At 43.1% G+C, this 255687-nt stretch overlaps 5 protein-coding genes and 2 long non-coding RNA genes across 7 annotated transcripts; 2 read left to right on the top strand and 5 right to left on the bottom strand.

Annotated features, from left to right (window-relative positions):
• Positions 1–5179: 5179 nt before the first annotated feature.
• LOC109202368 (E3 ubiquitin-protein ligase TRIM21-like) lies at positions 5180–9156 on the bottom strand. The gene is made up of 2 exons (XM_019359516.2): positions 8959–9156; positions 5180–7377 (listed from the first exon to the last, which is right to left on the bottom strand). Exon 2 carries the CDS (start codon positions 7366–7368, stop codon positions 5710–5712), a length of 1659 nt encoding a protein of 552 aa, XP_019215061.1. The 5' UTR covers positions 7369–7377; positions 8959–9156; the 3' UTR covers positions 5180–5709.
• Positions 9157–19584: 10428 nt separating this feature from the next.
• LOC109202496 (uncharacterized) lies at positions 19585–28707 on the top strand. Its single transcript, XM_025905730.1, has 10 exons — positions 19585–19666; positions 20625–20722; positions 24087–24128; positions 24284–24559; positions 24640–24870; positions 24966–25190; positions 25519–25587; positions 25747–25776; positions 25860–25901; positions 27942–28707. The coding sequence occupies exons 1-10, from the start codon at positions 19587–19589 to the stop codon at positions 28163–28165; spliced, it is 1317 nt and encodes a 438-aa protein (XP_025761515.1). The 5' UTR covers positions 19585–19586; the 3' UTR covers positions 28166–28707.
• Positions 28708–43284: 14577 nt separating this feature from the next.
• On the bottom strand, positions 43285–49836 carry LOC109202369 (E3 ubiquitin-protein ligase TRIM39). Its single transcript, XM_019359517.2, has 2 exons — positions 49681–49836; positions 43285–45458 (listed from the first exon to the last, which is right to left on the bottom strand). Exon 2 carries the CDS (start codon positions 45447–45449, stop codon positions 43815–43817), a length of 1635 nt encoding a protein of 544 aa, XP_019215062.1. The 5' UTR covers positions 45450–45458; positions 49681–49836; the 3' UTR covers positions 43285–43814.
• Positions 46969–49165, bottom strand: LOC109202370 (uncharacterized). Its single transcript, XM_019359518.1, has 2 exons — positions 48009–49165; positions 46969–47845 (listed from the first exon to the last, which is right to left on the bottom strand). The coding sequence occupies exons 1-2, from the start codon at positions 48563–48565 to the stop codon at positions 47407–47409; spliced, it is 996 nt and encodes a 331-aa protein (XP_019215063.1). The 5' UTR covers positions 48566–49165; the 3' UTR covers positions 46969–47406.
• Positions 49837–79589: 29753 nt separating the features above from the next.
• LOC102080179 (muscle M-line assembly protein unc-89) lies at positions 79590–235833 on the bottom strand. Its single transcript, XM_025905173.1, has 31 exons — positions 235680–235833; positions 231041–231385; positions 230811–230930; positions 225169–225507; positions 224643–224975; positions 219042–219323; positions 217208–217540; positions 192876–193193; positions 192287–192568; positions 190453–190785; positions 151562–151894; positions 148925–149239; positions 147091–147423; positions 134160–134492; positions 133571–133852; positions 126327–126659; positions 116112–116444; positions 115490–115804; positions 107497–107829; positions 106875–107189; positions 97541–97873; positions 96919–97233; positions 94279–94593; positions 91257–91589; positions 90635–90949; positions 88795–88831; positions 84889–84896; positions 84104–84172; positions 83887–83946; positions 83538–83573; positions 79590–81028 (listed from the first exon to the last, which is right to left on the bottom strand). Exons 1-31 carry the CDS (start codon positions 235708–235710, stop codon positions 80943–80945), a joined length of 7848 nt encoding a protein of 2615 aa, XP_025760958.1. The 5' UTR covers positions 235711–235833; the 3' UTR covers positions 79590–80942.
• LOC109202372 (uncharacterized) lies at positions 213570–216736 on the bottom strand. The gene is made up of 3 exons (XR_002062298.2): positions 216619–216736; positions 215390–215438; positions 213570–213600 (listed from the first exon to the last, which is right to left on the bottom strand). It is a non-coding gene; the product is annotated as an uncharacterized LOC109202372 (long non-coding RNA).
• A 1552-nt stretch (positions 235834–237385) lies between the features above and the next one.
• LOC112846293 (uncharacterized) lies at positions 237386–237856 on the top strand. Its single transcript, XR_003219197.1, has 2 exons — positions 237386–237488; positions 237709–237856. It is a non-coding gene; the product is annotated as an uncharacterized LOC112846293 (long non-coding RNA).
• The last annotated feature ends 17831 nt before the right edge of the window (positions 237857–255687 follow it).

A 255687-nucleotide genomic window follows, 5' to 3' on the forward strand; every position in this document is an offset into this window, starting at 1 on the left:
CCTAGTGAGGGCAGAATAGTAAAAAGGCACCGTCCCAACACGGCTACCTACCTACAGAAAAGTGGATCTGCGTGGAAACACAGTTTCTTCTGTTTCTTCTAAGCTACAATGGATAGTAACGACACGCTTGAGACGTGGTCAATATGCTCCAACACCTCACGTGCCAGTCAGCGCTCTTCAGCCAGTGCCATTGCAGCCAGAGCACGGGCAAAAGCAGAGGCTGCACGTGCTCAAGCACTATTTGCACAAAAAGAGTCAGATATGTTAAAAGCACAAGCATATATTGAGGAAGAACAACAAAAAGCAGCAGCTGAGGCTGCTAGGAAGAAAGCAGAGCTGCAAGCCAGTTTGCATACCTTGAGGCTTGATAGCGCGGCTGCAGCTGCCATTGCTGAAGAGAATGTTCTTGAAGCAGCTGTTGAGAACGAATTTGGGGAGTTAGATCGGGTTGGCCTGAAAAATGCATACGTTGAGCATAATCCAAGTCCTGAACCTCACCAAAACTCAGAGCTACCAGAACTCATGCCAACTCTGATGCACCAACTACCAGTCGACAATGATGATCAGCAAATACGACTTGCCTGTACAAAGAACAACCAAATTGAGTCAAGATGCCACTCCCTATTACCCTCGTACTCAAAACCCCTGCAGGACAGGCCCGTTCAAGCAAGAACATTCACACAGCTTAAATCCATCCAAGGATACCTACAGACACCAGACACAGTCACATGATATGAGACAATACAGCAGTAGCTACCAACCACCTCAGTCTCATACAGGTGCTGCCAGAACTGACGAGCCCACTTCATCATCGACCACAGACCTGGCCAAGTAGCTAATACGGCGAGAGATGATAAGGTCTGGGCTGTTAAGGTTCGATGATCAGCCAGAAAATTATTGGGCCTGGAAGCAATCCTTCCACGGTTCTACAGAGGACTTAAAACTGACTTCAAGAGAAGAGCTTGATCTGCTATGTAAATGGCTGGGACCAAAGTCATCAGAGCATGCTAAGAGGATACGAGCGGTCCACATACACGACACAGCTGCAGGTGTAAGAATGGTATGGCAAAGGTTGGAAGACTGCTATGGATCGCCAGAAGCAATTGAAGAGGCTCTCCTAAAGAAACTGGATGATTTTCCAAGAATCTCAAATCGAGAAAATCAAAAGCTGAGAGAGCTGGGAGACATTCTCTTGGAGCTTGAAGCCGCCAGAGCCGATGGGTTCCTACCAGGCCTCAGTTATCTGGACACATCTCTGGGCATCACCCCAATCATCCAAAAGTTGCCATACTCCCTGCATGAAAAGTGGGTCTCTGTAGCATCTTGTTACAAAGAAAATCATCAAGCGTCTTACCCACGGTTCTCCTTCTTCGCAAAGTTTGTTTGTGATCAAGCCAAAACGCTCAATGATCCCAGCTTTGCCCCTCTTACAGGTGGTTGGAGGACAGGGAAGCCAGAACACCCCTTCAAATCAAACATGAAAATACCAATTTCTGTCAAAAAGACAGGAATCTCCGCAAACTCTAAAAGCATGCAAGCCAGCCCCTCAGGGAAGAGGAGGGCCGAACCAGATGAACAATGCCCACTCCATAACAAACCACACCCCCTCAGAAACTGTCGTGGGTTTAGGAGCAAATCTTTGGATGAAAGGAAAGCTTATCTTAAAGAGAATAATATTTGCTTTAAGTGCTGCGCTTCGTTCACTCATCTAACGAAGGACTGCCAAAAAAACGTTCAGTGCAGAGAGTGCAGGAGTGAGAACCAGCCTACTGCACTACACCCAGGGCCGGCCCCCTGGATATCAGAGACTCCTGTAACCACAAGAGAGCAAGGCGGGGAGCAAGGAGAAGAAGCTCCTCTAGCTGTCACAGCAAACTGCACAGACATTTGTGGGACTACCGTCAGAGCAAAGTCGTGCTCCAATATCTGTCTTGTCAGAGTTTATCCAGCTGGCCAGAGGGAAAAACCTTTTAAGGCGTACGTTGTTCTCGATGAGCAAACCAATAAGTCTTTGGCAAGAACAGAGTTTTTTTAGGTCTTTGGGGTTACAGTGGGCACGGCAGCAAACACCTTGAAGACCTGCTCAGGAGTTATGGAAACAACAGGGTGCCGAGCTAACAATTTCATCATGGAGTCATTAGATGGTAAAACTCACATTCCACTCCCCACCTTAATTGAATGTGACATGCTTCCTGATGATAAGTCTGAAATCCCCACACCTGAGATTGCCAGACATTATCCACATTTCAAGTGGGTTGTGGATAGAATCCCGGCTATAGATCCATCAGCAAGCATGCTGATCTTGCTCGGTCAAGATGTACCACAGGCACACAAGGTTCGAGAGTGATGCAATGGGCCCCACGATGCCCCCTACGCCCAGCGTCTCGACTTGGGATGGGTGATTGTGGGAGAGGTTTGTCTCGGAAGAGCTCACAAACCAGAGTTTGTAAACGTTTATCAGTGCAACGTGCTGAGTAACGGTCGTACATCTCTGTTCGACCCTTGCACTAACAGTCTCCACATCAAAGAGAAGCTTGACACTCCAGAGCAGCAGCGTCAGTTTCTAGGAGCTAATGCATCCAAAATCCTGTTTGATGGGAAAGATGGCCTTGGTGAAGGAGTCTTCCAGCAAACACCACACGACAACAAACCTGCGATGTATGTGGAAGACAAACTCTTTCTGGAAATAATGGACAACGAGGTCTTCATAGACGACTCGAATAGTTGGGTGTCACCACTACCTTTCAGGCAACCAAGGCGCAAGCTCCCTAACAACCGAGCCCAAGCAGTCAAGCATCTTTTGACATTACGGCACATGCTGGAGAAGAAGCCAGACATGAAAGAACACATGATTGTCTTCATGCAGAAGATCTTTGAGGCAGGTCATGCTGAACCAGTACCACCACCCACTGATGAACAAGAGTGCTGGTAATGGCAATCTTCGGAGTGTATCATTCGCGAAAACCAGGTCAGGTACTGGCAGTGTTCGACTCCAGCGCTAAGTAGGATGGTGTCTCACTGAATGACATCCTGCTGAGTGGCCCTGACTTGAATAATTCACTTTTAGGAGTCCTCATCCGCTTCCGCAAGGAACCTGTAGCGGTGGCAGCAGACATAGAACAGATTATTATTAGTCCTTTATTTATTCAGGTAAAAATCTCATTGAGATTTAAAATCTCATTTCCAAGAGAGACCTGGCATCATGGCAACAAAAGTCACATACCACATAGGTATATAACATTTAAAACAAATACAATATCCCATAGAACATGTGTAAAATATACAATAACAGATCAAATTAAGAGTACATTAAAAACAATCACACTGAGTAAAAGAGCTGTTCTCTCGTTCCTTTAAGACAGACTTAAACTCTCCCAAGGTAACCAATTCTGATAATTTCAGTTCCTTCTGCAGATTATTCCAGGAAGCAGGGGCAGCGTATTTAAAAGCCTTTTTCCCCAATTCTGTTCTGATTTTAGGGACAATCAATTGTATGGTATTGTGAGAGCGAAGGCTGTATTGGTTGTGGTTTCTACACATATAAACACATAAATAAGATGGAACCAGCCCAAGGAGAGATTTATAGATAAAGATCAACCAATGGGAGAGTCTGCGAATATGCAAAGATGGACATTTAGCAGCAGCATACAAAGAACAATGATGTACACGATTTCCATAGCCAGTAATAAAACGTAAAGCACAATGGTACACAGTATCCAACCTCTTTAGGTAGTGGGCAGGTGCATTCATAAAAAGCAGGTGTTCTATTGCTTCAAAGTCCGCCATGATCACCCCACCCTCACCACCCTGACCACCCTGACCCAACCTGACTGCAACCTTCAGTCGTGTGTGTGTGTGTGTTTCAGAGGTGAGGAGGTTCACTCGAGGAGACAGAGAGTTCCTGACCAGACTGGCTCCTCCCCTTCAGCTCACCTGTCTGCACCTCCACCCTGACTCAGCTCCACCTGCTTCGTTCTGATTTTATCTGTTCTACGTGTTCATACAAATTCCTCATCCTGTCACACGGTATCTCACCTTCACTGACCCTAATGAGCTGTCATCATCACAAAGGGGCCTATAACAGGTCATGTGACCCTTCTACAGGAAGTGATCCCTGTGAGTGGCGCCCACATCAGAGACGTTCTCAGATGGTGATTCATAAAACCTGCACCAGTAAAATCTGACAGTAGAAGGATGATGAGTGAAACTGGTTAATCTGGTGTTTGTGACGCAGAGCGGGACAATAAAGGTTTGACCTCCGCTGTGTGACACGTGTACCTGAACAGGTGTGCTGTGTGACGCGTGTACCTGAACATGTGTGCTGTTCAGGTACTGTCATCATCCTGAATCGATTCGATCCATGATTTGATTCGATTCAATTTGATTTTAATTGGGGAAATTTTGCCTCAGTCAGAAATATAATTCTGATCATGTATCAATACATTTCCATATTTTAACATCTAAAACAAAAAGCTGATACTTGCGAGACATTATCAAAAATGTGAGCATCACAGCAGATGCCTTTGTGTCAAAGTAACTGAGGATAAAACAGAAAAACATGAAGGAGATATTCATGGCCTGGGATTTAATAGCAGATAACCTTAAAATATTCTGCAGTAGATCAAAAATGAAAGAAAACCATGAATCAACATGTGAACATTAGCTGATGCTGCTGAAGTGAAGAAGAGCAAAGTTACAGAGGTTTGATTAGAGACACAGATAAGAGTTTTGTAATTTTGCATCATCTTCACTGTTAAACAGCAGAAATGAGGCTTTCAGGTTGGAGGTCATTTTCGGGGGGGGGGGGGGGGGGGGCAGCGTAATAATAATAAGTAGGTCAAAGGTCAAAACGAGTACACTTAAGTTAAAATTAATAGGTCAAAGGTCAGGTTAAGATAAGATAAGATAAGATAACCTTTATTAGTCCCACACGTGGGAAATTTGTTTGGTTAGTGCGTATGTGTGTGTCTGCAGCTGTTCTTTGTGTTGTTGCTGGATCGTTGCCTCAGGGGGAAAGTTGTGTGTGTGTTGAACATGCAGACTAACAGAGACTGCAGCTGTCAGCAGCCACACACACTTTATATTCTTCAAATCAAATCACAGTGAAACATGTTCACTGACAGCTCAGCTTCAGCATCTTCTTCATGCTGTGACTGCAGCCGTTCAACTCTGTTTCTCTTTAACCCAAATCATCACAACATGGAAATATAATCATCAAAATGATGTGACTGGAAGGATGCAGCAGTCTGTGCTCCACCTTTCTCCTCCACACCTGCAGGTGGAGAACATGGATGCATGAATCTCTACAGAGTTCTTTGAATATTATCCGTCTTATCAGTTTTCAGTGAACAAAAATCCTCACAGAGCCAAAATAAGCAGTTTGTATCCAACATAACTCAGCTGGACTCTGATGCTCCGTATAACAGCCACACATGAGTCTGGATTCACTCAAAGCATTGAACAAACTTTATTGTAAATGAAGCTTTTGGACATTTATTCTCTGATATTTGCTCTTCAGCTCAAGTCTCCATCAGTGGGAACATTTCCTGATTCAAATTTTCTTCTGTTCAAATCAAACTCCATGAGAATCAAAGTGTGAATCAGAGTCCTGATGATCAGATTCTATAGAAACATGGAGACTGTAGAGGATTTACACTCAATATGTTCATTTGGTCCCTTCAAGAAAAATCAATCATTCATCAAATAAAATCAGTCGTTGATCGACTCAGTTTGATTGACAGGACAGATGATCAGAGGTGCAGAGTTTTTACCTCCATCATTAGGACATGGACTGAAGTATGGGTGGAGTTTGTGAGTGAAGGAGCAGCCAGTAAAGGAGTAGATCAGAGCTGCAGCACCTACATCATAAAAGGAGACCAGACCCGCCTCGTAATCCACAAACACCCCCACCTTCTCAGGACCAGGATGAAGACAGAGATCAACTGGAGGGGAAGCACAAGCACTGTACTTATTTCCATTTCTCAGCATCACAGTCCAGAAACCATCCTCAGGACTCAGTGTGATTTCTCCCTTCCTGTTGATCGACTCTGTGGCCACTCCTAAATCCCACTCAGTCTTTCCTTTAACCTGAACCTCAAAGTAAAATCTGCCTGAAGAGAAACTCTGCTCTCCTAAAACACAAGCACACAGAGAAAATCTCTCTGGGTTGTCTGGAAGATTCTTCCTCACTTCACTATGATACACTTGTTTTCCATCATCAGACAGGATGAGTTTAGGATGAGCTGTATCAGGATCCAGAGTCACATCCACCTCATGCTGCTGCACCCTCTGCAGCTCAGCCTCAAACAGCTTCTTCTTCATGGGTTTCCAGACTGTCTCCTCCAGCTTAGCCACAGCTCTTCCCACAGTCCCCTCATATGATGGTGGATGAACTCTTGCCTCTGTCCTGTCCTTGGTGGGTGGAGCAGCTTTCAGGGAGGAGAAGCTTTGGAGGAGGTGGAGGTGGTCTTCAGAGCGTGAGAGCTGCTCCACCTCAGAGCTTCTCTCCATCAGCTCAGAGATTTCCTGTTCCAGATCTTTGATGAGACCTTCAGCCTGTTTCTCTGTAGTTTCCTGTTTGTCTTCGATCTCCTTCATGAGCTCCTTCAGGCGTCTCTCAACAGACTCCATCAGAGCAGTGAAGACCTGAACACCTTCTGCTTTCTGTCTGTCTGCAGCATCTTTACTCATCTTCACTGACTCTGTGATCTCCTGAATCTTCAGTCGTCTCTTCTGGATCATCTGCTGAATCTCAGCCTCTGCCTTCTCCAGCTCTGCCTTCTTTCCTTCATATTCTTCTCTCAGAGGAACAAACTTGTGGTTCTTGTGGTCTAAAACAGAGCAGAGCATGCAGACACATGTCTGGTCGGTCTTACAGAACAGCTGCAGAAGGTTATCGTGCTTCGTGCACATCCTGCCTTCCAGGTTCTCCACAGCATTAATCAGCTGATGTCTTTTCAGACCTTTCTTTGTCAGATGAGGCTCCAGGTGAGTCTGACAGTAGGAGGTCCGACACACCAGGCAGGACTTCAGGGCCTTCAGTCTGGTTCCAGTGCAGAAGTCACAGGGAACTTCTCCTGGTTTGGCAGCTTGTTGCTCTGAGCTGCTGCTGCTGGCTTTCTGCTGAGCTTCACGTCTGAACTGAGCAACCATCTCAGAGATGAAGGTGTTGACCCTCAGCTGAGGTCTAGTGTAGAAAGTCTCTTTACACATGGGACACTGACAGCTCTGATTCATGTCCCAGTGCTGACTGATGCAGGTTTTGCAGAAGTTGTGTCCACATGGTGTAGAGACTGGATCAGTGAACACATCCAGACAGATGGAGCACAGAAACTGATCTTCAGATCGCAGATTGCTGGCAGCAGACATGTCTGCACTCTGAGGGAGAAAGAAAAGAAACATTTGATTCAAAATTCACTTTAAATTTCATTTTTAAAAAGAGAGAAACAAGCGTCAGTAGTCTGAGGAGCTTGGAAAGAAAAGTGTCTGGACTTCTTTGAGTTTCGTGAAGACGTTTCATCAGAGAAGCTTCTTCAGTTCTCAGAGTAACTGGTGGAGACCCAGCAACACACTCAGACACAAACTGGTTCATCACAAACACAAACTTAACATCGTAGTGTCTGCTGTACAGTGCAGCGTCCAGATGAACAGAATAACTTTGGGGATGAAGATAAATACAGTCGTTAAATAGATGTGAAATTGTTTCTCTGACTGTTTTACAGAAGCTCCAAGATTCATCCAGATCATTTTATACTTGAATAAATCAGTTTTTTGGATATATTCCATCAATTACTGTGAAGTAAACTTCGACCTTGTTGGTGACTAAATCCTTCTTATTGTAAGTCCAGATCAACGAGCCATTAATATTAAACAGTGACTGTTCCAATAGAAGTGACAGTGAGGAGGACAATGAATCATAAACCTCAGAAATGTGTTATTAACTGTTGATCCAGTATATTAATGGCATTTATGAGAACATGTTTATTCAGTGGTGTCTGTATATTTGGTCCATTTGTGCGTCATTAAAAACTGTTTTCTCTCACAGATACTGGAACATCACAGCTCCTCACAAACTCAGGATATGGAAGAAGATGAACTTTTCCAGTCACTCGCTGGGATACATCATTCAATTATTCTGGATCCTCAGAAAACATTGATTTATTTTTGTATTTCATATATTTGTTTGTCCAGATCAAAGATTTATGTTAGTAGAGAAGAAGCCACCATGATAAAGCCTGTGTGTGAAAATGAGATCAGTGAATTTTGTTGATCAAAATCACATTTAAGGAGGAATTCTGTCCTCCAGTTTGTTTAAATAAGCTTTGGGATTAAACACCATCATCTATGTTTGTGTCTGATGACATGTTTGATCCAGTTCAGCTTGAACATCACAGCTGATGTGTGAACTCTGACATGTTTAAAGCCTCGATTATCAGGATGATTCAAACACATCTGTTTAAATAATGAGATTTATGTTTCCACACAAAGTTATAAAGTGCAGCATCGACTGTTTTCTGAATGATTCAGGAACATCTGTGACTCTTACAGGATACACTAAGTCAGATAATCTCTCTTTGTAAAATGTCTGAATGACTTTTTGAAGTACTGACCAAAATCTGCTGGTTTACAGTATCAAAGGCTTTATATCAATAAAGAATAAACAGGTGTTTTCACGTCTGTAATCCTTATGATCAATCAGATCCAGAATCAATCTAATAGGAACAGGAAGTGATGAATAACCAGGAAGTGTGGAGTCAGTCTGAAGTCCAGAGCACAGACTGAGTCCACAGTCCTGAGCAGAGCCACAGTGAGACTGAAGCAGCAGCTCCATGTTCCTACAGTGGATCTGTGCTTACATGAGCAGATTTCTATGGATCCAGTGTGACTGTGATGAGTCAGCATGAAGTGAACAGAGTGAAGATTTGTGTAGAAACAGGAAGTGTGATCAGCTGCACTCACCACTGTTGCTGAGAGAAACCTGATGGACTCCAGTGAATCTTCTTTTAGAGACAAACAGGACTCGACTGCAGCTCTGCTGCTGCTCTCTCACACTGTCACTTCTGCAAAATGACGTTGAACTTGTTGTTTTTCAGGTGTTGCTCCGCCTCTTCCTGCCTCTCCCTTTATCAGCTGGTCTGTACTCAGTGGCTGTGTGCAGCGGGTGGGAGGAGTGAGGAGTGGTGTGTGTGTTCACACAGTAATGACGGCCTCAGGTGATCAGGAGAAACTCACCTGGATTTCCTTTTTCCACAGCAGACTGAGAGCTTCAGGTGGACCCTGAAGGAGGTCTCAGACACAGGTGGTAAAAGTACACACAGTGTGTATTGAAGTAGAAGTACTACTGTTAAAAATACTCCAAGTACTAATTCAACTTCTTTACTCAAGTAAAAGTAAAAAAGTACTGGCTGTGAAATGTAAGAGAGTAAAAAGAGCTGATTGAAGAACATTTCTAACACATGTGTTTATACAAAGCTAACTGAACCATGTGCTGCATCAACGTAATAATAAAATAATATTATTCACTTTATTTCTGTCTAAATTTGAATTCTAATAAATATTCCCAGCTTGAATTGATTGATTGATTGATTGATTGATTGATCATACTTTATTCATCCCGAGGGAAATTGGGTTAAGGCTGCCAGCCGTGCCAGTGCCGTCTTACCCATCCGACATACATACATTACACAAACATCACATGGGGAAGACAGGTCAGAGAGGTATAACAATGGAAAATGCACAACATGAGGAAAGATAAGGAGAAAAAATAACTCCCCCCAGACTGAGCTCCAACAGGGAGATCAGTTTGAGAACAGAAAAAAACACCTCTGCACATAGCACATGAAAAAACTCTAATACACCAAAGAAACACATGACAAGCAACAGGGATGGTAAAGGGTGAGAGACAGCCGATGTAGACAGTACATCCGGGCCTGCAGCATAAGCGCTGGTCTCCATGATCCACCGTCAGCATCGGAAGGGTGTGTGTGTGTGTGTGTGTGTGTGTGTGTGTGTATGTCCAGAGTTCAGCTGAGACAGTGTCCTTCTCCCTGCCAGGCTAAGTAAACAGTCTTCCAGCCAACCCAGGTGGCCTTGCATAGAATGGGAAGAACAGTCTCAACACAGTCGTTATCAGGGTGTTTTGTTCAGCTCCAGCCTTGAGACCGCAGCTGGCGCTGAAGTGGTATCCGCATGAAGTGATGGTGGTTTTTACTTTAGTGCAAACAACTCATATGAATTTCAAAGCTGTTCTAACAGTCCAACACTGGTCACTCAATCTCCCATTGGAGAGCCGTGAGCTTCTCCATGATGTTATCAAACTTACGCTCCGTGATGTTTTCATTCTTGTGCTCAAAGAGCAGGTTCTGAGAACTCACGACCGCAGTGAGCTTCTCCAAGATGTGATCCAATTTGCACTCAGAGGTCTTGTTCTGAGTATTCACGGCAGCCGTGCGGTTCTCCAAGATCTTATCCATGCTGCACTCAATGACCCATTTTGAGAAACTCACGCCTCATCCCATCGTTTCAATCCCAGCGGGCAGCCTTGTGGGGGTTTGAACAGGCGGTTCCGCTTCCTTAATTCTTCGATAAGCCAGGGCCAAGCCAGCTCCGATCAGCAAGAACCCTGTTACCATGGTTCCGAATAGGTAGATGTCTTCAGCAGTCAGGCTCACCCAAGCCCAGACTTCTCGTTGAGAAAGGGGTGTCAATTGCATTCAGGGACCAGTTGATCAAATCCATAATTCCTCTTTTAGGTTTTAGAGAACAGACTGTGAGAGAGTGTTCCAGGGAAAAGTAATACAAAAACACAAGAGACTAGACAAGGACACAAGAGGCCAAGCAGGGAAGCTAAGGGAGAGGAGAGGAGGAGGAAAAAAAGTGCGACCGCCTTCGTCAAGAGCAAGAGAAGAAAAAAAAAAAGAAAAAAAAAGTTGAACATGAGCAGAGAAAAAGGAGGAAAATCCAAATATTCCTGTGTTCAGTTTTCTTCATTGTACAGACTGACTGTGCCTCTAAACAGGAACATGAGCAGGAAGAGGCTGAAGTGGATTCAGCAGGTGGAGGATGCCCAACATCAGCTGGAAAGATTTACTGTGACGTTTGTTTGCTGTTTTCGCCTCGTGCATGAGAACATCACCAAATACACTCGAGACAGTTTTTAATATTTTATTGTTCAAGAGCAAAAAGACTGACGGACTGTGTTTAACCTCACAAATGTTGGAGTGTAGCAATAATCATCATATTCAGTGTTTATTTGCTGGTTTGTCGGCAGCGGCTCCTTAAAGTCTGTCACACATCTGTTTGACCGTCTCCAGTTAATCTGAGACACCAGTTAATCTGGAACACCAGCATCAGGCGGCTCAGCTCATCTCTGGTGTGCAGGTTTTCTCCAATCATTAAATCACTATTATTGCCCTAATTTGCCCCAAATCATGAATCATCCCAATTTATTCCACAATTTAATCGGTGACTTTCCTTAAGCAAAGTCACTCCACTCATTTATCACTAGGAGCTCAGTAGTGGCCAGCTAATGAGCCCATATTCAACTATTCCATAAACACCACATGTCTTATTTGTTTTCTCATGTCACTTGTCTGTCTCTGCTGAATCCTCTACATGCATCCTTAGAAAAAAAAAAACATTAGCAACACACATGGATAATCCTGGTGGTCAGCCACAAGTTGACAGGTTCCAGAGGTGCTGTAAAAAGACCATAAAGTTAACCATCCATAGCTGTAAAAAGAAGTGACACTAGTTTCAACACAGGAAATGTCTCACATGTTATTCACCTTGTCAAAGTAACCTTTAACATTTTCCCAAAAAGACAGTGTAACAGCATCGCCAACTCATAACCTGTAAACACAGTTTTCTTCACACATAAACCCAGAAATCTTGTCGTAGAAAAACATCAACCAGTTGTCCTGTTATACATCACATGATCAAATCACATGAAGAACTATAATGCTGTAAAAAAGAGAATGCAGTGTTGGTGCTGCGCAGGTGTATACACACTTTCTCACAGTAACTTCTGTGAGCAACACAAGCTCATGAATAACACACCCCTGGTGGATTCATAATCACAGAAAGTGGCATTTAAAAGTTAAATTGGTACGGCCAAAGCTCATGCAACCTAGGATGCTGCTGTCATCTTTCTGCTCCTGTAAAAGAAACACACATAAATTCATCCACCCTTTTGTCATGTCTAGGTGGAGGTTCACATTGAGTAGTGGTCAAGTCAGTCAAGTCTTGGCAGCTTTTGGCAGCTTTTACCAGTCAGTCAGTTTTTTTTATGTTCACTCATTTACACATTCATTCATCCATTCTTTCTTTGCCGATAGTGGAATCGATCGTCGCATTTCGTTTCCACCCTCAAAAAGAAAAGAAGAACTTTAGATCGGATTACCTCGCTGAATCCTTTTTGACAGGGACTCTAATTGTCCCAAATAAGTGGCCTTCTCCCGAGCCCATTGTAATTTTGGAGAAACTCACTTGCAACGGTTTGCCCGGTACGTGTCGTATAGCGCTTTTAATTCCCATCGTGCAGATCTGCTTAAAGAAAAGAGATTCCCAAACAAAACTCCCAAACAAAACTCCCAGTGCACTGTTCAAAAACAAAAATAACAGATCAAAATGAAAAACAAAACTAAATAAAAATCCAGAACTCCGATCTTTGGACTTGTGCCAAAATATTCTTTTTCTAATAGGTGAAAACACACTGTTAGAGTGAATTCTTAATGTTTGTCATTTCTATGCTTGCCAACTCTGTGAAAGGAATTCTTTCTTTCCTCCCATCCCCAGATTCTCGAGGTTCTGGGTGCGAGGTTGAAGTGTTTTATCACAGGCAACATCCTTTTGAAGGTCTGTTTGATGTTTGGTAGAACTTCCTGCCCTTTGTATGGTTTCACTGTGTTACCTGTGGTAAACCATACATTGGGTGTGGGGGAGACTACCCTCTTTATGACCAAGGATGTTCCTCCTGCTTTTAGGTTTTATGACCCTTTGATCAGCAGGAGGACACACACACACACACACACACACACACACTTGTATATACATTTACATACAGTGCCTTGTCTTTGTAACCAAAAGGGGTTGCAAGGGGAGGTGTTTTGTAAACTATTGTTTGAAGTTTGTCAATAAAAGCCAGCGAGAGGAGGCCATCATCGGGGTCATTTTCGTGCTGGATACAGATGAGGCCTCCCTTGCGCAAGTAATCGATCGAACACTGTTGCCTTGTTTTTCTTTCATGGGAATAAGTCCTGGATACAGCGGGGTCTGAGTTTAGACCCAACACACACCAAATCTAAAACTTGGTGAAAAAATAAAAATATCTCAGCTAATTAAATTCCCAAAACTTTCATCAACCAACCGCACGCTTCACACAAACGCAATATTCTTTGAAATGATCAGTTTCTTCTTTTGTCCCCAGGTGTGTGCCACGGTAAAACCTTCTCTGTGCATCAGAAACAAAAAACAAAACAAAACAAAAAACAAAAACAATCTGATAGTTTCACTCATTTAAACTCTGGCTGCAGGATTCTGTTCACCCCTGCTATCATTCAGTCATATTCCCCAAAACAATACTAATTCAGTCGTCTATGTATCACTTCTCAACCCACTCAATAAACCAGACAGGATGATGGTAACAGTATTGCCTACTTAAAATTATGTTTGATCCTAATGAGCTTCATTACATGTGTGTGTGTTAGTCGGGTTAATACATTTTCTATTTCTGTGTGTCCTTTTATGTACCTTCCCCCTTTTTTTGAAACAAAACTCCATTCACTCCACCTTTTTGTTTCAGAAACATCTAAATGAAAATCTCTGCCTTAGTCATGCACAGCTGAACCCCAAATGCTTGCAGGTTACCATAGGCAACCACGCTGTGTATTGTTAACCCTTCTACAAATACCCTCTTTTGATGTGTGGTGGTCTGGACACTTTGTCAATCCTCCACTTCAAGGCAGTCACTTGTCTCCCCAGATTCCTTAACCCAATTTAATTCCCCACACTGAAACAGCATTCCTCTGTCCTCACCTGCTCCTTTCTCCTCTCCCACTTTGCAGTCCAATCGCAGTCAGTTCTCTTCAGCTTTGTCCCGTGTATGCTCCCACTGTCTCTTTCATTGCCATCTTGCTCCAAACATGGCAAGTGTCAAACTCCAACAATCTTCTCAAAAGTCCTTCACACACAGTGAAGTTGCAGCCTGCTGGAAACGCATCTCCATTCATCCAATCAAGATGATGGATCTTCTCTTTCTGATGCCGTTTGCCCATAGTGCTGCTGGACCTCTCTGCTCAGGTCTCTGGTATTGTCTCTTGGACTGCTGTCCACTGTTGATGTTCATGTTTGTGCTTCTGGTAGTACACTCTGTGTCTTCAGGGAGAGATTAGCTTCCTTGGAGCCTGCTTGTTCAGGATGAGGACAGGAAGCTGCAAAACAATTCAGCCAAAACTCTGGCTGGGTGTTTCTATTTTTTATTTCTAATGATTTTAACCTATAATTTTCTTCCGACTGCTGCCCGTGGAGAATTGATCCAGGTCCGTTCCCCACCTGTAATCGACAGACTGAGAGACTTTCATTATTCACTGTCACTGCATATATTTTCATCACTCCTAAAGCAACACATCTCTACTTATTTTGTTTTGAACTCTACTAACTTTAAACCCTGAAAATGAAATTGCACTTGTTCATAACCGCAAACACAAAAACTTTTCTTGATGTTGTTATTAATTATTTTCATCCACAACATTTCAAATCATGTTTTCATTTGTGTCCAGCAGGGGAAGAAGGTGACCGGTAGTATCACTGCTTCCCCCAGTTGGAGACAATTTCCCCACTCACACTTCCACACTTTTTATTTTCTTTGTTTTCATTATTTTCTCTTCTTTTTTTTTTATTTTACCCCATTGTTTTACACCCACACATTAATCTGTAAACTCACTACTCTAACCTCATTTTCATTTCACCCCAACAGCTCTCATCCAATCCAATCGAATTCTCCATTCATCCTTGAATACTGAGCACCTTTAAATGTCACTATTAATTTTATCAATTTATCTATCATTACCTTAACACTAATCCACTGTTTTAGTTTTTTTTTTTTTTTTTTTTTACTTATTTTAGTTCATTTTCTCCTATTTGATCACTATGATTTCTTGACTATTATTATTTCACAGAAAATCAACTAATGTACTTTGTCTCCCTTTTTTGTCATCAAGGAATTCCCCCACACACTCACAGGCTGGTCACTCGCCCCCACCTTTCTTCCTCTCTCACACACACACATCTTACTCCTCCTTTGTTCCACCTGTGAACCCGCCCCTTGAGGCTGGCTCACACACCTCATGCTTCTCGCAGTCCCATTCAAACTCTCTGCGAGACACCTTCTCTGCTGATTCAGGACAACGCCCTGATCAGCACACAGAGCGGATATGGTCCGCTTTTTTTTAGAACTCAACAAAAACAAGATTATAAACTCATGATCTTCAGATCGCAGCACAAAATACTTAAACTACATCACGACCTCTAACTGCGGTTTCTCTTTTTTCTCAAAACACATTTAAATTCAATCTCCAATAAACTCAGAATACACAACAATTAGTGGCACGGCCTCCCGGCGCGTTTCCACATACAGCACAAAAACACAATCTTATACTCAAATCTCTTAGTTCCTACACTTACTCCCGAAGCTCTGTCGAAACGCCGACTCTAACAGCGATTTCCAACGCACACACACACCCCCCAAACACACACTTTTAGACTCGAATTCTTTTTGTTACTTTAATTTACTCCTGTAGTTCGGACGAGACACAGACTCTAACTGCGCTTCCACACACACTACACAGTCCTCTTTCTACATCAGGCACTGGTTCAACTCAGCTCGGAATCTAACCGGCGAAAGCAACCGATCCTGCTTTTATGCAGACTTTAGACTGTGACAGGGACCTCTCCCCGACTTAGTTATTTAGGAGTTCCTAATCCCCAGGTTACCACCCTGGATCTCCTGCCCTCACAGGTCTTGCCCCACTCCCCTTTACTTTCAAATGATCAAGAGAAAATTGTTTTTAGTCAACTGAAAGATTTTCTAGATGATAATGGCGTCCTTGAGGTTTTTCAGTCAGGTTTTAAAATCCTTCATAGCACAGAATCTGCCTTATTAAGGGGTTTTAATGATCCTTCTGGGGGCTTGCTTTTACACTCAGCTCTCTTCACCACGACAGTACAGATGAGAGTCCAACTTTGAGATGAGTCCAACCACCGTGGTGTCATCAGCAAACTTGATGATGAGGTTGTTGTTGTGGGTCGAGCTGCAGTCGTGGGTGTAGAGAGAATACAGGAGGGGGCTCAGCACACAGCCCTGTGGGGAGCCGCTGCTCAGTGTGCGACTGGAGGAGAGATGGGGGCCGAGTCTTACAGTCTTGGGCCAGTTTGTGAGAAATGCTTCTATCCAGGCACATGTGAGAGGGGGGAGGCCAAGAGTGACCAGTTTGGTGATGAGGATTTCTGGGATGATTGTATTAAAGGCTGAGCTGTAGTCCACAAAGAGCATAAGGGCGTAGCTTTGACGTTGTTCCAGGTGACTCACCACAGAGTGGAGGGTATGCAAACTGGTGGGGGTTGAATTCTGGGGGGAGGTAATCCTTGATGTGCTGAAGGACTAGTTTCTCAAAGCATTTCATGATTAACAGCGTGGGGGCCACAGGGCGGTAATCATTCAGGCTGGTGATGGGAGACTTCTTCAGGACTGGGATGATTGTGGCTGATTTTAGACAGGATGGGATGGCTGCCTGATCCAGTGAGAGGTTGAAGAGTCTGGTGAAGATGAGGGTGAGCTGGTGGGCACACACTCTTAGCACCTTGCCAGGTACTCTGTCTGGACCGGCCGCCTTCCTGGGGTTCACTGCTAGGAACACGTCTGACATCGTGCTCCGTTACAGTGAGTGGAGCGGTGCAGGAACCAGGTGAGGATGAGGATGGGAGCAGGGCTGAAGCAGATAAGTGCTGCTGTTGTGGTGTTTCAAAGCAGGCGAAGAAGCTGTTTATTTCCTCTGCCCGCTGCACACTCTGCTTTCACAGCCTCTGTGGTCGATGATGTCTTGTATTCCCTGCCACACCTCCCATGTGTTGTTGCTGGACAGGTGGGACTCTATGCTTCTATTGTGGTCTGACTTGGCTTTTTTAATTTCCCTTCTCAGGTCAGGTCGAGCAGCCCTGTACAGAGCTCTGTCACCTGACCTGAAGGCGGCATTGTTTAGAGAATACACATTGTTTTATGTACAGCTCTGAAATATATTTCTGTATTCCTTTCATCTGGGAAATTTAACATGCAGATTAATGGTGTTGAGGTTCTTCTATTTTGTTGTGTATAATTTTACCACTATATGATCACACTGCAAGTGGAAATGTAATGCTCAGAATAATGGAGGATTCCTGCTATGCTGACTGCCCACGACAATAAACAAAAGCATTCTAACTTGTTGCCTTTTTGTTGTGAATGCAGACCAGAGAAGACGCTACACAGAGGTCACACAAGCACCAAACAAGAATGAACAGACATTAATGTTTACAAGTCTGTCGTTAAAGCTAGCAATAGAGCTGTGGTTCTTAATGATATCAGACAAGTCAGAACACTTGTTTTTTTATGAAGAGATTATTTGAGATTTGAGATGAGATTTGAATCAAGAATGAAGATATCTGCATTAGTGTCATGATCCTGGGTTTTGTACCCAGTTTCCTGTTTGATATTTGATGTTTCCTGTCTTATTTTGATATCCTGTTTTCCTGTACCTTGTTTTTCCAAACTGTGTGTCTTTTCCTGACTCGATTATGTGCAGTTAAGCCTCAGTTTTCTTTAATTCTTGTTGTACTCGGACTGTTTAACTACGTAAGTGTTTGCCTCAAGTATTACCTGTTTTAACCCTTCCTTCTTCAGCCATCTGGATTTACTATCTCTGAAAATAAAGGTTTATTTTGTGTTTAATAAATGCTGTTTTGGGTCCAGATTTTCCACAACAACTACAATTTATATATTCTCAGCCTGTCATGTGAGGGCTGTGTACAGGCAGGAATGGTGGACCCAAAATGCAGACTCAGAGAAACGAAATGTGAACTCAAGGGGTAACAAAACTAGAACTACAAAATAAGCTCACACAGACAGAACACACAGCAAGATGAGAGCAGATGGCGACACGGACACAGAGAAACACAGGGCTTAAATACACAGAGGAGCAATCAGGGAACGAGTAACAGGAGGGAAACACAGCTGGGGCAGATCAGGCCTAACGAAACAGAGGAAGCAAAATCAGATATATTAACATAAGACATGGACCTTCAAAATAAAACAGGAAACAGACTGAACTTATAGACACAGACTCACAAGCAGGCACTGTAACAGAGACGTGGGAACAGGGCAGACACACACTGACTGGACACAGAATAGAGGGAGAAACCCAAACCTGAGAACTACATAATCAAACATCAAGAAGAACTGGGGACAAATTAGAAATGCAAAACAGAAACCAAAACCTTCACAAAAACAAACTAAGATAAGAACACCAATAAAAAGGTTCAAAACTGAAACCACTGGGTCAACGACCCAGGTACCCTAACATGAGGAAAATGTCTGCTCCAGCAGACTGTCTGGGTTTAGAGGCAACGATTCAATTTAATTCAATTTATACAGCAGCAAATCACAACAACAGTTAAAGCCGACCCTACAATAATCTAAAAGAACATCTAAGTAGCGCTGTCACTCAGCTCTGTGCTGTTTCCTTCCTCAGTAATCATCTATTTTTGTTGTGGCACGTCCTCCTTTTCTCTTTTGTTCCTGTTTTCATCTTCTTACCACTGCAAATCATTTTTTCATGTGACATCATAACTGAGCCTCCTGTTTAGTTCAGAGTCACTCGGATAAAACAGCAATTTCAGTCACAGATCAGGGTGACTTATTAGACTCCTCACATATTGATTTAATCATTTATTTATTTTGCATTTTTTAAATTAATTATAAGTGACAAGTTTGTGCCAGCTGGTGTTTTCTTTTTATATTTAATGGACAAAGAAATTTGGAGGTATGTCATCAATGATTTATCTGTATGTGAAACATGAGAGAAACTGTGTTTGTAAAAAAACATTTTCTCAGCAGACAGTCTCCACTGTAGTGTGGAGAATATACTGCTGATCACATGTACAGATCCCACATTAGGGGCTCCACACACAGTGTCTATAAAGCTTTAACTAAACCTCTGTCATGGCGGGTAACAGTGGGATGGACCCACAAACAGACACTAGAGAGAGCAGCTGAAGTTTTAAACACAAAGCCAGCCTTTAATTGTGGCTGATGACACAAAGTCAACGGGAACAAAACTAAATTAAAGCCTAAACTGGAATGACTGACTATTAAACAGTGACATGAACACAACTCTGCACAGGTGTGTGAGAAAAACTCTGAAGAACATGAACATGAATATAACCTGAGCATCGTGAAAGTCCTGACGTGACGTGGTAGGAGGAGAACAGACGAGCTGACACTGAACAAAACAGAGGACTTAAATAAAGGGAAGTGGAAACACCTGCTGACAGATGTGATGATGATGTTGATGATGCATGGGGGTGCAGTCACTGGTGTAGATGGTGTATGGGAGAGGACTCAGCACACACCCCTGTGGTAAAGTCAATCTTTATTGTCACATGCAAAGTTTACATGTTGCATGTTACACGTACAGTTACTTGCAGTGAAACTGGACCCCTACCGACCACACATACACAGCACAAACATTCACATAGTGAAGACAGGTCAGAGAGGTGGAATGGTAGGAAAAACAAAGGAAATTACCCACATCAGGTACAAGAGGAGAAAAAACAGAACTCCACTCAAACTGAGCTCCTATGGGAGGCAGTTTATTGCTCTGAACACAGTGAACCTGCTGTTCTTGGAGGCTAAATGTGTGTTTGCTGTGCTCACACGAGGCTGTGGGAGTGTGCATGGTGGGGGTGTCTGCAGTTCTCTCGAAGTGGAAGTTCCTCTGCTAATGAGATGTCCATGTTATCTGTATTTGTCCCGTTGCCTTTGTAGTTGGTGATGTGTTTCAGGCCCTCCCATACCTTCCTGGAGTCGTTATCAGAGAGGAGATCTGATAACTTGTTTGAAATGTCCAGTTTTGCTGCTCTGACGCCTTTTTTAAGGTCTGCTCTTGCTCTGCTGTACATGTCCTGGTCCCCAGATTTGTATGTAGAGTTGCCTTTAACATGCCTGAACCTTACTTGTCATCCAGGGTTTACGGTTTGTCGCGCTTTTCTGTGCTGACAGTGTCCATGCAGTGTTTGATGTAACCCAGCACTGCGGTTGTGTGAGTCTCTAGGTCGTCCTGTTCAGAGACACTCTGTGAGCGCAAAACAGTCCTGCAGCTGAGCCAGAGCTTCCTCAGATAAGGTGTTCATGGTTCTGATGGTGGGCTTTGTCCTTTTCCTGAGTGTGTGTATGCTGGGACAATGATGAACTTTAGCTTGGTACATGATAACTACAGGCTGCGGCGCAGTAAAGTAAGCCCCGCCCTCACCAACCACACAGTGTGGCGACATGGAGCTCTTCCAGTGAAACACTTCATGTGTTAAACTTGTTAAAGGGGAAGTGATGAAGCTGAAGGCGTCTCGCTGCTGCTCAGACTGATGTTCAGTCGTCATCCAGACACGATGAAGACTCCGTGTGTCTCTCTGCTCCTCGGTGAGTCAAACTCAGAGCTGCTGCTCATTTATTCATCAGCATTAAACTGAATGGAACCTCTGCTACACACAGCCGGGAATGTGGGAAACTGTGATGCAGGACAGAGACACAGACACTAAATCCACACTGTGAAATCTAATTAGCTCCCAGAACTAAAAAACAGCTAATAAAACTTGTTGCCTCAAAAAAAACAGAGTAAAGCTTAAGATGATTATATTAGGACAACTTATTCATTAAGTGTACAGTTCTAAGAATAACTTGATGATTGTGTAACACTGATTGTTCACCCACTGACAAACATGTCAAGTTCTGCTACATTAAAGAACAACTTGTAGTAACTTATATTAATATAACACTGTATGCAAATGTGATTCAAAGAGAATAATTAACAACACTTCTTGTAATGGTGTTTAAATCAGCCCAACTTTTTTTTTGAAATGTAAAACAACAGCCAACATCCTGGACACTGTTCTGCTGAACAACAACAGTTATACTGTCATCATTGTTATAATCTTACAATGAAACAACGTCTCAGATTTAATTATTCTTATTATTAGTTTATTATTATTAGTTTATTAGGTTTATTTGTAGTTACATTACTTCTATAATCAAAATAAAATGTATTTATTGTTCAGTCTCCAGATCAAACAACACATTTGTTTTACATCCAAACACAGGAGCTGGTGTGTTGTAATATTTTAAGGATGCTTGTTTCCAGTCCAGGCATCACTGCCTGAATGACTGTCATGGATCGAGCTGATCCAAATGTAAGTGCAGCAGAAAGTCTTTAACTTACCTTCAGTACAGTGGCAGTGGATGTGGGCTGGAGATGCAATGACCTTCGACCTGCAGGTCACTGACCAACCATCTGTGATGGAGGACTCATCTCTGCTGGTGTCCTGCAAGCAAACAATCAGATTCTTTAGAACAAGAACTTATTTACTTTATTAAAACATGTTTTCCAGCATTTGCTATTGAACAGACCTCAGTTTAGACTCAATCTCAGGCTCCACCCCCACCAGAGAGGTGACATTCACTGCTATCAGTGAATGTCACCTGTGTGTTGGTGGTCACCACCACCCGACACACGATAATGTCCATCCATCCATTCGCTTCCGCTTATCCTTTCCAGGGTCACGGGGGGCGCTGGAGCCTATCCCAGCTGTCATAGGGCGAGAGGCGGGGTACACCCTGGACAGGTCGCCAGTCTGTCGCAGGGCCAACACACAGGGACAGACAACCATTCACGCTCACATTCACTCACACATTCACACCTAGTGACAATTTGGATTGTCCAATTAACCTATCCCCTCAAACACGATAATGTCATGAAAGCATATTTTTAAAAGGGCTCTGCAAACATGGCCAATAACTTATTCTGATGATCTGCAGAATAATTTGGCGACAAAACAAATTTCACTGTTCAAAAACTTGCAGACTTCACTATATACAGTGCAGACAGTGTGGACCCTCTAAACTAAGTCTGTGGGATGTGATCTTTGAATAAATGCAGACCAAACTGTTGTTGTTTGTTACTTACACAGCATGTCTTGTAGGATTAACTGGAGTCATCAGCAACAGCACAGAGCAGTCACATCTCAGGTCTAATAACAGAAGACAGGAAACCAAAGCATAAAGGAAACAGCAAGTAAAACAGTTTGATCTAAAGTATGATTAATGTTCAGCCTGATTAATATAAATGTGACAGCTACTAATATATTGAGGTAAGTAAACTGTAACCAAAATACTTCCCACTCAGCTGATGTCTTTCTGTCCAACAGCTCCTTTTCTAGACGTGTAAGAGTTTGATGTCATGTGAAAAGCTGCCACAAAGAATTAAAATAAATACAGAGGTTAAGAAGATGCAGTTCATATGTTATGGTGTATAAAACACAACGCCTGGTGATTAAACCATAAACTAGTTTCATTAAAAAACATCCCTTTGACTACATTCAGTGTGGCAGCCTGACTGTGCCACTGTTATGTATGTGATTGGTCTTTAGAACAAATGTCACCGTTTCACAGACAAGACTACAGCCTTCCTGGAGGTGATTTCCTTTAAGGAAAAATAGGAATATTAATGTAAATACATGAAAAAATATGTGAAAAAGTACAAACTCCTCAGGAAATAGCATCTCTGTATTACTGCTGCCTCTTTTCACTCCCCTTTAAAACCATCTGTGGGAGTGATGGGGGTAGGTACAGGTCTGTTCGTGGGTGGATTTTCAGTGCTGACTCTTCCATCCACCTTAAAGAGCTCAGCACAGGCCACAGAGAGCACCCTGTTCTGAATATGATGCTAATCTTAACTACATGTGACTTCCTGCTGACTTCCACTCGACTGGAAACCAGTGAGAAAACAACCAAATATGTCCAAAAAACTTGAATGCTGATCATAAACCCTGGAGAACTGCTGCTCAAGACCACTTCAGCCTCCCTCCGTGATACTTTGACCTTGGCCTCTAGTCTCCTTCTCCATGGAGGCCACTGCTGCTTGTAGCATCTCACTGATCTCTCCTGCTGTGGTGTAGATGAGCTGGTTGCAGTAGGTGTGGTCCTGCATTCACATCATCTAGTAGATCTGCTGAGGGTACTTCACGTAGTCTTGGTAACTGTGTGTGTGTGTGTGTGTGTGTGTGTGTGTGTGTGTGTGTGTAATGATCATGTAAACCAGGTATATTAAAGTATAGTTTAAAGAGGTCGTGTCAGAGACAACGTCTTGAAGCTAAAGTCCAGAGGATCAAACATAAACACACAGATACAGATATGTAGATGCAACATAGAAGTAAACACATATGTAAGACTGTTCATGTGCATAATGCTCCATTTTAACATAATACAATGTGATGCATGTTCAAAGGGAGATAAATAAAAGAGAAAGAACTTGAATTTCCTCTTTTCTGTTTCACACACTGACTGTGTCTCAGTTTTACTGGTAACACATCTCAACCACAGTTTCCACTCTCCTGTGCTTTTGCACGTTTCTGCTCTGTGAGTAAACTGAGCTCCAGCTTGTGCTGCCAGGATTTTAACCCTGGCTGACTCAGAGCCTCACACACATGTGGAGAAGCTCACTGATGAGCTGGGAACCATATTTAGCTGTGATTATGTTGACTGTGGAGAAACTGCTTTAGTGTGTGGAGCCAAACATGGTGACGATGCTCAGAGTCAAAGCTGAGAAACTCGTCTCAGTGGTGGAAGGTCACCTCTTACAAGCTTCAGGTCCACGTTAGTCACATCAGCTGACTGCAGGTTGGAAAATCTGATTTGGTTGTTGGTTTGGATCTGACAGGGTCTGGGTCCAGACTGTGGTCTGCCTGTTTGTGACCTCTGACCTTTAGTGACCTCTGACCTCCTGTTGCAGGTGTGTGTGTGCTGCTGCTGTCTGCACCGACTGTTTCTGCAGGTGAGTTGATGATGTGAAAACAATCAGTGAGACTCCAACAAGAACACAAATACATTTACTCTGTGTGTGTCTGTGTGTGTGTGTCTGTGTGTGTGTGTGTGTGTGTGTGTGTGTGTGTGTGTGTGTGTGTGTGTGTGTGTGTGTGTGTCCTCCAGTGTCTTTGTCTGTCGGTCCAAACCTTCAGCAGTTCTTCAGAGGATCTTTAGTGGATCTGAGTTGTGTTGATGATGGACAGACAGCTGATGGATGGACAGTGAAGAGGACCAGAGGAGGACTCACTGAGGACTGTGGAGCAGCTCCAGGCTTTGGGGGGCTTCTTGGTTCCTACTGTGTTGTGGATCTTTCTGCTCTCAGTGAAACCTTCTGGTGTGAGGACTCCTCTGGACAGCAGAGTGACAGAGTCTCCTTCAGTGTCCAATCAGACACTACAGGTGAGATGTTCCAGCTGTGTCTCTGTCTCTGTGTGACTCTGCTCTCATTAACTCTGTTTGTCTCTGCTGGTCTGATGAAGGTGTCATCCTGGAGATCCCTGCACTTCCTGTGAGGACAGGAAGTGATGTCATTCTGCGCTGCAGACAGAGGAATGGTGCCACAGTCAAAGCTTATTTCTTCATCAAAGGAAGTTCTGTTGGTCCTAAACCAGAGCACATCATCACTAACATCACGCAGGCTGATGAAGGTCTCTACTCATGTTCTACTGATGAGAGTGGAAAGTCTCCTCAGAGCTCTCTGAGGGTCAGAGGTCAGAACACTGACATCACTTCCTGTTTAAAAGCTGATGTAACATTGTGACCTGATAATAAACTGACTGAACCATCTTCATCATCTCTCCTGCAGATCCTCCCAAAATCATCCATCCTCCTCCTCCTCACTGTCCTCCTCCTCCAAGCACCTCCACAAACTTTGCTCCTCCTGTAGAAACTGCTCTTACGTGTCCTCCCTGTCCTCCTCCTCCTCCTCATCCTTCCTCTCTCGTGGTCCCAGTTGTAGCAGGTCTGGTCTCTGGGCTTCTCCTGGTTCTGGTTCTGGGTGGAGTTCTGTTCCTCTGCAGTAAACTCAAAGGTGATAAACCTGCACAGAAGTAAAAGTCTTGTTCCTTTATCCCTTAAAGCTGACGAGAGCAGCCGCGCTCCCATCAACTCTTTTAAAACCTGCTGCAGGATGAGTTGGAACAATAATGTTTGTGCGTTTGAAAACAGAGGAGTTGTGTTTACACATCACACATTCAGCTGGTCCCAGGTTTCCTTCCACTCATGTGTCTGCAGGAACAACAAGTTCACAGCACTTCCTACTGTCTAACAAACACCATCACGCTGTCAGCACGAACCATCACATGGGTTTGATGTGCTCCATTACTCCTCCTGTGCTGATGTTTCTGTGTGTGATGTAGGAGGTGGGGGAGCAGACCTGTGGAGCTGTGGAGGTGACGGCTGTCTGAGACGGAGCGTCTGCCTCTGCTGTGAGTCTCCTTCATGTTTCTCCACATGTATTATCTGTGTTTCCACCACTGGAGGGCGCTGTGGGTTATTGATGTGTGGGAACAGTAACCAATCACTGCAGTCTGAATGCTTCTCTTTGGTCATGTGACCATTTGATCGCTGATCAGTGTGTTCTTCAGTTTCAGGCCTGTTTCTGCTGACTGCTGCAGGTGAGCTGATGTTCCTACACCTGTCTGTCCTCATCATGATCTCTGACCTTTGGTGACCTTTAGTGACCTCTGTCCTGTTGCAGGTGTGTGTGTGCTGCTGCTGTCTGCTCTGGCTGTTCCTGCAGGTGAGTAGAGGATGAAGAACAAACACTAATAAATGAAGGAGGAGGGAGAAAAGTCCTCTGGAGGAAGAGCCACAGACAGAGTCCTCCTTCATTACTGCTGCACTTAAAAATATTGTTACCACACTCTGCTCCTTAATCAGGAGGCTTTCTTTTTCTTTCTACCATCTTGTCAGCTGTCAGCACTGCACAGTGTTTACCACCTTGGGCCATTACTGTTTTCATTGTATCTCCTGCCACTGGGTGCGATCTTTCGTAAACACGAAGTTTAATTTCATTTATATGCTGATGATTGTCAGCTTTATTTTCCTTTCAGTCATTCTGATAGCTCCCCAATTAGACTCTTACTTGATTGCCTTAGTGATGTTAAGTCATGGATGGCTCAAAACCTTTTAAAATTTAATGAACGTAAAACGGAAGCAATTCTGTTCGACCTGAATCGTTCCTCTGATATGTCTGATGTTGACCTTGCTGCTCTGACCCCTCACCTGAAGAGCTCGATTACCAATCTTGGGTTAAAAATCGACTCTGCACTTACCTTTGATGGCCACGTGAATGGGGTGGTGAAATCGTCATTCTATCAACTCAGGCGTCTGTCGAAGGTTAAACCTTTTCTTTCAAGGCGTGACTTGGAGACTGTTATCCACGCTTTTATAACCTCACGCCTGGATTATTGCAACTCCCTTCTAATAGGGGTTGGACCGGGCACTCTGACACGCCTGCAACTAGTACAGTAGCTGCGGCACGGTTTTTATCTGGTAGAAGGAAATTTGAGCACATTACTCCGGTCCTGGCCTCCCTGCACTGGCTTCCAATTGAATTTAGGATTCATTTTAAAGTTCTTTTATTGGTTTTTAAATCTTTAAATGGTCTGGCACCTGCATATATGTCTGATTTGCTGAAGCCCTATGTCCCCACTCATTCGCTCCGGTCAGCTGAGCAGCTGTTGCTCTCAGTCCCCAAATCACGGCTGAAACTGAGAGGAGACCGAGCGTTCTCTATTGTGGCTCCTAAGCTTTGGAATAATCTTCCTCTTCACATTAGGCAATCGACATCAGTGATGGTTTTTAAATCCAGATTGAAAACACATTTTTATTCGCTTGTTTTTGACTCAGTGGTTGACTGACTTGTATTTTATTGTTTTCGCTATGTTTATTATTTTATTGTATTTATTATTCTTATGGTATCTATTATGTTTCTATTGTTCAGCACTTTGGTCAGCCTTGTGTGTTTTTAAAGTGCTATATAAAGAAACGATGATGATGATGATGATTGAATGCACAGAGCTGGACTGAGATTGGGGACCCCTGTGCTAAGGTCTGGCACGCCACAGCCGCTCTATCACGTGATGCATACTGCTCCATGCTAAGGTCATGATCTGAGTTACTCCATGTCGCGACTTTTCTGAGGTGCTGTTGTGATATTTCATGGATCGGATCACATTTTTTATTTCTCTCCGAAATCCGATCCAGTAATTTAGATCAGTATCGGACCGACACTGATACGTAATATCGGATCAGTCCATCTCTAGAACATACCAGACAGAAATCACCCAGCTGGGGCTAAAATCAACCTCCTTGCTGTGAGGGGACAGTGCTGACCACTGCACCACTGTGCTCTCTTCAGCTGATCAATACACACTGATATCTGCAGCAGTCACAGTAGTATCTACTGCACTCAGGTTCCTCTCCTGCTGAGACCTGATCCATGATGGGAGTTTCTTTTTTCTCTGATCTAAAACTCTGATGGTCCACAGTAACAGTGGAACCCCCACATCCACAAGTTTGGATCATCTGACTTGGAAACTTAGGGTCAAAGGTCAGAGCTGCACGTAGATAACAGGTTATTACTGTGTAAGCATGAAATAATTCATGTGTGATTACAGTGTCTGTTAAACACAAACTACTCTGCAGCAACAATGACGTACAATTCAAAGTGTGTGACAAATTGTGTCCAGCTGTGTGTGCACTGAAACAAAAGAAAAGTTTAGAAGCAGAAGATTTTATACTCCTGACTCCTCCTCTCTGCTTCCTCGTCCTTCAGCTCCTCCTCCCTCTGAGCTCAGACTCTTCTGCCATCTAGTGGTCTTCTGTCCGTACTGCATCTCCACCGGTCTGCTGCTCTCCATCTGCTGGAGCAGGAAGAACAAACCAGCCGTCTCCATGGAGATGACCCAGCGTGATGGAGGAGATCAGGGATTGGACAGAGAGTATGATGATGTCACCACTGAGCATGCCTTCGGAGCTGCGGAGCCTGTTAGTGTTTAAGCTGCAGATGATGATTTTCACTGCTGGTAAAGACTTCACTGGTCTTTAACTTCTTCTTCAAACTCTTCCACTGGACTGCTCCACATCAGCTCACAGTTGTTCATATTTGTTGTAAACTGACTTCTCCTCCCACTGTCCCACAGCCAGGAGTGTTTATGATGGAGCAGCTGCTGCAGCCACATTTATGGAGGGTCGGGAGTGCCAACATGAATTAAAGAAATACACCAATAATTTCTTTATTTAAATGTTTCATTAATTTCATTATTTATTTCCAATTTTCATTAATTAATGACAAATTTGAATAATTACAGATTTAAATATTTAACCCTCTGGGTTTGTTCAAAATCACGACCCTTTCAGCTTGTTCGTGGCCAAAAGTGGCCTTACCTTACCCCCGATACCATGAACACCTCCATTCACCCATTTCACCTTTGCTGTGATATCAGGTTGCAGTTTAACACAGTGAAAGGATGAAACTTGACATTTTCTGTCACAGTATCTTGTTTCTTTCTAGATTACACGTCACAATTCAACACTTAGATACTTCAAAATAAAATAAATCAAATAAAAAGTAAAAATAAAGTCAGAATGTCAGAATCTTGTTTCTTTATAGATTATACACTACAATAAGGACTTTGCTATTTAAAATAAATAAATAAATATATACAATTACTGAGTTCTAATGCAGCATGATTACATTACATTCACATTACAGTTCACGTCACACTGATATAGATAAAAAGTACATGCATGATCATAATATTCTTCTCTGCTGTTTGTTGAAAAGCAAAAGCAGGGTCTGCTCTTCATCCATCAGCTGGTTTAACAACAGCGGCATCTGTGTTTTTACTCTGTGCTCCAGTCAGACTCTTTGTACATCCTGGAGGAGCAGACAGAGGAGAGTCAGAGAGAGCATCAGATGGATCCAGGCTGGTCTCATAATGACACACATGTAACATCACATGTTCCAGTTTCACACAGAGAAGTGGGCAAAGCTTTGATCCACGTCATGTGATCCCACTCAGCCCTCAGGTGGTCTACACCTGATCATCGTGCAGAGACTGCAGCATCCCTGGACATGAGGACAATATTCCAGAGAAAAGCAGAGACTGCAGGGACAAAGCAGCTGTCTGTCACTGTGTTTGTACATGAATCAAACAGGAAGTGCTGCTGTGGTTATCACTGCAGGTTTAATGTCATATTAAACAATAACTGCTCCATACAGTTCATTCATAGATTATTAGTGCTGTGTTAATTACATGTTGATGTATTTTAACAGCAGCATTAGTGACATGATTGGAGTGAACATCCTGCTGTGTGTGTTGGCTGTGTGCAGTCACAGAGCTCTGGTGGACATGTGGAGTTTGGCTTCAGTGAAACAGTTTTTATATTTCTGTTTGTTTAGAAACCTTTGAAACTGGCTCATCACAAACTTTCAGGGTCGGGAAAAAACAATATTTATTTCTTTTATTTAGAATTTCACAGAAACAAAGAAGATTTTTTAAATAAGGAACGTAACATAAAACAACCTATAAGAACAAAACAAACAAGAAATCAAAAATAAACAAGCGGGTGTACCATCTAGTTAATATACATGTATACACACATATACACACATACACATATACACATATATACACATATAGCAGTTCAAAAATATGGCGTACCGAATTACAAAGATTCAAAATATAATGTTTCCATTTATCCCAAATCTCAATAAATGTATCATATTGAAATCTGTTAGAGAAAGTAATTCTTTCCATTTTAAACAACATAAACAGTCTCGTTTCAGTCATTTAGTGATGGGATTTTCACACTTAGCCATTTCTTAGTAAAAGTCTTTGGGGCAGCCAGACTCAGAATACCATATAACAGCTTGGACTTTTTATCTATAGTTACTGAGTATAAATATCCAAACAAAAGATCATCCCATTTAAAGGGGAGTTGCAGACTAAAAATGGTCTGTAACTCCGAGTGAATCGATACCCAAAAAGTGTTGATCAATGGACAAGACCAAAACAAGTGGAAGTGTTTTATTCCTGCTCAGTTTCTCCAGCAGCTGGAGTGATTAGAATAATGTTTACTTTGTGCAGGTGTAATAAAAACCTATAGAGACTCTTCCAACCAAAACATCTCCATCTATTAGAACTAGAAATTCTCCACTTAAAGGCACACTGCTGATACCAGGTGTCATTTGAAATTACCATATTTGTTTCCCTTTCCCAACTTTGTTTAATGTAGATAGTATTCAACTTCTTAACCTCCTCTAAACCCTTGTGCAGTCTAGAAATCACCTTGAGGCCAGGATCTGCATGGTAAGCCTTTACAAATATATTCAAAACAGGAAGAGAGAAAAGATCTGTTCTCTTAGGTATAAAGTTATGTAGATGATGCCTGATTTGAAGAAACCTGAAAAAATCCTTATTGCTTAGCTGGTATTGATCTTTTACTGATTGGAAGTCCCTAAGAGTTCCCTTATCATAAAACAGACAGTATACCATTAAGCCTTGCCCTGCCCATTTTTTATATCTCACGTCTAACTTATTGGGTAAAAAATCAAGATCATAAGTGCATCATCTTAAGATCCTGGCCTCTTCATTCCAATCATTCTTATTAAGAAATCGTAACCAGAGATTTAAAGGCAAGTTGATCCACTGGTTTCCTTGATTAATTTGTTTTTTAATAAGTGTCACGTCCCCTAAGCTTGCCTGAATTGGAAAATCTCTTGAGGCAGCTGTTTCTATTTCTTCCCATCTTGCTTGGTAGTCTTGCACCAACACGCCAGGATCCTCAGTTGAGCTGAAACATAATAATCTTTCAAACATGGGAACCCCAACCCCCCTTTATCTTTAGCCAGCTGGATAGTTTGGTACTTAATCCGTGGTCTTTTTCCTGCCATATGAACCTGGAAATTATTTTGTCCCACTCCTGAAATTGTTTATCAGTTATTTTAACTGGAGTGTTAGGAACAGATAAAGCATCCTAGGCAAGACGTTCATTTTGACTGTATCAATACGTGACTCGAAATTTAAAATTGGTATCAAGTTCCATCTTTTAATATCCTCATTTATTTTATAACACAAAGGTTTAAAATTTGCATGATATATTTTAGAGAGATCTTTAGTGATATTTACTCCAAGATACTTAATTTGCTCCAACTCCCAATTCAAGTTAACTTTAGACTTAATTTCCTGATTTAGCTTATAATTAAAAGTTAATATCTGAGTCTTCGATATATTTAGTTTATAACCTGATAGTGAGCTAAAGGTCTCCAGAAGTGATAACAGCTTGGGGAAAGTAATAATTGGGTTTGTCAAGTAAATCAAAATATCATCAGCAAACAAGGAAATCTCATGTTCTCGACCCATGATCCTGACTCCGGTAATATCAATGCTTTGTATAACACTTTGACTCAGGGCCGCTATAAAAAGGGCAAAGAGTTGAGGACTAAATAACCCTGGCGTGTCCCTCTCTGTAGATCGAAAACATTAGAAAGCGCCCCGTTGACTTTGATTCTTGCCCTTGGTGATTTATATAATGCTTGAATGATCCTGATAAACGATTGATGAAATCCAAACTTGGCCATAACTTTGTATAGAAATTCCCAATTAACCCGATCAAAAGCCTTTTCAGCATCTAAGCTCATGAGGACCATCTGAATTTTATTTTAACTACATAATCAATAACATGTAGTGTTCGGTGAACATTATCTTGCGTTTGTCTCTGCTTAATGAAACCAGTCTGATCCAAGCTAATTATCTGAACAAGAATATTTTCAATTCTTTTGGCAAGAATGTGTAAATATCTTATAATCCTGGTTAAGAGGCAGTAATTTCCACAGTCAAGCCTGTCCTTTCCTTCTTTAGCTATTAAGGAAATAGATGCCTCATTCCAAGATGGGGGAATTACTCCCGTCTTTAAGATATAATTGAACATTGTTTTCATCAAAGGGATCAATAACTCTTTCATTTCCTTATACCAATCTGATGGAAATCCGTCCGGGCCTGGAGATTTATTGGGTTTTAATTTTGAGATAGCTTTTTAATTTTAATTTTGGAAATGTCCTTGATTAAGGTTATATTTTGGTTTTCAGTCAGCTTTGGTGAGCAAAGTGAGTCCAGGAAGGATATCATACCTTTATCATCCACTCTAGGTTGTGTGTATAGTTCTTTGTAGAATTTTAGAAAAGCAGCTGAATGTCTTCCAATTTGTACAGGATGTTGTTTGTTTGAGGATCCTTTATTTTGTGAATTATATTTTCTAATTGTTGTTTTTTTAATTTATAGGCCAATAGTTTTGCGGATTTGCCTCCTACCTCATAGTATCTTTGTTGTTAAAAAGACATATTTTTTTGTATTTCACATGAAAAAATTTCATTAATTTCATTTTTCTTCTTTTTCATTTCTAAATTCAAATTTATATCTGCGCTTATTTTATGGGCATCTTCAAGATATTGTAATTGCGCCTGGAGTTTTCTTAAGTGCTCATTTCTCTTCTTTTTTAAGTTGGTGCTGTAGCCTTTAAGTTTCCCTCGTATGACCGCTTTTAGGGCATCCCATAAAACACTCGGAGAAACTTCTTCATTATCATTTTCAGCTACATAATCTATTATATCTTGGCTAATTTGCTCTTTCAATGGACATAGAATACTTGTATTTAATCTCCAAGATGTCTGTTCTTTCGTTTCCTAGCACTACTTCCAGATACAGTGGGGCATGATCTGATAAATCCATCACTCCTATCCTGCAACTGACCACACCGTTAAAGTCTTTTTGAAACTTAAAGAAATAGTCCAATCTAGCATAAAATGAATGTGGGTGAGAGAGAAAGGTATAGTCCTTTTTTATGGGGTTTAACTCTCTCTATAAGCCCTAAATCCTTTAAATTAATGTAATATTTCTGGTTATTTTATTTAATCCCGGGGCGTGTGGGTTTGATGAGTCTAAAGATGGATTGAGACGAGCGTTCCAATATCCTCCCAAAATTAGAAGACCTTGTGCCTCTACAACAATCATTTCAAAGACCTGTTTAAAACATTTTAACTCTGATCCTGGGGGAGCATATACATTTATAAGAGTAGTCAGTATACCCTCCAGATACCCCTTTACTAGCACAAACCTCCCCTCCTTATCCCCTATTTCTTGAATGCATTCAAAATTTAACCTACTCGAAATTAAAATTACCACACCCCTTTGAACTCTGAGGACAGGAAGAAGAATACTGGTTAAATTTCCATTTCCTAAGTTTTTCATGCTCAAACTGTGGTAAGTGAGATTCCTGTACAAAGGCAAATAATGAATTAAATGCACTGCTGAGACTCGTTTTCAGCATCCACATGAATGTCAATGACTCCAAAAAAGGTGGCCACTCTGCTCAAACAAGCGTCAGGACCAACTCCACTGTCTGAAGATACAGGGAAGGAAGTCCAACTATATCAAACCGAAATCGTTCAACCTCACACTGGCTTTGTCCCCACCAGAAAGGTGACGTGCAGTGTTCCACCCACCAACCCCAATAGCTGGGACTGTCCAGTCTGGTTCCTCTGTTTACCTCTCATTGGGATCAGCTGAACTTCTCTCTTTGTGTGGCCACTCATCCAGGACCAGTTTGCCTTGAGAGGTCCTACAAGGGCCAAAAACCTCTAGACAGCATAGCCCCTGGTATCACTGGGAAACTAAATCAGATTTTTTTTTTTAAATCAGGAAAGTAAAGAAGCAAATCAGAAACTCAGAGTAAGGGCCGAGATGACAATAGATATGAACAAATTGAACTGTTTTTTGTGTTTTCCAGTTGTGATGGGGTGTACAAGGCTCTGAGTCAAGCTTTCAAATGAATCCTGACTCTATCTGGGTCATAAATTGCTGCCACTCCTCCTCTTCAGCATGTGCTTAGAGGATTCTGACAGTATGACTCAGGAGTGTTGATTCATTTGAAATAACACATTCATGCTTTACTCATTAAGGCAAAAAATCAATATTTTAATCACTTATTAAACTTTAAAGGATCTCTGAGCTCAGTAAACTCTTTGCTGCTCACTTTCTGCTCTCAGTCGCTGCTTTCAGCTCTGATTTAATCAAACATAAAGCTCATTTTGAATATGATGCTCCCATTAGAGCCACTGATGGTCACCGGAGACCCTCAGTGACCTCTGACCTCCTGTTGCAGGTGTGTGTGTGCTGCTGCTGTCTGCACCGACTGTTTCTGCAGGTGAGTTGATGAAGTGAAACCAATCAGTGAGACTCCAACGAGAACACAAATACATTTGATCCCAATAACAGACTTATGAGCTCTCTGCATCATTCTGTTTGTGTCTGTTGATCCAATAAAGGTCTGATCCTGGAGAGCCCTCCACGTCCTGTGCCAACAGGAAGTGATGTCACTCTGCGTTGCAGACTGAGGAATGGTGACACAGTCTCAGCTTATTTCTTCTTTAATAGAAGTCGTGTTGAATCTGACCCTAAATCAGAGCTCGTCATCACAAACGTCCAGCAGTCTGATGAAGGTCTCTACTCCTGTTCTACTGACATGTTTGGATCATCTCCACAGAGCTTTCTGAGGGTCAGAGGTCAGGACCCGGCCATGTTTATAGACCTGAACTACGCTGCTGACCTGATATTAAATCTACTAAACCATCTTCATCATTTTTTCCTCACCTTCACACCAAAAACAGCCTCCTCTCCTCCCTCCACCACCCTTCTTCCAGTCTTAGGAGGTCTGGTTTCTGTGATTCTTCTTTCTCTGGGTGTGGCTGGAGTCCATTTTCTTTGGAGGAAGCTAAAAGGTGAAAAATTTGAGAACCAAGCACTTAAAGTAAAAAGAGAACATAGTTCAAAAACACAGTAAACTGGTGCTTTAGTTTACCTCTCATAGAGCTCATCTGAATCGCGTTTCTGTTTGGCCACTGACCCAGAAGCAGTTTCCCTTAGAGCACTCTAACTTGGGGAACATGGCCAGGACACGCACGTCCCTCCATCACAGTAAAGTGTTAAAATTACTTACCCTAATTATTTTTGAGCTGAGTATGTAATCAGAGAAAAAGTCTGAGAAATCAGATAGAAACTCGGAGTAAGGAACAGTTTTTTGGGTTGGTTTTTTGGCTTCTGGGTCTTTGGTTGATTTATAATCTAGAGATGAAGATTGCTGCCACTCCTCCTCCTCAGCCTGTGCTTCCAGGATGACTCGAGGGTATGATTAATATAAACTGACATATTCATCTTGCTGTAACCAGGTTACAGTGAGCAGAATACATCAATATGTCACTCATTTAAATTATTTCCTACCCAGGACTTAGCAGAGCGAGATAGTTAATGTTGAATAATCCACAGTGAATAGGTTTCTTCTTTTGTTGGACTTATTTCATTAAAGTTAATGGAGAGCTCCTCGTGTACTGATCTCTGGTTTCTATATGTAGGAATTTGGGAAGAATACTCAGTCTCTCTGAAGTTGTGGTTTTGCAGAGTTAAAGGACGCTTAGTGAAGTTTTTGAGAGCGTCTGCCTCTGCTGTGAGTCTTCCTCATCTTACTTCACATCTGATCATTTTTCCTCATAAGTCTGTGAAACATTTCATTTCTCCACATCATACACTTTTATATTATCTGTGTTTCCACCACTGGAGGGTGCTGTTGGTTATTTATCTGTGGGAACAGTAACCAATCACTGCAGTCTGAATTATTTTCTTTGGTCATGTGACCATTTGATCTCTGATCAGTGTGTTCTTCAATTTCAGGCCTGTTTGAACAGGTGATTCTACCATTGTCTGTCCCCATGACAACCTCTGACCTTTAGTGACCTCTGACCTCCCGTTACAGGTGTGTGTGTGCTGTTGCTGTCTGCACTCACTGTTCCTGCAGGTAAGTTTCACAAAAGCCAAAAACTGGTGTAGGTGAGACTCACTTAGACTGTTTTCTCTGTTTTGGTCTTGATTGGTGCTCCATCTTGGCTTTCAAAACCCTGAATATTAGAGCCTTTTGCTCTATTGACTGAGCCATCCAGGCAACAACTCAACAAACCTTACCGACCTCCAACCACCACGAATGAGGTGTTCCTGAAACTGAGTGTTGAAACTGTAAATGTCTGATACCTCATTTCTTCTTGGTCTCTCTTCAGTTTCTCAGGATGGGTCTGAGGTGGAGGTGTATTAGGGGATGGAGTCTGTCCTGCCGCCCTGTAACGTATCAGTTCATCAAGGTGACAATATGAGAGTGATGTAGAAGCACAAAGATTTGAAGATCTCAGTTCACACTCATGAACCGTATATGGATGATCTTAGAAACCAAAACGATCGTTACACCAACCGAACATCAATGAGAGCCGATACTCTGCAGACTGGAGACCTCAGCCTCACTCTGAGGAACCCCACAGTCTCTGACAGTGGAAACTACACCTGCATCTTCCAGAGAGGTGCACGAGAAGGAAGCCAGCAAGAAGTACAACTGAAGGTCAAAGGTCAGTGCTCCAGGTGGAGGATTTTTAATCTCCTGACTCTCCTGTTCCTGTCATTTCTGCTGTGATTGGCTGTAACTTTAATTGATCTGCATTTTTCTGTGCACCTTTGGGAATGAACTACTTTTAGATATCAGATGTCAGGTGATTTCCCCTTTAAATTTCAAGAGGTTCAGTCCAGAGGCTATTTGGGCTCTGGTTCAACCAATCAGCAAACATCATCCCCTTGAGTGCTGATTGGTCAGCCTGTTTATGTGTGAACATGCGACCCTGATGAAGGCCACAAGCTGAAATGTATAGGTCTGTTAATATAGTTGTTCCCTAGTGTTTCAAGTGTTGCTTGAAACACTTCACCTCACCTGTCACCTCCTCCTGCAGCCTCTTCTGTGATCTTATGTCGAGTCTTCTGCCATCTAGTGGTCCTCTGTCCGTATTGCATCTCCTCTGGTCTGCTGCTGTCTATCTGCTACAGCAAGAAGACACCAAACAGAGCGCAGACCGTGGAGATGACACAGCAAGGTGGAGAGGGTCAGGCACCTGATGAACAGTGTGATGATGTCACTGCTGATGTCACCACTGAACATGACTTCTGAGGTGCAGAGACTGTTTGTGCTGAAGCTGTGTTTGGCTTGAATGGTGGTGCTTTAACAAATAGAAATACTCTGATAGGTTTAGGTCATCCCAGTGCATTGGTTAATATGGCAGCTGTGTATTTTTAAAAACATTTTATAACATTTAAAACATTGTTGGGTTTAAAATGTGCCTTATGTTTTGAACCATCCTGAATAACCCCAATACAACCGGCTTTAAAGCAGACGTTCTCCCCACCCTCTGGGTTTACTCATGTTGGAGAAATGACTGATGGTACCAATTTCAGCAGAACCTCAGTATGTGTGTGAGACAACCTCTAATAAAGTTTGTGAATTCTTAGAAAGATCTGACCATCGGGCAAAAATCTGCAATAAATCGGCAATTTTGTGTTATAGTCTAGTAAATTTGACACATTCACTCCCACATTCACACCTATGGGCAATTTGGATTAATCAATTAACCTATCCCCACAAGCTGCATGTCTTTGGACGGTGGGAGGAAGCCGGAGTACCCGGAGAGAACCCACGCAAACACGGGGAGAACAGTGCTAACCACCGTGCCACCGTGCTGCACAGGTTGTTTTGTATGTAAATAAAAGTAAAATAATGAAATGTAATGCACAGAGCCCTGAGGAGCTCCGGTGAAGCTCTTTGCTTTCACCACTTTGTTTTCTATGCTAATGAGTGTCAGAGCGTGTCATCATTAGTCCTTCAACATGGTAATAACCCAGCCACTGATGAATGTGTTCAAATGTGTTTTTTTTTTAGTATTGGTAACCCAGGTTTACATTACACTTAAACAGTCTCCATGAAACGGGCCTCTGCACTCATTCATCCTTCATCCTGGAGATCACTCATCTAAACCAACTAACATAAAGAATGTGATGTTTTCAAAGCTAACACGTACAAACAATTGTTATGGATACGATTAAATTTAGGAGCGATGATTTGTGAAATCCTACATGCGTGTTCTAACATGCTTTAATGATGGTATGAGCTGAAAATAAATAATATAAAGTTAATATTTTATCTGCAACAAAACCTTTTTCATCGCTTCAGTTTTTGGGATCAGATTCTTTTCCATATACGGTGGCTGCTGTCATGGAAACAGCATTTTAAGTGAAACAGCTGAAGAATGAGGAGAACAGAGGGATGACAACATTGACTTTGGTTCTATCTGTAAAACAATCGGGCCTTGAATGGACGTTGGGCACGGGAGTTCTTAATAGCAGCCAATTTTTCATTGTGATATATATATTTATTTTTTATACTTTTTCAGCTTTATTTGACAAGTTCAGTGAAGAAACAACAGGAAAGCAGGGGCAGACATGCAGCTGCAGATTGGACTCAAACCCGAGCAAGCTGCAGCCATATGGCTGACTGTTCAACACGCTGAGCTAAACCAGCACCCTCATTCTGATATTTTAAACTAGATGATAGATTGAATGTGCTGCTTGCTTCTGATGAATGCAGACTGGAGACCTCAGCCTCACTCTGAAGAACCCCAAAGTGTCTGAGAGTGGGAACTATACCTGCATCTCCCAGAGAGGTGGACGAGAAGAGAGCCAGCAAGAAGTACAACTGAAGGTCAAAGGTCAGTGCTGTAGAAATGAGGGGTGTGTTCCAATAGGGCATTTTGCTTAGGAAGGTTCCTCACTGAGAGAAGTGACCTGGAAGTATCTTCGTGGTGGCCATAATAAGAGCCCAAATTATCTTATGTCCTTGAGCCCTCCAATCCAGAACAGCAAACTTCACTTGGTTCTTTTCAGGAGCACCGTCTGCAGGTGTCCCAGTATAAACCTGCATGTTCCAGGCATAACCTGTCCTTGTTGGCGGTATCTATATGCCATATTTAGTCTGCATGGTGGGCATATACAGTTTGAAAGGGCAGTGTCCACTGTGATGTTTGGTTAGAGAGTGACTGGAGCTTCAAACCTCTCTGATCACTGCTAATTTCTGCTGTTGATGACGTTCTGGTCTTGTATCAAAGTGAATCACTCGTAACAACATGTGAGTGTCATGTTTGGATCTGTACACACCACTCACAATAATGACTCACATGTGCTTTGTGAACTCTATAGCTCAGTTTGCATTAATGCCCTTCGATGTATTGCAGCCTTTTCATTTTTACTTCAGCTCAGCTCTCCTAGCAGCAACTATCACAACAGGCCAAAGACAGAATGTTTTCACTGTTAGGTTTTATGCAGATTTAAATATTTTCCTTCTGAAAGTGAAAGTCCTATAAATCCATATGCAGATCAGCTGCAAAAATACTCCTGTCCACAGCTTTCAGTCTCAGGGTTTCGGTTGCTGCAAACATCAGTAAATCTGACACAAAAGCTTCCAAAGAAAAATCACTTTAAAAAATCAGCTTCCAACAAAAACATAAGTGAAACATCCGTTTGTACTCAGAACTGTGCCTTGCACAGATGCTGCTTGAACACATAGAGCAGGGGTGTCAAACGTACGGCCCGCGGGCCGGATCAGGCCCGCAAACGGGTTTAATCCGGCCCGTGAGATGATTTTGTAAAGTATAAAAATGAGCAGCAATTTTTCAATAAAGAAGCTGCTGTTCCAATTGTGTCCATTGGATGGGGCAATAGCAATTGTGAGCTACTTTGTTTTGCCCGCGAAATTTAAACCTGATGTGCTTTGGCACCCTCATTGCCCCAATATGTCTCTGTCAAAAAAGAGAAAAGTGGATGCAGAGTGCAGAGTGTTCCAAGAAAAATGGTCATCCTCCTGTTTCACAGAAGTGAATGGGAAAGCTGTATGTTTGGTGTGTTCCCAGCATGTTGCAGTGCTGAGAGAATATAACCTCCGTCGCCACTACGTGAGTCTTCATGCCGACAAATATGACAACTTTCAAGGACAGCGGAGAAGAGAGAAGGTGAATGAACTGTTGGCGGGTCTGAAGAAACAGCAGCCTGTGTTTACTCACAGCAGAGACATCAGTGACGCTGCAGTGAAAGCTAGCTACCTCATTGCTAACGAAATTGCACTAGCTTCAAAACCATTTAGTGAGGGTGAATTTGTAAAAACATGTATGATGAAGGCATCGGAGATTGTGTGCCCTGAAAAGCGCCAGGCCTTTGCAAATATCAGCCTGACAAGAAACACAGTTGCCGACAGGATTTCTGATCTTTCAGCGGATTTGGACAGCCAGTTGAAGCAAAAAGTAAAGTCATTTATCGTGTTTTCAGTTGCAATTGATGAAGGCACGGACATTACAGATGTTGCACAACTGGCAATTTTCATCCGCGGAGTTGATGACACATTGACCGTCACCGAGGAGTTCGTGGAGTTGGTGCCGATGACAGATACAACGACCGCAGCTGATATTTTCACCGCACTCGTCGGCGCGCTGGACAGGGTCGGGGTGGACCGGTCCCGCGCTGTCAGCCTGGCTACAGATGGTGTGCCCTCAATGATCGGGAAGAAAGCAGGCGTTGTAAAAAAGTTCAGAGATAAAGTGCAATCTGCAAATGGAGGACGTGATTTTTGGACTTTTCACTGTATTTTGCACCAGGAGGCTTTGTGTTGCAAGTCACTGAAAATGGATAACGTCATGAAGGTGGTCATCCACACTGTTAATTTCATCCGATCCAGACGCCTCAATCACCGTCAGTTTGAGTCTTCTCAGAGAGAAAGACCACATCTATGGCCTGCCATACCACACTGAGGTAAGATGGCTGAGCCGAGGTGCTGTGCTGAGGCGTTTCTTTGATTTACGAGAAGAAATTGAACAGTTTATGGAAGAAAAGGGCAAACCAGTGTTAGAATTTCATTCCGCAGAATGGATGCAGGACCTTGCATTTATGGTGGATGTTACAGAGAACCTGAATAACTTGAACAAACAGCTGCAAGGACGCAACAAAGTTGTCACGCAGTATTATGACAGCATACGTTCTTTCAAGTTGAAGCTGTTATTGTGGGAGACGCAGCTCGCTGGTGGTGATGCAGCTCACTTCCCCCGTCTGAAAAATGTGTGCACGACCCAAAGTGTGGCAGATATGAAGCAGTTTAAAGATAAAATAACAGGACTGTTACTGGAGTTTGAGTAACAATTTCAGATTTTTGGTGACAGGAGGAAGACTTCAAAGTTTTTTGCTCGCCGTTCACTGTGAATCCCTCTGATCTGCCCGTCAGGATCCAACTTGAAATAATAGACTTGCAGTGTGACTCGGATTTGAAGGGCAAATTTGCCGGAGCTTGAACACATTCTATCAGAATCTCTTGCCAGGTTACCCCAACTTGACAGCCCTCGCTGCAAAACTGTTGTGCATGTTCGGAACCACATATCTTTGGGAGCAAGTTTTCTCTGTAATGAGCATAAATAAAACAAAACTGCGCTCAAGGCTCACGCACAGGCACTTGAATCACATCCTGAAGTTAGCTGCTGCTCAGGATGTGAAGCCTGATATTGATGAGCTGGTGAAAGCTAAAAGATGCCAGGAGTCAAATAAACTATGCAACCCCACTGAAAGTGCTGCATGAGACACCCTGATGTAGTTCTGTGATCTGTGATATACTTCTGTGAATCACTGAGGCACTGTGTGCTTGTGTGTTCTTTGTCCTCAGAATTTTCAAATAAATTGAGGTGTTTTATGATTAATAGCTGTTGTGCCTGTACTATTTTGAACATACTGTCCACAGGCTCTAGCTTTATTTTTATGTTGATCGTATTAAAACAAAGAAAACAATCTGAAGTTGTTGTTTTTAAGTTATATATACAATGATTTTACCAGTCCGGCCCACTTGAGAATAGACTTTTCTCCATGTGGCCCCTTAAATAAAATGAGTTTGACACCCCTGACATAGAGTAATATCTCTCTGACAAAATGACAGTTTTTTATCCACCACCATGTAATTTCAAATACCAGTATCTGTATTACAGGCTAGTAGAGAGCTTTAGGTCTGGGTATCGTCACTGATTTCTAGAATCGATTTGATCTGATTCACAAGGTCCTGATTTGATTCAATTTGATTTTAATTGGGGAAATTTTGCCTCAGTCAGAAATATTATAATTCTATATCAGTACATTTCCATATTTTTACATCTATAAAAACAAAGCTGACACTTGCGAGACGTTATCAAAAGTGTGAGAATCACAGCAGATGCCTTTGTGTCAAAGTAACTGAGGATGAAACAGAAAAACATGAAGGAGATTTTCATGGCCTGGGATTTTATAGCAGATGACCTTAAAAATATTCTGCAGTAGATCAAAAACGAAAGAAAACCATGAATCAACATGTGAACATGACCTGATGCTGCTGAAGTGAAGCAAAGTTACAGAGGTTTGATTAGAGACACAGATAAGAGTTTTGTAATTTTGCATCATTTTACATTCTTCACTGTTAAACAGCAGAAATGAGGCTTTCTTGTTGAAGGTCATTTTCGGGGGGAAAAACGGTGTAATAATAATAAGTAGGTCAAAGGTCAAAACAAGAGTACAGTTAAGTTAAAATTAATAGGTCAAAGGTCAGGTTAAACAGGATTGGCAAAAATTAAACCAGGATAAAGAAATAATACATCAAACAAGGAAATAAATTAAAGTTAGTGAGTTAATGAGAAATTAAAGGAGTTTAAATCAGGTTAAGAGTTAAATTTTAAGCCTTTGTTAGTTAAACCAGATAAAATAAGCAGAATAACCGATTGGGGGGAAAATCACAAAGATGTTGTGATCAAAGCTCTTTTAAAATAGTTTGTACGGCATAAAGAAAAACACACGTTTCAGTAAATTGTATGTTGAGCTAAATCCACTGTAGACACTGGTAGTGACCTCAAATCACTGTTACTGAAGAAGGAGGAATTCCACCTTAAACAGTAAAGTGTTCTTTAACAGTGTGTGTGTGTGTGTGTGTGTGTGTGTGTGTGCAGCTGTTCTTTGTGTTGTTGCTGGATCGTTGCCTCAGGGGGAAAGTTGTGTGTGTGTTGAACATGCAGACTAACAGAGACTGCAGCTGTCAGCAGCCACACACACTTTATATTCTTCAAATCAAATCAGAGTGAAACATGTTCACTGACAGCTCAGCTTCAGCATCTTATTCATGCTGTGACTGCAGCCGTTCAACTCTGTTTCTCTTTAACCCAAATCATCACAACATGGAAATATAATCATCAAAATGATGTGACTGGAAGGATGCAGCAGTCTGTGCTCCACCTTTCTCCTCCACACCTGCAGGTGGAGAACATGGATGCATGAATCTCTACAGAGTTCTTTGAATATTATCCGTCTTATCAGTTTTCAGTGAACAAAAATCCTCACAGAGCCAAAATAAGCAGTTTGTATCCAACATAACTCAGCTGGACTCTGATGCTCCGTATAACAGCCACACATGAGTCTGGATTCACTCAAAGCATTGAACAAACTTTATTGTAAATGAAGCTTTTGGGCATTTATTCTCTGATATTTGCTCTTCAGCTCGAGTCTCCATCAGTGGGAACATTTCCTGATTCAACTTTTCTTCTGTTCAAATCAAACTCCATGAGAATCAAAGTGTGAATCAGAGTCCTGATGATCAGATTCTATAGAAACATGGAGACTGTAGAGGATTTACACTCAATATGTTCATTTGGTCCCTTCAAGAAAAATCAATTATTCATCAAATAAAATCAGTCATTGATCGACTCAGTTTGATTGGCAGGACAGATGATCAGAGGTGCAGAGTTTTTACCACCATCATTCAGACAGGGACTGAAGAATGGGTGGAGTTTGTGAGTGAAGGAGCAGCCAGTAAAGGAGTAGATCAGAGCTGCAGCACCTACATCATAAAAGGAGACCAGACCCTCCTCATAATCCACAAACACCCCCACCTTCTCAGGACCAGGATGAAGATGGAGACGGACTGGAGGGGAAGCACGAGCACTGTACTTATTTCCATTTCTCAGCACTACAGTCCAGAAACCATCCTGAGGACTCGCTGTGATTCTTCCCTTCCTGTTGATCGACTCTGTGGCCACTCCTAAAGCCCAGCCAGTCTTTCCTTTAACCTGAACCTCAAAGTAAAATCTGCCTGAAGAGAAACTCTGCTCTCCTAAAACATTAACATATCTAGAAAATCTCTCTGGGTTGTCTGGAAGTTTCTTCTCCACATCACTATGATACACTTGTTTTCTATCATCAGACAGGATGAGATTAGGATGAGCTGTATCAGGATCCAGAATCACATCCACCTCATACTGCTGCACCCTCTTCAGCTCAGCCTTCCTGATTGTCTCCTCCACCTGAGCCACAGCTCTCCCCACAGTCCCCTCATATGATGGTGGACAGACTCTGACCTCTGTCCAGTCCTTGGTGGGTGGAGCAGCTTTCAGGGAGGAGAAGCTTTGGAGGAGGTGGAGGTGGTCTTCAGAGCGTGAGAGCTGCTCCACCTCAGAGCTTCTCTCCATCAGCTCAGAGATTTCCTGTTCCAGATCTTTGATGAGACCTTCAGCCTGTTTCTCTGTAGTTTCCTGTTTGTCTTCGATCTCCTTCATGAGCTCCTTCAGGCGTCTCTCAACAGACTCCATCAGAGCAATGAAGACCTGAAAACCTTCTATTTTCTGTCTGTCTGCAGCATCTTTACTCATCTTCACCGACTCTGTGATCTCCTGAATCTTCAGTCGTCTCTTCTGGATCATCTGCTGAATCTCCGCCTCTGTCTTCTCCAGCTCTGCCTTCTTTCCTTCATATTCTTCTCTCAGAGGAACAAACTCGTGGTTCTTGTGGTCTAAAACAGAGCAGAGCACGCAGACACATGTCTGGTCGGTCTTACAGAACAGCTCTAGAGGTTTATCGTGCTTCGTACACATCCTGCCTTCCAGGTTCTCTACAGCATCAATCAGCTGATGTCTTTTCAGACGTTTCACTGTCAGATGAGGCTCCAGGTGAGTCTGACAGTAGGAGGTCTGACACACCAGGCAGGACTTCAGGGCCTTCAGTCTGGTTCCAGTGCAGACGTCACAGGGAACTTCTCCTGGTTTGGCAGCTTGTTGCTCTGAGCTGCTGCTGCTGGCTTTCTGCTGAGCTTCACGTCTGAACTGAGCAACCATCTCAGAGAACAAAGTGTTGATGTCTAGTTCAGGTCGTCTCTTGAACACTCTGTTACACATAGGACACTTCTGTCTGCCATTAGTGTCCCAGTGCTGACTGATGCAGGTTTTGCAGAAGTTGTGTCCACATGGTGTAGAGACTGGATCAGTGAACACATCCAGACAGATGGAGCACAGAAACTGATCTTCAGATCGCAGATTGCTGGCAGCAGACATGTCTGCACTCTGAGCGAGACAGAAAAGAAACATTTGATTCAAAATTCACTTTAAATTTCATTTTTAAAAAGAGAGAAACAAACGTCAGTAGTCTGAGGAGCTTGGAAAGAAAAGTGTCTGGACTTCTTTGTGTTTCTTGAAGACGTTTCATCAGAGAAGGTTCTTCAGTTCTCAGAGTAACTGGTGGAGACCCAGCAACACACGCAGACACAAACTGGCTCATCCCAAACAAACTGAACATCATAGTGTCTGCTGTACAGTGCAGCGTCCAGATGAACAGAATAACTTTGGGGATGAAGATAAATACAGTCGTTAGAAAGATGTGAAGTTGTTTCTCTGACTGTTTTACAGAAGCTCCAAGATTCATCCAGATCATTTGTATACTTGAATAAATCAGTTTGTTGGATATTTTCCATCAATTACTGTGAAGTAAACTTCGACCTTGTTGGTGACTAAATCCTTCTTATTGTAAGTCCAGATCAACGAGCCATTAATATTAAACAGTGACTGTTCCAATAGAAGTGACAGTGAGGAGGACAATGAATCATAAACCTCAGAAATGTGTTATTAACTGTTGATCCAGTATATTAATGGCATTTATGAGAACATGTTTATTCAGTGGTGTCTGTATATTTGGTCCATTTGTGCGTCATTAAAAACTGTCCTGTTTTCTCTCACAGATACTGGAACATCACAGCTCCTCACAAACTCAGGATATGGAAGAAGATGAACTTTTCCAGTCACTCGCTGGGATACATCATTCAATTATTCTGGATCCTCAGAAAACATTGATTTATTTTTGTATTTCATATATTTGTTTGTCCAAATCAAAGATTTATGTTAGTAGAGAAGAAGCCACCATGATAAAGTCTGTGTGTGAAAATGAGATCAGTGGATTTTGTTGATCAAAATCACATTTAAGGAGGAATTCTGTCCTCCAGTTTGTTTAAATAAGCTTTGGGATTAAACACCATCATCTATGTTTGTGTCTGATGACATGTTTGATCCAGTTCAGCTTGAATATCACAGCTGATGTGTGAACTCTGACATATTTAAAGCCTCGATTATCAGGATGATTCAAACACATCTGTTTAAATAATGAGATTTATGTTTCCACACAAAGTTATAAAGTGCAGCATCGACTGTTTCCTGAATGATTCAGGAACATCTGTGACTCTTACAGGATACACTAAGTCAGATAATCTCTCTTTGTAAAATGTCTGAATGACTTTTTGAAGTACTGACCAAAATCTGCTGGTTTACAGTATCAAAGGCTTTATATACACATATATATATACATATATATATATATATATATATTAATATTAGTGCTGTCAATAGATTAAAAAAAAATAACTAACCAATCTCACAATTTTCTGTTGTTAATTGCGATTAATCGCAATTATTTGATTAATAGCCTGGCTCCAATTACATTTTTTCAACTTTATATTTTAAGATTGAAACAGACATTTATGCAACACAATGAAGTAAATGCAGAATAAACACAAAGAATGTATGCTGAAATTCAAAGAGAATTTTAATAGTTTTCATCAATCTTTAACACAGTGAAAACTTACAAAACACCTTTAAGGCCATCAACAGTGACCGAACCCAGGCCTACAGGTTAAAGTGAATATCATAACAATAAAGGGTGCACAAAACTCAGTATTTAAAACACAAAAAGAGCTGAAAACCCGGAATGTTGAACATTTTTCACTTTAAAGGAGCAATCTGGCTCAGTCCTTCTGTGCACTCAGCCAGTTACTGAGGCAGACTATTCTGTTTACATTGTCTGATGACAAAGACGCACGCTTCTTTTGAATGATGTGACCTGAGAGTGAGAATAATCTCTCACAAGGCACTGTTGTTGCAGGGGTTGACAGGTACTTGCGTGCAATAGGTGCCAGCCTGGCATGTGCTCCTTCTCTCTTTAACCACCACTGTAGTGGACACTCCCCTATGCTTTGTACAGATTCAGACAGCAGTCTATAGCATCTTCCTCTTCCTCTGTATCTGAATCAGGAGAACCCAGCAAGGAGATGGACATCTTGCTCTTCTTTGGTGAGGGTTCCTCTGTTGTCTGAGCAGATGGTTGGTGTGCATCCGTCTCTGCCATCAGAAGGTCATGTACTGATGCCCACACCTCTCTTCTTTCATCTTTGGAAAGGCATTTAAGGTCTTTAAACCTGGGATCAAGGGCAGTAGCGATCTTCAGCCATGTGAGATTGCTGCTGGCCCTCCGCTGAGCTAGGTCTGTGGTAAAAACCATCTTAAACTTCACAACGTAGACTGGGTCATCATCTGAGGGCTCCATAATCCTGAACAAATGACACAAGGCTGGCAACACCATGGAACAGGAGACATAGCGCTCTCCCCCCAGCAGTTTGGTAACATATCTGTAATAGAAAGATCAAGTCTGTATTTTTCTATTAATCACACAGAGACAAACATAAATACCACATATGAAAATACACAGAGAGGTGGAGGTGGAGAACATACTTGAAAACAAAGCTAGAACACAAAGATAGACACACAATCATGAGAAACAAAATGATTTACCTGCAAGGTTCAAGTAGTTCCTCCAGCTTTTGCAGTCTGTCAAGCTCCTGGTCAGTCAGCATGGTCACCTTGCTGTTTTGTTGAGTCAGGATGGTGGTCAGCCCAGATTTGTTTCTCTGGATCCGCTTGATCATCTCTAGGGTGGAGTTCCATCTTGTCTGAGCATCCTGAACAAGCGGTTCTGTTTGATGTCCATGTGCAGCTTGCTGTGCCTTTAATTCCTGAGCGTTTGCTGGACTATGCTTAAAATGTCCAACAATCTTGCGACATTTGGCCAGAGCCCTTTCAAATGCGCTGTCATTAAGAGAAACTGTGATCGCACTCTGCAGAATGTGGGCCGTGTAGGGCATGTGTTCAAATGGAAGTAGTCTGGCGGCTGCAACCATGTTACGAGCACTGTCGGTGCCAAGCGTGGTTACCTTGTCCTTGATTTCCCATTCGTTTGCAACATTCAGAAAATGGTCAGCACATGCCTCAGCATAGTGTCTCTCTTCAGTTTTACTCACTGTTAGTGCAAACGATTGCATAGTCCAGTCATTATCAATAAAATGCGCCATGACCCCCAAGTAATTATCGTTGTTCACCGAAGTCCAGTGGTCTCCGGTGAGAGCGACGTTCCTTACTTGCACAAGCTTGCTGCACTGCTGAGCCCTCTGGTCCCCAAATTGTGCAGTCTCGACACAATGGTTCCTCTCGAGGGCAGATTGTAACACTCATCTCCTGATGCAGCGCGAATGACTTCTCTCAGTCCATCATCTTCTACTATGCTAACTGGTCGGCAGTTTTTAGCTATCCAAACAACCAAAGAATTGGTTCATTTTTCTCTCACATTTTTTGTTATTCGTCCACGAGCACCATACTCCTGAAGCGTAGACTGGCGAGGTCCAGTAGAGGTGGATTCAGTTGGGTGTTTTGCTCTCAGGTGATACGCCAGTGATGAACTGCTTCTGTGGTACCTGAATTCAGCTTTGCAAATTGTGCATCTTACTCTCGTTTTGTCCAACAAGCCATCAGGCAACTTCTTAAAGTGAAACTTTCCACCCAAAAGTCTACCCTCGTCCATGCTTGCGTGTGTTAGCTAGATAGTAGCATGGTGTCACTTCTTCTTCTTCTAATCATTTCTGTCAGGCCAAACGCCAGCATAGCACACTGTTGCCCCCCCCCCCCCCCCTCCAGAGGTGCTCATGCGTCTTAGATTACAGGAAATTGATTAAAAAAAATCAGCGTTACATTTTTTTAACGCGTTAAACATTTCGCATTGATCTTAACAATTAACACGATAATTTTGACAGCACTAATATACATATATATATATATATATATATATATATATATATATATATGTAGGTGTTTTCACGTCTGTAATCCTTATGATCAATCAGATCCAGAATCAATCTAATAGGAACAGGAACTGATGAAAAAACAGTCATCAGAACAGGAAGTGATGAATAACCAGGAAGTGTGGAGTCAGTCTGAAGTCCAGAGCACAGACTCAGTCCACAGTCCTGAGCAGAGCCACAGTGAGACTGAAGCAGCAGCTCGATGTTCCTACAGTGGATCTGTGGTTACATGAGCAGATTTCTATGGCTCCAGTGTGACTGTGATGAGTCAGCATGAAGTGAACAGAGTGAAGATTTGTGTAGAAACAGGAAGTGTGATCAGCTGCACTCACCACTGTTGCTGAGAGAAACCTGATGGACTCCAGTGAATCTTCTTTTAGAGACAAACAGGACTCGACTGCAGCTCTGCTGCTGCTCTCTCACACTTTCACTTCTGCAAAATGACGTTGAACTTCTCGTCTCTGCTCCGCCTCTTCCTGCCTCTCCCTTTATCAGCCGGTCTGTACTCAGTGGCTGTGTCCCAATTCAGGGTATGCACGCTTGAAGCACGCACACTACGCACACTACGCGTACTACGCACGGTGCGTACTATAAGTACGAGAAGTGCGGAAATGAGAGGCTTGTGAAATGAGACGGTCTAGCCTTCGTCGCGCTGTTCAGGTTGCCTAGCAACCATGATACTAACCGCAAGAAACATGTCATACAGCATTGTTTGACAGAAATGAAGGAGAAAAAATGTTTTGTTGGTCATTCATTTTTGTCATGACATCACTTTGATTAGTTGAGTATCTGAGGCTGAGACCACGGGACTGTAAAACATGATAGTTGGGCTTCATTTCTGTACTGAACAGTCATTTCAAGATTAGTTAGTAAATAACAGTTAGCTAACGTTGTTCATGAGGCTAAAATCATCTCACTGTGGTAATGTAAATATAATATGGCCAATATTATATGTATTGTCAGATTATTATGGTAATATACATATATATATATAAACACCCAGCACGCCCCTGCGGGCGGTTTATCCTTCAAGCTCGGGTCCTCTACCAGAAGCCTGGGAGCTTGACGGTCCTGCGCAGTATCTTAGCTGTTCCCAGGACTGCGCTCTTCTGGACAGAGATCTCCGATGTTGTTCCCGGGATCTGCTGGAGCCACTTGCCTAGCTTGGGAGTCACCGCACCTAGTGCTCCGATTACCACGGGGACCACCGTTACCTTCACCCTCCACATCCTCTCGAGCTCTTCTCTGAGCCCTTGGTATTTCTCCAGCTTCTCGTGTTCCTTCTTCCTGATGTTGCTGTCATTCGGAACCGCTACATCGATCACTACGGCCGTCTTCTTCTGTTTGTCTACCACCACTATGTCCGGTTGGTTAGCCACCACCATTTTGTCCGTCTGTATCTGGAAGTCCCACAGGATCTTAGCCCGGTCATTCTCCATCACCCTTGGGGGCATCTCCCATTTTGACCACGGGACTTCCAGGTTATACTCGGCACAGATGTTCCTGTACACTATGCCGGCCACTTGGTTATGGCGTTCCATGTATGCCTTGCCTGCTAGCATCTTGCACCCTGCTGTTATGTGCTGGATTGTCTCTGGGGCATCTTTACACAGCCTGCACCTGGGGTCTTGCCTGGTGTGATAGACCCCAGCCTCTATGGATCTTGTACTCAGAGCTTGTTCCCGTGCTGCCATGATTAGTGCCTCTGTGCTGTCTTTCAGTCCAGCTTTGTCCAGCCACTGGTAGGATTTCTGGATATCAGCCACCTCCTCTATCTGCCGCTGGTACATACCGTGCAGGGGCCTGTCCTTCCATGATGGTTCCTCGCCTTCCTCCTCTTTCTTGGGTTTCTGCTGCCTGAGGTATTCACTGAGCACGCTGTCAGTTGGGGCCATCTTCCCAATGTATTCTTGGATGTTCGTTGTCTCATCCTGGACTGTGGTGCTGACACTCACCAGTCCCCGGCCCCCTTCATTCCGCTTAGCTGGACTTGGGGTGAAACCCTCCATGTATGGTAAGGAGCTTTCTTGTCTTTATGTCAGTGGCTTCTATCTCCTCCTTTGGCCAGCCTATTACCCCAGCAGGGTACCTGATCACGGGCAGGGCGTAGGTGTTGATGGCCCGGATCTTGTTCTTACCGTTCAGCTGACTCCTCAGGACTTGCCTGACCCTCTGCAGGTACTTGGTGGTTGCAGCTTTTCTAGCGGCCTCTTCATGGTTCCCATTCTCCTGCGGGATCCCCAGGTACTTGTAACTGTCCTCTATGTCTGCAATGTTGCTTTCTGGTAGTTCAATCCCCTCAGTTCTGACTACTTTCCCTCTCTTTGTTACCATCCGACTACACTTCTCCAGTCCGAACGACATTCCAATGTCATTGCTGTATAGCCTGGTAGTGTGTATCAGTGAGTCGATGTCTCGTTCACTCTTGGCATACAGCTTGATGTCATCCATGTACAGGAGGTGGCTGACAACTGCTCCGTTCCATAGTCGGTATCCGTAGCCAGTACATATATATATATATATATATATATATATATATATATATATATATATATATATATATATATATATATATATATTACAGCAGTGAGCTTGAACTCTGGGTCAAAGATTAAAGTTGCAGTTATTTATATTTCCTATCACCTTAAATCTTCACTCAAAGACAAGTATCTTTGACAGTGTATATACAGATGTATTATACATAAGAGACAAATATTGTTCGTTTAATATGTTGGCATTATTACATTTGGCTCAATGCTTACATATATGTGTAACAAGGAAATTGTACGAGCTGTGAAAACCGTTTCTGATAGAATGAAGAGTAGACTGATATATGAAATATTCCTTTATTGGGTGAGAAAATCAGACCATGTCATAACTGCTTTAAGTCATACAGAATAGATATCAGAGCCTTAAACAGGCCGACTTCTGCTAAATGGGTCAAACTGGGCAGAAAGTCTACAAACACATAACATCCTTATAGAATATGATGTAACACTATAGATCAACTTACCTCAGAATATATAAAGCATATAAACAATTACAGCAATATGATGCAACAAACACAGCAGTGCTACTAATCCAAAATACTCAAAGCTTCATAGAACTGAAACAAACATTTATTTTTAGCTCCATTCTGCTGCTGATACATACTTTAGGTTTCTGAATATTAAACTTGTTGCTGCCTTTCATAGTGTGTAACTTGAAGGCCCTGAGTACTTTCTCCCACACTGAAAACACTGGGATGATAACATTATTTGAACATTACCTAATAAGACTGATTCAGGACAGACAATTAGTTATGTTAAACTTTCCTAGCAGTCCTTCACAAACAGGAACAGTCTGTCTATTCTCTCCATCTGTCAGCTGCTGCTGGCTCTTCCTCCTCCTCTTCCTCACACACTGCTGAGTTTGTCCTGGTGGATCATCAGGGGTGCAAAGCCTCACAGATGATGTGCAGCAGTGGGTCCCTCAGTCTGTCCTCACTCTGGACACTTGCAGTTGTCACACATGGAAATCAAATGTGTGATAAGCTGCAGGATTCAAACACAAGTGTAACTTATAAATACATGTTCATACTTTTATTCCACAATCAGAGAGAAAGAAACAGAGAGAGAGTGCAGGACAGACAGACAGGTGACAGTCTCAGGTGTACACACTGCTACAAAACAGCACAAGAGAAGGAGGATTTAGTGTTTGTGTTATTACGAGTGCTAAACAAGAAGAGTTCCAGATGGTCCAGTGGACACATGTGTGACTCCTGAGATTAAAGCATCTTTCTTTCAGCTTAACGAGTGAACCGTCAGCTCGTTCAAACACACGTTAAAGTCCGTTTGGCTCGACACCACCGAACAGAGGCAGCAATATAACATAGCTAACATTAACAGTGCAGTGAATCCTGCTTGTGCCGTCATATTCAGGACTGCAAACCGAGCAGCATCACTTTCAGCTTGTTGTGTTTGTGGATATATGACTGACTTTAATTATCCATAAAATCATCACATTCTCTGTAAGATTAAGGTCGACTATATATATATTTTAAAGTAAAGGCTTTAAAACCAAGTTAATGCTGAAAGTACAAACATCACTAATGTCACATAACTTTGCCGACATGTGGCCAACAGTAATATTTTAATGTTCTTCATTATTAAACAATCGCACATAAATAAGTGACATCATATTCAGTACTTACTTTTGACAGTTCACTCTTCGGCCGTATTTTGCGGCAAAATTATCCACACCCACCGCTGCGCTATGAATTGTGGGATATATGGGACCATGAAGCGTGCACCGGACCACGCTTGATATTTGGGGAAATCGACGGCGCATTTGGAGTACGCATCGGATTGGGACAGCCGTTGTCGCGTGGTGGTGACGTAATCGCACTTAAAATGCGTGCTTCAAGCGTGCGGTCTCTGAATTGGGACACAGCCAGCGACTGTGTGCAGCAGGTGGGAGGAGTGAGGAGTGGTGTGTGGGTTCACACATTAATGACGGCCTCAGGTGATCAGGAGAAATTCACCTGGATTTCCTTTTTCCACAGCAGACTGAGAGCTTCAGGTGGACCCTGAAGGAGGTCTCAGACACAGGTGGTAAAAGTACACACAGTCTGTACTGAAGTAGAAGTACTACTGTTAAAAATACTCCAAGTACTAATTCAACCTCTTTACTCAAGTAAAAGTAAAAAAGTCCTGGCTGTGAAATGTAAGAGAGTAAAAAGAGCTGATTGAAGAACATTTCTAACACATGTGTTTATACAAAACTGAACCATGTGCTACATCAATGTAACAATAAAATAATATTATTCACTTTATTTCTGTCTAAATTTGAATTCCATTAAATATTCCCAGCTTGAATCAGACAAGTTGAACATGAGCAGAGAAAAAGGAGGAAAATCCAAATATTCCTGTGTTCAGTTTTCTCCATTGTACAGACTGACTGGGCCTCTAAACAGGAACATGAGCAGGAAGAGGCTGAAGTGGATTCAGCAGGTGGAGGATGCCCAACATCAGCTGGAAAGATTTACTGTGACGTTTGTTTGCTGTTTTCGCCTCGTGCATGAGAACATCACCAAATAAACTCGAGATATTTTTTAATATTTTATTGTTCAAGAGCAAAAAGACTGACGGACTGTGTTTAAGGCAACCTCACAAATGTTGCAGTGTAGCAATAATCATCATATTCAGTGTTTATTTGCTGGTTTGTATATATGTATATTATATATGTTTATATATAAAATATATGTGGTGGCCCCTAGAGACAAAACATGTACAAACTCCAAAACACATTTCTAGCATTAACTGAACTTCCAAAACAGAGCTACCTAGATCAGTTAAATTACACAATTGAAAGCATATGTGTATTGTTTGTGTATTTATACACAAGCACTCATATATATTCAAATAATTTAAAAAAAAAATGTACATTTACCTGTTACTACCACACACCAAATCCTGTCATTAGTACTTGCTGGCTTGTGTAGCCACTAGGTAACAAAAGCTCAACACTGCCCCTAGCATCCTGGAGCACTTCTGTTGTGTTTTGTACATGTTTTGAAGATTGTACGTGCTTTGTCTGTAGGGGCCACCGTAAATATACTTTTATTTATTCACTCCACATAAAATGTAATAAATAAATCATATAATACAAAAACCAACTATTCACATTTCAACTTTTAACTATTTAGATTTTCAGCTTTTTCCTTTGCTCTATCTATGCAAGATAGAGTGCAAGAAAGTGCTGTGTAGGAGTAAAGTCAGTTTCAGTCCACTTCTGTCAGGCCACAGGGTCTTCTAAACTCTTGACCTCGCTCATGAATCCAATATGTAAATCTCTGCTTGAACCAGTGAAACAGTCACACACTGATTAAACACCATCACTACTTCAGTAATGACAGAGGGGCGTAGGCGTGCTCGTGGAACAGTCCTCCTTCCTCCAGCTGTGGAAACCAGATGTGGAAGCAGACTCCCTGAGGTCTGCAGTCCAACACCAGTGTGAGCAGAGAGGACTCAGCTGCTGGGCGGAGCTTATCTTCCTGTTCTGTTAAAATCCAGCATTAAACTCTTCTTATTCTCACTCTTCAGTCTGATCATGTCTAACAGACGTCACTGTTCATCTCCTCCTCCCTCTGTGACTCATTCATGTCCACTTTACTCCTTAGTAAGTCTCCACAGCTCCAAACCAGCTCTGCACTCAGAGTTAGTCCACGTTCTCACCTCCATCTTCAACCTTTCCTCAGCCAGAGTGTTGGGTCTGTGCGTCCACAGGCCCCGCTGGTTTACAAACTTATTCCTGTTAACGAAAAGCAAGGAAACAAGACGAACAGCTTTTACTTGCTAGCAAGGGAGGACCGCTCGGTGTCTCAGGAAAGCACTGAATCCAACCACAGACGACCTCCACCCTGCCTCCGCTTGCCGCCTTTTACTGAAAACAGTTACAGTACACTCAAGCACCACCCATTGTAAAACCCCCCTATGGTCAAAAAACATAAGGCACTATGTGTGTATGTGTGTGTGTTTGTGTTTGGGGGTGCGTTTGTGTGACCTCCTGCCCACAAAAGGATGATAAAAGCAGGAAGCTCACTAAGCAACAAACAGAACCCTCACATGTCCCTATAATACAACACTGCAGCCTCCCCCACCAACAGACTGGCTGCAGAGGTGGTCAGAGACAAAGGAATGTCTTTGATCAGGCTGCTTGAACTAAGACTTACAAATTTAAGTAACACAATGACAACATTTAACAATTTGAGTCCAACACAGAGCACCGTCCCCACATGCTTCAAGACCACAGCCATCATCCCTCTCCCCAAGAAAAGCCCAGCCATTAAACAACTACAGACCAGTTGCACTGACTCCAATCATTGCAAAGTGCTTTGAGAGAGTGGTGCTGGGCTACGTCCAGACTAACATCCCAGACACTCTGGACCCCTGCAGTCTGCCTACCGGCCCAATAGGTCCACGTCAGACGCCATTGCTGCTGCCCCTCACTACTCCCTCTCCCACCTGGAAAACAAAGACCTCAGGGTGCTTTTTGTTGATTATAGCTCCGCCTTCAATACAGTCATCCCTCACAAACTCATTCACAAGATCCTCGGCAGCTTCTACAGCTGCACTGTGGAGAGCACACTGACCAGCTGCATCACTGCATGGTACGGCAGCACCACTGCTATGGACCGCAAACGCCTGCAGAGAAGATGATCAGGACCCCGCTGCCCTCTGCGGAGCATCCACCATCGCAGAGTCCAGAGGAGAGCTGCCTCCATCCTCAAAGACCCCACATCCCCCCAACACGGACTGTTCACAGTTCTACCCTCAGGACGAAGGTTTAGAAGTTCAAAATCCAGAACATCCAGACTCAACAACTCCTTCTTCCCCACTGCCATCTGTGACCTCTGCATTTGGTGTCCTCCTCCTCCTGAGACGTGCCAGCATGTCTGCTATGGCTAATATTAAGGTTGCTGCAGAGGAGAAAACAGGAGCGAGTCTCAGAGCTCATCAACTTATTTCTACATCAGAAACAAACCATGTGACCATGTGCAAGACTCTCAGCTGTGGTTTAGTTTGAATAGTGGGAATAATAGAATCACCAGTGGACCATCTGACAGTGACCCTCCAAGCCTGCATGAACCCGGCAGAGCTGAGCACCGACTCTGGTCAGGTCTCCAAATTCAGGCTATTAGATTTATAAAACTGTACAAGTCAATCTTAATGAGGAAGATCAAGTGAATCTGATTTCTGTGATCTGTGGATAGAAATCAGGGTTCCCAGCGTCTTCCTCACAGTGAGGAATACAGATCATTCCCTCAGCACTGGGATGGGAACCTGGAAGAGCTGAACGGGACCATCAGAAGCTCTTTGAGTAAATGCAGCAGATCCTCTTCAGTCCTGTAGATCCTGTGGATCCTACAGTCTAAGATCCAGAACTGTCACTAGGATGGTTCAGTCATTTCTCATCAGCTACAATTAGAACACAGAGCTGAGCAAATATAATCAATCACATGCTGTAGAAACTTAGATGTTTCTATCCTTCAGAAAACATCTGACAAAAAGATCTAAAACTGTGTGAAAAGCAACACTTGTTATTCTCTAAATGTTTGGCCACAGCTGTAGATTACACTACGAGTGTTTGTCAATAATGACATTTAATTTAATCTCTCTTTGTGCAGGTAAACACGATCCAATCTTCTCTCTAAATGACTGCTTTGTCTTTAAAAAGGTGAAGAGCCTGAGGCCGGTGACAGTCCAGTTGTCCTTTCCCCAAGTACATCCTCACAGCGGCTCACAGGACAAGGCCACACTCCTGTCCTGCCAGAAGAGAAGCTTCAGAGTGTCCGTGCAGTTCAACCACACCTGTCATATTCAGTATGGTGTTCATGCAGTTTGCTACCCAACAGTTACAGCATGTAGTGATACAGTCCCACTGCCTGTTCAGCATATGCAAACATATGATGAGTTCAAGCGTGTGATGACAAAGGCCTCCCACTGTGGTCATTTCATCATGTTTAGGATCATCCAGCCAGACATCTGATCAATGGAGTATTAGTAAAACAGAAAACTAATGTAGATGTGTGTAACTTTTATCTTTATTTATTTTATACATTTTTCATTGTTAGACAGTTTTGTCAGATTTCTTTCCCTCTTCCATGTGACTGTGTCAGCTTGTCAGCATCTATTTGGGGACAAGAATGAAACAGGAAGTAAATGAAAAGTACCATTAAAAGCAGGAGAGGTTCTTATATTACAGAAGAAGAGATTATTTAAAAAAACTATCTCAATGCCATAAATAATTTAGGAACCTGAGAGAGGACTTGGTAAAATAAGACGTTCTTATAACTTCACCCTGTGATGGGCCAAGCTGCGACTCTCAGGGATGGTGATGTAGGTACAGAGCATGTGAGAGTGTGGTCCAGTAAATGTCTCTTCCAAAACTAGATGAAGGCACAAGGGGATCAATGTCAAGACGTAGAGATTCGATATCTTCAGCCTTCAGTGGAGACTCCATTTCTGGCACCAAAACACCTGGGCGGGTATGACGGCCATCATAATATAATCATAATAAATGTGTCACACCTGTCCAAACGTCCCTCCACAGACGCTCAATTCTACATTTGAAAAATACAGAAAAGTTCTCAAAGGTCAATCGAAGACTAACAAAGAACAGCCAAACAGCAGTTCAACTGGAGCCAGTCCTGATGAAATAACAATAATGTTCTGTCAGTTTGATCTTAAGAGCTTCAGCACCTCTGGTTGTGCTTTTCCCACTAATAAAGCTTCCACATCCTCTCACAGTGAACATCACCTCAGCAGGCTCTGCACCATATGAGATTTTGAAATAAGTGTTCAATCAACAGAATACACAAAAACTATTCAAACAACAGACTGACACACTTACAAATTACAGCACTGAACAAATCCTGATGATTCCATGTTTAAAAATCATGAGACTAACTTCAGAATAAATGTAACGGAGCTTTGCTCACATGAAGGCAAAGTGAGCAAATCCAAATCTTCTGATCCATCCAGAAAAAACTCAAGTGCAGCATTAAGGTACATAATCTAAAGGGGGGAACGATTGTTTGTAATTCATTAACACAACCACATTAAAAACTGCTAAATGATCTAATAACAATAATAATAATAATAATAATTATAATAATAATAATAATAATAATAATGATCTAGGCCAATGACATAATTCCATTAAACACAGTCTAAGACAAGAGTGTGAAAACCACCAGAATACACAATATGATCAAAATATGTGAAGTGTAGAATTCAACATGCAGATGACAAATAACACTAAGATCTAATAATATTTGTGCTTTATTGGTTTATGCAACTTCCCTCCTAGAGAAGCATCTATGCTGCCAAACATCACTAAAGAAGACGTCTTTGTTGAAAAGACAAGTGAAAGAAAATTCTGTAATGATAAAAGTATTCAGAGTTACGTTAGTCGTGCAGTGTTGTAATGCAAAAACAAACCTAATCAGTTTATGATTGGTGTCAATGTGCTGCAGGAAATGTGGGCCTTGAATGGAGCACTGAAAGGAGTCAACTAAAATAAAAAATAAAAACTAGCCTTCAGACAAACTGAGGTTAATTCATGAACATGGAAACAAACAAATAAAAAATGTCGTTTTATTATTTGTAATTTCATAAACTGTGTGATCATAACTTCCTGATGAGGCTTTGATGGGTTTGTTTCTTGGGGCCTGTAGAAGACTGAGAATCAACCCTGACACGGGTCAGTAAACACATTCTTGACTAATCCCAAAACAGAAAGTTTGACTTGGTTTGGAGTTTGGTTTGGCTTGGATGACACGTTCCCTCTAAGCCTGAAGGAAAAAGAACAAACACACACATGTAAATGAAGCTCTTAAAACATGTGATTATCCTAATTGGGCGTTTATAAAGTCAGCAAAGAGGCACAGAAAAGAAGATCAGACACCAGCGAGGGAGGATAAGAAAGACAGACGCAACAACATCGTCATCCCCTATGTAGCCGGTGTATCAGAGAAACTCAGGAGAGTTTTCTCCAAGCACGACATCCCAGCAACACACTCAGACACAAACTGGTTCACTTGAAAGACAAAACTCCTAAACTCAAACTTAACAACGTGGTGTATGCTGTACAGTGCAGCGAGGAATGCCCAGACCTCTACATCGGAGAGACCAAACAGCCACTTCACAAGCGCATGGCACAACATAGAAGAGCCACCTCCACAGGACAAGACTCAGCTGTCCATCTGCATCTAAAGGTCAAAGGTCACTCTTTGAGGATGCTAATGTTCACATTTTGGACAGAAAGGACAGATGGTTTGAAAGAGGAGTAATTATTCAGCCCCCTGAGTCAATACTTTGTAGAACCACCTTTTGCTGCAATTCCAGCTGCCAGTCTTTTAGGGTATGTCTCTACCAGCTTTGCACATCTACAGACTGAAATCTTTGCCCATTCTTCTTTGCAAAACAGCTCCAGCTCAGTCAGATTAGATGGACAGTGTTTGTGAACAGCAGTTTTCAGATCTTGCCACAGATTCTCGATTGGATTTAGATCTGGACTTTGACTGGGCCATTCAAAAAGTTCAAGGGGGCCGAATACTTTTGCAAGCCACTGTAAACTGTTTTTAAACTGAAATCCTAAAACAACAAAATGTCACAGCATTTAAACCTTTTACACTGAGAAACAAAGAACATGGATTTACACCACCCAGGTCCTGATGGAGGGTCTTTACTGCTGAGGCCAGTAAAAGTGATTGATCCATGTAATTCATTCATCTGTTAAGTTCAAATAGCTGAACACTGAAGCATCACAGACTTGTCCATCTCCACAGAGTTGATCCAGCCCTAACTATATGCTTTAGCAAAAAGGAAAGTTTGAAGTCTAATTTTAGAGACAGTGTCTGTCTCCTGAATCCAAACTGGAAGCTGGTTCCACAGAAGAGGGGCCTGAAAACTGAAGGCTCTGCCTCCCATTCTACTTTTAAATACTGTAGGAACAACAAGTAGGCCTGCAGTGTGAGAGTGAAGTGCTCTAATAGGGTGATATGGTACTACAAGGTCATTAAGATAAGATGTAGCCTGAAAACTGAAGCCTCTTGGTGTGTCCCAATTCAGGGTCTGCATCCTTGGAGGAGGCGGCCTTCGTGGTCTACGTGGGCGTGTCCTCGAAGGTCAAGAAGGCCGGAAGTGGGAGACTTGTGAAATTCAGATTCAGACAAGTTTATTTATCCCTGAGGGGCAATTGAGAGACTGGCCTTGCCTGTGTCACAAACATCACATTGGGGAGACAGGTCAGGCTGGGTAGCTGGCCGGTCAGCCGCACGAGCAGCGACCAGGAACAGTGGAAAATAACATCCACAACATCAGGAGAGACAAGGAGAAAAAAAAGAACTCCCCCCAGACTGAGCTCCAACAGGGAGATCAGTTTGGGAACAGAAAAAAGAAACACCTCTGCACATAGCACATGAAAAACTCTTAATACACAAAAGAAACACATGACAAGCAACAGGGATGGTAAAGGGTGAGAGACAGCCAGTGTAGACAGCACATCTGTGCCTGCAGCGTATGCGCTGGTGCCCTTTGATCCACGTCTGCATCGGGATGAGCGTCGAAGGCGTTTGGAAGTGGAGGGGGGATGAGTGTAGATCTGTGTGTGTGTGTGTGTGTGTGTGTGTGTGTGTGTGTGTGTATGTGTGTGTGTGTCCAGAGTTCAGCTGAGACAGTGTCCTTCGCACTGCCAGGCTAAGTAAACAGTCTTCCAGCCAACCCAGGTGGCCTTGCATAGGATAGGAAGAACAGTCCAACACTGTTGCTGCAGATACAGGCTGATGTTTAATGTTCATCAATCGCCTTCTGCTGTTGTTTCTGGACTCTGAGCTCTTAATGACATCAGTCTGCACAGTGACAACACTTCTCTTTATACATGTATGTTTTCTTTTTTCCAAAAACGCTCTCCTTTTAAACTCATTTATTTTTCTGCACCGTATTTGTTAACTTATTTGATTGACTGATTCAAAAAAAGGAAACTAGTTACCATGAGTAGATTTCTGGTTAATAATGTGCCTTCCTGCAGTCTCTAGTTTTGCATTTCAGCAGTTTGCTATTTAAACCAGCTGCTGCTGTTTTGGATTATACCTCATCCTCACAGTCACTCCTCAGTCATGTATTTTAAGAGAATAAAAGAAAGAAGGTTTAAACGGAAGGAACACAATTTAGGTAAATACAAAATCAAAAACCCCCCAAAACAAAGCAAAAAAAAAGGAGATGGCTCAATGTGAAAGCATCACTTCCTGTATGGGGATAGCCAACTGTTTACATGTCACGTGTGTAATAAACAATAATTTACAGTCTCTTGATTTTTTTTTACCCATCTGACCATCAACTAACTCTGTGCTAAAAATACACACTGAGAAACACACAACAGAAGCTCTTTCCAGTAACACTTTCATGTGTCACTGTCAGCTTATATTGAACGGGATTTTCAGAAAAGTGTTGAGTGACGTTTTTTGTAGAAGTTAGAATAACAACCAGTGTTCGAGATATTTAAGATTTAATTTTATCTGCATTGTCACTTAAATTTATTTCCTGATGTAGAACTTTAACAGATCATTTAAAAAAACAAACAAACAAACAATATAAACAGTCTAATCCAAGTTTAATCCAAGAGGAAACTTAGAGCCTTTTGTTTAAGTTTTCTTGTCCTTTACAGCTAAACAGCAGAGTGAAATAAAAGCTGTCAGTACTTCTACATTTATAATATTATAGTTTAAACAGCACACGCGTGTTACTGACCTGTTCTTTATGAATTTCTCAAACCTTTCCAGTGTGAATTAATAAACACATTAGTTCAGTATTTAATGAACTGTGTACACATTTCTGAATGATGCCCTTTTTGTATTAACATAGTGGTTCCCAAACTGTTTTTGCTAGCCCCGCCTTTGTTTTACAAGATAATCGTGTAGTTACTGTCCCTCCATTTAGAAAGGCAGAGGCGTCATTGTGTAATTATTTTAAATGCAGTTGTTTTTTCCTGTGTAATAATATTCAGCATTGCTATCAATACATTTTTTCAAAAAATGCATCTCTGTGCAAAATGTTTTAAAAAACATAAACAGCTGTGGGATACTTTTTGTCCAAGACAGGGGTAACAAATCGTGGCAGGATCACCGTGATAATATTTGTATCCCACTTAACTTTACTGAATAAACAGCTAACATCGTTTCAGGAGTAGTTGGTCATTATAAGAAATGTCTGTAAACTGAAAATCATGAATGTGTTTGTTTGGACAGCCCAGCATGTGCTCCCAGTGCAGGGGAAACAAATTCTGTCAGGGAGACTTACCTTGGCACTTGTGCAGGTGAAGCCAAAGGCAAGATATGCTTCATCATATTTCCTAGTCTTTGGCTTGGAGGCAAGTTGGTTTGGAAACATATTAACCAATGCTTCAACCTCTGCTTTGCATTTGTGTGGGAGCCCCGTCAAAAGCCTCTCCACTATCCTAGCAGTGTGCAAGTGTTTTCTTTTTTGTCATACGGCATCGGCCAGGCGTTAGCTCTGTGCTCCCCCCTAGTGGGTGCACCCCACACTTTGGGAACCTCTGTATTAACAGGACTTACATTTTCTCTTATATTTTCTCATTTTTAGCTAAAGTTCTAAAAAAATACAAGAGTTTTTGAAAATAACAATTTTGGTTTTACGTGTGTCTTTAAGAGCTCTTAGAGTTAGCTTGGCATTAGCATGCTGTCTGACTAGGTTAGCATTAGAGCTCTGACAGGTGTCTCGTGTGTAAATATTAAACACAGTGACACTAAAGTAGGTAAAAGTGCTAAAAACACTGCACCTGAGTTGAACTCACAAACAAACTAGAAGTACACAAATACAAACGTAACTAAGAATGGCGGACACACTCGTCCTCGTTGCTCCAGCTGTGAGTCCGTTACCGTGAACTATGGAGCGGCAGATTTGTGCTGTTTGTGCTGGAACTAAGCTGCACACAGCTGATGTTAGCCAGGAAAACATTACACACTGACTTTAATGGAGAGACCGGAAATAAAAACACACACAGTTTGTTGTGTGAGGAAATGAATCAAATCATCATTTGATGATGATTTTCATCAAAGTGTTTGGGTCCAGTCAATAATTTATAATAACATAAAGGAAAAAAGAAGGGAAACTTACAGTTTGTTTGTCAGAGAATAAAGAATCTTGTCTCCACATCCTGGACTTTCTCAATGTGTTCTTGTCTTAACTCATGCTGTGTGGCTTCAAAAGCTCCTTGGCTTTTCTTAATTTTTTCTCCACCCATTTAATCCAGGATTTATAAAGGGCTTCCTTTACCACCGGGCAGAACATGTTCCCTCTAAGCCTGAGGGAAAAAAGAAGGAACACACACATGTAAAGGAAGCACTCAAAACATGTGGTTATCCTAACTGGGCGTTCATAAAGTCAGCAAAGAGGCACAGAAAAGAAGATCAGACACCAGCGAGGGAGGATAAGAAAGACAGACGCAACAACATTGTCATCCCCTATGTAGCCGGTGTATCAGAGAAACTCAGGAGAGTTTTCTCCAAGCACGACATCCCAGTGTACTTCAGACCCAGCAACACACTCAGACAGAAACTGGTTCACCCGAAAGACAAAACTCCAAAACACAGACTTAACAACGTGGTGTATGCTGTACAGTGCAGCGAGGAATGCCCAGACCTCTACATTGGAGAAACCAAACAGCCACTTCACAAGCGCATGGCACAACATAGAAGAGCCACCTCCACAGGACAAGACTCAGCAGTTCATATGCATCTTAAGGTCAAAGGTCACTCTTTCGAGGATGCCAATGTTCACATTTTGGACAGAGAGGACAGATGGTTTGAAAGAGGAGTGAAAGAAGCCATCTATGTCCACTGTGAGCGACCATCTTTGAACAGAGGCGGTGGTTTACGACACCAACTGTCTGCCATCTATAATCCAGTTTTGAGATCCTTCCCAGACGCCTTAACGCCCACTCACATCCTGGGCCATCTGACCTCAGGAAATCACATGACAAGGTGGGGCCAGGTTTCACAATGAGCTCACCCGAAACTTTGGCTGATTAGGTACCACACCCGCTTTCACACCTTGGCTCATGTGATTAGAGGATCATCAGGGGGTCCTTTGTCCCTCTTTGGGGGGATACTCCCACTGGGTTTAAATCTGGGACTCTCGGCCATTTGACCTTAGAACTGAAGAAGCTTCTCGGATGAGAGGTGAAACGTCTTCAAGCAACTCAAAGAAGTCCAGACGTTTTTCTTTGCAAATTCCTTTCATTTTACACTGATGTTTATGAACTGTATCTTTTATTTTTGTATTACATAAATAAATTACTAAATACATTTTGTAAATGTTAACAGTCAGTCAGCTGCTTGGAGACCAACCAGCAAGAACCTGAAACCGTCAAAATCATCTTTTTGACAGTGTTTGTTGATGAGTCCTCAGTTTCAGTGTTCCCATTTAAACACAAGCACCTGAGGAGGAACTTTGATTTCAGCTGTTTATTCACACTGAGTTTGATGTGACAAACAGAAAAGTTTAAACAAATCTGAGAATTTTCTTTTTTTTTTTTTTTTTTTTTTTTTTTTACCTGTCCCGTTTGGTTTTTTTGCCATCAGAATTATTGTCTAAAGGCGAAGAAAGATGCCCAACGGATTTACTTTACCAAATGGACCATCCCAGCCTTGCCGTAATGGTCCATTTGATTCACCTTTTATTGTTTATTTTATTTTCACTTGCTGAATACGGGACAGACTTGACTGGGGGAAGGAAAGGGGAGAAAGAAAGAGGGAAAGAAAAACAGCGGGGAAAAGGGACGGGGAAAAAGGGCAAAAAACCAAAAACCAACAGAATAAGCAGACAAAAAATACATACAGTATATCGATCACCTGGATCACCTCTTGAGAAAGAAAGAAGAAAGCAAGCAGAAGAAAACAAGAGTAATAAACATCATCACAATGATCTATGGGAATATGTCAGTAAATACTAAATATTAAACATTATTGTGCAGCACGTAAGATCGACAGCGCACAGTGTGCTTTGAGGTAGGAGCCAAAAAGGGTGTAGTTTGTGTGTGTGATCACCCGAGTGTACACCTGTGAGCATGGACGCGCTTGTTTTTTGTTTTTTTTAAAAGGTTCCTTCATGTAATGATCTGCTAGAGGGTGTGGGGGGCCACTGCCCCGTCCTCCAGGGCATGACGCAGGTATGGAGGAGATCAAAACTCTAGACATCCAGAGGCCCCCAGAACACAAGAGACCAAGGAAGACCAACAGAGGGGCAGCCGCGCCACTATCCCAGAAAGAGCTGAGGAGAGCCCCAGATGAGGGGTCACTCAGCAGCCGCGGAGCAGAAGCCAGGGGGGTTGCAGTGACGTGCCCGTGAGCTCCGCCGGCAGCCAGCTGTGCCTGAGTGACCGAGCTCCGGGCCGAGAGGCCGAGGGCACCCCGCCTCCGAAGTGGCCCGAGCGAGCCCCAGGCTCCAGGCCCCGATAAGCAGCCGCCAAGGAGTGAGCCGGTGTGTACCTGGGCGCCCACCCCTGGACACAGAGAACCACCAACGCACCGATGTCTGAGGGCGTCCGCCACCGGCAGGGGAAGTGGTGGGGGGAGATAGGCCTCCAAACCTTGGAGGGCCTGAGATGTCCCCAGAGAGGTGGGGTCTGATACCCAACCTGACATATAGACACAGACATACAGGCACACACAGATACAAACATCCATTCCCACCCTCATGCTCTCATAAGCAATTATTCCACACTCAACCAACGTGGAGACAGACATAAAGAGACGCTGTACACACAATCACTCTCCCCAAGCGTACTCTAAGAACCGGGTCTGGGTACCCTTGCCCCTGGAGGGGGAAACTGCACCCAGACCCAGGTGGTGTTACCCTTTTCCCTGCGGTGGGGAGAAGCAGACCGCCCCGACTCCGTAGCAGCAGGGAGGCCCCACATTCCAGACCCCAGTCGGACGGCCAACTCCTCCTCCCAGCCCCCCGCTCCAGCAGGCCGCAGAGAACGGGGGTGTGTGAAGACTCCAAACCTCCCTCCACCCGCTCATATGTAGTGTTGATGCATGTGTGTTCTAAGGTGCATTTAAAACCCAGGAGGGCATGGAGCTACCTGCCAGAGCAGCAGGTAAGCGCATAGCCCCTCCTGCTAGCCCTCAATGTCTACGTGTATTTAAAATTGAGAGGTGGGCAACGACGCCAGGGGTGAGGTGTACACCCTGATGGTAATTTGGATTCTGTGTGGCGTGCCCACCCCCAAGATCCTATATGTATGTGTAATGAGAGTGTGAGTAATGTGAATGTCTAAGGTGTGGGATAAAATTGAGGCAGAGGCAGCCAGAAGGGGACAGAGAGGGGGGGGATGCCTCCCCTGCACCCTGGTGACACACCCCTACCCCAAGGCCCTGCATGTGTGGGTGATTGTGGTGGAGCGGGAAGAGGGAGGCAGCTGGAGATGGGGAGGGAAGGAAGGGAGGGGCAAGTAACCCCTCCCTGGGGCCAGCTCCCCCGCTGACCCAGTAGGCACCCCCATACTCTGCAACCCGCCAGGGAAAGGGGGGCCCAGGCCCATCCGGACCGGGGTCCAGCGCGGCAGCGCTGCCCGGCCCCACAGAGCCCGGGACAGTCCACCCGACCCCACCACAGAGAAAACTGCACCCATCCCATCATCCACTCATCTTCCAGACTACACTAGACAATAGACGCCCAGGCTGAGATCTTCCTCCACCTCTCCTGTATCTCCCCCTCCTGCAGAGAGAGTTCCTGAAGAGAGGAAAGCTCCTGCAAGATGTGACAACCTCCCCACCAGTTGAAGAGCCCCCCAGGTGGCTCAATGCACCGGCGGCACCCTGCGCCAGTGCCGGGCCCCCATACACCCACCCGCCCACAACCCGGCAACACACCAACCAGGACCCAGCCCCTGAGGCCCGGCCAGGGCCCCGGCCCAGAGACGGAGCGCCCCCAGAACCTCACGCCCGTCCCGGACCCACCCAGGGGCAGCCAGGCTACCAGGTCAGTAACCCATGTCCGTCAGCACAGACCCTCCCCTAGCCCCGCTGCACGCAGCCACGAGGAAACCGTCACCCAAGAGCCAACAGAGCCCTTAATTGGCCATGACCGCTACCCCGGGTTGAGCCCCCCACGGAAGATGCTCCTGGGGAACCCCCCGATGCCCTAAGCCCGTCCCTGCCCCCACACCCATCACAACAGTGAAGGCGGGACCAAACTATGACCCCCCACCCCCACTAGGTGATGGAGCTGATCAAAGGAGCCCAGAGCAATTGATCTGATGTGGTGGCAGAGGCTGTATCAAGACTAATGTAATCTAATAGATAATTTCTATATTGGTTAGAATTAAGATTATTTTTATTTTTCCAGTTCATGAGGACTGTTTTCTTGGCTATGCATAGGGCAGTGAAAACCATATGGGCTATATTCTTTTCCGGACTGACATTATCTAAGCTGCCCAACAAACACACTAAAGGGGAAGTTGGAATGTTACATTTCAGACACTTTGATAAGTCTTCACATATCTCGCACCAAAACTTCTGAACTGGTGGACAGAACCAAAGAGCGTGGATATAATTGTCCGGTGAATTGGTTTGGCAGTGTGAGCAGTTGTTGGTAGACGTAAAGCCCATCTTGAACATCCGATGACCTGTATAGTGCACTCTATGTAGTATTTTGTATTGAATTAATTGAAGACTGGGGTTTCTAATTAGATGAAAGGTTTTTAAGCAAATCTGAGACCAGAAGTTTTGGTCTAAGTTAACTGATAAATCCGCTTCCCAGTTTGCAATAGGAAGTGATATTGATTCATCTGTTTTAGAAAGCATTCTGTATATTTTGGACAGTAATTTGGGGGTTTTAAGAGTAAGAAATTGAACCACACTTGGTGGTGTTTGTAGTTCAACTTGACCTGGTTTAAATCTCTTTTTTACTATGGATTTAATTTGTTGATACTCTAAAAATCTTTTCTTGTTGATCCCATATTGTGTAACTAGTCTGTCAAATGAAATAAATTCTGTTCCTTCTAGTATATGTTCTAAATATTTGATTCCTTTTCCACTCCAATCTGAAAAGTTTATCATATTATTGTTTTGTAATATGTCAGGGTTGTTCCAGATAGGTGTACGTTTGCATGGGATTAATGAAGACTCTGTCAACTTCAGAAACTCCCACCATGCTGTCAGAGAAGAGCTGATGTTGATGCTTTTGAAGCATTCATGTCGTTGGATGTTTGAGCTGATAAATGGTAGATCTGAAATCTCTAGATTATTGCAAAGTGCTTGTTCTACATCTAGCCAAGGTTCATCTAAGAGGGTATGTTTTTGCCATCCTGAGATAAACTGAAGCCTGTTGGCTAAGAAGTAGTGCTGAAAGTTAGGTAGTTCTAATCCTCCTTTATCCTTGGTCTTTTGTAGTGTTTTTAAGCTTATACGTGGGGGTTTATTTTTCCAAAGGAATTTGGACATATATGAATCTAGAGATCTGAACCAATCTCGCGGCGGTTTAGTTGGGATCATTGAGAATAAATAATTTATTTTTGGTAATATCATCATTTTTATAGCGGCAACCCTTCCCATGAGTGATATGGGTAGACATTTCCACCTAGCCAGATCACCTTCTACTTTCTTTAAAAGTGGGATATGGTTTAATTTAGTTAGATCTGCAAGCTTGGGAGAAACATTAATACCTAAATATTTTATATTTCCCGATTGCAGTGGAGTAGAAGAGGAATTATGGAAGGAGCAATTAATCGGAAGGACTGTAGATTTTGACCAGTTAATTGAGTAATCTGATATTCTTGCAAAAGAGTTTATCAGTTCAATCACCCCAGAGATATTGGTTTGTGAATTTTGGAGAAAGAGTAACACATCATCCGCATAAAGGCTGATTTTATGTTCCACGTTCTTGCATTTTATGCCCTTAATTACTGAATTCTGTCTAATTGCTGCTGCTAGTGGTTCGATAAAAATTGCAAACAGTGAAGGGGAGAGTGGGCATCCCTGCCTGGTGCCCCTCAGGAGACAGAAGCTGGAGGATGTCTGGTCATTTGTTCTGACACAAGCTGTTGGGGAATTATATAATATTTTTAACCAGTTGATGAAAGAAGATCCAAAACCAAATTTATGTAAAGTTGCAAATAGAAATTTCCAGTTAACTCTGTCAAACGCTTTTTCTGCATCTAAAGAAAATATTGTAGTTTCAAGGTTTTTACTGTATGAGTAATCTATCAAATTAAGTAATCTACGTGTATTTGTTGATGAGTGCCTACCTTTTATGAAACCAGTTTGGTCAGGATGAATTAAGAGGGGGATTATTTTCTCTAGTCTCTTCGAGAGAGCTTTGCAGATAATTTTGAGGTCTACATTTATAAGGGATATTGGACGATAGCTTGAGGCAAATACAGGGTCTTTGTCTGGTTTTAGCAGGAGATTAATGTTTGCAGAATTCATATTTGATGGAAGTCTGCCATTTTCTTTGATTTCCAACAATGTTCTGTAAAAAAACTGGTGCTAGAATCGTCCAGAATTCTTTGTAGAATTCAGCAGGAAAGCCGTCTGGTCCTGGAGCCTTATTATTGGGCATACTTATCAGGGCTTCCTGGAGTTCACCTGATGTCAGTGGCGAATCCAGTGCCATTGCTTGAGAGTCTAATAATTTTGGGAGAGTTATGTTGTCTAAAAACTGATCAATTTCCTTTTTAGATGGGTTTATTTGTGGTGAATACAACTTTTTATAGAAATCCCTGAAAATGTGGTTTATTTGTTTCGGGTCATATATTGTGTTCCCAGATGAATCTTGAACAGCACATATAGTTGTTTTTTATTTATTTATTTTTAACTGGTTTGCTAGAAATTGACCGGATTTATTACTATGTTCATAATTTTGTAAGCGTAGTCTTTGTACTAAGAATTTTGTTTTTTTATCAATTATCTCATTTAATTCTAGTTTTGTTTTGCGTATTTTGTTCAGTGTTTCCTGATCTTGGTGGGACGCGTAGGCTTCTTCTAGTGATTTGATGGTTTTTTCTAATTCCTGAATATTTTTGTTTTCTTTTTTCTTTTTATGTGATGAGAAAGAAATTATTTTACCTCTCATCACAGCTTTCCCTGCTTCCCATAAAACAGAAGCTGATGTTCCGGGAGTGTCATTAAAGTCTAAATATGAAGTCCACTCTTTTTAAAAATATTTAATAAAGTCTTCATCTTTAAGCAGTGATGTATTAAATCTCCAGTTTTTACTTGGCGTAGTATTATTCTTGTGCATTAGTGTTAAAGATACAGGAGCATGATCGCTGACAGCTATGGGGTGAATCTCAGTGTCTGAAATGTCCCTCAGCAGTGAGCTGCTGACCAAAAAATAATCCAGACGAGAGTAGGAGTGATGAACATGTGAGAAAAAAGTATATTCCTTACTGGTGGGGTGAAGGGAGCGCCATGCATCGCAAAGACCAAAGTCGCTCATATACTGTTTGATTATATTTGTGGACTGCCAATTACGCTGAGTTCCTGCTGTATTGAGCCTATCCATTTCTTCATTTAGTCCAAGGTTGAGGTCGCCTCCAAGAACAAGTGTGCCATCTAAGTGTTCAGAGAGTGCACTGAAAAAACTGTGAAAGAATGAGGGATCATCAACATTTGGACCATATACACTTACAATACATAGCTTTTTATCAAGTATAGATAATTTAATGATTAAGAATCTGCCCTCTGGATCTATAACTGTATCGAGTACTGTGAAATTAATTTTTTTATGGATTAAAATTGCTACTCCCCTTTGTCTAGAATTATAACAAGCTGAGAACACATTAGGAAACTCAGGTGTTTTAAGTTCATTCGAACCTCTAAGAGGTCTGTGGGTCTCTTGTAAAAGGACAACATCTGCCTGTAGTTTTTTGAGTTGGTTAAATATTTTTAACCTCTTTTCTCTGGAGCCAGCTCCATTTACATTCCATGAGACGAATCTTAGTGCACCCATAGATGTCTGTGTATAACTAGCAGTGTTGGGCAAGTTACTTTGAAAAAGTAATTCAATTATAGTTACTAGTTACTTCTTCAAAAAAGTAACTGAGTTAGTAACTGAGTTACAATATTCTAAAAGTAATTAATTACTTGGAAAAGTAACTATTGCGTTACTTAAAAAAAAAAAAAAACGTTTTACCCTCTGGGGTCCAGGGTATAATTCGCCATTTTTTTACTATTCTTGATTTTCCCTCCACATTTTACCTTTAAAAACTATTTACTTTGCCTTGTTTGGTATCATTCTTTTTAGCACAACCTCACGTGCCTGAATTTACAGTTATGTTCTCATTTTGTCATACTGTACAACCAGAATTGATCTAAAATCAGACAAAAAACATAAAATCAGAGTAGAAAAAGTTATATTTTTACTGTAACAACTATAAACATGATTAATGAATCATATTTCATAACTTCAAATGCAAATATTAATTGTCAATTTTAAAATCCTATGCACAAGTTTTGCAAACAACAAAGTTATTTGCATCCATTTACCTTTTATCCTTTTTTTAAATAACCATTTCAAACTATTTACAGAACAATCAGCTGTTCTTCAATAAGATGCCACACAAATTATTTGTGCCACTCCAAAAACATAATTTCTGTCCACTATAAAGGAGAACATCACAGCCTGATACCTGCAGGTCTGACAGCAGCAGGTGTATCACTGCTGTTTCTACCTGGAGACAGCAGTCGCCTCATTGTTGTGACACACAACACACAACTATCCACAACACTGCACACTAACTACACAAGACAACACATTAACTACACTCCAAACACGCTAAACGTCACAAATCTCACATCTCAAAACTCGCTCTCTCTCTTTTCCTGCTCTCTCTCTCTCTTTCTTTCTTTCTTTCTCTCTCTGTCTCTCTTTCTCTCTCTCTCTCCCTCTCTCTTTATCTCTCTCTCTCCGTCACTCCTAAAACTTTTTTTTTGCTTAGTTTTTTTTGCTCATAAGCAGAGAGTGCTTGCTAGCGCTAACGTGACGAAACTATTGAGGAAAAAACGCCGCGTATATATCTTGTTTATCATGACTCTGGTTTTACGTGGCCTATCGACACAATTTAAAAACTGGTATATGCCACCTTGTTGCTTCGTCTTTAAGTGGTCATGTGATTGGCTTACCACGACTACTTTATTCTTCCTCAGTCAAACAGCAGCACTCATGCGATTGTTTTGCCTCCTTAGCTCCAGGTGTTGTGCTACACAGTGCTCGTGATTACCGTCCGCGGGAGCGCGCAGCTGCTTAAAGCTGTAGCGTCCAGATTACTTACAGCTACTTCCTGCAGCTGATATAAGATGCGGTAAGCTGAACACAGCTTCAACCGTCTGTTTGTTGAAAAATAGTAACGGACCGCGTTTCCTTGTTAGTAACTGTAACGGCGTTGTAACGATAGGAATAGTAATTAGTTAGATTACTCGTTACTGAAAAAAGTAACGCCGTTAGTAACGCCGTTACTTGTAACGCCGTTATTCCCATCACTGATAACTAGGGGTGTGCGCTGTGTGTGTCGCTTAGACAGGTGGAGAGAGTGCATCACTTGTTCATAAATAAAGAGAAGGAGAGAGAGAAAAAATGTGTGATGAGATGCTCCTTGAATCTGACTATGTGTTTGCATATTTACTAATATGAGTATGCTTGGGTTAAGTGTGTGTATCCTGTAGGTCTGTGTGCACTGTCTGACTGATGTAAATGTGCTGCCGTTGAGCGCATGACTGTGCGTGATCGTGCTGTGCGTATGTATCGAAATAAAGGATGTTGTTTGTGGATGAGTGTGGAAGCAGGTGATCGAAGCAGTGAAAGAAAGAAAAAAGAAAGAAAGAAACCAAGGACAAGGGTGAGCAGCATAAAAACAAGAGGGGGAAAGAAGAGAGAAGAAAAAACGAGAAAAAAAACAAAACAAAACCTGGAAACATTCCAATCAAACCACTGACGGAGAGTGACGGTGTTAATTCTGCTATGATATCACACCTAAGATGCGATTTGATACTGGTAAGTTAAACAGATGTTAATGCAAGTTAGTGTGAGTGGATGGAGAAAGGGTGTAGCGGATTCTTATCTGGTGTGAAGTTAATACAGCCACGGAGCGATGTCGGGGTCGCGGTGGAGCTGTCCGTCCACGTAGAGCCGGTCCACAGCGATGACAGCGCGGGAGCCCTTCTGGATGAAGCCGTGTCAGATTGGGAAGAGGACCCTGCGTCGTTCCAGGATCTCTTTGGGGAACTGATCGTTCACGCTGAAGTCCGTTCCTTTTAATTCCCTGCCGCGGCTTTTCACATGTTCCTTTTGTTTGAAGTGGCCGAATTTGGCCACAATAGGACGTGGTCTCCCGGCCGCAGCCCGCATGGGGCCGAGGCGATGTACCCTATCGAAGACGATGTTCTTCACCGTGTCCTCCGGCAGCTTCAGGTGGGTTTTGATGAAGCTTTTTACCGTGGTCTCCACGTCCTCTCCAGCGGCTTCTGGAATACCAGAAAATACCAGGTTATCACGCATGCTACGAGCTTGTAGATCAATAACTGTTTCTTTTATTTTTTTATTTTCTCTATTGAGCTGGGTAACATTTTCTGTGAGACATTTCACCGACTCCCTTAGCGTGGCATTTTCAGCAGCGAGCGTTTCCACCTGCTGCTGGCTGAACTCCAGGGATTCTCGCAAGCATTTAAATTCCCGGTGAAGAATCTCCACCAAGGACAGCCTTGCGTCGAGACTGGACAATCGCTTGTCGATTGACTCCAGTATGTCGGCAATATCTTTGCCGGCTGGCGATGTTGTGCCGGGGGAATCTGCCGGGCGAAGTCTTTTCGACGATGGTGTCTCAGATTTGGCCGGGGAAGCTGCACACTGGGCCTTCTTCATTACGAGATCCTGAAACCACTGATCAATGTAATCTTGGAGAGCCTCTAAACTCTCCCTGTTGTTCTCCAGGGTGTTGGAGATTATTTAGACAAATATTGTTAGTTATAAGACAATTGATAAGTGTATTTGGTAATACTGAAGCTTAAAGGAATTTATTCAAATCTAAACTACCATTTGCTTTAATTTTCCGCCAAAATCTCCGGCGTCTGACGTCAGTTACAACATGAGTCGCTTACCTTGTCCGTCACTTCCGTCACTTACCTCTCACTTGGTAAGTGAAATGGCTTTTCTAATAGCTGTGCCTGGGACGTGGATGTCCCGCACTGCCTTGCTGGCTGTCACAGGCTTGCGCCACAGAGCTCACAGGCTTGCGCCACATTGTTTGACACCCTACAGTAGGATTTTGGGTTTATCACATTTCATTGAGGGATTTTGATAGGTCTCAAACATACTGGAAGCACCTAAAGAATGAGGTTGTTCTTCTAGAGTTAAATGTGGTTGTTTTGGTTTCCCCAATCACTGATGTGGGGACAGTAAAGATAATTGTAAATGCCTTTGAGAGGGTTTACACTGTTTAAATGGGTCTACAGTAGTAAAGAGTACAGCACAATGCATCGATCTCTCTGTTGTAAATGTAGCTCAGAAGTGTTTAATATATGTTGGCTGTGTGGAAATTCATGGCTACTTCTGGGTTTTACCCCAGACTTTGGGAAGCACTAACACTGAAGTTAGTTTATGTTTGTGGTATTCACTTAGGTACAGATATAGTCACTGTCCTTTATGGCAAACATCCGGACAGGGCAAAGCAAATGGCACGAAGGAGTGTGTGTGATGTTTGGTGAGGCATGTGTGCCTCAATCCCTAATAACACTGGGGATGAGGGTCTTTTACAGAAACCGTTAATAAATTGGGAAACATGGGTTGATGGATTTAATGATAAATTGGGAAAGATATATCACATACTGAAAGACTTCCTTATCTAAACAACGGGTTCTTATGAAAGAGCAGCTTGATGTAACTAAGGTTGAAGTTTTCTTTTGCAGATGAACAACAAAGGCTGTTTCATTTCTGTATATGATCTCATATTGTGTTTTCCTTTATGATATAACTGCCATCCTTCAAACAAAGGGTGGAGACTTAGATGGAGCGAAGATGACCATAAAGTGTGAATTTGTTTTTTTTTTTCCTTCTGATTATAGGGAGGACGCACATTATGGAATTTCTTTGAGGACGCAATTGTGCTGATGTTATGTTCGGTAGTTAGAAAAGAAATCCCTATTGTTTTTATGTGATTCTTAATTGTGGTATCACAAAGGGTGGGAATGTGGTGGCAGATTTCTTTTTTCATATATTAATCACATATTTAATTATATCACATTAGTTATAGTAATATCACTTTCTCACTTTACCATAGTAAGAGCACTCCTGCCACTACTTTACATGCAGGTGGAAAGTTAACACAGTGAGGCCGTTGTAATGGGAGACATTAAACAGATAGTGAGGCTTCTTCTGCTTATCAGGGATGTAAATCCTTAGGTGAAGGCTAAGCAGAAAACAAGGTCATAATTCTCTCTGTGTGGGAGGAGGTATAGCCCCCCCGTGAGAGGGGCCAACATGTTAGAGTTTGTGCAATGTTCTTTGTCTGTGTCTCTGTATATAAGATGTAAGGGCGGTGGCCACAAGGCAGAGATGGTCCTGGTGTTTCACTGGGATGCTCTCTCCACATTGCAATGTGTTTATTAAACCCACTTCAAATCAAGCTCACTGGGTGTGTTGCAGGTTATTGTTAAAATTTCCATAACACCACCGACTTGCATCTGTTCCAAAGGATCTGTCTGGCTTTCTTTTTGGCTCTGAGCCTTTTCAGCTTTCATCACATTTTTCCATTTCACAGGACCACTCTACCACTATCAGCATATTGGGAACAAAACACTGACTTTTACAACCCTCAGTACTCAGGTAGAGTAGAAAAGCACTAAATAAGAACCAGTTCAGTTAAAACGACAACACTGATAAAGTGGATTCAGAAGAATAAACTGAAAAACTGGGAAAATGTAAATGTAAATGTCGAGACATGAAACTGAAGAAAAAAAGATCAAAAGTACTCTAAGCTCATGCATTTCATGGTGTTGTGTCTGTTTAGTTTACTGATGAAAATCAAAGAGGCCTTCAGTCCTGAGGTTCAGCTGACCTTTCACTTTAATGTCTACATGTCTACTTTTTAATGCACAGGTACAACAATCTGCACGTTTCTAATTACTCTAAATATTCTTAACTATTCAAACATTGTTCAGTATCCTACTCTGTTTGCACACTACAACCTGGGTTTGCAACTTATCTGTATTCTAATTTTAATAACTGTACAGTACTCTGCTTTGGTAACTATTGTCCACGATGTAAATATGTAAAAATATTGTTTCTGTTCTGTTTGTATATATGTGTTTTTGCTGCTGATACAACCAAATTTAACCTTGTGGGACAATTAAAGGACTATTCTATTCTATTCTTAATCTATAAATGCTTTAAAGGCTCAGAGAGTGTGGAAATCATCCTGTTATTGAAGCAGACAGTTAGAAGATATTTTAAATGTATCCATCCATCCATCCATCCATCCATTCGCTTCCACTTATCCTTTTCAGGGTCGCAGGGGGCGCTGGAGCCTATCCCAGCTGTCACAGGGCGAGAGGCGGGGTACACCCTGGACAGGTCGCCAGTCTGTCGCAGGGCCAACACACAGGGACAGACAACCATATTTTTAATCATATCTTATTTTAAATGTAGCTGAGCACAATTCCTCTGAAATATGTCTAAATATGTTTCACAGTTTGTTCATTGGTTCATTTGGGGAAACAATCAGGTGACTAATGAGCAGTCGTTGTACAACATGTTGCTGCTCACATTCATTGGATTTTGATAGCATTTTTATAGATGGTCTGCAGATATATATTGTGTTAGAACAGAAGGCGGCACTATTCCTCAGTCTGTAGACAAACCCTTTTTAAGGCTCCTCTCCAGAATCTCCTGGAAGTGTTTAGTTAAATGTTGAGGCACAGAGCAAGAGGAGGACCTGGGTTTGAATCCAGGCTGCTTTTTCTGTGTGGAGTTTGCATGTTCTCCCCGTGTCTCTGAGGTTCTCCCCAGGTACTCCGGCTTCCTCCCCACAGTCCAAAAACATGCAGTTACTGAGGTTGGGTTAACTGAATCTAAATTTAGCACAGGTGTGAATGTGAGTGTGCATGTTTGTCTGTCTCTCTGTGTTAGTCCTACAAAGGCCTGGTGATCTGTCCAGAATGTACCCTGCCTCTCACTCTTCCATGACCTGAACTGGATCAGCAGACGAAGATAGACTGATGGTTATTAGACGTCATTCTATTGACTGTGATGGCCTCTGGAATTATAGATATATTTCTCATTTTTATTCAACTATTCAGAAATTGAATTGAATGTCTCTCATTCTTGTTAATCCATTCATCCATTTTCTTCTGCTTACCAAATTCAGTTAAATATAATTGTAAATTTTACCAATTATGCCAAGAAAAGTGGTCAGTTAACCAAATGTAAGTGTAACATATGTATTAAATGGTTTTGAATTTGACCAAAACACCCTTTTTTAAATTAAATATTTCATGTAATCTCCTGTCTATGTGAAGTTTTTAATGAGTTTTAGCCCGAGGATGCAGCTGTAGTACTGGCATGCTAAGTGAGCCTGGTCGCTAGCGGCAGGTGAAAGAAATCACTGCGGTATTTTGTTGATGGCTGTTCTCTTGTCAGGAGAGGTACTCTAGCAAGAGCGCAGCACACACAGGTCACAGCTTTGTGTTTCCATATTTTGCAGGTGTGGTGATATTTTTTATGCTCCTGAGATGTAGTTTTTCAATAATTGCTTTTGTGATGTAGTGTTATATTACCTGTTAAATGGAAAATGACAATTCATTAATATAATTGGATTTGAGTTTAAGTTTAAATTATAAGCACCAAAATGCTGGACCCTGGTTATTAAGTTGTATTTGTTTGTCTGATTGTTTAATTGGTTTTGAATTATTTTGTTTCTTGTTCTTATAAGTTGTTTTTGATGATTTTTCAGTGATAATATTATTTATTTTGTGTTTTTGCTGTTTTTTGAGAGCTTAAGTTGATATTTTAAAACAAATAAATAAAGCTGCAGGACACAACTCCACTCAGCATGGTTGGGGGAGAGGTGTCCCAGCAGGTGTGCAACACAGACAGATCACAGCTCTGTATGTCGATGTGTAGCAGATGTTGCTGCGATTTACAGTAAACAGCCCAGAGATCCAGTGTCGTCTCCTGCCTCTTATTCATACGCCAGAACACAACGCATCGACAGACATAACACACAAACGGGTTACATAAGGAGGGGTGGATGTATATATTTGAGCCTGCATGCACACTTGTGACTTTGTGTGGATTAGACAAACCATGGAAAAGGAAATAAACAGAGTTTCTAAAAGTGTAGCACATTTAGCCAAGAAATACTGATACAAAAAGGAAACCAACCAACCAAAGACAGGTTTTCTTACTTTTTAGACTAACTGTAATTGTAACAGTACAGTGAACAGGCGTGAAATAAAGGACAGTGTTGTACAGTGTGGCATACAGTTTGTACATACAGAGGTTTACATACACTTATACATACATAGCAGCAGTTCATAACCTTAGCTGCCTTCTTTTGACTTCCTTTGTACAGTTATTGCATTGACTTTCACACTCCTGGAACATACACAATGGATCTAAATTCAATTTTCTACTTTTATTTTGGTAAAAAATTTGAAACCAAACCAGATTGAATCCATGAAAGTGAAAAGACCTGCAAGACAGGACTTTTAGACTGATTTAATGTCATCCATGCTGACAATAATATTAGTAACTGTTTTCCATAAACACACCACATACGTGATGTGTTTAATTTGTAAAAAACAGTTTTTCCTATCTAACTGTGACACTGCAGAGACTGTTGGTGTGACTTTACAGTTCCAGAGTCCACACAGCATCTACCAGGAGACCTCAGAGCTCTTCATACTTCGTTCTCTTCACAAGCTTCATGGAGATGCTGGTTTCCTTTCCCAGCAGGACTCAGGAGCTGGTCATAGACACACTAAACCAAAAGCTTATTACTGTGTTTGATTGGTCAGCCAGCTCTCCTGACCTGAACCCCTCGGAGAATCTGTTATTATTAAGATGAAGATGAGAAACTCTGGATGAGCTGAAGGTCACAGTCAGACCAACCTGAGCCTCAGTGACTCCTCAGCAGGAGCTGATGCAGTAATTCATGGTACTGGAGCCCAAACCAAGTACTGAGAGTGTGAATGAACAGAGTTTCTGAAGGTGGATGTTTTTGAATGTAAACACTGTTTTTATTGATCCAACAATGTACAATTCATTATTCACACTTCCTGGCTGCCTCAACATTAATGATGCTGAATGATCCAAACTACATTCTTGGTATCAGGTTCATGTTATGTCCACAAAGAACTCCAGTGGAAGAGATTAAAATACAGAATTTACAAGTTTGTTTCATGGGAAACACTGATTTACACAAACAGGTGGTCTTTGTGTTTGCAGAGGATCAAAAAACAAAACATCACAACAGCAACAATCACAGAGTCATTTATAGAAACATGTCATCTATCGTAATGGTTACAGAATACATAGAATAACACGTACAGTTGAGTATATCTGATATTAAAACTTTACATGAAGACAACGCATGATACCAGCTTTACACAGAGAAGGAATCAATGTTAAAGTTTTCCTTTTACCTCACAGTTCAACACTTCTATATTCAATGAATAAATAAATATAAACATGCAGTAAGTTTGTTCTAATGAACCTTTACAATACATTCAGATTACAGTTCATGTCACACTGATATGGATAACACACTCAGGCTTCAGCACACGGCTATAGATGGAGATCCATCAGAACACAAGGAAACAGCACAGCAGCACCGGGAACAACACTGAGCAACAACACACTCTGGATCATCATCATTATGAGCTTCTAATGTTAGAGAAACAGCTGGCTGAGGTTGTTCAGCTGTGAGCAGAGGAAGGTCAAAGCAAAGCTGCATCTTCATGTTTATGGTATCATAGTTACACCACATACTTTACAGTGTATGAACCACAACAAGCTAACAGAGGGTCTGTTCTTCATACTCCAGTTCCATTTCGTCCACTTTGAGCCACAGCCTGGCCACCTTTTTGGCTCACCCATGCAGTAACAGTATTCCCCCATCCTGGAGGAGCAGACAGAGGAGAGTCAGAGAGAGCATCAGATGGATCCAGTCTGGTCTCATAATGACACACATGTAACATCACATGTTCCAGTCTCACACAGAGGAGTGGGCAAAGCTTTGATTCATGTTATGTGTAATCCCACTCAGCCCTCAGGTGGTCTACACCTGATCATCGTGCAGAGCCAAAGGACTGCAGCATCCCTGGACATGAGGACAATATTCCAGAGAAAAGCAGAGACTGCAGGGACAAAGCAGCTGTCTGTCACTATGTTTGTATATGAATCAATCTCACTAATGATCTCATCAGCAGCCACTTTTAAAGCTGTCACATATGGCTGGATTGTTTGTTGAACCAAGATGGTTTTTAGTTTTGCTCTTCCCGTCTTCTGTCTGTTCCCTTTGTAAAGATCTTCACTGGATTCCCTCTCTGGAGTGTGGTGAGTGTCTAGTGACACTTTGATGGCAGCAGACTCTGGAGAGGACACCATTCTGGTTATGTTGGATCCCACCTCTGCTTTTGATACTGTTGATCACGGTGTCATGATAATCACGCTCAAAGGAAGGAGAGAGGATGTTGAAAAGACTGAGAGGAAGCAGCTCCATCACTGACTGTTTTTAATAGATGCCTTAAAACACTAAACTCTAATATCAAGGGTTTATTTAAGTTGAGGAAGAATCAGCTTAAAGTTTTCTCAATCCAAGACGGCGCCTGTGTGTGCAGCTTGCCGTCACCTGCTTTGTTAACATCCATTTTCTTCAAAAATGTCTCTGCTCTTCTGGTTTATGACTTCTAATGGTTTATTCTAAGTTTATAGACTATAACAACTTGTAAGACGATGAGTTTTACTTCTCACAGCCCATGTTATGTTGTAGTATCCATTTATCATTATGCTACTTTGCTCTGTGGACTGTAAAAATGTTTGTATTCATGAAATAAACTACACTTTCACAGTTTGCACCTTTTACTGTTTTTCTGCTTTTGTTCACTCCGAGTTTGACAAAAAGATTAGAGGAAGCCAAGTTCTTTCCATTGCTTGTTTTCTGAGAAGTAGAGTTGAAAATGTTATGTTGAGACAGACAGATCATCCAATCAGCTGCTGTATAACCAGCAGCTCTTTAATAGGGAACTACAAACATGGAGGACCAAATCTGTTCCTTCCTTCTTTGATGGTACACAGTACAATGTGTGCATTTCTCTTGTAATCAGCCAAGAACTTTTCCAGAGCAATGCACATGTCAGCTGTAGATCAGACTGATGGAGAAACTGACCACTGTGAATCATTTACCACCATTTATGAGGCGTTCACTGACCTGTGTCAAACTGTTCTTCCTGTGGGACATTTGCTTTCGTTGTTTCTTCTGAATAGCAGAGGACCATATGACGTGTGAAGACAAACAGTTTGTTTGGAGGAATTCAGGTACTTTTCACTGGTTGTTTATGCGAGATGATTGATTACTAGTTTTAGTTTTGGCCTGATATTTTCTGTCTGTTGGATCTAAATTAATCGCACGATGCGTTCAGGGCCTCTGGTGTTGTGCGATAAATCAAACTGTATAAAAGTCTGAAGGTCATCTAACGGTGTGAAATTAGGATCCACTGAGTTCAGGTCAGGACAGTTGCCTCGTGTGCTGTGGTCACACACATGTTTTGGTGTTTCTAACTTGGTATCTTAATAACATGTAATTCTGACAGGACGACTCTTTTTGGTTTATGCGAGCAGTATTTGCCTAACTCCTGCAAACAGCACAGGACTCTGAATGGGATTATGATGTGTTTACTGACCTGTGTGAAGCATTTCTCAAGCTCTGTGAGGTGTTTACTGACCTGTGTCAGACGTGTCTCCCTGTTGGAAATCTGGATCTGTCGTTGTTTTCTGAGAGATTGAGATGAAAAATGGATTGTCAAGAGAGACAGACAGATATCAATAAGTGTGATTGTTCATCCGTCTCTGCTGGTATCTTCAACATGAACCTCTTAGATCCAGCCTGCTGACCTGCTCCTTTCACAGAAGTTAAAAGGAAGGAACCCCCAATATCTTCTACACCTTACTTCTATACCCGCCCATCCTTTCTCCCCCCTCTCCTGTTGGATGCCTTCAACACCCACACCTTCTTTCTCTCTCTGACTTCTTCTACACCGATGATTAAAAATAGAATTTAAAATTTAAACTATAAAATTATTTTATTAAATTTCCTTCTTTCCTGTAACAGAAACTGCATCACATTTAAACATTCAGTGAGTATTGATTATAATTCACTCCATGTTTCATTTAGTTTATGTGATCTTCAGTGAGATTGAATTAATACATTTAGACAAGAACATTCATTTTACACTCTTTAAATCAGTTATATGAAAATTTTCTTTTACTTTTTAAAACTCTGTTTGTCAATCACATTTTACTCAATTCAAATTTCTTGTCATTGAAAGAAATGACTGCAAAATGTCAGTTTAATGTCACATAAATCAGTCTGTGATGTGTTTACCAACCTCTGTGAGGAAGTTGCTGACCTGTGCCAGGTGTGACTCCATGTTCCACATCTGCATCTGGTATTTTTTATGAGAAGCAGAATAGAATATGATGTGTCAAGACAGACAGGAAACCAGGTACTTTGCATTCGCTGTATTTGCCTGATGATTATTATCTTATTTCAAGCCTTCAATTTGGAAATATTTGGTCGTAATTTTCCAGAAAACAAATGAAGTGAGTTGTAAATCAGTCTGAGAAATACAGTAGAATATCATGTGTCAAGAGAGACAGAAAGACAGACAGATTTCAAACATGGAGGATTAACTCTGTAGCCTCTTTGATGGTAGACAGATGATGTATTATGAATCCTTCAGTGATGTGTTTACTGACCTCTTTGAGTTGTTTCCTGGCCTGTGTCTCCCTGTTGGACAGCTGTGTTTGGTGTTTCTTCTGAAATGTAGAATGAAAAATGGTTTGTCAAGAGAGACAGACAGACAGATATCAGCATATATAAATAATATAAAATTGAATTAAGTTGTGGATCCATCTCAGTATGTTTACAGCCCTCTGTGGATGATTTACCAACATTCCTGAGGCATTTACTGACCTTTGTCTTCACCTTCATCTTCTGTGCCAGTGTTAGCTCCAACATTGATTTGCCTGTCTGAAGTTTTTTCTTAATTGTAGAGAGAAAAATGACATTAGTCTGCGATGCATTTTTTTTTTGCTTGTTTTCTCTTTTTTTTCTCTCAACAGGTGATCCAGGAGATTTTTTTCTCTTCTTTCTCTTTGTAAGTGCCCTTTCTCACAGTCCCTCTTCCCTTCTGTTTTTCTTTTTCTTCATCTTTCTTTCTCCCTTTCCTATCCCTCAGTCATGTCTGTCCCATCTGTAACAACTGAAAATAAAATAAAATAAATAATAACAACAAATGTTGATCAAATGGACCAATACGGCAAGGCTGTGATGATCCATTTGATCAAAGTAAATCCACTGGGTATCCTTGTTGGTCTTCAGACAACAATTCTGACGGCTAAAGAACCAAATGGGACAGGAAAAAAAAAAAAAAAAGACAGACAGATATCAGTAAGTGTGATCATCCAGCTGTGTAACCACCAACTCTTTAATAGGGAACTACAAACATGGAGGACCCAGTCTGTTCCTTCTGTCTTTGATGGTACACACTACAATCTGTTCATTTCTCTTGTAATGTGCCAAGAACCTTTCCAGAAATAAAACATCAGCCACAGATCAGACTGTGATGGAGAAACTGACCACTGTGAATCATTTACCAACACTCATGAGGTGCTGCCTGATGACTGCAAAGTGTCAGTTTAATGTCACATGAATCACTCTGTGATGTGTTTACCAAGCTCTGTGAGGAAGTTGCTTACGTGCGTCAATTCAATTCAATTCAATTCAATTTTATTTATATAGCGCCAAATCACAACAAAAGTCGCCTCAAGGCACTTTATATTGTACAGTAGATCGCACAATAATAAATACAGAGAAAAACCCAACAATCATATGACCCCCTATGAGCAAGCACTTTGGCGACAGTGGGAAGGAAAAACTCCCTTTTAACAGGAAGAAACCTCCGGCAGAACCAGGCTCAGGGAGGGGCGGGGCCATCTGCTGCGACCGGTTGGGGTGAAAGAAGAAAAACAGGATAAAGACATGCTGTGGAAGAGAGACAGAGATTAATAACAGATATGATTCGATGCAGAGAGGTCTATTAACACATAGTGAGTGAGAAAGGTGACTGGAAGGGAAAAACTCAATGCATCATGGGAATCCCCGGCAGCCTACGTCTATTGCAACATAACTAAGGGAGGATTCAGGGTCACCTGGTCCAGCCCTAACTATATGCTTTAGCAAAAAGGAAAGTTTTAAGCCTAATCTTGAAAGTAGAGATAGTATCTGTCTCCCGAATCCAAACTGGAAGCTGGTTCCACAGAAGAGGGGCCTGAAAACTGAAGGCTCTGCCTCCCATTCTACTTTTAAATACTCTAGGAACAACAAGTAGGCCTGCAGTGTGAGAGCGAAGTGCTCTAATGGGGTGATATGGTACTACAAGGTCATTAAGATAAGATGGGGCCTGATTATTTAAGACCTTGTATGTGAGGAGCAGGATTTTGAATTCAATTCTGGATTTAACAGGAAGCCAATGAAGGGAAGCCAAAACAGGAGAAATCTGCTCTCTCTTTCTAGTCCCTGTCAGGACTCTTGCTGTAGCATTTTGGATTAGCTGAAGGCTTTTCAGTGAGTTTTTAGGACATCCTGATAATAATGAATTACAGTAGTCCAGCCTGGAAGTAATAAATGCATGAACTAGTTTTTCAGCATCACTCTGAGACAGGATATTTCTAATTTTAGAGATGTTGCGCAAATGGAAGAAAGCAGTCTTACATATTTGTTTAATATGTGTGTTGAAGGACATGTCCTGGTCAAAAATGACTCCAAGGTTCCTCACAGCATTACTGGAGGCCAAGGTAATGCCATCCAGAGTAAGAATCTGCTTAGATACCATATTTCTAAGATTTTCAGGGCCGAGTACAATAACCTCAGTTTGATCTGAATTAAGAAGCAGAAAGTTAGCGGCCATCCAGGTCTTTATGTCTTTAAGACATTCCTGCAGTTTAACTAATTGGTGTGTGTTACCTGGCTTCATGGATAGATAGAGCTGCGTGTCATCTGCATAGCAGTGAAAATTTATGCTATGTCTTCTAATGATGCTGCCTAAGGGAAGCATGTATAATGTAAATAGAATTGGTCCTTGCACTGAACCCTGTGGAACTCCATAATTGACCTTAGTGTGTGAAGAGGACTCTCCATTTACTTGAACAAATTGGAGTCTATTAGATAGATATGATACAAACCACTGCAGTGCAGTACCTGTAATACCTACAGCATGTTCTAATCACTCTAATAGAATATTATGGTCAACAATATCGAATGCAGCACTGAGGTCTAGCAGGACAAGCACAGAGATGAGTCCACTGTCAGAGGCCATAAGAAGATCATTTGTAACCTTCACTAAAGCTGTTTCTGTGCTGTGATGAGCTCTGAAACCTGACTGAAACGCTTCAAATAAGCCATTCCTCTGCAGATGATCTGTTAGCTGTTTGACAACTACTCTTTCAAGGATTTTTGATATGAAAGGAAGGTTGGAGATTGGCCTATAATTAGCTAAGACAGTTGGGTCTAGAGATGGCTTTTTAAGTAAAGGTATAACTACAGCCACCTTGAAGGCCTGTGGTACATAACCGATTATTAGAGATAGGTTGATCATATTTAAGATTGAAGCATTAATTAATGGCAGGACTTCTTTGAGCAGTTTTGTAGGAATGGGGTCTAAAAGACACGTTGATGGTTTGGAGGAATTAATTATTGAAGTTAACTCAGAATGATCAATTGGAGAAAAAGAGTCTAACTTAACATTGATGGTACTAAAAGTAGCTGTAGATAATATTACATCTGTGGGATGATTATTGGTAATTTTTTCTCTAATGATAAAAATTTTATTTGTGAAGAAGTTCATGAAGTCATTACTAGTTAACGTTAAAGGGATTGTTGGCTCAGTAGAGCTCTGACTTTTGTCAGCCTGGCTACAGTGCTGAAGAGAAACCTGGGGTTGTTCTTATTTTCTTCAATCAGTGACGAATAGTAAGATGTTCTGGCTTTGCGGAGGGCTTTCTTATAAAGTTGCAAACTATTTCTCCAGGCTAAATGATGATCCTCTAAATTTGTGACACGCCATTTCCTCTCCAGCTTACGAGTTATCTGCTTTAGGCTACATGTTTGAGAATTATACCACGGAGTCAGGTACTTCTGATTTGAGACCTTAGTTTTCTCAGGAGCTACAGTATCCAGAGTCGTACGTAGAGAGGAGGTAAAATTATTAACAAGATAATCGACCTCTGTTGGAGTAGCGTTCAGATAGCTGCCCTGCTCTATGTTGGTACAGGGCATTGAAGATGATAACAGTGGGTGGATTATATTCTTAAACTTAGTTACAGCACTTTCAGAAAGACATCTACTGTGATAAAGTCTACTCTCCACTGCTGTGTAATCAATTATTGTAAATGTAAATGTTATCAGGAAATGATCAGACAGCAGAGGGTTTTCAGGAAACACTATTACATGTTCAGTTTCTATGCCATATGTTAAAACAAGATCTAGAGTGTGATTAAAGTGGTGGGTGGGTTCTTTTACATTTTGAGAGAAGCCAATTGAGTCTAATAACAGATTAAAAGCTGTGTTGAGGCTGTCATTTTTAGCATCTACATGGATGTTAAAATCACCCACAATAATTATTTTATCTGAGCTGAGCACTAAATCAGATAAAAAGTCTGAGAAATCAGAGAGAAACTCTGTGTAAGGCCCAGGTGGACGATAGATGATAACAAGTAAGACTGGTTTCTGAGTTTTACAGCTGGGGTGGACGAGGCTAAGCATCAGGCTTTCAAATGAATTAAAAGTCTGTCTTGGTCTTTCATTAATTAATAGACTGGTGTGAGAAATTGCTGCCACACCGCCCCCTCGGCCTGTGCTTCGAGATTTCTGGTAGTTAGAATGACTCGGGGGTGTTGATTCCTTTAAACTAACATACTCATCCTGCTGCAACCAGGTTTCTGTAAGGCAGAGTAAATCGATTTGTTGATCAATTATTAAGTCATGTACTAACAGAGACTTGGAGGAGAGAGACCTAATATTTAATAATCCACATTTCACTGTTTTACTCTTTGGTTCAGATGTGGATACTGTATTGTTCTTTCTTTGTGATTTTTTATGTTTAAGTTGTTTATTGCTGGTTTTTGGTTTGTTTTTTGTCTTTTTGGGAGCTGACACAGTCTCAATGGAGATGGGTTTTTGGGGGGGTAGCAGGAGGAGAGAAGCTGCAGAGAGGCGTGTAAGACTGAAACTCTGCTTCCTGGTCCCAACTCTGGATAGTCATATTTTGGGGGGTTTAATAAATTGGTCCATATTTCTAGAAACGAGAGCTTCTCCATCCAAAGTGGGATGGATGCCGTCTCTCCTAACAAGACCAGGTTTCCTCCAGAAGGTTTGCCAATTATCTATGAAGCCCACATCGTTTCTGGGACACCACTCAGACAGCCAGCAATTTAAGGAGAACATGCGGCTAAACATGTCACTCCTGGTCTGATTGGGGAGGGGACCAGAGAAAACTACAGAGTCCGACATTGTTTTGGCAAAGTTACACACCGATTCAATATTGATTTTAGTGACCTCCGATTGGCGTAACCGGGTGTCATTACTGCCGACGTGAATTATGATCAGACGTGTCTATCTTTTGGACACCTGTGTCTGGCGTTTCTGGTGAGAAGCAGAATAGCATATGACACTTTATGGCAGCACGGAAACAAAGTACTTGACATTGGTTGTATGTGCCTGATGACTGATTACTGCTATGATAGAGTCCTACATATCAAACTGAGAAAACAGTATGCTTTGATGGTGGACTTGTTCTGTTTTCCTACAGAGCACCACGTCATCTTCTTATATCAACATCTGCCAGTCTGTGTACAGGGAATGAGGAAACCCCGTTCATTTACTGAGATCAACAGCAGACTTTCCAGTGTAAGACTTCATAAATATGTGAACATGAGCTGATTCTGGAACAGCTTCTATACAATCATGGACTGTAAAACAGAGGCAGGTGCCACCCTCTCTCTCCTGCACTGTATGGACTCAACTCACATACAGCAAACCTGCACTGATTCTACATATGTCACATTCCCATGATGCAGGATCTAGGACTGAGCAGCTCCCTCTGCAGCTGGATCCTTAACTTCCTGTCTGACAGACGCCAAGTGGTCAGACTGGGCAGCACCACTTCATCCCCCATCACACTGAACACTGGTGCTCCACAGGGGTGTGTACTGAGCCCTCTCCTGTACTCACTCTACACCTACGACTGCACGGCCACTAGAAACTCCAACATCATTGTGAAGTTTGCGGACGACACTACAGTGGTGGGTCTTATCACCAATGAGACGGCCTACAGGGAGGAGGTCAGCGCCCTGACCCACTGGTGTCAAGACAACCATCTCACCCTCAACGTCGCAAAGACAAAGGAGTTGATAGTGGACTTCCGGAGGTGCAGAGGAGTACACACCCCCATCACCATCAACGGCGCCGCTGTGGAGAGAGTGAGCAGCTTCCGCTTCCTTGGTGTACATCTGGCTGAGGATCTTACGTGGTCAGTACACATAAACAAAACAGTGAAGAAGGCGCAGCAGCGCCTCTTCTTTCTCAGGAGACTGAAAAGATTCGGCATGAGCCCCCGCATCCTCAGGACCTTCTGTCGCTGTGCCATTGAGAGCATCCTCACTGGATGCATCACCACCTGGTATGGCAACAGCACCGCTTACAACCGCAAAGCTCTCCAGAGAGTAGTGCGGTGTGCTGATCGGATAATTGGAGGTGAGCTTCCCTCCCTCCAAGACATCTACAGGAAGCGGTGCCTGAGGAAAGCGGGGAGGATCATCAAGGACTCCAGTCACCCCAGCCACAAACTGTTCAGACTACTTCCATCAGGAAGGAGGTTCTGCAGCATCCGGTCCCGTACCAGCAGACTGAGAGACAGCTTTTTCCACCAGGCCATCAGACTGCTGAACACGTCATAGACACCTCACCTCACTACTGGAACTTCAACATTATGCACTCCATACTGTACATAAATACCACTGTTTTGCACATACCAACCTCTGTATATTTTATATATCTTATTTTATTGTTTACTTTATTTCATTTGTAAAACACGTATATACACACTATATACACACTCACACACACACACACACGTAGAAAAACATATTTAGTACACACGTTCAGTAATGTATATACCTTTATATATTGTACATATATTTATTAGTCTCAGATTAGCCATTTTTATATTTTGCTTGTTTTACGTTATTGTATTTTTGCACAACTCTGTTGCTTGTGAAGCTCGCACACAAGAATTTCACTCACATGTACTGTACCAGTGTACCTGCACATGTGACGTGACAATAAAAGTGATTTGATTTGATTTTGATTTGACTTGCATCACAGGCTGTTTGATTGGATCTTTTTCACTGAGGATTTGTAATGTGGACAAACAGCTGTAACACTCACCTCTGACACTGAGAGTCACTGATTTCTGTAGCAGCATGTGTCCATCCTTGTTGTAGACGGTGCAGGTGTAGACTCCACTGTCAGTGAGATGGAGGTCTTTCAGGGTCAGACTCAGGTCTCCATTTTTTATTTGCTCGTTCTTCACTTCTGTGCGCCTTTGTATGTAAGACTGGTTTTGGTCTCTCTGATAAATGTGGACTTTCCTGTCTTCATGTTTCCACTCCGCTGTGACGTCCTGAAGCTTGATATCAGTTGTAAATGGCAGCAGGACAGACTGAACCCCTTTAACTGTTTCCACCATCTGAACCTCAGGAACTGAGAGGAGAATATGAGACAGACAGACAGATGTCAGTGAAGGTGATCCTCCATCATCTACAGTTATTATAGTTTGATACTTTCATTGTTTTTATTTAGTGTTGGCCTTTTCTTTTGAATTCAGTTTAGTTTCTGTCAGTTTCCAGAGTGGGTTTGCTCCTTTCACTTTTGTTTTGATTGTGTGTAAATGTTTAGTTTTTGTTTAACTTTTATTACGTGAACTCTTAGTTTTAGTCTCTAAATTCTGTTTTGTTACTTATAAATCTATACCTATTTTGGACGGAGGACAAACAGCTGTAACACTCACCTCTGACACTGAGAGTCACTGATTTCCGTAGCAGCATGTGTCCATCCTTGTTGTAGACGGTGCAGGTGTAGGCTCCACTGTCAGTGAGGTAGAGGTCTTTCAGGGTCAGACTGAGGTCTTTAGTGTTCAGTGGGCCTTTCTTCATCTCAGTGCGCTGTTTCTGATCTTGGCCCTTTAAGTGACACAGGTCTTTACCAATCTGATACTCATGGACCATCTTGTTTTTGTGTTTCCACTCCACTTTGACATCCTGGGTGAAGCCTTCTTTGATTTTAAAGGGCAGCAGGACAAACTCCTTCCCCTGTGTCACCTCCACCATCTCCAGCTGGTACTCTAAAGAGAAAACAGAGGAGAACATAGTCAGAGAGACAACATCCTTTACATCTAGATGACTCATTGTAGAGACGTCAGGTCTGAACTTCCTGGAGCCAGGAGATTTTCTGACTGAGGCCAGACCCACAAAATCAGACACTTCCTTTGATAGATCCAAATCTTGTACCGGTTAAAGGACTCAGTATAAGATTTGGGGACCGATGAGCTACTAGAAGATGGATCTTCAAAGTCCTCATCCCCACAATGTTGTGCACCATCAGACTCTTCTCTCTCATTACATGAGCCAGTAAAAAATTTTGGCTTCTTCATTAGTTGGAAATGCTTCCCTAATTTTGTGATTGTTAGTCTATCTTTGTCATGGCCTTGAGCTGTTTGACCTAGGGCTTTTAAGTCTTTTAGCAGTCATGTCATTTGTAAAGTTTTTATTTAAATATTCTGTTTGGTTCTTCATTTGTGTGTTTTTAGTGTTTATGTTTTATAATTGTACTTTTCTTAAGTGTTTTTAGTCTACTTCTTAGTTCTGGGTTGTATTAGAGTTTAGTTTTTCTCTCAGTGTCTCTTGTTCTGTCATGGCCTGGGGGATCAGCGAGACGGTGATCGATCTCTCCTGTCTTTCTCTCTCTCTCTCGTGCTCTCTCTCTCTCTCTCTCCTTCTCTCTGTCGCCGGGGCGGAACTCATTGTGGGTTCACGCCCTCGGCCCACGCCCACGGAGATCATCACACCTGACGTCCATCAAGGGGAACGGCATTTAATCCAGGAGAGGACTGCTGTTCGTTGCTGGATCGTTGTCTGCCACGCGTTAGTGAAAGTCGAACTTCAGTGCAAGATAAGTCAAGTGTTTTCTGTGAATATCGGTCTCATTCCTGTCTCCTGTCTACAGACCCCCTGGACCAACCCTCTCGTGTGAATCTGTGCGTCAAGTGTGAAAGAAGAGGACAGCCGTTGTGAATGTGGAGAGTTGGAGAACGAATGTTTCCCCCCCTTGGATTTCCCTGGAGCCCGTCCCTCACATTTCTGTACATAGCACTACCCCGCACTCTCTGTATATACACATTGGTGACCTCTGTAAATAAATCCCTGTGGTCAGCTATTTCAGGAGTCCCGCGTTTGAGTCCCCTACATTGAACCTTAACATGTTCCTTTTTTTGTGTAACGTTTGTTTGTGTGTCTGCGTTTCCATGTTTAGTTATCACTTCTCACTTCCTGCTTTATTGGATAGTTATTCATCCCTTGCTCTTTACTGTGAGTTTTACTTCCCTCATCTTATTATCTGTTCTTTTACATCTGTGTCTCATTTTCCCAACTGTCTCTACTCCCCTGATTACCCTTCTCTGTGTGTATATATAGTGCTGATTTCTCTCAGTCCTGGTCAAAACATCAACTCTACTTCTCAGTGAATTTTCTTCATGTACTTCTGCTGTATTTCTTCTATTTCTTTCAGCCCAGTGTATTTCCAAGTTCCATGTTCCGCTAGTTATGGTTTTCAATTTTCTTGTAGACGTTATATGTTCCCCTATTTGACTTTCCTCTAAAACAGCCCAACAAAGATTCAAATCCTCTCTTCATTTAGAGCTCTCTGGTTATTTGTGCCATAACTTCAACATTAAATATAAAACAAGCTCAAACTGAAAGAGCACAAAGAGCTATCAATTTAACATATATTGGAATTAATAAACATTAGACTGTGACACAGTCCTACATATCAAACTGAGAAAACAGTCTGCTTTGATGGTGGACTTGTTCTGTTTTCCTACAGAGCACCACGTCATCTTCTTATGTCAACATCTGCCAGTCTGTGTACAGGGAATGAGGAAACCCCGTTCATTTACTGAGATCAACAGCAGACTTTCCAGTGTAGGAAGCGGTGCCTGAGGAAAGCGGGGAGGATCATCAAGGACTCCAGTCACCCCAGCCATAAACTCTTCAGACTACTTCCATCAGGAAGGAGGTTCTGCAGCATCCGGTCCCGTACCAGCAGACTGAGAGACAGCTTTTTCCACCAGGCCATCAGACTGCTGAACACGTCATAGACACCTCACCCTCACTACTGGAACTTCAACATTATGCACTCCATACTGTACATTAATGCCACTGTTTTGCACATACCTACCTCTGTATATTTTATATTTTATATATCTTATTTTATTGTTTACTCTATTTCATTTGTAAAACATGTATATACACACTCACACACACACACACACACACACACACACGTAGAAAAACATATTTAGTACACACATTCAGTAATGTATATACCTTTATATATGGTACATATATTTATTACTTTTAGATTAACCATTTTTATATTTTGCTTGTTGCACGTTATTGTATTTTGCACAACTCTGTTGCTTGTGAAGCTTGCACACAAGAATTTCACTCGCATGTACTGTACCAGTGTACCTGCACATGTGATGTGACAATAAAGGTGATTTGATTTTGATTTGATTTGTAAGACTTCATAAATATGTGAACATGAGCTGACTCTGGAACAGCTTCTATACAATCATGGACTGTAAAACAGAGGCAGGAGCCACCCTCTCTCTCCTGCACTGTACGGCTCAACTCACATACAGCAAACCTGCACTGATTCTACATATGTCACATTCCCATGATGCATCACAGGCTGTTTGATTGGATCTTTTTCATTGAGGATTTGTAATGTGGACAAACAGATGTTACTCTCACCTCTGACACTGAGAGTCACTGATTTCTGTAGCAGCATGTGTCCATCCTTGTTGTAGACGGTGCAGGTGTAGACTCCACTGTCAGTGAGGTGGAGGTCTTTCAGGGTCAGACTGAGGTCTCCATTTTTTATTTGCTCGTTCTTCACTTCTGTGCGACTTTGTATGTAAGACTGGTTTTGGTCTCTCTGATAAACGTGGACTTTCTTGTCTTCATGTTTCCACTCCGCTGTGACATCCTGAAGCTTGATATCAGTTGTAAATGGCAGCAGAACAGACTGAACCCCTTTAACTGTTTCCACCATCTGAACCTCAGGAACTGAGAGGAGAATATGAGACAGACAGACAGATGTCAGTGAAGGTGATCCTCCATCATCTACAGTTATTATAGTTTGATACTTTCATTGTTTTTATTTAGTGTTGGCCTTTTCTTTTGAATTCAGTTTAGTTTCTGTGAGTTTCCAGAGTGGGTTTGCTCCTTTCACTTTTGTTTTGATTGTGTGTAAATGTTTAGTTTTTGTTTAACTTTTATTACGTGAACTCTTAGTTTTAGTCTCTAAATTCTTTTTTGTTACTTATAAATCTATACCTATTGCCAGTCTTGGCAGCAGGGGATCAGTCCGCCAGGGCCTCCGCTCCTGGCCGCCGCCCAGCACACAATGCACCCGACCCCTATGGCGCCTCCTGCGGGTGGTGGGCCTGCGGGAGGATGGGCCCATGTCTCCTCTTCGGGCTGTGCCCGGCCGGGCCCCATGGACTAAGGCCCGGCCACCAGACGCTCGCCCTCGGGCACCCTCCCCGGGCCTGGCTCCAGGGCGGGGCCCCGGTAACCCTATCCCAGGCAGGGTAAACTGTTCCCTCGATGTTCTCTTCATAAGGGTCTTCTGAATCGCTCTTTGTCTGGTCCCTCACCCAGGACCAGGTGACGTCGACTGAGAAAATTGTCAGGCGGTGGAAGGAATACTTCGAGGACCTCCTTAATCCCACTGACACGTCTTCCGAGGAGGAAGCAGAGTCTGGGGATGAGGGGAATGACCCGCCAATTTCAGGGGGTGAGGTCACTGAGGCAGTTAAACAACTCCTTGGTGGCAGAGCCCCTGGTGTTGATGAGGTCCGCCCCGAGTTCCTGAAGGCTCTGGACGTTGTAGGGCTGTCCTGGTTGACACGCCTCTACAATGTTGCGTGGAGATCAGGGGCAGTACCCCTGGACTGGCAGACCGGGGTGGTGGTCCCCATCTTTAAGAAGGGAGACCGAAGGGTGTGTTCCAACTACAGGGGGATCACACTCCTCAGCCTCCCTGGGAAAGTCTATGCCAGGGTGCTGGAAAGGAGAGTTCGTCCGCTAGTCGAACCTCGGATACAGGAGGAACAATGTGGTTTTCGTCCTGGTCGCGGAACACTGGACCAGCTCTTTATCCTCTCAAGGATACTTGAGGGTGCATGGGAGTTTGCCCAACCAGTCTACATGTGTTTTGTGGACTTGGAGAAAGCATTCGACCGTGTCCCTCGGGGTGTCCTGTGGGAGGTGTTGCGGGAGTATGGGGTGTCTGGCCCATTGCTACGGGCCATTCGATCCCTATACAACCGTTGCAAGAGTTTGGTTCGCATTGCCGGCAATAAGTCGGACTCGTTCCTGGTGGGTGATGGGCTCCGCCAGGGCTGCCCTTTGTCACCGGTTCTGTTCATAATTTTTATGGACAGGATTTCTAGGCGCAGCCAAGTGGCGGAGGGCTTTCGCTTCGGTGGCCTCAGAATCTCATCTCTGCTTTTGCGGATGATGTGGTTCTGTTGGCTTCATCAGGTGAAGGCCTCCAGCTCGCACTGGAACGGTTCGCAGCCGAGTGTGAAGCAGCGGGAATGAGGATCAGCACCTCCAAATCTGAGGCCATGGTTCTCAGCCGGAAAAGGGTGGAGTGCCCACTCTGGGTCGGGGATGAGTTCCTGCCCCAAGTGGAGGAGTTCAAGTATCTCGGGGTCTTGTTCGCGAGTGATGGGAGAAGGGAGCCGGAGATCGAGAGACGGATTGGTGCTGCGGCTGCAGTGATGCGGACGCTGCACCAGTCCATCATGGTGAAGAGTGAGCTGAGTGTAAAAGCGAAGCTCTCAATTTACCGGTCGATCTACGTCCCTACCCTCACCTATGGCCACGAGCTGTGGGTAGTGACCGAAAGAACGAGATCGCGGATACAAGCGGCAGAAATGAGCTTCCTCCGAAGGGTGGCTGGCCTCTCCCTTAGAGATAGGGTGAGAAGTTCGGCCATCCGGGAGGGGCTCAGAGTAGAGCAGCTGCTCCTCCACATCGAAAGGAGCCAGTTGAGGTGGTTCGGGCATCTGACAAGGATGCCTCCTGGGAGCCTCCTGGGTGAGGTGTTCCGGACATGTCCCACCGGGAGGAGGCCCCGGGGCAGACCCAGGACACCCTGGAGAGATTATATCTCTCGGCTGGCCTGGGAATGCCTTGGTGTTCCCCCGCATAAGCTGGAGGAGGTGGCTGGGGAGAGGGAGGTCTGGGCTTCTCTGCTTAGGCTGCTGCCCCCGCGACCCGGCCTCGGATAAAGCGGATGAAGATGGATGGATGGATGGATGGATGGATGGATAAATCTATACCTATTTTGGACGGTGGACAAACAGATGTTATTCTCACCTCTGACACTGAGAGTCACTGATTTCTGTAGCAGCATGTGTCCATCCTTGTTGTAGACGGTGCAGGTGTAGACTCCACTGTCAGTGAGGTGGAGGTCTTTCAGGGTCAGACTGAGGTCTCCATTTTTTATTTGCTCGTTCTTCACTTCTGTGCGACCTTGTATGTAAGACTGGTTTTGGTCTCTCTGATAAACGTGGACTTTCTTGTCTTCATGTTTCCACTCCGCTGTGACGTCCTGAAGCTTGATATCAGATGTAAATGGCAGCAGGACAGACTGAACCCCTTTAACTGTTTCCACCATCTGAACCTCAGGAACTGAGAGGAGAATATGAGACAGACAGACAGATGTCAGTGAAGGTGATCCTCCATCATCTACAGTTATTATAGTTTGATATTTTCATTGTTTTTATTTAGTGTTAGCCTTTTCTTTTGAATTCAGTTTAGTTTCTGTGAGTTTCCAGAGTGGGTTTGCTCCTTTCACTTTTGTTTTGATTGTGTGTAAATGTTTAGTTTTTGTTTAACTTTTATTACGTGAACTCTTAGTTTTAGTCTCTAAATTCTGTTTTGTTACTTATAAATCTATACCTATTTTGGACGGTGGACAAACAGCTGTAACACTCACCTCTGACACTGAGAGTCACTGATTTCCGTAGCAGCATGTGTCCATCCTTGTTGTAGACGGTGCAGGTGTAGACTCCACTGTCAGTGAGGTGGAGGTCTTTCAGGGTCAGACTGAGGTCTTTAGTGTTCAGTGGGTCTTTCTTCATCTCAGTGCGCTGTTTCTGATCTTGGCCCTTTAAGTGACACTGGTCTTTACCAATCTGATACTCATGGACCATCTTGTTTTTGTGTTTCCACTCCACTTTGACATCCTGGGTGAAGCCTTCTTTGATTTTAAAGGGCAGCAGGACAAACTCCTTCCCCTGTGTCACCTCCACCATCTCCAGCTGGTACTCTAAAGAGAAAACAGAGGAGAACATAGTCAGAGAGACAACATCCTTTACATCTAGATGACTCATTGTAGAGACGTCAGGTCTGAACTTCCTGGAGCCAGGAGATTTTCTGACTGAGGCCAGACCCACAAAATCAGACACTTCCTTTGATAGATCCAAATCTTGTACCGGTTAAAGGACTCAGTATAAGATTTGGGGACCGATGAGCTACTAGAAGATGGATCTTCAAAGTCCTCATGCCCACAATGTTGTGCACCATCAGACTCTTCTCTCTCATTACATGAGCCAGTAAAAATTTTGGCTTCTTCATTAGTTGGAAATGCTTCCCTAATTTTGTGATTGTTAGTCTATCTTTGTCATGGCCTTGAGCTGTTTGACCTAGGGTTTTTAAGTCTTTTAGCAGTGAGTCTGAACATCAAACAATGGTTTTATGAACATTTTATGACTTTATTTGTGGCTTTAATAATTTAGGTATGGTAAAACTTAAGCTTATAATGTGTTAGACTTAGAAATGGTTCATTAATTTTTGATTCCTTTTACACACACATAGATTATGATTAGAATAAGTCCGTGGGTCAGAGAGTCCTGAACATGATATTCTAAACCAAATTTGAATCACTAGAAGAACAATGGATAACAATATTAGATTATCAAGGCTAGGGAGAGAGGTGTTTTGGTTTTCTGTCTCTTGCAGAGAAAGGAACAGACACCAGACGAGGACACGGAGATATGAGGACCCTTCACAGCAGAGACAGACGTAGGGACTCCCGAGACAGCAACTGGGGTCAAGTGTCATGGCGTTTGGGCTCCTTGAGAAGATGGATCCCATAAACACAGCAATAACCATGAAGGGGTTGGCGAAAATCTAGGAACACCAGACCAACGAGGTTCGAGAGGCTCTTGGCAAAAAGGGGGACACGGCGGTGACCCCAAAATACACAGATCTTTGTTTGAAATCGGGGCAGAATAATCCCCTGATCTGTGCAATGACTAAAGGGTGGTCCAACCCCAGAGGTCGAAGAAAGAAGCTGAGAATCACCTAACTGGAAGACACTGGTAGCTGCAGCAATAAAATAAAGGTTAAAAGCCCCTCGAACAGGGGTTCTAGTCTGAGTACATTTGAGGGTATAAGGTAGCACCAAGATGGGGGTGGGAAATGTGGGGAATAGAAATATTTTATTGCTATTATTTGCTGCTATTTTTATAATCATCATTACCATTTCATGTTAATAGGGATGTTGCTTTCATAGATGCATTCAGATGTTCAAATAGATTGGTATTATATTAGTCTTTATTACAGGTCCAAAGAAGAACCATTTTAAATGGTTCTGTTGAATCTATAATTTAAATGTTATTAATGCTTTTATGATCTCTGTGTAGAGGGCAGAGACAGGAAAATACTCTCTGTGCCAAAATGAGACAGGAAACGAAACGCGTCTGCAGAGCATGTTTTGCAGAAGTGAAACCGAAAGCAGAGTGACTGCAAGCCAAAGAGCAGGGTGTTATGCATGTATCGTTGATTAACACACACTTAGTTAGAGGAATCACTGATAGGGGAAAGTTCAAGTTGCTTAAGTTGAGGTCAACTAAGGTTCAGAAAAGCAGATGCAAACTCTGCACGTACAGACAGACAAATAGTGAGAGGTCATGACACGTACGCAGTACACAGCATGCACGCGCCCTTGCACGTGTACGCACACACACATACACACCATGGTAAATCTATTTTGGTAGGGCAGAAATGCAGAAGTGTGCCGAAGTACTTAGAGGAAGTGCACCAGACGAGCGACAGCGAAGAGGGGAAGCGCCGACCCGAAGACAATGTTTTTTAGAGCAATGTTAAAGGTCATGGAACATTTTGTGGTTTGAATTGACGTAAGCTGTACTATTGTCTATTTTTGTAAAAGAGGGGGGCTTTGTTATTGTACCCATATAAAACCTTGTCTCATGATTGTAAGTTCAGTTCGACGCTGAAATCTGCACAGCGGTCGGACTCACACATGTGTTTATTAAAATGCCGTCTAAATTGCACACGCCTGGATCTGTGGTTATTTATGGATTCTTCTCTCAACATTGAACCCTAACAGAAACTGGAGCACCAAAATAAAGCTGTGGGGAAACTGGAGAGTGATGGGAGTGTCATCTGTAACTACTGTTATTGTTGTAATCATAGTTTTTCTTGCATTTGACCTGCGCAAACACAGAGGTCATTCTACATATGGTCCACCCAAAAAGGGGGACAGAGGGTCTCAGGACCAAGAAGAACTGGACCTTGCAATGCTGGAGTGTATGTTATAAGTGATCTCTTTTTAAGAGATCAAAAGGGTGTTAAGAGATTTCTTAGGATTTTGGGATTTTTATTATGTTATGCTTAAAGGACGTTTCATTATCTAAATGTGTTTGCTCTTTTCAGTATTCAGCTTAAACATAAACTCTGCAACTCTGTGCAGACTCCTAAATGGGGAAGTTACACAGGAAGCCTGCAGTTCTATTTTCTCTCTTCCTGTATGTGCTCTCTGAATAAAGACTCTTCCTTTGTACTGCAGCGGCGCGAGTCTCGCTGAGTCTCGACCGTGTACACGTAAACCGGTCTAAGCGTTTTATTCCGACCTGGGTTGCAATACAGGAAAACTCCTGACATTTCTTGGTCCTTCGAGCCGGATGGGACACAGCGCTTTTGTGTGACCCCACAGGAAAGCCTCACCGAGTCCTGACACCGTGAGAAGCCCGCGCTGAAGTCTGTCGACAGCTCCTCTCTAGGTAGAGGATATAAAGTCCAGAGACGTGACATTCGGGTTCTGGCCAGCGTTTTTAGAAGTGGTCCACGGCGGTGGGGGTCGATGAGGTTGACCTGAGAGACCGGCAGCAACCAGGTGAATATTAACACTCAGACACCTCGCGTAAAACGTTTAGGCTCGCCCAGAGGGGCTGGTAGCATTCCTAAAAGTAAAGGCTCGCCTGAAAAAGGGCTGGAAGCATTTTTAGGTGGATTTCTAAAAGTAAAGGCTCACCTGGAAAAGGGCTGGAAGCATTTTTAGAAGGGTTTCTAGAAGTAAACGCTCGCCTGAAAGAGGGCTGGAAGCATTTTTAGATAAACCTCGTCCGTAAAACGTAGTACGCGTTGAAAAGGTGTTGTCGTTGTTGTTTTATTTTTGTTGGTGGAATAAGTTGATTTTACAGCACAATAAGGAGGCTGAACTATTCCACTATTTTGTTTGCTGTTGGCCACCCAAGTACTGGTGAAAAGAGAGAAACAGGTCGTGTTTCATCACGTAAAGGTGACACCGCTTTCAAGAATAGCTTGAAAGTAGAAGGCCGTGTCAACTACCTCTCTCGATTCTCGTGCCAGAGAAGGTGCCGCAGTTGTGTAGTTGTAAAGTGTTAAAATTAAAAGGATTAAAATGGGTAACTCACTGCTGACGAGCAGTGGTTAGAAAAGAAATGTCCAGGTGCCGGACAAATTAGTGCATATAGATGGAGAAATCCAAAGAAAACCTAAATGTCCCACGTGGGAGGGAAAATGCATTGACTAAACTATAAGAAACCCTCCAAGCAGAAATAAATACTGAAAAGGAAGCTAAAAAGAAAACAAAGCATACACAAGAGTTGTATTTTAAAGCATGGAAAGTGGAATGAAGTGGAATAAACAAAAGGTTAAATTAAGGTTAACTTAAAGTAGAGCTTATCTAGTGATAAGCATGATAATAGGAGATAATAGGAAGGTTAACAACCTGTAAACTGGTATTAACAATGAAACAAAATTGGGAAGACAACCAAGCTGAATGAATAGAATGCGTGAAACCAGATAATTCACACAAAATATATCAAATAAGAAAGAGAGATGCATAAGGTATATTAAGGCTGTGTCATTGTTCAGCCAAGGAAAATGTCTCCAGCTTGGGAAGGTGTGAAACTGCAGGTCACATCGGCCTTTGATGGATACATAATAAAATAAATACAATATAAACTAATATACTATTGTATATTAGTAGTGAAGTAGTGTATTGTAATATACTATTGCTGTTATAAAAAAGGAAAAACAATACAATGATAACATTAACAATGACATACTATTAATAAGAAGAGGTACCTCAGTCAGTTATGATGTGAGGTGGAAGATTGTTAAAAGTAGTCTGATTCAAGCTTAAGGTTTGCTCAAACTCAGTACAATGATATATGAGATGAAGAAAATAAGGAAATAACTACACTAATCAGGTGCATAGAGACACTTGACCTGCTTGTAAACCTGTCATCTTAGATGAGACTTTGTTAAGATGAAGACCTATACTAACAACTAATGAGAAGCTGAATTAAATATGTGGACACTACCAAGCTAATGAGGCGCGGTGACGCGCATGGAGATGCTGGTTTTGCTCACTACAATTGTATAAATAGAGTTTGAATTCATTACTGTGGATGTACAGTGAGTGACCTCTATATATCTTGAAAAGCATGTATGAAAGCATATTTTGAGTGATTCTAACTGTGTAAATGCTGTGAGTAGTAGGTTTTGAGTGATTGAGTGATTTGTACAAAAATAATAAAACATAAGTAATAATAACACTACAAAGGTTCATAGTGAAAAGGCAGTGTGTGTGATGATACCTGATGTCTGAAAGGGCTCCATTCAGGAGTGTGAGCGTGACATTAAGGTGTATTGGTTTTAGATCAAGATTTAGCAGAATTAAAGAGGGTTTATAGACTATGAATACAAAGAGAAACAAAAGAGTTCGAGTAGTCTGCAGAAACAGGAAATATGTATATAAATATATATATGTGCCTGTGGTGTGTCAAGACAGCTCACAGAGGGAAACAGAACTCTATGAATAGACTCTATGAATAGAATGAATAGACAACACATACTCAAATTGTTATATGTGAAATTATTTTTGGAAAGGGTCAGAAGAGATAATTTGAACTTAGAACTCAGTGATATGACGCATGAATTAAACCTTATGGCAATAAACACTTGCAATGAAGAAAGCAGCTTACACTCAATTAATATGAACGCAAAGCCTTAGGCCATAGGCAATTTGTTTTATTTTTGTTTGTTTGCTTAGTAAGTTTGGAAAACAAATTTGTGATCATATTTGTGATCACAGTGACACATTAATGTCTGACTCCTCAATGCAAATACCACTTGATGTGCTTATAAACGAACAGAAAGCTGCACCAACTACAGAACAAAGGAAATGGTTAAAAGGTGGAGCACAGCCAGAAAGTGGTTTGATGACTTGTAATAGCAAACCAATACTACCAAAGTCCCTACACGTATCAGCAGCATTATTGTCAACAGGAGGGGGGGTAGGAGTGGTAGATAAAATTTCGGAAATTTGTCGGAACATGCATGATTTGCCAAAAACATAATGCACATAATGCGCATAATGCACACCACCTCATCCTTTTCATGCAATCCACATGAGTTTTATTGAGCTAAATGAATGCCAAGGCTCAGAATACGCTCTAGAGATCATAGACGTGATCTCAAAAGCAGACGCCATCTCAGTAGCAAAATGTTTGTGCAACCATTTTATTTCAATATATGGCATCCCCACTCTGATAAGATCAGACAATGGGACACATATTGTTAATGAAGTAATCAGTAAGGTCTCTGAAGCACTAGGAAATAAAACAGAGACTGAGAAAATGCCTGGAAGAAACAGGGAGACCATGGCCTGAGTGTATAGGCCTGGTAAAAATGTGGATGAGACTGACACAAAGTTCTCAGAAACTCACAACTTGAAATTATTTGAAAATAAAGAGATTGTTCTAAACAACTCTCCAGTATCTTTTGAGGTTTCAATCTTGCAGGTTGAAACCAGATGATTGGATCCTGATCAAAGTACTCCAAAGGAAAAATTGGAGTTCACCAAGGTGGGAAGGTCCTTATCAAGTGCTACTCACCACACCTACTGCCTGCAAAATAGCAGAAAGACCGTCCTGGATCCATCAAAGCCACTGCAAAAAAGTGAGTGACAACCTAAACGTTTAGACGCCGACACCCCTAACTCCTGTATGGTGATCTATTGGTGGAGGGAGGGCTGATCGGGTATACCCCGCCTTCTTCTTCTTGCCAGTAGTCTACTCATCAGAGGTCACAGGTGTGTCTGGTCATCATGAAGACACTCGTCCTCCTAGTGGCTAATGTTGCACTCCTGGTGAGTTTCTAAACACTCACCCGAAAGAAAGAAGATGATCAACGCATGGTATCGATATATACATGATAGCACACCCAGAAAGGACTGCTATGTTTGCTCCTATATGCCCCCAGCGACACAGTACGCCACCTTGTATGCGAAGGGAATGGACATAATTCAGGCAAAGTGTGCCGCAAGCTACGCCAGCCGTGGGCATCAATTCCAGGGAATCGTGGTCAACCATGAGGAACCTCTCCAGATAGGACTGCGAAATGGCACATGTGACGAATGGTTCTGGGTTGACCTGAATGTGAAGCACAGAAGTAAGGCTAAATCATTCCCAGTCTTTCTTGGAAACAATGGGAATTGGAGCCACAGCCTATGCTACCGCCAAGAGAACGGATCCACGCCAATGGGAAACACCACCACCAACTGCAAAGCAGTACAGACACACGCTCCTGGAGGGCCCGTGAAGAGCAGCAACATCTCAAATGGCACCTTCTGGGTGCAAGGGATTGCCTGGGATATCCTTCCTGGGAACTGGACAGGTCAGTGCGCTCCCATTTTCATATCTGACCACACTTTCAAGATAACCATGGACGCCACGTCAACATCAACGTCAACAACAAGGAAAAGATGAAGCACCCCAGACCTCAAGCAGCATGATTCCATATGGGGTTCCGATGTCCCAGAGGAAACTTTGGACTGAAAGACAAAAGGTTCTGAATGCTTCATGTAAATTCAACGACGAATGGGATCAGGAGATTGATGCTCTGTGCATTGCAGTAATGCAACACAGGGTAGCATTGGACATAATTCTCGCCGAGAAAGGAGAATTCTCTTTAGCAACACATGTTGCACATACATTCCAGATAATGTGCACTCACCGAACACTCTGAAAACACTCAGACAACTTCGGGATGCACAACAACGAGACTATGCCGCAAACACAGAAGACTGGCTTACGTGGCTTTTAAGCGGCTCTTGGAAGTCCCTGCTGATTAAAGGACTTGTTTTTGTTGGTGTTATAATACTGTTATTCTGCTTCGATTCATGCTTACATCACCCTGTCACAGAATGAAGAAGATGATAATGAGATAGACACTTAGATATAACATATTCACGAAACCCACTGTTTTATGATGTTTACAAGTGGCCATAGACTGATACAATAAGCTATGAACTGTACATATACATATGTACAACAGGAGGAAATGTTAAGAGATTTCTTAGGATTTTGGGATTTTTATTATGTTATGCTTAAAGGACGTTTCATTATCTAAATGTGTTTGCTCTTTTCAGTATTCAGCTTAAACATAAACTCTGCAACTCTGTGCAGACTCCTAAATGGGGAAGTTACACAGGAAGCCTGCAGTTCTATTTTCTCTCTTCCTGTATGTGCTCTCTGAATAAAGACTCTTCCTTTGTACTGCAGCGGCGTGAGTCTCGCTGAGTCTCGACCGTGTACACGTAAACCGGTCTGAGCGTTTTATTCCGACCTGGGTTGCAATACAGGAAAACTCCTGACAAAGGGGGAATTGTGAGATTATTCTGTTATCATATGTTACCTTATATCTGTAATCAAAGTAGTTGAATTATGATACTGCTGTAGATCATATTATACCCCTTAATATAGAGTGTGTGATCAGTATGTAGTTTTAGTTTGCATTATACTTCTGACTTAAAAGAGTGTGAAAATCATTAGATCTATTGGATTGACCTGTATTACTCGACACTGTTGAATGTGTTACACTGTTTCTTGACATTTCATACTGCTGAATCATGAAGAGAATGTTGGGTGCAGAAGACCTTGTGCCGATAATAGAAGAGACAGACCAAATTCCATGCCCCCACCTTACAGAGAGCAGAAAGACAGGGAGCCGAGGTCATAACTTAGGCGCCGTAAGAGAGAAAGAATGTGAATGTTTAGGCTTTTACGACTAGGTGGGGGCCACTAGAGGCTATAAAAGGCTGAGTAACCCGTCACCATTTTGAGACTTGCTGTGACCCTCTGCAGGCAGGTCTCCCCATCATGATGGTTCTTATGCTCTTAAGTGTTGAATTGTATGGAAATAAAATATTGTTGATTGAGCATTTATACACCGAGTATTGTCCTTCCTTCAGCCCAAAGATTAAAAGAATTGGGAGATTTTAACAGCAGTCATGTCATTTGTAAAGTTTTCATTTAAATATTCTGTTTGGTTCTTCATTTGTGTGTTTTTAGTGTTTATGTTTTATAATTGTACTTTTCTTAAGTGTTTTTAGTCTACTTCTTAGTTCTGGGTTGTATTAGAGTTTAGTTTTTCTCTCAGTGTTTCTTGTTCCATTTTTTGTGTGACGTTTGTTTGTGTGTCTGCATTTCCATGTTTAGTTATCACTTCTCACTTCCTGCTTTATTGCATAGTTATTCATCCCTTGCTCTTTACTGTGAGTTTTACTTCCCTCATCTTATTATCTGTTCTTTTACATCTGTGTCTCATTTTCCCAACTGTCTCTACTCCCCTGATTACCCTTCTCTGTGTGTATATATAGTGCTGACGTCATCTTCTTATATCAACATCTGCCAGTCTGTGTACAGGGAATGAGGAAACCCCGTTCATTTACTGAGATCAACAGCAGACTTTCCAGTGTAAGACTTCATAAATATGTGAACATGAGCTGACTCTGGAACAGCTTCTATACAATCATGGACTGTAAAACAGAGGCAGGAGCCACCCTCTCTCTCCTGCACTGTACGGCTCAACTCACATACAGCAAACCTGCACTGATTCTACATATGTCACATTCCCATGATGCATCACAGGCTGTTTGATTGGATCTTTTTCATTGAGGATTTGTAATGTGGACAAACAGATGTTACTCTCACCTTTGACACTGAGAGTCACTGATTTCTGTAGCAGCATGTGTCCATCCTTGTTGTAGACGGTGCAGGTGTAGACTCCACTATCAGTGAGGTGGAGGTCTTTCAGGGTCAGACTGAGGTCTCCATTTTTTATTTGCTCGTTCTTCACTTCTGTGCGACTTTGTATGTAAGACTGGTTTTGGTCTCCCTTATAAACGTGGACTTTCTTGTCTTCATGTTTCCACTCCGCTGTGACGTCCTGAAGCTTGATATCAGTTGTAAATGGCAGCAGGACAGACTGAACCCCTTTAACTGTTTCCACCATCTGAACCTCAGGAACTGAGAGGAGAATATGAGACAGACAGACAGATGTCAGTGAAGGTGATCCTCCATCATCTACAGTTATTATAGTTTGATACTTTCATTGTTTTTATTTAGTGTTGGCCTTTTCTTTTGAATTCAGTTTAGTTTCTGTCAATTTCCAGAGTGGGTTTGCTCCTTTCACTTTTGTTTTGATTGTGTGTAAATGTTTAGTTTTTGTTTAACTTTTATTACGTGAACTCTTAGTTTTAGTCTCTAAATTCTGTTTTGTTACTTATAAATCCATACCTATTTTGGACGGTGGACAAACAGCTGTAACACTCACCTCTGACACTGAGAGTCACTGATTTCCGTAGCAGCATGTGTCCATCCTTGTTGTAGACGGTGCAGGTGTAGACTCCACTGTCAGTGAGGTGGAGGTCTTTCAGGGTCAGACTGAGGTCTTTAGTGTTCAGTGGGTCTTTCTTCATCTCAGTGCGCTGTTTCTGATCTTGGCCCTTTAAGTGACACTGGTCTTTACCAATCTGATACTCATGGACCATCTTGTTTTTGTGTTTCCACTCCACTTTGACATCCTGGGTGAAGCCTTCTTTGATTTTAAAGGGCAGCAGGACAAACTCCTTCCCCTGTGTCACCTCCACCATCTCCAGCTGGTACTCTATAGAGAAAACAGAGGAGAACATAGTCAGAGAGACAACATCCTTTACATCTAGATGACTCATTGTAGAGACGGCAGGTCTGAACTTCCTGGAGCCAGGAGATTTTCTGACTGAGGCCAGACCCACAAAATCAGACACTTCCTTTGATAGATCCAAATCTTGTACCGGTTAAAGGACTCAGTATAAGATTTGGGGACCGATGAGCTACTAGAAGATGGATCTTCAAAGTCCTCATCCCCACAATGTTGTGCACCATCAGACTCTTCTCTCTCATTACATGAGCCAGTAAAAAATTTTGGCTTCTTCATTAGTTGTGTTAAGGGTCCGAAATTGAGGACGAGAGTAAAACAATGATAGTCCAGAAAAGGCCGTTCAAACAATTGATTTTAATGAATACACGCAGCGTGGGGAGATGTAAACTGGAAACCATCAGTTGTAAATCCCCAACCAAAAATACACTTCAGATTGCTTTTATAACATCAGGGTATTATGACGCCCCCTCATGCGTTTACAAGCACATAATTTGCATGTACAGAACATTATTTGGCTCTTCTACAGACACTGATCAATCTTAAGAGATAACTGCAGAGACAGGAGTTCCCCTTTCTGGCATCCATCCAAATATGGTGGTGAGGTCCCCATGGACTTGTCCTCCTCTTTGCGTCACCTGTTGCTAGGCAAACTCAAATGCAACAAGAAGCTGACTACATTCAGGCCTTTGCTCAGCCACTATTTTACTGTAACAAAATACTCAGCATATAAGCTTTTAAGATTATAGATTTAACTCAACGATTTAAGTGGTTCTAACTGCACCTATAATAAACATGTTAATATTTGATTATGATAACCCCTGTAATACAAATTATAACATAATGCCAGCAACTTCAATAAACACTTGAATAAAATGATAATTAATGCAATGATAAAGATGATGGTTATGTAAAATAATCCCTGTAATTCCACAGTTGGAAATGCTTCCCTAATTTTGTGATTGTTAGTCTATCTTTGTCATGGCCTTGAGCTGTTTGACCTAGGGTTTTTAAGTCTTTTAGCAGTCATGTCATTTGTAAAGTTTTTATTTAAATATTCTGTTTGGTTCTTCATTTGTGTGTTTTTAGTGTTTATGTTTTATAATTGTACTTTTCTTAAGTGTTTTTAGTCTACTTCTTAGTTCTGGGTTGTATTAGAGTTTAGTTTTTCTCTCAGTGTCTCTTGTTCTGTCACGGCCTTTGGGATCAGCGAGACGCTGATCGATCTCTCCTGTCTTTCTCTCTCTCTCTCGTGCTCTCTCTCTCTCTCTCCTTCTCTCTGTCGCCGGGGTGGAACTTGTTAAGGTTCAAAATAGGGAAGGAAAAGGGGGGGGGAAATATAGGGAAGGAAACACAGGAGGAATGCAAGTAACCACACTGGTCCAAAGGGTAAAGACGATGATTTTAATGAAATGACACGCGTGGGAGAATGAGCGGACTCCGTAAGCAGACAGCCCCACAATCTCATCCTCCTAACAGCAAAATACAGTTTTATATGCATCAGAGTATATTTAGTGACGCCCCCTCATTGCGTCATCACATACATCAGCTTCAAAACCACAAATGTTCTATTTGACAACTTAAGGCACAATTAAAAAGTACACTGGCTTCCATCTTCTCCCCGGTGGTTTCCCGTAAGCCAGCTCAGCTCTCGCATCGTGCATCTACTGCTTCATCAGTCAACTTTCACCTACACCCTAACAGTGTGTGTATGTGTATGTGTGTCTGTGCGTACACGTGCGAGGGCGCGTGCATGCTGTGTACTGCGTACGTGTCATGACCTCTCACTATTTGTCTGTCTGTGCGTGCAGAGTTTGCATCTGCTTTCTGAACCTTAGTTGACCTCAACTTAAGCAACCAACCAGGCTCAGGCCATCCTGTGTGTAATGATCTTGACTTATATGTAAAATATATAACAACTGTTTCAGTCTACCACAACTACTTAAGGCTTAATCCGCAGTATGCATAATAAACACCCTGCTCTTCACTTGCACTCACTCTGCTTTCGGTTTCACTTCTGCAAAAGCTGCAACTTCAAAGACATAACTTCCTGTCTCATTTTGGCACAAAGTGTATTTTCCTGTCTCTGCCCTCTACACAGAGATCATAAAAGCATTAATAACATTTAAATTATAGATTCAACTCAACCATTTAAAATGGTTCTTCTTTGGACCTGTAATAAAGGCTAATATAATACCAATATATTTGAACATCTGAATGCAACATCCCTATTAAAATGAAATGGTAATGATGATTAAAAAATAGCAGCAAATAATAGCAGGAAAATATTTCTCCTCTCCATAAACTCATTGTGGGTTCACGCCCTCGGCCCACGCCCACGGAGATCATCACACCTGACGTCCATCAAGGGGAACGGCATTTAAGCCAGGAGAGGACTGTTGGTCGTTGCTGGATCGTTGTCTGCCACGCGTTAGTGAAAGTCGAACTTCAGTGCAAAATAAATCAAGTGTTTTCTGTGAATATCGGTCTCATTCCTGTCTCCTGTCTACAGACCCCCTGGACCACCCCTCTCGTGTGAATCTGTGCGTCAAGTGTGAAAGAAGAGGACAGCCGTTGTGAATGTGGAGAGTTGGAGAACGAGTGTTTCCCCCCTTGGATTTCCCTGGAGCCCGTCCCTCACATTTCTGTACATAGCACTACCCCGCACTCTCTGTATATACACATTAGTGACCTCTGTAAATAAATCCCTGTGGTCAGCTATTTCAGGAGTCCCGCGTTTGAGTCCCCTACATTGAACCTTAACATAACGATCCAGCCAGAATATGGACTCAGCGGACTCTGCCACCCAGCAGCGCGCCCCCACGGCCGAGGAGGTTTTGGAATGCCACGAGCAAATGCTGCAGCTCCTCAATCAGCAGTTGGCCACTCTAACGCAGGCTTTTGCTCAGTGCATACCCCTGGTAAGCCCAGCAGCCTCTCCTCCCTCTGTCTCCTCACAGTTACCGGCTTCTGACCCTTCGGCACCTGGATCTTTGGCTTTGCCTCATCCCACTCCCTTGGAGCCCCCGGAGCGAGCTTTGCCAACACCTGAACCCTTTGCGGGTCAGTTTCACAAGTGTGCTGGTTTTCTGACCCAAATAACCATGCAGTTTAGACAGTTACGGAGGACATATGAAACCGATGACGCTAAGATTGCCTTTTTTGTCCAGCTGTTACGCGGACTGGCTTTAAACTGGGCTCAAGCTGTTTTGAGAACGGACGCCAGCATCTCGTACCAGGATTTTCTTGCTAAATTTAAATGTGTGTTTGAGAGAGGTACTGGCGCTGACGCAGCAGCTCACCGTTTACTGAATCTTAAGCAGGGAAGACGAAGTATGGCGGAATACTCCATTGAGTTCTGGACGCTGGCCGAAGAGACCGGGTGGGGGCAGCCTGCATTGATAAGCACCTTGCTGAATAATGTGTGTGATGAGTTAAAGGGCGAACTAGTTATGAGAGAGTTACCTAAAACTTTGTCTGATGTGATAACGTTGTGTGTGAAGGTGGACGAGCATTTACGTGCATGCCACAGAACTGAGGACTACGTTTCCCAGAGGTCTCTGGGCCGCGGCGAGGCAGCATCGGGCGGAAGCGCCACGAGTGGCGGAAGAGATTCGGAGTTGCACAACATGGAGGAGAGTGAGCAACCTATGCAACTGGGTCGCTCTCGCCTTTCACCCGAGGAACGACACCGTCGGTGGAGGGCCGGTGAGTGTTTTTATTGCGGCCGTAAGGGTCATATCGCCAATGTTTGTCTGTCACTGCCAAAAGGCCGTGCCCGCCAGTAGAGAGGGGAATACGGGTGGGCGAGGTCTCTGTTTCACAGTCTCCTCCACGGCTCATGCTAGCAGCTAAATTAACGGTGCAGCTTCAGGTCCACGCTCTTAAGGCTCTAATCGATTCAGGGGCGGAACAGAACTTTATTGACGCTTCGCTGGCCCGACGATTAAATCTGAACTCCGAGCCTTTGCCACGGTCACTCCAGGTCATCGCCCTCAGTGGCCAGCGGCTTCCTAACATCACTCATATCACTGAGCCCGTTTTACTGACTCTCTCAGGTAATCATTCCGAGACCATACAACTATATGTGTTCCAAGCTCCGCTCACGCCGCTAGTTCTGGGTTACCCTTGGTTGCGTCACCATAATCCTGTTATCGATTGGAAAAAGGAGAGCATTGTGGGGTGGGGGGAGGCTTGTCACATGTCCTGTCTTAAAGCTGCCACCCCCTTTTCTGAACCGCTAACCAATTCTTCTCTCTCCGAGCCGCCGGACCTCTCCTCCGTGCCACCCGTCTACCATGATCTCAAACAAGTGTTTTGCAAGGACAGGGCACGTTCGCTTCCTCCGCATCGGCCGTACGACTGCGGCATTGATCTTCTTCCAGGCGCACCTCTCCCTACCAGCCGCCTATACAGTCTGTCTCAGCCCAAACGCGAAAGCATGGAAAGATACATCAATGAATCACTCGCCACGGGTCTCATTCGCCCTTCGACCTCTCCTGTGGCCGCCGGCTTCTTCTTCGTCACCAAGAAAGACAAGAATTTACGACCTTGTATTGATTATCGGGGCCTTAACAACATCTCAGTGAAGAATAAGTATCCACTCCCTCTTTTAAATTCTGCCTTCGAGCTCCTTCAGGGGGCCACCATCTTCACTAAACTGGACCTGCGCAACGCCTACCATCTGGTAAGAATAAGGGAGGGGGATGAATGGAAAACAGCCTTCAACACTCACCTTGGTCATTTTGAATACCTTGTCATGCCGTTTGTTCTCACTAATGCCCCAGCTGTTTTTCAGGCACTGGTAAACGACGTACTCCGGGACTTCATCAACCACTTCATCTTCGTTTATCTGGATGACATTCTCATTTTCTCTCATTCTGTCTCTGAACACGAACGCCATGTCAGGCAGGTTCTCCAACGCCTCCTGGAAAACTGTCTCTTCGTGAAGGTGGAAAAATGTGAGTTTCATAGCCCCACAATCTCTTTTCTGGGCTATGTCATTGAACAAGGTGACCTAGGAGCGGATCCCGCCAAAGTTCAGGCTGTGTTGAACTGGCCCACTCCTTCCCATTGCAAACAGCTTCAGAGTTTCTTGGGTTTCGCTAACTTTTATCGCTGTTTCATCCGCAACTATAGCCAGCTCGCTCTACCCCTGACTCGTCTCACCTCACCTAAGGTCCACTTCCGCTGGGATGAACTGGCTCGCCAGGCTTTCTCGTGCCTGAAGGAACGCTTTGCTTCTGCACCCATCCTCGTCCAACCCGACCTCAGTCAACCCTTCGTCGTGGAGGTGGACGCCTCGGACGCAGGAGTGGGGGCGGTGCTCTCCCAGCGACAAGGCGGTAAGCTTCACCCTTGTGCTTACTTCTCTCGTCGTCTCTCTCTCCTGCAGAAAGGAATTATGACGTGGGGAACCGAGAGCTATTGGCCATCAAGCTGGCCCTTGAAGAGTGGCGTCACTGGTTGGAGGGAGCCGCCCAACCGTTCGTGGTTTGGACAGACCACAAAAACTTGGAATACATTCGGTCCGCAAAACGACTCAACGCCAGGCAAGCTAGGTGGGCCCTGTTTTTCACCAGATTCCAATTCACAATCACCTACAGACCCGGCTCCCGTAATGTCAAACCCGATGCCCTCTCACGCCAATTTGCCGCCTCTGAAGACGCTGCCCAGGACGTCCCCATTTTTCCTTCCACGTGTGTAGTCGGGGCCCTAACCTGGGAGATCGAGTCAGCTATTCGAGAGGCTCAACGAACTGAACCAGACCCTGGTACGAGTTCCCCGGGCCTACTCTTTGTTCCCTCTACAGTCAGATCATGAGTTTTGCATTGGGCTCACACAGCCAAGTTCACCTGCCACCCTGGGGTCCACCGCACCGTTACCTTCCTCCAACGCTTTTCCTGGTGGCCATCTTTACCTAAGGACGTCCGAGAATACATTGCTGCCTGTCCTACATGCGGTCAAAACAAGAGCGTCAACCAGCCATCTTCCAGCCTTCTCCAACCCCTACCGACCCCTGGCCGCCCGTGGTCACACATCGCAATGGACTTCATCACAGGATTCCCGTCCTCATCAGGTAACTCAGTCATCCTTACATTCATTGATCGTTTTTTGAAAGCTGCTCACTTTGTCGCCCTTCCCAAGCTCCCCACTGATCTAGAAACAGCTCGACTCCTGACAAACCATGTCTTCCGCCTCCACGGAATCCCCGCGGACATCGTCTCTGATAGGGGGCCACAATTCACATCACGGGTCTGGAAAGAATTCTGTAACGCCCTCGGAGCGCAGGTCAGTCTCTCCTCTGGTTTCCATCCTCAGACTAACGGCCAGACAGAACGAGCCAATCAGGAACTCGAGGCGGCCCTCCGGTGCTTGGCATCCACCAATCAGACAACTTGGAGTGAGCAACTCCCGTGGATTGAGTACGCTCACAATAGTCTTACCTCCTCAGCCACCGGGGTGTCCCCCTTCAAAGCTTCTCTGGGTTACCAACCACCTCTCTTTCCGGCCGTCGAAGGTGAGCACTTTGTCCCCTCTGTCCAGCAGCACCTACGGAGGTGTCGACGCGCCTGGAGAGCCACCCGGGCCGCCCTTCTTCGCACAGCTGATCGCAATAAGCGCCTGGCGGACCGTCACCGGACCCCCGCACCCACCTACGACCCGGGACAAAAGGTCTGGCTGTCAACCCGATTTGTTCTGCTCCGGGCTGAGTCTACGAAACTATCTCCCACCTTCATTGGTCCGTTTGTTATAGACTCTCTGGTAAACCCGATTTCTGTCCATCTCAAGTTGCCCCGAAATATGCGGATCCATAACGTGTTTTATGTGTCTCAAGTGAAACCCTGCCTGTCCAGTCCTTTGTGCCCTCCTTCCAGGCCCCCACCATGATTTCTCTCAGTCCTGGTCAAAACATCAACTCTACTTCTCAGTGAATTTTCTTCATGTACTTCTGCTGTATTTCTTCTATTTCTTTCAGCCCAGTGTATTTCCAAGTTCCATGTTCCGCTAGTTATGGTTTTCAATTTTCTTTTAGACGTTATATGTTCCCCTATTTGACTTTCCTCTAAAACAGCCTAACAAAGATTCAAATCCTCTCTTCATTTAGAGCTCTCTGGTTATTTGTGCCATAACTTCAACATTAATTAGAAAAAAAAGCTCAAACTGAAAGAGCACAAAGAGCTATCAATTTAAAATATATTGGAATTAATAAACATTAGACTGTGACACAGTCCTACATATCAAACTGAGAAAACAGTCTGCTTTGATGGTGGACTTGTTCTGTTTTCCTACAGAGCACCACATCATCTTCTTATATCAACATCTGCCAGTCTGTGTACAGGGAAAGAGGAAACCCCGTTCATTTACTGAGATCAACAGCAGACTTTCCAGTGTAAGACTTCATAAATATATGAACATGAGCTGACTCTGGAACAGCTTCTATACAATCATGGACTGTAAAACAGAGGCAGGTGCCACCCTCTCTCTCCTGCACTGTACGGCTCAACTCACATACAGCAAACCTGCACTGATTCTACATATGTCACATTCCCATGATGCATCACAGGCTGTTTGATTGGATCTTTTTCATTGAGGATTTGTAATGTGGACAAACAGATGTTACTCTCACCTCTGACACTGAGAGTCACTGATTTCTGTAGCAGCATGTGTCCATCCTTGTTGTAGACGGTGCAGGTGTAGACTCCACTGTCAGTGAGGTGGAGGTCTTTCAGGGTCAGACTGAGGTCTCCATTTTTTATTTGCTCGTTCTTCACTTCTGTGCGACTTTGTATGTAAGACTGGTTTTGGTCTCTCTGATAAATGTGGACTTTCTTGTCTTCATGTTTCCACTCCGCTGTGACGTCCTGAAGCTTGATATCAGTTGTAAATGGCAGCAGGACAGACTGAACCCCTTTAACTGTTTCCACCATCTGAACCTCAGGAACTGAGAGGAGAATATGAGACAGACAGACAGATGTCAGTGAAGGTGATCCTCCATCATCTACAGTTATTATAGTTTGATACTTTCATTGTTTTTATTTAGTGTTGGCCTTTTCTTTGGAATTCAGTTTAGTTTCTGTCAGTTTCCAGAGTGGGTTTGCTCCTTTCACTTTTGTTTTGATTGTGTGTAAATGTTTAGTTTTTGTTTAACTTTTATTACGTGAACTCTTAGTTTTAGTCTCTAAATTCTGTTTTGTTACTTATAAATCTATACCTATTTTGGACGGTGGACAAACAGCTGTAACACTCACCTCTGACACTGAGAGTCACTGATTTCCGTAGCAGCATGTGTCCATCCTTGTTGTAGACGGTGCAGGTGTAGACTCCACTGTCAGTGAGGTGGAGGTCTTTCAGGGTCAGACTGAGGTCTTTAGTGTTCAGTGGGTCTTTCTTCATCTCAGTGCGCTGTTTCTGATCTTGGCCCTTTAAGTGACACTGGTCTTTACCAATCTGATACTCATGGACCATCTTGTTTTTGTGTTTCCACTCCACTTTGACATCCTGGGTGAAGCCTTCTTTGATTTTAAAGGGCAGCAGGACAAACTCCTTCCCCTGTGTCACCTCCACCATCTCCAGCTGGTACTCTAAAGAGAAAACAGAGGAGAACATAGTCAGAGAGACAACATCCTTTACATCTAGATGACTCATTGTAGAGACGTCAGGTCTGAACTTCCTGGAGCCAGGAGATTTTCTGACTGAGGCCAGACCCACAAAATCAGACACTTCCTTTGATAGATCCAAATCTTGTATCGGTTAAAGGACTCAGTATAAGATTTGGGGACCGATGAGCTACTAGAAGATGGATCTTCAAAGTCCTCATCCCCACAATGTTGTGCACCATCAGACTCTTCTCTCTCACTACATGAGCCAGTAAAAATTTTGGCTTCTTCATTAGTTGGAAATGCTTCCCTAATTTTGTGATTGTTAGTCTATCTTTGTCATGGCCTTGAGCTGTTTGACCTAGGGTTTTTAAGTCTTTTAGCAGTCATGTCATTTGTAAAGTTTTTATTTAAATATTCTGTTTGGTTCTTCATTTGTGTGTTTTTAGTGTTTATGTTTTATAATTGTACTTTTCTTAAGTGTTTTTAGTCTACTTCTTAGTTCTGGGTTGTATTAGAGTTTAGTTTTTCTCTCAGTGTTTCTTGTTCCATTTTTTGTGTGTCTGCATTTCCATGTTTAGTTATCACTTCTCACTTCCTGCTTTATTGGATAGTTATTCATCCCTTGCTCTTTACTGTGAGTTTTACTTCCCTCATCTTATTATCTGTTCTTTTACATCTGTGTCTCATTTTCCCAACTGTCTCTACTCCCCTGATTACCCTTCTCTGTGTGTATATATAGTGCTGATTTCTCTCAGTCCTGGTCAAAACATCAACTCTACTTCTCAGTGAATTTTCTTCATGTACTTCTGCTGTATTTCTTCTATTTCTTTCAGCCCAGTGTATTTCCAAGTTCCATGTTCCGCTAGTTATGGTTTTCAGTTTTCTTTTAGACGTTATATGTTCCCCTATTTGACTTTCCTCTAAAACAGCCTAACAAAGATTCAAATCCTCTCTTCATTTAGAGCTCTCTGGTTATTTGTGCCATAACTTCAACATTAAATATAAAACAAGCTCAAACTGAAAGAGCACAAAGAGCTATCAATTTAAAATATATTGGAATTCATGAGGTGCCGTAAGGGACATTATCACTGAAACGCTCTCACACACACACTACTGAAATTTTACCTCTCACACACACTACTGAAACACTCTCACACACACTACTGAAAAACCAAGGCATTTCAGTTGAACAGGAAGGCATTTCAGTTAAACAGGAAGGCGTTTCAGTTGAACAGGAAGGTATTTCAGTTAAACAGGAAGGCGTTTTAATTGAACAGGAAGGCATTTCAGTTAAACAGGAAGGCGTTTCAGTTGAACAGGAAGGCGTTTCAGTGGAACAGGAAGGCGTTTCAGTTAAACAGGAAGGTGTTTCAGTTAAACAGGAAGGCGTTTCAGTTAAACAGGAAGGCATTTCAGTTAAACAGGAAGGCGTTTCAGTTAAACAGGAAGGCGTTTCAGTTAAACAGGAAGGCATTTCAGTTAAACAGGAAGGCGTTTCATTTGAACAGGAAGTTGTTTCTTGACAAGAAAACTGAAGGAAAAAGTGGTAGATTTCAAACAAACCACTACACAGATGTCTACTCAGCAACCTGCTAGTAGCCTAAGTGAAGCAGCTGCATTACTTAACAATATATAAGCCTCAGCATAAGTCAAAATTTAGAATAGCAGACGGGCATTATCCTGGTTATTTTTTTATGTGCTTTTTGTCTTTTTTAGCAAAGAAAGAATATCTTAATATCATTAATAAAACCAGGGAGAGAAGGCTTAGCCTTCCTCCATTTAGCACAATGGATATGATATTTACTCAAAAGTATGATGATGACACCCAATGCTAGATGATCCATATAAAAAAATTTATGATGTAATTCAAATAGTGGCACATCATTAATATTTAGGGAAATCCAATTTTTTTAAGTTGCACCATATCCATTGTGTGATAGGGCATAGAAAAAAAGATGTTCTAGGGTTTCATTTTCATCAGTACAAAAAGAACATTGATCCACCTCAAAACCAAATCTCTTTTTTAGTAATTCTGCCACAGGATTTATTTTGTTTATTACTTTAAGTGTGTTTCTTCAACTTTAGGTAGAATAGGCTATTTCATAAATTTTTAGTATTGTGGCGAGCTCAGTCACGGAGGAGACAAAGGTTTCTTTGGGAGCACCCGTTTATTTACAACCGGCCCAGAACACTGCCGCTACCTCCCTCCTCAGCGTGGCAACAACATAAAACAACAAAAAAAGGCGCTCTCTCACCGGAAACACAGTCGCCGAGAGAGCGCGTCACTCGTGACCATAACAACATGACAACAAACACATAACTGTAATAACCGAACAAACCCCGAACAGCCCTGGCCCGCTACATAGCCCCCACCTAAGGGGTCAGTCGTCCCCGACAGCCCCATTACGCCACACAAAGTCCTGTAAGTGTCCGGGTGCCTTCTTCTGGCGCACCGGCTGGTCTCGACCGGCGGGGGAAAAGTCACTCGGATCAGAACCTGGGGTGTCACCAGCATCCCCTGCCCCGGCGTCTGCCGGAGCGAGCGGTCGGTACGGTGAAAGCCTGTCCCGGTGCAACACCACCATGCGCCCCGGGCCCGGCATGTGGATACGGTACACCACTTCCGTCAGCTGCTCCACGACCTCCGCCGGCCCTTGCCAGTGACTGCACAGTTTGGGGGACACTCCTCTCTTGCGAACCGGGCAGTACACCCAAACCTTGTCGCCAGGCACAAAAGCCTCCCCCGGCACTTGGTGTCGTAGGCTCTTTTCTGTCGTACTCCGGCGCTGGCTTGGGCCTGGCTGGTGTAGTCGTGAACCACCTGCAGCCGCTCCCTCAGCCTCCTGTAGTAGTCCATCTCTGGCCCACCGTCAACCTCCGGCTCAGGGGGGGGGCCCAAACACCAGATCCACAGGCGTCCGGAGCTCCCGCCCAAACATCAAAGCGGAAGGCTTGCACTGGCTGGACTCCTGAACCGCAGTCCGATATGACCAAAGGACCAGGTGTGCGGTTAAAATGCTCAACCAAAGCCGTCGCTTCGCGGGTGGAGCGGTGTGGTTCTTGTCTTCTCCACCCCCAGCCGCCGGCAAATCTCCCCAAAGACCTTCGATTTGAAGTTGCGCCCCTGGTCACTGTGGAGCTCAGCCGGGACCCCACAACGGGCGAACATCTCCTCCACCAGCCTCTCTGCCGTCGACGTCGCACTCTGATCCGGCACCGCGTAGGCCTCCGGCCACTTATGATGGAAGTGGCCGGAGGCAGGCCACTACCTGCCAGTAGCCGCTGCGTAGGTCGAGGGAGCTGAACCAGCTGGAGCCGGTAACGTAATCCAGGGCCTCGTCGATTCGTGGAAGCGGGTACGAGTCCTTCTTGGTGACTGCATTGAGACGGCGAAAATTCACGCAGAACCTCGGGCTGCCATCCTTCTTCCCCACCAGGACCACGGGTGCCGCCCATGGGCTGTTGGACGGCTCGATCACCCCAGCCGCAGCCATCTCACGGATCTTTTCCTCTGCCACCTGCCGTTTGGAGAGGGGCAGCCGGTGTGGGCGCAGACGGATGGGTTGAGCAGAGCCGGTGTCGATGGTGTGCTGGACCAGCCCCGTCTGCCTGCAGTCTTTGTCACTGGCGGCAAAGATGTCCACATTCTCGTCCAGGAGGCACCTCAACCGCTGGCGCTGGTCAACGTTGAGACCTACGCTGCTGCGCTGCCACAGGTCACCAACAGCCTCGGTTGTCTCGGTCGAGGGAGATTTGTCGGGCTGAGAGGCCGGGGCTGAGGTGAGCAGAGATGACCCGGAGACACCGGCACCCGAAATCTGCTGAGCGGCAGCCGCCCGACGCCTGTCTCGTCTGGCTCGGGTTCCCTCCGCTCCCTGCTTTTGACCGCACTGGAGGGCAAGAGTCTCTGTGCCAAGAGTGATAGCCCGCTTTGCGGTGTCGACACAGGCCCCCCAGCGGGTCAGCAGATCAAGGCCGATGATGCACTGGTCTTGAATGTCAGCAAGCCAGAAGTCGTGCACCAGCTCCAGATCCATCACTCGGACCCGCAACGGTTTCTTGCCCCGCATATCAGCCCTCTCACCCGTCACCGTCATCAGCTGGATGTCGGTGGGCGACCAACCCTTCACCAATGGCCCGGACGTTCCAGGGAGCACGCCAGGTCGTATCAGGGAAATGGTGGACCCCGTGTCCACCAGGGCCTGGCATGGCAGGTCCTCAACACAGCAGCTCAGGTAGAGTCCCTTGAGGTGCCCAACTCGGCCCACCACGGTGCCCACCTTGGAGGGGGGCAGGAAGCTGGAGCGGTGGTCCCCTCACTACACCGCTCCCTCCCCGTTTCCCTGAGGCTGCGTAGTCCTGGTCTTCGGGGCAGGTGCTGGGCAGTCACGCGCCACGTGGCCAGGCTCATCGCACCGGTAGCAGCGGTCGGTCGGTCGACGGGGACGCCTCCGGAGCACCGAGGGTTGCAGCTTGCATATCTCGGCGACCTCCCCCTCCCCGTCGCAGTCTGCGACTCTGATTTGGGGGCAGTTTGGGGGGGGCACCTGCTGGTTAGGTTGCGAGGTGAACACCAGCTTGGCCCTCTCAGCCTCAAGGAGCGCCTCACGGAGAGTTTGAGGCATGGCCAGGCAGACGTGTTGACGTAGTCGCTCTGGAAAAAGTCCTCGCAGAAAAGCATGCAGGCTAAGCTCCTCACGGGCTGCTGCTGGGAACTCCGGGTAGCTACGACGAGCATGCAGCAACACGTCCGCTGCAAAGGTGCCCAGGCTCTCCCCCGGCCGACAGCTCCGATTGGTCAGCTGCTCTCTGCTCTGATCAGTGGAGTGCCGCTGCCCGAATCGCCTCTCGGTGCTATGGTGAGGGTCTGGAGCTCATGCTGCTCTGACGGGGCTAGGTCAAGGAGTACCTGCAGTGCATCTCCTTCCAATGCTAGCGCTAAGTGTGTAGCAGCCTCTTCGTCGCGCCAGCCATTATGCCTCGCGGCTAGCCGTACTTGTGAGAGGTAGGGCTCTAGCGGGGTTAGCCCATTGTATTTTGGTACCTTAGCTGGCGTTGCAGGCGTCACTGCTCGCTGTCGGGGGCTCGGTGTGTCGGTCGACAGAGGCAGCCCATGAAGCATTGCCCTAGCGTCTGTCGCGACGGGCCGCCGCCGCGGTGCGCTCGCGCCGTCGGGACCCGTCGGGGGACTTACATGACCGCTCGCTTCCTCTCTCCTCGATCGCCAGCTTCCCAAGCAGGGGATGCTCTCCTCGACAGCTTGCTCCAGCCTCCGAATGTCTCTCTCCATTATGGCGAGGGTGAGCAATCCCACTTCTGACACCAATGTGGCGAGCTCAGTCACGGAGGAGACAAAGGTTTCTTTGGGAGCACCCGTTTATTTACAAGCGGCCCAGAACACTGCCGCTACCTCCCTCCTCAGCGCGGCAACAACATAAAACAACAAAAAAAGGCGCTCTCTCACCGGAAACACAGTCGCCGAGAGAGCGCGTCACTCGTGACCATAACAACATGACAACAAACACATAACTGTAATAACCGAACAAACCCCGAACAGCCCTGGCCCGCTACAGTATGCTTTATCCAGTATATGAAATAACTAAATTAGAACCATGCAATGTAACCATTCTGTTGTAACTATGAAATATTTTGTCTTTGAAGAAACTACTAATAAATCTATTATTGCATTTTTATCAAACAGCTGACATTGCCCTAGCAATAAATTTGGGAGCACAGATGGGAACTTATTGTATATCATAACATTTTTAATCAAATGAAGCAGAGGCAGTGGGACCAGTTCACAAAATTTGTTATATTCTCTTTGAGAACAGTTTAGACAATATTTTTCTGAGATGTTTCAATGTAGTGGGTTTTATTCCTCCACAAAAATTTGAAAATAACTGTGTTAGCCTTATTAATGTTTTTAGAGGAGATATATAGAGAGTGACAAGGATAAATCAATTCGGAGATGCCTTCAGCTTTAGATAGGATGTTTCTGCCAATAATAGCGAGGTCTCTGGTTAACCACTGGCTAAGTGATTTCTTCATCTCCATGATACAGTTAGAAATATTAGTGTCTTCTCTGCTAATTGGTTTTTTTTTAGATATTATCAGCCCTATATATTTAACTTTAGGTTCAACTCTAACCAAAGCTATTGAAGAGTCAGAGCTTGTATGAATCGGGAGTAGTTCACATTTTTTGATACTGAGAGATAAACGAGAAGCATTAGAGAAAATTTAGTTTTCTCGACCACGTATTTCTCTTTAAAAAAAATAGATGTATCATCTGCGAATTGACTTATTTTGAAGTCTTTATTAAAAATTGATATTCCTTGTATGTCGTTAGAATTTTTGATTAATAGTGTTAACAACTGAGTTGCCAATATAAAAAGCTTAGGGGAAACAGGACATACTTGCCGAATTCCCTCTTGCACCTTGAATCCATTCCTTGATTCAAGGAAGCTAAAATATTGTTAAGTAATGTGGCTGCTTCACTTAAGCTACAAGCACAGCCGTCCCCAACCCCCAGGTCCTGGACCAGTACCGGTCTGTGATTCATTTGGTACCGGGTCACAAGAGTTGAGGCTTGAGTTTGAAATTTATTGTTTTCAGGGTATTTATCTTTTTTTTTTTTTTTTTTTTAATATCGTTCATATTGTTAACTCTGTTTCCTTGGGTCTTTTCCCGTGTGTTATAATTAAATCTTCTTTTTTGGAAGCGGTACTGGTTTTATTTTATTGTATTTATCCAAGACAACTTAAAAGCCGGTCCGTGAAATTACTGTCGGCCATAAATGGTACATGGCGCAAAAAAGGTTGGGGACCGCTGTACTAGCAGGTTGTTGAGTAGACATCCTTGTAGTGTTTTGCAATATACCACTTTTTCCATCAGTTTCCTTGTCAGGAAACAACTTCCTGTTCAGCGGAAATGCCTCTGGTTTCAGTGGAGTTCGTGAGTGCATTTCAGTAGTGTGTGTGAGAGCATTTCAGTAGTGTGTGTGAGAGCTAAAATTTCAGTAGTGTGTGTGAGAGCGTTTCAGTAGTGTGTGTGAGAGCGTTTCAGTAGTGTGTGTGAGAGCTAAAATTTCAGTAGTGTGTGTGAGAGCGTTTCAGTAGTGTGTGTGAGAGCATTTCAGTAGTGTGTGTGAGAGTGTTTCAGTTGTGTGTGTGAGAGGTAAAATTTCAGTAGTGTGTGAGAGCATTTCAGTAGTGTGTGTGAGAGCGTTTCTGTTGAGTGTGTGAGAGGTAAAATTTCAGTAGTGTGTGTGAGAGCTAAAATTTCAGTAGTGTGTGTGAGAGCATTTCAGTAGTGTGTTTGAGAGCGTTTCAGTAGTGTGTGTGAGAGCTAAAATTTCAGTAGTGTGTGTGAGAGCATTTCAGTAGTGTGTGTGAGAGCGTTTCATTAGTGTGTGTGAGAGCTTTTCAGTAGTGTGTTTGAGAGCGTTTCAGTAATGTGTTTGAGAGCGTTTCAGTAGTGTGTGTGAGAGGGTTTCATTAGTGTGTGTGAGAGCGTTTCAGTAGTGTGTTTGAGAGCGTTTCAGTAATGTGTTTGAGAGCGTTTCAGTAGTGTGTGTGAGAGGGTTTCAGTAGTGTGTGTGAGAGCGTTTCAGTAGTGTGTGTGAGAGCGTTTCAGTAGTGTGTGTGAGAGCTAAAATTTCAGTAGTGTGTGTGAGAGCGTTTCAGTAGTGTGTGTGAGAGCGTTTCAGTAGTGTGTGTGAGAGCTAAAATTTCAGTAGTGTGTGTGAGAGCGTTTCAGTAATGTGTGTGAGAGCGTTTCAGTAGTGTGTGTGAGAGCATTTCAGTAGTGTGTGTGAGAGCTAAAATTTCAGTAGTGTGTGTGAGAGCGTTTCAGTAGTGTGTTTGAGAGCGTTTCAGTAGTGTGTGTGAGAGCTAAAATTTCAGTAGTGTGTGTGAGAGCGTTTCAGTAGTGTGTGTGAGAGCGTTTCAGTAGTGTGTGTGAGAGCGTTTCAGTTGTGTGTGTGAGAGCTAAAATTTCAGTAGTGTGTGTGAGAGCATTTCAGTAGTGTGTGTGAGAGCGTTTCAGTAGTGTGTGTGAGAGCGTTTCAGTAGTGTGTGTGAGAACGTTTCAGTAGTGTGTGTGAGAGCTAAAATTTCAGTAGCGTGTGTGAGAGCATTTCAGTAGTGTGTTTGAGAGCGTTTCAGTAGTGTGTGTGAGAGCGTTTCAGTAGTGTGTGTGAGAGCTAAAATTTCAGTAGTGTGTGTGAGAGCATTTCAGTAGTGTGTGTGAGAGCGTTTCAGTAGTGTGTGTGAGAGCGTTTCAGTAGTGTCTTTGAGAGCGTTTCAGTAGTGTGTTTGTGAGCGTTTCAGTAGTGTGTGTGAGAGCGTTTCAGTAGTGTGTTTGAAAGCATTTCAGTAGTGTGTGTGAGAGCATTTCAGTAGTGTGTGTGAGAACGTTTCAGTAGTGTGTGTGAGAGCATTTCAGTAGTGTGTTTGAGAGTGTTTCAGTAGTGTGTGTGAGAGCGTTTCAGTAGTGTGTTTGAGAGTGTTTCAGTAGTGTGTGTGAGAGCATTTCAGTAGTGTGTGTGAGAGGTAAAATTTCAGTAGTGTGTGTGAGAGCATTTCAGTAGTGTGTGTGAGAGCATTTCAGTAGTGTGTGTGAGAGGTAAAATATCAGTTGTGTGTGTGAGAGCATTTCAGTAGTGTGTGTGAGAGCATTTCAGTAGTGTGTGAGAGAGCGTTTCAGTAGTGTGTGTGTGAGCGTTTCAGTAGTGTGTGTGAGAGGTAAAATTTCAGTAGTGTGTGTGAGAGCATTTCAGTAGTGTGTGTGAGAGCGTTTCAGTAATAATGTCCCTTACGGCACCTCATAGGAATTAATAAACATTAGACTGTGACACAGTCCTACATATCAAACTGAGAAAACAGTCTGTTTTGATGGTGGACTTGTTCTGTTTTCCTACAGAGCACCACGTCATCTTCTTATGTCAACATCTGCCAGTCTGTGTACAGGGAATGAGGAAACCCCGTTCATTTACTGAGATCAACAGCAGACTTTCCAGTGTAAGACTTCATAAATATGTGAACATGAGCTGACTCTGGACAATCATGGACTGTAAAACAGAGGCAGGAGCCACCCTCTCTCTCCTGCACTGTACGGCTCAACTCACATACAGCAAACCTGCACTGATTCTACATATGTCACATTCCCATGATGCATCACAGGCTGTTTGATTGGATCTTTTTCATTGAGGATTTGTAATGTGGACAAACAGATGTTACTCTCACCTTTGACACTGAGAGTCACCGATTTCTGTAGCAGCATGTGTCCATCCTTGTTGTAGACGGTGCAGGTGTAGACTCCACTGTCAGTGAGGTGGAGGTCTTTCAGGGTCAGACTGAGGTCTCCATTTTTTATTTGCTCGTTCTTCACTTCTGTGCGACTTTGTATGTAAGACTGGTTTTGGTCTCCCTGATAAACGTGGACTTTCTTGTCTTCATGTTTCCACTCCGCTGTGACGTCCTGAAGCTTGATATCAGTTGTAAATGGCAGCAGGACAGACTGAACCCCTTTAACTGTTTCCACCATCTGAACCTCAGGAACTGAGAGGAGAATATGAGACAGACAGACAGATGTCAGTGAAGGTGATCCTCCATCATCTACAGTTATTATAGTTTGATACTTTCATTGTTTTTATTTAGTGTTGGCCTTTTCTTTTGAATTCAGTTTAGTTTCTGTCAGTTTCCAGAGTGGGTTTGCTCCTTTCACTTTTGTTTTGATTGTGTGTAAATGTTTAGTTTTTGTTTAACTTTTATTACGTGAACTCTTAGTTTTAGTCTCTAAATTCTGTTTTGTTACTTATAAATCTATACCTATTTTGGACGGTGGACAAACAGCTGTAACACTCACCTCTGACACTGAGAGTCACTGATTTCCGTAGCAGCATGTGTCCATCCTTGTTGTAGACGGTGCAGGTGTAGACTCCACTGTCAGTGAGGTGGAGGTCTTTCAGGGTCAGACTGAGGTCTTTAGTGTTCAGTGGGTCTTTCTTCATCTCAGTGCGCTGTTTCTGATCTTGGCCCTTTAAGTGACACTGGTCTTTACCAATCTGATACTCATGGACCATCTTGTTTTTGTGTTTCCACTCCACTTTGACATCCTGGGTGAAGCCTTCTTTGATTTTAAAGGGCAGCAGGACAAACTCCTTCCCCTGTGTCACCTCCACCATCTCCAGCTGGTACTCTAAAGAGAAAACAGAGGAGAACATAGTCAGAGAGACAACATCCTTTACATCTAGATGACTCATTGTAGAGACGTCAGGTCTGAACTTCCTGGAGCCAGGAGATTTTCTGACTGAGGCCAGACCCACAAAATCAGACACTTCCTTTGATAGATCCAAATCTTGTATCGGTTAAAGGACTCAGTATAAGATTTGGGGACCGATGAGCTACTAGAAGATGGATCTTCAAAGTCCTCATCCCCACAATGTTGTGCACCATCAGACTCTTCTCTCTCATTACATGAGCCAGTAAAAATTTTGGCTTCTTCATTAGTTGGAAATGCTTCCCTAATTTTGTGATTGTTAGTCTATCTTTGTCATGGCCTTGAGCTGTTTGACCTAGGGTTTTTAAGTCTTTTAGCAGTCATGTCATTTGTAAAGTTTTTATTTAAATATTCTGTTTGGTTCTCCTTTGGCAAGGAGTTCAGCACTTAACCAACTACAAACCTTGCAATACCACGTTGACTGAGGGCAATGCGGAGCTTGCGGAGGAGCTGAACCACTTCTTCGCACGCTTTGAGGTGAAGGGACCAGAGGCAGCAGCAGCAAAAACATCGGACAGCAGCAGCAGCCCAAGCCTCATAGTGCAGGAATATGAGGTGAGGCGCACACTGAGGGCAGTGAACCCCAGAAAGGCCGCCGGACCAGATGGGGTAACCGCAAAGGTCCTAAAAGAGTGTGCAGACCAGCTGGCTGGGGTCTTCACTAAGATCTTCAACACTTCACTGTCCCAGTCCTGCATCCCGCCGTGCCTAAAGTCAGCCACAATTGTCCCACTGCCAAAGCGTACCAACATTAGCAGCCTCAACGACTACCGACCAGTTGCTCTAACACCTGTTATAATGAAGTGCTTTGAGAAACTGGTCCGACGCCACATCATGTCCTGCCTGCCACCCACACTTGACCCACTCCAGTTCGCATACAGAGCTAACAGATCAACTGAAGATGCCATTGCTACAACACTCCACACCACCATATCTCACCTGGAAGTGCAGGGCCGTTACGCCAGGCTGCTCTTTGTTGACTTTAGCTCTGCTTTCAATACGATACTCCCGGACAGACTAATAGTTAAACTGCTGGAAATCGGACTTCCTTCTACCACCTGCCGCTGGATCAGAGACTTCCTGTCAGACCGTGTACAGAGAGTTAGAGTGGGGCCTCATCTTTCCTCAGCCCTCAGCCTCAACACCGGCTCTCCACAAGGCTGTGTACTGAGTCCCCTACTGTACACTCTGTACACACATGACTGTGTTAGTACCCACCCAGACAACGCAGTCATCAAGTTTGCAGATGATACCACCGTAGTGGGGCTCATCTCAGGGGGAGATGAGACGGCGTACAGAGCTGAAGTTCAGAGGCTGTCAGATTGGTGTGTAGATAACAACCTGGACCTCAATACCACCAAGACAAAAGAACTGGTAGTTGACTTCAGAAGGAGGAAGTCCGAGCTGCAGCCTGTCAGCATCAACGGGGAGTGCGTGGAAAGGGTCTCCAGTTTCAAGTTTCTGGGTGTGCACATAGACACAGACCTCCAATGGAGCTCTAACACCTCTGCGGTCTTAAAGAAGGCCCAACAGCGTCTCCACTTTCTGAGAATCCTCAGAAAAATGGACCTGAAGAAGGAGCTGCTGACCGTCTTCTACCGCTGCTCCATTGAAAGTGTGCTGACATATTGCATCGGTGTGTGGTTCTCCAACTGCACCACAAAACACAGAAAGGCACTCCAGAGGGTCATCAATATGGCCCAAAAAATCATTGGACATCCTCTTCCCTCCCTGAAGGACCTGTACAGCACTCGCTGTCTCAAGAGGGCACGCAGCATCCTACGAGACTGTACACGCCCAGGACACCGGGTGTTTAAGCTGCTGCCGTCTGGCAGGAGGTTCAGGCTGCTGAGGTCCCGAACAAACAGACTCAAGGACAGCTTTTACAACAGGGCAATAGCCCTAATCAATGCAAATAGCTGACCTGATTGGCTACCTGCCTGGACTTTTTTTTAGGGGGAGGTAACAATGTTTAAAACAATAACAATAATAATATTTATATTTATAACAAGGTGCAATAATAATTAATGTGCAATAATAACAGTGTGCAATACACATAACACTTATTCTTCTTTTTTATTTCTAAGTTAATATACTGTGTTGTGTTGTTTGTGTTGCGTTGTGATGTGTCATATCGTGTCGTGTTGTGTTATATGTAGTACCGACGTAGGACAGTTTTTCCAATTTCATTGTACTACTGTACTATGTATGACTGTGCAATGACAATAAAGAATTATCTTATCTTATCTTATCTTATCTTATCTTATCTTATTTGTGTTTTTAGTGTTTATGTTTTATAATTGTACTTTTCTTAAGTGTTTTTAGTCTACTTCTTAGTTCTGGGTTGTATTAGAGTTTAGTTTTTCTCTCAGTGTTTCTTGTTCCATTTTTTGTGTGTCTGCATTTCCATGTTTAGTTATCACTTCTCACGTCCTGCTTTATTGGATAGTTATTCATCCCTTGCTCTTTACTGTGAGTTTTACTTCCCTCATCTTATTATCTCTTTAGTACATCTGTGTCTCATTTTCCCAACTGTCTCTACTCCCCTGATTACCCTTCTCTGTGTGTATATATACTGCTGATTTCTCTCAGTCCTGGTCAAAACATCAACTCTACTTCTCAGTGAATTTTCTTCATGTACTTCTGCTGTATTTCTTCTATTTCTTTCAGCCCAGTGTATTTCCAAGTTCCATGTTCCGCTAGTTATGGTTTTCAATTTTCTTTTAGACGTTATATGTTCCCCTATTTGACTTTCCTCTAAAACAGCCTAACAAAGATTCAAATCCTCTCTTCATTTAGAGCTCTCTGGTTATTTGTGCGATAACTTCAACATTAAATATAAAACAAGCTCAAACTGAAAGAGCACAAAGAGCTATCAATTTAAAATATATTGGAATTTATGAGGTGCCGTAAGGGACATTATTACTGAAACGCTCTCACACACAAACTACTGAAATTTTACCTCTCACACACACTACTGAAAAACCAAGGCATTTCAGTTGAACAGGAAGGCGTTTCAGTTGAACAGGAAGGTATTTCAGTTAAACAGGAAGGCGTTTCAGTTGAACAGGAAGGCGTTTCAGTTGAACAGGAAGGTATTTCAGTTAAACAGGAAGGCGTTTCAGTTGAACAGGAAGGCGTTTCAGTGGAACAGGAAGGCATTTCAGTTGAACAGGAAGGCGTTTCAGTTGAACAGGAAGGTATTTCAGTTAAACAGGAAGGCGTTTCAGTTGAACAGGAAGGTATTTCAGTTAAACAGGAAGGCGTTTCAGTTGAGCAGGAAGGCGTTTCAGTTGAACAGGAAGGTATTTCAGTTAAACAGGAAGGTATTTCAGTTAAACAGGAAGGCATTTCAGTTGAACAGGAAGGCGTTTCAGTTGAACAGGAAGGTATTTCAGTTAAACAGGAAGGCGTTTCAGTTGAACAGGAAGGTATTTCAGTTAAACAGGAAGGTATTTCAGTTGAACAGGAAGGCGTTTCAGTTGAACAGGAAGGCGTTTCAGTTGAACAGGAAGGTATTTCAGTTAAACAGGAAGGCGTTTCAGTTGAACAGGAAGGCGTTTCAGTTGAACAGGAAGGTATTTCAGTTAAACAGGAAGGTATTTCAGTTAAACAGGAAGGCGTTTCAGTTAAACAGGAAGGCATTTCAGTTGAACAGGAAGGCGTTTCAGTTGAACAGGAAGGTATTTCAGTTAAACAGGAAGGCGTTTCAGTTAAACAGGAAGGTATTTTAGTTAAACAGGAAGGTATTTCAGTTAAACAGGAAGGCGTTTCAGTTGAACAGGAAGGTATTTCAGTTAAACAGGAAGGCGTTTCAGTTGAACAGGAAGGTATTTCAGTTGAACAGGAAGGTATTTCAGTTAAACAGGAAGGTATTTCAGTTAAACAGGAAGGCGTTTCAGTTAAACAGGAAGGCGTTTCATTTGAAGAGGAAGTTGTTTCTTGACAAGAAAACTGAAGGAAAAAGTGGTAGATTTCAAACAAACCACTACACAGATGTCTACTCAGCAACTTGCTAGTAGCCTAAGTGAAGCAGCTGCATTACTTAACAATATATAAGCCTCAGCATAAGTCAAAATTTAGAATAGCAGACGGGCATTATCCTGGTTATTTTTTTTATGTGCTTTTTGTCTTTTTTAGCAATGAAAAAATATCTTAAAATCATTAATAAAACCAGGGAGAGAAGGCTTAGCGTTCCTCCATTTAGCACAATGGATATGATATTTACTCAAATGTATGATGATGACACCCAATGCTAGATGATCCATATAAAAAAAATTTATGATGTAATCCAAATAGTGGCACATCATTAATATTTAGGGAAATCCAATTTTTTTAAGTTGCACCATATCCATTGTGTGATAGGGCATAGAAAAAAAGATGTTCTAGGGTTTCATTTTCATCAGTACAAAAAGAACATTGATCCACCTCAAAACCAAATCTCTTTTTTAGTAATTCTGCCACAGGATTAATTTTGTTTATTACTTTAAGTGTGTTTCTTCAACTTTAGGTAGAATAGGCTATTTCATAAACTTCTAGTATTGTGGCGAGCTCAGTCACGGAGGAGACAAAGGTTTCTTTGGGAGCACCCGTTTATTTACAACCGGCCCAGAACACTGCCGCTACCTTCCTCCTCAGCGCGGCAACAACATAAAACAACAAAAAAAGGCGCTCTCTCACCGGAAACACAGTCGCTGAGAGAGCGCGTCACTCGTGACCATAACAACATGACAACAAACACATAACTGTAATAACCGAACAAACCCCGAACAGCCCTGGCCCGCTACAGTATGCTTTATCCAGTATATGAAATAACTCAATTAGAACCATGCAATGTAACCATTTTGTTTTAACTATGAAATATTTTGTCTTTGAAGAAACTACTAATAAATCTATTATTGCATTTTTATCAAACAGCTGACATTGCCCTAGCAATAAATTTGGGAGCACAGATGGGAACTTATTGTATATCATAACATTTTTAATCAAATGAAGCAGAGGCAGTGGGACCAGTTCACAAAATTTGTTATATTCTCTTTGAGAACAGTTTAGACAATATTTTTCTGAGATGTTTCAATGTAATGGGTTTTATTCCTCCACAAAAATTTGAAAATAACTGTGTTAGCCTTATTAATGTTTTTAGAGGAGATATATAGAGAGTGACAAGGATAAATCAATTTGGAGATGCCTTCAGCTTTAGATAGGATGTTTCTGCCAATAATAGCGAGGTCTCTGGTTAACCACTGGCTAAGTGATTTCTTCATCTCCATGATACAGTTAGAAATATTAGTGTCTTCTCTGCTAATTGGTTTTTTTAGATATTATCAGCCCTATATATTTAACTTTAGGTTCAACTCTAACCAAAGCTATTGAAGAGTCAGAGCTTGTATGAATCGGGAGTAGTTCACATTTTTTGATACTGAGAGATAAACGAGAAGCATTAGAGAAAATTTAGTTTTCTCGACCACGTATATCTCTTTAAAAAAAATAGATGTATCATCTGCGAATTGACTTATTTTGAAGTCTTTATTAAAAATTGATATTCCTTGTATGTCGTTAGAATTTTTGATTAATAGTGTTAACAACTGAGTTGCCAATATAAAAAGCTTAGGGGAAACAGGACATACTTGCCGAATTCCCTCTTGCACCTCGAATCCATTCCTTGATTCAAGGAAGCTAAAATATTGTTAAGTAATGTGGCTGCTTCACTTAAGCTACAAGCACAGCCGTCCCCAACCCCCAGGTCCTGGACCAGTACCGGTCTGTGATTCATTTGGTACCGGGTCACAAGAGTTGAGGCTTGAGTTTGAAATGTATTGTTTTCAGGGTATTTATCGGTTTTTTTTTTTTGTTTTTGTTTTTTTTTTAATATCGTTTATATTGTTAACTCTGTTTCCTTGGGTCTTTTCCCGTGTGTTATAATTAAATCTTCTTTTTTTGGAAGCGGTACTGGTTTTATTTTATTGTATTTATCCAAGACAACTTAAAGGCCGGTCCGTGAAATTACTGTCGGCCATAAATGGTACGTGGCGCAAAAAGGTTGGGGACCGCTGTACTAGCAGGTTGTTGAGTAGACATCCTTGTAGTGTTTTGCAATATATCACTTTTTCCATCAGTTTCCTTGTCAGGAAAAAACTTCCTGTTCAGCGGAAATGCCTCTGGTTTCAGTGAAGTGCGTGAGTGCATTTCAGTAGTGTGTGTGAGAGCGTTTCAGTAGTGTGTGTGAGAGTGTTTCAGTAGTGTGTGTGAGTGCGTTTCAGTAGTGTGTGTGAGTGCGTTTCAGTAGTGTGTGTGAGAGCATTTCAGTAGTGTGTGTGAGTGCGTTTCAGTAGTGTGTGTGAGAGCATTTCAGTAGTGTGTTTGAGAGCGTTTCAGTAATAATGTCCCTTATGGCACCTCATAGGAATTAATAAACATTAGACTGTGACACAGTCCTACATATCAAACTGAGAAAACAGTCTGCTCTGATGGTGGACTTGTTCTGTTTTCCTACAGAGCACCACGTCATCTTCTTATATCAACATCTGCCAGTCTGTGTACAGGGAATGAGGAAACCCCGTTCATTTACTGAGATCAACAGCAGACTTTCCAGTGTAAGACTTTATAAATATGTGAACATGAGCTGATTCTGGATCAGCTTCTATACAATCATGGACTGTAAAACAGAGGCAGGAGCCACCCTCTCTCTCCTGCACTGTACGGCTCAACTCACATACAGCAAACCTGCACTGATTCTACATATGTCACATTCCCATGATGCATCACAGGCTGTTTGATTGGATCTTTTTCATTGAGGATTTGTAATGTGGACAAACAGATGTTACTCTCACCTTTGACACTGAGAGTCACTGATTTCTGTAGCAGCATGTGTCCATCCTTGTTGTAGACGGTGCAGGTGTAGACTCCACTGTCAGTGAGGTGGAGGTCTTTCAGGGTCAGACTGAGGTCTCCAGTTGTCAGTGGGTCTTTCTTCATCTCTGCTTGTCCTTGTGGAACTTTCCTGTCTTCATGTTTCCACTCCGCTGTGACGTCCTGAAGCTTGATATCAGTTGTAAATGGCAGCAGGACAGACTGAACCCCTTTAACTGTTTCCACCATCTGAACCTCAGGAACTGAGAGGAGAATATGAGACAGACAGACAGATGTCAGTGAAGGTGATCCTCCATCATCTACAGTTATTATAGTTTGATACTTTCATTGTTTTTATTTAGTGTTGGCCTTTTCTTTTGAATTCAGTTTAGTTTCTGTCAGTTTCCAGAGTGGGTTTGCTCCTTTCACTTTTGTTTTGATTGTGTGTAAATGTTTAGTTTTTGTTTAACTTTTATTATGTGAACTCTTAGTTTTAGTCTCTAAATTCTGTTTTGTTACTTATAAATCTATACCTATTTTGGACGGAGGACAAACAGCTGTAACACTCACCTCTGACACTGAGAGTCACTGATTTCTGTAGCAGCATGTGTCCATCCTTGTTGTAGACGGTGCAGGTGTAGACTCCACTGTCAGTGAGGTGGAGGTCTTTCAGGGTCAGACTGAGGTCTTTAGTGTTCAGTGGGTCTTTCTTCATCTCAGTGCGCTGTTTCTGATCTTGGCCCTTTAAGTGACACTGGTCTTTACCAATCTGATACTCATGGACCATCTTGTTTTTGTGTTTCCACTCCACTTTGACATCCTGGGTGAAGCCTTCTTTGATTTTAAAGGGCAGCAGGACAAACTCCTTCCCCTGTGTCACCTCCACCATCTCCAGCTGGTACTCTAAAGAGAAAACAGAGGAGAACATAGTCAGAGAGACAACATCCTTTACATCTAGATGACTCATTGTAGAGACGTCAGGTCTGAACTTCCTGGAGCCAGGAGATTTTCTGACTGAGGCCAGACCCACAAAATCAGACACTTCCTTTGATAGATCCAAATCTTGTACCGGTTAAAGGACTCAGTATAATATTTGGGGACCGATGAGCTACTAGAAGATGGATCTTCAAAGTCCTCATCCCCACAATGTTGTGGACCATCAGACTCTTCTCTCTCATTACATGAGCCAGTAAAAATTTTGGCTTCTTCATTAGTTGGAAATGCTTCCCTAATTTTGTGATTGTTAGTCTATCTTTGTCATGGCCTTGAGCTGTTTGACCTAGGGTTTTAAAGTCTTTTAGCAGTGAGTCTGAACATCAAACAATGGTTTTATGAACATTTTATGACTTTATTTGTGGGTTTAATAATTTAGGTATGGTAAAACTTAAGCTTATAATGTGTTAGACTTAGAAATGGTGCATTAATTTTTCATTCCTTTTACACACACATAGATTATGATTAGAATATGTCCCTGGGTCAGAGAGTCCTGAACATGATATTTTAAACCAAATTTGAATCACTAGAAGAACAATGGATAACAATATTAGATTATCAAGGCTAGGGAGAGAGGTGTTTTGGTTTTCTGTCTCTTGCAGAGAAAGGAACAGACACCAGACGAGGACACGGAGATATGAGGACCCTTCACAGCAGAGACAGACGTAGGGACTCCCGAGACAGCAACTGGGGTCAAGTGTCATGGCGTTTGGGCTCCTTGAGAAGATGGATCCCATAAACACAGCAATAACCATGAAGGGGTTGGCGAAAATCTAGGAACACCAGACCAACGAGGTTCGAGAGGCTCTTGGCAAAAAGGGGGACACGGCGGTGACCCCAAAATACACAGATCTTTGTTTGAAATTGGGGCAGAATAATCCCCTGATCTGTGCAACGACTAAAGGATGGTCTAACCCCGGAGGTCGAAGAAAGAAGCTGAGAATCACCTAACTGGAAGACACTGGTAGCTGCAGCAATAAAATAAAGGTTAAAAGCCCCTCGGACAGGGGTTCTAGTCTGAGTACATTTGAGGGTATAAGGTAGCACCAAGATGGGGGTGGGAAACTGGAGCACCAAAATAAAGCTGTGGGGAAACTGGAGAGTGATGGGAGTGTCATCTGTAACTACTGTTATTGTTGTAATCATAGTTTTTCTTGCATTTGACCTGCGCAAACACAGAGGTCATTCTACATATGGTCCACCCAAAAAGGGGGACAGAGGGTCTCAGGACCAAGAAGAACTGGACCTTGCAATGCTGGAGTGTATGTTATAAGTGATCTCTTTTTAAGAGATCAAAAGGGGGAATTGTGAGATTATTCGGTTATCATATGTTACCTTATATCTGTAATCAAAGTAGTTGAATTATCATACTGCTGTAGATCATATTATACCCCTTAATATAGAGTGTGTGATCAGTATGTAGTTTTAGTTTGCATTATACTTCTGACTTAAAAGAGTCTGAAAATCATTAGATCTATTGGATTGACCTGTATTACTCGACACTGTTGAATGTGTTACACTGTTTCTTGACATTTCATACTGCTGAATCATGAAGAGAATGTTGGGTGCAGAAGACCTTGTGCCGATAATAGAAGAGACAGACCACATTCCATACCCCCACCTTACAGAGAGCAGAAAGACAGGGAGCCGAGGTCATAACTTAAGAGAGAAAGAATGTGAATGTTTAGGCTTTTACGACTAGGTGGGGGCCACTAGAGGCTATAAGAAGCTGAGTAACCCGTCACCATTTTGAGACTTGCTGTGACCCTCTGCAGGCAGGTCTCCCCATCATGATGGTTCTTATGCTCTTAAGTGTTGAATTGTATGGAAATAAAATATTGTTGATTGAGCATTTATACACCGAGTATTGTCCTTCCTTCAGCCCAAAGATTAAAAGAATTGGGAGATTTTAACAGCAGTCATGTCATTTCTAAAGTTTTCATTTAAATATTCTGTTTGGTTCTTCATTTGTGTGTTTTTAGTGTTTATGTTTTATAATTGTACTTTTCTTAAGTGTTTTTAGTCTACTTCTTAGTTCTGGGTTGTATTAGAGTTTAGTTTTTCTCTCAGTGTTTCTTGTTCCATTTTTTGTGTGACGTTTGTTTGTGTGTCTGCATTTCCATGTTTAGTTATCACTTCTCACTTCCTGCTTTATTGCATAGTTATTCATCCCTTGCTCTTTACTGTGAGTTTTACTTCCCTCATCTTATTATCTGTTCTTTTTACATCTGTGTCTCATTTTCCCAACTGTCTCTACTCCCCTGATTACCCTTCTCTGTGTGTATATATAGTGCTGACGTCATCTTCTTATATCAACATCTGCCAGTCTGTGTACAGGGAATGAGGAAGCCCCGTTCATTTACTGAGATCAAGAGCAGACTTTCCAGTGTAAGACTTCATAAATATGTGAACATGAGCTGACTCTGGAACAGCTTCTATACAATCATGGACTGTAAAACAGAGGCAGGAGCCACCCTCTCTCTCCTGCACTGTACGGCTCAACTCACATACAGCAAACCTGCACTGATTCTACATATGTCACATTCCCATGATGCATCACAGGCTGTTTGATTGGATCTTTTTCATTGAGGATTTGTAATGTGGACAAACAGATGTTACTCTCACCTTTGACACTGAGAGTCACTGATTTCCGTAGCAGCATGTGTCCATCCTTGTTGTAGATGGTGCAGGTGTAGACTCCACTGTCAGTGAGGTGGAGGTCTTTCAGGGTCAGACTGAGGTCTTTAGTGTTCAGTGGGTCTTTCTTCATCTCAGTGCGCTCATGCCCACAATGTTGTGCACCATCAGACTCTTCTCTCTCATTACATGAGCCAGTAAAAATTTTGGCTTCTTCATTAGTTGGAAATGCTTCCCTAATTTTGTGATTGTTAGTCTATCTTTGTCATGGCCTTGAGCTGTTTGACCTAGGGTTTTTAAGTCTTTTAGCAGTCATGTCATTTGTAAAGTTTTTATTTAAATATTCTGTTTGGTTCTTCATTTGTGTGTTTTTAGTGTTTATGTTTTATAATTGTACTTTTCTTAAGTGTTTTTAGTCTACTTCTTAGTTCTGGGTTGTATTAGAGTTTAGTTTTTCTCTCAGTGTTTCTTCTTCCATTTTTTGTGTGACGTTTGTGTGTCTGCATTTCCATGTTTAGTTATCACTTCTCACTTCCTGCTTTATTGGATAGTTATTCATCCCTTGCTCTTTACTGTGAGTTTTACTTCCCTCATCTTATTATCTGTTCTTTTACATCTGTGTCTCATTTTCCCAACTGTCTCTACTCCCCTGATTACCCTTCTCTGTGTGTATACATAGTGCTGATTTCTCTCAGTCCTGGTCAAAACATCAACTCTACTTCTCAGTGAATTTTCTTCATGTACTTCTGCTGTATTTCTTCTATTTCTTTCAGCCCAGTGTATTTCCAAGTTCCATGTTCCGCTAGTTATGGTTTTCAATTTTCTTTTAGACGTTATATGTTCCCCTATTTGACTTTCCTCTAAAACAGCCTAACAAAGATTCAAATCCTCTCTTCATTTAGAGCTCTCTGGTTATTTGTGCTATAACTTCAACATTAAATATAAAAAAAGCTCAAACTGAAAGAGCACAAAGAGGTATCAATTAGATTATTATCAATTATTATCAGTTAAACAGGAAGGCGTTTCAGTTGAACAGGAAGGCGGTTCAGTGGAACAGGAAGGTATTTCAGTTAAACACAAAGGCGTTTTAATTGAACAGGAAGGCATTTCAGTTAAACAGCAAGGCGTTTCAGTTAAACAGGAAGGCGTTTCAAAACTGAAGGAAAAAGTGGTAGATTTCAAACAAACCACTACACAGATGTCTACTCAGCAACCTGCTAGTAGCCTAAGTGAAGCAGCTGCATTACTTAACAATATATAAGCCTCAGCATAAGTCAAAATTTAGAATAGCAGACGGGCATTATCCTGGTTAATTTTTTTATGTGCTTTTTGTCTTTTTTAGCAAAGAAAAAATATTTTAAAGTCATTAATAAAACCAGGGAGAGAAGGCTTAGCGTTCCTCCATTTAGCACAATGGATATGATATTTACTCAAAAGTATGATGATGACACCCAATGCTAGATGATCCATATAAAAAAAATTTATGATGTAATTCAAATAGTGGCACATCATTAATATTTAGGGAAATCCAATTTTTTTAAGTTGCACCATATCCATTGTGTGATAGGGCATAGAAAAAAAGATGTTCTACGGTTTCATTTTCATCAGTACAAAAAGAACATTGATCCACCTCAAAACCAAATCTCTTTTTTAGTAATTCTGCCACAGGATTAATTTTGTTTATTACTTTAAGTGTGTTTCTTCAACTTTAGGTAGAATAGCGTATTTCATAAATTTTTAGTATTGTGGCGAGCTCAGTCACGGAGGAGACAAAGGTTTCTTTGAGAGCACCCGTTTATTTACAACCGGCCCAGAACACTGCCGCTACCTCCCTCCTCAGCGTGGCAACAACATAAAACAACAAAAAAAGGCGCTCTCTCACCGGAAACACAGTCGCCGAGAGAGTGCGTCACTCGTCACCATAACAACATGACAACAAACACATAACTGTAATAACCGAACAAACCCCGAACAGCCCTGGCCCGCTACATAGCCCCCACCTAAGGGGTCAGTCGTCCCCGACAGCCCCATTACCCCACACAAAGTCTTGTAAGTGTCCGGGTGCCTTCTTCTGGCGCACCGGTTGGTCTCGACCGGCGGGGGAAAAGTCATTCGGATCAGAACCTGGGGTGTCACCAGCATCCCCTGCCCCGGCGTCTGCCGGAGCGAGCGGTCGGTACGGTGAAAGCCTGTCCCGGTGCAACACCACCATGCGCCCCGGGCCCGGCATGCGGATACGGTACACCACTTCCGTTAGCCGCTCCACGACCTCCGCCGGCCCTTGCCAGTGACTGCACAGTTTGGGGGACACTCCTCTCTTGCGAACCGGGCAGTACACCCAAACCTTGTCGCCAGGCACAAAAGCCTCCCCCCGGCACTTGGTGTCGTAGGCTCTTTTCTGTCGTACTCTGGCGCTGGCCTGGGCCTGGCTGGTGTAGTCGTGAACCACCTGCAGCCGCTCCCTCAGCCTCCTGTAGTAGTCCATCACTGGCCCACCGTCAATCTCCGGCTCGGGCGGGGGGGGGACCCAAACACCAGATCCACAGGCGTCCGGAGCTCCCGCCCAAACATCAAAGCGGCATGCGTGCACTGGCTGGACTCCTGAACCGCAGTCCGATACGACCAAAGGACCAGGGGCAGATGTCGGTCCCAATCCCGCTGGTGGCAGCTGGTGAGAATGGCGAGCTGGGTAGCCAGTGTGCGGTTAAAATGCTCAACCAAGCCGTCGCTTCGCGGGTGGAGCGGTGTGGTTCTTGTATTCTCCACCCCCAGCCGCCGGCAAATCTCCCCAAACACCTTTGATTCGAAGTTGCGCCCCTGGTCACTGTGGAGCTCAGCCGGGACCCCAAAACGGGCGAACATCTCCTCCACCAGCCTCTCTGCCGTCGTCGTCGCACTCTGATCCGGCACCGCGTAGGCCTCCGGCCACTTTGTGAAATAGTCCATCGCCACCAGCACGTACCGGTTCCCTGACTCCGTAACGGGGAAAGGCCCTAGGATGTCCACTCCCACTCGCTCCATCGGGGTCCCCACCAAGTACTGCTGAAGGGGGGCAGTGGAGCGTTGAGTGGGGCCCTTCTGCGCCGTGCAGGTGTCACAGCAGTGCACGTGAAGTTCCACATCCCGTCGACAGCCAGGCCAGTAGAACCGTCCCCTGAGGCAGCGGAGAGTTTTGGTGTTCCCATAGTGGCCTGCCCCCACCGAGCCGTGGACAAGCTCAAGCACCTGCAACCGCAGCGACCGAGGCACCAACAGCTGCAGGAGATCTCTGCCCTGACTGGGGGCCCGCCATCTCCGGTACAGGAGGCCGTCGTGGGTCTCCAGGTTGTTGTGCTGGGAGTAGTAGGCCTTCACCTCGGGCTCCTGACCCGACACCCCCGTCCAGTCTGGGCGTTGCGCCGCCTCCAGCCAGGCCCCCACCTGACCCAACGTCGCGTCGGCTTCCTGCTCCCGCTTCAGCTGATGCGTTGTCAGTGGGAGCCACCCCCCTCCGCTGGCTGTGGCCTGAGCAGTAGCCACCTCCAGCACCTCCTGAGCTCGCTCCTCCTGTCGCAGACAGTAGCGGCACTCGACGGCCATGCAGGGCCGTCTGGAGAGGGCATCAGCGTTGGCATGCTGCCGACCTGCCCGATGCTGGATCTCAAAGTTGTAGCCCTGAAGGACCTCCAGCCAGCGGGCCACCTGACCTTTTGGGTGGTTGAAGTTCAGGAGCCAGGTCAGAGATGCATGGTCAGTGCACAGGAGGAACCGGCAACCGTGCAGGTATGGCCGGAAGTGCCGCACCGCTAGCACTACGGCCAGCAGCTCCCGCCGGGTCACGCAGTAGTTCCTCTCGGCTCGCCCCAGAGCACGGCAGAAGTATGCCACCACTCGTTCTCCGGCCTCGCCCTGCTGGGAAAGGACCGCCCCGACTCGTACATTGCTAGTGTCAGTGTCCACAATGAAAGGCTGCCGGGCGTCGGGGTAGGCCAGAACTGGGGCTCTGGTGAGGGCCTCCTTCAGCTGTGCAAAAGCCGCCGCGCAGGCATCACCCCAGCCAAACGGCTGGCCCTTGTCAGTCAGGCAGTGGAGGGGGCTGGCTATCGTCGCGAACCCCTTGATGAACCAACGGTAGTAGGAGGCTAGGCCCAGGAAGCTCCGCAGTTCTTTGACGTTCGAGGGAGTCGGCCAGTCCCGGACCGCAGCCACCTTTGCGGAATCGGTGGCGATACCTTGAGCGCTGATCACACGGCCCAAGAACGTAGTCTCTCTCGCCAACAGCCGGCACTTTGCAGGGTTGAGCCGCAGCCCAGCTCGACGGATGGCGCTGAAGACCTCGCTCAGGTGAGACAGTGCACTGTCGAAGTCGCCACCGTGCACCAACATGTCATCCAGGTACACAACACAGCGGCTACGAGGGATGTTCACGAGCACCCTCTCCATCAGCCTCTCAAACATCGCTGGCGCATTGCAGAGCCCAAATGGCATGACCCTGAACTGCCACAGCCCCTGTCCAATGGTGAATGCAGTCTTAGGCCTTGCTTCGGGGGCTAGTTCCACCTGCCAGTAGCCGTTGCGTAGGTCGAGGGAGCTGAACCAGCTGGAGCCGGTAACGTAATCCAGGGCCTCGTCGATCCGTGGAAGCGGGTACGAGTCCTTCTTAGTGACTGCATTGAGACAGCGAAAATCCACGCAGAACCTCGGGCTGCCATCCTTCTTCCCCACCAGGACCACGGGTGCCGCCCATGGGCTGTTGGACGGCTCGATCACCCCAGCCGCAGCCATCTCACGGATCTTTTCCTCTGCCACCTGCCGTTTGGAGAGGGGCAGCCGGTGTGGGTGCAGACGGATGGCTTGAGCAGAGCCGGTGTCGATGGTGCGCTGGACCAGCCCCGTCTGCCTGCAGTCTTTGTCACTGGCGGCAAAGATGTCCACATTCTCGTCCAGGAGGCACCTCAACCGCTGGCGCTGGTCAACGTTGAGACCTACGCTGCTGCGCTGCCACAGGTCACCAACAGCCTCGGTTGTCTTGGTCGAGGGAGATTTGTCGGGCTGAGAGGCCGGGGCCGAAGTGAGTAGAGATGACCCGGAGCCACCGGCACCCGAAATCTGCTGAGCGGCAGTCGCCCGACGCCTGTCTCGTCTGGCTCAGGTTCCCTCCGCTCCCTGCTTTTGACCGCACTGGAGGGCAAGAGACTCTGTGCCAAGAGTGATAGCCCACTTTGCGGTGACGACGCAGGCCCCCCAGCGGGTCAGCAGATCAAGGCCGATGATGCACTGGTCTTGAATGTCAGCAAGCCAGAAGTCGTGCACCAGCTCCAGATCCATCACTCGGACCCGCAACGGTTTCTTCCCCCGCATATCAGCCCTCTCACCCGTCACCGTCATCAGCTGGGTGTCGGTGGGCGACCAACCCTTCACCAATGGCCCGGACGTTCCAGGGAGCACGCCAGGTCGTATCAGGGAAATGCTGGACCCCATGTCCACCAGGGCCTGGCATGGCAGGTCCTCAACACAGCAGCTCAAGTAGAGTCCCTTGAGGTGCCCAACTCGGCCCACCACCGTGCATCGTCCTTGGAGGGGGGCAGGAAGCTGGAGCGGTGGTCCCCTCACTACACCGCTCCCTCCCCGTTTCCCTGAGGCTGCGTAGTCCTGGTCTTCGGGGCAGGTGCTGGGCAGTCACGCGCCATGTGGCCAGGCTCATCGCACCGGTAGCAGCGGTCGGTCGGTCGACGGGGACGCCTCCGGGGCACCGAGGGTTGCATCTGGCATATCTCGGCGACCTCCCACTCCCCGTCGCAGTCTGCGACTCTGATTTGGGGGCAGTTTGGGGGGGGCACCTGCTGGTTAGGTTGCGAGGTGAACACCAGCTCGGCCCTCTCAGCCTCAAGGAGCGCCTCACGGAGAGTTTGAGGCATGGCCAGGCGGACATGTTGACGTAGTCGCTCTGGAAAAAGTCCTCGCAGAAAAGCATGCAGGCTAAGCTCCTCACGAGCTGCTGCTGGGAACTCCGGGTAGCTACGACGAGCATGCAGCAACACGTCCGCTGCAAAGGTGCCCAGGCTCTCCCCCGGCCGACAGCTCTGGTTGGTCAGCTGCTCTCTGCTCTGATCAGTGGAGTGCTGCTGCCCGAATCGCCTCTCGGTGCTATGGTGAGGGTCTGGAGCTCATGCTGCTCTGACGGGGCTAGGTCAAGGAGTACCTGCAGTGCATCTCCTTCCAATGCTAGCGCTAAGTGTGTAGCAGCCTCTTCGTCGCTCCAGCCATTATGCCTCGCGGCTAGCCGTACTTGTGAGAGGTAGGGCTCTAGCGGGGTTAGCCCATTGTATTTCGGTACCTTAGCTGGCGTTGCAGGCGTCACTGCTCGCTGTCGGGGGCTCGGTGTGTCGGTCGACAGAGGCAGCCCATGAAGCATTGCCCTAGCGTCTGTCGCGACGGGCCGCTGCTGCGGTGCGCTTGCGCCGTCGGGACCCGTCGGGGGACTTACATGGCCGCTCGCTTCCTCTCTCCTCGATCGCCAGCTTCCCAAGCAGCGGATGCTCTCCTCGACAGCTTGCTCCAGCCTCCGAATGTCTCTCTCCATTATGGCGAGGGTGAGCAATCCCACTTTTGACACCAATGTGGCGAGCTCAGTCACGGAGGAGACAAAGGTTTCTTTGGGAGCACCCGTTTATTTACAAGCGGCCCAGAACACTGCCGCTACCTCCCTCCTCAGCGCAGCAACAACATAAAACAACAAAAAAAGGCGCTCTCTCACCGGAAACACAGTCGCCGAGAGAGCGCGTCACTCGTGACCATAACAACATGACAACAAACACATAACTGTAATAACCGAACAAACCCCGAACAGCCCTGGCCCGCTACAGTATGCTTTATCCAGTATATGAAATAACTAAATTAGAACCATGCAATGTAACCATTCTGTTGCAACTATGAAATATTTTGTCTTTGAAGAAACTACTAATAAATCTATTATTGCATTTTTATCAAACAGCTGACATTGCCCTAGCAATAAATTTGGGAGCACAGATGGGAACTTATTGTATATCATAACATTTTTAATCAAATGAAGCAGAGGCAGTGGGACCAGTTCACAAAATTTGTTATATTCTCTTTGAGAACAGTTTAGACAATATTTTTCTGAGATGTTTCAATGTAATGGGTTTTATTCCTCCACAAAAATTTGAAAATAACTGTGTTAGCCTTATTAATGTTTTTAGAGGAGATATATAGAGAGTGACAAGGATAAATCAATTTGGAGATGCCTTCAGCTTTAGATAGGATGTTTCTGCCAATAATAGCGAGGTCTCTGGTTAACCACTGGCTAAGTGATTTCTTCATCTCCATGATACAGTTAGAAATATTAGTGTCTTCTCTGCTAATTGTTTTTTTTAGATATTATCAGCCCGATATATTTAACTTTAGGTTCAACTCTAACCAAAGCTATTGAAGAGTCAGAGCTTGTATGAATCAGGAGTAGTTCACATTTTTTGATACTGAGAGATAAACGAGAAGCATTAGAGAAAATTTAGTTTTCTCGACCACCTATTTCTCTTTAAAAAAAATAGATGTATCATCTGCGAATTGACTTATTTTGAAGTCTTTATTAAAAATTGATATTCCTTGTATGTCGTTAGAATTTTTGATTAATAGTGTTAACAACTGAGTTGCCAATATAAAAAGCTTAGGGGAAACAGGACATACTTGCCGAATTCCCTCTTGCACCTTGAATCCATTCCTTGATTCAAGGAAGCTAAAATATTTTTAAGTAATGTGGCTGCTTCACTTAAGCTACAAGCACAGCCGTCCCCAACACCCAGTTCCTGGACCAGTACCGGTCTGTGATTCATTTGGTACCGGGTCACAAGAGTTGAGGCTTGAGTTTGAAATGTATTGTTTTCAGTGTATTTATCGTTTTTTGGGTTTTTTTTTTTAATATCGTTTATATTGTTAACTCTGTTTCCTTGGGTCTTTTCCCGTGTGTTATAATTAAATCTTCTTTTTTTGGAAGCGGTACTGGTTTTATTTTATTGTATTTATCCAAGACAACTTAAAGGCCGGTCCGTAAAATTACTGTTGGCCATAAATGGTACGTGGCGCAAAAAAGGTTGGGGACCGCTGTACTAGCAGGTTGTTGAGTAGACATCCTTGTAGTGTTTTGCAATATACCAGTTTTTCCATCAGTTTCCTTGTCAGGAAACAACTTCCCGTTCAGCGGAAATGCCTCTGGTTTCAGTGGAGTGCGTGAGTGCATTTCAGTAGTGTGTGTGAGAGCGTTTCAGTAGTGTGTGTGAGAGCGTTTCAGTAGTGTGTTTGAGAGCGTTTCAGTAGTGTGTGTGAGAGCGTTTCAGTAGTGTGTGTGAGAGCATTTCAGTAGTGTGTGTGAGAGCTAAAATTTCAGTAGTGTGTGTGAGAGCGTTTCAGTACTGTGTGTGAGAGCATTTCAGTAGTGTGTGTGAGAGCGTTTCAGTAGTGTGTGTGAGAGCGTTTCAGTAGTGTGTGAGAGCATTTCAGTAGTGTGTGTGAGAGCATTTCAGTAGTGTGTTTGAGAGCGTTTCAGTAGTGTGTGTGAGAGCATTTCAGTAGTGTGTTTGAGAGCGTTTCAGTAGTGTGTGTGAGAGCATTTCAGTAGTGTGTTTGAGAGCGTTTCAGTAGTGTGTGTGAGAGCATTTCAGTAGTGTGTGTGAGAGCATTTCAGTTGTGTGTGTGAGAGCAAAAATTTCAGTAGTGTGTTTGAGAGCGTTTCAGTAATAATGTCCCTTGTATTAGATTGAAACATTTGTTTTATATATTTTACATATAAGTCAAGATCAGTACACACAGGATGGCCTTAGCCTGGTGGCTTAGGCTGAGGTCAATTAAGGTGCAACGTGAGGATCACACATGTACAGACATATACACATACACACACACAGTTTCAGTTGTGTACGTGCTGGCCTTCTGTCTGGTGGAAAGGTTACAAGGTTTAGCCGATGAAGTGGAGGGTGAAATAAAGGACAGCACACACACCCACATACACACACACAGTATTAGACTCATTTATATAGGTAAGAGTTTAATTATGTTTTGCTTGCGACTGCAAAACTGCCTGCATGAGTGACAGTTTGTGCAGAACGTGGACCTGATGTTCCAGAAGATAATCCTGGGCAGGATGGTGACAGGAAGCACATGGGTTCGAGCCGAAGACAATGTTCTTTTTTAAAACTATGTTAAAAGTTGTCAACAGAACAGTTGTGGTTTTGGAGTGACGTATGCTGTATTAAGTCTGCCTGGCAACAGAAGAAGGGGCTGTACTATTCTCACCCCTATAAAGTCTTTGTTCTGACTATTGTAAGACAGTTCAACACTGATTGGGCAGTTGGACTCCACATGTGTACATTAAAATGTCGTCTAATTGCACCAGGCCGGGTCAGTGGTTATTTTGGATTCCACCTCAATGTTTGAACCTTAACAGGCACCTCATAGGAATTAATAAACATTAGACTGAGACACAGTCCTACATATCAAACTGAGAAAACAGTCTGCTCTGATGGTGGACTTGTTCTGTTTTCCTACAGAGCACCACGTCATCTTCTTATATCAACATCTGCCAGTCTGTGTACAGGGAATGAGGAAACCCCGTTCATTTACTGAGATCAACAGCAGACTTTCCAGTGTAAGACTTCATAAATATGTGAACATGAGCTGACTCTGGAACAGCTTCTATACAATCATGGACTGTAAAACAGAGGCAGGAGCCACCCTCTCTCTCCTGCACTGTACGGCTCAACTCACATACAGCAAACCTGCACTGATTCTACATATGTCACATTCCCATGATGCATCACAGGCTGTTTGATTGGATCTTTTTCATTGAGGATTTGTAATGTGGACAAACAGATGTTACTCTCACCTCTGACACTGAGAGTCACTGATTTCCGTAGCAGCATGTGTCCATCCTTGTTGTAGATGGTGCAGGTGTAGACTCCACTGTCAGTGAGGTGGAGGTCTTTCAGGGTCAGACTGAGGTCTTTAGTGTTCAGTGGGTCTTTCTTCATCTCAGTGCGCTGTTTCTGATCTTGGCCCTTTAAGTGACACTGGTCTTTACCAATCTGATACTCATGGACCATCTTGTTTTTGTGTTTCCACTCCACTTTGACATCCTGGGTGAAGCCTTCTTTGATTTTAAAGGGCAGCAGGACAAACTCCTTCCCCTGTGTCACCTCCACCATCTCCAGCTGGTACTCTAAAGAGAAAACAGAGGAGAACATAGTCAGAGAGACAACATCCTTTACATCTAGATGACTCATTGTAGAGACGGCAGGTCTGAACTTCCTGGAGCCAGGAGATTTTCTGACTGAGGCCAGACCCACAAAATCAGACACTTCCTTTGATAGATCCAAATCTTGTACCGGTTAAAGGACTCAGTATAAGATTTGGGGACCGATGAGCTACTAGAAGATGGATCTTCAAAGTCCTCATGCCCACAATGTTGTGCACCATCAGACTCTTCTCTCTCATTACATGAGCCAGTAAAAATTTTGGCTTCTTCATTAGTTGGAAATGCTTCCCTAATTTTGTGATTGTTAGTCTATCTTTGTCATGGCCTTGAGCTGTTTGACCTAGGGTTTTTAAGTCTTTTAGCAGTCATGTCATTTGTAAAGTTTTTATTTAAATATTCTGTTTGGTTCTTCATTTGTGTGTTTTTAGTGTTTATGTTTTATAATTGTACTTTTCTTAAGTGTTTTTAGTCTACTTCTTAGTTCTGGGTTGTATTAGAGTTTAGTTTTTCTCTCAGTGTTTCTTGTTCCATTTTTTCTGTGTCTGCATTTCCATGTTTAGTTATCACTTCTCACTTCCTGCTTTATTGGATAGTTATTCATCCCTTGCTCTTTACTGTGAGTTTTACTTCCCTCATCTTATTATCTGTTCTTTTACATCTGTGTCTCATTTTCCCAACTGTCTCTACTCCCCTGATTACCCTTCTCTGTGTGTATATATACTGCTGATTTCTCTCAGTCCTGGTCAAAACATCAACTCTACTTCTCAGTGAATTTTCTTCATGTACTTCTGCTGTATTTCTTCTATTTCTTTCAGCCCAGTGTATTTCCAAGTTCCATGTTCCGCTAGTTATGGTTTTCAATTTTCTTTTGGACTTTATATGTTCCCCTATTTGACTTTCCTCTAAAACAGCCTAACAAAGATTCAAATCCTCTCTTCATTTAGAGCTCTCTGGTTATTTGTGCCATAACTTCAACATTAAATATAAAACAAGCTCAAACTGAAAGAGCACAAAGAGCTATCAATTTAAAATATATTGGAATTAATAAACATTAGACTATGACACAGTCCTACATATCAAACTGAGAAAACAGTCTGCTTTGATGGTGGACTTGTTCTGTTTTCCTACAGAGCACCACGTCATCTTCTTATATCAACATCTGCCAGTCTGTGTACACGGAATGAGGAAACCCCGTTCATTTACTGAGATCAACAGCAGACTTTCCAGTGTAAGACTTCATAAATATGTGAACATGAGCTGACTCTGGAACAGCTTCTATACAATCATGGACTGTAAAACAGAGGCAGGAGCCACCCTCTCTCTCCTGCACTGTACGGCTCAACTCACATACAGCAAACCTGCACTGATTCTACATATGTCACATTCCCATGATGCATCACAGGCTGTTTGATTGGATCTTTTTCATTGAGGATTTGTAATGTGGACAAACAGATGTTACTCTCACCTCTGACACTGAGAGTCACTGATTTCTGTAGCAGCATGTGTCCATCCTTGTTGTAGACGGTGCAGGTGTAGACTCCACTGTCAGTGAGGTGGAGGTCTTTCAGGGTCAGACTGAGGTCTCCATTTTTTATTTGCTCGTTCTTCACTTCTGTGCGACTTTGTATGTAAGACTGGTTTTGGTCTCTCTGATAAACGTGGACTTTCTTGTCTTCATGTTTCCACTCCGCTGTGACGTCCTGAAGCTTGATATCAGTTGTAAATGGCAGCAGAACAGTCTGAACCCCTTTAACTGTTTCCACCATCTGAACCTCAGGAACTGAGAGGAGAATGTGAGACACACAGACAGATGTCAGTGATGGTGATCCTCCATCATCTACAGTTATTATAATTTGATACTTTCATTGTTTTTATTTAGTGTTGGCCTTTTCTTTTGAATTCAGTTTAGTTTCTGTGAGTTTCCAGAGTGGCTTTGCTCCTTTCACTTTTGTTTTGATTGTGTGTAAATGTTTAGTTTTTGTTTAACTTTTATTACGTGAACTCTTAGTTTTAGTCTCTAAATTCTTTTTTGTTACTTATAAATCTATACCTATTGCCAGTCTTGGCAGCCGGGGATCAGTCCGCCAGGGCCTCCGCTCCTGGCCGCCGCCCAGCACACAATGCACCCGACCCCTATGGCGCCTCCTGCGGGTGGTGGGCCTGCGGGAGGATGGGCCCATGTCTCCTCTTCGGGCTGTGCCCGGCCGGGCCCCATGGACTAAGGCCTGGCCACCAGACGCTCGCCCTCGGGCACCCTCCCCGGGCCTGGCTCCAGGGCGGGGCCCCGGTAACCCTATCCCGGGCAGGGTAAACTGTACCCTCGATGTTCTCTTCATAAGGGTCTTCTGAATCGCTCTTTGTCTGGTCCCTCACCCAGGACCAGGTGACGTCGACTGAGAAAATTGTCAGGTGGTGGAAGGAATACTTCGAGGACCTCCTTAATCCCACTGACACATCTTCCGAGGAGGAAGCAGAGTCTGGGGATGAGGGGAATGACCCGCCAATTTCCGGGGGCGAGGTCACTGAGGCAGTTAAACAACTCCTTGGTGGCAGAGCCCCTGGTGTTGATGAGGTCCGCCCCGAGTTCCTGAAGGCTCTGGACGTTGTAGGGCTGTCCTGGTTGACACGCCTCTACAATGTTGCGTGGAGATCAGGGGCAGTACCCCTGGACTGGCAGACCGGGGTGGTGGTCCCCATCTTTAAGAAGGGAGACCGGAGGGTGTGTTCCAACTACAGGGGGATCACACTCCTCTGCCTCTCTGGGAAAGTCTGTGCCAGGGTGCTGGAAAGGAGAGTTCGTCCGCTAGTCGAACCTCGGATACAGGAGGAACAATGTGGTTTTTGTCCTGGTCGCGGAACACTGGACCAGCTCTTTATCCTCTCAAGGATACTTGAGGGTGCATGGGAGTTTGCCCAACCAGTCTACATGTGTTTTGTGGACTTGGAGAAGGCATTCGACCGTGTCCCTCGGGGTGTCCTGTGGGAGGTGTTGCGGGAGTATGGGGTGTCTGGCCCATTGCTACGGGCCATTCAATCCCTATACAACCATTGCAAGAGTTTGGTTCGCATTGCCGGCAATAAGTCGGACTCGTTCCTGGTGGATGATGGGCTCCGCCAGGGCTGCCCTTTGTCACCGGTTCTGTTCATAATTTTGATGGACAGGATTTCTAGGTGCAGCCAAGTGGCGGAGGGCTTTCGCTTCGGTGGCCTCAGAATCTCATCTCTGCTTTTTGTGGATGATGTGGTTCTGTTGGCTTCATCAGGTGAAGGCCTCCAGCTCGCACTGGAACGGTTCACAGCGGAGTGTGAAGCAGCGGGAATGAGGATCAGCACCTCCAAATCTGAGGCCATGGTTCTCAGCCGGTAAAGGGTGGAGTGCCCACTCCGGGTCGGGGATGAGTTCCTGACCCAAGTGGAGGAGTTCAAGTATCTCGGGGTCTTGTTCGCGAGTGATGGGAGAAGGGAGCCGGAGATCGACAGACGGATTGGTGCTGCGGCTGCAGTGATGCGGACGCTGCACCGGTCCATCATGGTGAAGAAGGAGCTGAGTGTAAAAGCGAAGCTCTCAATTTACCGGTCGATCTACGTCCCTACCCTCACCTATGGCCACGAGCTGTGGGTAGTGACCGAAAGAACGAGATCGCGGATACAAGCGGCAGAAATGAGCTTCCTCCGAAGGGTGGCTGGCCTCTCCCTTAGAGATAGGGTGAGAAGTTCGGCCATCCGGGAGGGGCTCAGAGTAGAGCAGCTGCTCCTCCACATCGAAAGGAGCCAGTTGAGGTGGTTCGGGCATCTGACAAGGATGCCTCTTGGGAGCCTCCTGGGTGAGGTGTTCCGGGCATGTCGCACCGGGAGGAGGCCCCGGGGCAGACCCAGGACACGCTGGAGAGATTATATCTCTCGGCCGGCCTGGGAACGCCTTGGTGTTCCCCCAGATAAGCTGGAGGAGGTGGCTGGGGAGAGGGAGGTCTGGGCTTCTCTGCTTAGGCTGCTGCCCCCGCGACCCAGCCTCAGATAAAGCGGATGAAGATGGATGGATGGATGGATGGATGGATAAATCTATACCTATTTTGGACGGTGGACAAACAGCTGTAACACTCACCTCTGACACTGAGAGTCACTGATTTCCGTAGCAGCATGTGTCCATCCTTGTTGTAGATGGTGCAGGTGTAGACTCCACTGTCAGTGAGGTGGAGGTCTTTCAGGGTCAGACTGAGGTCTTTAGTGTTCAGTGGGTCTTCCTTCATCTCAGTGCGCTGTTTCTGATCTTGGCCCTTTAAGTGACACTGGTCTTTACCAATCTGATACTCATGGACCATCTTGTTTTTGTGTTTCCACTCCACTTTGACATCCTGGGTGAAGCCTTCTTTGATTTTAAAGGGCAGCAGGACAAACTCCTTCCCCTGTGTCACCTCCACCATCTCCAGCTGGTACTCTAAAGAGAAAACAGAGGAGAACATAGTCAGAGAGACAACATCCTTTACATCTAGATGACTCATTGTAGAGACGTCAGGTCTGAACTTCCTGGAGCCAGGAGATTTTCTGACTGAGGCCAGACCCACAAAATCAGACACTTCCTTTGATAGATCCAAATCTTGTACCGGTTAAAGGACTCAGTATAAGATTTGGGGACCAATGAGCTACTAGAAGATGGATCTTCAAAGTCCTCATCCCCACAATGTTGTGCACCATCAGACTCTTCTCTCTCATTACATGAGCCAGTAAAAATCTTGGCTTCTTCATTAGTTGGAAATGCTTCCCTAATTTTGTGATTGTTAGTCTATCTTTGTCATGGCCTTGAGCTGTGGTGGATTTTTGTTTGATATGTATAACTATGTAACTATATATACTATATATCTATGCACACTGAACATATATATTTTAACTTTCATGTGGAGTCTTAAGCACAAGACATTTTTGCTTCACCGAGGTTTATTAAGTCGGTACAGTAACAGGGCAGTTAATGTAGGGGGAGAGTTCTCCTGAATAATTTACTCTCCGGTAACTAACCTTCCCTAATACACACTCAACGTCTTTAACTCAGCACAACCAAAACAGTAACATTGTAATAGAGATCCTGAACACATCATGATAAAATATCATACAAAATAATCACACACACACAGACACACACACACTTTGAACCCACACTGAAGTGTTTTTATATATGTATTATATGTTATAAGATTGTGCCACTTGCTGTATAAGATTTAATAATTAGGATCAATGTGTGACCTTTGACCGTGTCATGACCTATTGCGATAAGCCAGAGCAAGGGGTACTCAGAGTCCTGACTGGCCTTTGGCCAGGACCTTGGCCGCTACCTGACCCCAGCAGCTGTGCTGGGCGTGTGGGAAAGTTACCCAGCAGCAGGGGGCGGGGATACTGGTCCCTATATTAGGGGACCAGAGGACACCCCCAGAGCTCTTTTCCTCCTGCTGCTGCTACCTGTCCGTCTCTGTGTTGCTCTGCTGTTTGTGCTTAAGGCTGTACACCCTGGGGTTTTGCTTTGCTTGCTTTCTGCTATGTAATTCTCTTGCTAAATGTGTGTATGTATTTTTCCTGCTGTTCATATGATTCAGTGTATTAAACTCTGTTCTAAGAATTCTACTCTTTTACAGAGCATCTTTTTGAGTGTCTTGATTTTAATTGGATCTAAAAGGGTTGGATCTCCACATCGTTGGTGGGAGAAGGTTGTCAGGATGGCATCAAAAATTGGCGACCACAGAGCTGTTTGACCTAGGGTTTTTAAGTCTTTTAGCAATCATGTCATTTGTAAAGTTTTTATTTAAATATTCTGTTTGGTTCTTCATTTGTGTGTTTTTAGTGTTTATGTTTTATAATTTGTTACGGGTTCGAAATTGAGGATGAGAGTAAAACAATGATAGTCCAGAAGAGGTGGTTCAAACAATTGATTTTAATGCACGCAGCGTGGAGAGGTGCAAACTGCAAAACAGTTGTACATCTCTGCCCAAAATACACTCTAGATTGCTTTTATAACATCAGGGTATTGTAACGCCCCTTCTTGCGCTTACAAACACATAATTTGCATGTCCAGAACATTCATGTATTTTAAGAATTAACTGCAACATAGAGGTTCCTCTTTCTGGCATCCTCTTAAGAATATGGTGATGATCTAAGGCCTTTGAGGTCACCATGGGCTGGACATCCTTACGTCACCTGTAACTAAGCAAACTCAAATACCACAAGAAGCTGAATACATTCAGGCCTTTGCTCAGCTACTATTTTACTGTAACAATATACTCAGCATATGAGTTATGATACATATATTTAACTCAATCATTTTAAAGTAGTTATAACTGCACCTGTAATAAACATGTTAATATTTGATTATGATAACCCCTATAATATAAATTATAACATAATGCCAGCAGCTTCAATAAACACTTTGATGAAATGATAATTACTGCAATGATAAGATGATGGTTATGTAAAATAATCCCTGTAATTCCACAATTCCCTCTCTTGACGTCTTCCAAAGACGTCACTACACTATTCCCAGGTCCACTACCTTCGCTCTGACCCTCTCTTGCCGCCCCCTGACTCAGCAAATCAGACAATAACCTCCTGTCCTCTAGGTGGTCCAGCAATAAAACACCAGCTCCCACTTGAAAACACTTCATGCTTAAGTGGTCTCTGCTCCTTTTCTGGGTCCCTCTCTAGTGGAAATCTTCTCCTGTAAGGGATAGAAAACAAACAGCCTCTCTCTGCTATACCTTACTAACTTACTGTGTTCATCTCAGGTTCCTGTCATTATTCAAAGTTGGTTCCCAATATCATATCAGGCAAAATCACAAACCCTACTGCCACGTCTGCTTTGTTAAGCTCTTCAGCTAGACTCTGTACCGGTTTGCCAATCTGTGTGTACATGCCTCTACACTTTTAATGTCTAAATGCACATCTGGATGTATGTGCACTTGTATGTCTATCTGCATCTATGAGTCAGTGGTTTGTCAGATCTAAGGCGTTAATGTGAGAAATGTTTCCTGACTATTAACTCCTGATACTCAAGGAACTTTCCTGTTTGCCGAACTTCCTAGGTTTGGCCTTTTACACTTTTACTAAAGAAATTTTAACAGAGCCCAAAGAGATTTTTATTTCTCCTGTGCTTGACAGGATAAGGGAAGTTGTTTTTTTTTTTTTTTTTTGTCTTGAAATTTCCCCTTCTGTGTGTGTCTACATAGGTAAGCATATTATAATCAACATAACATCCCTGATTTGCAAATTATTTTCTGCCCCTGCTGCAGGGCAACATCCTACATCATTTTGTGGTGTGTCTATGTTGGCTAGTTTAATACAGATATGTATCAGTTGCTTCATTGCATTGCCCACTCAGAGTTGCACAGTTTTAATGTATGTGGAGAGTGTTTTCACAGTTTAAACATAGGTTACTCACATTTCTAGCCTGATTGTTTCCCAATAAAAGCGAAATCAAACATTACATTTGATTTCACTTATGTATTATCCTGTTCTGGGCTCTATCCATTATATTAACTTTATTTAATCTCAATACTCTTTATGTGTGTGAGCAACGCTTTTAGTTTTATTAAACACAACCCCAGTAAAATACACACCATCCCCATGTCAGCCTGACTCTCCGCTAAAAAGCACACTTCAAAGTTTTCTATCTGGTTTTACGCCTCTTTTGGCCTCAAGCATATACATAACATGCCAAGGTTACTGTTAATGCCCGTTAGACAAGTTTCCATTATCTACAACATTTTGTTTCACCCGGCTCACCCTTACACATTTCCTGTTCACTTATTGCATATTTATCTTTAACACCATTTACCTCAGTAGTTGCTAAGCAGAAACAAAGCAACCTGTGGTCCACCTTTACCCTGTAAAATAAACCCCTGTCATGTTTGTGTCTGTAAGCATGTTTTGCATTCATTCATTACACTCCCCGCCATTCCTGCAAGCTAGGAGCTGTAAAGTTGAAAGCTGCATCAAGTCCAGGCCTTCGGCCTGGCCTATATATAAATCATGTGTGTTTGTAAGCGTGCGTGCAATTCACCTGCTATGTTCTCATCTTCCCTCAACATGTATCACCTGGACACTCTCACCAGTGAAGCTTAAAACCTGTTTGGACGGAACATCAACTCTAAACAAGCACAGTTACGCATTGTGTATAAAATTAACTCAACCTGTAAATAGAGACATCACTGTTATGACAAACATAAAATAATACTGTACAACACGTTATTAATACAGTCATCCTAAGGCAGATTATATGATAGCAATAAAAAATCTCTAAATCCCCAATCCCAACAGGTCCTGCTTTTAAATCTTTCCTGACTTTCGCTTCAAGTTCTGCTGTCTTAATACAATAATTAGGTCCTCCTCATCCCATTAAATCTGCCATATTGATTCCTTCATGTGTAAATGTCAGGTTTCGAGCATCTAAAACTTTACTCAGTCTCTGTTGTGCTAATGATGTCATAGTGAACGCCTGCAAGTTCACATAAGCCACCACACTATGTGTAGTCAGAACTTTTAGTGAGTGTTCTCTCCCTACATGTGCTGTTTCCTATATTATTTTGGCAGCCCCTGCTGCATGCTGTGCACATTTAGGGTGCCTTGCTTCTGTTGGACTCAACCTTATGCTAACCTACATAAGTACCTGTCTTAAGAGAGACCTCTGCACAGCTCAGACGCCAGTTGCAAGAGCTCTCTAACATTCGAATCATCAGCTGTGACTTATATCGTGTTATTTCGGTACTTTATACTTCACACATTTTTGAACGTTGTTTATATGGGGAGTTCCTCTTTTTGTGTCTATATTTATTAATATGCCTTGTGCACTACAGCTTCCTGTTTTTCAGTCTGGCTGAGCACTTGTTTGTGAGTAGAAACTGGCCTCTACAAGCCTTCATCATTATAATGAGCAGATACACATTACAAATGCTTCATATATACAGAGAAAAACCCAATAATCCACATTTCACTATTTTGTTCTTTGGTTCAGATTTGGATTCTGTATTGTTCTGTATTTATTATTATTTATATTTAGATTGTTTTTTGCTAGTCTTGGTTTGTTGTTGTCTGTTTGGGAGCTGACATAGTCTCTATAAATAAACTTCTTTTGGTGGAGTAGCATCAGGAGAGAAGCTCCAGAGAGGCATCTTCCATGTTAAACACTAAAATATAACAAAAGAGATCTCCTCAACGTGTTGTATATTTTTAGTATTTCCTTATTATTTTGTCATAAAATAAATCAACCAAATAACTTAAGCTGTGTGACAGCACCTTGCGTTTACGCCAGGCTGTGAGCTGCCCTGAATCACTTACTACACCCCCTTTCACCCAATTTAATTTCTCAATCTTAGTTTAAACTATTCCTGACCTTCTCCTTCTCTCGTCTGATCATCTCAAGTACGTCCTGTACCAAATTTGCTTCCTCTTTTCAAGTCCCACATTTAATTACAAGCTCCAACACATTTGCCCTATATGGCTGTTCCGACGTGTTTCCTGTCAACTTAACAGAGTTATTCTCAAAACTCAGAGCTGAAGTTCCCCTTTCCTAAGTCTGTATGTTCTACAAGAGAGCAAGTCGGTAAACAAGTTTATCATCACAAAGGTTATTGCAGGAATAGAAATATTTTACTGCTATTATTTGCTGCTATTTTATAATCATCATTACCATTTCATGTTAATAGGGATGTTACATTCAGATGCATTCAGATGTTCCAATATATTGGTATTATATTAGTCTTTATTACAGGTTCAGTTATAATCAGTTGAATCTATAATTTAAATGTTATTAATGCTTGTATGATCTCTGTGTAGAGGGCAGAGACAGGAAAATACACTCTGTGCCAAAATGAGACAGGAAATGCGTCTGCAGAGCATGTTTTGCAGAAGTGAAACCGAAAGCAGAGTGAGTGCAAGCCAAAGAGCAGGGTGTTATTATGCATGTAACACACACGCCAAGAGGGATCACTGATAGGGGAAAGTTCAAATTGTTTTGCTTAGGGTGGCTTTTAGACTATATTAGGAGGAGCAAACATATTGGCAGATCTAAGATCATCATTCGAGTGTGACATTTAGCCTAGAAATTACACAGAGTTCAGCTGTGTATGAGCACAGGCCTTATGTCTGGCTAAGATGAGAGGTGTGAGGTTAGCTGGGGTGCAGACAGGTCATGACACGTACTTAGCATACACTGCGGACACATACACACCATGGTAGATCTATTTTGGTAGGGCAGAAATACAGAAGTGTGCCGACGTACTTAGAGGAAGTGCACCAGACGAACAACAGCGAAGAGGGGAAGCACCGACCCGAAGACAATGTTTTTTAGAGCGATGTTAAGGTCATGGAACATTTGTGGTTTTGAAGCTGATGTATGTGATGACGCAATGAGGGGGCGTCACTAAATATACTCTGATGCATATAAAACTGTATTTTGATGTTAGGAGGATGAGATTGTGGGGCTGTCTGCTTACGGAGTCTGCTCATTCTCCCACGCGTGTCATTTCATTAAAATCATCGTCTTTACCCTTTGGACCAGTGTGGTTACTTGCATTCCTCCTGTGTTTCCTTCCCTATATTTTTGAACCTTAACAGTTACTAGGTAAAGGTCACGTAGACATTTGCTTAGTAACCCTAAAAGAGCACCTTTCATGTAGCTAATCGCATATATTAACACCCCCCTTTTTGTGACACATCTCATGTGTTACAAACTCAAAATCCTTCACTCAAGCTTAGGAAATTAAAAGAAAAAGGTTAGTCCTATCATATTAGGCATACATGCTCCGGCCCTTCAACCTGTGTTATAAGAAAGAAAACTTAAAACAGAAAAGTTATCAGTCATGTGTCTAACCTTAGTCCAGTCTTTATCTCAGTGTCCAGTCGGTCCAACCTATGGTCTGCCTCGTCCGTCCAGTCACCATCCATTTACACACATTCACTCACATGCATTAACATCAGGTATTGCTGACAGTGGAGACTATCTCGCAGATATTCAGTCTTCACTCTCAGCAACATCAACTCATTTATTTGTTTTACTTTGTTTTTAAGAAAATAGTTCTTTCTGCTTTTGGACTGGATTGGCTTGCGGCAATCCTTTTAGACAGAGAGTTAGCCTTCTCCTCTGCCTATTGTAATCTGGAGAAGGTCACCGAGAATTTTCAGCGCTGTTATCCACTCTTTTGCAGGCCTGCTTAGAACAAAAATGAGAAAAAGAGAGCTGATTATTAGCTCATCAAAACACAAAACAAAATCACCTGACAGGTTTTTTCTAAGTGCACTGTTATAGAAACTATGGGCCCTTTTAGACATGTCCATGTTTATCAAAACTCCCTCTATTAAAAATAAAACAACAACCTCAAAAATCTGAAACAATCTTAAATTTCACCCGTTCAACACACCGAAAACCTCGCCAAAAGCTACACCGTTTCGTACACAACAATAACCCCGGTTAAGCACTTTACCATACTCAGATTCAGCCTAAGATCTTACAACAATGTGTCAACACTAATTTATAAACCTCCTAATCAAATTTGCACCTCTGAACAATCTACCCCTCCTTTAAGGCCTCAATCACACACACACAGCAAGCTCCTCTGTCCACATTCACACAAGCTCTCAAACTTTTTCCATACTCAGCCATATCTCAACAATTTAACTTGGCAAAAGAAATACTTTTTTAAACCTCATGCCACTATTCAATTATTTTCATTTTCTTTCTATACTAATCACTTGTTTTGATCACTCAGTGCAAAAGCACTGCTAAGTCACCCTTTTAGACTAGTTTAATCAGTTTATTCAACATTCACACCATTCTATCACTCATACAAGTAGCAAGCCGATCTTCATTGCGTATGTTTGTGTGTGCTATTTTGCATATATGGCTTCACAGTCTCACAGACACTTTCCCATTCTCCAGTTAAAGAGTCAGTTTTCTCCGTCCCCCAATCACTAACCCAAATTTTACTTCCCCACCTTAAATCACAGCCCTCCTGATCTTCCGCCGCCAGTTAGGGCTTGCTGTCAGGTTCCTGGACACTGTAAACAATTCAAGCAGAAACTTGCCTTAACATATCCATTCCTGTTAACCTGTAATTTCTTCAGACTCCTGCATCTGGAGAATTGGTCCGGGTCTGCTTTACTCCTGAAAATAACAAACTAAAACATTTTCATTATTATCACGGACGCCTAAACGACCCATTTCTCTTTTTCTAGTCAAAAATACCAATTATGTCATGTATGTGAGCGTGTTCTTCCTTGCGTTATGTGGTCATGTAAATGCAGTGTAAGCTGTTTTCTTCATTGCATGCCAGGTGATCATCTTAATTAAGTGTAAGCAGTTTCTTGATTGCATGAGTGTAAGCTGCTTCTTCATTGCATCCTTATGTATTCATTGCATTTTCATGTATTCATATTTAATTTATGCATCTTTTCACTGAGCTCAACATTCAAACTATCTCACTTCTGATTCGTTTCAAAAATAATCTCACATGAAACAATTGGTATATGTGTGTTTTCTATTCATTAATATAATTGTCAGTTATTTTGATTATCTTTACCTTTTGTATTGTTTACCTCTTTGTTGTGATGTGGTGGACATCCCTAAACTATCCCGAGTTCAGGGTTCAATTTCAATCCAATCATCTCCTATCTTCTCGCAGTCAAACTCGTCCAGCTTCATCTCTCACTGGTCCTTTTCCATTCACAGTGTCCTGTTCGGGCTTCAGAGCCCCAGCAAACACAGTCTGTTTCTTCTCTGTTTTGATCTTTCAGTATTTCCTCTTCCTTCAGTCTTATTTTCATTTGCTCTGTTTTCTTCTCCAGTCATCTTTTCAGTCTTTTCTTCCAAGATTGCTCCAAGCTTGGCAAATATGACAGTCAGTGCCTTCAAGCAGACATATCACGCTGTTCTTCACCAGCATGCATGTTGCATCACGTGCTTTCTTCCATGCTGCTGGACTCATCAGTCGTTGTCAGTGTTACTGCTTTCGCCTGCACTGTCTTTTAGCTTCCGTTACTTCTTCACGTCCACGATGTTCTATCGGTCTTCATCAGGAAATTGACTGTCCTTTACGTGTCTTCTCGGGGTGAAGGACAAAGTGAGAGCTCAAGCTGCACAATTTCGAGCCAAAGACTGGCTTATTTTCTCCCAATTCTTTTAATCTACTTTTCTGCTGCTGAACTCAAGGTTCCAATGTTGAGAGAGTCCACCTGTATTGGCACACTAAAGCATACAATTAGTATTATATTCATTTTTTTTTATCTTAAAACCTCGATTTGCTTCATCTTCTTAGAATTTAACTCTGTCCATTTCTCTGGGTGCTCCCCTGACATCATCAGTCACACACACACCTTCTTGTCACACACACAGCAGCACAGTATTTCCTATTTCTCTTTCCTGTTCCTACAGATTAATCAAACACTTGTTTTTTCATATTTACAGTCTACAAACCCTCTTTAGTTTTACTAAGTCTTGGTCTAAAAACAATACACCTTCCTTTCATACACACTTTTAAATAGAGCTCTTTCAAACATAAAAATAAACTCAACCTCTCATACCATCACTCAGGGTCAAATATCTTCATAGACCCAAAAGTAAGCATATTATTTCCCTAGTCAAAAGTCAAACCGTTACTCACAGTAATTTTTAATCTAACAGCCTTTGTGTTTTGAAACTAAAAAGAGGAAGGAACAGCGCCCAATTTAAACTGCGCATGTTGTCACTCAACAACACACACACAGAAAATGTAACTGTATATATTATCTCAAACTGAAACAGAACCCATCTAAAAATCCTAAGACATCTTACTTCAACACCCCAAAACACACATCGCTTACAGACATCTTTTTTAATTAAATTATCTCAAATTCAATTTCAGTTCTTAGAACCCAGATAACGGTCTTAAGTATCAACAGTTTATGTATCCTATCTCAAAACCCAGCAAAAATTCATACAGTCATGGCAAGAAATAAAACTTTACTTACAGTCTTGTAATAAACAACTCCAGCGTCTTAAATACAGGCATCAGCCATGTGTAGCAGTCTCTATAAACTTCCTATCAGTCTTACACAGTTTTACCTAGTAGAGACACGTGTCAAGCAAACCCCATACTCATATTCTACAGTTATCATGAAATACTTATCATAATCAACAACAGTCACACAAATATAATAAACATAAACTGCATTTCTTCCCTTAAAGCACAGATTGAAGTCGTCCTTAACCCTGGCTCTGCAGTCAGTCATTAGCCACTCATTAGTAAACAGGAAATGTCACTCTAAATAAGTCACAGGCATCTCATTTACATAGACACAGACACACTCTCAAAATAACCAGCCTGCTGCAGTGCCCGTGGCAGACAGAGCCTATATACAAACATAAAAATTATAACACAGAGACGTCTGATAAATTAAATAATATTTACAAGGCCTTAAATTGCACAACCTACATAATTTAGACAAAATTTGAATTAACCCTCCAAGGGACAAACTCCAAGTTTTTGATAATCAGTGACCCAGTATCAGGTCCAACCTGTGTCTGGTCTAATTGCTAAAGTTCCTAAGTCAATTTAAAAGCGTCCAACGCCCAAGGTCCAACCTTTACTACCCAAAAAAGTGCATAAACCGTTCCAAACGGTAAACTGATCCAATCAGTAGCTATTTAGGAGCGTCGTTGTTCTCCACACTTGCCAAGTGAACTATCCCTCCCAGAGGAAGATGTCGATCGTCACCGACAAATTGGAAGCGTCACCTTCCGACAATGCACTTCCTAGAACATCCCACAGTTCCGTTCTACAGAAATTTACTTGTATTTTAAAGACATCCTATGAAACCACAAAACCGACTTTATTGATGTCCAAGCCCAGCTTTATATTCAATTATGACTGTATCACCATACACAGTTTCCAAATTACCTATAATCCTAAATTCAGTAGTCCAACTACTTTAAATTCTCTTTCCTTAGCAGTCCAACTGCATTTAAATCCTCGTAGCAGTCCAACTGCTTTTCCTTTAATCAGTACTGTCACTTAACCTTACATTATCATTACTTCAACTTCAATTCTCATGAGATTTTCACCAAAATCAAAACAGACCTTTACCAGTAATTTTCAGTGAGTAGACTTTCAATTTTGTCAGAACCAATTCAGCACTGTTTGGAAATAATTCAACAGGTAGTGCCTTACCTTTGAATAAGCCGGCTTATGTCCACTCACTTCGACCACTGACTCGTGTCTGCTCGTTCGAGCACCTTGGACCCTCTCAGTCTCAACCTCCAACTCTCTCTACTCAACCTCGGCCAATGCACCAAATGTTACGGGTTCGAAATTGAGGATGAGAGTAAAACAATGATAGTCCAGAAGAGGTGGTTCAAACAATTGATTTTAATGAATGCACGCAGCGTGGAGAGGTGCAAACTGCAAAACAGTTGTACATCTCTGCCCAAAATACACTCTAGATTGCTTTTATAACATCAGGGTATTGTAACGCCCCTTCTTGCGCTTACAAACACATAATTTGCATGTCCAGAACATTCATGTATTTTAAGAATTAACTGCAACATAGAGGTTCCTCTTTCTGGCATCCTCTTAAGAATATGGTGATGATCTAAGGCCTTTGAGGTCACCATGGGCTGGACATCCTTACGTCACCTGTAACTAAGCAAACTCAAATACCACAAGAAGCTGAATACATTCAGGCCTTTGCTCAGCTACTATTTACTGTAACAATATACTCAGCATATGAGTTATGATACATATATTTAACTCAATCATTTTAAAGTAGTTATAACTGCACCTGTAATAAACATGTTAATATTTGATTATGATAACCCCTATAATATAAATTATAACATAATGCCAGCAGCTTCAATAAACACTTTGATGAAATGATAATTACTGCAATGATAAGATGATGGTTATGTAAAATAATCCCTGTAATTCCACAATTCCCTCTCTTGACGTCTTCCAAAGACGTCACTACACTATTCCCAGGTCCACTACCTTCGCTCTGACCCTCTCTAGCCGCCCCCTGACTCAGCAAATCCGACAACAACCTCATGTCCTCTAGGTGGTCCAGCAATAAAACACCAGCTCCCACTTGAAAACACTTCATGCTTAAGTGGTCTCTGCTCCTTTTCTGGGTCCCTCTCTAGTGGAAATCTTCTCCTGTAAGGGATAGAAAACAAACAGCCTCTCTCTGCTATACCTTACTAACTTACTGTGTTCATCTCAGGTTCCTGTCATTATTCAAAGTTGGTTCCCAATATCATATCAGGCAAAATCACAAACCCTACTGCCACGTCTGCTTTGTTAAGCTCTTCAGCTAGACTCTGTACCGGTTTGCCAATCTGTGTGTACATGCCTCTACACTTTTAATGTCTAAATGCACATCTGGATGTATGTGCACTTGTATGTCTATCTGCATCTATGAGTCAGTGGTTTGTCAGATCTAAGGCGTTAATGTGAGAAATGTTTCCTGACTATTAACTCCTGATACTCAAGGAACTTTCCTGTTTGCCGAACTTCCTAGGTTTGGCCTTTTACACTTTTACTAAAGAAATTTTAACAGAGCCCAAAGAGATTTTTATTTCTCCTGTGCTTGACAGGATAAGGGAAGTTGTTTTTTTTTTTTTTTGTCTTGAAATTTCCCCTTCTGTGTGTGTCTACATAGGTAAGCATATTATAATCAACATAACATCCCTGATTTGCAAATTATTTTCTGCCCCTGCTGCAGGGCAACATCCTACATCATTTTGTGGTGTGTCTATGTTGGCTAGTTTAATACAGATATGTATCAGTTGCTTCATTGCATTGCCCACTCAGAGTTGCACAGTTTTAATGTATGTGGAGAGTGTTTTCACAGTTTAAACATAGGTTACTCACATTTCTAGCCTGATTGTTTCCCAATAAAAGCGAAATCAAACATTACATTTGATTTCACTTATGTATTATCCTGTTCTGGGCTCTATCCATTATATTAACTTTATTTAATCTCAATACTCTTTATGTGTGTGAGCAACGCTTTTAGTTTTATTAAACACAACCCCAGTAAAATACACACCATCCCCATGTCAGCCTGACTCTCCGCTAAAAAGCACACTTCAAAGTTTTCTATCTGGTTTTACGCCTCTTTTGGCCTCAAGCATATACATAACATGCCAAGGTTACTGTTAATGCCCGTTAGACAAGTTTCCATTATCTACAACATTTTGTTTCACCCGGCTCACCCTTACACATTTCCTGTTCACTTATTGCATATTTATCTTTAACACCATTTACCTCAGTAGTTGCTAAGCAGAAACAAAGCAACCTGTGGTCCACCTTTACCCTGTAAAATAAACCCCTGTCATGTTTGTGTCTGTAAGCATGTTTTGCATTCATTCATTACACTCCCCGCCATTCCTGCAAGCTAGGAGCTGTAAAGTTGAAAGCTGCATCAAGTCCAGGCCTTCGGCCTGGCCTATATATAAATCATGTGTGTTTGTAAGCGTGCGTGCAATTCACCTGCTATGTTCTCATCTTCCCTCAACATGTATCACCTGGACACTCTCACCAGTGAAGCTTAAAACCTGTTTGGACGGAACATCAACTCTAAACAAGCACAGTTACGCATTGTGTATAAAATTAACTCAACCTGTAAATAGAGACATCACTGTTATGACAAACATAAAATAATACTGTACAACACGTTATTAATACAGTCATCCTAAGGCAGATTATATGATAGCAATAAAAAATCTCTAAATCCCCAATCCCAACAGGTCCTGCTTTTAAATCTTTCCTGACTTTCGCTTCAAGTTCTGCTGTCTTAATACAATAATTAGGTCCTCCTCATCCCATTAAATCTGCCATATTGATTCCTTCATGTGTAAATGTCAGGTTTCGAGCATCTAAAACTTTACTCAGTCTCTGTTGTGCTAATGATGTCATAGTGAACGCCTGCAAGTTCACATAAGCCACCACACTATGTGTAGTCAGAACTTTTAGTGAGTGTTCTCTCCCTACATGTGCTGTTTCCTATATTATTTTGGCAGCCCCTGCTGCATGCTGTGCACATTTAGGGTGCCTTGCTTCTGTTGGACTCAACCTTATGCTAACCTACATAAGTACCTGTCTTAAGAGAGACCTCTGCACAGCTCAGACGCCAGTTGCAAGAGCACTCTAACATTCGAATCATCAGCTGTGACTTATATAGTGTTATTTCGGTACTTTATACTTCACACATTTTTGAACGTTGTTTATATGGGGAGTTCCTCTTTTTGTGTCTATATTTATTAATATGCCTTGTGCACTACAGCTTCCTGTTTTTCAGTCTGGCTGAGCACTTGTTTGTGAGTAGAAACTGGCCTCTACAAGCCTTCATCATTATAATGAGCAGATACACATTACAAATGCTTCATATATACAGAGAAAAACCCAATAATCCACATTTCACTATTTTGTTCTTTGGTTCAGATTTGGATTCTGTATTGTTCTGTATTTATTATTATTTATATTTAGATTGTTTTTTGCTAGTCTTGGTTTGTTGTTGTCTGTTTGGGAGCTGACATAGTCTCTATAAATAAACTTCTTTTGGTGGAGTAGCATCAGGAGAGAAGCTCCAGAGAGGCATCTTCCATGTTAAACACTAAAATATAACAAAAGAGATCTCCTCAACGTGTTGTATATTTTAGTATTTCCTTATTATTTTGTCATAAAATAAATCAACCAAATAACTTAAGCTGTGTGACAGCACCTTGCGTTTACGCCAGGCTGTGAGTTGCCCTGAATCACTTACTACACCCCCTTTCACCCAATTTAATTTCTCAATCTTAGTTTAAACTATTCCTGACCTTCTCCTTCTCTCGTCTGATCATCTCAAGTACGTCCTGTACCAAATTTGCTTCCTCTTTTCAAGTCCCACATTTAATTACAAGCTCCAACACATTTGCCCTATATGGCTGTTCCGACGTGTTTCCTGTCAACTTAACAGAGTTATTCTCAAAACTCAGAGCTGAAGTTCCCCTTTCCTAAGTCTGTATGTTCTACAAGAGAGCAAGTCGGTAAACAAGTTTATCATCACAAAGGTTACTAGGTAAAGGTCACGTAGACATTTGCTTAGTAACCCTAAAAGAGCACCTTTCATGTAGCTAATCGCATATATTAACACCCCCCTTTTTGTGACACATCTCATGTGTTACAAACTCAAAATCCTTCACTCAAGCTTAGGAAATTAAAAGAAAAAGGTTAGTCCTATCATATTAGGCATACATGCTCCGGCCCTTCAACCTGTGTTATAAGAAAGAAAACTTAAAACAGAAAAGTTATCAGTCATGTGTCTAACCTTAGTCCAGTCTTTATCTCAGTGTCCAGTCGGTCCAACCTATGGTCTGCCTCGTCCGTCCAGTCACCATCCATTTACACACATTCACTCACATGCATTAACATCAGGTATTGCTGACAGTGGAGACTATCTCGCAAATATTCAGTCTTCACTCTCAGCAACATCAACTCATTTATTTGTTTTACTTTGTTTTTAAGAAAATAGTTCTTTCTGCTTTTGGACTGGATTGGCTTGCGGCAATCCTTTTAGACAGAGAGTTAGCCTTCTCCTCTGCCTATTGTAATCTGGAGAAGGTCACCGAGAATTTTCAGCGCTGTTATCCACTCTTTTGCAGGCCTGCTTAGAACAAAAATGAGAAAAAGAGAGCTGATTATTAGCTCATCAAAACACAAACAAAATCTACAACAGGTTTTTTCTAAGTGCACTGTTATAGAAACTATGGGCCCTTTTAGACATGTCCATGTTTATCAAAACTCCCTCTATTAAAAATAAAACAACAACCTCAAAAATCTGAAACAATCTTAAATTTCACCCGTTCAACACACCGAAAACCTCGCCAAAAGCTACACCGTTTCGTACACAACAATAACCCCGGTTAAGCACTTTACCATACTCAGATTCAGCCTAAGATCTTACAACAATGTGTCAACACTAATTTATAAACCTCCTAATCAAATTTGCACCTCTGAACAATCTACCCCTCCTTTAAGGCCTCAATCACACACACACAGCAAGCTCCTCTGTCCACATTCACACAAGCTCTCAAACTTTTTCCATACTCAGCCATATCTCAACAATTTAACTTGGCAAAAGAAATACTTTTTTAAACCTCATGCCACTATTCAATTATTTTCATTTTCTTTCTATACTAATCACTTGTTTTGATCACTCAGTGCAAAAGCACTGCTAAGTCACCCTTTTAGACTAGTTTAATCAGTTTATTCAACATTCACACCATTCTATCACTCATACAAGTAGCAAGCCGATCTTCATTGCGTATGTTTGTGTGTGCTATTTTGCATATATGGCTTCACAGTCTCACAGACACTTTCCCATTCTCCAGTTAAAGAGTCAGTTTTCTCCGTCCCCCAATCACTAACCCAAATTTTACTTCCCCACCTTAAATCACAGCCCTCCTGATCTTCCGCCGCCAGTTAGGGCTTGCTGTCAGGTTCCTGGACACTGTAAACAATTCAAGCAGAAACTTGCCTTAACATATCCATTCCTGTTAACCTGTAATTTCTTCAGACTCCTGCATCTGGAGAATTGGTCCGGGTCTGCTTTACTCCTGAAAATAACAAACTAAAACATTTTCATTATTATCACGGACGCCTAAACGACCCATTTCTCTTTTTCTAGTCAAAAATACCAATTATGTCATGTATGTGAGCGTGTTCTTCCTTGCGTTATGTGGTCATGTAAATGCAGTGTAAGCTGTTTTCTTCATTGCATGCCAGGTGATCATCTTAATTAAGTGTAAGCAGTTTCTTGATTGCATGAGTGTAAGCTGCTTCTTCATTGCATCCTTATGTATTCATTGCATTTTCATGTATTCATATTTAATTTATGCATCTTTTCACTGAGCTCAACATTCAAACTATCTCACTTCTGATTCGTTTCAAAAATAATCTCACATGAAACAATTGGTATATGTGTGTTTTCTATTCATTAATATAATTGTCAGTTATTTTGATTATCTTTACCTTTTGTATTGTTTACCTCTTTGTTGTGATGTGGTGGACATCCCTAAACTATCCCGAGTTCAGGGTTCAATTTCAATCCAATCATCTCCTATCTTCTCGCAGTCAAACTCGTCCAGCTTCATCTCTCACTGGTCCTTTTCCATTCACAGTGTCCTGTTCGGGCTTCAGAGCCCCAGCAAACACAGTCTGTTTCTTCTCTGTTTTGATCTTTCAGTATTTCCTCTTCCTTCAGTCTTATTTTCATTTGCTCTGTTTTCTTCTCCAGTCATCTTTTCAGTCTTTTCTTCCAAGATTGCTCCAAGCTTGGCAAATATGACAGTCAGTGCCTTCAAGCAGACATATCACGCTGTTCTTCACCAGCATGCATGTTGCATCACGTGCTTTCTTCCATGCTGCTGGACTCATCAGTCGTTGTCAGTGTTACTGCTTTCGCCTGCACTGTCTTTTAGCTTCCGTTACTTCTTCACGTCCACGATGTTCTATCGGTCTTCATCAGGAAATTGACTGTCCTTTACGTGTCTTCTCGGGGTGAAGGACAAAGTGAGAGCTCAAGCTGCACAATTTCGAGCCAAAGACTGGCTTATTTTCTCCCAATTCTTTTAATCTACTTTTCTGCTGCTGAACTCAAGGTTCCAATGTTGAGAGAGTCCACCTGTATTGGCACACTAAAGCATACAATTAGTATTATATTCATTTTTTTTTATCTTAAAACCTCGATTTGCTTCATCTTCTTAGAATTTAACTCTGTCCATTTCTCTGGGTGCTCCCCTGACATCATCAGTCACACACACACCTTCTTGTCACACACACAGCAGCACAGTATTTCCTATTTCTCTTTCCTGTTCCTACAGATTAATCAAACACTTGTTTTTTCATATTTACAGTCTACAAACCCTCTTTAGTTTTACTAAGTCTTGGTCTAAAAACAATACACCTTCCTTTCATACACACTTTTAAATAGAGCTCTTTCAAACATAAAAATAAACTCAACCTCTCATACCATCACTCAGGGTCAAATATCTTCATAGACCCAAAAGTAAGCATATTATTTCCCTAGTCAAAAGTCAAACCGTTACTCACAGTAATTTTTAATCTAACAGCCTTTGTGTTTTGAAACTAAAAAGAGGAAGGAACAGCGCCCAATTTAAACTGCGCATGTTGTCACTCAACAACACACACACAGAAAATGTAACTGTATATATTATCTCAAACTGAAACAGAACCCATCTAAAAATCCTAAGACATCTTACTTCAACACCCCAAAACACACATCGCTTACAGACATCTTTTTTAATTAAATTATCTCAAATTCAATTTCAGTTCTTAGAACCCAGATAACGGTCTTAAGTATCAACAGTTTATGTATCCTATCTCAAAACCCAGCAAAAATTCATACAGTCATGGCAAGAAATAAAACTTTACTTACAGTCTTGTAATAAACAACTCCAGCGTCTTAAATACAGGCATCAGCCATGTGTAGCAGTCTCTATAAACTTCCTATCAGTCTTACACAGTTTTACCTAGTAGAGACACGTGTCAAGCAAACCCCATACTCATATTCTACAGTTATCATGAAATACTTATCATAATCAACAACAGTCACACAAATATAATAAACATAAACTGCATTTCTTCCCTTAAAGCACAGATTGAAGTCGTCCTTAACCCTGGCTCTGCAGTCAGTCATTAGCCACTCATTAGTAAACAGGAAATGTCACTCTAAATAAGTCACAGGCATCTCATTTACATAGACACAGACACACTCTCAAAATAACCAGCCTGCTGCAGTGCCCGTGGCAGACAGAGCCTATATACAAACATAAAAATTATAACACAGAGACGTCTGATAAATTAAATAATATTTACAAGGCCTTAAATTGCACAACCTACATAATTTAGACAAAATTTGAATTAACCCTCCAAGGGACAAACTCCAAGTTTTTGATAATCAATGACCCAGTATCAGGTCCAACCTGTGTCTGGTCTAATTGCTAAAGTTCCTAAGTCAATTTAAAAGCGTCCAACGCCCAAGGTCCAACCTTTACTACCCAAAAAAGTGCATAAACCGTTCCAAACGGTAAACTGATCCAATCAGTAGCTATTTAGGAGCGTCGTTGTTCTCCACACTTGCCAAGTGAACTATCCCTCCCAGAGGAAGATGTCGATCGTCACCGACAAATTGGAAGCGTCACCTTCCGACAATGCACTTCCTAGAACATCCCACAGTTCCGTTCTACAGAAATTTACTTGTATTTTAAAGACATCCTATGAAACCACAAAACCGACTTTATTGATGTCCAAGCCCAGCTTTATATTCAATTATGACTGTATCACCATACACAGTTTCCAAATTACCTATAATCCTAAATTCAGTAGTCCAACTACTTTAAATTCTCTTTCCTTAGCAGTCCAACTGCATTTAAATCCTCGTAGCAGTCCAACTGCTTTTCCTTTAATCAGTACTGTCACTTAACCTTACATTATCATTACTTCAACTTCAATTCTCATGAGATTTTCACCAAAATCAAAACAGACCTTTACCAGTAATTTTCAGTGAGTAGACTTTCAATTTTGTCAGAACCAATTCAGCACTGTTTGGAAATAATTCAACAGGTAGTGCCTTACCTTTGAATAAGCCGGCTTATGTCCACTCACTTCGACCACTGACTCGTGTCTGCTCGTTCGAGCACCTTGGACCCTCTCAGTCTCAACCTCCAACTCTCTCTACTCAACCTCGGCCAATGCACCAAATGTTACGGGTTCGAAATTGAGGATGAGAGTAAAACAATGATAGTCCAGAAGAGGTGGTTCAAACAATTGATTTTAATGCACGCAGCGTGGAGAGGTGCAAACTGCAAAACAGTTGTACATCTCTACCCAAAATACACTCTAGATTGCTTTTATAACATCAGGGTATTGTAACGCCCCTTCTTGCGCTTACAAACACATAATTTGCATGTCCAGAACATTCATGTATTTTAAGAATTAACTGCAACATAGAGGTTCCTCTTTCTGGCATCCTCTTAAGAATATGGTGATGATCTAAGGCCTTTGAGGTCACCATGGGCTGGACATCCTTACGTCACCTGTAACTAAGCAAACTCAAATACCACAAGAAGCTGAATACATTCAGGCCTTTGCTCAGCTACTATTTTACTGTAACAATATACTCAGCATATGAGTTATGATACATATATTTAACTCAATCATTTTAAAGTAGTTATAACTGCACCTGTAATAAACATGTTAATATTTGATTATGATAACCCCTATAATAAAAATTATAACATAATGCCAGCAGCTTCAATAAACACTTTGATGAAATGATAATTACTGCAATGATAAGATGATGGTTATGTAAAATAATCCCTGTAATTCCACAAATTGTACTTTTCTTAAGTGTTTTTAGTCTACTTCTTAGTTCTGGGTTGTATTAGAGTTTAGTTTTTCTCTCAGTGTTTCTTGTTCCTTTTTTTGTGTGTCTGCATTTCCATGTTTAGTTCTCACTTCTCACTTCCTGCTTTATTGGATAGTTATTCATCCCTTGCTCTTTACTGTGAGTTTTACTTCCCTCATCTTATTATCTGTTCTTTTACATCTGTGTCTCATTTTCCCACCTGTCTCTACTCCCCTGATTACCCTTGTCTCTGTGTATATATAGTGCTGATTTCTCTCAGTCCTGGACAAAACATCAACTGTACTTCTCAGTGAATTTTCTTCATGTACTTCTGCTGTATTTCTTCTATTTCTTTCAGCCCAGTGTATTTCCAAGTTCCATGTTCCGCTAGTTATGGTTTTCAATTTTCTTGTAGACATTATATGTTCCCCTATTTGACTTTCCTCTAAAACAGCCTAACAAAGATTCAAATCCTCTCTTCATTTAGAGCTCTCTGGTTATTTGTGCCATAACTTCAACATTAAATATAAAACAAGCTCAAACTGAAAGAGCACAAAGAGCTATCAATTTAAAATATATTGGAATTTATGAGGTGCCGTAAGGGACATTATTACTGAAACGCTCTCACACACACACTGCTGAAATTTTACCTCTCACACACACTACTGAAATGCTCTCACACATACTACTGAAAAACCAAGGCATTTCAGTTGAACAGGAAGGCATTTCAGTTAAACAGGAAGGCGTTTCAGTTGAACAGGAAGGCGTTTCAGTGGAACAGGAAGGCATTTCAGTTAAACAGGAAGGCGTTTCAGTTAAACAGGAAGGCATTTCAGTTAAACAGGAAGGCGTTTCAGTTGAACAGGAAGGCATTTCAGTTGAACAGGAAGGCGTTTCAGTTAAACAGGAAGGCAATTCAGTTAAACAGGAAGGCATTTCAGTTAAACAGGAAGATGTTTCAGTTAAACAGGAAGGCGTTTCAGTTAAACAGGAAGGCGTTTCGTTTGAACAGGAAGTTGTTTCTTGACAAGAAAACTGAAGGAAAAAGTGGTAGATTTCAAACAAACCACTACACAGATGTCTACTCAGCAACCTGCTAGTAGCCTAAGTGAAGCAGCTGCATTACTTAACAATATATAAGCCTCAGCATAAGTCAAAATTTAGAATAGCAGACGGGCATTATCCTGGTTAATTTTTTTATGTGCTTTTTGTCTTTTTTAGCAAAGAAAAAATATCTTAAAACCATTAATAAAACCAGGGAGAGAAGGCTTAGCGTTCCTCCATTTAGCACAATGGATATGATATTTACTCAAAAGTATGATGATGACACCCAATGCTAGATGATCCATATAAAAAATTTTATGATGTAATTCAAATAGTGGCACATCATTAATATTTAGGGAAATCCAATTTTTTTAAGTTGCACCATATCCATTGTGTGATAGGGCATAGAAAAAAAGATGTTCTAGGGTTTCATTTTCATCAGTACAAAAAGAACATTGATCCACCTCAAAACTGCGACACGATTAATTTTGTTTATTACTTTAAGTGTGTTTCTTCAACTTTAGGTAGAATAGGCTATTTCATAAATTTTTAGTATTGTGGCGAGCTCAGTCACGGAGAAGACAAAGGTTTCTTTGGGAGCACCCGTTTATTTACAACCGGCCCAGAACACTGCCGCTACCTCCCTCCTCAGCGTGGCAACAACATAAAACAACAAAAAAAAGCGCTCTCTCACCGGAAACACAGTCGCCGAGAGAGTGCGTCACTCGTCACCATAACAACATGACAACAAACACATAACTGTAATAACCGAACAAACCCCGAACAGCCCTGGCCCGCTACATAGCCCCCACCTAAGGGGTCAGTCGTCCCCGACAGCCCCATTACCCCACACAAAGTCCTGTAAGTGTCCGGATGCCTTCTTCTGGTGCACCGGCTGGTCTCGACCGGCGGGGGAAAAGTCACTCGGATCAGAACCTGGGGTGTCACCAGCATCCCCTGCCCCGGCGTCTGCCGGAGCGAGCGGTCGGTACGGTGAAAGCCTGTCCCGGTGCAACACCACCATGCGCCCCGGGCCCGGCATGCGGATACGGTACACCACTTCCGTTAGCCGCTCCACGACCTCCGCCGGCCCTTGCCAGTGACTGCACAGTTTGGGGGACACTCCTCTCTTGCGAACCGGGCAGTACACCCAAACCTTGTCACCAGGCACAAAAGCCTCCCCCCGGTGTAGTCGTGAACCACCTGCAGCCGCTCCCTCAGCCTCCTGTAGTAGTCCATCTCTGGCCCACCGTCAATCTCCGGCTCGGGGCGAGGGGGGACCCAAACACCAGATCCACAGGCGTCCGGAGCTCCCGCCCAAACATCAAAGCGGCAGGCGTGCACTGGCTGGACTCCTGAACCGCAGTCCGATACGACCAAAGGACCAGGGGCAGATGTCGGTCCCAATCCCGCTGGTGGCGGCTAGTGAGAATGGCGAGCTGGGTAGCCAGTGTGCGGTTAAAATGCTCAACCAAGCCGTCGCTTCGCGGCACCCCCAGCCGCCGGCAAATCTCCCCAAAGACCTTCGATTCGAAGTTGCGCCCCTGGTCACTGTGGAGCTCAGCCAGGACCCCAAAACGGGCGAACATCTCCTCCACCAGCCTCTCTGCCGTCGTCGTCGCACTCTGGTCCGGCACCGCGTAGGCCTCCGGCCACTTTGTGAAATAGTCCATCGCCACCAGCACGTACCGGTTCCCTGACTCCGTAACGGGGAAAGGCCCTAGGACGTCCACTCCCACTCACTCCATCGGGGCCCCCACCAAGTACTGCTGAAGGGGGGCAGTGGAGCATTGAGTGGGGCCCTTCTGCGCCGTGCAGGTGTCACAGCAGTGCACGTGAAGTTCCACATCCCGTCGACAGCCAGGCCAGTAGAACCGTCCCCTGAGGCGGCGGAGAGTTTTGGCGTTCCCATAGTGGCCTGCCCCCAAGCTCAAGCTCAAGCACCTGCGACCGCAACGACTGAGGCACCAACAGCTGCAGGAGATCTCTGCCCTGACCGGGGGCCCGCCATCTCCGGTACAGGAGGCCGTCGTGGGTCTCCAGGTTGTTGTGCTGGGAGTAGTAGGCCTTCACCTCGGGCTCCTGACCCAACACCCCCTTCCAGTCTGGGCATTGCGCCGCCTCCAGCCAGGCCCCCACCTGACCCAACGTCGCGTCGGCCTCCTGCTCCCGCTTCAGCTGCTGCGTTGTCAGTGGGAGCCACCCCCCTCCGCTGGCTGTGGCCTGAGCAATAGCCACCTCCAGCACCTCCTGAGCCCGCTCCTCCTGTCGCAGACAGTAGCGGCACTCGACGGCCATGCAGGGCCGTCTGGAGAGGGCATCAGTGTTGCCATGCTGCCGACCTGCCCGATGCTGGATCTCAAAGTTGTAGCCCTGAAGGACCTCCAGCCAGCGGGCCACCTGACCTTCTGGGTGTTTGAAGTTCAGGAGCCAGGTCAGAGATGCATGGTCAGTGCGCAGGAGGAACCGGCAACCGTGCAGGTATGGCCGGAAGTGCTGCACCGCTAGCACTACGGCCAGCAGCTCCCGACGGGTCACGCAGTAGTTCCTCTCGGCTCGCCCCAGAGCACGGCTGAAGTATGCCACCACTCGTTCTCCGGCCTCGCCCTGCTGGGAAAGGACCGCCCCGACTCCTACATTGCTAGTGTCAGTGTCCACAATGAAAGGTTGCCGGGCGTCGGGGTAGGCCAGAACTGGGGCTCTGGTGAAGGCCTCCTTCAGCTGTGCAAAAGCCGCCGCGCAGGCATCACCCCAGCCAAACGGCTGGCCCTTGTCAGTCAGGCAGTGGAGGGGGCTGGCTATCGTCGCCAACCCCTTGATGAACCGACGTAGTAGGAGGCTAGGCCCAGGAAGCTCCGCAGTTCTTTGACGTTCGAGGGAGTCGGCCAGTCCCGGACCGCAGCCACCTTTGCGGAATCGGTGGCGATACCTTGAGCGCTGATCACATGGCCCAAGAACATAGTCTCTCTCGCCAACAGCCGGCACTTCGCAGGGTTGAGCCGCAGCCCAGCTCGACGGATGGCGCTGAAGACCTCGCTCAGGTGAGACAGTGCACTGTCGAAGTCGCCACCGTGCACCAACATGTCATCCAGGTACACAACAGAGCGGCTACGAGGGATGTTCACAAGCACCCTCTCCATCAGCCTCTCAAACGTCGCTGGCGCATTGCAGAGCCCAAATGGCATGACCCTGAACTGCCACAGCCTCTGTCCAATGGTGAATGCAGTCTTAGGCCTTGCTTCGGGGGCTAGCTCCACCTGCCAGTAGCCGCTGCGTAGGTCGAGGGAGCTGAACCAGCTGGAGCCGGTAACGTAATCCAGGACCTTGTCGATCCGTGGAAGCGGGTACGAGTCCTTCTTGGTGATTGCATTGAGACGGCGAAAATCCATGCAGAACCTCGGGCTGCCATCCTTCTTCCTCACCAGGACCACGGGTGCCGCCCATGGGCTGTTGGACGGCTCGATCACCCCAGCCGCAGCCATCTCACGGATCTTTTCCTCTGCCACCTGCCGTTTGGAGAGGGGCAGCCGGTGTGGGTGCAGACGGATGGGTTGAGCAGAGCCGGTGTCGATGGTGTGCTGGACCAGCCCCATCTGCCTGCAGTCTTTGTCACTGGCGGCAAAGATGTCCACATTCTCGTCCAGGAGGCACCTCAACCGCTGGCACTGGTCAACGTTGAGACCTACGCTGCTGCGCTGCCACAGGTCACCAACAGCCTCGGTTGTCTCGGTCGAGGGAGATTTGTCGGGCTGAGAGACCGGGGCTGAGGTGAGTAGAGATGACCCGGAGCCACCGGCACCCGAAATCTGCTGAGCGGCAGCCGCCCGACGCCTGTCTCGTCTGGCTCGGGTTCCCTCTGCTCCCTGCTTTTGACCGCACTGGAGGGCAAGAGACTGTGCCAAGAGTGATAGCCCGCTTTGTGGTGTCGACGCAGGCCCCCCAGCGGGTCAGCAGATCAAGGCTGATGATGCACTGGTCTTGAATGTCAGCAAGCCAGAAGTCGTGCACCAGCTCCAGATCCATCACTCGGACCCGCAACGGTTTCTTCCCCCGCATATCAGCCTTCTCACCCGTCACCGTCATCAGCTGGGTGTCGGTGGGCGACCAACCCTTCACCAATGGCCCGGACGTTCCGGGGAGCACGCCAGGTCGTATCAGGGAAATGGTGGACCCCGTGTCCACCAGGGCCTGGCATGGCAGGTCCTCAACACAGCAGCTCAGGTAGAGTCCTTTGAGGTGCCCAACTCGGCCCACCACCATGCATCGTCCTTGGAGGGGGGCAGGAAGCTGGAGCGGTGGTCGCCTCCGGGGCACCGAGGGTTGCAGCTGGCATATCTCGGCGACCTCCCCGTCGCAGTCTGCGACTCTGATTTGGGGGCAGTTTGGGGGGGGGCACCTGCTGGTTAGGTTGCGAGGTGAACACCAGCTCGGCCCTCTCAGCCTCAAGGAGCACCTCACGGAGAGTTTGAGGCATGGCCAGGCGGACGTGTTGACGTAGTCGCTCTGGAAAAAGTCCTCGCAGAAAAGCGTGCAGGCTAAGCTCCTCACGGGCTGCTGCTGGGAACTCCGGGTAGCTACGATGAGCATGCAGCAACACGTCCGCTGCAAAGGTGCCCAGGCTCTCCCCCGGCCGACAGCTCCGGTTGGTCAGCTGCTCTCTGCTCTGATCAGTGGAGTGCCCCTGCCCGAATCGCCTCTCGGTGCTATGGTGAGGGTCTGGAGCTCATGCTGGTCTGACGGGGCTAGGTCAAGGAGTACCTGCAGTGCATCTCCTTCCAATGCTAGCGCTAAGTGTGTAGCAGCCTCTTCGTCGCTCCAGCCATTATGCCTCGCGGCTAGCCGTACTTGTGAGAGGTAGGGCTCTAGCGGGGTTAGCCCATTGTATTTCGGTACCTTAGCTGGCGTTGCAGGCGTCACTGCTCGCTGTCGGGGGCTCGGTGTGTCGGTCGACAGAGGCAGCCCATGAAGCATTGCCCTAGCATCTGTCGCGAAGTGCGACTCGCGCCGTCGGGGGACTTACATGGCCGCTCGCTTCCTCTCTCCTCGATCGCCAGCTTCCCAAGCAGCGGATGCTCTCCTCGACAGCTTGCTCCAGCCTCCGAATGTCTCTCTCCATTATGGCGAGGGTGAGCAATCCCACTTCTGACCCCAATGTGGCGAGCTCAGTCACGGAGGAGACAAAGGTTTCTTTGGGAGCACCCGTTTATTTACAAGCGGCCCAGAACACTGCCGCTACCTCCCTCCTCAGCACGGCAGCAACATAAAACAACAAAAAAAGGCGCTCTCTCACCGGAAACACAGTCGCTGAGAGAGCGCCTCACTCATGACCATAACAACATGACAACAAACACATAACTGTAATAACCGAACAAACCCCGAACAGCCCTGGCCCGCTACAGTATGCTTTATCCAGTATATGAAATAACTAAATTAGAACCATGCAATGTAACCATTCTGTTGCAACTATGAAATATTTTGTCTTTGAAGAAACTACTAATAAATCTATTATTGCATTTTTATCAAACAGCTGACATTGCTCTAGCAATAAATTTGGGAGCACAGATGGGAACTTATTGTATATCATAACATTTTTAATCAAATGAAGCAGAGGCAGTGGGACCAGTTCACAAAATTTGTTATATTCTCTTTGAGAACAGTTTAGACAATATTTTTCTGAGATGTTTCAATGTAATGGGTTTTATTCCTCCACAAAAATTTGAAAATAACTGTGTTAGCCTTATTAATGTTTTTAGAGGAGATATATAGAGAGTGACAAGGATAAATCAATTTGGAGATGCCTTCAGCTTTAGATAGGATGTTTCTGCCAATAATAGCAAGGTCTCTGGTTAACCACTGGCTAAGTGATTTCTTCATCTCCATGATACAGTTAGAAATATTAGTGTCTTCTCTGCTAATTGTTTTTTTTTAGATATTATCAGCCCTATATATTTAACTTTAGGTTCAACTCTAACCAAAGCTATTGAAGAGTCAGAGCTTGTATGAATCGGGAGTAGTTCACATTTTTTGATACTGAGAGATAAACGAGAAGCATTAGAGAAAATTTAGTTTTCTCGACCACGTAATTTCTCTTTAAAAAAATAGATGTATCATCTGCGAATTGACTTATTTTGAAGTCTTTATTAAAAATTGATATTCCTGGTATGTCGTTAGAATTTTTGATTAATAGTGTTAACAACTGAGTTGCCAATATAAAAAGCTTAGGGGAAACAGGACATACTTGCCGAATTCCCTCTTGCACCTTGAATCCATTCCTTGATTCAAGGAAGCTAAAATATTGTTAAGTAATGTGGCTGCTTCACTTAAGCTACAAGCACAGCCGTCCCCAACACCCAGTTCCTGGACCAGTACCGGTCTGTGATTCATTTGGTACCGGGTCACAAGAGTTGAGGCTTGAGTTTGAAATTTATTGTTTTCAGGGTATTTATCGTTTTTTGTTTTTTTTTTAATATCATTTATATTGTTAACTCTGTTTCCTTGGGTCTTTTCCCGTGTGTTATAATTAAATCTTCTTTTTTTGGAAGCGGTACTGGTTTTATTTTTATTGTATTTATCCAAGACAACTTAAAGGCCGGTCCGTGAAATTACTGTCGGCCATAAATGGTACGTGGCGCAAAAAAGGTTGGGGACCGCTGTACTAGCAGGTTGTTGAGTAGACATCCTTGTAGTGTTTTGCAAAATACCACTTTTTCCATCAGTTGCCTTGTCAGGAAAAAAATTCCTGTTCAGCGGAAATGCCTCTGGTTTCAGTGGAGTGCGTGAGTGCATTTCAGTAGTGTGTGTGAGAGCGTTTCAGTAGTGTGTGTGAGAGCGTTTCAGTAGTGTGTGTGAGAACGTTTCAGTAGTGTGTGTGAGAGTGTTTCAGTTGTGTGTGTGAGAGGTAAAATTTAAGTAGTGTGTGTGAGAGCATTTCAGTAGTGTGTGTGAGAGTGTTTCAGTAGTGTGTGTGAGAGCGTTTCAGTAGTGTGTGTGAGAGCGTTTCAATAGTGTGTGTGAGAGGTAAAATTTCAGTAGTGTGTGTGAGAGCATTTCAGTAGTGTGTGTGAGAGCTAAAATTTCAGTAGTGTGTGTGAGAGCATTTCAGTAGTGTGTGTGAGAGCTAAAATTTCAGTAGTGTGTGTGAGAGCATTTCAGTAGTGTGTGTGAGAGGTAAAATTTCAGTAGTGTGTGTGAGAGCATTTCAGTAGTGTGTTTGAGAGCATTTCAGTAGTATGTGTGAGAGCATTTCATTAGTGTGTTTGAGAGCGTTTCAGTAGTGTGTTTGAGAGCGTTTCAGTAGTGTGTGTGAGAGCATTTCAGTAGTGTGTGTGAGAGCGTTTCAGTAGTGTGTGTGAGAGCGTTTCAGTAGTGTGTGTGAGAGCTAAAATTTCAGTAGTGTGTGTGAGAGCATTTCAGTAGTGTGTTTGAGAGCGTTTCAGTAGTGTGTGTGAGAGCATTTCAGTAGTATGTGTTAGAGCGTTTCAGTTGTGTGTGTGAGATCTAAAATTTCAGTAGTATGTGTGAGAGCTAAAATTTCAGTAGTGTGTGTGAGAGCGTTTCAGTAGTTTGTGTGAGAGCTAAAATTTCAGTAGTGTGTGTGAGAGCTAAATTTTCAGTAGTGTGTGTGAGAGCATTTCAGTAGTGTGTGTGAGAGTGTTTCAGTGGTGTGTGTGAGAGCTAAAATTTCAGTAGTGTGTGTGAGAGCATTTCAGTAGTGTGTGTGAGAGCATTTCAGTAGTGTGTGTGAGAGTGTTTCAGTAGTGTGTGTGAGAGCGTTTCAGTAGTGTGTGTGAGAGCTAAAATTTCAGTAGTGTGTGTGAGAGCGTTTCATTAGTGTGTTTGAGAGCGTTTCAGTAGTGTGTGTGAGAGCGTTTCAGTAGTGTGTGTGAGAGCGTTTTAGTACTGTGTGTGAGAGCTAAAATTTCAGTAGTGTGTGTGAGAGCGTTTCAGTAGTGTGTGTGAGAGTGTTTCAGTAGTGTGTGTGAGAGTGTTTCAGTAGTGTCTTTGAGAGCGTTTCAGTAGTGTGTGTGAGAGCGTTTCAGTAGTGTGTGTGAGAGCTAAAATTTCAGTAGTGTGTGTCAGAGCATTTCAGTAGTGTGTGAGAGTATTTCAGTAGTGTGTGTGAGAGCGTTTCAGTAGTGTGTGTGAGAGCTAAAATTTCAGTAGTGTGTGTGAGAGCATTTCAGTAGTGTGTGAGAGTATTTCAGTAGTGTGTTTGAGAGCGTTTCAGTAGTGTGTGTGAGAGCTAAAATTTCAGTAGTGTGTGTGAGAGCATTTCAGTAGTGTGTGAGAGTATTTCAGTAGTGTGTGTGAGAGCGTTTCAGTAGTGTGTGTGAGAGCTAAAATTTCAGTAGTGTGTGTGAGAGCGTTTCAGTAGTGTGTGTGAGAGCGTTTCAGTAGTGTGTGTGAGAGCGTTTTAGTACTGTGTGTGAGAGCTAAAATTTCAGTAGTGTGTGTGAGAGCGTTTCAGTAGTGTGTGTGAGAGTGTTTCAGTAGTGTGTGTGAGAGTGTTTCAGTAGTGTCTTTGAGAGCGTTTCAGTAGTGTGTGTGAGAGCGTTTCAGTAGTGTGTGTGAGAGCTAAAATTTCAGTAGTGTGTGTCAGAGCATTTCAGTAGTGTGTGAGAGTATTTCAGTAGTGTGTGTGAGAGCGTTTCAGTAGTGTGTGTGAGAGCTAAAATTTCAGTAGTGTGTGTGAGAGCATTTCAGTAGTGTGTGAGAGTATTTCAGTAGTGTGTTTGAGAGCGTTTCAGTAGTGTGTGTGAGAGCATTTCAGTAGTCTGTTTGAGAGCGTTTCAGTAGTGTATGTGAGAGTGTTTCAGTAGTGTGTGTGAGAGTATTTCAGTAGTGTGTTTGAGAGCTTTGCAGTAGTGTGTGTGTTACGGCCCTAGCTGGGCCTCCTGAAACTGCCCTTGTGTGGGCGTGGTGTTTTTCTCCGCCTCCTCCTTTCTTGCTCCACCCCTCTGTCTCTCTCTCGCTTCTTCTCTCTCCCCAGGACATAGCTGCTGCTCATTGGCCTCGTTTACCACCTGGGCCCAGTCAGCAATCACCTCTGAGGTCATATAAGCTGGGGATGGACTGAATGTGGGAGGGTGGCTTTCTCTGGTGTCTCCGCGTTGCGTGTTATGTGTGTGATTGTCCTGCCTACGGTGTGGAGTGGTAGGAGCAGTGGCAGAGGTTTCTGGTGGTTTTCCTCTGTGCTGGTCAGTGTGTGTTTCCAGCCTAGGTGTGGAAAAGGCCTGCTGTGTGTGTGTGTGACCAGCCCCACCGTGCGTGGCTCTTTGTGAGTAGCTCTTAACCGAGTAGTGGTTTTGCTTAGGTGACAGCGGCCTCCATTACTTTGTTTGGCCTGCCTGGTTATCGTTAATAGCAGCTTTGCTGTCTTTTTCTGTTGAAGCCTTAGTTGTTTTCTTTGTTGAAGTGGTCACTATTCTCCTTGTGTTGATCTGTCTGAGTTATCATTAAAGCAGCGGTGCTGTCTCTTTCTGTTGTTACTATTTATATAATTATTGAGTTAATTGATTATAATAAAGACTTATTTTGTGTTGCATACCATCTGCCTGGCGTTCTTTTCATTTCACCTGGATCCAACTGTTACTGCCCCCGACCCTCATCGCCTAGCTTTTATGTGGGGACGTAACAGTGTGTGAGAGCATTTCAGTAGTGTGTGTGAGAGCGTTTCAGTAGTGTGTGTGAGAGTGTTTCAGTAGTGTGTGTGAGAGCATTTCAGTAGTGTGTTTGAGAGCGTTTCAATAGTGTGTGTGAGAGCTAAAATTTCAGTACTGTGTGTGAGAGCATTTCAGTAGTGTGTGTGAGAGGTAAAATTTCAGTAGTGTGTGTGAGAGCGTTTCAGTAATAATGTCCATTACGGCACCTCATAGGAATTAATAAACATTAGACTGTGACACAGTCCTACATATCAAACTGAGAAAACAGTCTGCTTTGATGGTGGACTTGTTCTGTTTTCCTACAGAGCACCACGTCATCTTCTTATATCAACATCTGCCAGTCTGTGTACAGGGAATGAGGAAACCCCGTTCATTTACTGAGATCAACAGCAGACTTTCCAGCTTAAAGATGTGGTGGCACGAAGCAACCGATCGTTTAAAGACCTTTTGATGGATGAACTAGCCAAAATTGGGGAGTCATTGGGAGGGGATGTCCACACAGCTGAGCCTTCCACTGAACAAGAGCCAGTGCCCCACAGTGATGAGGCAAAAGCAAGCCCCAAAACTTACCTTGAACATCTTGATTCTGCCTATGCAACTGTAGAGGACGGTGACGAACTCTTTGCCCGTTTCTTAAATACCAATCAAAATGGAGGCGAAAAACCCTCACATTACCTGCAAAGATTGCACACAGTGTTAAACCTAGTCTTAAAAAGAGATGGAATTGCTTCTAGTGACATCAATAAACAGCTCCTGAGACAATTTTGCAGAGGGTGTTGGGACAGCTCATTGATTGCAAACCTTCAACTTGAACAAAAGAATGATGACCCACCTCATTTTTTGGAGCTACTTCTCCAACTACGCACCGAGGAGGACAAACAGGTAAGTAAAGCAACGCGCATGAAACAACATTTGGGGATCCAAAAGACTCGTGTGTATTCTAACTTGCAAACCACATGCTCTCAAGGTAGGAACAATTATGAGCATGAAATGGACAGCAATTTGTCTGATCTCCAGAAGCAAATCGCTGACCTCAGGTCTCAAATCGCACAGGTCAGAGCTGACAAGACAGAGAAAAGATCAAAGAAACCTCAAAAGGAAGCAAAAAAGAACACAAGTACCAAAACACAGGACAAGCCGGAACAGATACCACAAATCGCTGCAGTGTCAGCCAAACCCAAACCTGGATACTGTTTCAAGTGTGGAGAAGATGGTCATATCGCTTCCAGCTGTAGTAATGATCCCAACCCAGCATTAGTAGCAGCTAAAAGGAATGCTCTCAGACAAAAGCAGCGAGAATGGGAAATATCCAGACCAGTTGATGAGTCCTTTAATTTAAACTAGAAGGAGCTCCTGTCGCGGGACAGATGGGTGCTAAATCTGAACCAAGTCCCACTAAGAAAAAGACAACAAAGGCCCAATGTGAAACAGCTAATGTTCACTCAGTGCCTAAACTTCCCAAAAGACTTGTGGGTAGAAAATGCACAGCCAGAGTTGTTATCAATGGCGTTGAATGTAGTTGCTTGCTCAACTCAGGCTCTCAAGTAACCACTATTGCCAAATCCTTCTATCAAGAACACTTACCTGATCATCCTATAAAACCCATCAGTGATCTCTTAGAGGTCAAAGGTGTGAATGGTCAGACAGTCCCCTACTTGGGATACATTGAGACGAGTATCATGTTCCCCAAAGATCTCGATCAGTCAGAGCTTCCCCAAAGATCTCGATCAGTCAGAGCTTGAACTATCTACTCTTGCCTTAGTTGTCCCTGACATTCGCTCAAACTCAGACACACCTCTACTAATTGGCACAAATACACTTGACCCCTTATATGAGCATCTTTGTGAGAGCACTTTACCTGACTTTAAGGTACTCCCTTATGGATACCAACAAGTGCTAAAGACATTAGCATCCAGAAAAAGACAAACTGACAGTGGCAAGATTGGTTTGGTAAAACTTCGAAGTAGAACCCAAGAAGTCCTTCCTGCAAATCAAAAGCTACTATTGGAAGGTTTTATACATGCTAGCCACGCTAAGCCTGAACAGTGTGTACTTATTGAACAGCCCACTGCCGGCTCCCTACCTGGTGGTGTGTTTGTAGATTGTTGCCTTATATCTCTGCCAAAGCACGGACCTTATAAAGTTCCTGTGTTGCTGAGGAACGAGACTAACCATGACATTACATTGCCCACTAACTGTGTAATTGCTGAGTTAGTTGCCCCTGACTGTGTCATACCATGTCCTGAGCCTAAGAAAGGTGACCAAAAGGTGTCTGCAATGTGTAACTCTCAGCAGCAGACCTCAAACTCAAGGCCTCCTCTCAGTTTCGACTTTGGTGAATCACCACTATCTGAAGAGTGGAAAGAGAAGATAACTAAAAAGCTAAACAGTTTCTCCGATGTTTTCTCACACAATGATCTTGATTTTGGGCATGCCACACATATAAAACATCACATCAACTTAAGAGACGAAACCCCCTTCAAACAGAGATCTCGCCCGATTCATCCCCACGATTACGAGGCAGTTAAAAAGCACTTACAAGCCCTCTTAGATGCAGGTATAATCAGAGAATCTGAATCTCCATTCTCATCACCGATAGTGGTGGTCCGCAAAAAGAATGGTGATGTGCGGTTATGCATTGATTTTAGGAAGCTTAACTTGCAGACCATCCGCGATGCCTATGCCCTGCCAAACTTAGAGGAGTCATTTTCTGCTCTTGCAGGATCTCAGTGGTTCTCTGTGATGGACCTTAAGTCAGGGTACTATCAAATCGAAATGTGTGAAGAAGATAAGCCGAAGACAGCCTTCGTGTGCCCCTTCGGGTTCTACGAATTTAATAATATGCCCCAGGGAATAACAAATGCCCCAAGCACTTTCCAAAGGCTTATGGAAAAGTGTATGAAAGACATCAATCTGAAAGAAGTGTTAGTCTTTTTAGATGATTTGATAGTCTTTTCCAGTTCCCTTGAAGATCATGAGACCCGACTCATTCATGTTCTTGAGCGACTCCGAGAGTATGGGCTCAAACTTTCGCCCGACAAATGTCGTTTCTTCCAAACATCAGTCCGTTATCTAGGCCACATTGTATCTAGAGACGGCGTAAAGACTGAAAAAAAACTGAAGCACTCAAAACCTGGACGAGACCCCAAACCTTAAAAACATTAAATAATTAAACATTAAAAATACCCAAACCTATCCTCCGAGACGAAAGCATTGTAAAAACCCACCCAGTGATCCAAAGTATCTGAACCCAAAGAACCCTTTGGTGATCGTTGGGGACCAGAGTGCCAGAAATCGTTTCAAACTATTATTGAAAAACTCACCACCTCACCAGTCCTTGGGTATGCCGATGCAAAGCTACCTTATCTGGTACACACAGATGCCAGTACAACCGGACTTGGGGCAGCTCTTTATCAAGTGCAGAATGGAACCACACAGGTTATAGCCTATGCAAGTCATGGTCTATCCCGTAGTGAAGCTAGATACCCCACCCACAAGTTAGAATTTTTAGCTTTAAAGTGGGCCATAACTGACAAGTTTCATGACTATTTATGTGGGAACACATTCACAGTCATCACTGACAATAATCCATTGACTTACCTTCTAACCACAGCAAAGCTTGATGCCACAAGTTATCGCTGGTTGGCTGCATTGTCCACCTATAACTTTGACATTAAGTACAGAGCTGGGAGACAAAATCTTGATACAGATGGACTATCTAGGAAACCACATGCCAAACCTGAAGACGATCCAGTTTTTACCCGGGAATGTCAGCCCATTGATAAGTTCAGATCCCATCTCTTGTCCTCAGTCAAAGATGTCGAGCTCCAACTTCAATCTGATGCCGTGATGGCAGCCTGTCAAAGACATATGGCCATGGACCAGACTGAACCCTCTTGTGCTCTAGTCTAGTCACTTGCCATGTCTGCAGTTGCCATCCCAGACATGTTCAAAGAAGAAGGCATTGATAACAATCTCCTAGCCTTACCCAGATACACCCATACTGATCTTGTCAGCCTGCAAAGAAAAGATCCAGCCATTAGTGAAGTCATCAAGCTGCTGGCAGCTGACTCACGTCCACCAGCCAATACTAAGTCGGAGTCTTGCGATGTTCTCTTATTGTTAAGGGAGTGGAAACGTCTTGACCTTCAAAATGACTTGCTGTACCGGAAACGCCAGTTGGGGCCAGAGACCTTGTTGCAGTTAGTCCTTCCTGATTCCTTACGCCCTACAGTTATGCTTAATCTTCATGACAACATGGGGCATTTAGGGGTCGAACGTACACTGGAACTCATTCGGTCACGTTTCTACTGGCCAAAAATGGCAATTGATGTCGAAAAGAAAGTGAGAGCTTGCGAGAGATGTGTCCGTAGAAAAGCCCTGCCAGATAAGGCTGCTCCTCTGGTAAATATTAAAACTTCCAGGCCCATGGAGCTAGTCTGCGTGGACTTCCTCTCAATAGAACCAGACAGTAAAAACACTAAAGACGTCCTAGTGATCACGGATCATTTTACAAAGTATGCTGTGTCCATTCCAACCAAAGACCAGAAAGCCACCACCGTTGCAAAGAACTTATGGGAGAACTTCCTAGTTCATTATTGCTTTCCAGAGCGACTTCATAGCGATCAAGGGAGAGACTTTGAATCGCGTACAATCAAAGAACTGTGCTCTCTGCTCGGTATCCGCAAAGTCCGAACAAGTCCTTATCATCCTCGTGGCAACCCTGTTAAGCGATACAATCGCACATTACTCAGTATGCTCGGCACCTTGAAAGACACCGAGAAACATCACTGGCGTGACTTCGTAAAACCACTTACTCATGCTTATAACTGTACAAAAAATGATGTAACAGGCTATTCTCCTTATGAGATAATGTTTGGTAGACAGCCTCGCTTGCCCATTGATATTGCCTTTGGTTTGCCACAATCAAATAAGCCACACTTGACTCACTCTCAATACGTCAAGCAGTTGAAAAGCTACCTCGAACAGAGCTACGAAATAGCCATCAAAAACTCCCAGAAAGTAGCAGACAAAAACAAGAAAGGATTTGACAAAATCATCCGTGAATCCACACTACATGTAGGAGACCGAGTCTTGGTTCGAAATCTCCGCCTGAGAGAGAAGCACAAATTAGCGGACAAATGGGAGCAAACAGTGTATATTGTTACCAAACAAATGGAAAACTTACCAGTATATACTGTAAAACCGGAAAACGGAGATGGACCCACAGAACGCTCCACAGAGATCTGTTACTTCCCTGTGGATTTCTCTCACCAACAGAGCATGAACCCGAACGAGTCACAAAAACTAACAGACCACGCACAAGACAAAGTTCAGCTTTGGAAGTTGACTCCGACCAAACACTTGAGGAAGAGGAAGATGAGTTTTATTACCCTGAACCTCCACAAGTGAAAGACAGACATTTTTACCAAGTATGTGCCATACCACCAACACAAGGATTCAAACAAAACAAAGATCCTGTAAATGATAATGAACAATCTAACACATTACCGGAAATGACAGACTTACCTGAGCAGGAAACTGAGAATGAAACTGAAACATACTTACCTGAAGGCGAAATTGGAAGTTCAACTGACACCAACTTACCTCGAATGGACAGTGAAACAGACCTACCTCCGACAGAACGTGAAAGTGAAGCAAACTTACCACGAAGCGAAAGTGACACAAGCCTACAAAACAACACACCAAGTGAATCTGAAACAGACACTCGAAAAGACAAAAATGTTTTGTTGACCAGTTTGTCAGATTCACCGTTGTCAGAGAACTCAACTCATCAACTTTCACCTGAAAGACAAGTTGAAAATGATGAAGAACCTGAAACCTTGCAAACAGAAACACAGATCAGAAGATCTGAAAGAATTCGCCAACCGTCCCAAAGACTCACTTACCCTCAGCTAGGTAACCCACTAGTAACGGTGGTTAAATCACTCTTTCAAGGATTGAACAAAGCGTTCATCGACTCCCTTGCTAATGATGTTGCCTATTCCACCAGAGCCATGCACGGGGACGTGCATGAGATTTAAGAGGGGAGGATGTAACCCAGTGAGTTTACACGACTCAGTAATGCACTACAACATGTTATTGTTAATTGGGATTTATCATTACTCTGTTGATCACAGAGTTGAGATAAAGTAAATCAATAATAAAGGATAAATAATATAAATATAAAAATAAAACCCCAAAGAGTATATTTAACACCCCCTACTGGTTAGGAGGTAACAAGCCCCGCCTTCCCCTGCTCTGTACCATCACTTGTGCTCAGACACAGAGAGAGACGGAGGTGCACGAGACCATCGCTGATTTTCACCGCCAAGCTTGTTGCTGGAAAATAACCATAAACTTGATAAATTGAGCAAATATCCATACCGGGGATCTGCATGGACCTTGGAGAACTGGACCTGATTTGTTGTGAACATTTTGGACTTTGAAACCATCGCGGTGAGTCGGAAGCTGTTAAGCTAACCTTGAAGCTAAAAAGATAACAAGAAGTTAACAGGGAATATAATGGCCCAATTTCAATGTTGTAGATCTGCACGGGCGCAGATGAAGTGGACAAGATCCTCTTTGAGAGTTGAACATTAGAAGCGTGCTGGTGAGTTAAACTGGGACTGGGCGAATCAGGCTAATTGAAAAGCTAACTAGCTAATGCTCATAGCTGTAGCTGTAGCTGACCACGTTTTCACTGTGGGAGAACACACGGGGTTTCTCACGGAGTTCAGCTACTCTGAGCACTCAGCTTGTGTGCTGATGATGGTTTAGTATTACTGTTGAATATTAAACGCACTCAGATAAGATGTTTGGATAAGTTAATTTGATCTTAAAGGTCATGAATCTATTTTATTTTTTGTTACATTTGATGCTCGAGCGGCACTGTATAGATGTCCCTGCATATTCTTATTGTGCCAATGCCTTACCACATACTGTAAAACTACAGCCTGTGGGCTTTTGTACATTTTTTTGGTAATTTTATTCTGTACATTGAGTGTAAGTAACATATTGCTTCATTGCTATGCAGTGCAAAGCAATGCTCCTGTAATTCAGTTAAAGGGGCAGTACTATAAAAAATGATCTACCATAGTTCATGGTTTATTTATGATTTCTGATACAAATGTGCACCTTGATGATAGAATAAGCTGATTGTGATTTAAAGATTGCATTCATGATTAAGATGCACTGTATAGACTATAGTTAGAAATTAGGATTAATGTTTTGTGCTTGTTTTGTTATAGCACTTACATTATTTACATATGGCCATATATATCATTAGAGTGTGAATTGAATTGGTAATAGCCCTGTTGTTTACAGGTTAGGTTTTTTGTTTTTGTGGGATCATGAGACCTGGATTTCTTCCTGACGAGGAAGATGGCGAGCCTTTCCCTTTGAACCGAACCACAGCCATTTTGAGTTGGCCCAGAAGGGCAGGTTGCTCTTCTCCCACGAACAATTGCAACACTGCGGTAGGACGAAATCGCACCAATCACAGACTTTTGACCTATTGGATTTGACTTGACTGAACACTGACTATTAAGCCGGCAAGACTGACATATCTGAGCTCAGATAGGATTCTGGTTATTATTATTATTGCTGTCACTGTATTTTATTTTATGTTTTCATTCCTGTTTATGAAGTGCTGTTAACTTGTTTCTAAATAGTTCAATACAATTCAAAGCAACTTTACCTGTGGCTCCAGTCATTCTTCTCCACGAAACTCACTTTATCCCTCCTACGAATCTAGCTATTGGCCCATTCTCTTCATCTTACTTTAACTTCCCCTACCCTATCCTGTACTTGGCTACATTACTTATAAATCTATACCTATTTTGGACGGTGGACAAACAGCTGTAACACTCACCTCTGACACTGAGAGTCACTGATTTCCGTAGCAGCATGTGTCCATCCTTGTTGTAGACGGTGCAGGTGTAGACTCCACTGTCAGTGAGGTGGAGGTCTTTCAGGGTCAGACTGAGGTCTTTAGTGTTCAGTGGGTCTTTCTTCATCTCAGTGCGCTGTTTCTGATCTTGGCCCTTTAAGTGACACTGGTCTTTACCAATCTGATACTCATGGACCATCTTGTTTTTGTGTTTCCACTCCACTTTGACATCCTGGGTGAAGCCTTCTTTGATTTTAAAGGGCAGCAGGACAAACTCCTTCCCCTGTGTCACCTCCACCATCTCCAGCTGGTACTCTAAAGAGAAAACAGAGGAGAACATAGTCAGAGAGACAACATCCTTTACATCTAGATGACTCATTGTAGAGACGTCAGGTCTGAACTTCCTGGAGCCAGGAGATTTTCTGACTGAGGCCAGACCCACAAAATCAGACACTTCCTTTGATAGATCCAAATCTTGTACCGGTTAAAGGACTCAGTATAAGATTTGGGGACCGATGAGCTACTAGAAGATGGATCTTCAAAGTCCTCATGCCCACAATGTTGTGCACCATCAGACTCTTCTCTCTCATTACATGAGCCAGTAAAAATTTTGGCTTCTTCATTAGTTGGAAATGCTTCCCTAATTTTGTGATTGTTAGTCTATCTTTGTCATGGCCTTGAGCTGTTTGACCTAGGGTTTTTAAGTCTTTTAGCAGTCATGTCATTTGTAAAGTTTTTATTTAAATATTCTGTTTGGTTCTTCATTTGTGTGTTTTTAGTGTTTATGTTTTATAATTGTACTTTTCTTAAGTGTTTTTAGTCTACTTCTTAGTTCTGGGTTGTATTAGAGTTTAGTTTTTCTCTCAGTGTTTCTTGTTCCATTTTTTCTGTGTCTGCATTTCCATGTTTAGTTCTCACTTCTCACTTCCTGCTTTATTGGATAGTTATTCATCCCTTGCTCTTTACTGTGAGTTTTACTTCCCTCATCTTATTATCTGTTCTTTTACATCTGTGTCTCATTTTCCCAACTGTCTCTGCTCCCCTGATTACCCTTCTCTGTGTGTATATATAGTGTTGATTTCTCTCAGTCCTGGTCAAAACATCAACTCTACTTCTCAGTGAATTTTCTTCATGTACTTCTGCTGTATTTCTTCTATTTCTTTCAGCCCAGTGTATTTCCAAGTTCCATGTTCCGCTAGTTATGGTTTTCAATTTTCTTTTAGACTTTATATGTTCCCCTATTTGAGTTTCCTCTAAAACAGCCTAACAAAGATTCAAATCCTCTCTTCATTTAGAGCTCTCTGGTTATTTGTGCCATAACTTCAACATTAAATATAAAACAAGCTCAAACTGAAAGAGCACAAAGAGCTATCAATTTAAAATATATTGGAATTAATAAACATTAGACTGTGACACAGTCCTACATATCAAACTGAGAAAACAGTCTGCTCTGATGGTGGACTTGTTCTGTTTTCCTACAGAGCACCACGTCATCTCCTTATATCAACATCTGCCAGTCTGTGTACACGGAATGAGGAAACCCCGTTCATTTACTGAGATCAACAGCAGACTTTCCAGTGTAAGACTTCATAAATATGTGAACATGAGCTGACTCTGGAACAGCTTCTATACAATCATGGACTGTAAAACAGAGGCAGGAGCCACCCTCTCTCTCCTGCACTGTACGGCTCAACTCACATACAGCAAACCTGCACTGATTCTACATATGTCACATTCCCATGATGCATCACAGGCTGTTTGATTGGATCTTTTTCATTGAGGATTTGTAATGTGGACAAACAGATGTTACTCTCACCTTTGACACTGAGAGTCACTGATTTCTGTAGCAGCATGTGTCCATCCTTGTTGTAGACGGTGCAGGTGTAGACTCCACTGTCAGTGAGGTGGAGGTCTTTCAGAGTCAGACTGAAGTCTCCAGTTCTCAGTGGGTCTTTCTTCATCTCTGCTCGTCCTTGTGGAACTTTCCTGTCTTCATGTTTCCACTCCGCTGTGACATCCTGAATCTTGATATCAGTTGTAAATGGCAGCAGGACAGACTGAACCCCTTTAACTGTTTCCACCATCTGAACCTCAGGAACTGAGAGGAGAACATGAGACAGACAGACAGATGTCAGTGAAGGTGATCCTCCATCATCTACAGTTATTATAGTTTGATACTTTCATTGTTTTTATTTAGTGTTGGCCTTTTCTTTGTAATTCAGTTTAGTTTCTGTCAGTTTCCAGAGTGGGTTTGCTCCTTTCACTTTTGTTTTGATTGTGTGTAAATGTTTAGTTTTTGTTTAACTTTTATTACGTGAACTCTTAGTTTTAGTCTCTAAATTCTTTTTTGTTACTTATAAATCTATACCTATTTTGGACGGTGGACAAACAGCTGTAACACTCACCTCTGACACTGAGAGTCACTGATTTCTGTAGCAGCATGTGTCCATCCTTGTTGTAGACGGTGCAGGTGTAGACTCCACTGTCAGTGAGGTGGAGGTCTTTCAGGGTCAGACTGAGGTCTTTAGTTGTCAGTGGGTCTTTGTTCATCTCAGTGCGCCCTTGTATGTCAGGCTGATATTGGTCTCTCTGATACGTGTGGACCGTCACATTCTCATGTCTCCACAGCAGAGTTACATCCACAGGCAGGTCGTCTTTGATTCTGAAGGGTAGAAGGACAGACTTTTCCCCCTGGGTCACCTCCACCATCTCCACCTGCAGAACTGACAGCATAACATGAACACAGACAGACATCAGTGAGGTTGATCCTCCATCATGTCCTCTGCTGTGTAATCAGCAGCTCTTCACTCCTGTTTTCAGTGTTTCTCTGATTTGGAGCTCAACTGCTTGTGTGTTGATGTGAGAGGCTGCACAAACAGCTGTGCAGCTTTCTGCTGGTAATCAGTCAGACTTCTTCCTGGTTGCTGTTTGACTTTGTGACTGACTGTGTTCATCACTTTTATGGATAGAGTTTCTAGGTGCAGTGAGGGGTGGAGGGTGTTGGGTTTGGTGGTGTCAGGATCTCGTGTCTTGTTGCAGATGATGTGGTTTTGTTGGCTTCATTGAGAGATGACCTCCAGCTCGTTCTGTGGACATTTACAGTTTAAAATGTGAGAAAGATCAAAGTGACTCTGAAGCTTCATCCATTTGTTTCACAATTTAATTCTATCTCATTTAATGAGCAGAGAAGGTTTCAGCAGCTCAGAGAGGCTGTAAGGGGACGGCTGAGGTGGTTCAAAATCTCATCAGGATGTTTCATAAATGTCCAACTGCTTCACTCAGAACACAGTTTGACCTCCAAACAGAAATCACTACACTCTGAAACTCTCTGAACACTAAAATTAAACCCTTAAAATCACACGACCAAATATTATACTGTACAGAGCTGACAGATGGACCAGAGGAGACTTTAATACTGACTGGTTAGATCCATCCACCAAACATAAACTGTTCTTACTCAGTGACCTTTGAACCTGAGGTCCAGTTCTTTGGCTGTAACCTGTAATGATGACAGAGGTTTTTCACACAGTAGAAAAAAAGGGAATATTTCTGTTTTTGGAGTCTGAAATTTAAACCAAACTCTGATTCATCCTGTACTGTTCCAGATGTTGTTTTTATGTAATGGTGACTTTTTCATGACTTTTCTGCCTATAATCGACTAAACTAAAAGTCTATCAGAATCTCACTGAATCTCATCTTCATCCTGTTAAAATTAGACACAGCTTACTGCACAATGATGTAGGCTTGTTTGGCACATCATGACACAAGGTTGGACAGACTCGTTTTAGTTGATGTTCTTTGTTTTCTTTTCTGTCTGTGTGGTTTTATATGTGAGTTCTTGTACTGGCCTGTTTACCACTTGTTGGACCCACTTGGACCTTTATAAATCTCTCACAGGGTTATCCACATAGGAGACAATGATTCTGCCTACATAAAGTGTTTGTGGTTCTTATCAGAACACAGAGGCTGTTATGGTCACTGGGTCATGTGACCCAGTGTTTGAGTTTTTTACATATCTTTGGTATTCATTTGTGCCCTAGTTTAGTTCATCTAGTTAATTTCTTGGTTGCTGTTTAGTCCTTTGTTTCTTAGTTGGTTATGTCATCTCCTCCTGTACCCAGTCTCCCTGGTTCGTGCGTCTACCTGTCATGCGTCATGTCCGTGTGGTTATGTTAAGTTCATGTCATGTCTAATCTCCATGTTTCCTGTTTTACTTTGTAAGTCTGTGTCCAATGTCAGTGTATTTAGTTTCACTTCTCCTGTCCTGTCTTTAGGTTCATGTGTGTCAGCTGTGCTCCCATGTGTGGCCACCAGAGATGGGCAACGCGTTACTGTAATCCGATTACTTTTTTCAAGTAACGAGTAAAGTAAGGGATTACTATTGCAAAAACGGTAATTAGATTACTGTTACTTTCCCGTAAGCACGCTGCGTTACAGCGTTACTAAAACTGTGATTTTTTTTTGCGAGAGTGTCTCATGACAGTGACGTAAGCGAGTGCGACATTCGTGGCAACAGCTGTGTGCAGATCAACAATGGTCCTTCTCTTTATTTATGAACAGGTGATGTATTCTCTCCACCTGTCTAAGCCACACACACAGCATACACCCCTAGTTATACAAACACATCTATGGGTGCATTAAGATTCGTCTCATGGAATGTAAATGGAGCTGGCTCCAGAGAAAAGAGGCTAAAAATATTTAACCAACTCAAAAAACTACAGGCAGATGTTGTCCTTTTACAAGAGACCCACAGACCTCTTAGAGGTTCGAATGAACTTAAAACACCTGAGTTTCCTAATGTGTTCTCAGCTTGTTATAATTCTAGACAAAGGGGAGTAGCAATTTTAATACATAAAAATATTAATTTCACAGTACTCGATACAGTTATAGATCCAGAGGGCAGATTCTTAATCATTAAACTATCTATACTTGATAAAAAGCTATGTATTGTAAGTGTATATGGTCCAAATGTTGATGATCCCTCATTCTTTCACAGTTTTTTCAGTGCACTCTCTGAACACTTAGATGACACACTTGTTCTTGGAGGCGACCTCAACCTTGGACTAAATGCAGAAATGGATAGGCTCAACACAGCAGGAACTCAGCGTAATTGGCAGTCCACAAATATAATCAAACAGTATATGAGCGACTTTGGTCTTTGCGATGCATGGCGCTCCCTTCACCCCACCAGTAAAGAATATACTTTTTTCTCACATGTTCATCACTCCTACTCTCGTCTGGATTATTTTTTGGTCAGCAGCTCACTGCTGAGTGACATTTCAGACACTGAGATTCACCCTATAGCTGTCAGCGATCATGCTCCTGTATCTTTAACACTAATGCACAAGAATAATACTACGCCAAGTAAAAACTGGAGATTTAATACATCACTGCTTAAAGATGAAGACTTTATTAAATACTTTAAAAAAGAATGGACTCTATATTTAGACTATAATGACACTCCCAGAACATCAGCTTCTGTTCTATGGGAAGCAGGGAAAGCTGTGATGAGAGGTAAAATAATTTCTTTCTCATCACATAAAAAGAAAGAAGAAAACAAAAATATTCAGGAATTAGAAAAAACCATCAAATCCCTAGAAGAAGCCTACGCGTCCCACCAAGATCAGGAAACATTGAACAAAATACGCAAAACAAAACTAGAATTAAATGAGATAATTGATAAAAAAACAAAATTCTTAGTACAAAGACTACGCTTACAAAATTATGAACATAGTAATAAATCCGGTCAATTTCTAGCAAACCAGCTAAAAATAAATAAAGAAAAAACAACTATATGTGCTGTTCAAGATTCATCTGGGAACACAATATATGACCCGAAACAAATAAACAACATTTTCAGGGATTTCTATAAAACGTTGTATTCACCACAAATAAACCCATCTAAAAAGGAAATTGATCAGTTTTTAGACAACATAACTCTTCCAAAATTATTAGACACTCAAGCAATGGCACTGGATTCGCCACTGACACCAGGTGAACTCCAGGAAGCCCTGACAAGTATGCCCAATAATAAGGCTCCAGGCCCAGATGGCTTTCCTGCAGAATTCTACAAAGAATTCTGGACCATTCTAGCACCAGTTTTTTACAGAACGTTGTTGGAAATCAAAGAAAATGGTAGACTTCCATCAAATATGAATTCTGCAAACATTAATCTCCTGCTAAAACCAGGCAAAGACCCTGTATATCCCTCAAGCTATCGTCCAATATCCCTTATAAATGTAGACCTCAAAATAATCTGCAAAGCTCTCTCGAAGAGACTAGAGAAAATAACCCCCCTCTTAATTCATCCTGACCAAACTGGTTTCATAAAAGGTAGGCACTCATCAACAAATACACGTAGATTACTTAATTTGATAGACTACTCATACAGTAAAAACATCGAAACTACAATATTTTCTTTAGATGCAGAAAAAGCGTTTGACAGAGTTAACTGGAAATTTCTATTTGCAACTTTACACAAATTTGGTTTTGGATCTTCTTTCATCAACTGGTTAAAAATATTATATAATTCCCCAACAGCTTGTGTCAGAACAAATGACCAGACATCCTCCAGCTTCTGTCTCCTGAGGGGCACCAGGCAGGGATGCCCACTCTCCCCTTCACTGTTTGCAATTTTTATCGAACCACTAGCAGCAGCATTTAGACAGAATTCAGTAATTAAGGGCATAAAATGCAAGAACGTGGAACATAAAATCAGCCTTTATGCGGATGATGTGTTACTCTTTCTCCAAAATTCACAAACCAATATCTCTGGGGTGATTGAACTGATAAACTCTTTTGCAAGAATATCAGATTACTCAATTAACTGGTCAAAATCTACAGTCCTTCCGATTAATTGCTCCTTCCATAATTCCTCTTCTACTCCACTGCAATCAGGAAATATAAAATATTTAGGTATTAATGTTTCTCCCAAGCTTGCAGATCTAACTAAATTAAACCATATCCCACTTTTAAAGAAAGTAGAAGGTGATCTGGCTAGGTGGAAATGTCTACCCATATCACTCATGGGAAGGGTTGCCGCTATAAAAATGATGGTATTACCAAAAATAAATTATTTATTCTCAATGATCCCAACTAAACCGCCGCAAGATTGGTTCAGATCTCTAGATTCATATATGTCCAAATTCCTTTGGAAAAATAAACCCCCACGTATAAGCTTAAAAACACTACAAAAGACCAAGGATAAAGGAGGATTAGAACTACCTAACTTTCAGCACTACTTCTTAGCCAACAGGCTTCAGTTTATCTCAGGATGGCTAAAACATACCCTCTTAGATGAACCTTGGCTAGATGTAGAACAAGCACTTTGCAATAATCTAGAGATTTCAGATCTACCATTTATCAGCTCAAACATCCAACGACATGAATGCTTCAAAAGCGTCAACATCAGCTCTTCTCTGACAGCATGGTGGGAGTTTCTGAAGTTGACAGATTCTTCATTAATCCCATGCAAACGTACACCTATCTGGAACAACCCTGACATATTACAAAACAATAATATGATAAACTTTTCAGATTGGAGTGGTAAAGGAATCAAATATTTAGAACATATACTAGAAGGAACAGAATTTATTTCATTTGACAGACTAGTTACACAATATGGGATCAACAAGAAAAGATTTTTAGAATATCAACAAATTAAATCCATAGTAAAAAAGAGATTTAAACCGGGTCAAGTTGAACTACAAACACCACCAAGTGTGGTTCAATTTCTTGCTCTTAAAACCCCATAAATTACTATCCAAAATATACAGAATGCTTTCTAAAACAGATGAATCAATATCACTTCCTATTGCAAAATGGGAAGCGGATTTATCAGTTAACTTAGACCAAAACTTCTGGTCTCAGATTTGCTTAGAAACCTTTCATCTAATTAGAAATCCCAGTCTTCAATTAATTCAATACAAAATACTACATAGAGTGCACTATACAGGTCATCGGATGTTCAAGATGGGCTTTACGTCTACCGACAACTGCTTACACTGCCAAACCAATTCACCGGACAATTATATCCACGCTCTTTGGTTCTGTCCACCAGTTCAGAAGTTTTGGCGCGAGATATGTGAAGACTTATCAAAGTGTCTGAAATGTAACATTCCAACTTCCCCTTTAGTGTGTTTGTTGGGCAGCTTAGATAATGTCACTACGGAAAAGAATATAGCCCATATGGTTTTCACTGCCCTATGCATAGCCAAGAAAACAGTCCTCATGAACTGGAAAAATAAAAATGATCTTAATTCTAACCAATATAGAAATTATCTATTACATTACATTAGTCTTGATACAGCCTCTGCCACCACATCAGATCAATTGCTCTGGGCTCCTTTGATCAGCTCCATCACCTAGTGGGGGTGGGGGGTCATAGTTTGGTCCCACCTTCACTGTTGTGATTGGTGTGGGGGTAGGGACAGGCTTAGGGCGTCGGGGGTTCCCCAGGAGCATCTTCCTTGGGGGCTCAACCCGGGGTAGCGGTCATGGCCAATTAGGGGCTCTGTCGGCTCTTAGGTGACGGTTTCCTCGTGGCTGCGTGCAGCGGGGCTAGGGGAGGGTCTGTGCTGACGGACGTGGGTTACTGACCTGGTAGCCTGGCTGCCCCAGGGTGGATCCGGGACGGGCGTGAGGTTCTGGGGGCGCTCCGTCTCTGGGCTGGGGCCCTGGCCGGGCCTCAGGGGTTTGGGTCCTGGTTGGTGTGTTGCCGGGGTTGTGGGCGGGTGGGTGTATGGGGCCCAGCCCTGGCGCAGGGTGCCACCGGTGCATCGAGCCATCTGGGGGGCTCTTCAACTGGTGGAGGAGGTTGTCACATCTTGCAGGAGCTTTCCTTTCTTCAGGAACTCTCTCTGCAGGAGGGGAGATACAGGAGAGGTGGAGGAAGATCTCGGCCTGGGCGTCTATTGTCTTGTGTAGTCTGGAAGATGAGTGGATGATGGGGTGGGTGCAGTTTTCTCTGTGGTGGGGTCGGGTGGACTGTCCCGGGCTCTGTGGGGCCGGGCGGCGCTGCTGCACTGGGCCCCGGTCTGGATGGGCCTGGGCCCCCTTTCCCTGGCGGGTTGCGGGGGTGCCTACTGGGGTCAGCGGGGGAGCTGGCCCCAGGGAGGGGTCACTTGCCCCTCCCTTCCTTCCCTCCCCATCTCCAGCTGCCTCCCTCTTCCCGCTCCACTACAATCACCCACACATGCAGGGCCTTGGGGTAGGGGTGTGTCACCAGGGTGCAGAGGAGGCATCCCCCCCCTCTGTCCCCTTCTGGCTGCCTCTGCCTCAATTTTATCCCACGACTTAAACATTCACATTACTCACACTCTCATTACACATACATATAGGATCTTGGGGGTGGGCACGCTACACGGAATCCAAATTACCAACAGGGTGTACACCTCACCCCTGGCGTCGTTGCCCACCTCTCAATTTTAAATACACGTAGACATTGAGGGCCAGCAGGAGGGGCTATGCGCTTACCTGCTGCTCTGGCAGGTAGCTCCATGCCCTCCTGGGTTTTAAATGCACCTTAGAACACATATACATCAACACTACATATGAGCGGGTGGAGGGAGGTTTGGAGTCTTCTCACACCCCCGTTCTCTGCGGCCTGCTGGAGCGGGGGGGCTAGGAGGAGGAGTTGGCCGTCCGACTGGGGTCTGGAATGTGGGGCCTCCCTCCTGCTGCGGAGTCGGGGCGGTCTGCTTCTCTCCACCGCAGGGAAAAGGGTAACACCACCTGGGTCTGGGCACAAAGGTACCTAGACCCGGTTCTTAGAGTACGCTTGGGGAGTGTGATTGTGTGTACAGCGTCTCTTTATGTCTGTCTCTACGTTGGTTGAGTGTGGAGTAATTGCAATCGAGAGCATGAGGGTGGGAATGGATGTTTGTATCTGTGTGTGCCTGTATGTCTGTGTCTATATGTCAGGTTGGGTATCAGACGCCACCTCTCTGGGGACATCTCAGGTCCTCCAAGGTTTGGAGGCCTTTCTCCCCCCACCACTTCCCCTGCTGGTGGCGGACGCCCTCAGACATTGGTGCGTTGGTGGTTCTTTGTGTCCGGGGTTGGGCGCCCAGGTACACACCGGCTCACTCCTTGGCGGCTGCTTATCGGGGCCTGGAGCCTGGGGCTCGCTCGGGCCACTTCGGAGGTGGGGTGCCCTCGGCCTCTCGGCCTGGGGCTCGGTCACTCTGGCACAGCTGGCTGCCGGCGGAGCTCACGGGCATGTCACTGCAACCCCCCTGGCTTCTGCTCCGCGGCTGCTGAGTGACCCCTCATCTGGGACTCTCCTCAGCTCTTTCTGGGATAGTGGCGCGGCTGCCCCTCTGTTGGTCTTCCTTGGTCTCTTGTGTTCTGGGGGCCTCTGGATGTCTGGAGTTTTGATCTCCTCCACACCTGCTTCATGCCCTGGAGGACGGGGCAGTGGCCCCCCACACCCTCTAGCAGATCATTACATGAAGGAACCTTTTAAAAAATCAAGTGCGCTCATCCTCACAGGTGTACACACGGGTGATCACACACACAAACTACACCCTTTTTGGCTCCTACCTCAAAGCACACTGTGCGCTGTCGATCTTACGTGCTGCACAATAATGTTTAACATTTAGTATTTACTGCCATATTCCCATATATCATTGTGATGTTGTTTATTCTATTACTCTTGTTTTCTTCTGCTTGTTTTCTTTTTTCTTTCTCAACAGGTGATCCAGGTGGTCAATATGTATTTTTTTGTCTGCTTATTCTGTTGGTTTTTGTTTTTTGCCCTTTTTCCCCGTCCCTCTTCCCCGTTGTCTTTCTTTCCCTCCTTCCTTCTCCCCTTTCTTCCCCCCAGTAAAGTCTGTCCCGCATACAACAAATGAAAATAAAATAAACAATTAAAGGTGAATCAAATAGACCATTACGGCAAGGCTGGGATGGTCCATTTGGTAAAGTAAATCCGTTGGGCGTCTTTCTTCGCCTTTAGACAATATCAACAATGGATAATATATCGAGTGCGGGAGAGAGTATGAGCATGCAGCGTTTAAAGCGTGTAAGTACTGACCTTACTTTGAGTTTGATTCCATAAAAAGTGACAAAAACATTAGTGTCCGTTGTGCGTGGGAAGAAAACTTCTTTTTACAGCGAAAAAAACCCCTAAACTTCCGAGCAAGCACCGAGTGCGCTACGACGTAATGGGAAATTCACAGAGAAACTCGCGGATTCTTCCACTGACCGCTGCAGCACACCTGCACCAGGGAAAACCTGGAAGAAGCATAAGCTTATTTAACCCCACCCCTTTTCCACTATCTAGTAATCAATAGACTACAGAAATACCTCCTTGCAATTACATTACATTATGTGTATTTAGTCTCTGTGTTTGGTTCAGTCTGTGTTGCGTCGTCTGTGTTCCACGCCCTATTGTCATGTCAGGTTTCAAGTCTCTGTGCAGGTCATGACTCATGTTGCTTATTCTTATATTTCATAGTTCCTTCATGTTCTGGCACAGTCTTGCTTATAGTCTCACTGTTCTTAGTTTCTTCCCAGTTTAGGTTCCTCCTTAGTTGCTGTCCCTGTTCAGCTCTCGTTTAGTTTAGTTCATGTACTCCAGCCTCAAATAAAGGCTCACCTCTGTTTAAAGTTAATTTTGTCTGCTCATCTGTGTCGGCACCTGGGTCCTCCAAACACTCTCCACACGGTCAGCCACTGCGGACCGTGACAGAGGCAGCAGAAGCCACCATCTCTCTGCTGCACTGCATGAATCATACTCACAACTCACAGCCCTAAGTATTAATTTTGACAAAAAAGGAAATTTTAACGACTCTTAAAAGTAGAGACAATGTGTGTCTTCTGAATCCTGGTTCCATAGAAGATGGTCCAAAGTCTCCCGTTCTACTTTAAGAACTCTATGAACCACAAATAAGCATTCAGTATGAGAGTAACACGCTCTGTTAGGATAACATAACTATGAGATCTTTAAGATAACACAGGGGCTCATTGTTCATGAATTTGTATGTGAGAATAATGATTTTAAATTATTCCTATTATTCTGTGTTAGTGTGAGAGGAAAAAAAAACACAAGTAAAATTTTCCTTGATTTTATCATTTCACCTGTAAGAGGGTTGTTAAAGATATAGAAAAATGTTCATAGTCAGGATCTGTTTCCCAACCCGATGGTGCAGGGGCCCACCAAACTAGGCACTCACCCACAGGCAGCCTTCCAAAGATTGGCTTCAGGGTGCAGCATCATCCTGGGCAGTTTAAACTGTTCCCTAGATTTTTCACTCATAGTGATTTTTGGATCGCTCTTTCTCTGGTCCCCCACTCAGGACCAATTTGCTATGGGAGCCCCTACCCAGGGACAAAAGTCCACAGCCCTCTATCATAATTAGATAGAGATTCACAGAGGGGTTACTATCGTTTGATGAAACTTAATTGTTTATGATATACTGCCCCTTCAACCTTAGGACGCAATCATCCTTATAGGGGTGGGGAAAACTCAATATAATATAATACCAATAATTTGCATCAATACAGAACACAAAATATTAGTATTTTATGAACCAAAATACTCTGTGAATACTATAAACAAGAGAGCTTATCTCATACACCACCATCCTGAAATAACATTAACTGAGAAAACCTGCTTTAAACCAACTCAGCTGGACACATTGAGCTTGACAAAGCTACATCATAATTCAGAGCAAAGTAACGGCTCAGTGACAAATAGAAAATAAACAAGACAGCAGCCTCTTTACATCTACAAATAAATACATAAAATAAAAATCTTCCTGATGACTTTATAGATTTTATCTTTACATTCTGCACTTGTGGTGACTAAACTGACGTCCAGAGCTTGTGTGTGTTGAGTTTGTGTTAAATGTGAATTGTTGTCTATGCAGACAACAACAGATATGTGATTCTGAGACTTTATCACAGTTAACTGCTGTATTATCACAAACAGACTGAATGTCATTGCCAACTTGACTCTGATCAGTTGCAGACTGATATCAGACTGACTTTGTGTTATGACAACGTTTATGGCAGGTTTTACTGACAGTGTTTGATCATCTCAGTTTGTACCAGTGAATAAATAAATAACTGAAGTAAGAAAACATTATCTTATTGGATAAAAAAAACTTTAACTGTTTTTCTGTGAGGATTCTCCGTGTCAGTGGACACACTAAACACTTTCTGCAAACAGATGTTACACTCACCTCTGACACTGAGAGTCACTACTTTCTGTAGCAGCATGTGTCCATCCTTGCTGTAGACGGTGCAGGTGTAGACTCCACTGTCAGTCAGGTGGAGGTCTTTCAGGGTCAGACTGAAGTCTCCAGTTGTCAGTGGGTCTTTATTCATCTGTGTGCTACCTCCATAAGCCTGTTCCTGCATGTCTGGTCGTTCTCTCCAGCTTGGATACCCACATACCTTCATGTTCTTGTGTGTCCACTGCACTGTGACGTCCTTAAGGTCAGCTGTGGTTTTAAAGGGCAGAAGGACTGACTCCTCCCCATCTGTCACCTCCACCATCTCTGCCTGGAAAACTGACAGCAGAACATGAAACAGACAGACATCAGTGAGGTTGATCCTCCATCATGTCCTCTGCTGTGTAACCAGCAGCTCTTCACTCCTGTCCTCAGTGTTTCTCTGACTTGGAGCTGAACTGCTGGTGTGTTGATGTGAGAGGCTGCACAAACAGCTGCTTTTCTCACCTGTGACATTTAGTGAGACTACTTTGTGTAACAGGATGTATCCACCCTTGTTGTAGACGGTGCAGGTGTAGCCACCATGGTCACTAAGTTGGGGGTCTTTCAGAGTCAGACTGAAGTCTTTATTTCTCAGAGGATCTTCATTCATCTCTGTGCGGTCTCTTTGATCCTGGTCCTGTAAGCGATAGCGGTGTTCATTGTTCTGATACTCATGGACCGTCATGTTTTGGTGTTTCCACTCCACTTTGACGTCCTGAGGAAGATCATCTTCTTCATCGATTTTAAAGGGCAGCAGGACAGACTTCTCTTCCTGTGCCACCTCCACCATCTCCAAAGGGTAATCTGAGAACAGAAAATGAAGACAGACATGAGTGAGGTTGATCCTCCCCTCTGCTATCACTCCTGTGTTAGCATCAGTGTCTAGTTCTCTGTCGTTTTTTATTCATTTTTGTGTGTCTGCTCCATTATCAAAGTAGCTTTTCATCATGTTTCTGTATCTCACTTCCACTTGATTATGTCCAGAGGCAGAAGAGCTGTGATTACAAAGGCCACAAGTATCAGATATTTCCCAGAGCTCTGTTAATTACTACAAATAAATCAATAAATAACATTTCTGAGGTCTTTGTGTACTCAAAGAGTTTCGTATCACAGAGGTTTGCTTTCATAGTCCTTAACTGAATCTGATGCTTTTCATTAGAAAATTATAAAAAGATTTCACTGAGCCAACTATTTTAACAATCATTACATCAGGATGTTTAGTCTGGTTAATTTAAAAAAAATGTTGCTGGGGTGATCGTGGCTCAAGAGTTGGGAGTTCGCCTTGTAATCGGAAGGTTGCCGGTTCGAGCCCCGGCTCGGACAGTCTCGGTCATTGTGTCCTTGGGCAAGACAATTCACCCGTTGCCTACTGGTGGTGGTCAGAGAGCCCAGTGTCCGGCAGCCTCACCTCTGTCAGTGCGCCCCAGGGTGGCTGTGGCTACAATGTAGCATCACCAATGGGTGGATGACCGAATGTGCAAAGCGCTTTGGGGTCCTTAGGGACTATTAAAGCACTATACAAATACAGGCCATTTACTTTGAAACGGTTCTTTGCAGCATTTATTATAAAGGAATAGTTTTTATTCATAGAGATAGAGCAGATTGTAAAACAACAGCTCCTTTGAGTCTCCTGTAGCTTTTAACAGCCTGTGAAAGAATTTATATGTGAAGCTCTGGGAACAGATTTTATGTCGGTCCATCACAAATGTGACCTTTAGTCCAAAGAGTTTAAAAATGTCTTTGTAAACATCTCTAATGTTTGTAATTGTTGTTATACAGCACAAGTAAGCAGGCTGTGGATGGAGGTGGTGTAGTGAATCCCTGAGTCTCTTTGAACTCTCGTACTTTCACTTTCACTGGCTGCTAATCACTAATGATCACTGATGTATAACAAAGCATAAAACATGACTTATTATTATTCTGTCACAGTTCTGGGTCAGTGACCCAGTGTTTTTTGGTTTTTGTACTCTTATTTTTAATCCTATTATGAATTATGACTGTTTGTGTTTTGGTTTCCCAGTGTTTAGTCTGTGCTCCCTCTGTTTTGGCTCATCCCTGCCTGTGTATCCCCTCTAGTGTAGTCAGGTCTCTCTGTTAAGCCTGCGTCTCTGAGTCTGTGTCTTTGCGTGTGTGTGTTTCCTGTTTTACTTTGAAGGTCCGTGTCTGATCTCAGTGTGTTCACTTTACGTTTCCCCTGTCCTGTCATGTCTGATTACTCCCAGCTGTGCCCTCCTTCTGTGTCTCATTCCCTCCTTATCCCTCTGTGTATTTAAGCCTTGTGTGTGCCTCTGTTAGTTGCTGGTTCGTCTATGTAATCGCCATCTGTCATTCTGCATCATTTCCCATGTCTTCCTGCTTCTCCTTTTTCAGGTTTGTTTTTGCTTAGTTTTGCCAGTTTAGGTTTTCTCTGTTCTGTTTTTGCCACCCTTGCCTTTGTTGTATGTGCACACTCCACAAATAAAGCTTCCTCACCTCAGTTGTGCCACATCTTGGGTCCATTAATAATTCCACACGGTTTGTCTGGCTAACTGCGACAAATTCCATTGGTAACAGTACAATATGTACTTACTAAAGTTCAGGTAACTAGCTGGTTACTGTTTATCACTGATGGTTATTATAAAGAGTCTTCTTCAGGCGGAGCCTCTCCAGCAGCTCATCAATCAGGTTGATTATTGGATCATTTCCATGTTGGAGCATCTGATGAGCATCATGATGAGTCTGTTTGTTGGTGCTTTAATAATTCTGTATGCAAACGTTTATGGATGAACTGAGCGTGAAAGTTTAGGACAGAGGAAGGAAAACGAGTTCAGGATAAAAGAAAGAGACTGTTTGTCAATCTGATTTTATCAGTCTGTCATATTTGAGTTTGAAGAAATTAAATTAGCCAAAGCTAATTTTAACCTGGTCAGCTGTTGAGAAAGTCGTGAATATGTTGTTAAATACATGAAACATATTTCAGTAAGAGCTTCAGTTCATTCTGTTTCCCTTACCATCAGAAGAATTGAAGCATCCCTTATAGTTGACTAAAAGATTACCAGGGTTACCATGGTTACCACATTAAGTTTCAGTTTGGATATTAATATTAATAATATGCAAACAGACTCAAACATCTGATGTTTAATAACAATAAAGGATTCTGATAATCACTCACCTTTTCTCTCCTTCAACATTTTATATCTATAATATATGAAGACACCAAAGGCAGCAGCCAGGACAACCACAGGAACCAGGACAGCTGAGAGAAATATGGGCCAGACTGCAGGAGGAGGAGGAGGATGTTCTGTAATCAACACAAACAAACATCATTTAACACATTTTAAAAATTCACATCAGAGTTCACTTCTTCTTTGACTTCCGACCTTTATCCAAAGCACTGACCTGTGACCCTGAGGTCTACATAAGTCTTGCTCTGATCTCGTCCATATTTGCGGACGGTGCAGGTGTAGGTTCCACTGTCAGAGAATGTCGGGTTCCTCAGAGTGAAGCTGAGGTTTCCAGTCTGCAGAGCGTCAGCTCTCATTGATGTTCGGTTGGTGTAACGATCGTTTTGATCTTTAAACTCATCACCATTCCTCAGACGCACGTGGACTGTTGGGTCCTTGAGCTCGTCACGGTCCCACACTGCTGCTGTGGCGTCACTGACAACTTCAGCTGGTACCTGACAGGGCAGCAGGACAGACTCCACCCCCTCATAAACCTCCACTGCTGAGGCATGCTGGGAAACTGAGGAGGAGAAACATGAGGCAGATGAGTACTTTGATTTTGTAATGGCTGATGGTCACAGAATGGCGACACAGGTAATACAGGCCTCACCTTCTGACCTCAGAACAGTTTTCCACTTTGCTTTAGTCCAATTTAAGTGCGTTTCCTAATTATGTTAACAAATAGGTTCTGCATGACTGAGCTTTTCCAGAGCCCATACAATGATTTTCATCACACAACCATGTCTGTTTCTCTAGAGTGCTGCCTCAGGGCCCAGACACCATGGACATAAACTATTGATTTTCAGTCTCGTCCTTTGCAAACAGAGATTTCTCCAGATTGTCAGAATCTTTTGATGACATAATAAACTGTTGATGATGAGTCCTAACAACCACACCAGCCTCTGCCCATCTTTACTTCTGTAAAGCTCCGCCTTTTTACAACTGACCTGTTACAACTGTAACTGTATCGTTTTAATACCACTTTCTTTTCCAGCCTTTTGTTGCCCTGCCCCAAATTTTCTGACCCGTGCTGCTGCCATTATATTTTTCAATTTAAACATTTGACATGTTCTCTATGTTCTTTTATGAATAAGATATGTGAGCTGCAAATCACTACATTCTGTTTTTTGTGTTGCCTGTAAGGTTAACAGCTTCTACGATAACTCCTTTGTACATGATGTCATTTGTTATTTAGAAATCATTTATTAAGTACACAAATTTGTTCATAAAGCATGTGGCCTGTGCATTAAATTAAAAATGAAATATTTATGTTCATGATAAATGTGCCTACAAGCACATCAAGGAGTGGCAGTCGTGAGGAATAAACATAAATCAGTCACCTCCTGCTACATATCGACTGAAAAAGACCGAAACAAGACAGAAACAAAAGGGGAAAAAAGAAAAAGATGGAAAGCTTTGAATGTGTGAGAAATAAGAGCAGCTTTAACGAGTAAGTAGAGCAGTAATATCAGCATCAGTAACACCGTCATCTTAACAAAAAAGTGGTATAAATGCTGATCCTCACCCAAAGTACAGATGGCTGCACACAACTCTCACAGAAACATCTGTTAACCTGTACAGAATCAGAGCAGCTTTCTTACCAAGTAAGAGCAGCAGCAGCATCTTCATCCTGCAGTCAAAGTCCCGTTGAATCTGATCCTCAGCCAGACTGCAGACACATGAAGCAGAGACAGAACAAAAGTGACTCAGCAGAGACTGCGGCAAACACCTCTTTTCTTTCAGTTTCACTTTTCACAGATGAGTCATGGTGGGGCCAGGAGCAGGACTGTTGGTCATCTATGTTTAGTAAAAACACTAATGAGAGTGCGCGCACGAGCACACACACACACACACACACACACACACACACACCTAAAACCATCTCTTTTCTTTTTTTATTGAAAACATCAGGACCAGCTCATCATTGCTTTATAACTACTTCATTTCTTTTAAAAGTTCACTAACTCATAACCTTCACATGTTAACATACGTCACCCTATAAATCCAGAAAATTCTGACTTTCAGTATGTTTTTTTTACGACACACTTGTGTAAAGGCTTTAGTTGTTTGTCAGTGTATCTGCTGTGTAATTGTTCTTTATTTCTCTTTTTGAATCTATTTTTTGTGCTTAGGTCACCATTGTTGTCTTCATAAGTCTGTTTTGGCTTCAGGCTCCCTTTATCATGTTGTATTATTATTTTTATAAAATATTTACTGCCTTTAAATACAATGTACAAATAAACAAAGAAGAATACTCACCACTACTGCCACCGACTTGCATCTGTTCCAAAGGATCTGTCTGGCTTTCTTTTTGGCTCTGAGCCTTTTCAGCTTTCATCACATTTTTCCATTTCACAGGACCACTCTACCACTATCAGCATATTGGGAACAAAACACTGACTTTTACAACCCTCAGTACTCAGGTAGAGTAGAAAAGCACTAAATAAGAACCAGTTCAGTTAAAACGACAACACTGATAAAGTGGATTCAGAAGAATAAACTGAAAAATTGGGAAAATGTAAATGGAAAGCATGCCATCGAGACATGAAACTGAAGAAAAAAAGATCAAAAGTACTCTAAGCTCATGCATTTCATGGTGTTGTGTCTGTTTAGTTTACTGATGAAAATCAAAGAGGCCTTCAGTCCTGAGGTTCAGCTGACCTTTCACTTTAATGTCTACATGTCTACTTTTTAATGCACAGGTACAACAATCTGCACGTTTCTAATTACTCTAAATATTCTTAACTATTCAAACATTGTTCAGTATCCTACTCTGTTTGCACACTACAACCTGGGTTTGCAACTTATCTGTATTCTAATTTTAATAACTGTACAGTGCTCTGCTTTGGTAACTATTGTCCACGATGTAAATATGTAAAAATATTGTTTCTGTTCTGTTTGTATATGTGTGTTTTTGCTGCTGATACAACCAAATTTAACCTTGTGGGACAATTAAAGGACTATTCTATTCTATTCTTAATCTATAAATGCTTTAAAGGCTCAGAGAGTGTGGAAATCATCCTGTTATTGAAGCAGATAGTTAGAAGATATTTTAAATGTATCCATCCATCCATCCATCCATTCGCTTCCACTTATCCTTTTCAGGGTCGCAGGGGGCGCTGGAGCCTATCCCAGCTGTCATAGGGCGAGAGGCGGGGTACACCCTGGACAGGTCGCCAGTCTGTCGCAGGGCCAACACACAGGGACAGACAACCATATTTTTAATCATATCTTATTTTAAATGTAGCTGAGCACAATTCCTCTGAAATATGTCTAAATATGTTTCACAGTTTGTTCATTGGTTCATTTGGGGAAACAATCAGGTGACTAATGAGCAGTCGTTGTACAACATGTTGCTGCTCACATTCATTGGATTTTGATAGCATTTTTATAGATGGTCTGCAGATATATATTGTGTTAGAACAGAAGGTGGCACTATTCCTCAGTCTGTAGACAAACCCTTTTCAAGGCTCCTCTCCAGAATCTCCTGGAAGTGTTTAGTTAAATGTTGAGGCACAGAGCAAGAGGAGGACCTGGGTTTGAATCCAGGCTGCTTTTTCTGTGTGGAGTTTGCATGTTCTCCCCGTGTCTCTGAGGTTCTCCCCAGGTACTCCGGCTTCCTCCCCACAGTCCAAAAACATGCAGTTACTGAGGTTGGGTTAACTGAATCTAAATTTAGCACAGGTGTGAATGTGAGTGTGCATGTTTGTCTGTCTCTCTGTGTTAGTCCTACAAAGGCCTGGTGATCTGTCCAGAATGTACCCTGCCTCTCACTCTTCCATGACCTGAACTGGATCAGCAGACGAAGATAGACTGATGTTTATTAGATGTCATTCTGTTGATTGTGATGGCCTCTGGAATTATAGATATATTTCTCATTTTTATTCAACTATTCAGAAATTGAATTGAATGTCTCTCATTCTTGTTATTCCATTCATCCATTTTCTTCTGCTTACCAAATTCAGTTAAATATAATTGTAAATTTTACCAATTATGCCATGAAAAGTGGTCAGTTAACCAAATGTAAGTGTAACATATGTATTAAATGGTTTTGAATTTGACCAAAACACCCTTTTTTTAAATTAAATATTTCATGTAATCTCCTGTCTATGTGAAGTTTTTAATGAGTTTTAGCCCGAGGATGCAGCTGTAGTACTGGCATGCTAAGTGAGCCTGGTCGCTAGCAGCAGGTGAAAGAAATCACTGCGGTATTTTGTTGATGGCTGTTCTCTTGTCAGGAGAGGTACTCTAGCAAGAGCGCAGCACACACAGGTCACAGCTTTGTGTTTCCATATTTTGCAGGTGTGGTGATATTTTTTATGCTCCTGAGATGTAGTTTTTCAATAATTGCTTTTGTGATGTAGTGTTATATTACCTGTTAAATGGAAAATGACAATTCATTAATATAATTGGATTTGAGTTTAAGTTTAAATTATAAGCACCAAAATGCTGGACCCTGGTTATTAAGTTGTATTTGTTTGTCTGATTGTTTAATTGGTTTTGAATTGTTTTGTTTATTGTTCTTATAAGTTGTTTTTGATGATTTTTCAGTGATAATATTATTTATTTTGTGTTTTTGCTGTTTTTTGAGAGCTTAAGTTGATATTTTAAAACAAATAAATAAAGCTGCAGGACACAACTCCACTCAGCATGGTTGGAGGAGAGGTGTCCCAGCAGGTGTGCAACACAGACAGATCACAGCTCTGTATGTCGATGTGTAGCAGATGTTGCTGCGATTTACAGTAAACAGCCCAGAGATCCAGTGTCGTCTCCTGCCTCTTATTCATACGCCAGAACACAACGCATCGACAGACATAACACACAAACGGGTTACATAAGGAGGGGTGGATGTATATATTTGAGCCTGCATGCACACTTGTGACTTTGTGTGGATTAGACAAACCATGGAAAAGGAAATAAACAGAGTTTCTAAAAGTGTAGCACATTTAGCCAAGAAATACTGATACAAAAAGGAAACCAACCAACCAAAGACAGGTTTTCTTACTTTTTAGACTAACTGTAATTGTAACAGTACAGTGAACAGGCGTGAAATAAAGGACAGTGTTGTACAGTGTGGCATACAGTTTGTACATACAGAGGTTTACATACACTTATACATACATAGCAGCAGTTCATAACCTTAGCTGCCTTCTTTTGACTTCCTTTGTACAGTTATTGCATTGACTTTCACACTCCTGGAACATACACAATGGATCTAAATTCAATTTTCTACTTTTATTTTGGTAAAAAATTTGAAACCAAACCAGATTGAATCCATGAAAGTGAAAAGACCTGCAAGACAGGACTTTTAGACTGATTTAATGTCATCCATGCTGACAATAATATTAGCAACTGTTTTCCATAAACACACCACATACGTGATGTGTTTAATTTGTAAAAAACAGTTTTTCCTATCTAACTGTGACACTGCAGAGACTGTTGGTGTGACTTTACAGTTCCAGAGTCCACACAGCATCTACCAGGAGACCTCAGAGCTCTTCATACTTCGTTCTCTTCACAAGCTTCATGGAGATGCTGGTTTCCTTTCCCAGCAGGACTCAGGAGCTGGTCATAGACACACTAAACCAAAAGCTTATTACTGTGTTTGATTGGTCAGCCAGCTCTCCTGACCTGAACCCCTCGGAGAATCTGTTATTATTAAGATGAAGATGAGAAACTCTGGATGAGCTGAAGGTCACAGTCAGACCAACCTGAGCCTCAGTGACTCCTCAGCAGGAGCTGATGCAGTAATTCATGGTACTGGAGCCCAAACCAAGTACTGAGAGTGTGAATGAACAGAGTTTCTGAAGGTGGATGTTTTTGAATGTAAACACTGTTTTTATTGATCCAACAATGTACAATTCATTATTCACACTTCCTGGCTGCCTCAACATTAATGATGCTGAATGATCCAAACTACATTCTTGGTATCAGGTTCATGTTATGTCCACAAAGAACTCCAGTGGAAGAGATTAAAATACAGAATTTACAAGTTTGTTTCATGGGAAACACTGATTTACACAAACAGGTGGTCTTTGTGTTTGCAGAGGATCAAAAAACAAAACATCACAACAGCAACAATCACAGAGTCATTTATAGAAACATGTCATCTATCGTAATGGTTACAGAATACATAGAATAACACATACAGTTGAGTATATCTGATATTAAAACTTTACATGAAGACAACGCATGATACCAGCTTTACACAGAGAAGGAATCAATGTTAAAGTTTTCCTTTTACCTCACAGTTCAACACTTCTATATTCAATGAATAAATAAATATAAACATGCAGTAAGTTTGTTCTAATGAACCTTTACAATACATTCAGATTACAGTTCATGTCACACTGATATGGATAACACACTCAGGCTTCAGCACACGGCTATAGATGGAGATCCATCAGAACACAAGGAAACAGCACAGCAGCACCGGGAACAACACACTCTGGATCATCATCATTATGAGCTTCTAATGTTAGAGAAACAGCTGGCTGAGGTTGTTCAGCTGTTAGCAGAGGAAGGTCAAAGCAAAGCTGCATCTTCATGTTTATGGTATCATAGTTACATCACATACTTTACAGTGTATGAACCACAACAAGCTAACAGAGGGTCTGTTCTTCATACTCCAGTTCCATTTCGTCCACTTTGAGCCACAGCCTGGCCACCTTTTTGGCTCACCCATCCAGTAACAGTATTCCCCCATCCTGGAGGAGCAGACAGAGGAGAGTCAGAGAGAGAGCATCAGATGGATCCAGGCTGGTCTCATAATGACACACATGTAACATCACATGTTCCAGTTTCACACAGAGGAGTGGGCAAAGCTTTGATTCATGTTATGTGTAATCCCACTCAGCCCTCAGGTGGGCTACACCTGATCATCGTGCAGAGACTGCAGCATCCCTGGACATGAGGACAATATTCCAGAGAAAAGCAGAGACTGCAGGGACAAAGCAGCTGTCTGTCACTGTGTTTGTATATGAATCAATCTCACTAATGATCTCATCAGCAGCCACTTTTAAAGGTAGTGGCTGGCTGTCACATATGGCTGGATTGTTTGTTGAACCAAGATGGCTTTTAGTTTTGCTCTTCCCGTCTTCTGTCTGTTCCCTTTGTAAAGATCTTCACTGGATTCCCTCTCTGGAGTGTGGTGAGTGTCTAGTGACACTTTGATGGCAGCAGACTCTGGAGAGGACACCATTCTGGTTATGTTGGATCCCACCTCTGCTTTTGATACTGTTGATCACGGTGTCATGATAATCACGCTCAAAGGAAGGAGAGAGGATGTTGAAATGACTGAGAGGAAGCAGCTCCATCACTGACTGTTTTTAATAGATGCCTTAAACACTAAACTCTAATATCAAGGGTTTATTTAAGTTGAGGAAGAATCAGCTTAAAGTTTTTCTCAATCCAAGACGGTGCCTGTGTGTGCAGCTTGCCGTCACCTGCTTTGTTAACATCCATTTTCTTCAAAAATGTCTCTGCTCTTCTGGTTTATGACTTCTATTGGTTTATTCTAAGTTTATAGACTATAACAACTTGTAAGACGATGAGTTTTACTTCTCACAGCCCATGTTATGTTGTAGTATCCATTTATCATTATGCTACTTTGCTCTGTGGACTGTAAAAATGTTTGTATTCATGAAATAAACTACACTTTCACAGTTTGCACCTTTTACTGTTTTCCTGCTTTTGTTCACTCCGAGTTTGACAAAAAGATTAGAGGAAGCCAAGGTCTTTCCATTGCTTGATTTCTGAGATGTAGAGTTGAAAATGTTATGTTCAGACAGACAGATCATCCAATCAGCTGCTGTATAACCAGCAGCTCTTTAATAGGGAACTACAAACATGGAGGACCAAATCTGTTCCTTCCTTCTTTGATGGTACACAGTACAATGTGTGCATTTCTCTTGTAATGTGCCAACAACTTTTCCAGAGCAATGCACATGTCAGCTATAGATCAGACTGATGGAGAAACTGACCACTGTGAATCATTTACCACCATTTATGAGGCGTTCACTGACCTGTGTCAAACTGTTCTTCCTGTGGGACATTTGTTTTCGTTGTTTCTTCTGAATAGCAGAGGACCATATGATGTGTGAAGACAAACAGTTTGTTTGGAGGAATTCAGGTACTTTTCACTGGTTGTTTATGCGAGATGATTGATTACTAGTTTTAGTTTTGGCCTGATATTTTCTGTCTGTTGGATCTAAATTAGTCGCACGATGCGTTCAGGGCCTCTGGTGTTGTGCGATAAATCAAACTGTATAAAAGTCTAAAGGTCATCTATCGGTGTGAAATTAGGATCCACTGAGTTCAGGTCAGGACAGTTGCCTCGTGTGCTGTGGTCACACACATGTTTTGGTGTTTCTAACTTGGTATCTTAATAACATGTAATTCTGACAGGACGACTCTTTTTGGTTTATGCGAGCAGTATTTGCCTAACTCCTGCAAACAGCACAGGACTCTGAATGGGATTATGATGTGTTTACTGACCTGTGTCAGACGTGTCTCCCTGTTGGAAATCTGGATCTGTCGTTGTTTTCTGAGAGATTGAGATGAAAAATGGATTGTCAAGAGAGACAGACAGATATCAATAAGTGTGATTGTTCATCCGTCTCTGCTGGTATCTTCAACATGAACTCTTAGATCCAACCTGCTGACCTGCTCCTTTCACAGAAGTTAAAAGGAAGGAACCCCCAATATCTTCTACACCTTACTTCCATACCTGCCCACCCTTTCTCCCCCCTCTCCTGTTGGATGCCTTCAACACCCACACCTTCTTTCTCTCTCTGACTTCTTCTACACCGATGATTAAAAATAGAATTTAAAATTTAAACTATAAAATTATTTTATTAAATTTCCTTCTTTCCTGTAACAGAAACTGCATCACATTTAAACATTCAGTGAGTATTGATTATAATTCACTCCATGTTTCATTTAGTTTATGTGATCTTCAGTGAGATTGAATTAATACATTTAGACAAGAACATTCATTTTACACTTTTTAAATCAGTTATATGAAAATTTTCTTTTACTTTTTAAAACTCTGTTTGTCAATCACATTTTACTCAATTCAAATTTCTTTTCATTGAAAGAAATGACTGCAAAATGTCAGTTTAATGTCACATAAATCAGTCTGTGATGTGTTTACCAACCTCTGTGAGAAAGTTGCTTACGTGCGTAAGAGGTGTCTGTCTTTTGGACACCTGTGTCTGGCGTTTCTGGTGAGAAGCAGAATAGAATATGACACTTTATGGCAGCACGGAAACAAAGTACTTGACATTGGTTGTATGTGCCAGATGACTGATTACTGCTATGATAGAGTCCTACATATCAAACTGAGAAAACAGTCTGCTCTGATGGTGGACTTGTTCTGTTTTCCTACAGAGCACCACGTCATCTTCTCATATCAACATCTGCCAGTCTGTGTACAGGGAATGAGGAAACCCCGTTCATTTACTGAGATCAACAGCAGACTTTCCAGTGTAAGACGTCATAAATATGTGAACATGAGCTGACTCTGGAACAGCTTCTATACAATCATGGACTGTAAAACAGAGGCAGGAGCCACCCTCTCTCTCCTGCACTGTACAGCTCAACTCACATACAGCAAACCTGCACTGATTCTACATATGTCACATTCCCATGATGCATCACAGGCTGTTTGATTGGATCTTTTTCATTGAGGATTTGTAATGTGGACAAACAGATGTTACTCTCACCTCTGACACTGAGAGTCACTGATTTCTGTAGCAGCATGTGTCCATCCTTGTTGTAGACGGTGCAGGTGTAGACTCCACTGTCAGTGAGGTGGAGGTCTTTCAGGGTCAGACTGAGGTCTCCAATTGTCAGTGGGTCTTTCTTCATCTCTGCTCGTCCTTGTGGAACTTTCTTGTCTTCATGTTTCCACTCCGCTGTGACGTCCTGAAGCTTGATATCAGTTGTAAATGGCAGCAGGACAGACTGAACCCCTTTAACTGTTTCCACCATCTGAACCTCAGGAACTGAGAGGAGAATATGAGACAGACAGACAGATGTCAGTGAAGGTGATCCTCCATCATCTACAGTTATTATAGTTTGATACTTTCATTGTTTTTATTTAGTGTTGGCCTTTTCTTTTGAATTCAGTTTAGTTTCTGTCAGTTTCCAGAGTGGGTTTGCTCCTTTCACTTTTGTTTTGATTGTGTGTAAATGTTTAGTTTTTGTTTAACTTTTATTACGTGAACTCTTAGTTTTAGTCTCTAAATTCTGTTTTGTTACTTATAAATCTATACCTATTTTGGACGGTGGACAAACAGCTGTAACATTCACCTCTGACACTGAGAGTCACTGATTTCTGTATCAGCATGTGTCCATCCTTGTTGTAGACGGTGCAGGTGTAGACTCCACTGTCAGTGAGGTGGAGGTCTTTCAGGGTCAGACTGAGGTCTTTAGTGTTCAGTGGGTCTTTCTTCATCTCAGTGCGCTGTTTCTGATCTTGGTCCTTTAAGTGACACTGGTCTTTACCAATCTGATACTCATGGACCATCTTGTTTTTGTGTTTCCACTCCACTTTGACATCCTGGGTGAAGCCTTCTTTGATTTTAAAGGGCAGCAGGACAAACTCCTTCCCCTGTGTCACCTCCACCATCTCCAGCTGGTACTCTAAAGAGAAAACAGAGGAGAACATAGTCAGAGAGACAACATCCTTTACATCTAGATGACTCATTGTAGAGACGTCAGGTCTGAACTTCCTGGAGCCAGGAGATTTTCTGACTGAGGCCAGACCCACAAAATCAGACACTTCCTTTGATAGATCCAAATCTTGTACCGGTTAAAGGACTCAGTATAAGATTTGGGGACCGATGAGCTACTAGAAGATGGATCTTCAAAGTCCTCATGCCCACAATGTTGTGCACCATCAGACTCTTCTCTCTCATTACATGAGCCAGTAAAAATTTTGGCTTCTTCATTAGTTGGAAATGCTTCCCTAATTTTGTGATTGTTAGTCTATCTTTGTCATGGCCTTGAGCTGTTTGACCTAGGGTTTTTAAGTCTTTTAGCAGTCATGTCGTTTGTAAAGTTTTTATTTAAATATTCTGTTTGGTTCTTCATTTGTGTGTTTTTAGTGTTTATGTTTTATAATTGTACTTTTCTTAAGTGTTTTTAGTCTACTTCTTAGTTCTGGGTTGTATTAGAGTTTAGTTTTTCTCTCAGTGTTTCTTGTTCCATTTTTTGTGTGTCTGCATTTCCATGTTTAGTTCTCACTTCTCACTTCCTGCTTTATTGGATAGTTATTCATCCCTTGCTCTTTACTGTGAGTTTTACTTCCCTCATCTTATTATCTGTTCTTTTACATCTGTGTCTCATTTTCCCAACTGTCTCTACTCCCCTGATTACCCTTCTCTGTGTGTATATATAGTGCTGATTTCTCTCAGTCCTGGTCAAAACATCAACTCTACTTCTCAGTGAGTTTTCTTCATGTACTTCTGCTGTATTTCTTCTATTTCTTTCAGCCCAGTGTATTTCCAAGTTCCATGTTCCGCTAGTTATGGTTTTCAATTTTCTTGTAGACGTTATATGTTCCCCTATTTGACTTTCCTCTAAAACAGCCTAACAAAGATTCAAATCCTCTCTTCATTTAGAGCTCTCTGGTTATTTGTGCCATAACTTCAACATTAAATATAAAACAAGCTCAAACTGAAAGAGCACAAAGAGCTATCAATTTAAAATATATTGGAATTAATAAACATTAGACTGTGACACAGTCCTACATATCAAACTGAGAAAACAGTCTGCTCTGATGGTGGACTTGTTCTGTTTTCCTACAGAGCACCACGTCATCTCCTTATATCAACATCTGCCAGTCTGTGTACAGGGAATGAGGAAACCCCGTTCATTTACTGAGATCAACAGCAGACTTTCCAGTGTAAGACGTCATAAATATGTGAACATGAGCTGACTCTGGAACAGCTTCTATACAATCATGGACTGTAAAACAGAGGCAGGAGCCACCCTCTCTCTCCTGCACTGTACGGCTTAACTCACATACAGCAAACCTGCACTGATTCTACATATGTCACATTCCCATGATGCATCACAGGCTGTTTGATTGGATCTTTTTCATTGAGGATTTGTAATGTGGACAAACAGATGTTACTCTCACCTCTGACACTGAGAATCACTGATTTCCGTAGCAGCATGTGTCCATCCTTGTTGTAGACGGTGCAGGTGTAGACTCCACTGTCAGTGAGGTGGAGGTCTTTCAGGGTTAGACTGAGGTCTCCAGTTGTCAGTGGGTCTTTCTTCATCTCTGCTCGTCCTTGTGGAACTTTCCTGTCTTCATGTTTCCACTCCACTGTGACGTCCTGAAGCTTGATATCAGTTGTAAATGGCAGCAGGACAGACTGAACCCCTTTAACTGTTTCCACCATCTGAACCTCAGGAACTGAGAGGAGAACATGAGACAGACAGACAGATGTCAGTGAAGGTGATCCTCCTTCCTCTTTCTTCTACAGTTAGTATATTTTTATATTTTCAGAGGTTTTATTTAGTTTTTGACCTTTTTATTAAGTTTAATTTCAGTGACTGATTTTACTTACCTAAAATGTTTACTTGTATTTTTAGATTTAGGTTTAGCTTCCTTCATGGTCCCTGAGGTTTGTGGGGATTCTTGAGTTTCTTTTTACAGCTATTAAGGTTATTATGAAGTAAGTAAGTATTAATTTTTAGATTTCTGTGTTTGTTATAACCTCTGAAATCTTTGTTCTTGCTGTGACGAGTTTTTTTTAATCAGTTTTGTGGTGTTTTATTTTGATAGTTCTACTCTGAGTTCCCTGTATCATGACCTTCAGCTGTGTCCACTTCCTTTAATGGTCCTTGTGTGTGTTTATTGTGCTGTGTTGCCTCCTCTACACTGTTAGCCTTTGCAGTAATTTCCATAGCTTAGTACTGCAAAATCAACAGTAAAAAACTCTAAAGGATGTTTGCAGTTTAGTACTGTAATTTGCATGTAATTGTGGAAAAATTCCATGAGATTACATTATTTTTACGGTAACTCACCGTACTCATGGAAACAGCTGTAAAATACAGCAAATGTAACAATTGGTGATGTTACTGAGATTATACTATTACACCATCTGGATTTCTGTTGTTTTCTACTGTAGATCTCAGAGTAATTACTTAAATCCTCATTCAGAGTGTATTACTATAAAATGCAATTCACTGTGAGAGTAGCATCACATGTAAACTACAATATACAGCATCATTTTTAACTTAAGGAGTAAGTTGCAGCCACACTCAAATGGAATTTCTTGAATTGAACCTCATATATTAATAAATGTATTTGTTTATTCAAACAATGTGAAACATTATTACAGTCCACTTTGTATCAAACAACCAGTCTCACTCTTACAAAAAAGAATATTTAAGTATAAGTATACTTTAAAAACTAGAAAACAAGCAAGTTTACCTTTAGTTCACTTTGTATGTATTTTCTTGATTTTTTAGACCAAATTACATTTAAGCATACTTTAAGTACAGTTAGAAGTATACAGAAAAGTATAAGTATATTTAGTCTATACTTGTAGTATAGTAGTGCTAGTAATATACTATGTAGTTTGTAGTTTATTTGATGTATACCTGAGGTTTACTAAGAAGTACAAGTAAATACACAGCATGCATTGCAGTGCTTTAACTGTGAAATTAAAACAACAATGAAACAAATGATTGATGTTTTAAAACAAGAATCTGTCAAAAATTCTTGTGTAATGTCTTTTACCTTTTGAACAGAGTAAGTGGGGCAAATCATTAATTTAAAAAAGGAAATTGTTCAAACCGTGAGTGAAAAGGGTCAATAGATAATAAACCTCAACTCTCAAAACACTTTCTCACCTGTTTACAATATAATTCTGGTACTTGAACTGTGAGTGTAGTTCTCGGAATGAAGAGTTTTGTTACATGTGAAAAATAAGTTTCAATTGCATTTTAATTATTGTTTTTCAATCAGAAGTAACTCAAATATAAACTACAAAGTAAATTAATAGTACACTTGTAAGGTTTTGTAAGGTATTGTTTTGGAGTACAGTATATTTTAATTATACTCTTATAGACTGTAAAGGACATTATTCTAGTACATTTATGGTGAACAAAAAGTACATCTAAAAGTTCATTTCAAGAATACTTTTATGTACTAAAACGGGGCCAATGTAGTCCCAAGAAGCATTATTACTATACGTACTAGGTAAGGTATACTTGAGAAATATACTTGAAGTATACTTATTTTTTGTATGGCCAGCAACAAAAACTAATGGTTACATTTAGAGTAATGTTTACAAATGACTTCATTTAGCAGGGTGTTCCTTTTTTCTCTTCTTATTCTTTCTTATACTGGACCTTCATTTGTTTTGTATAAGGTGGTACTTTTTAAGACACCTCTGCCTAACTACAGTGAACTAACCAAAAGTTCACTGAAAAGAATATGCTGTGGTCATTTTACACAAGTTTAGGTGTCACATCCGTGAAACCTACACCACTAACCAGCGTCAGTCCTACAACTTCACTCTCAAATTTAATAAATTCTGGGACAAGCAGAAACTGTAGCGGTGCATTTTGTGGCAGGCCAGACTGCTATTAAATGCACTCTCCTAAAGAAATAATTCCTTTGTAGCACCACTTCGTCTTGGTTCAGAAGAGATGTCCTGGATATACATGATAATGTAACACGGGTGTTTATGTTTGTTCATGTTTAGCACGTTGGGTTGTGTTTTTAAAGCGATTGTTACGTTTTTAAAGCGTTTTTATGCAACAGGTGTGTGTAGCACTTGTTACATATCTCAATGGGAGAGCAATAGCCGACACCACACCTTCACCTGACGTACAACGTGACGTATGGCGCACACGTCGGGTATTCACTTTCAAAACAACAATGAGGATAGAAAATATTGCTCGAGGTGGTTAATTCTCCTTTCGCTGGTTGCCAACCACCGTTAAATAACAACAAGAAGAAAATATTGATCTGCTTTTCTTAGTTTTGCACGTTTAAGACACAATTCAGACTCAAACAAAGCTGCAAAGCAGGAGAACAACATGGCCATCAACTGTGCCACAGATCCAGCTCGCTGCAGCACAGAGTGATGATGAGACCGTTAACATGTGCAACTTAGAAGTAGTCAGAGGTAACTGGATGGAGTTCAGTCAGGTTAAATGCACGGTTGATTGGATTATATCTGAAGATCGTATGCTATTCGTGATAACTCTGCTAGACTCCAAATTTCTCGTCCATGAGGGAGTATCTCAAAAGTAAATGAAACAACTAAACTTAACACTTTTTCCCTAAAACGGACTGACATGGGAAACATTAAAGTTGGATTGACACCAGCTAATCAGTCTGAAGGTAAGTGTTTTTTCACTTATTCGACAGAAGTCAGAAATGCGTTCTTATTACTGTTTGTTTTGACTTTTAAGCTACCCAGCCAGGTTATTTTCATTCAAATGCTAAGACAAATATCAATATCTATGAATGTGGAGACTCAAAAGACTAGTTAGGTAATAGTTGCCGATGGATTTATGAGACTTGATAGAAAGTTGGACGTTTGTGAATCGGTGAACTACCGAGGTTGCGCTCAAATGCTTAAAGCTGTTAGCTGGTCAGTGTTTTCAGGTGTGCTTGTACTACCTGTACGGTGCGGAGTGCTGACTAAGTCATGTTAAACCCATTAAAGCGTCGAGCTCAAATATGTTTTCATTTTTATGCACTGCTCTCTTGTCTTTTGTCAGCACACATTTTCTGTTTATTGAAGCCTTTTGTTAATAATTTTGATCATGTAAAAACTGGGAATTGGTCCCTATTGACAATACTCTTATTTTTTTTGCATTGCATTGCATATGTCATTTAGGAAAGGTAATTGGTCATTGAACTTTTTGCAACTATGTGTATTTGTAAATTTTGCGGCTTCCGTGCACACAAATTTATATTGTTCAGTTTGCATGTTAAAAGCCACAAACATGTAGCTAACTATAGGCTTTCTTGTGGAACTGAGAACTGTCCTGCCACTTTCAGAACATTTTCTGCCTTTCATTCACATATGCATAGGAATCACCGAACAAGAAGGGAGACCACTGAGGAGAAGTTCTATGAGTTCACGGGTGACCTCAGCTGTCAAGTTCCTGGATGTAGGTATGCTGCACAAAACTTTACAACTCTGTGCCCATCTCAGATTTCACATCAAAGACGGGAAAAAAGTATTATGTCCATTTGAAGATTGCTCTAAATACTTCAGTGTCCGAACATCATTTTCCAGCCGTATTTCTCGAAAACATAAGTAGACAGTTCAGCAGTCAAGGCAACAAGAAATTGGGGAATTTGCCATAATACAAGGACAGGACACAGTTAATCTATTAGAAGACAGTTGGCTTTGTGTAATTTAAAAATACAGGCTAAAATGCTCTTACCAACCAGCACTATACAGAGCATCATAGAGGAATTTCAGGATCTTCGCAGCTGTGCAATGCACGATGTTCTTGCAATACTGTCTGACAAACTGTCTTCATTTAATATTCCACAAGCAGAAGTGGACAAAATCAATCAAGAACTTTTTTCATAGAGGACTATATATATCTGAGACACAGTAGGTTTCCTGACAAAGCTTTAAGTTACGTAACGGTAAGTTACTGGTAAATATATTGCAGTTTATTACCTTGTAGCGGGCTTACAGTGACATACCGTGAATAAACGGTAGTATACCAATTTCTTAATCACAGTATGATGTTACTTTGTTGACGTAATTTACGACATAACGACATAACGGTATCTCACTGGCGTCACTGTCGCCAGTGAGATACCGTAAAAAAAAGCTACGGTGCGTTACCATAATTTGTCCAAGAGTATTATACCACAACAGCAAAAAAACGGTAAGCTACAGTAATACGGCGTCACGGTATGACGCTGGCAACACTGACGCCAGTATGTTACCGTAAAGTGGAGACGAAAAGTCTAACAGTGTGTGTTGCCTCCAGCAGGGTTTGGATTGTGTTTGTGTTTCTGATGGACTTGAACTTTTAAAGTGTGTCTTTGGTTTACTTAGTCGGTCTCTGTGTGTCTGTGTCACAAACTGTGAGTCTGCTCTGCTGTGTAACCCTCAGAGATCTGTACTATGAACAGGATGTGATCTTATCCAGGTAACTTCAGGCTCCACTCTGGGATTTCTGTACGATGGAGGTGTTCACGTCTTACTGGGATAAATCACCATGGTAACAGATGCTGTAGACCTAACCTGCTCTAGAGCTGGTTATGTTCCAGATTAGAGATCAGTGTGTAGTGACCAATCGACAGTGTCATTATTCATGGAGGATCCCTCAGAGCTTTCTATTATTTCTATTATCTCTACCTGACAATAGAGACCAGCTCGAGGTGACTGTTGTTGTGATTTGGTGTTATATATATCAGTATAAAGTGAAGTGCAGTGAGAGTAGGAGGCTGCAGAGTCTGTGTGTTTCCCTGATGAGCATCAGTAACAAAGAGAGTTTATAAGCTTTACAACAGTGTTATTGTTCCATAAACTTTAATATCTGATAATATAACAGGACACCTGCACTGTACCTGCTGACCACCAAATACCAAACCTGTCCTTACACCATGTTTGATTCTGTTTGTATGTTTAACAAACAGCAGCAGTTCGTGTGATCCTCCATCATCTCCTCTGCTGTGTAACCAGCAGCTCCTCACTCTGGTTTTCAGTTACTGTGGACAAACAGCTGTAACACTCACCTCTGACACTGAGAGTCACTGCTTTCTGTAGCAGCATGTGTCCATCCTTGTTGTGGACGGTGCAGGTGTAGACTCCCCTGTCAGTGAGGCGGAGGTCTTTCAGGGTCAGACTGAAGTCTTTATTGTTCAGTGGGTCTTTCTTCATCTCTGTGCGACCTTCATAATCTTGCCCTATTAAGACAGACTGATTCTGGCCTCTCTGATAAGCGTGGACCGTCACTTTCTCATGTCTCCACAGCAGAGTTACATCCAAAGACAGGTCGTCTTTGATTCTGAAGGGCAGCAGGACAGACTTTTCCCCCTGGGTCACCTCCACCATCTCCACCTGCAGAACTGACAGCAGAACATGAACACAGACAGACATCAGTGAGGTTGATCCTCCATCATGTCCTCTGCTGTGTAACCAGCAGCTCCTGTTTTCAGTGTTTCTCTGACTTGGAGCTGAATGGCTTGTGTGTTGATGTGAGAGGCTGCACAAACAGCTGTGCAGCTTTCTGCTGGTAATCAGTCAGACTGCTTTTCTCACCTGTGATATTTAGTAACACTACTTTCTGTAGCAGGATGTATCCATCCTTGTTGTAGACGGTGCAGGTGTAGCCACCATGGTCACTAAGTTGAAGGTCTTTCAGTTTCAGACTGAAGTCTTTAGTTCTGTGAGGATCTTCATTCATCTCTGTGCGGTCTCTGTAATCCTGGTCCTGTAAGAGATGCTGGTGTTCATTGTTCTGATACACATGGACTATCATGTTTTGGCGTTTCCACTCCACTTTGACGTCCTGAGAAATATCATCTTCTTCAGTGACTTTAAAGGGCAACAGGACAGACTTCTCCTCTTGTTCCACCTCCACCATTTCCACTGGGTAATCTGAGGAGAGAACAATGAGACAAACAGATGTCAGTGAGTGAGGTTGATCCTCCATCATCTCCCCTGCTCTTTAACTGGTAGCTTCATCCTGTTTTCAGGTCCACACTGAGCTCTCTGCTTCTCTGTGGTCCTTTTCTGTATTTCTGCTCCTTTAACACAGCTGTTCTAACACCTCAGATACACCTGGACCAAAAACTCCTCAGCTGAGTAAAGAATGCCATCAAACACTGTGAGCTCTGTAAATACATCAGTTACTGAAGAAACATTCTGAGCTCTTCATGTACCAACAGATCCTCATATCAGATGTTGGTTCTCAAAGTCCTTGTCTGCTCCTCATGACGTTTATGAGAAAAATCCATAAGTTTCACTTTAAAAAGACATTTTTAGAGTTGATGGCCTAAAATTTCTGATCGACTGTCACAGCCATGTTAAGGTATGAATGAAGGACCCAAAAAGCAGGCCCTAGCTGAGATGTAAGTGAGCTCTTTTTGAAGGAGAGAGACATACAAGCAAAAGCGAGGCTGGCGAGAAACCGAACTAAGAACTGAACAACAAACCCGAACATGAGGGGAGGGAGAGTGAATGTAACATGAAAAATGACCAGCAGGAAGAACAGCATGGAGAAACACGGACGGACCAGTAACAAGCGAGAGAAAACACAGGGCTGATTTATACACAGTGTTGGGGAGTAACGGAATACATGTACCGCCGTTACATATTTAAAATACAAAATGTGAGTAACTGTATTCCCGTTACAGTTACCGTTCCAAAAGGTGATATTTAGAATACAGTTACTTTGCTGAAATAAAGGGATTACGTGGCGGTGTTTCCTGTTTCATATGTTAGGCTATGCTCTCTCTATTTTTTGGTAATACCACGCCGGTGGAAACCCAAACAAAACACGCATTAAGAGGCTCTAATGCCTGTGTCTCAATCTTGCGGCCCATGTCACCTCTACTTGCGGCCCACATAATGACGTGAAGAAATATTTTTTAAAGTTTTTATTTAAAAAGTTATTTAATATGAAGGTAACAGGCAGAATGCTACAGGCATAGCCATAAAGAATGTAGCCTCATGGCAGTGTAGTCCGTGCTGCAGCGAGAATGGACTACCATACTCGTTATGTGTCTGTGAGCGAGGGAGGGAGAAAAAGGAAAAGTACGAGCAAAAACGGGAGCTGGAAGCATGTAAATATAATAATAACCACTGCAGCCAAGAAGAGTGCCTGACGAGCCCAGCTGTAAGTAAGCTATTAAGACTCAACTGTACACTGTGTTCGTGTTTTCCTCCGAAACAATAAGTTCCGTTGGAGCAGCCTTTCAACGCCTCTCTCTGTCTCCCGCAAGCAAAGTTGACCCAGACAACAAAGTAAAGCTAGTTTTCAGCTACGAGCCCGACACGAACCCGACGTATGAGCCAGAGGTCCCTTTACTGTTTTATGTCTTTACAGTTCTGAGCCACGGACCTGTTTTATAAACGTGCGGAATAGTTTTCTACACGAGATCACTGCAAAAAGTGCAGCCTTACCTAATGTCCACCCTACTGTTACTCATTTTATATTAAGATTTAAAATCTAGTTGGTATTGGTATGGAGAGTTACCTTCAGTAAAAGTAATAAATCACACAGCAATAGTACATTCATGTAGTTGTAAAAAAGCATGATAATGTATTAAGTAATCCAAAGTATTCAGAATATGTTACTCTCATTGAGTAACGTAACGGAATACGTTACAAAATACATTTTGGGGCATGATACCATCCACCTTCACCCACAGTGTGTTTGAGGTCATGGTTTCATGTGAAGCCACAAGTGCTGGCACTCACCACCAATATATTGCCAACAAACCAGATGAGTGGGGCTTTAAATTGTTCTGACAAGCAAGTTCATCTGGCATCATCCACGACTTGCTGCTGAATCAAGGGCGATCTACATTCTTCAATGCTCCCCTCAGTGAAAAGGAACAGAAGCTACCTCTAGGGGCCAATGTTGTAAAAAAACAAAACAGTATGTAAACCCATAAAAGAACTTCAGCTCTTCACCAGTTTCAGCTTGGTCCAGAACCTGCACACCTCCTTGGGTGTCAGGTGCATTGGTACTGTATGACCAAACTGCACCAGTGGAGCTCCCCTGATGGCAGACAAAGACCTGATGAAGAAGGGCCATGGAGCCTGTTATTAATGATGAAGGTCTGATTGCAATGAAATGGTTTGACAAGAAATGTGTCAACCTACTGGACCAGAAACCGATGGCTCTCAAAAGGTTTCCACCTGGCTGTGTCTGAACCAAGTTAACAAGCCAGCATCTAGAGTTGGACAACCATGATTCAGCTCTCCAAGACCACAGAATAAATGCTACACCCTAAGACCCTAACGACCAAAACCAGAAGCAGATGTGCTTGATTTGCACTGTTTTTATTTTATTTTTTAAAACAAAAATGATTTTGCACAGTAGCATTCAATCAGAAGTGGCCTGAATGTGAGTATTTTGTGCTGTAGCACATTTTTCACATTTGCACATGAAAAAAACTATGTATTTTGACAGAAGCCATGACAGACTTGAACTGGTGGACAGAACCAAAGAGCATGGATATAATTGTCTCCATGTAGTATTTTGTATTGTATTAATTGCAGTCTGGGATTTCTAATCAATTGAAAGGTTTTTAAGCATACCTGTCAGGGGCCTGGGTCTGAGGGACCTAAGGTCACTGTTCATCATAAAGACTCCTGCGTTTGGGTCCTCATTCCCCACATCCCCATATCTGCCACGCAGACCATGACAATACCTAAGACCAGAAGTTTTGGTCTAAGCTGACTGATAAGTCTGCTTCCCATTTTGCAATAGAACAGGATATTGATTGATCTGTTTTAGAAAGAGTTCTGTATCTTTTTGACAATCATTTTTGGGTTTTACCCCTCTGTGAATCGCTACCTCATCGTGGTGGAGGGGTTTGTGTGTCCCAGGGATCCCAGGGACTATGTTGTCTGGGACCTTACCGGGATTACCTAGGATTACTAGGCCCCGCCCTGAAGCCAGGCTCGGGGAGGGTGCCTGAGGGTGAGTGTCTGGTGGCTGGAACTTAATCTATGGGGCCCAGCAGGGTACAGCCCGAAAAAGGGCCATGGGCCCATCTTCCTGTAGGCCCACCACCCGCAGAAGGCACCGTAGGGGTCGGATGCATTGTGTGCCGGGCGGCAGCCAGGAGGCCCTGGCGGACTGGGCCCTGGCGGACTGATCCCCGGCGACCAAGACTGGCAATAGGGACATGGAATGTCACCTCTCTGGTGGGGAAGGACCATGAGTTAGTGCGTGAGGTTGAGAGGTACTGGCTAGATAAAGTCGGGTTCACCTCAAGGCACGGCTTGGGCTCTGGAACCACTCTCCTTGAGAGGGTGTGGACTTTGTCTTAGTCTGGTGTGGGTATCTTGGTATCCCCTTGGCTTGCTGCCTGTACGTTGGGTTTCTCCCAGTGGACAAGAGGGTTTGTTCCCTGCGCCTCCAGGTCGGGTAACAGGTCCTGACCATCAGCGCTTATGCACTGAGTGGCAGTGCAGAGTACCCAGCCTTCTTGGAGTCCCTGGGTGGGGTACTGGAGGGTGCTCCTCCAGGGGACTCTGTTGTCCTGAAGCTCAGCTAGCCTGAAAAGGCAATTTTTCTTCTGTTCACTCAGAGCAGAAACCTCACAAAGACTGTTTTCTCTGAGCCTGCTCCTCTGACTCTTTGTGCTCCAGTGATCAAGACAGCTGTGGTCATCACCTGCAGTGCCACCACCTGCTCCACCATCTGCGGCTCCCACACCATTGCCTGCAACACCACCACATGCGGTTTCCACGCTGTCGCCTGCAACGCCACCCTTGTCTGGTCCTGCCTCGTCTGGTCCTGCGGCTTCCACGCCCACATGTCCACGTCCTCCTCAGCCCGCATGTCCACATGCTGCTCGTCTCACACATCCACACCGTCGCGGGTCGGTGTGCAGAGACCTCCGCCTTCTGAGCTGTGTTGCTGCCTTCCTCGTGGCCGGCCTTCTGAACTACTCCATTGCTGCTGCTGCTGCTGCCTTCGCGGTCAGCCTCCTGAACTGTATCCTCGCCCCCACTGCCTTCCGCACGGCCGTCCACCAGACCTGCTCTGTCACACACCCTTGACAGTTTAGTTTATTCTTGTCTGAGTCAGAAACACTTTCACGTGCAGAGCTGCATTCATGAAAACTCACACATCAAAATACCAGCATCTTATTTATCTTGGGGAAACTGTGAGATCATGAACTCTCCTCCTTGAAACAAATTGAAGGTTTCAGCATAAAAAAATATGACAACCTTCAATTTATGGAATTGACATAGTAGTATGGACCGCATTTTTATGGTAGTCTTCAAATCTAGAGGCTAATGTCCAACGAACAACTTTGCGACACTTTCATAAAACCCAGAGAGTACTTTAAAAAAAACAGAAACTAGGTGAAAGTCTGGCCTCTCTTACACAAAATACAGAGGAATTATAGGTTGCTCAAGACTTTTGAACAATATAAGAGTTTTAAGAATAAATAAAAATATTAAGCTGCACTCCAACATTATAATTCAAATCACATGTAGTGTTAGAGTAAGGGTGTTATTTTTCTGGGCAGGAGACTGAACAGGATGTCCTGGACTTAGATAAGGCTAAGAATTGCTAGATCATTTTAATGCAGCAAGGTCAGTCTAGGGAGGTGTTTTTCTTCAAATAATAATATCAAAGAATAAATAACACTCTGTGTGGATGATTTTATGAAAACATGAAGCTTAAATGCTGCTCAGTGTTTGGTGTCTCAGAACCACCTGGCAATCCCATGAAGTATTCAACATGGCTCAAAACTGGGCACTTATTTTATTCCATTATTTTTTTACTCTTAAGCGCAGAAATATTTACATGAAACTCTGAAAAACAAAAAGTTTTAGTAGAATTTTGGAAGTTTTCCATTCATTTCAATGGGACAAAAAATGCATAAAAAGCGTAATACTTTAAAAAGTATAAAAGTAATGAGCACCAAAAGTCATAGCCTGCATTAGCAAAAATAGCCTCACGGATCATTCAACAGCTGTTGTTTCATTTGTAGTTTCATTTAAGGACCGCTGCAACTGCTGTGCCTCTCCACACAGACAAAATCATGCCTGTGTGGAGAGGCACAGCAGCAGGGAAAATGCATTTGTGGCATTTCTTTCACCAATGAGTGTACTTTTAAACCTCATTAAAACACTAAAGCTGATTCTGAGGGAGGCACTCACTGATGTTTCACTCATCGATCCAATAACACAAACAGTCACACACTCACCTTTTCTCATCTTCAACATTTTATATCTGGGATACATGAAGACACCAAAGGCAGCAGCCAGGAGAACCACAGGAACCAGAAGAGCAAAGAGAACTATGGGCCAGACTGGAGGAGGACGTACTGTAATCAACACAAACACAAACATCCTGAACATCATGCAACAGATTTTGATGAATTAACATCAGAGTTCACTTCTTCTCTGAACTTCAACCTTTATCTGCGGCACTGACCTGTGACCTTGAGGTCTACATAAGTCTTGCTCTGATCTCGTCCATATTTTCGGACAGTGCATTTGTAGGTTCCACTGTCAGAGACTGTAGGGTTCTTTAGAGTGAGGCTGAGATCTCCAGTCTGCAGAGCGTCGGCTCTCATTGATGTTCGGTTGGTGTAACGAATACTTTGTTCTTTAAAATCATCACTGCTCCGCAGACGCACATGAACTATTTGGATGTTAAGGTCCTCTCGGTCCCACACTGCTGCTGTGGACTCAAGGGCAACATCAGCTGGTACGTGACAGGGCAGACGCACAGACTCCACCCCCTCATACACCACCACTGCTGAGGCATGCTGGGAAGCTGAGGAGAGAACCATGAAGCAGTGCTGTGAGTTGGTGATACGGATGTAAATGCACAATGAGATCAGGTCAACGGTCAAAGTCTTTATAATGTAAAGATGAGGTCAGTGCACAGGTGATCAGTCCAACTAATCAGGTAAAGAGAAGAGGACCACAAACACAGGAAGGCTATCAGTGAATACCTGGACCTGCAAAGGACCTGAAGGACACACAGCATGAGAACTCAGAGGAGACAGTTAGATCCATGTGAACGACAGTAGAGGAGAGCAGGTCATCACACAGGACCACCTGTTTCTTATCACTAATCTATGACCTGTGTATATCCTATAACATCAATCTGTCACATCATCTCTGCTCTTTCACTGCCTGTGTTTGCTTTTGACTTTTGGGGGTTTCTGAGTTTCATTTTGGACTTCAGTTAGTTTTGAGATGCTTTGCTGTCACCAAATAAAGACTCTAGTTATCATTTAGTCCTGATATTAAGTCAGTTTGACCATTTTAGTGAGTTTCTGCAGAGACAAGTGACCCAACAAAACATTCAAGTTTTCAAGAGTTTCTGAATTCTTTAAACAGTTCAGCAGTAAGGAATCAGCATGGACTGCACACCTAGTTAGAACACTCACCAAGTGAATCTTGAGATAAGAGACAAAACATTCATCAATTTTGGGCCTAAAAATATACATAAAAGTGTTAACCCAAGTGACTAAAAGACAAACCAAGGCAATATTTATACAACAAATACCATTTATACATATATATTCATTTGAAATGGTACAATACATTACCAGCACCTTAAAAGTCTATTGTCCAGAAGCAGGTGTGAAAATATTAAATACTAAAAGAAATATTAAAAGTCATGTAAAAATTAACATTACAGCTCTTGTCATGAAGTATTTAAGTCAATAATGTACCAAAGTTGTCTTTATCTGGCAGAATACTCAAAAAATATCACGTGATGCACAAGGATTGAAAGTTTGGCATGAGTTACAAAACACTGAGAGAAAACATACCAAAGCAAAGAAAGTTTAATTTCCTTCAGACAATCTCTTCAAGTGTTCACAGTTTCTTTGAAAACCATTCTTGAATAACAACAGATAAGCAAGACACCATCACCAGAGGAAAAGTCAAATGTCAAAGAATGATTATGCAAAACCTTCACAATGCATTTATTGCGAGCAAAACCCAAACATTTAACATAGTTATTCATCCTTCTGTGCATTGCGTCCATTCTACATCACATCGCCTAGAGCAGCGGTCCCCAACCTTTTTTGCGCCACGGACCGGTTTATGCCCGACAATATTTTCACGGACCGGCCTTTAAGGTGTCGCGGATAAATACAACAAAATAAAACTAGTACCGGTACCGTTACCGTTTATTCATAACACACGTGAAAAGACCCAGGAAAACCAAGTTAACGATAAAAACAATAACAAAATAACGCTGAAAACCGATAAAAACCTTGAAAACCATACATTTCACACCTGAGACTCAACTCTCGCGGTCTGGTACCAAACGACTCACGGACCGGTACCGGTCCGAGGCCCGGGGCTTGGGGACCGCTGGCCTAGAGCGTCAGATCAAAGTCATTCAAAGCTGTTTCAACCAGCAAACTTGAAGAGTCATTCCAGCTTGTGTGTTGTTCTCCAGCTAATGAATCTTGCATAGTGCGTACTTGTCAATACGTCTAAACAAATATTAAAGCCTTCCTCCAGAGTAAGCGACAACACAAGTGGAGTGGAAGCAGTGGAAACGTATCAAAGAGCAAACAGAAGATGGAGCTCATTGTCACACCAAACTTCAGAAACACACTGCCACTCTGTCAGAGCTTATAGTTGTCTACCAAGACAAATCAAGAAGTGAAACAACCACCCATTTCCACCTAGTTCAAAATCAAAACAGGGAGTACAGGAACATGATAAGAAATTGCAATGAAACAACAATTATTGTGTATGTTGACTTCTCTGAGGCCTGGCAATGTAAATTCATCTCAGAAGTACAATCCTGTCATTATGGACAAAGCTTACCACAGATAACTCTTCACACAGGCATGTTTTACACCAAACATGAAAAGGCAGGGTTCAGCACAATTTTAGAGTCGAAGCACCAGGATGCAGCAGCCATGGATCAAGCCCTGAAAGATATTCATGTCAGATTGTCATACATTCTCGAGCTACACTATGTTACCACTGACTAGTTCCAGTCTTACAACACTATACTCATGCAACCCTTGAAATCTATTACAGGAACAAGACAGATTCATCAAGTATTAGCTCAGGGGAATATCATCCATCGCAGACATTTCATGTTTCTGCAGTGAGCCAAAGATCTGTCAGAGTTTCAGTCTTACTCTTTTGATTCCGGATGAACATCAGAATTCTACCAAATATCTCATGGACAAATGTTCGGAATTATCTTCTCCATGACCAACATATGGAGATTTTCTGAACTACAAACTGATTATATGTGTCGAGCTTACACACTTCTCCAGCAAATATGTAAATTATTAAAACATGTTACACCTGGGAGATTGTACCAAAACATGGTGAGAAAATCTGAACTTTGTGTAACAATAATATGTAAATATGTTTTTGAAAAATCAAAAAATATTTTTTTTAGAAAATTAGAACCTCTTCTGTCCCTAATCTCAGGAACCACTGTCACCACTGCACGTTGATCCTGGATAACTTTTCTTTGTGAACTAAAGAAACTGTGTTTATTGTAGAACCTGATCCAGCACAGTCTGTACAGAACATGAAGGAACACTGTTTGGATTCATGTTTCCTTCAGAGGTGAAGACACAGGGTGGTTAAACTCTCTCTGCTCCTGCAGACCATCAGCTGTGCTGTAGTTGCATCACTGCGCTCCATCATGATAAGCTCTGATGTCACTGACAGTAACAACAAATTATGTTTCCACATGTAGTTACAGCACTTTAAATTCTGTGCTCAGTGTTGACATGAAAGGACACTGAAGGATGATGTACATCAATATCATCTCTGATCACAAACACAGGCTGAGATTTTTCTTTCTTAACTAAAGTCAGTTCAGGACGTCCCTGCTGGGGGATTCCCATGATGAGTGTTTCTTCTTCTCTCACTCTGTGTTTGTACACCTCTCTGTATCTAATCATTACTTACCAATAATGTCTGTCTTTCTTCCACAGCCTGTCTTTGTCCTGTCTTCCTCCCTCCCCCCCACCAGGCATTGCAGATGCCCCGCCCTCTGTATTATCATAGGGTCTAATAACAGTATAAAGAGCCTTGCAGCGACTGTTGGTGTGATGTGATAAATAAATAAAACTGAATTATAATAAATAAAGTGTGATATGTAACAGTGCTTCAAACAGCTATCACATGTGTTGTGACCCGGCTCAGGAGGACCGCAACAAGAATGGGGTGTCCCGCGACTTCCCACGCCTAATGCCGGGCTCACACTGTGCGTCCATAAAAATGAAGGTTATAACAGAAATTCTGTCGCTCGCTCTCCCTCTGTGTCTTTCACTCACACAGACACACACACCACCACCATCAACTTTGCTAAATTGTTAATGAAAAACATTGATCAGGCAGCTGTGATTGAGCAGCAATGTAGATCCAACTATTTTCACGGTTGTTGTGGTCGTGATAATTTTGTGAGGCCACATCGAAAAGGCTCGGGTGAGCTTGCCATAGTTGTACAAGTTGTGACTCCATCGCTTGTGTCCAGATCACACGCTGCACAGCCGTGCTGCGCCGTATTTTTTGCTGACATTTGTGTTTGCGCGTGCGCAGTGTGAGAAGCTGCGGTGACAGCCTCACGACGGTCGCGAGGATTTGACCAAGCGATTGATGATCGGGAGCTGGTCATGAGGTGTTAATCGCTTCTCGTTACCCCACGTACACTACACGATGCACGACGCACGATGAAGGCCAAAATCGGGCTGATCGCCAAAACGGTCGCACGACTCAAAAATCGGCTCAAAATGGGCCAAAAATCGCACAGTGTGAGCCCGGCAACAGACACAGCCACAGCATCGGGCTTTTAACAATCATTTATTTACGTCAATGGCACTCAGTACAACGATAGTGGGAGTGTATGATTTCAGGATGAGCTAAGGCATTCAAGCATTCACAGCAAGTGGAGATGTGAGGATAGCATGGGAGCAGTGAGGAGCTAAAATGTGAGCTAATTTTGTCTCTGATAGCTTACTGGTTCTCGTGTGTAGCCTCGTTAGAACAAACGCAGAGGTTTGATCAGGACACAGAGAGCAGACGTCAGTGTGTGTGCATGCAGAGAATCAGAGCGTCTTTCTTACCGAGTAAGAGGAGCAGCAGCATCAACTGCATCTTCCTCCTGCAGTCAAAGTCCCGTTAAATCTGATCCTCAGACAGACTGCAGACACACACAGAGAAAGACGCACAATCACCAGTTTACTTTCACTTTCACAGCAGGGCTCCAGGATCTAAGCTTTAGGAGGAATCAGCTCCAATCATGCACGCAGTGGATTCCAATTTAAAATTGAAGAAAGTATATAAATCATTTTAGTGTCTGCTTGGAGCTGAACTCACTCATGTCACACTATAGTGTTTGTTTCTATAGCAACATAATTAACTGGATATCCAAGAATAAGCCAGAATCAATAATTACAGATGTTTATTTAATGTGGTGTTTCAGGGCAGAGCCTGTAATTATGAAACTTGGTCAAAGGCTCAGTTGTGATTATTTTTACAACAAAGTTAAAGAACGATTTGCAGCAAAGCAGAAAAGATGAAAAATGTGCAAAACGTTGTTTCTGCCTCTGCACAGAGAGACAGCCCAGCATCAAGCACTTACAGCAGCATGACTCAGTACAGACCCTGGACCAGCAGACTGACACTGCACACACCTGGACACAAGTTAACAGGTCATAGTTCTTGTATTCATGTAATCCTCTCTTACTTTCTCCCACTCTCTGTGCTCCTCTCTCTCTCTGTGCTCTCACCCAAATAATATAGGTAACAGTGACGCACAATTTAAAAGCCAATAAAAGGCATGAAACGCACATCTGTGCACATCTGGCAAATAGAGACATGCCAGGAACAGAATCACGTTTATTCCCAGGTTTGAACACAAATGATGACTTTGTCCTGGTGTCTCCATGAAAAATAAAGACAGAGTGGTCCAGAGAAGAATATACTGTATGGTATTTACAGTACGTCTCTGTATAGATACTCTTATAAATACACATAACATGATATGCACTACCTACAGATATTAGAATAGAAATCAGAGCTTATGTCAGGGTTGTAATTTATTAACTAATAATGATTAATGAGGTTACATCATTAAACACATGCACAATAAAATACTTTAATTACTACTCCAAAGACTGACTTTATATATGCTGACAGCTGTGAGGGAGCCCCGCCCTCATGCACGCTCTGTTACTATAGTAACCTCACTGAAGCCATGTTATTGGTCAAATTAAAAATGCTCCAAAAGCACAAACACAGCCCAGAGGTCCAGTTCAGGTGAAGCTAGCAGCTACAGCCACCTGTGTCACCATCCACCTGTCAGTCAGAAAGGCCACGCCCCTAATAATGCAATCTTTAATATAAAAACAAGCGTTATGAAGAGACACCGAACAGTTTGTGTATCAGGCTGCAAACATGTTTGTTTCTGCTGTAAACGTTGACACGAGTCTGATTCACTGCTTTCTGTCTGTTTGGGTTCTCAGACTGTGGGTTGTGACCCCCCAGGTGGGACATGGAGACGCTGCAGAGCTGTGGATTGAAAAGTGGCCCATGATAAAGAGCCCAGTGACAGGTGACATATTAGCTCCTGTATCAAAGGTGGCAGGTTTACTTCCTGCTGACACACCTGGTCTCCCCCATCAGCTGTCCACCTGTTCATCCTCCAGCAGTTTGAAAGCTTTAGCAGGATAAACGTTGAGTCTCTGCTCTCTCTGTTTGCTTGTTTGGTTTGGACCTCTGCATGTTGTCTCCTCCTCTGACCTCCTCAGCCAGTCACTCACAGCTCCTTCAGGATAACATGTTGGAGTCACTCTGGGAGAACTCACCTGCCCACTCTGTCCACATCTCCACCCACACCTTTCCCACTCAGTGTGGGACCACCTGTTCTCTTTGTAAGTAAACTGTTAAAGGTAGCTCCAGGTTCTACATCTGCATTCACAGGTGTTGTGTTTAATTATGAGACTGATAAATATTCAGACATGTTTTTGTTTTATGGGTTTCGGGGATTTTATTCAATACATGAGACTTTAAAGATTAAAGAAAAGCAATCATGCAGTAACATAAAACACTGACAATCATACAGAAAGATGTTAAAAGTAAAACATTCTTCAGGTTAAAGGGAGTTCTTCCTTCCTACTGTCACCAAGTGCTGATCATACCAGTGCATGAGGAGTGAGATTTCCAACAACAAGCATCTGATGGCAGCAGGAAAGCTGAGGAGAGGAGCCGTCACTGACTGTCAGTGTGTAACTGAATTATTGTTCATGATAAACAATCAAATAACTGAGTTTCAGGAGACACAAAGAGAAGAAGAGGAGCAGAGTGAAGGATGAAGGTCAGCCATCAGACCGAGTGTGTCCTCAGCTTCCTGTTCAGACACAAACATCACTGATGTCAGCTCTCAGCTGTTCACCTCTGACCTTTGTTAACACACCTGTATGGAAATGTTACCTGCTCTCAATCAATGCGCAACACCTGGATCAGCTGACTGCTCTGGAACACACAGATACAGTTTAAAGTATTAGATATGTCCTGTGTGTGTGTGTGTGTGTGTGTGTGTGTGGATAGAGCACCACTATGTTTAATATTAGTCAGTTTAGTTATTTCTCTAGCGCTCCTACAGCCTCATTGAGAAAACATAATGTGGGCTTTTAGAGTTCTTATGATAAATGAAACACTTCATTTCCAGGTATATATGTTGTTTTACTGCTTTCTTCTTATAATTAGACCCCATTCCTACAAGACTGCTCAAAGAAGTCCTGCCATTAATTAATTCTTCAATCTTAAATATGATCAACCTATCTCTAATAATCGGCTATGTACCACAGGCCTTCAAGCTGGCTGTAGTTAAACCTTTACTTAAAAAGCCATCTCTAGACCCAGCTGTCTTAGCTAATTATAGGCCAATCTCCAACCTTCCTTTCATATCAAACATCCTTGAAAGAGTAGTTGTCAAACAGCTAACAGATCATCTGCAGAGGAATGGCTTATTTGAAGAGTTTCAGTCAGGTTTCAGAGCTCATCACAGCACAGAAACAGCTTTAGTGAAGGTTACAAATGATCTTCTTATGGCCTCTGACAGTGGACTCATCTCTGTGCTTGTCCTGCTAGACCTCAGTGCAGCGTTCGATACTGTTGACCATAATATCCTATTAGAGCGATTAGAACATGCTGTAGGTATTACAGGTACTGTGCTGCAGTGGTTTGGATCATATCTATCTAATAGACTCCAATTTGTTCATGTAAATGGAGAGTCCTCTAGGAATGCAGGACTCTGGAGGAATGTCTTAAAGACATAAAGACCTGGATGGCTGCTAACTTTCTGCTTCTTAATTCAGATCAAACTGAGGTTATTGTACTCGGCCCTGAAAATCTTAGAAATATGGTATCTAAGCAGATTCTTACTGTGGATGGCATTACCTTGGCCTCCAGTAATGCTGTGAGGAACCTTGGAGTCATTTTTGACTCGATTTTGACTTGACATTTTTTTCACATTTGGTAAATAAATTCACTTTCAGGTGTGTTGTTATGGTTACCTGTTGTCTCACCAGCTTTCCTCTACCTTCTGAAGATCACCTCACGGTAAACAACATCATCAGGGCCTAAAGACAGAAAAATGAATGAATGATGCTGCAGCTTCAGTTCTGACTCACAGTTTGAGTCCAGCTCAGTATCTCCAAACTGACTCTGAACCATCATCTCTGTTAAAGACTTTTACTCTGAGTTTGTGCTGGAAGGATGAACGAAGTCACACTAACTGTGCTATCACTGAATTTAAAAAGAACACATCTGTGTTCAGAGATAATAAAAAATATCAGTTTCTACAGAACAAAACATCAAAGAGAGATTAACCTTCTCAGCAGCTCCCAATGTGAAAGTTAATCAGACTAAAGAAGGTGTGTGTCCTTCATCACTACACTGAACCATCGTCATCATCATCTGTACCTGAAGTGTGAGTCCTCACATCAGAGTAGATAACATCTGGATCATCAGGACTTTTAGCTGGAAAACACACACACACACACACACAGAATCATTTACCTGAGAAACTGTGTGTGTGTTATGCTGCTGAGAGCACACGCAGCGTACCTCTCCTATTGTCTCTCTGTGTGATGGTGACGTCACTGCAGTTCACATGTACAGGAGAGGAGGAGTGGAGCGCTGCTGAACAAAGAAACACACAAACACATTCGCAGGGTTTCAGAGTGATGGGGGGCAGTGTTTTGGAAATGACAGTCTTCACTAGTGGGGATAGTTACAAAGCTTTCTTCGTTATGAATTAGCATACATGTTTTTATTGAACATTTGAAGAACCAGCAAAAAAAAAACAGAAACTCTTGTAGAGGACATAAAGTCAGAAATAGAAACGACAAGGAGCAGGTGCATCTAGTACAAGTAGAGCTGCTGCAAAAACCCACAGAGCTCAGCAGCCAGCGCAACAATGTCTGGATCCTTTGCTTTTAGTTAGCAGTTAGCATTAGCAGCACATCCTGCGTCCGATGTGAAAGGACTTTTATGCTGCGCACTGTGACTCACAGCAATGGTCCCGGGTCAGCCCTGACTTTGTGTTAAACTAATCCTAAAGTAATAATGGTATTTCTAACTACTGATATGCCACAACTTTATCCTTTCAACAGCTGCTGAAAGTTAGGGGACCTAGCTGCTATCAGATATTTATATAGATGTTAATCATTCCTCGCCGTCAGTCCCCTGACTGTGGTCGGGAGACGCGAGGGGAGATGCTTCCTCCAGGGCCGAAGTTTGTCCTCCTTCGGGGTTAACTCCCTTCTCTTTTGTGGAGTAGTGAGGCAGGCAGGAATCAGCCGAGACACCGGAGAGTACTGAAGAGATGAGGCTTTAATAACAGCGCTGCACACTTCAAAGCACAATGCATAGGCTGTAGCCCGTTAGAACGCCGCTCCCGGTCGCCCTCTCTACCCGTGTCACACTCTCTCTCTCTTTTTCTTTTTCCGCTCCCCGCGTTTCCTTCACGCGCATGCTCACACACACATCACATACACACCTCACTGCACCCAGCCACACACAAGACGGCAATTCCCGCAACACTACCCCCACTCTGGATGGCAATTAAACAATAATTCCACTCCAGCATTGTAATGCATAAAACTGGTACACAATCCCCTTTACCACTTGGAGCCCACAGGAGATAAAAGTGTTAGCCATTACCGCATATAAGGTGAGGTATAGTATCAACTAGTGCACTTCAGTGGCAAAAACGTTGGCTCAAGCAAGGTGTACATACATGTGCAAAATAAAGAATTCCAAGTGTTGTTAAGTAGGAAAGAAATTACACAATTGTAACTATTACATGGCGACCAGGAATAACTAACTTATCCTAGCATCTAGGAAGGCACAAATACAAATGGATAGGTGCATGTAGATAACCCCGTAGGTTCTTCAGATACTTCACTCCCCTTTTTTTCCAAATGTAAACACTGAAACAATGAAAAATATAGCTCTCTTAAACCATTGTAGCTAACAGTGTAGGAGGCCGAAACGATTTAAACTTGAACTGAATCTTCAGTCCTACTTGGAACTGTCCATGGTAGGTAAACCAAGCTAAGTGATCCACACCCCATACCGGTCTGGTGCTCTGCGCCGACGAGTTGGTCGCTGAAACTGCTGGCCCAGATGGTCTGGCTCACCCACCACACCCCCACCATTCTCATGGTCTACATGGGAAGGGGACGATGGGACAACCACAACCGGAGCGGGATCAGCTGCAACTGAGACAGATGGCTGAGAGGCGCTGAGGCCATTGCCAGTTGCAGTAGAGAACAGACTGTGCAGACCCAGATCACGGTCTGCTGGGTCATCCTCTAAAGCTGGTGGTGGGACCTCTGTAGGTGACCACAGATGAGCTTGATCAAGGACCCAGGTGTTGTCCAGGGGCTCACGGCAGCGATAATGCTTAAGCTGGTCATGGTGGACAACTTTCACTTTAGACCTTGGGTTCTTCTGGATCCGATAAACTAGGTCATCCAATTGCCCCAGGACAAAGAATGGTCCTTCATACGATGGGAGGAACTTTTTGACCTTATTCTTGATGTGACGTGTTCCTTTGATGAGATACCACACAGGATCTCCAGTCTTGTACTGTGTGTGGCAACAGTTCTTGTCATATTGCCTTTTTGCGCGCGTGACTGACTCACGCAGGGCTTCCCTGGCGATGAGGTGGGCCAGCTCCAGCCGCTCACGCATTTGCTGCACATACTCTGGAGCTGAGGGTTGGTTGTCTGGATCACAAGGTAGACCTGCGACAAGGTCCACTGGCTCACTCAGTTCTCGGCCAAACATCATGAAGTTTGGGGTGAAACCTGTAGCACTGTGTTTGGTCGCCCTGTAGGCCATAACAGCGTACGGGATCATCAGGTCCCAGTCCCAATGGCAACGCTCTGCTGTGGAGGCCAGGATCTTTTGGAGAGTGGCATTAAAACGTTCAACCTGGCCATCTGACTGGGGTCGGAATGGCGTTGTATGAGTCTTGTCTATGCCAAACAAACTGCACACCCCCTGGAACACATCAGATTCAAAATTGCGTCCCTGGTCACTGTGCAGTGCTTGAGGTATCCCGTAGCGGCACACCCACTCAGATGCAACGACCTCGGCAACGGTTGCAGCCCGTTCATCTGGGATAGGAAAGGCTTCAGTCCACTTTGTAAAGTAGTCTTGTATTACAAGCACATATCAGTTTCTGCGCTCTGTCTCATTCAGTGGTCCCATAATGTCCAGCGCAATGCGCTCCATTGGGGCTCCTACCCGGACAGTTCCCATCGGAGCTTGTGGTGTCTTCTGGGGTCGGGCTCTGGATGCACAGCTGGTACAAGTACGGCACCAAAGAGCGACGTCTTCCCTCATGTGATACCAATAGAATCGGGTTCGTAGCCTGGCCACAGTCCTCTCGACAACCAAAATGTCCGCCCACTGGCCCCTCGTGCATCTGGCTCATCACTCCTGGTTGTAGCTTGCGTGGCAGTACGACCTGGGGGTAGAACTGGGTCTCGTCAAGGCAGTAGAAGCGACGGACCAGAACTCCATCTCTGAAGTAGAGCCGTTTCCATTGAGCCCAGTATGTCTTAGTGGCCGGGCTGCATGGCGAGACAGTAGTCCATGGGGGGCGCTCACTGCTGGCCTCCATCCAGGCGCGTATGGGTGCAATGTCTGCATCAGCGTCCTGGGCTTGGCTCAACTCCCCCATGGTCCAGCCATGAAACAGAGAAGCAGTATCAAGAGTTTTAGCCACATATACTTTCTCAGTCAGCTTTACGGTGTGTGTACCAGTGAAAATGTTCTGGTGTGATATGTCTGTGCTAGTGTGAATTATCTGTTCTGAGACGTCTGTGTTGGTAGGAGTGTTTTGACATAAAATGTCTGACATAGTAAAAGCAGTTTGGTCTAAAGTCTTTGTGTCTGGTGTAGGGGTGTTATGACCTACCCCCACTGGACACACCGCTGTAGTAGCTGGTTGTCCCTCCACCCTCACCGGACTCAGCAACAGGGAGCTGGTGTCAGAGTCCAACTCACATTGGACCGCCCGATGACTGGTCCCCCCGAGATGTTTGGAGGGGTCCTGCACTCTGCATGGACAGGACTGGCGACAGGGTCTTCTGGAGAGGCTATCAGCATTGGTGTGCACTCGACCTGGACGGTGGATGATCTCAAAGCTGTACTCGGCAAGCTTCTCGAGCTATCGAGCTAACTGTCCCTCTGGCTCTTTCATTTTTGTTAGCCAGCGCAGGCTACTGTGGTCTGTGCGCACTTTGAAAGGCCGTCCGAGGAGGTACTGGGGAAAATGGGACGTGAAATCCACGACGGCTAGTAGTTCACGTCGTTTGGTGCAGTAGTTTTGTTCAGTTCTCGATAGCTTACGGCTGCCATATGCCAGCACACGCTCCACGCCCTGTTGCATCTGTGACAGCACCGCGCCGATGCCTGTGCCGCTGGCATCAGTGTCTAGTATCATTTCACCCTGGTCAAGTGGATAGCCAAGAACAGGGGCAGAGATGAGTCAACACTTTAGCTTGTCGAAAGCTGCTTGGTGCTCACCATGCCACTGAAAATGTGCGTTCTTCTTGGTCAGGTTGTGCAGGGGCTCGGCTATAGAGGCAAAGTCTTTCACGAACCGGCGATAATATGAGGCCAGGCCGATGAAGCGTCTGACCTCCTGGATGGACGTAGGTGCAGGCCACATCTGAACTTTTTGAACTTTGCTGGGGTCGGTAGCCACACCATGCTCGGACACCACATGGCCAAGATAAGCAACTTCGCGGCGAAAGAGGCAGCATTTGGCAGGTTTCAGCTTCACGTTAGCTTGTTGAAGTCTATAGAATACCTGGCCAAGCCGTTGCAGCATCCCCGACACGTCCTTAGCCAGCACAAGGATGTCGTCCAAGTAGACCAGGCAGGTCTCCCACTACATGCCAGCCAGGACGCGGTCCATCAGCCGCTGGAACGTCGCCGGGGCATTGCATAGTCCAAATGGCATGACGTTCCACTCAAAGAGGCCTGTCCTAGTGCAGAAAGCGGCGGCCCTGCGTGCTCTAGGCGTCAGCTCAACCTGCCAGTAGCCTGATGCGAGGTCTAATGTGCTGAACCATCTGGCCGTCGAGAGTGATCTGCTGATCAGCGTGTTGCTGCTTTTCCCCTGCCATTCTTCATGGATGTTGTTTGACTGGAGCACCAGGACGGGTTATGATGTCGTGCTGCACAAGGCTGGTTCGGCCCAGGTCAGCAGGCCCTGTAGAAAACACATGTCCATAAGTGCAAAGCAAGCGTTTCAGTTGGAGCTGTTCATAGTCATTGAGGTCTGTGGAGCTCTGGGCATAGAGCTCCTGCAGGTGCAGAGGAACCACAGGAGGGCTGGTCAGTGAGTCTGCAGCTGGGGAGACCATGGAGGGTTCCACGGCCTCAGCTGGCTGGAGGAGCCCGGCAATGGATCCTTCCTTAATTGTTACTGCTTTATTGCCGGGGTTAAAAAGCCGAAGTGGGACAGCTTTAGAAGGCTGTGCATTGACTAGGACTCTGGCGATAAGTACTTTGTGCTTCTCAACGAAACCTTTGGTGGGACTAAGCATCATGTCACCTTGAGCTGCTGCACCAGGATGCACATTGCCTTTCACCATATACTCTTGCCCCGGTTCCACCACCACAGTTCTAGCTATTCTCACTGCGTGTGACTTTGTACTAGCTTCGGTTTGGTAGTAGAGCACCTCTTCACGGAACAGGATGATGCGGCGTTTGCCGAAATCAAGACGTGCTTCAGCTTGAGTGAGGAAGGGATGCCCAAACAGCACCTCATTTCCTGCTATATCTGCCACCAGGAAATCAACATCCACCTGTCGATTGCTGATACTGACAGGTATCTGGGCTTCACCTAGCACCGGCATGTCCCCAGGTCCCACACCAAGCAAGGTCTCAACAACTGAGGGCTGTAGTGGTGGCCTCACGTCTGGGTGGATGGAGTTGTAGTAGGGCAGCGGCAGCATGCTCCTCCGGGCCCCACTGTCCAAAACAGCACATACCTCCACTTCATAGAGGCGCATGGGGATACTCATTTCTTGGCTTTGGCACTTAAGGTGGAGCACGGTGGGTTTTGGGCTGTCCCAAGGGCTACCGTTCAATGTTAAGGCCTTGGTGGTTTTGTGAGGGGAAGGGCACTGCTTTTGGACATGGCCCCAACCTTGACAGTTATGGCAGCGAACCCCACCCCTTTTAAAGTTTCTGTGATTTTTCGGTGTTGTCAAGGGTGCATGTGGAACAAAGCGATTCGGTGAGGGGCTAGCTGCAGGTGCATTCTCAGCAACAGTCTCATCTTTGTCCTTTTCTCTGACCACAGCAGCTCGGGGCCGGCGTTCAGCTGAGTTACGGGCTCCTTGCTGCATGGCACTGGTTACATAAGATGCAGCCCTTTTAGTGGTTTCGTGTCGGTGGGCTATTTCGTATGCACAGGCAAGTGTGGCTGGGTGCCTCTCTAGCAACTTCTGTACTATTTCTGCATCACCCAGCCCATTGGTGAAAACGTCAACAGCTATAGAGTCTTGTTCAATCTCTGCTCTATCACCATATGCAACAGCCACTTTCCCATAAATGTCATCTCTGAAAACATGCAGGGCCTCACCAGGTTTACGCACTCGCTGCCTCAGTTCTACAGCAACAGCAGCTGCATGGTCAGAAGAAGGACCATATGCAGTTTCCAGTTCGTCCACCAGGCGGCGGTAATCCCATTTGGATGAGCGGGGATTTCTGTGGATAATAGCCCCTGCTGCTCCAACTAGGCAGAATTTAAGCTGAGTTGTCATTGTTTTTTCTGACCAATAGTTGGCTTCAGCGCAGCTCTCAAACCTGTGCAGAAATTCCTTCCACGGTGTGGTGCCATCATATTGGCCCGGACGTAGAGTGGGGACTCTCTCTCTAGGGTCACCGTCCTCTTCACTGTCAGATGGTGGCTGACGGGGCACACAGCGGGTCTTGCCTGGTTTTGAGCGGGGTTTATGCTGTGTAGTGGTTTGCCCATAGCTTATGGCTTCATTAAGGCTACTGGAAGGCACACATTGCATGGGTGTATTTAACATTGCATTAAATTGAGCCGGTGTGCTGTGTACAAAACTGTTCATGTGAGCGAGGGAAAATGGGTTTGAGTCTGGATAGTGCATTTTCATTTGGGGAGTAGGAGCTGGATAATAGTTCATGCTGCTGCCTGTGTTTCCCTCACGGCCGTAGCTGCGGCATTCAGCATCGACGAAGGGATTCGTGCGGGAAAACTGCGGCTGGGCAGGACTATCGGGCGGCGCGAGTACATCCTCTCCATTAGCGTGTGTGTTAGTACAACTTTCGGCACACAGGAATGGGTTGATATGTTCACATTGAGTCACAGCTCTGTCTCTGTTAGCTTCCCTAGTGCTCGCGGCACCCTCGGAGACACTGGTCAGCGACATGAATGGGTTGGAATAATTGGTCTCAAGTCCGTAGTTTTCCCGAGAATGGCGAGCAGCGGCCATCGCAAGTTAGCTTAGCTACGGGCCAATATACTTGTAATTACGGTCACTCGGCTTTATCGTTAGCCGCTTTAGCCTGTCGGTTTTTCTCAGTGCTCACCACTCCTTTGACAGCGTGAAAGGGTCCCTTCGTGGTCGCCAGTGTTAACCATTCCTCGCCGTCAGTCCCCTGACCGTGGTCGGGAGACGCGAGGGGAGATGCTTCCTCCAGGGCCGAAGTTTGTCCTCCTTCGGGGTTAACTCCCTTCACTTTTGTGGAGTAGTGAGGCAGGCAGGAATCAGCCGAGACACCGGAGAGTACTGAAGAGATGAGGCTTTAATAACAGCGCTGCACACTTCAAAGCACAATGCATAGGCTGTAGCCCGTTAGAACGCCGCTCCCGGTCGCCCTCTCTACCCGTGTCACACTCTCTCTCTCTTTTTCTTTTTCCGCTCCCCGCGTTTCCTTCACGTGCATGCTCACACACACATCACATACACACCTCACTGCACCCAGCCACACACAAGACGGCAATTCCCGCAACATAGAGATCCTCCAGCTTCAAACTGTATTACCCTTCAAGGACCTGCAGTTCAAAAAAGCGCCCCTCCGACAGCCAAACCCATCTGTTCTCTGATTGACCAATCAGATGAAAGGAAGAAAAACCGGGTCAAAATTCGTACTTGTAACTTGGAGAGTTTCACACGTATTTTTTGGGCTAAGTCCACACACAAATTCTTTTTACACATACAAAGCCTGATTTACAAGTACAAAATATTTATGACCACAATTTGAGCCCATATTAATCATCTATTTAAAAAACAACAACTCTGAAAGATTTCATACCTTTCTGTTTCTTCCAGAGAACTCCCCAAACCACCAAAACCAGAAGAACCACGGAAACCAGACCTGCTACAACCGGAATGAGGATGGAGGAGGAGGGAATAGCGGAGGAGTCTGTTACAGGAGAAACAAGAGCAGGAGAGTTCACAGGATTAGAGGAGGTGTGGGTGTGGAGATGAGGAGAAGGATCTGTAGGAGACATGATGAAGATGGTTCAGCCAGTTTATTTTCAGCTCAGGTTAGTTCATGTTTTTAAACAGGAAGTGATGTCATTGTTCTGACCTCTGACCCTCAGAAAGCTCTGAGGAGATTCTCCAAACACATCAGTAGCACAGGAGTAGAGACCTTCATCAGACTGCTGAACGTTTGTGATGATGAACTCTGATTTATTTCCAACATGACTTCCATTAAAGAAGAAATTAGCTGTGATGATGTCACCATTACTCTGTTTGCAGCGCATAGTGACATCACTTCCTGCTGGCACAGGATGTGGAGGGATCTCCAGGATCAGACCTTTATTGGATCAGCAGACACAAACAGAGTGATGCAGAGAGCTCATGAGTCTGTGATTGGGATCAAATGTATTTGTGTTCTTGTTGGAGTCTCACTGATTGTTTTCACTTCATCAACTCACCTGCAGAAAGAGTCAGTGCAGACAGCAGCAGCACACACACACCTGCAACAGGAGGGCAGAGGTCACTGAGGGTTACAGGTCACAGAGCATCAGAGGTCAGTGAGGGTCAGAGGTCAGTGACTGACACAGCCTGAGTATATCATCTTGAAGAACAGTTCCTGTTCCATCAGTGAAATACAGTAAAGAGAGACGATGTCAGAGGAAACAGTGTATAAGGCGACTGAACTGGTTTAGGAGGAAGTAAAACCAGTTTACTGTGATGGTTTAGTCAAGGACATTCAACACAGCATTGTTTCAGTCATCAAGACATTCCTGCACTTTAACTAACTGATGTGTATCATGTGGCTTGATGCTCACACACACAGGTGTACACAGACACACACAGGTGTACACAGACACACACAGGTGTACACAGACACACACAGGTGTACACAGACACACACAGGTGTACACAGACACACACAGGTGTACACAGACACACACTGTGTCTTCCTTGGCTGCTGACACTAAACATATCGTGCATTATCCGTCCAGTGTGCTGCTCAGTAGGATTCAGTGTTTATTATTTACTGTTACTGATGCATATGATGGCTGTTGCTGTGGTTTCCTTAGTGTGCTGGCTTCTTGTTGCTTCTTGTTGCTTCTTGTTGCTTCTTGTTGCTTCTTTTTCTTCAGGATGTGATCAAACAGATTTTAGTGTCTTTCCTCTCTCCGTCCCTCTTCTCCTCTATGTTTCTCTCCTTCTGTTAACTCTCTTCCCAACTTATCTTTACTTTGTCTTTCTTCTGTCTCGGCACCAGTCCTGTCTGTTCTGAGTGTAATAACTTAAAAGTAAAACAAATCTAATAAACTACGACATTTAGTGTAGCAAAGCCATAACAATCCCTTTGGGAAAATAACTGTGGGGGGCGTTTTTCTTTTTTCTTTCTTGGCTTTCAGATTGTTCTGATTATTCTGATTGTTGCCGGTCAGCACAGGCAAAAGAAATGGTTTCACCTGCATGTCAGTGAAACTGTATACTTACTAGAGATGGACCGATCCGATATTACGTATCGGTATCGGTCCGATACTGACGTAAATTACTGGATCGGATATCGGTGAGAAATTAAAAATGTAATCCGATACATTAAATATAAAAAAAAAACACCTCACAAAACTTGCGACACGGTGTAATTCGGCTCATAACCGTAGCAGGTCGGAGCAGTATGCCTCACGTGATAGAGCGGCTGTGTGTATTTGTAGCCTTGCTAGCAATCCAGCATTTCATCTCTGAGGAAGTTATCCCAGAGAGAAGTAAAGCAAGTGTGTAAGTTCATCTCTGAATGTTTGTAAAGCGTTCCCACGTTAAGCTTAACAACCGATATATGGAGCGACTGCCTCTCTCTCTCCCTCTCCTTCCTGCTGCTACTTCAATCGTGAAACTGTTTAATGATCAGCTGATCGGCTTTTCTGTCGCGAGTCCGTCTCTCTTCTTTGTTTTTGGCCCACTTTGCACCAGAAAGAGGAAACCAGCGGCTGAACAACAGCAGCACGTTTAAGCTTGATAAGCTGTTGTTAGAATGTATTTAATATTACTTTCTACACCAGGATCCTTTTCTACGTAGCTGACGGCTGGTAACTGTGCAGGGGCGGATCTAGCAAAGTTTAGCCAGGGGGCCCGATAGGGCATGAACAGGGAAAAGGGGGCACAGAGACATACTTTTCTTTCTTATTCTCATTTAAAATATGTAGCTTTTAATAAATAATTATCTGAATCTTACACCCAAAGTTTTAATCTGATGTAAAATGTATAGAAGTCCATTACTGTATATAGTAACTGTTAAGTCTAATATACCCTAGTAAGCTGTAGTACTTTTTCCTTTGGGAAGATACCATCTGTGCAGTCTGCAATTCTGTAGAAGAAAGATGTTGAATCTATTTAATTATTCTTGAAAAATAATTTAATTCTGTGCATTTTTTTTTCACCCTGCATCAAATTAAAGTTGATTACATCGATTAAGCATCATGAGGTGGAGGGTGGGGGGTGGTTCCCTATTTTTTTTTGCTGGGAGTTTGCAACCCTATTAGTTAGGTTGCTTAATATTTCTGCTAAGTACTCTTTAAAATACCAGAATAGGGAGGATGGAGTAGGTTTAAGTTTATTAGATTGATCAGTGTTGCTGAACTATGAAATATTTTGGGTGCAGTGTATTTTTTACATACAGGTATAACAGAATAGCTTTAGTGTTGTTGTTTATTTAAACTTGAGTATGAACTTATACAAAATGCAGCAAGATATTAAAAAAACAGTTTTATTGATTAAAAAACACACTATATCGGATTCATATCGGTATCGGCAGATATCCAAATTTATGATATCGGTATCGGTATCGGACATAAAAAAGTGGTATCGTGCCATCTCTAATACTTACCTCCTACTGATGAAATAAATTAGATAAATATGATACAAACCACTGCACCTGTAATACCTACAGCGTGCTTTAATGGCTCTAACAGGATATTATGATAACAGTATTGAACACATAATACATTTGGGCAGATTTGTAGAAATGAGAGCTGCTCAGTCCAAACTGGCTGAAAGCCTTCTGTCCTGTTGGAGTCTGTGCTGTGAGTGGTTCTCATACGGTGCTCTTCTACACTACCTGAACTCTCACTTTACTCTATATTTACTGGCTGTATGAAACTTGCCTCATTCACACAAACACTTCTTTCTGTGCTTTTTCTATCAAAGCCCTTTATGTCTAACGTACATACACATACATCCACAGTCCAATGCATCTAACTTTGTGTTCGTGTCCTGCCCAAGGATATTTAGCATGCAGACTGGAGCCGCCAGGAATCAAACTACCAACCTCCGGGGTCTTAACAGACGCCCCACTCTACCTCCTGAGCTGTGAGAGTGAAAGAATGAAGGTGGGACTCACCGAGCAGGAGCAGAGAGGCAGCTGCAGCCTTCATGCTGTCTGGATGCTGACTGACTGTGTGAGACGCCTTCAGCTTCCTTTCATCACTTCCCTTAGATCACATCGGGTGTCCCTGTGAGCTCTCTGTATGAATATGCTGCTGTTTCTCTGATGAGTTCAGCTCAGCTGTTCAGCAGGCTGCAGTACAAACTGTTGATGATGTCATGCAGAAATATTACATCAGCATCAGTAAATAATAAATACTGAAAGTTGCTGTGGTGGTTTGATCCCTGGCTGCCTCAGTCTGCATGTCACCATCCATTTATCATTTACCACATGAAGCTGTTACTGTGCATTTGTGCTATATGAAGAAACTGAATTGAGTTGCTGAGGCTGTGATGAAGAGGAGCTGATTAAACAGGCTGTTACCCCCTCCACCCTCTGCACCACCTACTGGACAGACAGTGCAGCTCCTTCTCTCACAGATCACAACATCAGGAAAGCTTTCCTGCCTCAGACCCACACCTGCATTCATTTGTTAAAGTTTTACTTATTGTGCTCTTTATTTTATTAATGAATTTATTTGTATATTTTTATTCTATTCATTTATTTTTTCTTGTCATTCAATATTTACTCACTGAGCTGTTCGACCAGTTCACCTGTAAATACCTGTTATTTTTATAGGTTTACACAAACATCTTCTCTCTGTTGGAGCCTAACTCGTGCTCTAATAGCACCGTCTCAGTCTAACCAGGTAACTTTGCTGCCTGACACTCTACAGCGTACGTATCGCCTGCATCCAACAGTAAGACAAACCGAGCGTCTAAATCTAAACTCTCATACAGAACTTAAACCCTTTGCTTTACTACTGAATTATTCTTGACAATTTCAGATTGTGGTGCAGATTTAAATTGATACAAAAGATCTGTTGGTCACTTTAAATCTTGTCAAAGCACAGAGACACTACGATCCCTCACTGATCCTCACAGAGACCAGAGGAGGGTGGATGAACTGTGGGTGTCTTTGCTGATGGGTTAGATGAGATAATGACATCACACAGAGGGTCTGTTACAGGGAGCGATGGTCCTGGTGTCCCACAGTGACCACACATGGGAGCAGGTCATGTTATTGATGGCATCATTGTGAGTGTAAATGTGTGTAAATCAGGACTTATTAAAGAGTCACCTTTACTGTTTGAAACAGTTCCTGCTGCAGTTTCAGATCCTCTCTCTGCTCACAGGAGAATCAAACCACTGAAGGAGACAGCTGACCTTGTTGTGTTCAGGTATGACGGAGCTGCTGTCATTAGATTTAAATAGAAGTGAGTCAGCCAATGAGATCAGTTCTGCTCTGTGTGCTCTCTCCTGGTTGGTCTGTGGATGTTTCCATGCTGTTGTCCTTACAGGTTATTTTAGTGTGTTTGGGGGTGTAGCGTCCTGATGGTGTTTCTCCTTCAGCTCGGCTCTGTTTGGTCGTAGGTCCAGTCTTTTGAGTTTTTGTAACTTCTTCATGTTTTTTGGTTCTGAGAAACGTGTCAGTTCCTGCTTTCTGTTACCATGACGTTGTGTCTGTGTTTTGTGTCTCTGGGTTTCTTATAGGTGACTTCTGGTCCTTTCGTTCTCCTGGTCCCCTCTGTGAGTTTTGTCCTTTGGTTTCACTGTTATGAAGTCAGTCAGGTGTCTCTGTTTGGGTACCTGTGTGAGGTTAGTCTCTGTCTCTGTGTTATTGTGAGTCTCTGGTCTCGTGCACCTTGTGTTGGTGTTAGTCCTGATTCTCTCCTGCTGTGTTTCCCACCTGTTTCTGTCCTCCCTTCATTACCTGCTGTGTTTTTATTGTCTCCTGTTGTTCTTCACCATTTCATGCTTCACACTCATGCTGTGTGATCTCTAACACAGCATGAGTGTGCTCTGTGTTTCTGTTATACTTCACTAGTTTCTTGATTTATTGCATATTGTTGTATTAAGACTAGTTTGAGTTTATAAGGCAGTCTGATTCATGTTTCCACACTTTCATTCATTAATTCACCTCATAAATGAATTAGAGAACTTACTGATGGATGAGTGAACAGATCAGAGAGAGGACTCTGTAGAGTTTACATGTTTTTAAACTTTCAAGTCATTGAGAGGCTCCATCAGCTCAGTGGTGAGGTTGTTGTCATACCCCTCAAACCCCTTTTAACTACCTTTTAACCAATAGAGCTCATCCAGGTCTTTAACAGAAGCCTGCAGTTTAACTCTATAGATCCAACAGCAGCATGATAAAGAATGATAAAAATACAAGACTACAATAAACACATTCAATTAAAGTGTGACAGGTAAGGGTCTCATAGTGTGAGATAGTGCAGGAACTTTTATATTTACAGTAAAGTAAAAATAAAGTTGGTTAAAACAGTAAAAGTCAGACTGACATTGTGTGAGAGAGGAGTGCAGACTGCATTAATAAATAACATGTACACTATAAATACAACTGCATGAAGGTGAAATACAAATCATGTTTGGGCTCTTGTGGCTCACAGGTGAGTTCAGGTGAGTCATCATCCAGATTGATAGAGAAGAGTAGGAAGGACTTCCTGAAGTAGCATTAAACCTTGTGAAATGATGACTTACGGTTCACAATCTGGTGTTGATTTATAGCACGTGCAGTCCCAGGCCAGTAAGAGATTAAAAACAAATAAAAGAATTTTAAGGATCCTCAAATGTAGAGGTAGGGAGTGGAGTGAAATTAAAATGGGGGTAATGTGCTCAGACTTTTTTTGTTCCAGCTAAAAGACGTGCTGCAGCACAACCTGCAGACTCATAATGGATGCATCAGTAACTCCACAATAAAGTGCGTTACAATAATCCAGCCTAGATGCAACATGGATTACTGTCTCAAACAGCTGTTTTGATCAAATAGAAAGTTGCCCCATGTCTTTTATTGCTAGTAAGGAAGCTTTTTATGCAAAAAGGTGAGATGTTGAGGGAATTCTCACCTGCATTATTCTCTCTCATGGACAAAATGATTCAAAGGTGTCCAGAGAGACGAACCCCCGATGCTGCTAATTAGCTAAAGGTGCTGATGGACACTTTCATCTTCTTCCTATGATGCAGACGATGCTTAAAAAGGTGTTTGAGTTCACTGAAGGCTCAGCGTGAGAAGTCTGAGCCCGAGCAACATCTTGTGAGGAACTCTGTTGTTCCGTGTTGTCCTCACTGATCTCTGATGTATGTGAGGGTCTGGTCTCCTTCTCTGTGATCCTCTGATGCTGTGTTGAAGCTCTATGTTAACCATGGTTATTGCTCTGACTACAACAGTTTTCCTTTGGTTTACTGGTGGTGTGCGTGCTGATCCAACATGAATGTGCTGTGACTGATTCGTTCTGAACAAATGCACATGTGTGTAACCATGTTATTGTAGTTTTACTTTGTCTGCACTAAATGAGTTATTTTGGCCTCATTTTCACAAAACAGAAACTTGTTACTGTAACTGTGCAGAGTTTGATTTCATCTCCTCTGTACATGTTAATGCTGACTGTGTGACTCATCAGGTCCAGCTGCCCATCAGGAAGCTTCTGTGTAGAACAAAGGAGGTAAAACTGACTAACTCGGAGGTGGAGGGTCTTCCTGCTGGGCTGCTTTCAGGAAAAGGTCCGGCTGATGGTCATCATCAGTGTGTGTGGAGTAAACAGCCAGACAGCTATAACACAGTGGTCAGCACAGTCAGACTCCTGTGCTCCTGACACCATCACCTTCATCCTGAGCTGATGGAGTCCTGATACCTGCTCAGTGTGTTTAACATTTTTCTCTGTGTGTGGATTTAAATATATGTCCGTTTGTCCTGAAGCGTCAGATTTTGGTCCTGCTCAGTGCTGCGACTCTCAGTTTGTATTTTTATCCTGTACGTCTCTACATGATGCTCCTGAAACTGTTTCTGTTTCTCTTCCTGCTTCATCTTTTTCCTTAAAAGGAGTTTAGACAGCGAGCCGTTGCTGATAAAGGGAAGTGATGAACTTTCAGTCTCTGTTGGTGATGATGAGCAGCTCTCAGGCAGGACCAGTATCATGGGGCATGAACAGAGTCAGAATCAGCTTTACTCTAAATACAGGTTAAAGTATCCACAGAGAGACGCACTGAGCTGACAGATGTTCATGTGATGAGCTGTTAATGAGCTGCATGTATCCTGTGTGCTGTTGTGACTCTGTGCATTAATAACTGACCTCTGTGTGAGCGTGGGCAGCTGTGCCTATCATAGGTCGACCCAGCAGCATACACAGGCTTATCAGAGCACACTGGGATGTGATGGAGCTGTTGTGCAGTTGCCATGGTGATGCTAGTATAGTATAGTGTGTATATGTGAGGACTCAGGAGAGGCCCTCTCTCTCTCTGTGTCTTGTTTTTTGTCGCTCTGCCTCGTTGTGTTGAAGCTCTGACACCCTGAGGTTACTTTGTACAGACTGTTCATTTCTTTATCAGAGAGCAAACTCCAGCAGAGTCAGCAGATCATCATTTCCCCACTGCACATGTTTATTCTGTGATATTTGAGTCAGAGTTGGTACATTTTTAGTCAGCGAGTAGGAAAATCATCTCAGTGGTTTTTACTGAATAATAAAAAGTGGAAAAAACCTTGTGTAATGTTGCTGCTACAGCAATTTCCTCCTCCTCCACCCAAACTGAAACCAGCTGAGTGCAGAGAGGCAGGAAGATAAAAACATCACTGATGAACTTTTGTTACACGCAG

The sequence above is a fragment of the Oreochromis niloticus genome, linkage group LG3 (genome assembly GCF_001858045.2).
Source record: "Oreochromis niloticus isolate F11D_XX linkage group LG3, O_niloticus_UMD_NMBU, whole genome shotgun sequence".
NCBI classification, from domain to species: domain Eukaryota; kingdom Metazoa; phylum Chordata; class Actinopteri; order Cichliformes; family Cichlidae; genus Oreochromis; species Oreochromis niloticus.

Coding starts and splice junctions, on each gene's coding strand:
- LOC102080179 (XM_025905173.1), bottom strand. CDS start 235,710: ATGCAGTTGATGCTGCTGCTCCTCTTACTCG. Junction 224,976..225,168: donor AGTGTTACTAAATATCACAG/GTGAGAAAAGCA, acceptor TTCTGCTGTCAG/TTCTGCAGGTGGAGATGGTG. Junction 134,493..147,090: donor AGTGACTCTCAGTGTCAGAG/GTGAGAGTAACA, acceptor TTTTCTCTTTAG/AGTACCAGCTGGAGATGGTG.
- LOC109202370 (XM_019359518.1), bottom strand. CDS start 48,565: ATGGCGCATTTTATTGATAATGACTGGACTATGCAATCGTTTGCACTA. Junction 47,846..48,008: donor GAACTACTTGAACCTTGCAG/GTAAATCATTTT, acceptor TTTCTATTACAG/ATATGTTACCAAACTGCTGG.
- LOC109202368 (XM_019359516.2), bottom strand. CDS start 7,368: ATGTCTGCTGCCAGCAATCTGCGATCTGAAGATCAGTTTCTGTGCTCC.
- LOC109202496 (XM_025905730.1), top strand. CDS start 19,587: ATGATGATGTTGATGATGCATGGGGGTGCAGTCACTGGTGTAGATGGT. Junction 24,560..24,639: donor TGTCCAATCAGACACTACAG/GTGAGATGTTCC, acceptor GGTCTGATGAAG/GTGTCATCCTGGAGATCCCT. Junction 25,777..25,859: donor GTTTCTGCTGACTGCTGCAG/GTGAGCTGATGT, acceptor GTCCTGTTGCAG/GTGTGTGTGTGCTGCTGCTG.
- LOC109202369 (XM_019359517.2), bottom strand. CDS start 45,449: ATGTCTGCTGCCAGCAATCTGCGATCTGAAGATCAGTTTCTGTGCTCC.